The 288,358-nt window shown below is 40.8% G+C and overlaps 2 protein-coding genes across 5 annotated transcripts; one reads left to right on the top strand and one right to left on the bottom strand.

Moving 5' to 3' along the window:
• Positions 1-35,255: 35,255 nt before the first annotated feature.
• Positions 35,256-105,711, bottom strand: slc15a4 (solute carrier family 15 member 4). 2 transcript variants are annotated; one of them, XM_069933211.1, is made up of 8 exons: positions 105,015-105,711; positions 96,715-97,004; positions 95,867-96,035; positions 95,595-95,705; positions 71,934-72,102; positions 64,698-64,853; positions 54,216-54,374; positions 35,256-37,531 (listed from the first exon to the last, which is right to left on the bottom strand). In XM_069933211.1, exons 1-8 carry the CDS (start codon positions 105,576-105,578, stop codon positions 37,347-37,349), a joined length of 1,803 nt encoding a protein of 600 aa, XP_069789312.1. In that variant the 5' UTR covers positions 105,579-105,711; the 3' UTR covers positions 35,256-37,346. The 2 variants fall into 2 exon arrangements, with proteins under 2 accessions (XP_069789312.1, XP_069789313.1); XM_069933212.1 differs by lacking the exon at positions 35,256-37,531 and adding an exon at positions 49,734-50,008.
• A 199-nt stretch (positions 105,712-105,910) lies between these two features.
• Positions 105,911-163,995, top strand: glt1d1 (glycosyltransferase 1 domain containing 1). 3 transcript variants are annotated; one of them, XR_011356256.1, is made up of 13 exons: positions 105,911-105,993; positions 110,006-110,154; positions 117,340-117,445; positions 124,179-124,230; positions 129,833-129,869; positions 135,058-135,114; positions 136,472-136,567; positions 138,141-138,190; positions 148,399-148,442; positions 149,329-149,449; positions 149,838-149,936; positions 160,146-160,354; positions 160,581-163,995. XR_011356256.1 is itself a non-coding variant. In XM_069933214.1 (12 exons), the coding sequence occupies exons 1-12, from the start codon at positions 105,926-105,928 to the stop codon at positions 160,290-160,292; spliced, it is 1,026 nt and encodes a 341-aa protein (XP_069789315.1). In that variant the 5' UTR covers positions 105,911-105,925; the 3' UTR covers positions 160,293-163,995. The 3 variants fall into 3 exon arrangements, 2 of the variants coding, with proteins under 2 accessions (XP_069789315.1, XP_069789314.1); XM_069933214.1 differs by having other exon boundaries at positions 160,146-163,995; XM_069933213.1 differs by lacking the exons at positions 160,146-160,354; positions 160,581-163,995 and having other exon boundaries at positions 149,838-151,665.
• The last annotated feature ends 124,363 nt before the right edge of the window (positions 163,996-288,358 follow it).

The following is a 288,358-nucleotide window of genomic DNA, read 5'->3' on the forward strand; positions in this document are numbered from 1 at the left end:
CACTGACCTACACTCTCATGTAACCATATAACAATTACTGCATAGAAATAGGACAACTTGACCCTTCTAGTCCATGCCAACACTTTCTACCACCTAACCCCACTGACCTACACACACATGTAACCATATATCAATTACTGCATAGAAATAGGACAACTTGACCCTTCTAGTCCATGCCAACACTTTCTACCACCTAACCCCACTGTCCTACACTCACATGTAACCATATAACAATTACTGCATAGAAATAGGACAACTTGGCCCTTCTAGTCCATGCCAACACTTTCTATCACCTAACCCCACTGACCTACACGCTCATGTAACCATATAAAATTACTGCATATATACAAGGCAACTTGACCCTTCTAGTCCATGCCAACACTTTCTACCACCTAACCCCACTGTCCTACACTCTCATGTAACCATATATCAATTACTGCATAGAAATAGGACAACTTGGCCCTTCTAGTCCATGCCAACACTTTCAACCACCTAACCCCACTGACCTACACTCTCATGTAACCATATAACAATTACTGCATAGATATAGGACAACTTGACCCTTCTAGTCCATGCCAACACTTTCTACCACCTAACCCCACTGACCTACACTCTCATGTAACCATATAACAATTACAGGTAACAATTACCTACATCAGGTAACGATTTTCAGGATATTGAACCAGTAACAATAAAGGACTGTCAATATATTTCCATCAAAATATTGCATAAGTAGAGGAGAATTTGGAGGTCATAGCATTGGAATGTGCTTCATGTGAAAGTCATGAGCTCGAGAAATTGCTGCAAATAATTTTATGAATGGTATGTTTGCATTGACAGCAGAGGTAGGAGAATTAATGAACAACCAGGCTGGTTTTTACTCAATGGCACTCAATCTCTCGAGGACGTTGGGAGGAAAGTTGAAGAAAGATATTACAGTAGGAACTGAAGAGATAGTGGTGGACAAATTAGTAGAGGAAAGCTAAAAGAAAAATAAATATAAGAAATTTGAGAGGTGATTGGATGGAGATTTACAATGTCAATGTAAAATGCTAGAAACATTTATACAGTGCCAGTGGAAAGAGAGTGAGAACTAATGTTTCAGGTGAGCATTTATTTATCAGAACTGGGAAAGAATGAAAAGAGTTCATTTTATGTTTCACAGAAATTGAGGATATGGATAAAATAAAGGGAATGTTTGAAATAGTTTAAACTGATGATTACTGAAGATGTTAACAAGGGCATTTAGAGGGTGGCTAAAAATTTAGATGTGTTGCAAATAAACTGGCCAGGGTGCACAAATGGAGAAGGAAAACTGAAGTATAATAGACTGATTTAAACAGGAAAGTCTGCAGACACTGTTGTTGCAGTGCCTTGCACAGAAGTGCCGGAGAAACTCAACAGGAAGCAAAGGGACGTTACCCACCTTTTGAGACAGAGCCCATTCCCACACTGACATGCCTGTCCATGGCCTCGTGTACTGCCAAACCAAGGCTGCCTGCAAATTGGAGGAATGGCACCTGCTGTTCCAACAGAGCACTCTCCAACCAGGTGGCATTAATATTAACTTCTCCGGTTTCGATTTGACCCTTCTCTGTCTCCCTCTCTTTCCCCATCCCACTGCCTTCTTTCTCAAGCTCCCGACCCCTTCCCTCTCCATTCAGAGACCTACCCCCTCCAACTATCACATCTCAGCTTTTTTTTAATCTTCTTCCCTCCTGCCCATATCCACCTATGGCCTCTCTTGCTTGTTGGTTTGTGCTCTTCCACAAGCCCCTTCTTCCCTCCTCTCTCTCCCTTCCCCCTCCCCACTTTGTATTCAGGGACCTGCCTGCTTTTTGCTCATACCTTGATGAAGGGCTCAGGCCCAAAACATTGGTTACATCCCTTTGCTTCCAATAGATTCTGCTTGACCTGCTGAATTGCTCCAGCATGTTCATGTTTTGCACTATAATAGAAGGCCATAAGCATATAGGATAAAGTAAGAGTTTGGTGGGGGAGGGGGGGGGGGTCGGGGGAGGCGCCGAAATTTGACTTGATGGTGAAGCTTGTATATAATTGCAGAATGTAGTGTGCTTTTATCATGGATTATTGACACTGTTCGAGTTTGAGAGTGGTGCAGAAGACTGAATGTTTGAATCACGTCGGGGTCACCAATTGTGGGGTCTGCTGCAGTAGCGCCACTAAATCAATGCACCAGATGCACTAGTTAGTCAGCAAAAACTTATTCAAACTTGCCTCCCTTTTTAAGTCACTTCTGGCCTGGACACCTGGGGCTGAACATGATTTCATCGCATCTCTGAGACACCCATGAAGAGTGTGGGGCTTAAATTGGCGATGACGGGAGCCCCATGCCATCTTATGGTGAGTACCTTTTGGACGCTACCAGTTGCCCCAATAATCACAAGAACAAAGACTGAGGGGAACGATAGGCTTTATTATACAAGGTATGAGCCCAGGTCAAGGCTAGGGAAAATGAGGAGAGGGAGAGGGGTCTCGTCCTTTATGGCCTGGGTCACATGGGAGGAGATCAGGCAGGAGTCAAGGAGAGGATGTCATCAGGAGGGCGGGCCAGCCTGTACATACATTCACTACATTCACCCCCTCTTTTTAAATAGAAACCACCGGGAACAAACAGAGAACCGGGGGAGAAAACAAAAGAAACAGACTGAAAAGGTGGACTAGAGGTTTAGTCGCACGGACTGCTGGGGGGAAGAGTTTGAAGCAGGAACTGTCGAGGTTGGGTGCTGGTGGCGGACTCCCGGGGAGATGGGGGGGTCCGCTGCCTCATGGAGGGTAGATTCCTGGACATCTGGTGGCGAGGCAGGTGGCTCGGACTCCAAGTCATGCTCTGGTGTGGCACGATCGAATCCGGGGTGTGGTCAGTGGACGTCAAGGCAGTTTTGGGGTCTCTGGCCCTCTGTGCTATAGCACCTACTCTTGGTGGTGATCGGTCTGCAGTCTGGGGTGAGGTTCATGAATAATGATGGAGGGGCCACCCATAAGGTGGTGAGACCACGGGACGGTGCTGGAGACTGGGAGCTTGGTTGGGCGTGGGAAGTCTGAGAGCTAGGGGTTGTGGACGGTCAACGGCGGTTGGGGGCCTCCAAACGCCATCGTCACACTCCTGAACTGACTCTGGAAGTCAAGGCCCAGAAGAATTGATGTACAGAGCTGGGGCATAATCAACAGTACAAAGTCATTGTAACATTTCTCCCCACCGTTAGAGATACTACACAATACCCCCGGATACAAGTCTGTTTGACCTTCGCTTCCATCAATACCGATCCGATCATCAGCCTGACAGGAAGGGAGAGTCTGTGGACCACATTGGGGTGGAAAAAACTTTCGGTACTTGTGCTATCGAAAAGGCAGTTCGTCTTACGCCCATTCACCTTGATTTGCATCATCGAGTTCAAGATCAGGTAAGGGCTGGTTTGGTTCAGTGTTACCAATGCCAGGACAGGCATCTCCTCATCCTTGTCGTTGGTGGGGAGATCTGCCCAAGATGGCAACCTCCATGTTGACCACGTTGCCCTCGTTGAAGAAGAAGGAGGAAGTGGAGTCGTGGTGGGCGGAAGTGACATCATTGGGGTGGTAGGCCGCGGTGTAGAGATTGAGAGTGGTAGCAGATAAGATGGCACCCCCTCACCACGTACGCGGTCGATGCTGGAAGTTCCTCTGCCGCACACGCCGCGCTGCTCCTGGACAGGGGTCTGGACCTGCAGACTTTCTGGTAATGGCCCTTCTTCCCGCAGCCCGAGCATGTGGCTCCTCTTGCAGGGCAGAGGCGTCTCGCATGCCTAGCCTTCCCACAATGCAGAAGTTGCATCATGGAGATGCAGACAGCATTATTGCAGCCGCGGTCAGGTTGGTAACCCCCAATGCTGAGTCCCAGGATGGCGGTTCTCATGGCGGAATGTACATGGGAGGCCCGCTTCTGCCTGCGATTGACACTGCGTGGCGCTGGGCTGAGTCTGGAGTCCTGATCAGATTGATCGCCTTTTTAAGCGGGAATTGATCCTCTTCGAGGAGTCGTTGTCGGATATAATCCAACCTCAATCCTGACACACAGGCATTTCAGACCAGGTCTTCCATGCACTGGGTCAACGATATCATGGCCGTGGGGTTCCCAAACAGTCTTTTCCCAGTGTGACCAGGGACTGGACGAACTCTTCAGTGGACTCACCAGGCTTTTGTTTTCGGGATACCAGCAGGTAACGGGAGTAGACCTCGTTCAACTTCGGTTTGTACAGTGCCGCAACTCAGCCGTCGCTTCGTCGTAGGTTGCGCTGTCTTGGATAGCCAGAAAGAAGGCCCTCTAGCCGACTCGTACCTGTAGGATCTTCAACTTCTTTTTGTCGGAATTGACTATTTCAGCAGCGACGTCGAGGAAAGTTCACCCACTGTTCAAAGAGTACCTATGCACCTGGGACTTGGGGGTCTACCTCTAGCTGTTCGGGGCGCAGCAACTTCTCCATTACTGGAGACCTTCAAATTACTGTATAATAAATTGTTGGGCACTACCAGTTGCCCCAATAATCACAAGGACAAAGGCTGAGGATAACGATAGGCTTTATTGTACACAAGACGTCTGGCCCGGGTCAAGGCTAGGGAAAATGAGGAGAGGGTGAGGGGACTCAACCATTATGACCTGGGTCACATGGGAGGAGAGCAGGGAGGAGTCAAGAAGAGGATGTCATCAGGAAGGTGGGCCAGTCTGTACACACAACCATATCACTATAGTACTTAACTGCCTTGTGCTCTGCGATTCGGTCCGTAGCATCGATCGGCTGGCCACACCAATGGTGATCAGGCCTGCAGCCATTCAGCCGGATACACGGGCGGCGGTTTGGCCCACTATGTTACGCGGCCACTCAGCCCGCTACAAGATTTTTTAAAAAGTAAGAGTGGTTCGGGAAATTAAAGTGGAACTTGAAATCATCCCTGCAGTCTGAACTTCTTTGTCATTATCTAATTGTCCACACCACTAACCTATCCCTCAGCAGCCTAACCTCACACTATCACAGATGTTTTCTCGGCCCTATCCATTCCTCCCATATGTTTTCTAGCACTAAAACTTTTGCTTTCTTTCACTATTTCACGTTTGCAGATACAGCATGGTCTTCTGAGTGGTTTGCTGTTATTTTGTTTCAGATTTCCGGCATCTGCAGTTTCTTTTTATTTTCACAATTAAAATCATGGCATGGCTATTTAACATCCTGGCAGGTTCAAAGTAATGGGCACAGGGTAAGCGTGAAGGAAAGCTCTTTACGCACAACATAAATGGTTAGGACCTTGAATTCCATTTCAAAACGAGATTTCATTGATGGTTTCATGAGAAATTGGATCGCACACAAGAGAAGGTCAATTCTCTGGGGAAAGGAAGGACTACAGGGAAGCAGCATGCAAGTAAGATTGAATGGATTACTCTGCAAGGAACCAGAGGAACAGAGTGGCCCCTTTCTCTGCTATATTTGTCAGGGTTTTTTTACTGTGGTTATTTTGCTGTGCATTAGAAGTCTTCAACCAGATCATTAGTATCTGAAAATACATATTAATAGGGATTATATGGGGCTAATTCAATTTTATCACTTCCTTTTTGTGATGGAGTATTGCATTTTTTCGCATAAGCAGGCATATTGATCAAAATATCGGGGCATTTGACTTTATTTACTCTGTACAGCTCAAACCAATCATGAAAAATTAAAAATCCAATGTAATGCGCGATTAGTAGGAGTTTAGAGGCCGTACTGTAACATGCATGAACAGTTCCAAAGAAAAGATCATTTCCAGAGAGTCATGATAATTTTAAATGATTCAGCCAGTTTTTGACAATGAAAAGCATGTTTGAAAATGCACATCAACCATTCGACGCATAGAATTTAAGTCAGTGGTTTTCAAACTGCACCCCCCCCCCAACTCACATTCCACCTTAAGCAATCTCTATGCCACAAGTACTCTGTGATTAGTGAGGGATTGCTTAAAGTGGAAAGAAAATGTTTGCAACCCACTGTCTTAATTGGCTCGTCATGTGCACGGTATCATAACTCCACAGGAAATGGGCCAGCGACAATTTTTCTCAAGCAAAATATTTCAGTGACAATTGGGTCTAGAGCTGCGATTCTCAGCCTTCCCTTCCCACTCACATCCCACCTTAAGCACATGGCATGGCACAGGGATTGCTTAAGGTGGAATTTGAGTTCAGGTGGGCAATTTGAAAACAATTTGAGTGGTTGTTCTGTTGGTCTCCTAATCACAAGATTAATCAGCTAGTTTTAAGATGCTGATTCATTCCAATAAATATATAAAATATAACTGTGATAAATGTGAATTTCCAAGAATGCGGCAGAAGCAGTTAAACTGCAGCTGAAGCATCAGGATTGTTGGAAAAAAATGAAGTTTTCATACATTCAGAGCAATATAAAAGATCAAAAGCTTTACCCGTTAGGGGTGTCGGATGTACATTCACTAAGTAAATGTTTCTTGTGAAACTCATGCATATAATGAAATTAGATTTTCCCTCTGGTTCATTTTTCCATTTATTCTTACCGACAGGTTCACTCTAACCTGGCTTTCAGAGGGAATAAAAATACTTTCAACTACTTTCCTTTATCATGGCAAACAGCTGAAATTGTGTTCACAGGGCAGACTGAAAACATTTCTGAATTCTAGGTGGATTTGTTGGAAAAGAATAAGAACTCTTTTTCTCAACCTAGGAAACAAAAGTAAACTTCAGTAATTATACTGAATCTATGAGAAATTCCCTTAGGTAGATAACTTTAGATAAGGAGCTTTTTGATTACTTTAGAAAGAAGAGGGCGATGGAATATTCACCTGCCCCATTGATGGGATGGGGGTGGAATCAAGTTCTTGGGAGTCCATATTTAAGAAGACCTCTCCTGGAGCCAGCACAGCAAGGCAACCATGAAGAAGGCACTTTAAATGCCTCAGCTTTCAAATGAATCTGAGGAGATTTGGCATTTTGATGAACTTCTACAAGGGCACTGTAGAAGGTATATTGACTGGTTTCGACACAGTCTGGTTGGGGAATTCAAATACAAAAGAATACAGAAGGCTCCAGGGGGGTAACAAACCTAAACAGGTCCAACACAGGCTCCAACCTCCCAACCATCTTTGTGTAGTGCTGCCTCAAGAAGGCAGCCAACATCACAAAGGACCTTCATCACCCTTGTCACAACATTTTCTCACTGCTACCTTCAGGCAGAAGGTACAGAAGCCTGAAGACCATCACCTCAAGGTCCAAGAACAGTTTTCCCCCTCCCCTCAACAGCCATCAGGTGCTTACACCTTCCCTTGTTACACTAATCAGGTACTTCCTGACACCACAAAAAAACCTGGATGGCATGGTTAGCATAGCGGTTCGTGCAATGTTACAATGCCAGTGACCAGCATTAGAATCCACGCTATCTATGTGGACTTCTTCTGGATGCTCCGGTTTCCTCCCACCCTTCAAACATACTGGGGTTGGGTGGCACAGGCTCGTGAGCCGAAGGGGCCTGTTTCCATGCTGTATGACTTTAAAAAAAATTTAATGAGGGATTTGTCAATATGATGGGTAGGAACAGCTTGGATTGTCTTCTTTGATATGAGATTTGATAGAGGTATTTCACATTCTTAAGGATTTTGACAGTGGATACATGGGTGGAAAGGTTAAGAAGAACAACTTAAGATGATGGCAATTGGAAGAAGAAATAAAAATCAACATGAGGAAATATATCTTTAAATAGCAAGGGATTAGGATCTGGAAAACATTGGCAGGATAAGTATTCAAGCAAGCACAGAATGAACCAAGATGCTTATAAACTGTCTGTTGTTCTATGAAGAGCAGTCACAAGCTGGATATAATAAATATGTAAAGTCCACTTTAGTTTGGATCAAATCCTTTAGAATTTGGCAAATTTCTGCAGAGGTGTGGTGGAAAGTGCGCTGACCGGCTGCATCATGGTCTGGTATGGGAGCACCAATACCCCTGAGCATAAAGCCCTCGAAAATGTAGTGGACACAGCCCTGGGCATCACAGGCAAAACTCTCCCCACTACAGGGGACGCTGCTGTCAGAGAGCGGCAGCGATTATCAAAGACCCACATCATCCAGCACATGCTCTGTTCTCGCTGCTGCCATCAGGAAAGAGGTATAGGTGCCATAAGACTCGTCCCACCAGGTTCAGGAACAGCCGCTACCCCTCTACCATCAGACTCCTCAACAACTAACTCAATCAGGGACTCATTTAAGGACTCTTCCTTGTGCAGTTTATTTTGATTTTTTTTTTGGTTTTCTCTCTATATTGCACAGTTTGTTTACATTTGCTATCTGTTTACAGTTCTTTTATTTGTTTACATGCTTACCCTGTGTACAGTTTATTATTTGAACTATTAATTAGTGGTAATTCTGCCTGGCATGCAGAAAAAAAGGAATCTCAGGGTTGTACGTGACATCATGTATGTAGTCTGACAATAAATCTGATCAACAAGCACACTTAGTTCTTGTGATGGAGACAAGCAAAACTGAACTATTTCACACCAAAGGTATGTACTTGGATTTAAATGATTTGACTATTGGTAACATGAGACTTGGTAAAGGCTGAACTGAGCTAGTAAATCATAAATTACACCTTTAATAGGTTGACAAGAGTGTCTATTTCACTTCAGAAAACTCAGTTGGGTTCATCTTTCATCAACATTGAAATTGTTTTCATAATATCTGAACATGTACAGGACGTTAATATCAATGGAATATTGGAGAATTTGACTATTATGAACAGCTGAGAGAAAACCCATCCTAGTCTGGATTCAAACTTAAGCATTAGAACAAAATTTGACTGCACATTGTCGCCGGTGCCTCGGTTTATAATTTCATGGAAAGTAGTCCCAAACTTGCACAAAAAATGTGGTATATAAGCAAATACTTTTTAACAATATAACTTTGATGATCTGAACTCCACAGCAGTGAGTCATTTTTCACACTCATTCATACAACCTGGCATCACCGACAAGGTCAATATTAATATCAATCCCTGAGTTGTTTGCTGGATTGTTTCAGACAATATTAAATCGATCGTAATTTTCTGCATCTATAATAACATACGGATCGGGAAGAGCAAAGATGGAAAATTTCCTTCCCTTTAAGACAGTGGTGAATTGAATGAGTTTTCTAACAACTGGCCAGTTAGCTAATCATCAGTCAAGTGAGTTCCCACAGCGGGATCAGACTCTGTCTGCAACTACTTAATTCTCCAGTATCCCATTCATGCTAACGTCCTATACCATGTTCAGATATTGTGTAAACAGTTTCATCAGTTGATGAAAGATGAACCTTGAGTTTTCTGAAGTGAAACGGTCAACCTATTAAAGGTGTAATTTATGATTTACCAGCTCAGTTCAGCCTTTACCAAGTCTCATGTTGCCAAATAGTAACAGATAAACATTGCATCAAAAGTCCTAAATTCATACTTAGAAAATATTAATTTGTTGCTGTGAACCTTTGACTGGGCATTTGTAAAATAAATGGTTTCTTTTAGATATTGCTGGTAGTTTCTTGTAGAAATGAAACTTTCATATTCAGTCATTTATTTTCACCAGCAAAAGTAAAAATAATTTCTACAAATACATTACTTTAAGTGAGGTTAATTACAGGTAGGGGCAAAACACTGTTAATGAAAAGACAACTTATTTTCTGGTGCAGTGGCTGTTCGTTCACTTTCATGCACAAGGAGTTTGTTATTAGCTATGGAGCTTAGTCACAGAGTGAATGACTAATGCAATTGTCTCAAATTCTTGGGATTTGTGCAAGGTTAAACTCTCAAGATACTCGATAAAAGGCAATTTTCTCAGTCCGTCAACTGTTTCTGATAAAATGCGCAAGATAAATCTCTGTAAATGGCCTTAATTACAAAATGCCTGGGATACAGCCAAATCATTACAAATGAAAATTAAATTACTTAGACTGGAAACATGTGCTCCCAAATGCTGCAAATAGATCTCGCCAAAAATCTTGCACTGTGTGATCAGGGTACTCTCTTAAAGAAATTGTTATTGCAGACATTTTCCTACACTAAAATGTAAGAATTTAGGGGATGAGACTAATGATTTATGTAGAAAATTTAATTCAGCAATATGATTCTACCTTCTTCTCAATATTATTCTGCAAAAATGCTACCCCTCCACCATTAGACTCGTCAACAATAAACTCAATCAGGGACTCATCTAAGGAATTTTGCACTTTATTGTTTTTTTTCTCCTCTTTGTATTGCACAATTGTTTACATCTCTTTATTGGTTTAAATGTGCACATCGTGTAGTTTTTTTTGTACTACCAATAAGTGGTAATTGTGCTGCACCTGCAGGAAAAAAGAATCTCAGGGTTTTATGTGATGTCATGTATGGACTTTGACAATACATCTGAATCTGAAATTGGATTAGGAAAATGGTGGAACAGGTGAAGCAGAGGAACCAGGAGGCATTTATAAGAACATCAGAAATAGGAGCAGGAGTCGGCCTTCCGGCCCATCAAGCCTGCTCTGCCATTCAAGGCTCACTTGATTATTGACTCAACTCCACCAACTTGCCTCTTCCCTATAATCCCTTAATTCCTTTCTTATGTAAAAATCTATCTAACTGAACCTTAAATATGTTTAATGAAGGCACCTCAACAGCTTCCCTGGGTAGAGAATTCCACAGTTTCACTACTCTCTGGGAAAAGAAGTTTTTTTTTCCTCATCTGTCTTAAATCTACTCCCCTGAATCTTGAGGCTGTGTCCCCTAGTTCTGGTCTCACCTACCAATGAAAACAATTTTCCTGCCTCTATCTTATCATAATTTTATATGTTTCTATCAGATCTCCTCTCATTCTTCTGAATTCAAGTGAGTATAATCCCAGGCGATTTAGTCTCTCCTTGTAGGTCAACTCCCTTATCTCCAGGATCAACCTGGTGAATCTCCTCTGGACTGACTCCAACGCCAGTGTATCCTTCCTCGAGTCTGGAGACCAGAACTACACACAGTACTCCAGATGCGGCCTCACCAGTCCCTTGTACTGTGCAGCATGACCTCCCTGCTCTTTTTTTAAATTTTTTTATTTTTCACACTATAAACCATTTTGACCAAGATACATACAGGCATTTTTTCTCTTGAATATATACAGTGTCATTTTCTCCCCCTTTGTCCCCCCTCCCTTCCCTCCCTCCCTCACCCCCCTTCCCAATTATTTGAAGTTCAATCTATAAGATACATTAAACCCGTTAAACAATGTTGTCACTTAATAAAAATAAACAAGAAATTTTACTGAGTCAGTTCATTTCGTTATCTTCTCCTTCTGTCATTTTAGGTGATGGAAGTCCATGGTAGGATTTCTCTATTGTATTTTATGTATGGCTCCCATATTTGTTCGAATATTGTGATGTTATTTCTTAAATTATATGTTATTTTTTCCAATGGAATACATTTATACATTTCCATGTACCATTGCTGTACTCTCAGGCTCTCTTCCGATTTCCAAGTTGACATTATACATTTTTTTGCTACAGCTAAGGCTATCATAATAAATCTTTTTTGCACTTCATCCAGTTTAAGTCCTAATTCTTTACTTCTTATATTACTTAGAAGAAAGATCTCTGGATTTTTTGGTATGTTGCTTTTTGTGATTTTATTTAATATCTGATTTAGATCTTCCCAAAATTTTTTCACTTTCTCACATGTCCAAATTGCATGAATTGTTGTTCCCGTTTCCTTTTTACAGCGAAAACATCTGTCTGATACTGTTGGGTCCCATTTATTTAACTTTTGAGGTGTGATGTATAGCCTGTGTATCCAGTTATATTGTATCATGCGTATCCTCGTGTTTATTGTATTTCTCATAGTTCCGGAGCATAGGTTTTCCCATATTTCAATTTTTATCTTTATGTTTAGATCTTCTTCCCATTTTTGTTTAGGTTTACCGTTTGTTTCCTCGTTCTCCTTTTCTTGCAGTTTGATGTACATGTTTGTTATAAATTTTTTAATTATCATTTTGTCTGTAATCACATATTCAAAATTGCTTCCTTCTGGTTACCTCAGACTGTTTCCCAATTTGTCCTTCAAGTAGGTTTTCAGTTGGTGGTATGCAAACATTGTATCGTGAGTTATATTTATCCTTCATTTGTTCAAAGGATAATAATTTGTTTCCCGAAAAACAATTTTCTATTCTTTTGATCCCTTTTCTCTCCCATTCTCTGAAGGAAAGGTTATCTATTGTGAAAGGGATTAGTTGATTTTGCGTTAATATTAGTTTTGGTAGTTGGTAATTTGTTTTATTCCTTTCTACGTGAATCTTCTTCCAAATGTTGAGCAGATGATGCAATGCCGGTGAATTCCTATGTTGCACCAATTTTTCATCCCATTTATATAGTATATGTTCAGGTATCTTCTCCCCTATTTTATCTAGTTCTAATCTGGTCCAATCTGGTTTTTCCCTTGTTTGATAAAAATCTGATAGGTATCTTAATTGTGCAGCTCTATAATAATTTTTAAAGTTTGGTAGTTGTAAGCCTCCTTGTTTGTACCATTCTGTTAATTTATCTAGTGCTATCCTCGGTTTCCCCCCTTTCCATAAGAATTTCTTTATTATTTTCTTTAGCTCCTTGAAGAATTTCTCTGTTAGGTGAATTGGTAATGACTGAAATAGGTATTGTATCCTTGGGAAGATGTTCATTTTAATACAGTTTATCCTTCCTATCAGTGTTAGTGGTAAGTCTTTCCAATGCTCTAAGTTGTCTTGTAATTTTTAAATTAATGGATGATAATTTAGTTTATATAGATGGCTCAGATTTTTATTTAGTTGTATACCTAGGTATCGCATTGCTTGTGTTTGCCATCTAAATGGTGATTCTTTCTTAAACTTTGTGAAATCTGCATTATTCATTGGCATTGCTTCACTTTTATTTGCGTTGATCTTGTACCCCGATACTTCTCCATATTCTTTCAATTTCCTATGTAATTCTTTTATTGATATTTCTGGTTCTGTTAAGTATATTATAATGTCATCTGCAAATAGACTGATTTTATATTCCTTCTCTTTTATTTTTATCCCTCTTATTTTATTTTCTGTTCTTATCAGTTCTGCTAGTGGTTCTATCGCTAACACGAACAGTGAGGGAGATAGTGGACATCCCTGCCTTGTTGATCTGCTTAAGTTAAATTGTTTTGATATATATCCATTTACTGTCACTTTCGCCAATGGCCCCTTATATAATGCTTTAATCCAATTAAAGTCAGCCTGAAGAAAACTGAGGTCCTCCATCAGCCAGCTCCCCACCATGACTACCAGCCCCCCCACATCTCCATCGGGCACACAAAACTCAAAACGGTCAACCAGTTTACCTATCTCGGCTGCACCATTTCATCAGATGCAAGGATCGACAATGAGATAGACAACAGACTCGCCAAGGCAAATAGCGCCTTTGGAAGACTACACAAAAGAGTCTGGAAAAACAACCAACTGAAAAACCTCACAAAGATAAGCGTATACAGAGCCATTGTCATACCCACACTCCTGTTCGGCTCCGAATCATGGGTCATCTACCGGCACCACCTACGGCTCCTAGAACGCTTCCACCAGCGTTGTCTCCGCTCCATCCTCAACATCCATTGGAGCGCTTACACCCCTAACGTTGAAGTACTCGAGATGGCAGAGGTCGACAGCATCGAGTCCACGCTGCTGAAGATCCAGCTGCGCTGGATGGGTCACGTCTCCAGAATGGAGGACCATCGCCTTCCCAAGATCGTGTTATATGGCGAGCTCTCCACTGGCCACCGTGACAGAGGTGCACCAAAGAAAAGGTACAAGGACTGCCTAAAGAAATCTCTTGGTGCCTGCCACATTGACCACCGCCAGTGGGCTGATAACGCCTCAAACCGTGCATCTTGGCGCCTCACAGTTTGGCGGGCAGCAACCTCCTTTGAAGAAGACCGCAGAGCCCACCTCACTGACAAAAGGCAAAGGAGGAAAAACCCAACACCCAACCCCAACCAACCAATTTTCCCTTGCAACCGCTGCAATCGTGTCTGCCTGTCCCGCATCGGACTTGTCAGCCACAAACGAGCCTGCAGCTGACGTGGACTTTTTACCCCCTCCATAAATCTTCGTCCGCGAAGCCAAGCCAAAGAAAGAATCCAATTAATATATTTCTCTGGTAGGCTGAATTTTTGTAGTACTTTGAATAAATAATTCTATTCTATTCTGTCAAAGGCCTTCTCTGCGTCTAAAGCAAACGCTACTGTTGGAGTTTTATTTCCTTCTACTGCATGAATTAAGTTAATAAATTTACAGATATTGTCCGTTGTTCGTCTTTTTTTAATAAATCCAGTTTGGTCTAGATTTACTATTTTTGGTACATAGTCCGCCAATCTGTTTGCTAATAGTTTAGCTATTATCTTATAATCTGTGTTAAGTAGAGATATTGGTCTATTCGATGCTGGTGTTAGTGGATCTTTCCCTGTCTTTGGTATTACTGTAATTATTGCTGTTTTGCATGAATCTGGTATGTTTTGTGTTTTATCAATCTGGTTGATTACTTCCAGGAGGGGAGGAATTAATAAGTCTTTAAATGTTTTATAGAATTCTATTGGGAGTCCATCCTCTCCTGGTGTTTTATTGTTTGGTAGTTTTTTTAATATCTCCTGTAATTCTTCTATTTCAAATGGTTTTATTAATTTATTTTGCTCCTCTGTTTGTAATTTTGGTAGTTCAATTTTAGTTAGAAATTCATCTATTTTGTCTTCTTTCCCTTCATTTTCTGTTTGATATAGTTGTTTGTAGAATTCCCTGAAGTTTTCATTGATCTCCATTGGATTATATGTAATTTGTTTGTCCTTTTTCCTTAATGCCAATACCATTCTTTTAGTTTGTTCTGTCTTAAGCTGCCACGCTAGAATTTTGTGCATTTTTTCTCCAAGCTCATAATATTTCTGTTTTGTCTTCATTATGTTCTTCTCCACCTTGTATGTTTCTAGTGTTTCATATTTTATTTTTTTGTCTGCCAATTCTCTTATTTTAGTTGTATCTTCCTTTATTGCTAATTCTTTTTCTGTATTTGTTATTTCCCTTTCCAACTGTTCTATTTCCTGATTGTAGTCCTTCTTCATCTTAGTTACATAACTTATTATTTGCCCTCTGATGAACGCTTTCATTGCGTCCCATAGTATAAACTTATCTTTCACTGATTCCGTATTTATTTCAAAGTACATATTAATTTGTCATTCAATTAATTCTCTAAAATCCTGTCTTTTAAGTAGCATGGAGTTTAATCTCCATCTATACATTCTTGGTGGGATGTCCTCTAGCTCTATTGCCAATAACAGGGGTGAGTGATCCGATAATATTCTAGCTTTATATTCCATTTTCCTAACTCTCCCTTGAATGTGGGCTGATAACAGGAATAGGTCTATCCTTGAGTATGTTTTGTGTCTACCCGAATAATATGAATATTCCTTTTCCTTTGGGTGTTGTTGCCTCCATATATCCAAAAGTTGCATTTCTTGCATCAATTTAATTATAAATTTGGTATCTTTGTTCTTTCTGTTAGTTTTTTTCCAGTTTTATCCATGTTTGAGTCCAAATTAAGGTTAAAATCCCCTCCTATTAGTATGTTCCCTTGCGTATCTGCTATCTTCAAAAAGATATCTTGCATACATTTTTGATCTTCTTCATTAGGTGAGTATACATTGAGTAAATTCCAAAATTCTGAATATATCTGACATTTTATCATTACATATCTCCCTGCTGGATCTAGTATTTCCTCTTCTATTTTGATTGGTACATTTTTATTGATTAATATAGCTACTCCTCTGGCTTTTGAATTATATGATGCTGCTGTTACATGTCCTATCCAATCTCTCTTTAATTTCTTGTGTTCCACTTCAGTTAGATGTGTTTCTTGTACGAATTCTATATCAATTTTTTCTTTTTTCAGTAAATTTAACAGTTTCTTCCTTTTGATTTGGTTATGTATTCCATTAATATTTAAAGTCATATAGTTCAACATAGTCATTTCATATTTTGTTTATCTTTCCTTTCCGTTTCCTCATCACCACTTTCTCTTCTTATCCATTTCTGCTTTCTTTTTTTGAACACATTATAAGACATTTCTAAAACACAAAATATTTCCACTATTCTCATATCTAAAATTCCTTTAACCCCAAAAGTCCCTCCCCCTTTCTGAGTTGCCCTTTGTCCCTTGTCAGGCAACCACGTCTCCCCTCTCCATTTGGATTTGCGAATCTGCTCGCAAGCGTCAACTGATTTCACAGTGACTGTTATTCTTCCCCACCCAGCCCCCCCCCCAGAAAAGATTTTAATCTTCATATATAACAAAGGTCACTCTCTTAATTCCCTCCTTACTTCCTTTCTTCCCTTTCTTTCCCTTCTTAGTCCTTACTTATTTTCTATTTTTTATATATATATATATAGTTTGTTGTCATTTTTTTTCTTGTTACATCTCTTCATCTCTCTGTCTGTTTTGTAGTTGTTCTGCAAATTTTCGTGCTTTTTCCGGATCTGAGAATAGTTTGCTTTGCCATCCCGGGATAACTATTGTAAGCACCGCTGGGTATTTTAACATAAATTTATAACCTTTTTTCCATAGGGTCGTTTTTACTGCATTAAACTCCTTCCTCTTCTTCAGGAGTTCAAAACTTATATCTGGATAGAAAAAAATTTCTTGACCCTTGTACTCCAGTGGTTTTTTGTCTTCTCTTATCTTTTTCATTGCCTTCTCTTTTTTTTAAACTTTATTTAAAGATTTTATCACATGAATAAAACAAAAAAAATTACATTTAAAAAAAAATAAAAAATAAAGTAATTACTACAACACAGCATTAATGACCTAACAAGATAGTCTAACCCCCCCCCCCCCATATATATGGCCACTAAAAAAAATCTATATATATAAAAAAAAACCACCCTTCCCCCAAAATAAAGAGTGAAGAATTAATAAAGTTAATAATATTATATATAAAAAAACCACTCACAAACAAAAAAAAACAAAAAATAACAGGTAAAAATACTAATAAAAAAATTATCAAATCTAAAATATCACACATAAAACATATTTAAATCAAAGTTAATTGCATGTACTTAACAAATGGAGTCCACTTCAGCTTATAAAAAGACATCTTATCTTGAATTGAAAAAGATATTTTTTCCATAATTAAACAAGACTTCATCTCTAAATACCACCTATCTAAGGTTAATATATTTCTGTCTTTCCAAGTAAGCGCTATACATTTCTTGGCCACCGCTAAGGCTAAATAGATAAAAAGAAATCTGATAATCATTTAAGCCTAAGTCAATTAATGATTGCATATTCCCTAATGAAAATATATCAGGATCTAATACAACATAGATATTATATAAACTATTAAAAATAGATTGAATACCTTTCCAAAACTGTTGCAATCGATCACAAAACCAAACAGTATGTAAAAAAGTATTGGCCGTCTGATCACAATGAAAATAACAATTTGATTTACGAAGACCAATTTTTAAAAATTTCTCTGGTGTTAAATATAATTGATGTATAAAATTATAATTAATCATCGCTAATCTAGCATTGATCAATTTCTGAATACTATTCTGACAAATTTCCATCCAGGCTTCTTCAGCTATTATAGAACCTAAATCTTTTTCCCATTTCAACTTATCTTTATCCCAATCTGTCTTGCTTTCATTTTCTTGTAAAATACAATACAAATCAGATATATACCCTTTTTTTGATATGGAAAGTACATATTTCTCAAAACTAGTTTCAGGCAATAAAATCATGTCAGCCACATATCTGTTTTACACATGATCTTAACTGATAATACACAAATACAGAATTTCCACTAATACCAAATTTCCTTTGTAATTCCTCAAAAGAACAAAAGCATCCTTCAAAAAAACAATCTGATAATTTTTTTATTCCTTTCCTTTCCCATTGTTTCAAAGTGATATTGGAGACTGTAAAAGGAACAAGTTGATTATTATATAATGGCAATCGCCCAGACCATTTATTTTTAAGCCCCAATTTATTAAGTTTACTTGTCCATAAATTCAGTAAATGTTTCAATATTGGTACATCATAAGTTCGTAATAAATTTTTATTCCATCGAAACAAAAACTCATGTGGAATTTTTTCTAAAATAACTGCCATTTCTATCTTTGCCCAACTAGGTGCATCCTCCATATTCATTAATGCACCAAGAAATTTAAATTGAGCTGCCTCATAATAATGTTGAAAATTCGGTAATATCAAACCTCCAAATTGAAAATCCCACATCAACTTTCTCATTGCTACCCTCGGAAATTTTCCCTTCCATAAGAAGTCTCTAACTGCTTTATATAAATCCTTAAACAAACTTTTTTAAAAAAAATAAGGAATTGATGAAACAAATATTGTATCCGAGGAAAAATATTCATTTTTATAGTATTAATCCTCCTCAATAAACCTAAAGGTAAATCCTTCCACCTAATCAAGTCTAATTTAATCTTTTTTATTAAAGGAAGATAATTAATTGAATATAAATCTTGATATTCTGTATTAACATTAATTCCTAAATATTTAATTTGTTTAGTCCACTTCAAATTGATAATATTTTTATATATAGAATAATCATCTTTACAAATTGACAAAATTTCTCTTTTAGCCCAATTTACCTTATAACCAGATAACTGACCATAATTTTCTAAAGATTCTTGAATTGCTGGTAAAGAAATATCAGGATCCACCAAATATAATAAGACATCATCAGCAAATAAATTAATCTTATATTCCTCATTCAAAACTCTCATACCCTTAACATTTTCATTTTGACATATTAATTGTGCCAAAGGTTCAATAACTATGGCAAATAAAGCAGGTGACAATGGACATCCTTGTCTAGTAGACCTTGTTAAATCAAAAGATTCTGAAATCTGCCCATTGGTAGCAACTCTAGCCTTCGGACTATTATATAAAGCCTTTATCAATCCAATAAACGAGTAACCAAAACAAAATTTCTCAAGTACTTTAAATAAAAACTTCCATTCCACTCTATCAAAAGCCTTTTCTGCATCCAACGAAACCACTATTGGATAATTCATTTGAGATTTAGATTTGTTTATCAAAGTTATTAAATGCAAAATATTATCAGATGCATATCTACTTTTTATAAATCCTGTTTGGTCTTTATGTATTATTTTAGGTAAATATTGAACTAATCTATTAGCCATAACTTTAGCTACAATTTTATAATCCACATTTAAAAACGATATTGGTCGATAAGAAGAAACCTGTAAAGGATCTTTATCTTTTTTTGGTATAACTGTAATTATTGCATTAGAACAAGATTCAGGTAATTGAAAAGTTTTATAAATTTGCTGTATTACATCCTTATAAATAAGAGATATATCAACATAAAAAGTTTTATAAAACTCTATAGAAAACCCATCTTCACCAGGTGCCTTTCCATTTGGCATATCTCTTATCGTCATTTCAATTTCATTTTCTGTAAAAGATTTATCCAACTCTTGTCTATCTTCTTGATTCAGTTGTGGCAAATTAATATTTTTCGAAAAACAATCTATTGCATCTTCAGTTACATCTTTACATTCTGAAGTATCTAATTTTTTATAAAAATTACAAAATTCCTCATTAATTTCTTTTTGTCTAAAAGTAATACCCGATTTCTTTCTAATTGCTGGTATAATCCTAGATAATTGTTCCTTTTTTAACTGCCATGAGAGAACTTTATGAGCTTTCTCACCCCATTCATAAAACTTATGTTTAGTTCGATTCATTAAACATTCAAACCGATATGTTTGTAATTCATTATATTTAAATTTTAAATTAGTTAACTGATTCTTTTGCATTTCGGTAGCATTTTTTTGAAATTCTTTTTCAGTAACAGTTATCTTTTTCTCTAAATCTTCAATCTCTCTGATTCTCTCTTTCTTTACTTTAGAAGTATAACTAATAATTTGACCTCGTAAGAAAGCTTTCATTGCATCCCATAAAACAAAATGACTAGAAACAGAATTAATATTATTACTAATAAAAACCTCAATTTGATTTTTTAAAATAACTAATAAATTCTGGTTTTTGTAATAACATGGTATTAAATCTCCATCTTGGAGTTCTCTGATCATCTTGTGAACTCTGATATTCTAATAATAGTAATGAATGGTCTGAAACCAACCTTGCCTTATAATCCACAGATATAACCCTATCCTGCAAATGTGTTGAAATTAAAAAATAATCAATTCTTGAAAAAGAATTATGGCGTGAAGAATAAAAAGAAAAATCTTTCTCTGTAGGATTAAATCTTCGCCAAATATCAACTAAATTCAAATCTTTCATCATTTTAGTCACTTGCACTGCCATCTTAGATTTCTTAATTGCTCTTGGATACTTGTCCAATAAAGGCTCCAACACCACATTTAAATCTCCCCCAATCATCACATTAGAGTTCGATTGTCCAAGTAATAAAGACATATCCACAACAAAAGCTGTATCCTCAACATTTGGAGCATAAACATCAAGCAAAGTCCAAGCCTCGTTAAAGATTGTACAATTCAGTTTTAATAATCTTCCACCATTTTTCTCTTCATTCTGTAACTGAAATGGTAGATTCTTGTGCACCAAAATTACCACTCCTTTTGCCTTTGAATTAAATGAAGAATAAAAAAGTTGTCCAACCCATTCACGTTTAAGTTTCAAATGTTCCTTATCTGTTAAATGAGTTTCCTGCAAAAAAGCCACATCAACTTTTAATTTTTTTAAGTGAGCAAGTACTTTCTTACGCTTAATATGATTATTTAAACCCTGGGCATTAAGAGAAGCAAACTTTAATTTAGACATTTCTTACAACAACACAAGAAAAAAAAAGAGAAAATAAAAGAAAAAAAACAAGAAAAAAAGAACCCCTCCCCTTATCCCCTCTTAAAACTACAACAAAAAAAAAGAAATTATTATTTTTTTTTTAAATTTAAAAAAAAAATAATAAAAATAAACTTCACTCCTTAATCCAAAAATTAATAAAAAAAACAGGTAAGAGGTTACAACTACCTCCTCCTGTCTGAACCGCAAAATGCGGTAACTCCCACAAAATATTGGGTGTGAGATAACTCACATGTAGCTGACGACTTCTGGAAAATAATGCCCACCCAGTTCCCTCTCCTAACTCCCATTTCACATTAAACTATTATCATTATCTAAATCTTCTCCGAAATTTATTTATTTTTTTTTTTTTTTAATCAGCTTTGTCACTCCGACCTCCATTGCTTCCATTTCTTCTTGAAATTCGGTTCCCATCTTGCGTCTCCACTCTCTTTGGAGACCGTGGAGGACTACGTCGTTCCTGGAATTGCGTGATTGGTAAGAGTTGAGCAAAGTCCATAGCTTCTTTAGGGTTATCAAAAAATTTCGGTTGATATCCATCCTGCAAAATCTTCAATACTACAGGGTATCTAAATGTTGCTTTATATCCTTTTTTCCATAGCACTTCTTCCACAGGATTAAATTCACGTCGTTGAGACATAACTTCTTGACTTAAATCCGGATAAAAAAAACACGATTGTTCTGGACCATCAAAGGAGATCTACTTTGTTGCGCATTTCTAATAGCCACACGCAAAATTGTCTCTCTATCATAATAATTTAAACAACGGACCAGAACAGGTCTTGGATTCTGTCCTGGAAAAGGCTTTCTTCTCAGAGCTCGGTGAGCACGTTCCAGTATTAAACCTTCCAGGAACTTATCTTGTCCCAACACTTGTGGAATCCAATCGGTAAAAAATTTTCTTGGATCTGGTCCTTCTATATCTTCTGGCAAACCAATAATTTTTACGTTGTTCTGTCTAGACTGATTCTCCAAATAATCAACCTTTCTCGCTAAATTTTTATTCTGAATTTGTAAACTTTCAATTGTTTTATTTACGTCTTGTATTTGATCTTGTACCTCAACTATACCTTGGTCACAAACATCAAGTCTTTCATTCGTTTCAAGCTTAAAAGCTCCATAATCAACCATCTGTTGAGTATTAATGTACACCAAGGTATTAAGCTTAGTGTTAACTTGAACCAAAGATTTACCTATCTCTTTGATTGAAGAAGATAACTTAAATTCAAGATTCTTAATAAGAATATCAACTGGAATAGATTCAGGCAAAATAGGATCCTGCTGTTTCTGAATAACCAAAGGATCTTCTATTCCTTCCCTTAGTTTAACTGCTTTTCTTGCAGTATGACTCCGTGTAGAAACCCCTGCCACAACCTCCTCAGCAATATCAGAAGACTGATAGTCAGGGTTATCCTTAACCCATATTACATCAAGAGCCTTCATTACATCAAGATCTATTGAAGTCTTCATAACTGGTGGTGCATTTCGCAGCGCCACCGCTATATCAATTGGCGGACGTCTCTTTAAAGTCGGGTCTTCAGCTGGCGGCGTCCCAGCTGTTCCAACTGTCAAAGGTTCAGTGACAGCGCTCATAGCGGGCGTTGATTGAAATACACGCGCCTGGCTAGCCCTTTGTTCCAAAGGCTGCCGGGCGCCATCCTTAAAGAGCCCTACCGGTAAAGAGCGGGGCTCCATTGCCGAATCCTGCACTTCTCCTCCTGGATCCATTCCACGCTGAGTCCTGGCTTCTTGTAAACAGGTAGGCTCAGATATCTTCGGGAAATGTAATTTCTTAGCAATCTGTTGCCGTTTTACTTTTTTTCAGCAATTGTACCATTAGAAACTAGTTATAAACTTTTTAGAAGGTTTCAACGGGCACTTATAGACAAAACAATAACAAAGAGACAGGAGAGGACTGGAAGGCACATCTATTCCTTACGCCATCTTGCCACGCCCCCCCCCCCCCCCCCCCTTCATTGCCTTCTCCAATGTATTTTCTCTTGTTGTATATCTTAGGAATTTTACTAGAATGGATCTTGGTTTTTGTTGTGGTTGTGGTTTAGGGGCTAATGTTCTGTGTGCCCTTTCTATTTCCATTTCTTCCTGTAATTCTGGCCTTCCTAGGACCCTGGGGATCCATTCTTTTATAAATTCTTTCATATTTTTGCCTTCTTCATCTTCCTTAAGGCCCACTATCTTTATATTGTTTCTTCTATTATAATTTTCCATCATATCTATCTTCTGAGCTAACAACTCCTGTGTTTCTTTGACTTTTTTATCATTCTTCTAATTTCTTTTTTAAGTCATCTACCTCCATTTCTATGGCTGTTTCTCATTCTTCCACCTTGTCTACTCTTTTTCCTATATCTGTCATGATCATCTCTAATCTATTCACTTTTTCTTCTGTACTTTTTATTCTTCTTTTTATTTCACTGAATTCTTGTGTCTGCCATTCTTTTACTGTTTCCATATATTCTTTAAAAAAATATATATCCATATACTTGCCCTTCCCTTCATCTTCCATTTCTCTGTGTTCTCCCCCCTCTTCTTCTGAGTCCACTCCAGGATCTGTGTCCTTTACCTCTGTCTCTTCTGGTTTTCTTGTTGGGTTGTTTGTTTTATTTTGTTGGGTATTTTTGTTTTCATTATTTTTATTAAAGGTGTCTTGGTGTTGGTCTTCTTCCTCTGGGTTGGTTATCTGCTGTTTCTTTGATTTCCTATTTTTATTCTCTTCCTTCTTGTTCCCGTTATTTTCTATGTTTTCCTGTTGGGAGTCTTGCTGTCGTGTTATTCTTGTCTGTTTCAGCTGTGGAGATTTACTCCTCAGCTGGTCCCCCCTCCCGTCGGTGTTGTTTTTGTCTTGTGGATTGCGCATGCGCGAATCCTTGCGCATCCGCAGTTGCGCACTTTTGTTTGGCTCCGTGAGCCATCTTTGTAGTCCTGAGTTCGGAGTTTCCACTGACCTCAGGGAGCGGGCTTCTCTCTCCACGGCGGGCTTCCTCGTACTGGTAAGCCCTTCACCTTCCTCTTCCGACGTCCTTCCTTCTTCTTTTCTTCCCGTTGTTTTTGGTTTTTCTTTCTTTGCTGGCATTTTCTTCCACACTTTCACTTTCAATTTGTTATGGTTTCTGTGTTTGTGACTTTGTTTTTTCTCTACCTTTTGTTCACTTTTCTGGAGAGGGCTGGTATTTTCTTACCGGTCACTACTCCATCATGTGATTTCCCCGACCTCCCTGCTCTTGATTCATTTCCTCTAGTGATGAAGGCCAATATTCCATTTGTTTTCTTAATAACCTGTTGTACCTGCAGCCCAACCTTTTGCAATTCATGCACAAGCCCTCCCAAGTCCTTCTGCACTACAGCATGCTGCAGTTTTTCTCCATTTAAATAATAATCTGCTCTATTTTTCCTGCCAAAGTGCATGACCTCACATTTACTAATGCTGTACTCCATCTGCCAGACCTTTGGCCACTCACCTAACTTGACTATATCCTTCTACAGCCTCTTCACATCCTCTGAACAAATTTGCTTTTCCACTAAATTTAGTATCATTCACAAACTTGCTACACTACACTCTATCCCCTCTTCCAAATCATCATTGTAAATGGTGAACAGCTGCAGGCCTAGCATCAACGCCTGCAGCACCCCACCCCACTTACCACTGTCTGCCAATCAGAAAAACACCCATTTATCCCGATTCTCAGTTAATCAACCCTCAATCCATGTCAATATATTTCCCCCAACTCCATTCATCTTATTGATAAGTTTCTTGTGTGGCACCTTATTAAACACCTTCTGGAAATCTAAATATACATCAACCTGTTCCCCTCCATCTACCGCACCCATTTTATCCTTAAAGAACTCCAGCAAGTTTGTCAAACAAGACATGTCCTCTCTGAATCCATGCTGCCTCTGTCTGATGGAACCCCTTTGTTCTAAATGTCTTGCTATTTCATCCTTAATGATAGCTTCAAGCGTTTTCCCAACTACAGACATTAAGCTAATTGGCCAATAGTTAACCATCTTCTGCCTAGATCCCTTATTAGAAAGTGCTGTGATGTTTGCTGTCTTCAAATCTGCTGGGACCTACCCAGAATTCAGAGAATTTTGGTAAATGACTACCAACTATAACTCCTGCCACTTCCTTCAGTACCCTGGGATGCATCCCATCAGGGGATTTGTCAGCCTTCAGTCCCATTAGTTTGCTCATCACTATCTCTTTTTGTAACAATTATTTTATCGAGGCCCTTGCCTCCCTTCACTTCCCTATCACCACTCTTTGGCATGCTTGACGTGTCTTCCACCATGAAGACTGACAAAATATTTTTTCAATGCCTCAGCCATTTCCTTATTACTCAATATCAGTCTCCCTTTGTCATCTTCCAAGGGACCTATGAAAACTCCAGCCACCCTCTTCCATTTTATATATTTATAATTTTTTTGCTATCTGTTTTTATATTTTGTGCTAATTTACCTTTATAATCCTTCTTCCCTTTCCTTATTTCCTGTTTAGTTGTCCTTTGTTGCTTTTTAACGTTTTCCCAATCCTTCAGTTTCCCACTCACTACACTTGGCTACTTTGTACATGAGCTTTTAATTTTATATTTTCCTTTATTTCATTAATTAACCAAGGCTGATTCTTCCCTCTCTTACTGCCCTTATTTTTAACAGGAATCTGTTCTTGTGGAGAACTGTGAAAAAATCTCTTTGAAACTCTTCCACAGCTCCTCAACTGTTCTGCCAACTAGCGTGTGCTCCCAGTCCACGCTGATCAATTCCTTCCCTCATCCAGTTGTAGTCTCCCCTGTTCAAGCATAAATACACTTGCTTTAGATCTTACCCTCCTTCTGTGTGAGAAATTCAATCATACTATGATCGCTCTTTCCAAGAGGGTCCCTAACTACTAGATCGTTCATTTTACTTATCTCATTGCACAATACTAGATCTAAAATAGCATTCTCCCTTGTTGGTTCCTTAACATGCTGCTCAAGAAAGCTGTCACGGATGCACTCCTTAAAACACAAATGCACATATCAAGTTTTAATATAACATTTTAATAATCATTTTAACATCTTTATTATGGTTAGAGGTGGTAAGTGCCACAAAAACGACAATGACCTTATCCAACAAGCAAAATTCCAATGACCTCAATGACACGACCATCACCAACTTCTCAGCACCCTGGAGACTACATGCCTCACAAGCACCATAACTGCAAGAACAAGTTAGCCACCCTGACTCCACCATTTCCCCACTATTTACAGAGGTCTAAAGCAGGATCATGATGGAATAATCTTAATGTACACGGATGAAAGTAGGTCCAAAAACTTTGAAGAAACCAAGACAAAATAATGCATTTGTTTGGGTCCCCATCTTGAAACCCTCATTTCCTTTATTGCCATCCCACAGTGGCCGCAGTGTGCACCGTGAACAAAATGCATTGTAATTGCTCACCCAGAAACACCTCCAAAACTGGGGACAAGAGCAGGAGGCACAAGATGGAGAACCATCAGTTAATGGTTTCCATCCTGATCTGTAAATGCATTGCCATTCCTTCATCAATGCAGTTGAAATTCTGGAACTCTTCAGCCAGCACAGCATAGGAATAACTTCACAGTGAGGACAGCAACTGCTCTCCACCAGCTTCTCAAGAACAATCAACAATTTGTAATAAATAATGGGCTCGCACCCACATTCCTAACACAAAGAAAGACGTTTAGTTATGATGTCTGTCACATTTGTGGCCCGAAATGTGAAGTTAATAAAACATTAAACACAAGTTTTATCAGGTAAACTTCTCAGGGTCTTTATTCTCCCGTTTCCTTTGTTCTCCTGCTTGTGCTCTTATCTCTCTCTCTCATACCACGTGACTTCCGGTACATCTCATACATATTCATTATCATGACATCCCTCCTTTAATCAGAAATAAACTTTACCTTCACTTACCAATATCCCTCGGAAACCTACAAACATCGTAACTAATGGTAATACTATAACTCAACTACATAAAATTTACTTCCTACAGCACTCATACATGCACTTTATGATATAAGATTAAAATACTGTCCCAAAGTTCTTATTAAAACTATGGCACAAAGTCTTCGTATCGTTTGGGCACTTTCCGGTTTCGTTTCAGCCTGCCTGCGATATTGTCGTCGCTTCTCGGTTGTTCACTCTCAGCGTCGGAAATACTGCTCGCCACGGCTTCGGGAGTTTCTGGCGCTCTACTCACTTCATCAGGAGTGCTGGTAACTGCCTCTGGAACATCATCAGGTCTCTCAGTTTCAGCATCTCGTATTGGCCTTTCAACCTCTTCGCTCGATATATCTCTGGACTGGTACCTTTTTACACTTGATACATTTCTCTTATACAGGACTCCAGTCGGAGACTTGACTGTCACCATACTGCCACTTCTGGATACGACAGTATAGGGTTGATGGTAATAAGGTGTGTCTAGCTTACCACCAGTTTCATGCCTCACTAGAACATTATCTCGTGGCATGATGTCTGAGTACTTGGCTCAACATTTCGAATCTGTGTACAGCTTTGCTGCACCTTTCTTTTCAGCATCGTGGTCCCTCATCTCCTGGTCGTCTCGGATTTCCTTTATTTCTGGCATTTTTGTGCGGATTTTTCTCCCAAAAAATGCTTCTGCAGGACTTTTTCCAGTGGTTGCATGAGGCGTTGCTCGATAGACAGCCACATAAGATAGCAATGCTTCTCGCCAATTTTGTCCTTCTGCGTGTGCAATCCTCAATCGTTTTTCAATGGACTGATTTTGTCTCTCTACTTCTCCGTTGGCTTGCGGCCATTTCGGAGTTACTTTATGATGGTGGATACCTGTGGTCCTCATGTATTCCGCAAATGTCTCTGAAATGAATTGTGGACCATTGTCAGAGTATAATGTAACAGGTAATCCATATCTTGCGAATATCTCTGCTAACGCTTGTATTGTTTTTTCAGTGGTTGTGCACTTCAACACCACGTACTCATAGTATCTGCTGTAGTAATCTATCACTACCATAATTGATTCACCCGTCAGTAAAGGTCCAAGAAAATCAACAGCTACGTCGATCCATGGTCCTGTCGGGAGTTGCGTACTCCGGATCGGTTCTGGCGGATTACTCCTACTTGTGATTTGACATCCGTGACAAGTTTTAACAAATTTCTCTGCGTCTTTATCACAACCTGGCCACCATACCTTGGTCCTGAGGTTTTGCTTGGTACCAACAATACCTAGGTGTCCTTCATGTGCTAAGGATATGATCTTCGGTCTCAATCTTTGTGGTATCACCAATCTGCAACCTCTTAATACACACTGTCCGATGCAACAAAGTTCGTCTCTAATGGGAATGTAAGCCTTGTGAGTACACTTGTCCCATTGTCTACTCTGTATGCATTCTCTTACTTCCATGAGTTCTGGATCACGTTCGGATTCTCTCTCGACCTCCTACGTAGTCACAGCTTTCGGTGTCGCCTGAATAGCTACGAAGCGTACAAAGCTCTCTGTTTCTGTTCCCAATTCTGACTTTGATTGTGGACCACCATCCTTCACCAATCTGGACAGCGGACCTGCAATGTTTGCTTTCCCTGCAATGTGGATTACTTTATATTTGTAGGGTTGTAGTCTGAGTACCCATCTCTCTATTCTGGCACATGGTTTGGATCTAGGTGCATAGATCACCTCTAATGGCTTATGATCTGTGATGAGTTCAAATTCAATGCCATATAAATATGCATGGAACCTCTCACAGGCCCATACAAGTCCGAGTGCTTCTTTCTCTGTCTGAGAGTATCTTCTTTCCACATCTGATAACGATCTGCTGGCATAGGCAATGATTCTTGGTCCTCCATCATGCATCTGGACCAACACGGCTCCTAAACCAACCGGGCTGGCATCCGCCATGACTTTGGTTGATGCTGCCGGATCGTAATATCCAAGAGTTTTTGCATCTGTCAGGCTTTGCTTCAGCGCTGTGAACACTTTCTTCTGCTCAGATCCAAAATGAAAAGGTACACCTTTCCTGGTTAGTTTCCTTAGTGGTTCTGCCACTGTACCGAAATTAGGAATGAACTTTGCACAAAAATTGACCAATCCCAGGAAACTCCTCACCTCTGTTGCGTTCTGAGGTGCACGTGCCTCTGCAATAGCTTTCACCTTGGCCTCTGCACGGTTTAGTCCTTCCCGTGTAAGTCTGTGTCCCATGAAGTCCATTTCTGACACACCGAACTGGCACTTGTTTCCATTCACGGTAAGGCCTGCCTCCTGTAGTCTAGATAGTACACGCCTCAACCGTTTGTCATGCTCTTCCTTCGTTGGTGCATGGACTATGATGTCGTCAGAAATGTTGGCAACTCCAGGAATGCCTTGAATCACTCGATGAATTTCATACTGGTAGATCTCCGAAGCTGCATTAATTCCAAATGATAGTCTCTTGTAACGATACAATCCACAGTGAGTCACAAATGTTGTTACATCTCAGGAACCTGGATCCAGCTCTAATTGATGATAGCCCCATTTCAGATCAATTTTTGAGAATACCTTGCTGGTAGTTAGTTCTTGAAGTATTTCCTCCACTGTTGGTATAGGATGTCGTTCTCTAATTATAGCTTCATTGGCCATTCTCATGTCAACACATAGTCTTATGTCACCCTTTGGTTTGGGCACAATCACTACGGGACTGACCCATTGTGTCGAATGTTCCACCGGTTCAATAATGTCTTGTTCGATCAATTCTTTAATTTTGGCTTCGACTTTCCCACGAAGTCCAAACGGAGTTCGGCGCATTGGTTGTGCCTTGGGTTTGGCCGTTTCATCTACCGCTAGCTTCAATTGTCGACCTTTCAGCTTTCCTACTCCTTGGAAGACTGCGGGGAATTCTTGCTTCATATCCTCGTATGACTGAATTGAATTGGCACAAGCTCCAATATGAAGTATTGCCAGGTCTTGCGCTGAGCTTCTACTCAGCAATGGTTCTCCCCTCTCTTCTATGACCATAAACTCTGCTTCGGTGTACTTATCTCCAGCTTCAACAGTTGCAGTAAAACATCCAATGGTCTGCAATGGCTTGGTTGCTGTGTATGGATATAGTTTCTTGGAACACTTCTTTGAGGTACAGATGATCTTTTTCCTTTTCAACTTCTCCCATAAATGTCGATCAATCACATTACTGTCACTGCCTGAGTCTACAATGACCTGCACTGTCACTCCACCAATGATCACTGGGACCTTCTCATGATGTACTTCATTCAATGTAAATTGGTAACAACTCTGTCCCTCCTGGGTATCATCATCGTCACCGTCTATCTGGCGAATGGTATCTTTCTTTCCAGGATACTTTCCTTTCCCCCAGGCTTTGCCTTTGGAAGTTATACTCTTCCTCTTCTGGTCTGCATTGGACTTGCTTTTGCACTTCTTTGCGAAGTGGTCCTTACCTCCACACTTTCTGCAAACTTTGCCTTTGGCCGGGCAATATGGGTCTTTTCCAAAGTGACCTCGGTTTCCACATCGATAACACTCCACGTCCTGTGTCGACGTACATCTTGGCTGATTATGGCGATGTGAGAGCCTCTTAATTTGCTGGCTTGAGTTGTCTTTCAGGGTCATGGTATGAAATTGCCCTTCAACAGCCTCTAATGCAGCAGCAATGGCTAAAGCATCGGTGAGTTCCAACTCACTCCCTCTTTCCAGTAGACGTCTTCTGAGTTTATCTGATCTACAGTGCTGTACGACTTGGTCCAATAATTGGTTGTCCAAATCAGCTGGCATGTAATTGCATCCAACAGCTAGCTGGCGTAGTCTCGTCACGTACTGAGCAATTGTCTGGCCATCTTCTTGTCTCGTTCTCTGAAACAAATGGCGTTGAAATGTAGCATTCGGTGTCACTACATAGTGTGCATTTAATGCATCTACCGCTTTCCAGTACTCATCCTTTCTTTCAGTATTCAAAAGTGTCTTAAATGTTTCCCGAACTGCGGGTCCTGCGGTGAAAAGAAGTAACGCCCTCCTTTGCGCTTTTTGTTCAACCGTACCAGTATCTAGAAATAGGCCACGACTGTCGGCGTAGGATTCAAATTCTTCCAGCCATGCCTTCCACTTCACACTTACAGTGCTTGCATCACCCGTTGGGTCAAAATGAGCAATTCCACTATGTGTTAGAAAGTCACCGTCTGCCCCAGCCATGAGGAAATATTCCAGCCCCAAAAGTACTGAGACAAAGAGAAAATTCTTATCACCTTGAAGTTGTCTGAAATCCTCTGTAATCTTGTTTAGTCTTTAATTTTCTTCAAGCTTCTTTCATCCTCGTCGCCAATGTCACATTGTGGCCCGAAATGTGAAGTTAATAAAACATTAAACACAAGTTTTATCAGGTAAACTTCTCAGGGTCTTTATTCTCCCGTTTCCTTTGTTCTCCTGCTTGTGCTCTTATCTCTCTCTCTCATACCACGTGACTTCCGGTACATCTCATACATATTCATTATCATGACAATGTCAACATCTCATTTCAAATTGGAAGGATGCACAATCAGCTTAAAAGTTAAAACATGCCTGTTGTTTTATTTCAAGTTGATGAATCATCATGTCCAACCTTTTGCTATTTGCTCTCAGGGAGAAGAGCTACAGAAGTTTACAGTGAAAGCCAAATTACTGGGCTTCACTTTTGGAAAAGAATTGTTGTTATACTCCTGAAATTAGTTCATGGGCTGCATTCAGTTGAGTCAGATTGATGGATTATGCCTCCGTCTGGAACCTGAGCAAAATTGACAATGGCATCTCTGCCCACTACCAAGGGTGCTACTGATTTTGTCCTTGCTGTGATTAAATTAGCTGCCTTAAACAAGTGCCAAATCTTCATTGGCAGATCCACAGAATGCATAGCACAGACAAGCAGCCTTCCTGTCCTCTTTATAACTCTAATTATATTAGCATAACCTTCTGTTCTTTTTCCTTATGTATTAATCGACTTTTTAAAGCAGGGTCACTCCAATTTAGTGATTCTCAGTTGGCTAATGAGGGGAGTGTGGGACCTGCAGACACTGCCACTGACAGACAGGTGGGTTGGCAGCTTGTGAAGTAGCTCTGTTCTTCCCTGTTGCTGCTCAGGGGCTTTGTGTGCTCCTGAAGCACCCACTTTAGATGAGCCATGCTATTTCACTCACTGCAAGGCTGCTGCATCCAAGGCCAGGACCTCACTAAAATGCAATGAAACATCTGGCAAGTTCTGCAGGCATGAAAGATATTGTAAAGGCAAACCATTCTTTGTGCTGAACATCAATTTAGCACTGTCTGGACTCTCAAATGATATTGCGCTCCTGCTGTCACCGATGATGACATTTCATCATGTGCAATTAAAAATCTACATCCAGAAGTTCCATTTTGATTTATTTTGCCCGTACCTTCACAAACAACATTTCTCAAGTCACAGACCACAGACATTTGGCCCTTCAAGCTGAAGCCAGGTCCAAGAGCATTCCCATTTTCCCACTCCCCCCACTTATTTCCCTTTATCTATTCTCTCACATGCACTAGGGATAACTTAAACAACAAATTAGTGCATCAACATGTCACTAGCATGCGGGACAAGAAACTAAATTCCCAGGGATGATGTGGAAAGCCCACACAGATTGCTCAGATCAGGATCAAACCCAGGGTGTAGAACTGTGAGAAAGTCATTTTATGTGCTGGTCAGTGTCACTACAACACTCTGCCTGTAGATATGGCACGCTGTAATTGCGAACATTGATAAATACACACACAAAATGATTATACCAAGTACATTCAATGTTATGTGAAATTTCATTGATTTGGTGTTAAATACTATCAAATAGCCTCCAATGTATTTGGTTTAATTTCACAGAGTCCCTATTATTGGAAAATTTTAAAAATATATTTTTTCCTCCTTATTTTATCTTGTGCATTTTTTTTTAAACAGAGCAAATTAAGTGTCTTAATTCATGTTGCATGGTTAAGGCACCCTCCTATTTTAGAATCTTCAATTTAATTGGCTCAGGACTAACACGTACAAAGATACTTGAATTCTTTACCCTGAATCAGATGACAAAACTGTAAATTGCTGCTCCAATACCCACAGGAAGTCCAAGGGCAGATGCAAGCGCAGTAAATGGTGAGCTTCACTCTTTTATCAATGACCAGAAAGTCCAGGCTGTTATCCAGCACTGATAGGACAATGAAAGGACTCACATCTGTAATCTGTTGAGTCGAGGTTTGACATTGCTTAAAGAGCAAATTAGTTGAAGGGCAACATTCATCACATCATGCATGATGGAGTAAACCGCCTGCAGAAGATCTCATCCTTGTGGGACTAATGGTTGCCATGGATGTGCCTGCTCTTCATTTTGTCTTTCATCACGTTGCTAACTGAACAAAGGTGGCAGCTCACTGCACAGAAACGGCTGTTACAAGTAATTGCACTCTGGATTCTGCACTGGGAATCTGGATTCATTGAAATGTGCATCCAAGTTAAAGGCATGTTTTGGAAATGTTCCACTTCAGCTAATTCTGCTTAAAAATCACTCAGTACACAAGCAGCATCCCTTCAACCAGAGACTTTAAAAAAAATTAATAATTTACTAAATGTAATGAGCTTGCAATTTTGAAAGTTGTTTAAATGAGCTGTGGAAAAGAAAACAAATTCAAAGGATCTTAGGCTCTAATTAATTCCACTTTTCTTGGTGAAACTGGGTCTTGAATTAGTGCCTGTGCAAAGTGTTTGCATTAAATCAATGCCACTGTGCCCATGGAAAACAAGCCAAGACCAATGTAACCATGAGTTGGACCTACATTAGTTAGGAAACAAAGTACGTACATTATCTGGTATGCAAATAAGTTAAGAAATCTGCCAAATGTTAAATTTAAAAATAAAATCAGGAAAAAGTCAGCTGTTTTTCAGAATATTTTTTCTCAACACAAAACTCAACCATTTTGCTTTTATTGCTCTCTTTGGCCACTACTTTCCTGCCCTTCGAAACTGCTCTTGTGCCCCCCTTTCTAAAAAAAAAGCTCATGTACAATTTTAGCTCTGATCCACTACGTTTTTAGTCAATTAAATACTTTTTTTTTAAAGAGCATTTACTGCTGTAATTTATGAAATGTGTTTGTCAATTTGTGTCCAAACTCCCACAAACAGCAGTATGATCCATTTAGTGACTTTGGTTGAGAGGTAAGATCCACAGAATACACAGAGATACTGTCTGAATGAATGGTTCCAACCCAAAACCTCAACAATTCTTTTTACGCCTGCTGATGCTGTTTGACTGGCAAAGTTCTTTCAGCAGATTGTTTCTTGAACAAGGGAGGATTCTCTTGCACCTCAAAATAATACAATGAGTTATGTCCACAGAGGAAGCATAAAGGGGCTCTTTAACAATTTAATGAAAACACTCCTATTCCAACAATAGTGCTACTCAGTGGCCATCCAAATTTTTCTCATACCATCTATTCCTTATCTGCGCAATGCCCTTTAAGCCAACACATACACGGGGTCAGCTTGCACTGTACATCAAGCTTGCCGGCTCTTCTACTGTGTGTGTGCTTGTTTTGAATGTGCTGTTTCTTCTATCCACAACATGAGAAAAGCAAAGTACATTCCACTCTCTGGCCACTGTTTCTTCTATCTACAACATGAGAAAAACAAAGTACATTCCACTCTCTGGCCACTGTTTCTTCTATCTACAACACGAGAAAAACAAAGTACATTCCACTCTCTGGCCACTGTTTCTTCTATCTACAACACGAGAAAAACAAAGTACATTCCACTCTCTGGCCACTGTTTCTTCTATCTACAACACGAGAAAAACAAAGTACATTCCACTCTCTGGCCACTGTTTCTTCTATCTACAACACGAGAAAAACAAAGTACATTCCACTCTCTGGCCACTGTTTCTTCTATCTACAACACGAGAAAAGCAAAGTACATTCCACTCTCTGGCCACTGTTTCTTCTATCTACAACACGAGAAAAACAAAGTACATTCCACTCTCTGGCCACTGTTTCTTCTATCTACAACACGAGAAAAACAAAGTACATTCCACTCTCTGGCCACTGTTTCTTCTATCTACAACACGAGAAAAACAAAGTACATTCCACTCTCTGGCCACTGTTTCTTCTATCTACAACACGAGAAAAACAAAGTACATTCCACTCTCTGGCCACAGTTCTGAGCCCAACAAGAATATCGAAACAGAGGCTCTCAGTCCAAGTTCTCTTTCTGCTGCTATTCAATTCCACCTCTAAAGTAGCTTCCCTTCTCCTGTACCCAAGGAGCTATCTAAATTGCAGCACAGAGTTCAAAAAAAATTATGGAGATGTAATGTCAGAGACAAAATTGTGGAAAATATTGAATTTTATTAATATTAATTTGAAAATAACTTGCTTACAAATTAAAAAGTGCTTACATTAAGTTGAGAAACAGTTTATACTTGCTATGGCTGATTTTCTTCCTTAACTCTCATATTTCAGCAAGAACTAGGGATGCCCAGAGAGTGTGCCATTTCACTTTTTCCTCACACCTGCTGAATACTCAGTCCACTGCACCTTGGGAGCAGGTCCCATCTGTCTGCCACTTTTCCCTCACTGAGGAGGTTCCAGAGATCCCTAAAGCTTCACGACCAGTTCACAATAACTGTTTCCCTGTCTTGATGGCTGCTGACACATACCTATGTGTGTTAACCCCTTGAGCCATCTCTCCCCCTCTCTCCATTTAGATAGGGTCATACCATCACTGCAGTTTTAAGTGTCAGCTTTTCCTGTGGCTATCGGATAAGCTATATACTTCATAAACATATCCACCCCTGCATAAGTTGCAGATATTTAACATTCATATCGTTCTGGGTTTATACATCGGATCTTGGTTCTCCTAATGCCTCAACATTAAATTCTTCATCTAATGCTGTAATAGCTTCCAGATCTTCATTTGAATTTTATCCCTCTCTTTGCTTTAGAATGATGATACTTACACCCTTGTACCATAAGGTGTTTCTCTAGTTCTATGCTTCAATGTCTTCCTTAAAACTTCTCCAATTTTCAGATGCCTTCTCCTAAAAATATCCTTCTCGTGCCCACTGTCCACAATCTTTTACTGAAGCTGTTAACTATAAGTGCAAGTAGACTGAGGTGTGATCAAACTGTGATCCAGCATCCAACCACATTTTTCAGCTTTTCCAAGTTGTTTGTCAAAGAGATGCCAGCAATCTGGTTCCCACTGATTTAATGCACTCGAGGGCCAAATTACTGACCATCTCCTAGATATTAATACCTATATTTGTAGTCATGGATTACCACTCTGCTTAGCTACCTAGCTCTGTGAGGGATCAATAATCATGAAAAATATAATTTAAAATGTCCAATTACATTAGTTTTGCTTTAAACCACCTCAATTTGTTAGATGAAGATGCAACTGCAGGCAAAATCAAAAATATTTACACCCGGAATTGATATTTAATAATTGAAAAACACTAAAAGAATATACAAAAGGGGATTTCAACAACATCCTTTCATCATTTTAAGTAACATCTGTAAAGTACCACCTTTGGACATTTAAAACAACATTTATTTGCTACTTAATAAGTTTATAATTCAACCACAATTATCCTTCAACTTTCAGTTTAATTTTTTGATAAAATAATGATCAAAAAACACAAAAGACTAAAAGTGAAAAAATAACATCACCAATTGCTTTGGTCAGTCAAGAAAAAATGTACAAAATTTCAATTAAACAAGTTACAATGCAGCCCTCTGACAATATGGAAATCTATTATACATGCATTTAGCAAGTTATGATGATTAGCCAGCATTTTACCATGCTGATTTTAAAAAATATAATCCAGCTATTCACTTAATTATCAGGCAACTGCTTATTGGCAAGATGCATTCTTCTGTCTTCAGGTGTAAACGGGATTTGAAGAAATGCGAGAGTACAATTAGGCTTTTATATGCTTCACAGATGAGATGAGCAGACTTTAGAGCATCACTGGAGCTTGTACTTGAAGATAAAAATAACAAAATCGTCTTGATAACACAAGCAACAGACTAAAAAACCCTATCCAGTATTTTGAAGTGAAATCCTCTTAAAATTGACAAATGCTAAAAGTTACTGGTAGTCTAGGAATTTAAAACTGTACTTTGTGTACGGAACACTACAACTTTACTGCTGAATTTCCTTCAATAAACACAGGCAGTTGGAGAAGAATTCAAAGAAATGCTGCCTTGCCAACAGGAACAATACCAGCATGTTTGTCTGCATTAGTTACTTGTAGTGTGCTTTATCTCCTACAGATCATTCAGGCAAAATACCTCTTAGCCTTAAGATTTCATTCTTCAATAGACAAGATTATGAGTACAACCTAATCCATCACGTGTCCGAAGGATTTACAAGCATTGTCTCGATTATGGCTTCCACAAGCAGTGGTTCCCATTTTCAGTTTCTGGTCTGATTATGCCCCAGTTCACTATTTTGTCTTTTTCCAGTGATGATCAGTACATCAGATTTGGTTTTGTGGCGATCATATGTCACAGATACAATAATAAAAATGATCAGGGTCACACATTGTATGGCTGCTAGTAAAAAGAAATAGTAGTCCATATGGCACTTGTTGATATTACCTGATGGGGGATTGGGAGGAAAGAAAAATAATTGGAAAATTTAGTTTATTCACATGAAGACACAAAATCTAAAATGAGTTTAGATCAACCAAATTAATCAACCTTACGAATTTGATGCTCCTTTATTAGTGTACAATAAAACTCAGAGAATCCAATATTTGAATGTTTGGAAATCCCAATGATTTGTCTTCTGGCTCAATCACAAGTGTACCAAATAGTACATGTAAATGTGAGGTGTGGAGCTGGAGTCCATGTCAGGATTACTGGTAGGTTTGCAGCCAGAGTCACGGTCTCGAGTGCTTGCACATTTCGGCTTGAGAAGCAAGTGGAAACATACAAGTTGAAACTCTCTGAGTTTGGTTTCCCAGTCCTTTTAAAATCCATGCTGCACTTCAAAATTATACTACCATATGATAATTTAAAGGAATTTGAAATGAAAGCATGTTGACATATAAAGTCCAATAATCTGGAAAATGTGCAATTCCACTCTGACAAAGAGTACTGGATTATCAGAAGTTTGAGTATACATGTTAGATATGAATGCCTAGAAAGTGTACAACCTTTAGATAAGATTGATACAATTCTGTGATAATTTGGCATGCACTATACAAGTAACGATAGGATTATTTCACTGCCAATCATTAGTTTTGAATTGAGTAACCATGGTATAAAATGCAGTCATTAAAATTGAATAAGATCAACCACTGGATCTATTTTAGATACAAGCTACAAAAATGGCAAATATTGAACGCAAATGAATCCCTCAACTTTTGCTTGTAAGATTTATAAATTATTTGAAACCCAAACTGTGTAATTGGATCATGGATTTCCTCACTACCAGACCACAATCAGTGAAGATTGGTAAGAACATCTCCTCCAAAATCTCTATCCGGACGGGAGACCCCGCTCTACTCACTTTACTATGACTGTGGGGTTTGGCACAATAATAACACCATTCACAAATTTGCTGACAATACAAGGGTAGTGGGTGGTACAAAAAGCGGCTGATGAGTCAGCACACAGGAGGGAGTTTGAAAACTTGGTTGAATGTGTACAAACAAAAACCTCACCAAAATGCAAGAGCTGATTGTGGACTTTAGGAGGGGAAAACCAGAGGGTGTACCAGTGATCATTTGGGGCATCAGATGCAGAGAGGGTGAGCAAATTTAAATTTATGGGAGTCATCATCTCAGGCGACCTTTCCAGGACCCAACACACTAAGAAAGCACGTCAGCACCTCTTCTTCCTCCGGAGTTTGCAGAGCTTTCTTCTTTCTTAGTTTACATTTCTCTATTTTGTATAAATAATGCATCTTTTCTTGAGTACAGTTTTTTTTTAGCGTTACTGATGTGTAGAAATTCTGCCTGGCCGGCAGGAAGAGGAATCTCAAGTTGTATGTGATGCTACATACGTACTTTGACAATAAATCTGAAATTTGAAAGCGGAATTTTCTTAACATGTGCAAGCATATCAGTATCTGGAGCCTTCACTTGTGATGATGTATATTTATTGCTCATCTACCTTAATTGTGTGGTTAAGTTTGAACATAGATTTCAATCCTTGCTGAGATAGTCACAAGTTGAAAGTACCATTGCTTGATATTTCCCTCACGGTAAACTAACTGCTGTTCAAAAAAATCAGCTGGAGGAATTCAGTGGGATGAGCAGCAGTAGGAGAGAAAAAAATATAAAATTTTAAAAAATTAAAAATCGGTCAACGTTCGGGTTGGAACCTTTCTTCAAGTCTCAACATCTCAGAATCTGATGAAGGTTTCTGGGCCAAAACATTCACCATTTGTTTCTCCCCACTGCCCCCCACCCCACCACCTCCGAAGCTCCTCAACCTGCTGAGTTCCAGCATCTGTAGTCTCTGATGTGTCCTCTGCCTAGTGTTCAACTGTATCTAATTGTCACAGTACTGATTTATGGAAATAGTCTTTGTTTAATATGAACAGAAGTAAAAAATACAGGCAGTCCACCAGGTGCAGAAGGGATCTATTCCTGAGAATTGTCCACAAGTCAATCTCACTGCGCCAAAAATTTCCATTCTCTAACATACCATATCACTCGATCTACACCTGCTATAATTCTTTCATTTTTTGGAAAAATCAACCTAATATCATACAGAATTAAACTAATTAGAAAATATACTGCACCCAATCATTAATGAACACCATGAAACATTTAATTACAAACTTTAAAAATACTTTAAAAATGTATATGCAAAATTAGATTTCCGTAAGTCAGGTCATTCATAAATACGGAGCCTCTAATCATCCAGAATTGGATTTCAAATTTCTGAACTTTTTCAATATAAAATACGCCAGTTGGTTTAAAAACAAACTTTGCTCCCTCTGGAACAACTGGGGAATTACAATCCCATCATGATTAGTGGGATAACCAATGCATTTAAACCAAAATGCAGTGTCCATTGTTTTAAGTACAGAATAACTCCAATTATCTGAAATCAGATTCTCCGAAAACCTCATTATCCAACTGACCTCACAAGTTGGAAAAATATTAGCTCAACATGAAATTAGAACGACGATTGTCCTCGTTTCAGGTAACTCCCTCCCCTCTCTCTTTCCATTTCTTCTTTACCTGTCTCTTTCTACTTTTCTCTCCAACTGCAAGAGATCAGAAGAATCCTTTGTCCCAGCATCATCAAAGAGAGTGGAGTTCCAGGCAGGATCAAGACCTCGGGCTCAGGGGCGTTCCCTCCCCTCCCCTTTCTTCCTTCGCTCCCTCCTTCCTCGGCACAATGGAGCCCCCAACTCTGAAACTTCCCCTCGGCCTACTACTGCACACCAGACTCCCTGGTGTGCATGTGTGGTAGGCTTAAGGAAGGAATCGGAGTCGAGGACTCGGGAGTCAGGATCTCCGATGACCGGGGAGGCAGGAGCCTGCCAACTCGCAAGAGAGTGTTCCATTCGCCTGGGAACCCTCCCCAGGGATCAACGACAGCGGTGGGTCAGTATCAATGAGTGGCAGCTGCCAGCATTTTTTGGTGAGAATTAAAATATTATTTTAATATTTTCCCTTGTTGTTTGTTATTGTTTAAATATTGATGCAAGTGATTTGCTGCTGCTACTGGACTCTATTTTAAAAAAATAAATAGTTCTCCAAAAAAAAAAGTTTATCTGACGTAGGCCTGGTTCTGACCATTTCAGATAATTGGAGTTGTACTCTAACTACATTGAGATTGACGAAGAAGACAGAAAGGCAACTTGCACTTATAAAGTGCACATCACTAAATTATACATTAAAAATTGGGAACGAAGACAGTGCTGTAACAAAATTATGTTTTATAATGAGAAAAATATGCAAAATCTAAAGCAAGGAGCTCAGCGATTTATTATGCAGTAATTTAAATTTCCTGTCATAACTAGAACAAGATACTGCTTCATTTTATTGATGTTGAGAAATTTTAGATTAGTATTGCTTTATTCCTCCTTCTGACAAATCTACTGTAATTGTTCAGCACCATGAAAAATGGTGCAATTAAATCTAACAAGCTGTATATTTCTAATGCACAATATTAATGATGCCAAAGCAGTACTGCTTTTAACAAAGCACTTTTGAATAGATCCACTTTCCTTTTGGAGATTAACACAGGAAAGGGCTATATACAGACCATCCAGAATACCAATCACCTTCAGGACCATGATTTAGTACAAAGTAACCTGGAATATAAACATACCTTCTTGGCTTGACATATGAAAATAGGATAAAAAGAAACTACTTTAAGAGCTTCTCTTCTTTTAAAAATGTACGACTGAACAAAATAAACAAGGAAGCTGGTGGAGAGGGAAGACTCCCCAATTGATCTTGGAATGAGATGAAATTTGATATCAGAATGAGCATGGAAAAACACTAGTGTGAGATGAGTGAGCAAGGGCCTGAAACACTGAGTGAGCAGGATCTATTAAATGCTGACAATGAGGTGAGCAAGTTAATGTGAAATGCTAAGGGTAAAGTGTGTAAAATACTGACTGTTCAACATGGGAAGCAGGAGACTAAAAGGAGATCTACAAGTGGGTCAAAAAGGAGATCTACAAGTGGGTCAAAACCAGACAACAAAGATTAAGGATCATTGACAAAAAGAGCAGATGGGATTTCCCCAACCCCACACCGAACGGTTAGGATCTCAAATGCAGGAGAGAATATGGATTTCTGTAATACATGTTGAATGATTTTGCTATGCCAAGGGGAAATCAGCTGATATTTCAAGGAAACCATAGTATATTCATTGTGGGTGTTTCAAGTTCTGATAAACATTTGAACTTCATAAAAGAAATTCAGGTTTCCATTGCACTGAGAGTAGGTGGTGTGTGGAGGGAAGCTGAATTTTTTATCATAGGATTGGATTTTTTTAAAAAAACAAGCTCTCAAGCCTCAGGCAGGAGTGCAAGATGGTGCAAGCAAATAACTAACAAGTGTGTAAAATTGCTGGTGGCCCAGAAAACTACAGAATTATACTAGTGGAGTGATGCAAACACAAAATTGCCTCCTAAGGCCTTTTCACATTTGCAACCTGCTAAATTGTCATGTGAACGACCGGTGTTGAAATACCAGGAGGGCCTTTCATATTAGATTGTGAAATCCCGGGTCTGTGCACACTTTTTCATGAAATACTAGATATCGCACCCAACCTCCAGTGGTGACATCCTGAGTGATGTATAACATATGTGCAGGGCAGTGAAATCGTAGTGGGAATAAACCACATATGCATACAATGTATAAAAAAAGCATGGAAAAAACATGCACAATTTAGTAAAACGTGCACAATTTATAAAGGTGCTTGGGGAAAAAATGCGCAGTTTAATAAACAAACACACAATTTATAAAAGAGCAAGGGAAAATCTACGCAGTGGGTTTCAGACTGTTCAAACTGTGGACAAACCTACACACCTGCTCTCTCACAAACTGGCAGATTTAGTGTTAAATCTTTGTGGTTTGTGATTGCCCTTACAATCTGGCAGACCTGGTATCAAACATAGGTCCCTAAGCCTACAGGCTTAGGGCCCATGCCCCTTATATGCCCTTCACCATATGCCCTTCAACGTGCCCATTATATGTTTGGAGATTTCTTCCTTGCCCCTTATCAAGAGGAGCTCCCGCACCTCCTGGTTCCCCCAGTTGGCCACCATTTTCACAACACTAAAACTGCACACTAATACCTATATAAAAAACCTTTGAAATATAACTACCATATTTTCACTCATAAAAATGCACACGCATATAATGCTCAGAAAATCATAAATTGTGCAAAAATATTTTCAAATAACGCGCACACACATATTGCACAGGTGTAGTATTTTAAATTCTGACCAACAAAAGCAATTTACATTTAAATGGAACATGAGACAAGGCACATATCAGTATCTGCCACAGTTAAACTTCCAGAATTAACACCCAATCAACTTCTCCCAGAGGTGTCAATCACCTATTATATCGATGATATCTTGCTGCAACACATAACAAGCTTTTTGGAAAGGAATCAATTAAATAGATTGAAGATTGGCTTCAGAGATAAACAGGATTTCAATTCTAATTTTGCCTCAAATCAGAGGCACTTGATATATTAATCTCCTCCCTCAGGGATGGGTCTGGGCAATTAACATTTATAAGGTGGAGTGCCTTAGCCAGAATCTCCCATTTATAGGAATTCCATGGCATTCAGTACAAAGAGATGAAAGAACAAAATTCAAGAAATTCAAGAACAAAATTTCCCATGCCCTCTATAAATTGAGCGTGTTCTTTCATTGCCGCGATTACATTCTCATTTGGACTATAATATTCCCACGCTCACTATAAATTGTCAGCATGCCTTTCCCACAGCCACTATAAATTCTGCAAATTCTTTCAATGCCATTATTATATTCCCTTGCTCGTTAAAACTTCCCACTCTCTATAAATTGCCAGCGCGTCCTTCCTACGCCCTCCATAAATAGTGCGCAGTCTTTCAATACTGGTATTACATTCCCACTCCCGCTATAAATTGCCAGTTCGACTTTCCCACTCCCACTATTAATTGTGCGTGTTCTTTCAACATGTAAAAATATTTTCATATAGCCCACACATGCATATAACACGTGGGGGTGCCTGGTTTGTAAAATATGCATAGGACACACTCTTTGCATAAAAATACAGTACACTAGTACTAACACTACACTAAAAATTTTCAAAAACAGAACACTAGCCTTAACTATACTGAAATACTGATCTTCCCTCCAAACATCCTGGCCAGACTGATTGTTTCCTGCAAGGATAATGCTCGCACACAGGCAATGATATCACTAATGGCAGGTGGCCCGTTCACAACGGAGCAGAGTCGAAATGGCTCCGCTCTGTTACAACCTTCTTGGTTGTATCAGTCCCAGGTTGATTTGTAACCCCCACCCCTACCCAACCGATTACAAGCGTTCACACTGGCAGGTGAACGAATACATTCCAAGGTTCAATCTGTGTTCACCTGCCAGTGTGAAAGGGGCTTTTAATTGAGACAAGACTCATTTCTTTTGTTGAAAGTAGAGGAAATATATACCATGATCCAATTCTGAATAAGAATTTTGAGATATTGAACCTCAAGAATGGCAGAGGACTTTATATATAAATGGGATGTGAAATTACTAACTGGTGAGAGAGAAACCCCTTTGCTAAAACACAATCAATATTTGGTTTAAAATAAATAGTGATATTGGAATGGGATGGGGGGCGGGGGGGGGGGGGGATGTCATCTCCCAAAACTTCCCTGACTTATAATACGCTTGTACAATGGCCAGCCAATTTTTTTGAAATTTGGTCTCGTAAAGGAATCAGATATATTGAAGATTGTTATGACCAGGGACAATGTTGTCATTTGAACAATTACAAGTATGGAATTCTTAACCACACAATCTTCTGTAAATTTCAAATATGAACGTATCAAAGGGATAAATTTGGCCCAGCAATATTTTTACCAATTTGTAATAATGTGGATACTTTTGATTCAAAAGGGAATTTACTTCAGCAATCTCTTACTTCAAATGAGAACCCTCAAACAAGGGGGTTCATAAATCCAGACAGAGATGGGAATCAGACTTAAATGTAATAGATGAGAAAACCTAGTCTGAACTGTCAGGATAGTATGACCACACAATCAATTTAAAATGTAAATTAGCACAATAATTTTTTGCATTAATTACATCACACACCACAGAAATTAAATAAATTAAATTCAAATGTATCAGACTGATGTTTTAGATGTGGCGAAGATAGGAACTTTTTTTTAAATTCGAGATTTGATCGAGATTTCTTAGAGCATATTACAGGAATTAAATTTCCACAAAACCCAGAATTTTTCTTACTGGGTAATATTACAGGGATAAGACCCAAACTGAAACTATTTAAATCTAAAATAGAATTTGTTAAAATCGAGTTGACAGTGGCTAGAAAATGTATAGCAGCGCAATGAAGTCTGATTCACAACTCTGTGTGGCACGTTGGCAAGCAGAAATAGGCAACTGTATTTTCCTTGAGAAAATTACTTGCTACTTAAGAAATAAGTATGAAATTTTTACAATTTCAGATGCAAATCTTTAATTGTGTTCAGCCTAACCCTTGAAACCTGTGTTGACCTTCTCCAAAGAAAATTAAACAGAACATCAATTTATGATCATGGAGTGTGCGGCACTTTTCAGCGACTCATTCCGCTTTCTTTTCATTTTCTCCTATTCTTGCTTTTTCTTTACATCAACTCTTTTCTTTTAGCTTTCTTCTTAGTTTGGTGGGGGTTGGGGGAATAACCATCATGGAGTAAATACTGGATTTACATTTGCACTTGTAATTTTAATTTTGTAATTGACTGCATGTGTGGTCAAACATGTTAAATAAATTAGTAAAAGAAAATATTGAACCTCAAGTGGAAACAGCTAAAGGAATTGGGTTCCCTATATAACATTCGTCTGAAAACTGGAACATGAAGCACATAAATATGGATGAAAACTAAGTTAGGCCCATGAAAGAGTCAGTTTAATGACATGGAACCCTCAAGACATGCATGACTATGTAATTTTGACTGAAATAAAAATCAACTCAGTCTAGTAATGAGTAAAATGTCCTGATCAACAACACACCACTGTTCAATATACAAGAGGCTTGATTTTTGTTTGAATCTTCGCATTCATAGGTAGAGGCTTAGAAGATCAAGTGTATTGAGTTGTACAAATGTACATTGTTTCTTGTTATTACAGGTTTATCTGATTACACACTAGAAGAGATGTTGATGTTTAGGCTATTTATGAACAGATTCCAATTTAAAAAATGGATTTTCTTTATTACAAATGGAATTAAACCTGACCTATTTGTGTACCATTAGTGCTTCAGATAAAGGATTTGTTTCTTTACTTCTAGTTCAATCATGTGTTTCAATCTCCCATTTTGTGCTGTGTCCAAAGACTTTATCAAAAAAGATGTTTATAAAGTGCCTCAACTTCCTCAGATGTTTGCGGAGGTTTGGTATGACACCAGAAACCCTGGCAAATTTCTACAGAGTTGTGGCAGAAGGTGTGCTGACCTGCTGCATCACTGTCTGATATGGGAATACCAATACCCCTGAGCGTAAAGCCCTCCAAAAGATAATGGACACAGCCCAGGACATCACTGGCAAAACCCACCCCACTACTGAGTATATTAATAGCGAACGCTGACATCAGAGGGCAGTACCAATCATCAAAGACCCTCACTACCCAGCACACACTGTTTTCTCTGCTGCCATCAAGAAAGAGGTCTAGACTTGCACCACCAAGAATAGCTGCTCCCCCTCCACCATCACACTCCTCAACGACAAACTCAATCAGGGACTCATTTAAGGACTCTTACTTGTGCACTTTATTGATTTTCTTTTGTTCTCTCTGTATTGCATAGTTACATTGGTTATCTGTTTACAGTTCTATTATTTGTTTACATGTTTACGCTGCACAGCTTATTTTTTTGCACTACCAATTAGTAGCAATTCTGCTGCTCAGGGTTGTATGTGACAACAAGTATACGGCTTTTGATACCATTGGGGGGGTCGATCTACAGGGGACGTGATGGAGGTCAGGTCTCTGGCAAAGGGGCTAGCTCAGAAGGGAAGGGAGAAAAGAGTAGGGCTCTTGTAGTTGGGGACTCACTGGTTAGGATAGCAGGTTTGCTGGACAAGATCAAGCTCCCGGTTGGTATGTTGTCTCCCAGGTGCCAGGGTCAGGGATTTTTCTGATCGAGTCCACTACATTCTGGAGGGGGAGGGTGAGTAGCCACAAGTAGTGGTCCACGCAAAGACCAATGACAAGTTAGAAGTGAGGATAAGGTCTTGAAGAGGGATTACATAGAGTTAGGGAAAAAGTTGAAAAGCAGGACCTCGAGGGTAGCAATCTCGGGATTGCTGCCTCTGCTACACACTAGTGAGGGCAGAAATAAGAAGCTGTGGAGGATGAATGTGTGGCTCAGGAGCTGGGGCAGGGGGCGGGGTTTAGATTTCTGGATCATTGAGATCTCTTCTGTACAAAAGGGATGGGCTACACTATAACTGGAGGGAGACCAATATCCTGGTGGCCAGGTTTTCTAGAGCTTTTTTTTTCCGGTGGGAGGAGGAGGGTTGGAATCAGAATGAGAGAACGGACAATAGGGAGGAAGGACACCTAGATTGGAAGGAATGGAGGGAATAGAAGGTAAAAATAAATGAAGGAAGGAAGAAGGTAAAGGTAGTTGGTAACAGAAGGAGTGTATGTGGAGGACAGTCTCTCAAGTGCATATATTTTAATGCAAGGAGCACTGTAAATAAGGAGGATGAGCTTAAGGCATGGATGGCCACATGGAAATATGATATTATGGCCATCAGTGAAATTTGGTTGCAAGAAGGGCATGTTTGGCAGATAAATATTCCAGGATTCCATTGTTTTAGGCATGATAGTATGGGGGTGGGGGGGGGGGGGGGGGTGGGTGGGGAGGGAGAATGAAAGGTGGAAGTGTTGCATTGCTTATTAGAGGCAACATTACAGCAGTGCTGTGGCAGGATGGTTTGGTGGGATTGACCAGCGAGGCTATTTGTGTAGAATTGAGGAATGGCAGAGGCATGAATACATTAATGGGAATGTATTATAGACCTCCAAATGGGTTGAGGGAATTAGAGGAGCAAATTTGTAAGGAGATTGCATACATGTGTAATAAACAAGTGGTACCCTAACCCTAACCGCAGAGCCCACCTCACTGACAAATGACAAAGGAGGAAAAACCCAACACCCAAACCCAACCAACCAATTTTCCCTTGCAACCTCTGCAACCGTGCCTGCCTGTCCCGAATCGGACTTGTCAGTCACCAACGAGCCTGCAGCAGACGTGGACATACCCCTCCATAAATCTTCGTCCGCGAAGCCAAGCCAAAGAGAGAAAGAGTTATGGGAGATTTCAATTTTCAGAACATTAACTGGGACGCCCATACAGTAAGAGGGCTGGATGGGGTAGAGTTTGTTAAGTGTGCTCATGCAAGTTTTCTTAATCAATACGTAGAAGAACTGACTCGAAAGGGGGATCTCCTATTAGGGAACAAGATAGGTCAGGTGACAGAGGTTTGTGTTGGGGAACACTTTGGATCTAGTGATCAATACTATTAGTTTTAGGCCAGTAATAGAAAAGAATAGTGATGGGCCAAAGGTTGAGATTCTTAATTGGAAGAAAGAAAATTTCGAGGGATGAGAAAGATTTGGAGGGTGTGGATTGGGACAAGATATTTACAGGGAAGAATGTAGCATATAAATGAAGGATATTCAAAGGAGAAGTCCTGAGAGCAGAGTCGGTATGTCCCCATGAGGATTAAAGGAAAGGTTAGAAACAGTAGGGAGCTTTGGTTTTCAAAAGATATTGGAAACTTGGTTTGGAGGAAGGGGATTGTGTACAACAGGTATAAACCAGGAAAGGATGAACTGCTTGAGAAACACAAGGACTGTAAAAAAATCTTAAGAAATTAGAAAGGCTAAACGGAGATATGAAGCTGCTTTGGCAGGCAAAGTAAAAATAAATCCATAGGATTTCTATAGTTACATTAAAAGTTAAAGAATAGAGAGGGATAAAATTGGACCCCTTGAAGATGAGGTGAGAAGCCAGAGGAGATGGGTGAAATTTTAAACTATCTTTTTTCTTCAATATTCACTAAGGAAATGAATATTGAGCCAGATGAAGTGAAGAAATATGGTAGGGAGGTCATGGATAAGAATTAATGAGGAGGTAGTGTTGGATATATTGAAAAAGATCAAGGTGAATAAATCTGCAGGTCCTGACAAAATATTCCTCGGACCGAGGGAGATTAGTGTACAAATAGTGGGGGCGATAGCAGAAATATTTAAAATGTCACTGGCCATGGGGGAAGTGCCAGATGACTGGAGGGTGGCTTGTGTTGTTCTGCTGTTCAAAAAAAGATCTAAAAGTAAACCTGGTAATTATAGGCCTGTAAGTCTGACATCAGTGGTGGGTAAATTAACGGAAAGTGTTCTTAAAGATGGTATATACAACTATTTGGATAGGCAGTGATTGATTTGGAGTAGTCAGCATGGTTTTGTATGTGGTAGATCATGTCTAACAAATGTTATAGTTTTTCGAGAAAGTTACTAAAAGGGTTGATGAGGAGAAGGCGGTGGATGTTGTTTTTTTGGACTTTAGTAAGGCTTTTGATAAGATTACCCATGAGAGGTTAGTAAGGAAGGTGGAAGCATAGGTATTAATGATGAAGTAGTGAGATGGATTCAACAATGGTTGGGTGAGAGATGCCAGAGAGTAGTGGTGGAAAAGTGTTTGTCGAATTAGAGGCCGGCGACGAGTGGAGTGCTTCAGGGATCGGTACTGCTTCCACTGCTATTTGTCATATATATTAATGATCTAGATCAGGGGTGTCAAACTCAAATTCACAGAAGGCCAAAATTAAAAACTTGGACTAAGTCGTGGGCCAAACGAAATATTTATTGAAAATTTTCAACAACATCTGCATGTTTTCTCTTCTTTCAACATATGTAATGTTAAACTTTTTCTTATTAAACTAAATGTTTAATAATAGTTTTGGTTAAACTCTTTCCAGAAGAAGCATTAACAAATGAGAAATAAAATATTCAATAAATAATATTTCTCTATAGCCTTTAAGCTCTTTTTAAATGTTTTCTTTTTCACGAGCCAACAAGTCAAAAAAAGAACAACTTGCTTCAATGAAAATCCAATCTTTCAATTATGAACAGTCCAAAGTTAACCAAAGAAAATATTATTGCAAGCTTAGCTTGCTACACTGTGATTTACTCTGATGCTCCTGGGTCTAAACCAGATACTTGGCATCTCTTCTTAGATGCAAGTTCATGAAACCCTGGGGTCAGAGTTTGCCTCCCACCTGTCTTGAAAGGTCCTGTTTTCTGTCTTTGGTTTGGCCATTTTCCGTAAGGGGTTTATTACATGTGAGTTGGGCGACAGGTCGCAGATGCTAATGAAAGGAAAGAGAGGAGGTGGGGGCGATTAGCGGGCTGACGCCAACACATTTGCAAAGCATTCTGGGATTTGTAGTATTAGCTGTGCGTGCGCTATACTGGCGCGGCAGCCAGCGGGCCAGCTCTAATACATATTTGATACGATCTTTTGGACCTGAGTTCGACATGTGTGATCTAGATGATAGGGTGGCAAATTGGATTAGTAAATTTACAGATGATACAAAGGTTGGCGGTGTTGCCGACAACGAGGAAGGTTATCAAAGCTTACAGGGTGATATAGGACAGTTAGAAGAGAGGGCTGAAAGATGGCAGATGGAGTTTAATACTGATAAATGTGAGATGCTACATTTTAGTAGGACTAATCAAAAGGACATGCACGTTAAATGGTAGATAATTGAGGAGTGCAGCAGAACAAAGGGATTTAGGAGTCATGGTACACAATTCCCTGAAAGTTGAATCACGTGGATAGGGCGGTAAAGGCATTTAGTATGTTGGCTTTCATAAATCTCCGGTGTGTCAACATTGAATTTCAGAAACTGAACTTTGAACTGCCTTTCGAGAATTGTGCCTTGAGCTGTCGTGACTTGGGTATTCCACACACACACACACACTATAAATTAGATAAAGTGTTATATTATTGTTTATTAATAATTAAAAATATTTTAAATATAACACTGGGCTAATTTCTATTGCTACTGTCTGGTACATAATAATAGGGAGCACTGCTTCTTCGCTGCTGACAGTGAATTCTGGAAAGGCCTGTTAAAGGGTGCAAGAGAGATTTTTGCAGGACAGAGTATCTACTTGCTCTAATACGACATCTGATACAGCTCAGCCGCCTCTTCAGAACAACTGTGATATCCTAGCAACATAGAATGGCCTGGTTCCAGATGCTTACTAATTTGTAGTTCCAACTCCACACCTTTGCAACATGGAAGTTAGAAATGAGATGGAATCTGATGTTGGAGTGTGACCTCCTGTTCCACTGCTTAACTAAGCACTAAACTCACAGCAGACATACCAAGCTGAGGAGTCGGATACAATTTGTATAAGCTATACATCAAAAGTCCCCATTTCTTTGAATGGATCTTTGGACATTTAGAAAAGTTGTGCAGGTAAGTTTTAATTTAATGTATTTAATTTGCATCAGTTAGCTGTATTGAAAGTGAATTTTTTTTAAACAATTTAAATCAAGTCCTTTGAAACATCTCTGATTACCAGGTAAAAGATCTTTGACTGCAATGAATTGTGAAAACTGTTCAACATTGCCTGGTAAGGAAGTTAGGTGCAGGGGGAATGATGGGGAGAGGGCATGATGTGACACTTGAGATAACAAAACACTGGCGATGTTGAGTCAGGCAATATCAATTTGACAGCACTGGAAAAAAACTTCAAAAATCAGTGGAAGGATACCATGTGATTCAAATTTTAGTGAATAACTTCTACACAAATCATTGATAATAAGCATGTGAAGCTTTGAAATCTAAATGAGTAAATTATGAGATGCCAAATCAATTAAGTGACTCGGTTGTAAATTATAACAATGAATGCCTTTGCCAACAAGCAAAATTCTGTAACTTTTAATACTAAAAATAATACATGACAAAATTAACAAAAATACTTTGGCCCTGAACCCCTTTTTAAAAAGATCTACTTCAAAAGCAAATAGAGCTTTGTAAACATTGGTCTATTTCAATGTGAGGAGTTGCATAACTTTTTAAATTCTTATTCATATTTTATCTAGATTTAAATATGTGCTGAGTTTTTCCTGAAGAACTGATAAAGACAGTCAAGGATTCATTATTGATTACGCACAAATTCTTGAATAATCTCATAATGTAAATGACCACACCTGCTGATTTTGTTTTGGCCCAAGATGTTAGTGGAGAGCAACAACTGTCAAGTAACATTGAATTAGTTCAGTTTTGCTAAAGATCAGAACCTGGTGAAAATATCAAAAAGAATTGAGGATTTAATCCTGGCAATAAAAACCCAAGATGTTAGTGGAGAGCAACAACTGCAAGGTAACATTTTGAATTAGTTCGGTTTTGCTAAAGATCAGAGCCTGGTGAAAATATCAAAAAGAATTGAGGATTTAATCCTGGCAATAAAAACCCAAGATGTTAGTGGAGAGCAACAACTGGAAGGTAACATTTTGAATTAGTTCGGTTTTGCTAAAGATCAGAGCCTGGTGAAAATATCAAAAAGAATTGAGGATTTAATCCTGGCAATAAAAACCCAAGATGTTAGTGGAGAGCAACAACTGCAAGGTAACATTTTGAATTAGTTCGGTTTTGCTAAAGATCAGAGCCTGGTGAAAATATCAAAAAGAATTGAGGATTTAATCCTGGCAATAAAAACTGTCACAGTTTTGGAGCAAGCATAATTGCAGCTGGATGACATTACCCACAAAATTGTGGGAGAGAGTGTAGTTAGGGAGTAAGCTAGTATAAGCTATTGTCATTCACAGCAGACAAAATATTTAATATGATTTGGGACCATGGTGCGAATGCAGAACCAACCAGATAGCAATCAATGCAATAAGCACATAGGTTGTTTGAACAGATGTCATCTTAATGTTAATGACTCATCATTGTAAGAATTATCTTAACCTACATACTATGAGAACACAAGATTCATGGAAAAGAGGAAACTAAACATTCGAACATTTATTCCTTATTTAGAGCATTAATATTTCTCATCATTTCCTTCCTTTCCAGATCTCACTAAAGCCAATACAACATTTTATCATGAAAAACTTCACTAACAGACGGACAAGCAGAAACACAAGAGTTAACAGACAATGGAGGTTCGCAAGTGTGAGAAGGAACAAACTACTTGTGAATTGGTCACTACATTCAGAACTGAAGGGAGTCCACTTAGAACAGAGATGCCTAGGAATTTCTTCAGCCAGAGGTGGAAAATCTGTAGAATTTGTTGCCACAGGTGGTTGTGGAGGCCAGGTCACTGGGTGTATTTAAGCCAGAGATTGATAGGTTCTTGATTAGCCAGGGTATCAACAGTTAAGAGGATTACACAGAATATTGGGACTGAGTGAGAAAAGGATCAGCAGGGCAAACTCCATGGGCTGAAAAGCCTATTTCTGCTCCAATGTCTTATGGTCTTACTATTTTACAAGAAATATATCTGTAGTACAATAGCAACATTTATTTAGAGCAACTAATAATTTAATTTGAAGGGGAAAGACAGGGTAGAGAAGAAAGAATTTGCATGAGTCAGTGATTCAGATTTGTGCATTGGACAGGCACATGATACAAACTCCATTCTTATTAACTTTATTAATTGTTTTCATTGCTAAAAGTGGAAGTCATATGCAAAAAAAAGTCCTATGAAAGTGGTAGAATTAGGTGTTCACTACCCCAATAGGCAGAAGACATGAAAAAGATTAAGAAATTTAAAATATTGTTAACCAATGAAACAGAAAACTAGAATTTAAAAACATTGAACTGTGAATAGCTGTGTGCTGGGTTGATTGAGTTCAACAGTTCAAAAAGAAATAAAATCATCTGTTTGAGATCAGTCTAAAATATGAACTATTATCCTATTTAGTTTTAACCTGCTTATTGTAGCAAATTCAATATTAATATTTATTATAGAACTTACTAATTAAACCACAATTAAAGTATACCACAAATCAGTTAATCACATTGAACTGGACAACAACAATATGATCTTCTATATGGTGAAGAGTTTCAAAATCCAGGAATTAAATTCAGGAATTCATTAGTGGTTTTTAGACAGTAATATTGGAAAAATTAAAATATTTAACAAATTAACATAATTTGGTCATTTACACAGCTTGCCTTAAGTTCCTGTGTGTGTTAGGCCCGGTGCTTTTACGTGGAACCACGTGGTTCATCAACTGGATGTCGAATTCATGAGGCGAGTTTCAAAAAGTAGTTGGGATCCTGCAGGATAAATCGCGGTGCAGGAATTGACTAAAAATTCCTGCACTTTCCTTTTTTAGACTGCTCATGCAACAGCAAATTTAGATGATTGTGCCTTTACATGCCTGGAGAATAAAAATCACTAACGTCTTGATTTGATTTTATGGGAGGCAAAAAATGTGAGAGGCTTTTACTGGAATTTGAAGGGACTGGATATGGAACACAATAATTTGTCAGTTTTCCTTTAAAACTAATATCAATTATTTAGGACTCTCAGTCGTCTATGTCTACTCACCAAAGTCACTTTTGCAATTCATCCAACCAATTCCATCAACCGATACCAGAGCCAGGAGTCCCAAACCAACAAAGGAGCCAATTCCAGTGAAGAAAAAGAATAGACCCATGACGGCACTTTGCATAGATTTTGGAGAAGCTGAGTAAGCAAACTCCAGCCCTGAAAAGACAGAATCGCGAATATGTTACGTTACCAAATGCCTCTGTGCAAGAAAGCATTGAGAGCTTAGTCCAGGTTTCTTTGCAGAAATCACTTTCCAGTTTTTAATGAAATTGCAAGCCACATATTTACCATTGCAAACAATCTCTTTGCCACAAAAATCTGCAAACTACCATTTTAAAAAAACCCAAATCTCATTACATTTTTGAAGTTTGTTCTTGTTACAGATATTTACAGTAATGATTTGCTGAGGTACCTATCTGCCTGCTAAAATTGGAGTAGCAATCAAATTCAGAACTTGACATTGCCTCAGTAGATGCAGTACTAGGCTCGTGAGTGGTCAACCCATCAACTTCAACTCTCTGATATTAACAAGGGTCCATTTACAAACTGGTTCTTATAGTCCCAAAGAGATTGCGATTTCAAAAGCAGTGTTTTAATTATCCAATTTAGTAATAATCCTCTTCAGATCTGAATAATTTGAATTTCATCCAAAAACATAATACATTATTTATAATTTTAAAACTATTCTAGATGTCAAAACTGAATAAGCATCCAGCAGTCAAACCAGCTTCTCATGCAAAATTAATCATAGTCCAGTATTTAGCAAGCACTGATAACCTTAGCACATTATCATTCCTCGATTACATTTTCTAACAAAAGTTGTAAGTACTTTGTGCACTCCATTACCATTGGACCAGTTAATTCAAATACATTTAGCTGCCGTGCGGTGCAATGGCCATCACAATTTTTGTTTTTAAAAAAAAAAATCACACACAGGCAACTTCACAATAAGAAGTTTGGGACTTGGAATTTCAGGACAGCCCTAGGAGTTACCATCCTGAATGCTGCTCCATTATCAAGCCCAAAGAAATCAAGGATTACAGCATCTTCCAAAAAATCTCAGTTACATTTGAATAGCCAACGGATATTAAGATATTCTAAATCTCATAACCAACCACACGCAATTTGTGAAAAAGCTTTCAGTGGCATGATACTGAATTCCACTAATTTTTCCAGAACAAAACAAAACAATAAATGCTAGGAATACTCAGAAGGTCAGGTTACACATGTGGAAAGAGAAACAAAGTCAATGTCTTAGGTCAGAATTCTTCTCTGCCCTGAACTGTAATGCTTTTCGCAGACACTGTCTCATCTGCTGAGTATTACCAGCATTTTCAGTTTTTATTTTAAATTTATAGGAATATGAAATTTTTTTTAAAATTTCCACTATTTTTTCATTATACAAAATTGGTCAAAGAAATAGGACAGCACAGTTGGTGTAGTGGTTAGGGCAACACCTTTACAGCACCAGCAATTGGGACCGGACCAGGATTCGAATTGTGCGCTGTCTGTAAGGAGTTTGTACGTTCTCCCCGTGTCTGCATGGGTTTTCTCTGGGGTCTCCAATTTCCTCCCACCCTTCAAAACATACCAGGGTGGAGGTTAATTGGGCAGTACTCATGGGCTGAAATGGCCTGTTACCATACTGTATGACTAAATTTAAAAAAGAAATTAGAAAATTAAAATTTAAATTGTCAATATTAAAAAACTATAAATAAAATGTAAAAATTCTTACATCAGAGGAAGATACAGGAAAGTGTCTTTGGTTTAAGGGTCACATGCAATAATATACAAGATAGCAAAACCTAGCATAAAAATGACCATATCATTTGTTATTATAATTGTTACATAGTTATGATATCATATACATTCAAATCACTGTTAACACTGTCAAAAAGTCTAATTTTGAGATATTGAATTACGTATAACAGAAACAGGCCAGAACACAAGTACTTTAAAAATGGTCAAGTCATTTTTTTTTAGCTGCCCAGCAGTTTACTTTCCAAGCTGTATCTTGGTGATCAAATTACTTTATCAAGTTATATAAAAATAGAATTACAGCTCCTCAAGCGTGGCTCTGCCATTTAATTGGATAGACACTGATCCTGTGCTTCATATCCACTTGGCTACCAAAGCCCTATCCCCTCCAATTCACTGATGTATCATAACCCATAATTTTTAGCCTTGAATTTGCTCAATAATATGCATCCACAGGGAGAGAATTCATAAAAATCTCTCTTTTCAGCCTTAAATGGTCATCTCTTTCTCCTGAGACAATGTGCCCTAATTCCAGATTCACCAAGTAGAAAACATTCAACCTGGTGACATCCCTTCACATTCTCCTAAACTGGAATAATGGAGGTTTTTAACGACATTTGCATTCCCTGGGCTAGGAGACAGGAAAAGGGTAATATAAAGCTTCCCTTATTGATCAAATGTAAAAGTATCCTTCAGGGACTACCCCAATTATAAATCTGATGGAGAACTATTTATTTAAAATTGCACAACTCCATCAACTGAATAGCCTGAAACAATTTTCAAGCCATGATATTTTGCAAGTGGTGGCCACTGGTGGTCGAATCCATGAGATGCCACAGCCAGCAATGTATCTCATGTATCACCTTTAATGAGCCAAAACATTCTTAGACATCCTGCAGGTAATATTAGCTAAATAAAATTTGGCAGCATGCCAGAGGGATATCAGAAAAGTTTTAAAATATAAAGATAGGTATAAAAATAGGGGGGAAAAGCAATGAGAATTGGGGAAGGAATTGCAGAGGTTAGAACGTTAGCAGAGGAAACCAGTTATCAAGGAGTGATTACAAGTGAAGAAGTCAGAACTGGCAGAGAACAGCCTTCCAGAGATTGTAGGACTGTCGAAAATTAAGGTATCGACCACAGAATGATTTTAAGAAAGTGCTCCAGTCATCACAAGAATAACAATCGTGGAGGACACCCAAGTGTTTTAAGAGCAGGAAAGTTCAGCTCAATTCTTTCAGATAATCGCCCTTCCCAAGTTTGACACGGCAAAAGCAATGGTGCGATTGAAAGAAAAATATCAGAGGCCAAGATAATATCAACTAATTTTGTAACAATAGACAATAGGAGCTGGAGTAGGCCCTTCGGCCCGTCGAGCCAGCACGCCATTTTACAGATCATGGCTGATCACTATCATCAGTACCCCTTTCCAGCCTTATCCCCATAACCCTTAACTCCTTTGCCCACTAGAGTCTTATCTAACTCTCTTTTGAACATAATCAGCGAATCTGCCTCTACCACCCTCTGTGGCAGAGCATTCCACAGATTCACACTTCTCTGGGTAAAACAATGTTTTCTCATCTCCGTCCTAAAGGGCCTATCCTGTATTCTTAAACTATGCCCTCTAGTCCTCGTCTCCCCCATCATTGGGAACAAGTAATCCGACTTCACCCTGTCTATCCCCCTGATAATTTTGTATACCTCAATCACGTCCCCCCTCATCCTTCTAAACTCCATCGGATACAAGTCCAGTTTTTCTAGCCTTTCAGCATATGTCAACCCTGGAACTAACCTTGCAAATCTGTGCTGCACACCCTCTATAGCTAGTATGTCCTTCCTCAAAATTGGAGACCAGAACTGGACACAATACTCCATGTGGGGTCTCACCAGGGCCCTGCAGAAGGGCGTCTCTGTTCCTATACTCCAATCCCCTCTTTATGAAAGCCAACATGCTATTTGCCTTCCTCACAGCTTTCTGAACCTGCATGCCAGTCTTCAGTGACCGGTGAACAAGTACTCCCAGATCCATTTGCTCCTCCCCACTCCCTAGCTTGTCTCCATTTAAATAATACTCAGCTTTTCTATTATTGCCCCCAAAATGGATAACCTCACATTTGCTTACATTGAACATCATCTTCCATTCAGCAGCCCACTCCCCCAACCTGTCCAAGTCCCTCTGCATTTTCCTGACATCCTCCTCACACCCCACACCGCCACCCAGTTTCGTGTCATCTGAAAATTTGCTCAAGTTATTAATAATCCCCTCATCCAAATCATTTACATAAATTACAAACAACTGAGGACCCAATACCGATCCCTGCGGCACTCCACTCGTCACATCCTGCCATCCTGAAAAAGACCCGCTTAACCCAACCCTTTGTTTCCTATTTCTTAACCAATTTCCTATCCATGTCAGCACCTTACCTCCAATACCATGCTCCCTGATCTTGCCCACTAGTCTCCCGTGCGGTACCTTATCAAAGGCCTTCTGGAAGTCCAAATACACCACATCCACTGGCTCTCCCAAGTCCACCCTCTTTGTCACATCCTCGAAAAATTCCAGAAGGTTAGTCAAGCATGACTTACCCTTAAGGAATCCATGCTGACTAGCCCTTATACTATTATTTCTGCCTAAGTGTTCTGCTATTACTCCTTTTATGATAGACTCCAATATCTTCCCCACCACCGACGTCAGGCTGACCGGTCTATAATTTCCCGTTTTCTCCCTCCCTCTCTTCTTAAAAATTGGCACCACATCAGCCACTCTCCAATCCTCAGGGACCTCCCCCGAATCTATGGAACTTTGGAAAATGTTGACCAGTGCTTCCACAATTTCCATAGCAACTTCTTTAAGCACCCTGGGATGCAGCCCATCAGGCCCTGGGGATTTATCAGCCCTCAGTCCCAACAATTTACTCACAACCTCCTGTTTCTGGATCCGGATATCCATTAGATCCCCTACTTCCCCAGGAAAGTTCCCCAAGTCTCTTGATACCGCATGACCACTACCCCCTAACTGACATAACCTATATCCTCCTTGGTGAAGACAGCTGCAAAGTATTTGTTAAATTCCTCAGCCATCTCCTTGTTTCCTGGTGTTTTTGAAAGATACCACAAAGCCAGTAAATTGAATGTTTTTTTCCCAAAAATATGTTGGATAAATTAAATTGAAAACATATGGATACAGAAAGTAACAGTTAATTAGGAGTGTTTAATACTGAAAAAAATACTTTTCACATTCAAGTCACCATCTTACTGCAAAATATGCTTCATCTTCAGGATTCAAGATAAATGACTGGAATATGGACCAATGGTTTTTTTTATGCACCCAATCTATACAAAACATTTTGCATATGCATTAATACAACTGAGCATATTTCTGAATAAAGCCTTACCCATCAAGATTTCAGTCTTTCACTCTGGCACGGGTGATATTTCCATTTATTTGGGCATGAAATACAGTCTTTGGTGTGCACAACACTCATCTTCCAGTCGTAATTGAATTGGGTGCAAAAAAAATGTGCAACCAGGGTCTAATTTTCACTCCCAGTAAAACAAGAAAATACTACACTAAATTACAACCACCACAGAAATAAAGTGGCCTTGTAGCGGTAGCTACTGAGGGAAGTGAAATAAAAAGACTACATAGTGAGTTGCTTGCATTTCCAGCGGTTTAATTTTGAAAAACCCACATTGCGCCTTATAAGGCCGTCCGTATTTTTTTTCTATCTAACCAAAGGACCATTTGGTTAGATCAGTTCTGTGAGTGCTATTGCCTGCAGCATCTTTTCACAAAACTGATCAAGGCTCTGATCTCTGATTTATGAAAACTACTCAATGTCTTGGGGTCATTTAGCACATTGGAATTGATGCATGGGCAAGATTGCAGGGAAAGCATACAGCAAATCAGTGCAGTGTACATCTGCCTCCTCCTGTGGATCTTCTATTGTTCTGGCTGGCATAAAAGAATACAAGCTTGAGAATACATTCCCATGATTTCCAGTGGCAAAGACAAGGCAGCTCTGATGCCTGCAGATAGCTAACATAGGGAAATATGCATGGTGTTTCTTTAAATATCACTGATATCTGTGAAAACCCTCAGAGGGATGGATGAAGGAATAGGACTGATTTCTACATTCCAGGATATAGAAACCTCTGCAGTGGTGTGGAGACATGACATAGCACTATTGATTAGGGAGACCAAATGAATGGAATTGAAGAACAAAAAGAGAGCAACCACTTTGCTAGTGGAATACTGTAGGTCTCTTAACAGTCAGCATGAGATGGTGGAAAAGATACATTAACAAATGGTAAAGAGCAGCAGAGATATGGCTGGTATTTCAACCTAATATCAGTAATACACAAATTATTCAGAAAAAAATCCTGAGGTACAAGATTAATCTGCACTTGGAAAGGCAGGGATTAAAGAGAGCTGGCACAGTTTATTAGAGAGAAGATCCTGTCTAACGAATTTAATTGAATTTTTCCACTTCAAATTAAATATATGGATGAGGGAGTATAGTTAATGTAGTATTCATGAACTTCACTAAGATTTTTGACAAGGTCCCACATGAGAGACTTGTCCAAAAGGTAATGTTAATTCCAGGCAAATTGGATCAAAAACTGGTAATAGGAAACATACAATGGTGGTGGAAAAATTTTTGTGTGAATGGAATTCATTAAACAGTAATGTATGACAGGAATCAGTGCTAGAACTGTTATCCTTTGTCATATACGTTAATAATTTGGATACAAATGATGGAGGTGCAATTAGTAAGTTTGCAGATGAGATGAAGTGATGTTATTGATAGACAATATTCTTGGATTACAGGAAAATATTGATAAATTGGTAAAATGACAGTTTGCATTTAAACCTAGAAAGTGCAAGATGAGGCACATTTGGAGAATTAGTAAGGGTAGGACAATGAATGGTAGGGCCCTAAAGTATATTGAGGAAGAATGAGAACCTGGTGCTCAAATTCAAATATCTCTGAAGGTGGCAGCACATGTAAATGAGGTAAAAGGAAGTGTACAGAATAACAGCCTTCATTCACCAGGACACAAAAGATTAAACAGATAAATTATGGAGAAGCTTTATAAAATATTGGATAGGTCAAAGCATAGGATCAAAATGAATGCACTGGAAGAGGTGCAGAGCAGATTCACCAGGACGTTGCCAGGGGATGGAGCATTTGATTCACAAGGACAGACTGGATAGCCTCGGTTTGTTTCCCTTAAAGTAAAGATTACAAAATTAGGAGAAGCATAGACAGGATAAATAGGAAACTTTTCCACATTACAGGAATGTTAAAACTAGAGGACCTGGATGCAGGATAAGCATGAAATGATTCAGAGGTAGTCACAGGCAAAGTACTTTCAGCCAGAGGGTGGTTGGGATCTGGAAGGCATTGTCTAAGTGCATGGTGGAGGCAAGTATCCTCACAATATTTAAATACTTGGATAAGCACTTGAAATGCTGAAGCTTGCAGACCAAGTGCTGGTATAGGAGTTCAGTGAAGATTGATAATTGATGCCAGCTTTTGTGTTGTAGATTTCAATAAGATAAATTTCACTGATGTATCTCTTCCTAGCAGGTCCACAACTGAACACCAGAGCTAAAGACAATGCATCTAAAATAGAGAAAATCCAGTTAGTATGGAAAAATGGATGGAATAAAAATGAATTGAGGGCAGAAATATTGTAGTAATACAAATTAGAAATGTAAGACTCCTCATCAGAGGCAGACTTCTATATTTTCAGTATATTCTGGATGGTTTTTTTTTCTTGATGTAAATTTGGGGTAGTTTCAAGTCTGTGAAACTGCTCCAAATTCAGCCTAAAAGACCATATCAGAGCTTTTTACTGGGGTCAATTGTGAGCAACTTTGCAAGGTGAAATCCCTTTAGTTGCATTAAATTTTATTTAAATTGGATCATGACTATATAATGTGGAAGAATTGAGGAACTGCTTACTGCAACATCCTCATTCTGGAAAATAGCACTGTATGTTATTTAGATGAGATGTGCATTGTGAAAACTTCCTCTTGAAAACAAGAAATGTCTTGTATATTTTATCTGATATTTACTGCAGTTTCATTTTGTAACATGCAACGCTAGAAGTTAACAGTACAAAAATCAATCTTATTTTCTCCAAGATTGAATTTTTAAAGTAAGTTTAATTAAAAATTACAGATCTCATTTTGACAGAGGGGATCTTGACAGGTAGCCAATGAGATGCTGCATAGATGATGGAATAAAGGAATTGTTGGGATACATGTATTTGCACTCTACATCCCCATCATCGGAACTGATTTCAATCCTGACTTATAAATCAATTTCATCAGATTGATACCAACATGCAATCGTTACCCAGTCTGTTTAAAGATGCAATGAAATTAGTAGGCAAACTAAAAGGTGACCTTGAGAAGACATTCATATGACATTGAAATCATTAAGGATTCAAATTTCACAGTGATAATAGTACTGAATCAAGAGGAATCTTGTATATACTTATGGCTAGGTCACATCCACAGGCGATTTGAAAATGAAAATGGCTGACCCGCTTATTCCTGCGATGTCGGTGCTTGCATGCATGCGTCACCGGGCAGCCAGCATCCGAACATCCGGCGGTACTTCCGGTGAATACGTGATGTATCGTTGAGGGGGCAGGATTCCTCCTCAACTTGCCGGTTTGGCGATTTAATAGGTCGATCATCCCCTACAATTTAAAAGGTGCTCCCAGCACCTTTTCCCCAGTAATCACACCTGGGTCCCAGGAGGGCTACCCAGGTACCGCAGTTCAAAAAGGGCTAATGTTTCAGTCCGAGCCCCAAGTCAAGATATGAACGAAAAGCAGGCAGGCGCAAATCTTTTAGTATTTCTGCACTTTCTGAAGTGTTTACATCTTTCCTAAAGTGCAGGGCCCAAAAGTGGATGCAATTCTGCATTTGTAGCTGAATCAGTGGATCATAAAAGTTCATTATTACTTCCTTGCTCTTGTGATAAAGCACAAGATTCCACATGCTTTATAACCACCTTTTCAACGTGTCACTTTCAGCAAATCACCTACTCCGTTCTGCAGACTAACTTCAAACATTTAACACTTTTTCATATTCTTTCAAAAATGTTGTACTTCAATTTTTGCATTCAATTTCAACTGCCACCTAGCCATGATTCAATGAGTTTTCTCCACGAAGCCCACTTCTTTCTTCATCATAGATCACTAAACCTCAGTTTCACTGTCACCTGCAAATTTGCAAACTGTACAATGTACAACCAATCTTTTCTTCTTTCTTCTTTGGCTTTTGGCAGTCCACGTCAGCTGCAGGCTCGTTTGTGGCTGACCAGTCCGATGCGGGACAGGCAGACACGATTGCAGCGGTTGCAGGGGAAAATTGGTGGGTTGGGGTTGGGCGTTGGGTTTTTCCTCCTTTGCCTTTTGTCAGTGAGGTGGGCTCTGCGGTCTTCTTCAAAGGAGGCTGCTGCCCGCCGAACTGTGAGGCGCCAAGATGCACGGTTTGAGGCGAGATCAGCCCACTGGCGGTGGTCAATGTGGCAGGCACCAAGAGATTTCTTTAGGCAGTCCTTGTACCTTTTCTTTGGTGCACCTCTGTCACGGTGGCCAGTGGAGAGCTCGCCATATAACACGATCTTGGGAAGGCGATGGTCCTCCATTCTGGAGACGTGACCCATCCAACAATATATTGTTGAAAAATGGTGGTCTTCTTAGAGATCATTCTCTAGTCCTCAAAACAATTTTTCACTCCAAGCTTGTTTGTTCTTGTTGATTTGGCTCTTTTACTTCACTGACTGCAGTCTTGATGACAAGCCTACAAGGTAGTACCTTGCCAAATGCTTTGACCCTTTCCTCAACTTTAATCAAATCACTGTCAAATTAGACAGTTTTCCTTTAAATCCATGCTGGCTACTCTAATAAAAGAGAAAGCAAGAGAGCCAATTCTGCCCCAGATTATATATCTTTTTAAACTTTTCTCATCAAGAGGTTAAGATTATCAGTCTGTACTTTTCTTGGGTTTTCCCACACCACTTTTTGAAGATTGAAACAATTGGAATTTTTCAAGCCCTTGGCATCAGTCCCTGGGCACCACCTGCAAATCTACATTATGGCCATGGTTTTTCTGCCATTTTCTCTGCATTCTATAAGGTGTCCCATCATTTTATGCACTTAGCCTTTCTGGTATTCCCTCGAGCAGATGCAGAATCTCATTTGCATCTCTTTTTTGCTGAGACTCCAGTTGGGCCTTCTTCCTTCACAAAGACTGATATTATACTCTGACCAGGACTTTCCTATCAAATGCCTGATAAGCCTAACCTCTCATGTTAATTATTTTTCTGTAATAAAGCAACATTAATACAGATTGATTTACTGTAGACACACAGACTCTGCTCTGCCAGGACATAATTTATCAGCGTCTCCCAAAAAAAAAACAGTAAACCGTTCAATATTTGTCAGTCGTACTTCAGTTCAAACCTCAGCTTTACACAAATGTTTAACCTGTTTGTAAGCACTTAGAAATGAATTCTACATTTAGCATTCAAGCTTATTTCACAAAATATCCTGGATAAGTTATCATGTTTCCTTGGCTGATTTAGAGACTTCGATCATAATATATTCAACAGCAACTTCAGTACATAAAAATACCAGAATGTACAATATACCAATTATTTAAGCAAACTAATAATCATGCTTTTCCACACATACCTGCTATACTTGCAAATATTTCACTAATTCCAATCATCACATACTGTGGAATTTGCCACCATATTGATAATGGTGCAGCATTATACCAAACATCCCCAATTTGTTGTTCAATTGTACCATTTTGTAAGCTATTCAGACGCTGATCTTCCAGAATTCCTAATAAAGAGAAACACAAAAAGGTAAATTGAAATAAATTATTCAATAACAAATATGCAACTAATTAATACTCATAATTATTTTTCTTCAGAATCAGAATTTATTGTCATGAACAAGTCATGAAATTCAGTGAGGTGAGGCAGCATCAGAGTGTAAACATTCATATTAGAACCAAAAAAAAATAGTCCATAAGATTTAATAGGAAATGCAATTACAATTCAAAACTCAATCAAATTTCCCAGTTCATCTTTTCTTAACAGATAGAATGCCAAGTAAAAGGTCTGAATCACCCATTATTACCAGCAATTATCAATAAAACATTCTTCACGTCTAGTCTAGATATAATTAGGGCATTTTACTATTTGACAAAATAAAGGATATCAAAAGAGGAAATGTATTAATGGAAAGAGAGATTCAATGTATGCTTCTATATCAATATTAATTAAACCATTAAATATTCAAAAGTTGAAACTGAAATAACCAAGCAATGAAGAATTTACACTTTCAGAGAGCACCAAATAAAAATTGGCCATTTAAACTGAAAAATCAAACCAATTTCAAGATCATAATGCAAAAACATTTTTAGAAACTGAATTTGGAATACTGACACTTTTGCTGGAAGAGAGTGACCGTATGTTTACGATCTCAACAGGAGAATAAGATCTATCATGAGTGATTGGACTGATCCATCAACATTCCTCCATTAAATTAACTAATTTCAGCATTCCTAGAGTACTAATTCACCTGCAATAGATAAAGATATCCATCTCCAGAAGAGACTGATAAGACATGGAAGGATTAAGTGACATAGTCATGGAAGGACAGAAGCCAATTAATGGTCATCTTGTGCTTTACCTATTCTTTAAAATGACAAATGCTCTACAATAAGAGTTGAAATTTTAATAATGAAATTACTCTGGGGAAAAAATAGGTTTAAATTCTATTATCCATTTCTCTTTCAATGGACACTGAACAGGATTTTTTTAATATGGAAAAAAATGGAGCACAGTTGGAACATTATACAGGTGCCTAACCTTTTATCTGGGATCACTGGGACCAGACACCTGCTGTTGTTTGGAATCTTCTAGATTTTTGAATCATTTTGATTTGAGTCCTTTTAATCCAATTCTTCGCTCCTAGCCCCCACCCCCGGCAGTCCGTCACCACACACCCTGGGCTGGTGCCAGACTATTTTGTGCCCTAGGCCGGGCTGAGCACCGTACAGACCAGCACGCCAGTCAGAGGAGACACGGTAGCTCTGAGCTCAGCCAAAAAGGCGGCCAGTGACGTTTGCTTGGAGCTGGTGGCCAAGCAGGGAAGAAGACTGGACACAAGGTGCAGAGCTGCAGGAGGAGCAGGGTCTCGAGGCAGTGGAGCCAAGCACCGGCAGCTTTCAGGTGCTTTACCAGCTTGTTGGGCCAGCCGTTAGGCACACCCTGGAAGCACAGCGCCACCTGTCGCCACCCCTCCCCCACCCCATCTAACTCTGCAGGGGTGTAGTGCTGCCAAGCCTGAAATTTAGAGCACCACACTGGATCACAGTGACAGCTCAATGTGGGAGCAATGACTGTCTTCATTATCCATAATCCTCCACACAACTGGAGCCACTCTGCCAGTGTCTATGTAACCCACAATTATAAAATCCCAGCCTAAATGTACAGTGTACTTCTCCCATGGCATTCTCTGGATAGAACAGTCATTCATAAAAGTCACATAGAAATAAGGTATTTTAATGTAACCAATGTGCTCCACAATATTTTTCTTTTGAACAAACACAAGTGTCCATTTTCTAAATTTCATTTCTGGAATCTTACAGATTAGACAATAAATATTAATCAAAAAGTTGGAAAGCTGTTTTGGAGATGTTTTATTTGAAATTAAGACTGGCCATTTTTAGAGAAAAGCCAAAATTTCTATTTTAAGAACCATTCTTTAGTACTAAATTAGGCTCAAGAAGAAAAAAACCTGCATTCTGGGAATTGTGGTCTAAATGAGATTGCAACTCCAGTGAGAATGTTATTTGTTTGAGTTAAGGAACTCAGCAAAACTGAAGTCCCACATTTGTAAAATTGTGAAAGGCCTCTAAAAATTGGTGGAATCTCAAACTTTCATTTTAAACTTCTCTGAAATTGTTCATTGATATTAATCGAGCCATTGGTTTAAAAATATCAAAATAGTCCCAATAATAAATATGCTTTTTAAAACTTAGCCAGAGTTATGTAGTACATTAAAAGACATTTAAGAATTACCTCTATACTTTGTTGCATCTGATTTGTTTCAAAAGATCTCATGTAAATTGCATAATTGTCTACGAGAACAAGCTAGACTATCAAGAGGTTTTACACTTTAGTTACATCACTGCTTAGAAAGACAATCAAAGAGTAATGTTAACAGCTGTGACCTATGGATTTTCAGCTGATATAGCCATTTCAATAAATGGACAATATTCAGCCTGTAAAATAAAAGGTCTCTGACAGATGTAAAGGTTGCTGGACACTGTCAGACAACTTCCCGCTATAATTGGGAAGAGAGATTCAATAAGACAGCATGCCTTAGGAGAATAGGTTGAGTAAACTTGGTCTTTTCTCCTTGAAATGACAAGAGAATGAAGGGTAACCTGATGGTTGTGTGCAAGATGATTCGAGGCATTAATCGTGTAGATGGCCAGAGGCTTCTTCCCAGGGCTAACACAAGGGGTAATAGTAACAAGGTTCTTGGAAGTGCAAGGGAAATTTAAGAGGCAAAAATTTCCAACACACAGTGGTGATGCATAGAATGTGTTGCCAGCAATGGTGATGGAGGCAAGTACAATAGGAATTTTTAAAAGAGACTTCAGTGGAACCCCACTATTACATGAAGGTTCAGGTTTAAAAAAACGAATTGTGAAAAATGCAGGGTTGGGCTAAATCGGGGTCACCAAAAACAGCTTTCAAAAAAATTAAAGAACACGTGTACCATACCTGTATTTGTAATCATCTTTTTTTATTTCTTACAATCATCATTTTATTTCTTTAAAAAGCCTGAACGCAGCATGTCGCTGGCATCGAGCAAAATCCAAAATGTTTCTTGTCCGGAGGACTTTTATGTGGTCCACATCTTGGGTTGCCAGCCAACATAGGCTAGCCTCCAGGTACTCAATGGCTTCAGATACTTTTGGGGGGGTGGGGGATCCTGATTGTTGTCCTCCTGTGGTTCAGGAATCAGTGCTATAGTAACTTTATGGACAATCTAAGAGTCTGTCAGATGCTTATAAGACGAGCATTCATCAATGGCAGAGTAATCCTCTGCTCTTTTCAAATAGCCTCTGTGCCTCACCCACCTCTTCATCTGTGAAGCCGTAGAATTGTTGCTCATCATCTTCCTTGGTGGATTTTCGTGATGAAAAAGATGGACTCAGACTCTTCTCCCAGCATTTTTCCCCACACACGCCCAGCCATTCCCACCTAACTGGCAAACTTCTTCAATGTTCATGTCTTTTAGATAGTCTTCCGGCGATGTTGATTCATCTACAGTTCTACAAATTAATTCATGCCTGTAATTCTGCAACTCTGCTTGAATATGGAGATGATCCCTTGATCTTAGATGTAGAGTCCTTTGGGATCTTTCTGTTGTGGCTTAATAGGTTGACAGCTGGTGGGTGGGCAGGATAGTTGTCAAGCAAAAGAGCTTTGGGTTTTGCTAGACAGCAGGGAGAAAAGTTATGGAAAACCAATCCTTGAAGATGGCACTGGTCATGCAAGCATTGCTGCTACCTACGCGTGTACTCGAACGGTAATGATTTCATGTTGACGTGGTGGAGACAGCAGGGTGATGGAAATTTGCCCATCATAAAGCAGTTTTAACTTGCGTGTGGTCAATCTTGTTGGCACAAGGCAACAATGTCACCTAATCTTTGCATTTTTGAACCCCTCACGTCGATGGGTGTCATCTTTGGCAGACAGCAAGTGGTCTGGGGTCATCTGGTAGCAGAGGCCTGTTTCTTCACAAGTTGTACGCTTGTTCTTCGATGTAGCCACCTTCTTCTAAGAGAGTTTTTAGTTCTGTTGGATGTTCGCTGGTGGCGGCTCTGTCAGTTGAGTAAATTTCTCCTGAGAAATTCCGTGACAGCAGGATTTCTCAAGTATTGATCAGCTGGTCAAACTTCTCGGTTTGAGCTTTGAGAAAAGGCCGGAAATTGGAAGGGCTTCTGAGCGCGCTTGAATGAACCACTCATACAGGGAGTCATCTCGGCTGACATCTTTGGCTGCCTTCATGCGTTTCTATATTCTGTAACATCTGACATGCTAAGTTAAATGAACAATTTTATCTAAAAATGTCCACTGCCACTTCGATAACTTTTCCCCCCAATATTTTTATTTTTAATACATAGATTAAAGGACAATATATTAAAATAATCTCTACAGAAGGGGGAGAAAAAGGCCAATTCATCGCAAAGATTTTGAAGGAAAAGCAAAAATTTAGCCTCTCATTAAAGAAATAAATATCTCCAATAAATACACAGAAATGACATGTGCATTGGATACTACTGCAGTATCAAATGAGTGCTTTATTCACCGATCCCATTTTAAAAATAATTCACAACCACCTTATGCTTAAAAAAAATTGGAGATACTTAGCAGATCAGGCAGTACCAGCAAAGAGAAATGGAGTTAATGGCTCAGATGGATGATTTTTCAGTTCTGATGAATGGTTATTTTTCTCTCTTTTCAGACTTCCAGCATCTGCTTTTCTAATACTGTTACATTTAGTTCTGTACACAAAATAAGCTGACAAAACAAAATCCACCAATTCCCAGCAAAATAATTAGTCACTTTCCAGATTTCACCAACGATAAAAAATTGAAACTGTTTGTAATAAGTACTTTCCAAATTTTAAAAAATCTAAAATTATAAGAAAATCAGATAAACAAGCTCTTTAAATGCACAAATGTAAACATCTCACAAAAGAATGGACATGTTTTGGACATAACACTTCACAATTTTCAGATTCATTTCACAATCTACTTTCAAGATGGTTTAAAGTCAATCATTTAGAAAAAAAGGTTTAAAGTCCTCCCACAAATTTTTTCATAGGATCTGTCAACCATATCAAGCCCATCATAATAATCTTGGTTTATCCATTACAGGTACACAATCCTTTATCCAGACATCCAAAATCTGGCAAGTGGGGAGAGAGACCGGCAGCGCGAGTCGGGCGGGCGAGGGGGAGAGACCGGCAGCGCGAGTCGGGCGGGCGAGGGGGAGAGACCGGCAGCGCGAGTCGGGCGGGCGAGGGGGAGAGACCGGCAGCGCGAGTCGGGCGGGCGAGGGGGAGAGACCGGCAGCGCGAGTCGGGCGGGCGAGGGGGAGAGACCGGCAGCGCGAGTCGGGCGGGCGAGGGGGAGAGACCGGCAGCGCGAGTCGGGCGGGCGAGGGGGAGAGACCGGCAGCGCGAGTCGGGCGGGCGAGGGGGAGAGACCGGCAGCGCGAGTCGGGCGGGCGAGGGGGAGAGACCGGCAGCGCGAGTCGGGCGGGCGAGGGGGAGAGACCGGCAGCGCGAGTCGGGCGGGCGAGGGGGAGAGACCGGCAGCGCGAGTCGGGCGGGCGAGGGGGAGAGACCGGCAGCGCGAGTCGGGCGGGCGAGGGGGAGAGACCGGCAGCGCGAGTCGGGCGGGCGAGGGGGAGAGACCGGCAGCGCGAGTCGGGCGGGCGAGGGGGAGAGACCGGCAGCGCGAGTCGGGCGGGCGAGGGGGAGAGACCGGCAGCGCGAGTCGGGCGGGCGAGGGGGAGAGACCGGCAGCGCGAGTCGGGCGGGCGAGGGGGAGAGACCGGCAGCGCGAGTCGGGCGGGCGAGGGGGAGAGACCGGCAGCGCGAGTCGGGCGGGCGAGGGGGAGAGACCGGCAGCGCGAGTCGGGCGGGCGAGGGGGAGAGACCGGCAGCGCGAGTCGGGCGGGCGAGGGGGAGAGACCGGCAGCGCGAGTCGGGCGGGCGAGGGGGAGAGACCGGCAGCGCGAGTCGGGCGGGCGAGGGGGAGAGACCGGCAGCGCGAGTCGGGCGGGCGAGGGGGAGAGACCGGCAGCGCGAGTCGGGCGGGCGAGGGGGAGAGACCGGCAGCGCGAGTCGGGCGGGCGAGGGGGAGAGACCGGCAGCGCGAGTCGGGCGGGCGAGGGGGAGAGACCGGCAGCGCGAGTCGGGCGGGCGAGGGGGAGAGACCGGCAGCGCGAGTCGGGCGGGCGAGGGGGAGAGACCGGCAGCGCGAGTCGGGCGGGCGAGGGGGAGAGACCGGCAGCGCGAGTCGGGCGGGCTTAAATCTGGCTTTCCGAAATCCAGAACACACTGTCCCCAAGTGTTCTGGATAAAGGATTGTGTACCTGTACAACCTTCTGCCAGAGTAGTTTACAGTAAAACATCATTTCAAATAGAAATCCTAATACAGGTCAATGAAGAATATTCTTCAGAACACTGAAATTACCAGTATTATTGCCAAAGCATTATTCAACCCTAATGCTCTTAGAACAACAAAATTTACAAATACTTTAAATGCCAATGTTTTATTGCAACAAATCTGATCCATCAATACAAATCATATCACAAAGCCTTCAAATTAGTTACTCTAGTAGTCAGGGGGACATCATAGGTATAAGTTAGATTCACTGAATATTTGCCAAATCATCAACATGAATTTAGAGCAATACTTAAAAATCAAGATCCTAACTTCACATGTATGCACTAGGTTTTCCCTTTGTGTTCCAATGTTGAGTTTTAAAATTCACTTGCAAAACAACAGTAACTGCAAAACAGGCCAAACATTTGTTTTCTGAATTTATACCTTTCAGCTGTCTGTTGGGGGACCAAGATGAAAAGAGATAGTGATGTTAGGGAATAACTATTTAAATCTGATAATGCTGAGAACTTTGTTATATGCAAGGAGTACCACAGTGTTATTCCCCTAAAGGCTGTTTATTAACATCTCCAACAATATCAGGTCTTGATGGGATTTCCTCCAATTTACAAGAACTCTACTTTATTCTCTGAGACAGATCTTTATTTCAAAGCATCAAGGTGAAATATGAAGAAAATTTTTCTACACACTATACTTACCAGCAGCCACTGCAGAGCACATAACAAAAAACATGCCAACAGCAATTCTCATCAGGGATGTAGGTAGCAAGCCTTTCCTCTTTAACATGGGATCAACCACTTTGTCTTTGACCGGGATCAGAACCAGAATAAGTACAGCATCAAACATGGTGAACCAGGCAGCTGGAAGCTGTTGAAAAGTATCGTTGGAATAGAATTGTAAAAAAAGTGACAAATCACCAAGTTCAACTGCAACAGCTTCAATAAACAGTTTATATTAAAACTCTGACCATCAGCTGACCTCATGAGTTTGGCAGTGCAGATTTTCCAAATTACTGAATATCATGACTATTAAGATACAACATAAAATAAAGAGTGTTGTTCATGATGTTTTTCAGTGAACCCAATGAATTTGAGCTCTGCTCTGGCTGCAAATTGACCCATATGCCAAACCCTGATTTCCCAGACCCCAACCCTGTGACCACATGAGCAGCTCAGAGACCAGGTATCCTGCAATGAACGCCTCATCCATCAGACTCCCAAACTGACAGATGCATGTCAGATGTACAAGTGATTATTTTTCATTTACCCAGAAGAGTACAAATCCAGTAACATTCAAGAAGATCCACCTCATCCCAAATAAAGATTTTTTCTTGACTGGAACACTACGTAGTACCTAGATTCACTTCCTCCCTGATCAGTGAACAATGGTCACTGCAGTATACTGAAGAAACATTGCCACTTCATACGATCTCTATTTATACTATCTAGAAGAACAGAAGCATCAGACATAGGGCAAATCAACCTGAATTAGAAATACATTGCCATTACTTCTTCATTGCTGAATTAAAATCTGGAACAGTAAAAGAATAATAGGGCAAATAAGAATTAATTGGTTTGTAATTAATGATGTTTGAAAAGATACAAACGAGCTCACTGTTGGAAGAGGCCAGCTCCCTTTTGAACACTTCCACAAACACTGTATTACAACATATGCTGACCATGTTTTTAAAACTGTCATCGTGGACCTGGAAAGTACAGCTTGAACATTATTTTGCAGAATTTATCATTGTGGCGGGGAAATTGGCCAACTATAAAAGTGGTAGAAAGACACCCACAGAAAGATGAGCACTGAAAACAGAATGGGGAGAATGCCCTAACACCCTTTTAACAGATCAAATGAGCAAGATGAAAGGTAAACGGGACAAGGTTCTGTAGGAAGAGAAGTCCACTTTGCTACCATTCTCCTACAATTGGATGGATACATTGAAGAGCATATACAAGTCAACAATTGATTTGTTGCCCTTAAAAAATAACAATTATGGAGGCAGACAGCACAAAGCAAATTCAGTAAGAGGGCTTTGAGGTGGATCCAATGAGAACCCTGGTTTAACAGTGATAAATGAGAATTAGCTAGGTCGTTAACATCTGCAGACTGTCAAGACCAAGCCACTGTGGCTTATTGATCATCTTGCACCATTTGCTTCAGGCTGTATAACATTTTATGCAAATTGAATTCCAAAACAATTGTAGCTGCATGAGCCATTAAAGGGCAGGATTTCCAGTTATGTAAAGTAACCTGTATGCAGATACTCAAAACTTTCCAAGTTCCTGTCTAGCAGGATTGTAGAAATATCTTAAACACACACTGCTACAATTTAATGTGATAGATCCTCACCAATTTCATAGACAATTCATGATAGACAGTAAATGAAACCCCATCACAATTCCGAAACAAGTTCAAAATACCACAAATGCACAACAATAAAGTCATCAATAATTTAATTTTCAATTTTAATTTTATAACCAATTTAATTTTTATGTAAATTTATTTTTTAAAAATATTTTTAATTTAAAAAAAAACATTTTTAATTTAGACATCCAGCATAGTAACAGGCCATTTTGGCCCACAAGTTTGTGCTACCCAATTAACCTACCAATTAATTAACCAAACATTAAGTAGTTTATCTCTCCAAAGAGATGGACTGACCTGCTATTGCCAGGATTTTATGTTTTTGATATCTGAAATAAGCTGTGCATCCTTTCAGCTAGTAGCCATATATGTATACAAGGAAAAATAACAAAGTGCATTAATTTTAAATTCAAAGTTACTAGATGTCTTACACATTTTCCATTTACCTCTAAGTCAGTGAGGCCAAGCAGAGACCAGATGACTGCTTTGCCAACTACCTTCATATGCCAGCTGGAGGTCCTTGTTGTTAGCCATTTTAAAACTCCTCCCTATTGTCATACCAACCCGTCTTGCCTCAGTTTCCTCCACTGGCAATTGTCAGTTGGGTGGGGAGGTTTAAACACAAATCTGAAGAACACTATTTCGTATTCTGCCTCTGTAGTATCCAACCCACTGACATGAATACTGAATTCTTCAATTTCAAGTCACCCTAATCCCTGTGTTTTCTTTGCTCCTCATTCACCTATCTCCTGTTACAATTTGCTGCTGTATTCCTGCACATGAATGCTTTGAGTATTCCAACGCAAATCTCAAACCACTTGCAGCAAATGTTAAAATACATTACAAGCACATGCCCCCTTCAATGTCAAACATATTACAATAAATTTTATTGGGAAAATTCCAAACAAGAAACTTCTGCACTGTGGAATGTATCATTTGCAATATTTAATTACCGTTCCCTTTATTAGTTTTCCAGTAACCCCTAACCATATACTGTACTGTAGGAGTTTAGAAACAGTTACTTTTTGATTATTGTAGGAGTTTAGAAACAGTTATAGAAGGTAGAAAAAGCAAGGAAATAGCTAAAATGTTCTTTGTGTAAAATGGCGCATGAAAAAGTAGACAAGATAACAGAGGAATTTAAGGAGATATAGAAATATGCACGTACACACAAAGGGTTTGTTTAATAGGGGGTGGGGAAAGGAGGTGTGAGTACGGGATAGGAGAAAGTCGGAGTCAGTCAAGAGTCAGGCGAATAGGGAAAAGTGCCAAACCAATCCAAGAAGGATAAATGTAAGAAAAATATAAGGGGAGGTTCATTGAAAAATGTATAAAAACAAAGAAGCTTCCCGCCCTCGGTGTACTTTCCCGAGGTAGGGGGAGAGTACCCAACCTTGCAATGTTGTAAATGTAAATAAATGTTCTTTATTCTCAACTTTTGTCTCGAGCATATTTTGTGAACGTGAAGAAACTTCTCACAACTTGGGGGCTCGTCCAGGATCACACTCCCTCCACTGACTAGTGCTTGTTTGAAGAGGGGTTGGTGCACCCCAGCTGATTTAGCCGGACTCCTGGTCATCGAGTGTCCAGCCAGTGGATGTAGCGAGTGATATCCGAGAAGAGACGTTGAGAACAAACCACGGGACAGCCGTACAAGTGACGTGCTGGGAAGGCTGGCCAGCCGGGTAAGGCTTTATTTTTTCCATGGGTGGGGGAAGAAGTAGGAATAAAGGTCCGGGAATAGGACCGAAAGGTCCAGGAATAGGACTGAAAGGTCCGGGAATAGGACTGAAAGGTCCGGGAATAGGACCGAATTCCACCGGGAAGCCCATTGGGAAGGCAATTGATGAATTGGGATGCGGGGAAAACCCACGGGTAAGACAAAAAAAAGAAAATGATTCAATATTGTTGCCATGAATGGCCTAATAATCCAATTAAGGGGTCTTCAGTATTTTGGCCAAATTACGGTTCGGATGAAGATTGGGTATGCCAGGCGTTGAATACCTGACTTTATGAGTATCGACCCGAGGACTCCGAAAGTAGAGAGTACCAATTTTGAAACATTTATTAGAAATTTGATCCAAAGGAATTTGTTAATAGGATCAAAAGGTAGTTTATCAGCTCAAACCCCGATATATCAAAATAAATTGATTCCTTTTTCAGTTAATAATAGTTTTAGAAGATTGGTGGATTAAATGAATAAAAAGATTGCAGGATTATTTTGAAGGTAATTTTTTATCATTTAATCTGCTTAAAGAGAAATTTAGGATTTTAGAGAATTCTCTGCTTGCTTATTATCAAATTAGGACATTAGTGAAAGATAATTTTAGAAGAGAAATGAAAATTTTTAATTTAACTAAATTTGAATCTATGGTTTCATATTTTTCAGATAAAGGTTTTATATCAGAAGTGTATGCATTATGTTACAGAGTTCTGTTGTGTGGTTTTACGTTAACAAGCGAGTTTGCCTTTAAGAGTCAAGGTGAAGATGGACTGCTGAGAGAGTGGGAGACAGACTGAGCATGTTCAGAAAATGTTCTAAAAATTTCTGGATTTGGACGATAAACCACCACTGGGTAGTACTGTGGAATGGAAGAAGGCTCAGAGCATGAGTCATGGTCTGGAAGACAGTTTAGAATGTTGGGATTTCAAAAAGGATTCAAAAATCAGAAGGATCCAGACCAAGCCAGTTGTTCCTCTCTCTGCAAGCAACACAAGACAACTTCGAATTTTGTGCTCTCTCTCTCTCTCTCTCTCTCTCTCTCTCTCTCTCTCTTGGCTTCAGTTTACAAAACAAACTGAATTTTGTTTATGATCTTTGCTTCAGTTGAGATCGAAGTTTTGTGAGTCTTGTGTCTAAGTTTTTCTGTGGGCTGGTTGGAAATATAATTTTGACTTTAATTACATATGTTATATTTAGGCTGGGGAATTTATTAGTTTTACACTGTTATAGAAATTTGCATAGTAACCAGTGGGCATTGTTATAAAAGGGGTGGACTTTGAATTAAAGTTTGAAGGTGAATTTTTGTTAATAAAGTAATTGTTCATCTTTACCCCTGTGTGATATGCCTTCTTTGTGGTTGCTGGTTTGATCTTGTAACATAAATTCGGGGCATCGTCCAGGATCAAACCAATTTGGAAGCTTTAGGGGCGATTGACTTGAGCTTAGTTATTAATCATCTGAGTTTGACTCAACCTCCAGCTTGAAATTAAAAATAAACGGTGAGTGTATAAATCACCAGCAACTATGAATATTGACCAGTTCATAGTGAACCCTTCAGTGGTTAATATAAAAATGGCTAAAAAGTCAGAACTGATGGTTTTAGTTGGCAAATTAAAACTTCTTACAGTAAGAACTGGGGTAAAAAAAAAAGGAAATTGCCCGAAAGATTGTTAAGCACTATGTAGGAAAGGAGGCATTTGAAGAAGCTGCATTAGAACAGTTTCCAAAAAAGAAAACTTCAGAGAAGTAAAGTTGGCTTTGAAAAAACTAAAAGTTAGAGGAAAAAAGAGAGGCAGAAAGGAAAGTCGAACGGGAAAGAGTGATGTATAAGCCTATTAAGCAGCATCCTTATCAAGTTAATCAGGAAAAGAGCAGATTGTTGTATCAAGAGGTAGATTATATGCTCAAAACTGACATCACCCGAAAATCAAGTTCAAATTGGAGTTCAGCCTGTGTCCTGGTGCCTAAGCCAGATGGCTCAATTAAGTTTTGTACAGATTATCGAAAGGTAAGTATGGTGACAAAGACTGATGCGTTCCCTATTCCCACAATAGAAGATTGTATAGATAAGGTGGGGAAGGCTAAGTTCCTTACAAAGATTGATCTCTTAAAAGGATACTGGTGTGTTCCTTTGACAGAGAAAGGCAGGGAGATTTCTGCATTTGTTACACCTTCGGGATTGTATGAGTATAATGTTATGCCTTTCGGGATGAAAAATGCACCTGGCGCATTTCAGAGAATAATTAATGCAGTAATTCAGGGTTTAGAGCACACAGGAGCCTATGTCGATGATTTAGTGATTAGTACGGATACATGGGAAGAACACATGCTTGAATTAGAGCAGTTATTTCACAAATAGTGGAAGCACACCTCACGGTGAATTTGCACAAGAGTGAGTTTGGACATGCCACTGTAATTTATCTGGGTTATGTGGTAGGACAAGGACAGGTGGCACCGGTTGGATCAAAAGTATTGGCTATCACTGCGTTCCCTCTTCGGAGATTTCTAGGTATGATTGGCTACTATCGTAGATTTTGTAAAAACTTTGCAGAAATTGCACTCCCATTAACAAAACTACTTGAAAAGAATGAAAAATGTATCTAGTCATATGCATGCCAGGAAGCGTTTCTGAAGTTAAAGGCCATTTTATGCTATCAGCTTGTACTTTTGTCCCCTAACTTTGAAAAGCCATTCTTTTTAGCCGTGGACGCCAGTGACGAAGCGGTTGGTGCTGTACTGTTACAGAAGAAGGATGGTGATGGAGTAGAACATCCTATTTCGTACTTCTCAAAAAAGTTTAACGACCATTAACGAAATTACTCGACCATTGAGAAGGAGTTATTAGCGCTTGTTTTGGCATTGCCACATTTTGATGTGTATATTTGTACTGCTTAAAAACCATTAATATACTGATGATAATCCATTAGTTTTTCTGTCTAAAATGAAAAATAAGAAGACAGTTATTGAATTGGAGCTTACTATTACAAGAGTATGATTTAATTATTACACACATAAGGGGGATGGATAATGTAATAGCAGATTGTTTGTCAAGATGTTAATCTGGGTATATATTAATCTAATCACATATTTATTGTAAAAAAAATGGATTTTTTATTTTATTTATGTAATACTACCATTATTTGTTAAAAAAAATTTACTTGTAGACTAATTATTTTTAGCAGGGGAGGTGTTACAGAGTTATGTGTTATGCATTGGCCTATGTGTTGTGTGGTTTTATGTTTAAAAAGTGACAGTTTGCCTTTAAGAGCCAAGGTGAAGGTGGACTGCTCCGAGAGTGGGAGACAGACTGAGCATGTTCAGAAAATGATCTAAAAATTTCTGGTCTTGGATGATAAACAACCACTGGGTGGTGCTGTGGAGTGGAAGAAGGCCCAGAGCATGAGTCATGGTCTGGAGGACAGTTTAGAATGTTGGGATTTCAAAAAGGATGAACATTCCAAAGGCAGCCAGAAGGATCCAGACCAAGCCAGTTGTTCCTTTCTTCTCTGCAAGCAACACAAGACAACTTCAAATTTTGTGCACACACTCTCTCTCTCTCACATAAAGATCTTTTAGCTTCAGTTTACAAAACAAACTGAATTTTGTTTATGATCTTTGCTTCGGTTGAGATTGAAGCTTTGTGAGTCTTGTGTGTTTTATGTCTAAATTTTTCTGTGGGCTGGTTGGAAATATAATTTAGACTTTAATTACATGTGTTATATTTAGGCTGGGGAATTTATTAGTTTTACACTGTTATAGAAATTTTCATAGTAACCAGTGGGCATTGTTATAAAAGGGGGGATTTTGATTTGAAGTTTGAAGGTGAATTTTTGTTAATAAAGTAATTGTTCATCTTTACCTCTTTGTGGTTACTGGTTTGATCTTGTAGCAATTATTACAAGATACAATGGATAAAAAAAAATTTAGATACATCTAGGATTAAATGGGAGCATGATTTAAGTTGTGAGGTTAGTCAGGTGGTTTGGGAAAATATGTGTTATGATGGGTTGACTAAATTAATTAATGTAAGATTATAGTATATGGTTAATTATAATTTTTTGCATCAGTTATATTTAACCCCTGAAAAACTGAAAAACTATGGATTTAGTAATTCAGATCTGTCTTTGAGGTGTGGATTATGTGTTGGAACATTTCTACTTTCTGTTTGTTTTTGTGATAAAGTTAATCCTTTTCTGGTTTAAAATTAGGATTTTTCTTCAAAATTTGTTTAAAATTCAATTTCCTTTAGATCCAAGCATTTTTTTGTTCGGTTATTTTACTCCGTTAGTGGACTTGGGGTTGGATAAGTTTCAGACCGCGTTTATTGGTCCGTAAATGTATTGGTATGTCCTGGAAAGATGAAGCGGAGTTAAATGTAATTCGATGGCATAATGAGTTGAAGTCGTGTATTTAAATGGAGAAAACATAATTTACATAATAATTATGATTTTTTTTTGTTAAGATGTGGACACCGTATATGTAGAATATGAATTTAGTAATATTGTAAATTACTGAATGTTTTTGTTTTTTTTAATGCTTCCCTTTAGGGATCTGTTGTGGGAGGGGGTGGGTTTGTTTTACTGTTTTATTATTAGACTACTTATTCTGTAAAAGTCTGTTTATTCTTATTGAAAAAAATACTGAATAAAGTTTAAAAAAAAGAAAGGGATAATGTTGATACAGGTACTTGCAATGTGGAATCCAGTTTTGGTAAACGTCTGTGTCTTTTCTCTCTCAAAGAGTTTAGCATTTTCTCGACACCATTCCATACTCAGTGATCTAGCTGGATGGCCTCATCTCCTTCAGGGCAGACCAGAGATTCTGCTGCTACCAGCAAGACTCAAAGAGGGGGACTGTGCATTTACATTAATGAGAACTGGTGCAAAAATATAACTGTTGTGAAGTCCTTCTGCTCAGAATCTCTGCTAGTGAAATGCAGACACTTCTACCTGCCCATGTAACTCTCATCCACACTGATTTGCCTTCAGCAAACGAGTGAAATCATGAAGGAGCTTCACAGTGCCAGCTGCGAAGCCCAGACGTCCCAGTTTGATGGTGCCATGATTGTTGCTGGCAACTTCTATCATGCCAACCTGAAAACTGTCTCACCAAGGCTTCAACAGCAAGTTAACTTTGTCATCTGAAAGGGTGTACAAGGCTGCACCTCACCCCCATGATGGTTACTTGGATCACATATCCATCCTGCTAAGCCCAGTACATAGGCCACTGGCAAAGCAATGTAGATCAGTTCTCAGGGAGATCAGGACATGACTGAGAGGGTGGTGGAGCACTACAACACTGCTTTGAGACTACTGACCAGAGATGTTTCATGAAGGTAGCCACCTACAACAGTCATGTAAACATAGAGGAGTACATGAGCTCAGTGACTGGCTTCGTGAGCAAGAACACTGAGAATGTTACCAAGATCAAATGCTTCACAACCAGAGCTCACCAGAAACGATGGTTGGATGCAGAGATCCAGGCCCTTCTCAGAACTCGTGATGTTGCCTTCAGGACAGGGGATACAATGGCATTAAGATCAGCCAGGACTGAACTCTCCTATTTAATCTGGAAGGCAAACTATGAGTACGCACAAAAGATTCACAGAGAGCTGTGTGACACAAGCAACTCAAGGCTCGTGTGGCAAAAGGATCAAAACTATAATAGGTCATGACAACCTTGCAAGTCAAGGATAATGATGCCTCCCTTCCACACAAACTGAACATCTTCTACACATGGTTTGATGCGAGAAGAACCGAATGACACTGAAAAAAGCTCGCTGTCCCCCTGCACAGACGTATCCAAGGTGAGGAGAATCCAATCCAAGGGGAACCCACATAAAGCGACAGGATCAGATAACATACCTGTTCAGGTACTGAAGGACTGCGCAGACCAATTAACAGAGATTTTCATGAACACCTTCAACACCTCTCTGTAGCAGCCCATCATTCCCACTGGGATCAAGATGGCCACCATCATCTCATACCCAAGAGGCCTCAATTACTACCGCCCTGTGGCAGTGACCACCATTATGAAATGCTTTGAGTGTTTCGTGATGAAATGTGTCAAAGCAAACTTCTCAGAGACACTGAACCCATTTCAATTCACCTATAGAAGAAAATTTTGCACAGATGATGCTTTTGCCTTGGCCCTTCACTCCATCCTGACCCACTTGGAAAATGAAGCCTCTTACGTCAGGCTGCTCTCCATTGATTTCAGCTCAGCATTTAATACGATCATTCCTCAGGGGCTGGTGGAGAAGCTGTCCTCGCAGGAACTCAACACCTCTCTCTATAACTGGATTCTGTACTTCTTAACAGAAAGACCACAGTCTGCCTGGGTAGGTAGCAGATCGTCGAGCACCTTCACGCTCAGCACTGGCACACCTCAGGGGTGTGTGCTCAACTCATTCCTGTTCTCGTTACTGACCCACGACTACATCACCAGATCCAGCTCCAACAATGTCATCAAGTTTGCAGATGACAACAGTAGTCAAAATCATTGAGGATGCCTTCCACCCTGCACACTGCATCTTTCAGCTGCTCCCATCACAATAATAAGTTGCATTACAGAGAAGAGGTGGAAAATCTTGTGATATGGTACGAGAATAACAACCAGAGTCTCAACATGAACAAAATTAAAGAGATGATCATGGACTTCAAGAGGACCAGGAAAGACTGCCCTCAGCTACACATCAACAGCTCTATAGTGGAGAGTGAAGAGCACCAAGTTCTTTGGAGTTTACTTTGCTAGTGACCTATCGTGGACACTCAAAAACTCCTCACTTGTCAGGAAGGCGCAGCAGCAACTGCACTTCCTGAGAAGACAGAAGCAGGCAGGACACTGGCCACTATTAAGTCAACCTTCTATTGGAGCTCTATCAAGAGCATGCTAGCCAGCTGCATCATACTTGTGGTATGGTTGCTGCAGAGAATGCTTTGGAGGACAATCCACAGGACCATAAGAGTGGCAGAGAAGATCACTGGAGTCTATTTCCCCAGCCATCAACGTGATCTATTTGTCTAAAGAGGGCACTCAAAAATCACCCTGTAGAGGAAGTGAAATTACATTAAGCTGTCTTGTATTATAGTTAAGGAGAATGGCAGTAAATAGTGAAGTAAATATAATCTAGAGTAGCCATTCTCAATCAGCCTTCCACCTTGAACACTGCATCTATCAGCTCCCATCAAGGAAGGGAAACAAGAGGATCAGAGCCAGCATCACCAGACTGAAGAACAGCTTCTTCCCACAGGCAGTGAGAATGCTGAACGACCAAAGGAACTGCTCACACTAACCATCCAACACTCTCCTATTCATGAAACAATATTTATTTACTTATTTGTAAGTATAAATACTTGTCTTGCATATGTGTTGTTTGTCTGTATGTGTGTATTGTCTAGTTGTATGTCTGCAGAGGACAGTAGAATGCTGTTTCATTGGGTTATACAGGTCCTCACCCTGGATGAGACATATAAGGCAATCGAACAACTGAAAAGTGGCAAAGCAGCAGGTATGGATGGAATCCCCCCAGAGGTCTGGAAGGCTGGCGGCAAAACTCTGCATGCCAAACTGCATGAGTTTTTCAAGCTTTGTTGGGACCAAGGAAAACTACCTCAGGATCTTCGTGATGCCACCATCATCACCCTGTACAAAAACAAAGGCGAGAAATCAGACTGCTCAAACTACAGGGGAATCACGTTGCTCTCCATTGCAGGCAAAATCTTCGCTAGGATTCTACTAAATAGAATAATACCTAGTGTCGCCGAGAATATTCTCCCAGAATCACAGTGCGGCTTTCGCGCAAACAGAGGAACTACTGACATGGTCTTTGCCTCAGACAGCTCCAAGAAAAGTGCAGAGAACAAAATAAAGGACTCTACATCACCTTTGTTGACCTCACCAAAGCCTTCGACACCGTGAGCAGGAAAGGGCTTTGGCAAAAACTAGAGCGCATCGGATGTCCCCCAAAGTTCCTCAACATGATTATCCAACTGCACGAAAACCAACAAGGTCGGGTCAGATACAGCAATGAGCTCTCTGAACCCTTCTCCATTAACAATGGAGTGAAGCAAGGCTGTGTTCTCGCACCAACCCTCTTTTCAATCTTCTTCAGCATGATGCTGAAACAAGCCATGAAAGACCTCAACAATGAAGACGCTGTTTACATTGGGTACCACACGGATGGCAGTCTCTTCAATCTGAGGCGCCTGCAAGCTCACACCAAGACACAAGAGAAACTTGTCCGTGAACTACTCTTTGCAGACGATGCTGCTTTAGTTGCCCATTCAGAGCCAGCTCTTCAGCGCTTGACGTCCTGCTTTGCGGAAACTGCCAAAATGTTTGGCCTGGAAGTCAGCCTGAAGAAAACTTAGGTCCTCCATCAGCCAGCTCCCCACCATGACTACCAGCCCCCCCACATCTCCATCGGGCACACAAAACTCAAAATGGTCAACCAGTTTACCTATCTCGGCTGCACCATTTCATCAGATGCAAGGATCGAAAATGAGATAGACCACAGAATCGCCAAGGCAAATAGCGCCTTTGGAAGACTACACAAAAGAGTCTGGAAAAACAACCAACTGAAAAACCTCACAAAGATAAGCGTATACAGAGCCGTTGTCATACCCACACTCCTGTTCGGCTCCGAATCATGGGTCCTCTACCGGCATCACCTACGGCTCCTAGAACGCTTCCACCAGCGTTGTCTCTGCTCCATCCTCAACATCCATTGGAGCGCTTTCATCCCTAACGTCGAAGTACTCGAGATGGCAGAGGTCGACAGCATTGAGTCCACGCTGCTGAAGATCCAGCTGCGCTGGATGGGTCACGTCTCCAGAATGGAGGACCATCGCCTTCCCAAGATCGTGTTATATGGCGAGCTCTCCACTGGCCACCGTGACAGAGGTGCACCAAAGAAAAGGTACAAGGACTGCCTAAAGAAAGCTCTTGGTGCCTGCCACATTGACCACCGCCAGTGGGCTGATATCGCCTCAAACCGTGCATCTTGGCGCCTCACAGTTTGGCGGGCAGCAACCTCCTTTGAAGAAGACCGCAGAGCCCACCTCACTGACAAAAGGCAAAGGAGGAAAAACCCAACACCCAACCCCAACCAACCAATTTTCCCCTGCAGCCGCTGCAACCGAGTCTGCCTGTCCCGCATCGGACTTGTCAACCACAAACGAGCCTGCAGCTGACGTGGACTTTTACCCCCTCCATAAATCTTCATCCGCGAAGCCAAGCCAAAGAAAAAGAAAGAAACTTGTGCATTCAGATGACAATAAACTTGACTTGACCAGATCAGCCATTTGTAACCATTTTATGGCTATGGCCCCTTTAGGACTCTTCTCAAAGTTTAAGGGTCTCCTTCCCTGTGAAGCAGTCAAGTTTAGTTGGTTTCTTCTGTATTTCTCTCCTAGCGACAACATAAAAAACAAAAATATTTTAGATTTCAGTCCATGGTCCCCCCCCTTAAATGTGCTGTGGCCACCAGGTGGGCTGTATGGCTCCTGTTGAGAATGGCTACTCTAGATTATATTTACTTCACTATTTACTGCTATTCTCCTTAACTATAATACAAGACAGCTTAATGTAATTTCATTTCCTCTACAGGATCTCGAGTCACATTCACAAGTTTTTCCATTTTAAATCATCATCCAAATAAAACTGATTAGGCATTCTCATTGACTTAGAGTTAAGAATACAAAAAACTGGAACAGTAGTAGGCCATCTGACATGTCAAGCCTACCCTACCATTCAATAAGATCATGGCTGATCTGACCTCAGCTGCGTTTACCAGCATGTTCCCCATAAACCTTAATTCCCCAGTGATTCAAAAATCTACGTAAATGAGGTTGCCTCTACTGCTTCCTCAGACAAAGAATTCCACAGATTCACATCTCTGAGAAGCAGTTTCTCTTTATCCATCTTAAACCTACTCCCAGAACCTTGAAGCTGTTTCCCCTAGTTCTTGTCTCATCTGCCAGTGGAAACAACATCCCTGCTTCTTGTCCATTTCTTTCATAATTTTATACATTTCTATAAGATTTCCCTCAGTCCTTCTAAACTCCAATGAGTATTATCCCAGACTACTCAAATCTATCCTCATAAGATAGCCCCCTCATTTTCAGAATAATCCTGGTGAACCTCCTCTGCACCACCTCCAAAGCAACGACATCTTTTATAACATTTTATTTAAAATGTTCTCCATACATGCAGCAATCAGAATTAATATAGTAATACAGGTTCCAAAAGAAACTAGTTAAGTTACATACATGATGGTATTCATCCCCACCCCAAAACACCTTCCTGCCAAAACCCCCTTCAAAATAGTCAACATAAAATATATAATATAGGTATTATAAACATTAAAAAAAAAGAAAATTTTCAGGATTGCACAGAGAGATATCATCCAACACGTATATAAAAGTTCTTCAATACAATTCTGGGTCTAGAGGCATATAAAAAACATTATTACAAATTTAAACTTAATTTTTGGGTGTTCGGGCACCAAATTTTCAAAAACGTACCCTATTTATTTCTCAATATATATGTAAATTTTTCCCCAAAGGAATATAACTTTGAATTTTTGCATGCCATCTTGGCATACCTAAAAATATCTGATTTCCAAGTGACTGCAATACATTTTCTCACCATCGCTACTTTAACAAATTCCAATTAATATATTGATAGTTTAATTTAGGTCTTGTTCCTTTAATATTTCCTAAAAATAAGTCTGGATTTTGCAAAAAAGAAACCCCTGTAACTTGTTCCAAAAAAATCCGTAAATCTACCCAAAATGATCAAATTGAATGCATGAACGTTCCTACATCTCCACCACATCTAAAGCATTGATCTGATAAATCTGATTTTAATCTATTCAATTTCTGTGGTGTAAAGTATAGCTGATATAAAAAAAATATACTGAACTAATTTACATCTTACATTAATAGAATTAGTCATACAATCCCCACATAAATCTGCCCATATTTGCTTATCAATTGCAATATTCAGATCTATTTCCGACCTCTGTGTAGGCTTCTTGTTTAAAAGTTCCTACTTGTAATAAAAAAGTACACATTTTAACAATTCCTATTCTAATAAGGAGTTCGACTTCAGTAGAACTAAGCAACAACATGGCTGATCCTAACTTATCCCTCAAATATGCTCTTAGTTGGAAATAACAAAAAAGTGTTGTGTGCTATATCACATTTATTTCTCAATTACTCAAATGTTATTAATTGACCTCTTTCATAACAATCTTCATTTATAATCCCCTTATGAAATCACTATCCAAAAATTGATTGTCCTTTGAAAAGGATACAAGGGGATTTTGAATCAAAGGCACTTTAAGTGATACACATCCTCTTACACCAATTTCATCATTTATGTTATTCCAGATATTAATCAAATGTTTCAATAATGGTGCATCTTTATCACAAAACATTAATTTCAGTTCCCATTATATACAAATTCTTCTGTTTTTCTCTCTCCTATTTTATTTGATTCTATCTTAGCCCGTCTTTGCTTTCAAAAAAAAAAGCAAGACATCTCATTTAAACTGCTCAATAAAATTTAAAATTAGGAAGCTGTAAGCCTCCCAATTTATATCTCCATGTTAACTTCTCTATAGAAACTCATGACATTTTACCTTTCCAGAGGAATTTCCTTACATATTTATTCAATTCTTGAAAAAAATTTTAAGGAATTAAAATAGGTAATATTTGGAAAAGATATTGTATTCTTGGGAATGTATTCATTTTAATACGGTTAATCCTTCCCACCAAAGTTATAAGGAAATCCATACATTTTTTAAAATCTTCCTCAATCTTTTTAAGGAATGATAAATAATTCAATTTGTATAGATTTTTCAAATTATTATCCATAGGAATACCCAAATATCTCTTTGACATGGAGTATAATCAGCTTCTCTTAATGGCATAATTTCACTTTTATCCAATTTATTTTATAACCTGAAATTTTTCCATATTCTTCCAATTTAACATACAATTTCTGTAAAGATGTATCAGGCTGAATCAAGAGCAGTATATTAAAATCATTTTATTTGCAGATGATCCTTTATGACCGACCCTAAATCCCAATTGTTTGAGCAAGAGGTTCAATAGCTAAAATAAACAAAGCTGGAGATATAGGGCATCCTTGTCTTCCTGATCTATCTAATTGAAACAGTGCAGATATTTGTTCATTGGTCACTTCTTTAGCTTTAGGATTATTATATAGTGCCCTAATCCAATTTACAAAATTCAATCCAAATCTTTCCCCAACACCTTAAACAAAAATTCCCATTTCAAACATTTGTTTTGCATCCAAAGTCACTGCATACTCAAATCAGCTCTTTTTTTGTGCTAAATGAATTATACTAAGCAATCCAGCTACATTTTCCAACAACTGTCTCTTTTTCACAAAACCTGTTTGATCCACATTTATTAATTTAGGCAGCTATTTCATCAATTTATTTGTCAAAATGTTCACAACAATTTTATAATCCGCATTTGATAATGAAATGGGTCTATCAGATGAAGGTTGTAAAGGATCTCTATCCTTTTTAGGAATCACTGTAATTATTACCATTGAAAATGATTCTGAGAGAGTATGGGTTTCAAAAGCCTGATCTAACACTTGCACAAATATAGGAATTAATAAATCTTTAAAATCTTTATAAAATTCAGGTGGAAACCCATCTTCTCCCAGAGATTCATTACTCTGTAATGAACCCATAGCTTCCATCACCTCTACCTCTGTAAAAGGAACATTTATCTCAGTCTGCTTTTGCAGACTTAGTTTAGGCAGCATTTTATCAATAATAACCTTTTAAAGATGCTGAACTATATAATTTCAAATAAAAAATATTCATTTATTTATTGATATTTGTTAGAGACTATGTTAGTATTCTTTTAAATTGCATTGATTATTCGGTTGGTTCCGCCTTTAATTGCCAAGCTAATACTTTATTTGATCTCTCATCTAATTCGTAATATCTTTGTTCTGTTTTTATAATTGCTTTCTCAGTTCTATAAGTTTTCAATGTATTATACTGAAGTTTTTTATTAATTATCTACATTTATCTTCAGAACCCCATTTTTGAAGATCCTATTCCAAAACTATTATTGCTCTTCCTAATTGATCAATCTCTCTCATATACTCCTTCTTAATTTTAGGAGTAAAACTTACAATTTGACCACTTAAATATGCTTTTAAAGCATCCCATATAATAAACTTATCATTTACTGAGTTCAAATTTGTATCACAAAATGTCTGAACAAACTTTCAAAAATCTTTTCTATTCAATAATAAAGAATTCAATCTCCATCTATAAATCATCATTTCCTTTTCAGGTATTTCCATCATTATTAATAAAGCTTCAAGAATCTAGCTCTTCAAACTCCTCACAAAGTATAGCCACTAGGGAGCCATACATTTAAATTTAGACATACAGCACAGTAACAAGCCCACAAATCTGTGGCGCCCAATTTACCCCCAATTAACCTACACCCCTGGTCCATTTCAAACAGTGGGAGGAAACTGGAGCCCACAGGGAAACCCCATGCAGATGTGGGGTGAATGTACAAACGCCTGACAAGACAGTGCAGGATTTGAACCCAGGTCCCTATTGCTGGTGCTATAAAGGCGTTGCACTAACCATTACACCAACCATGCCACCGTTCTTCGTGATTGCAGAGGTGGAGGCCCTAGAACAGATCTTCAGACATGTTGACACCCAGGAACTTAAAGTTCTCAACCCCTTGACGAGCACTGGTTGGTGTTCTATTGATTTCCACTTCCTGAAATCGTCCTTGGTTTTGCTAACATTGAAGTTGTGGTTATAGCACACTCAACTAGCTCCATTCTGTAAGCTTCTGCATTCCCATCTTTGATTCTGCTGACAACCATGGTGAAATTGAAAAATTTTCAGACAACATTTGAATTGTGGCTAGCCACACAGTCTTGGGTGTATAGCGAATGGAACAGTAGACTTGAGGTGCACCTATGTTGATTGCCAGTGAGGAAGAGATGTTTCCAATTCGAACTAATTGTGGACTTCCAATGAGGGAGTCAAAGATCCAGTTCAGAAGGGGGGGTTCAGAGGTCCAGGTTTTGGAGCATGTTAACTAGCACTGAGAGAATGATGTTGAAGACTGAGCTGCAGTCGATGAAGAGTAGCCTGTTTTATGTGTTGCTATTGTCTAAGTCACACATGTCAAACTCTGGCCCTTTTATATTTGATCCGCAAGATCATTTCAAAAATGTATTAGAGGTGGCCCGCCCTGCAGCGAGAGCCGATGCTGTTTTTTGGTCATGTCACCCCCCACCATCCTCCCCCTTCATTGCACATCCTTCCCCATTGTAACACGAGAAATTGTAACACGAGAAGTCTGTCGATATCATCAGCCAGCAAGCCAGTTGGAAGTGACAACCAGTCACTTCTCCCACCTGTCGAGCGGTGAGGCAGATTGGCGAGCGCCTGTGATTTCCTGTCGGTGCGACGGGCATGGCAGGCTGCGCACGGCCCCCGGGCAGCGCAAGCCCCGCGCGACTGGCACCGGACGGCCCTTCCACAGCACGAGCGCACTTCTCCCGGTCACCATGGCCTTCAGTGCTTGCACCCACGCGGACCCCAGGGACGGCTGGTTCGGCCCTGCACGTGAAGAGAGATGGTGGCTGTCCGCAAAGGCTGATCGGCAGCGCGCTGGGCCTGAGTGGGTGGGTAAGTAGAGGTGGGCAGAGGGTGTAGGTGAGGAGTAATGAGCAGGGGAAGTTATGGTGGTTCGAGCGGCAGTTAGAGGGAGGGATGAGTAGAAGGAGGGGTGGATAGGGAAGAGGTAAAAGGGGAGGGGCAGGGCGAGTAGGGGAGGGGTGATTAGAGGGTGAGAGATGGTTAGAGGGAGGAACAGGTTGAGGGGAGAGGCAGTAGAGGGGCGTGTATAGGATGGGGAGGGTAGAGGCAGAGCGAGTGGAGTGAGGGGTGAGTAGAGGTTGGGTAAAGGACTGGTCAGGAAGAGGGATGGTGGGTCGAGGGTGAATAGAGGCCTAGAGCCTGAGGAGTGAGCAGAAAATGCTGAGTTCTGATGCAGGCCAAAATGGACACAGCCTGTGAATGCTGACTACATCTCCACAGGGACCAAATAGGTTTCCCTCAGGTCAAGCAAAGGGTGAACTTGAGCTACCTACTCCTGACCTGTAACATTATCCTCCTAAAGTTATATCCTAAAGTTTAACATTACATATGTTGAAAGAAGAGAAAACATGCAGATGTTGTTGAAAATTTTCAATAAATATTTAGTTCGGCCCTCAACTTAGTCCAAGTTTTTAAATTTGGCCCTCCGTGAATTTGAGTTTGACACCCCTGCTCTAAGTGATCCAGAGAGCCAATGATATTGTACCTGCTCTGGAGTGATTGTGACTGTAGGCGAATCCTCGGTCTCTGAACAAAAAGCACAGTCTTTCCAAAATGGATGACCTCTCATTTACTCCATCTGGCAGACCATTGTCCACTCAAACATTCATTTGCTCAGTTCTATAAATAGCTCATTAATCAATCCAATACATTTCAATACCACATTGTCTTTAATCTAATTAAAGTACAGTGGCACTACGTATTTTTTTCAACTAAAACTGGTATGTTAAAAAAGGGTTCAGTCAAGGTTTTTTTTAAAACTGCAGAATTGGAAACAAATACCATTCTGGAACTGAGCCACATAGACAGGCAATCTTTCAAATCTGAACACAAAAAAAACCTTGAACAACATGGACACTAAAATTTGGCTTGCAATAGGGAATCCAGGTCAAGATTACAATCAGCAACCTTCATTGATATCTCCAAAACACCCTGCCAGGGCAAGACAAGGCGCAAGTGAAAGATTTAAACTGCTATTCTTAAAAGTGTTAGAAAAATACAATTTCTGTCATAATTATAAGATCACAAGTTGAAGAGCAACTATCTGAGGTATTATCCAAGCTATTTTGCTACTGATGTAGTTGAAAATCAGTTTCTAAACACTAATTTTGAAAAGAGGAAGGAAGAAGAAGAAGAAGAAAAAAAATCAAAGAATATGATGCATTAAGGAACAGAGATTGAAAGTTGGCACAAAAAGGAAGAAGGTGTTTAACAGTCATTTTAGATTTTCCCTCCTGGTACCAGGTCTAATGACACCTGCAGAAGTGGAGTTTTACAATTTTCACAAATTGAAATGCAATTGGTAAAAACAATGTTACTTCACAAAACTAAGAGTTCCCTTGCAGGCTAGTAGAAGAATTATCTTGCCCACCTATAAGCAATAAATCTCTAGTACATTTCTATCAACTAGTTTTCCTATTTTGCATTAATTTTTCACCTGATGCAAGGAGAACATCATTAGGTATGTTGGATCTCCAAGCACGCCCATTCTCCATTTATTTCCTGTTCCTCTACTTTCATCAACTTCCTCCTGAATCCCACCAATGATTCTCACCAGAGTTTATAGCCCTACTGAGAGTGATTACAAACAAGCACATGCATGATGTGGTCAGTAAACAAGAGACAGGCCACCCCAACATACTACAAATAATAGACTGTGACTTTAACCAGGCCAGTCTCAAGAAAATCCAGCCCAATTACTACCAACACATAACCTGCCGGAGCAGAGATCCTAGCACATTTGTTCATTGCTACACCAAGATAAGAAAGACCTACTATTTTTACCCCGAGACCGCATTTTGGCAAATCAGATCACCTGGCTGTGCTCTTTCTGCTTGCATACACAGAGCCTAAAAAGAGAGGCTCTAGAGATCAGGACAGCCAGAAGGCAGACGTGGATTGCTGAGGAATGGTTACAAAGCTACCTTGAGTCAGTGTATTAGGCAGTGCAAGAACTCAGTTGAGGATCTAAATAATTACAGCAGGGTCGTTGCAGACTTTATCATAACAGCTGTGGATGAGTGTGTCCCCACCAAATCATTAAGGATTTTCCCTCATCAGAAATCGTGGATAAACAATAAAATCTGGAGTAAAACAAAAGTCTGCAGACACAGTAATTGAAGTAAAAACACAATGCTGGAGAAACTCAGCAGATCAAACAGTAGTTTCCCCACCATTGTGTTTTTTTTACAATGAAATCTAGAATCTGCTGAAAGCCAGATCACAGGCATTTATGTCCGGAGATCTAGAACACTACATGACCAGATATAACCTACGAATAGCCATCTCCTAGATGAAGTGGAAATTCCAGACAAGAATGAAAAAAAATGAGGGATACATGACTACTGTGGCAGACCCAATGACATAACCTGCCACAAAACCAATCCAGTGTAGTAGGAGACTGCAAAGCTTCACTCCCTGATGAATTCAATGCCTTCTATGCCTGATTTCACCACCAAAACAAGGAAGAACTACTGCACACTCTCATGTCCCCTAATGATCCACTACTGTCAGCATCTGAGGTTGGCGTGCAGGCTGTATTGAGAGTAAATCCGAAGTATCCAGTCCAAAAAGAATACCCAGCCAAGGACTGAAAACCTGTACTGACCAATTTGCCAATGCACTATGGTTATCTTCAACATTTAACACCAGCAGGGCATGGTACCCACTTGTTTCAATCATACTTGTGCCCAAAGAGGCATGGCCATGCAGAGGACTTAGATGTATTTTGATCGAGCTCTCCGTGAAGGGTACCAATAAAAAAAGTTAGAACTTTAAAATTAAGAATTATTTACTGAACAAATGGACAAAACAACTACTAAGTAACCAGGACAGGCAAGAACATCGAACGAAAGCCCAAAAGGGAGTGGTGCAAAATGGCCTTAGGACCAGCGAACCCCAACAAAGCTGGGGAGTTGGGACATATTGGGGTTGAAATAGATTTAATTCTGTGTTTGAATTTATACAAGTCTTTGAAAATCAAAAATAAAATATTCAAAAAGCAAAGCACTGGGGTGTACAACAAGCTCACTATAATCAAATGCAAAATTCTCCATTTGCCATGATAGGATTTGAAATCATAAAAACCGATTAAGACTACAGATGTGGACTAGTCCAATATCTAAAGGACTAAGAATTTGAGAACACAAATAGGAGCAGGAGTAGGTTAATCAGCCTTGTGCATCATCTATGATCTTATTGAATAGCAGAGCAGGCTTTTATTTTTAAACCTCAGTGCTACTTTCTTGTACTAATCCCATAACCTTGATTCCCTTAATATACGAAAATCTATCTATCTTTTTATCTACACACATGACTAATTCTCCATTGCTCTCTGGGGTAGACAATGCCAAGAAGTTTCTCCATGCTCAGAGAAGAAATGTTTCAATCCTGATAAGCCAACCCCAATTTGAAATTGACCTGCCATAGGAGGCATCAACCACTATCTATCCCATCAAAGGGATCAATGACTGCAAGAATTTCACATTTTTCAGTGAAATTACCTCATATCCTCCTTAACTTCAGTGAACAAGCCCAGTCTTCTACCATCAAAGAGGTGGGTACAAGAGCCTGAAGTCAGCATTCAAAACAGCTTCTTCCACTCTGCCATCAGATTTTTGAATGGATAATGAACTATGCACACTATTTAAAAAAAATCTTTTTTGCATTAGTTTTTTTTAAAAATCTTGTATTTACTGAATTGTAATTTATAGTTCTGCACAATATTCTGCCACAAAACAAATTTCATGACATGTTCATGACAATAAACCTGATTCTGAAACTGTCTGGTAAATTTGACATGCTGGAGGTGCAGCTCAATCAACTATGAAAACATTCCTTTTGGTGGAGTCCATTCAACTCCTTTACTGTCTGCTGAAGACTAATTTGAGGCCTAGACTGAGGTTTGCATCCTCAGTTGGCTTGTTGCCTCCAGCCATTTCCTCAACTTTAAATGGCAAGTGAATAATTACATCAGACTAGGATTAGTTTTAAAACCAAAAAAAAAGCAGAATAACGAAAATAAAGATTTATGGCAGTTTTTAAATAAACCACTCTTCTACATAGAAAATGACTAAGCTTCCACTATGTACAATGTTCTTAGTTCCCTAGTTTCTCCAAGTCATCAGTCTACTCACATCACTAATTTCCTGTTAGAACATTGTCTCTACATTTGCATGCAGAATCATGAATATACTATTATTTAATACTGATGGACGTCAATTTACCGCCCATAGGAAAAAATATCTAAATATCTGGTATTAACACAAAAAGTAAAAGTTTTATACATCTCAGTTATTAAATGGAAAGCAAATAAATGCATTGATCACTAACTATATCAAAGCTTCTTGAATCCAATCACACTTTCAAATAATATTAAGGCAATGCAGCCTAATATTGGTCATGTATTGTTGATCAAAGTTTTCCACTTGTCTTGAATTAAAACTGAGGAAGCATATTTTAGTTGCTTCTATGGGAAGAGGAAGAGAAAGTATGTATTTGTACATGACATGCATATTACTCAAGTGAAACTACAGTGAGATTTGATTTTGTAAAATTTTCAAGATTAAAATGAACTAAATTTAGTGATTTTGTGGCTTCCGTTACAGGTGAAATTATAAAAAAAACACTTAAAATAATCTATCCTTTAGCATCCTACATCATAGAATGTCACCAAGCTTTCATAACAATGTTGTTTACAGTTTGACCTCATTTAAAATTTGATATCTTATTTCCAAAGTACCACCACTCTGATGGTACAAACACTGGAGTATAGGACAAACTTTCACTTATTCCACAGATCCACTTATTTTAAAAGTTTGTTTATGGAGGAGCAAAATTTAAATGAACACAAAATATTTTGGAGTTATTAACCATGTAATAGATAAAGAGGCACAAATAATCTTCTATACATCAGACCAGGGTAAACAGAATTGCCAATCTTAAAAAATTCAACCGTATCATAAACAAGGTTGTTCCTCACCCAGATTAAACTTCAGGTTTAACACCTGGTCTTGGAAAATTCAGAGAAATTGAAAATTCAATTTGATAGTATATCAACTATAGTAAAGTTACACCCCTCGGGCGCTATGGTTGGGGCAGCGGCAGCAATTGGGACCAGGAATCCAATCTCATGCTGTCTGTCAGAAGTCTGTACCTTCTGTGCGTGAGTTTTCCATGGGGGCTCCAGTTTCTTCCCACCCTTCTAAACGTATGGGGACGTAGGGTGTAATTGGGCGGCACAGACTCGTGGGCCGAAGTGGCCTGTTAATATGCTGTATGCTTAAATTTAAAATTTAAATTCCATTTCTGGATATTCTTTCAAACAGTAGACAAGCATTTCAAACTGTATCTTACCATGTGATGATTGCAGCTTGCAAACGAATTGCTAACATTACTGTTATTATGGTCAGCAAAAAATGTTGGAATCTGTAAATGCAAACTCTGTAGTACATATGTGGTTTGCATCTAAAAAGACAAGAAGATAAAATTTTAAGCAACAATGCTCCTTCTCAAAAATGAAAGCTATCAATAGTATTTATAACTTATTTGTTTTTACACACTAGTTTAGCTTTAAAACAAAATAGAGAATTCAACGTTTTGACCATAAATAGAGTACAATGTCAGACCTGAAAGTAAACCATCCAATAAGGGACGAGTGCCAAGAACACTGGGATAATTTTGACAAAGGTCTTCACATCTTCCACTTTATTATCTTGAAACTGCCCTCCATAGACAACCTTAGCTAGATCCAAACAACCTGGTTTAATGGATGATGGGTAGAACATGTTGTTTTGGCTGAAAGAAAATGTTTTTACAACTAATTTTAAAAATTAATAGTAAAACCTCGCTGTTCTTCACATTATGTTAAAATTTAAAGCAATCAACTGATAAAACCTGAAACTGTAACAAATGCTTCAGAAACACTTCCAGAAATACAACCCTCAGGTCTTTACTGTATTTAGTATCTCCTTAAATTAAAGGCAAAGCAGAATATCAGAAAGAGCTAGAAAAACTATTAACTGTTTGTGAAAAACATTAGAATTAAAACTGTAAGTGCTTATAAGTGTAATAGCAGCCAGGATCTACCTTGACAGCTGTAGCACAAAAAATTGAATGAATGAATATACCATTTTCTAAGTATTATAAATAGAATTATGCAAATTAACACCATGTTATCCTTTTAATGAACACTGCATTTTAAAATGCTTGATTGCAATTATTTAAAGCATAATGTTATGATATTTTCAGTAATCTCCACAGTTATTAACTAAAATACATATGCAAATCAACATATAATGAACATGAAATAAAATAAACGTTAACAAATAAATACCATAGTAAGCATTCAATTCGTAAAAATGCACCAAATTAAAAATAAAGCATAATTAGAATAGTTAGATCGATGCTATTACTTCTTTACCACTAATGCATAGGTGAGGGCATAAAAGATCATTTATTAGCAAACAACCTTTACCTGGTATTTTCTTCATTCAACTTCCTTGAAAAGCAGGAATAAAAAAGAATCTTGAACAAGTCTGAAAAAGAACTACCATCGGGTGGCTTTGAGATAAAAACTGATTTGCCAAATGCAAAAACCAAGAAAGAGATGCCCATGCAAACAGTTGGGATAATGTATCCAAGGAGAAAACTACAGTTTTGTTGAATATACGAAATACCAGCCAGCGAGACGATAGCACCCAGATTAATTGACCAATAGAACCAGTTGAAAAATCGACGCGTGGCTTCAGAGCCTCTATCTTTCACCTAATGCAGAAAAAAATAGATTTAGAAACTATGTTGCCAAACTACATTCAGTCACACTATCTTTTATATATAGACGCAAAATAGCTGACAGATGAAAGGTAACGTTAATGCAATATCTTCTATGTTTAGCAATTAAACAATTATACATGGTTATATTGCGCAAAATCTGCCTTGCTGAAATGCAGTCTTATCAGGCGTAAATTTATTTGGTCACCTTAGTTTCCCGAAAATAAAAGCTAAGCTGCAAGTTTTAGCTCAACATATTGGAGTCAGAAATGTTAACAATTTGTGCAGATTTGAAGACATAATTTAGGCTGAAATTAAATTATATTAAATTGAAAGCTGCACCATGATTTTACAATGAACTCTCCTTTCACTCTTCGGATGGATGCAAAATATCTCATTGCAATAATCAAACGTAAATAAAATAAATAGGTTAATTTCATTTCTATATATGTAAGAGTTTGTTATGCAAACATTTCTCACATTACAAAAGCGACTGTCCTTCAAAGTTATGTCATCATCCATCAAGAATCTTTGGGCCACCAGAAAAACAAGACAAGAGCAAGTGACATTCATCTAACCACTGTATTTTGAAGTGTAACCATTATTATGAAAGTTTAAAAAATCACAAGACAGCAATGAATAAGTAATGGCTAAGACTTTTCCACAGAGGAGTGCAAGGTAAAGTGGGACGAAGAACACAAAAGTACTGAGTGAGAAAATAGAGTGGCACATATAGACCTTCCTGCAATGGAAAAAGAGGAAGGTTTCATTTTGTTCAAATTGTGAAAAAGACCAAAAGTGAAAGAAGGCCCCAGACCAGAGAGATATTTATGGAAGTGCATGAAAAATTATTTTCTGCCTCTATCTCTGTATCACAGCAAAAGAAAAATCCAGACAAGATTTTAAAGTATTTCTAATATTTCATGCATTAATTAGCAGAAGACCTTAAGGCCTATCAATGACATTGTGGTGTCCAAATATATTGCAAGCATTAAAATAGCTTCAAAATTGCCGAAATAGATTTTTTGTATTTCCCTTTCTTAGAGTCTCCCTACTCTTTGATAAATACACAGTTGTGTTCCCCTTGATAAAATTACAAATAATTTAAGGAAAAAATGTGATATATTTTTACAAACTTGGCACGTATCTATAAAAAAAAGGATTAAATTTTTAATTTTTTTTTAAGATTTCTAACTTGTTCTTAGCCTCCAAGACCTGCATGGAACCTCATTAATGATGAAATCAATATGAAATTTAGTCTAGAGGAGTTTTAACACTTTCAGCAGACAATTCTCATCCTTTCTTTCTTCCTTCCTATGCACTTTCTTTTCTTGGGACTTTAGGGGTGAGGGAGGGGAGTGTTGGGGTATTATCATTATATATTTGATACTGTTATGAGCCCAGAGGACCCCAAAACCCAGCAGCCAATAGAAATTCACCAAGACAAATGGTTACTGAAATAAAAGTTGCTTTCAATTATCTTTAAACATTAAAACAGGATCAAACTTTAACTTATCGCTATTAACTTAACCCCCTTCTAATTCTAAGTGCTCATGTATATAATGTGTGTGTAAGTTCAGAAAAGCTTTTTGATTCACAGTTCATTCTCACCTCTCACTCCTCCAAGTTCTCTGGTATCAAGCAATTCTTATACTGTGCACAGAATTTAAATGGTTACCACTCAGGAAGGTTCCTGTTGGTTTTCACAGAGAGATTTGTTGCTCGTTGGACACCCACAACTGATCCCTTTTGATCAGTAACTTCAACGTCTTGCCGAAGAAACTTGCCCCATCAGGGTTTTGCAGATGATAACCTCTTTCTTTCAGGTCATCAGAGTTCCTTTTTGTTCTCTTATTTCAAGTGAAACATTATGCAGCCAGTCCTCTCCTCTTGTATGGACCACAAGGGCTTCGACCAGGTTGAACTAAGGACTCACAACCAGTCTTCAAAATGGTTTTTTTCCCACAAGCTTTCCAGCTTGTCCTATTCCAGTCCCAGCTACTGCTGCTGATGCTGAACTGTAGAACTGAATCCTCTCTTTCTCACAGAAAACCACATGACCCTCTTAGAACAGCCAACTGCAGTCAAACAGACTGTAGCTCTGGACCCAATCTTCTGAGTTGTTCATTTGTTGTTTTCCAAAACAATAATCCATTAGTCCACAGCACGTCCAATTAAATGTCTACTTGTGAAGTCCTTATAGGCATTCTTCAAAATTTGTGCAGACACTCGGAGCCTGAACTGTCTGACTTGAGCAGAGCTCTGGTATTTTAAATGAGATCTGTTTTGAAGCGTTTGTATCTGTGTGTGACCTAACTAAAAAAAACAGCCACAATTTATCTCCTTTAAACATATCTATATGCAATATAAAATATAACATAATCCATCACAATACTCAATATATTGTTGCATTGTGGTGGCTCACCCACGTAACAGATGAACTGGCTCACAGAGTCGCGGGTAAGTCTGTAGCAGATCTGACTGTAAGAGCTCCAGGTGTGGGCCCGATCAGGCACTGGGCCAGGACATGCATACACTGCCAGACCTCCAAAGTCCAGAGGCATGTGAAGGCCCCCTTCAACCCTTCCAGCCGACACACAGGTTTCAGCATGTCCATGTGGACATCGTCGGTCCACTGCTGGTATCCCAAGAGGGCAAGGTACCTGTTCACCATGGTCGACAGGTTCACTGGGTGGGCAGTAGTACCGCTTGCTGACATGACACATCCACAGAGTCCTGCACCAGAGCCCTCATTGCAAGCTGGGGAAGGGGGAGTCGTAGTGGCAAAGCTACTTGGAATCCACCTGTACCATACCACAGCCTACCATCCACAGTCCAATAGTCTGGTAGAGCATTTTCACCTGCACCTGGTTGGCCCTAATAGCATGCCTTCAAGGCCCGAATAGGGTGGACAAACTCCCTAAGATTTAGCCACATCTTTGGCAGAGTTGGTACGTGGCTATTATTGATGGTTCCAGGCGAATTTGTGCCAGTGGCCGTGACACAAAGGAGACACCTGCAGCAATGCTCACTAGACTCCGAGAGAAGGTAGGAACACTAGCTCCTGACCCAACCTCATGCCACTGCCCAACACCTTACTTTGTCTCCAAGGGCCTCCAGGACTGTGATTGTCTTCATCCGCAGGGGCATGCACTGGACTCCAATCCAACAGCCAAATGAGGGTCTCTACAGGTGGTGTGTCAGAACAGAACCAAGTGCGTCTTCGATGTGAGCGGCCATGAGGAGACTTTCACCATTGATCGCCTCAAGCCAGTGCACAGACTTGGAACACCCTGTGACTGTGCCACTCCCACGCTGATGAGGTTGACCACCCAAATAGTTAAAGAGGTGTTGGCCATGGACTCCATACCGTCATATGGCGGCTCGCCCACGCACCAGGCAAACATGCTCATGGAGTTTCAGGCAAGTCTGTGGCAGATCTGACTAAGAGAGCTCCAGGTGCGGGGCAAGCCAACAGCCAGGCGACTGACATTATAAAGGTCCCAGGAGTCACAAGCGTCATCGGGTTCCAAAGGATTTAAGCACATGCGAGAGTTCTATTAAAGTCAGTTGGTTCAACTCACTTTGGACTCTGCTTGGCTCTTTCGCTTGTTGCCTGCCTAGTACGACTACAACACCTGTATTTTAAAAAATATTTAAATGCATGTATGGTTAAAAAAATTAAAATATTAAAAAGAAACATCTTCAAAATACTTTTGCCAGTTAAAATGTAGAAAATAAAATCTGACAGGACTCTATCAAAAAACATATTTGAAAATGACCAGGTATTTTTGTTATTTTGACGTGGGGTTCTACGACGCCCCGGGTAATCAAACTTGCATTCTACTCCCAGAGATCTATAGGGATATTTACATCCACCAACACAGCAGTTATAAGACTTCAACCAAAAGATCTAAAATTTGAATGCAGCACTCCTTCATTTATTGGGGTAGTCATCTAAATTACACAGTCAAGTCTCTGAAGCACAACTTTCTGACTTAATCAAACATGTTTTTATTTGAGGTTGTTACATCAAGAAAGTATGGCCATAAAATTTTATAGGTAATATTACTAGGTACAGAACCAGGATCAACTCATAGGATAGCAATTCAGCAAGTGTTAAAGATATATTTCAAACTTGGCTATGCAGCATATAATACAAGAAGACTCCTGATACAAGTCTAGAGGAGATACTTCAGACACAAGACCAAAAAACTTCACTCTTACCCAATGAACGATACTCTAGAGCATCATTAGTTCTGACACCAGTTCTGTTGACTAAATGAATTTCTCACGCTCGCTGGTTCATACATCCAGCAGAAAGTTATTGATTGATTGATTGATCCTTCACCTGCAGGAAGGAGAGGGGCCCTTTCAGCTTATCTGTGAACTCCACACTGTATCATGCATGGAATTTTAATATCTCAAAAGATACAAGGAATTATATATTTACCAATAAACAGCACCAATCCAAGGCAAGAGGGGATATGATCATTTCAAATGTCGCACCCCTTTTCTCCAGTAAAAGTATGGTGGTCTGATGACTACAATGTTCTTTTAATTTTTTTTTCAAAGCCCTGGTCACTTCAGGGATCACCTTCCTAACAAACTTATTATCTCTTTTTCACATCTTTGTAGAAGGCTTCTATCCTATTCATTGACTACCCCTCAAAGTTCAACACCATCATCCTGGAGCCAGCACATTGAAGCAACCATGAAGAAGGCACTCTACTTTCTAAGAAATCTGAGATTTAGCATGTCAGTGAATACTCTATTAAATGCCTGGCTTGGTAAATCGAGTGCCCAGGGACAAAGAAGGCTACAGAAGGTAGCAAATAATTCTAGGTCTATCATAGACACTGACCTCCCAAGCACTGAAGATATCCAAGTGAGGCACTGCCTCAGGAAAGCCATTAACATCATAAAGGACCCCCATCTACTTGGTCACAACCTCTTCTGACTGCTACCTTTGGGCAGAAGGTATAGATGTCTGGAAGACCAGCATCTCTTGGTTCCAGAACAGTTTCAAGGCCATCAGCTTCTTGAATCTCCAATTGTTACACTAATCTTAGACTACTGCAACACCACAAAAAGAACTGTTTGCACTACTGTAATACAGGTACACAGCCCTTTATCCAGAACCCTTGGGGAAGTGTGTTCGGAATTTTCCAGATTTCAGAACAAAAGCCAGCTGCCCCAGATTTAAGCCCACCCAAATTATGCTACTGTATCCATCCCCTTCCAGTCACACTGTAGTCTCTCTCCCCCTCGCCCTCCCGAGTCACGCAGGCGTCTCTCCCCCCCCCCTCGCCATCTCTCTACCCCGCTCACCCGACTCGCGCTGCCGTCTCTTCCCCCAAGTCGCGCTGCCATCTCCCTCGCCCACCCGAGTCGCACTGCCTTCTCTCTCCCCCCTTGCCCACCCGTCGCACTGCCTTCTCTCTCCCCCCCTTGCCCACCCGAGTCCACTGCCTTCTCTCTCCCCCCCTCAAGTCGTGCTGCCTTCTCTCTCTCCCCCTCTCCGCCCAACCTAGCCGCGCTGCTGTCTCTCTCTCTCTCTCTCTCTCCCCCCTCCGGTGTCCTAGCACCAGGAAAAAAAAAATGCCAGTTTTTGGAGCTTTCCGGATTTTAGATGTCCGGATAAAGGATTGTGTACCTGTACCACTTTTTTTCTTGCACTATGATAACTGTGAATATAATCCATCTTTTGTATTTTTAAAAATCTTTGTAATGTATACTAATGTAGTTTTTTTTTTAAACTATGTGCCTTTCAGCTGCAGCGGGCCATAATTTCAATGCACATGTACACTTGCAATATATATGACAACAAACACATCCTGGATCAAGACTCAATATCTCTTTGTAGATGATCTTCGAATTCAGAAATTCCAAACATGTGTCTTGAAACAGCAGGCATAGACTACAAATGTTATTTTAATCCTTTCGGATTCTCTCTATATGTTACCGTCAGATTTCAGTTTCCGTTTGTAATAAGATCAATTCATTTTGCTGTGTTTATTTCAAAGTACAACGCATAGATAAATGTATGTCTGTAATATTCAGTTTGCAAATTTTGCCATGACTTTATTGGGCAAGTGAGAAGTGGTCCATGTTACTGCTCTGTCTACAAAATCCATGACATAATATAGAACACATGATGTTTTAACACATGACAGTCACAAGACAAGATTTCAAAATACATTTGCAATCCAAAATAAAACAGAATATGATAAAAATACTCAGCTTAAAAAGGAACATTTGTAAAGAGCAAAGTTAATATTTCAGGTTACTAATTCTTTAATAGAACAATTGTTAAACCAACATATTCTAAAATTGAAAATGCACCAAAATGCTTGTTCCACTTCACACACTAATGCTAGTCACAAATTCAAAAACAAGTTAGGAAACAGACACACAAATCAAACCAACTATATCCCAACATGTTACATGCAAAACAGAGATTACTGGAAACATTCAGCAAGTCAGGTAGCAACTATGATAAACAAAGTTATGTTTCAGGTCAAAGACACTTTGCTAGGACTAAGAAATAAAACAAGTTAGTTTTCAAGTTGCAGAGAAGGTAGAGGATGCAAAATTTGTTGCATGGTATTTATTTTTATTTTCAAAAAAGATGATACCAAAGTTAAATTACTTTGAACATCATTTGACATATTCTACTCTACAAAGTAAGCCAATATGAGAAATTTTAAAAAACATCTTTTTTTGCTTCTTTACCTGCATTCTGTTTTCCCTCCCACAAAGTGTTTGTGTGTGTGTGTGTGTGTGTGTGTGGTCAATGGACATGACAGCAAATAGCTCAGAGGGAACTAAGTGAAGGATTGGGTTAGCTCCATGAATCAGCATAGACTGACATGAGGCCATTTGGCCCATTATGTTACAAGGAATGAGGAATAAATCACAGTTTCTTGAGCAGCTACATGAATAGGGCTAATAACTTATAGACCCTTTACCAAATGTATTAATTATTTAAGGAATACCTTTATAAACTTGGAATTTATCATTTAATTCCACAATATCAAATGGCATTCTATAATAGTAACAATAAGCAAAGTTTGTGGAACTTAAAGATGTATTTGAACACAATTTATAATATATTAAGCAATATCTGGAAAGAAATGAGTCATTTTGCTCCCAAATATTTGTCTAAATTGTAAGATGCCAGTTTAAGGTTCAAATCTCAGCATCAGTGTGATAGGAATAATGAAGCCATTACACAAACAATGTCCTTAATTTCTTACAAAGTACAACCTTCAAACTGGGATTTTTTTTTTTAAAAAAACGATGCATTTGTGTGCGTCAGATTACACACTTGACAATATTTCACAGTTCTTGTGCCAATTACCAAACATTTCCAGAAAATAATTACTTTTTTTGATGGTTGGAGAAAGAGAACAGTAAGCACAGATAGTTTACGAACTCAAAGATAATTCTGATGAAGGTTCGGCGATGTGAAAGTTTAACTCTGGTTTCCTCTCCATACTCGCTGTCTGATCTCCTGAGTATTTAAGATTCCTCAGCTTGATGTTTGCCTAGCCATTTCCGGATATTTGTTTTCACATCACGGTGGACTCATTTTCTGACGATAACAAAATGTTATCCATTCCAAAAGGCGCTGCGATCCAGATTCTTGGAAGATGTTGACATCTGGGACTCATTGATCGCTTAACAAGAACTCTGCAATAGCTTTCTCACTTCCGCACCGTCTAATTGTGTGTTTTTTTTAAAAAAAAACACGAAGTGAAAATTATATCATTTTAAATCCTGGGTAAAACACAGGATTCCGTTGACACCGTGGTTAAGTGAAGAAACACACAAATGCTGGAGAAACTCAGCAGGTCAAGCCCGAAACCTTGGTGACATTGCTACATCAAGGCACTATTTGACCTGCTGAGTTTCTCCAGCGTTTGTGTGTGTCTTTTTCATTTTACTTATTGACTTATTTTAATTCGAGAGACAAAAAAGACTCAGAACAAGAAACCGTACCTGATCCGCTCCAAATGGAGTTATATTTGCCTTCACAGATCCCACACCGAGGGCAATAAACACCAGTCCCGTGTAGATGATGGGTCGACAGTAACTTTCCCTGTGAACTGAACAAGCGCTGGAACTATTGTTGAGACAGTGGGGGTCGACGATGGGATAGGATTCCATGTTACCGCAGAGGGGACGGCGAGTCTGATCCCAAGAAATAAAAGGGAAAAACATGATGCCACCCAAGTAGAGGAGCATGCTGAGGAGAATGACAGGGAACCTGCCCAGCCAGGCGTCCGCCAGCCAGCCCCCAAAGGGAGATACGAAGTAGGTGATGCCCATGAAGAGCAGGAGGGTCTGACTCGACTGAGGTCCCAGCCAGTTGAAGGGCTCGCTGTTGAGGAAAAGCACCAGGCTGCAGGTGATGCCGTAAAACGCCACTCTTTCCAAAGACTCCGAGATCAGCACGGCGGCGCAGGCCAGTCGCCTGCCCTGGAAGGCAGAAAGCCCCGGCTTTGGCGCCGCCCGTCTCTCCCAGAGCAGCGGAGTCCTTTCCTCAGTCAGCTCACTTTCCATCGTTGTATTTAATTTTTTTAAAACAATAAACTTTCTATCCAACGCGCGAAGCAATCGGAGAATTAAGCTCAACACCACGTCGCCCTCCTCCTCCCTCAAGTCCGCCTGACCACCACCCTCCGAAGCCTGGCCTCGTGCCCCCTGACCTCAGCAACCGTAACCAAGGCGCCTACTGGTCGGAAGCCCGCGGGGAGGAGGCGACCGTGCCCAATGAGCAGGCGGCGCTGCAAGCGAGGCGGCTTTGCCATTGGCCCGCCCGGCTGTCAATCGCTTCGCCAGTCGGCCTTCCGTCGCGGTGACCTCGCATGGTGCGCGGGTGGTCGTCTGGCCTCATCCCGCTGCGGGCGATGAAACTGCTCTTTCTCGCTCATCTCTGTCCTTACACCGGCAACGGGACGACTGCTCGGAGAATCAGGTGAATGCTGGCGAAGAGTGAGTGCTGTCGGAACAGGTTGAGCCACCCTCTCGACGTGGGCTGCCATCAAAGAGTTTGGCTTCATTCCTAAATGTTGCAGCTTCAATTTTCTAAATGCCTCACACGCTCCTTGTTATTCATAATCTCTTTAGACAAATTCATAACAATTATAGAAAAGTATAACTGTCGTTGGACGGTGTTTCTCCAAGTTTAGAGATTTATCCTCTATGCTCTGCCTTATTTTTGTACCTCCTCCAGCTGTGATGAACAAGCCGCTTGCTCTCACTGTCTCCTTTTGCAACTGAGTTTCTTTTGGTCTCCACCGGGTTACAGGCATCCCCCCCCCCCCCCCTCTTGTCTTTCCACCCTCCCTCCCGACAACCTGAAGCACAAACTGTTTCTCTCTTCACACATCTTTCTCGACTTGCTAAGTAGTTGCAGTGTTATGTGTTAAGGCTTTGACTGATGTGATGAAAGTGACAGAATTCACAGTCCTCCTCCATTCCAGCCACTATTTTTGGATCAGGTAAAGTGATATAGTCTCAAGGCCACCATGAAATAAGAAATAGGAACAGGTATGGTGGGCCATTTGGAGCTTCAAGCTTCTTTACTATTCATCAACATTATGGTTAATTTATCTAGCCCAATGCATTATGCCTATAACCCTTGATTCCCATATCTATTGATAGGTGTTTTGAATGAATTCATGATTGAGGTCCCATGCCCCTTTTTGGGGGAAGAATTTCACCTACTGCAAGAAACACTCTCATCTCAGTCTTGAATCCACTCACTTTTGTTTTTCATTCTATTGGTTTTAACATGCAAAATACATAGGTACATGTAGTAATAATAATGTTTTAATTTGTAAAAATTTAGACATACAGTAAAAAGCCCTTCAAGCCCAAGTGACTGATTAGCCATATGTTTTGAACGGTGGGAGGAAACCGGAGTCCCTGGAGAAAGCCCATGCAGATACGGGAGATCGTACATCCTCTTTACAGACAGCGAGGGATTTGAACCCTGTTCGCTGGCCCTGTAACAGCGTATGCTAACTGCTACGCTAACTGTGCTGCCCTTGTATCAAATCATGTACATATGAATGTGTTATTTTTAAAATATTTTTATTAAGTTTAACAAAACCCTTTACATAAGGTATACTAAAATCAAATCATATCATGTATATCACATATCAATTGTAATTAGAAACGTAAATTATTACGTAAATTATTTCATTCAGGACATCAAATTCTGTAATTATAATAATTAAATCTTGTACGATGTCTAAAAATAATGAATACAAATAATACACATGAAATTCCCTATATAAGATATTTTATACTTCTCTAATGTGATCATGTTGTTTTCTGATATGATCTGTAGTTTAAGCTCCTCTTTTTACTTGTTTGCCTTAATAAAAGGAAATAATAATTATCCCTATTAATCTACCTCCTCCCTTGTAAATATGAATCGAATAACAGTACCAGACAGGGAATCCTTGGAGCATCCACACCACTTAAATCCTCAGATTATGATGATAATCCATGATTGGGCCCCACATATTATCAAATTCAGACTTATATAATTTTTTTCCAAATCTAAATTAAACCTGATATCATGAGTTACGAACCACGCGTAACAATTTTAAAACACTAATTTTATTTCTAACTCTTAAACTATAGTCTTAACCTTTAAACTATCCTTAACACGAATCTATCCCCAGCTATGTGTAGATGTCTAGTTTATGTGTGTGTGTGTATGTGATATACCCAAACCATTACAGTCTAGGCCAAAATCTTCAAAGTTCAGTCTTTCAAATTCATTGTTGAAGCCTTTGAAATTTGATGCCCAGAATTAATGTTGAACTGATGGGAAGACTGGAGTTGTGGCTGCTACAGACTCATGGACTCAACTTGCATTGTCTTTGAAGAAATGCCCATCCACACGAACTGTGGTCATAGCACTCCTACTCAAACTGGGCGGCCTCCCCGAAGTTTCCAAAACCCTGGCACTGGTCTCTCCAAGTAACTTCACTGCTAGTCACACTTAAATTGAAGCAGTCTCTCCAAGTGACCTTCACTATTAGTCACAATCAAAATGAAGCAGTTTGCATCCCACAAGACCTTCCTGGTACAGGTCAATCCACTGAAATGTCCCAGTCATTCACAGAACATGCTTTGCTCTGAATTCCATTAAAAAAAATGGCCGGCCACAAGAGCTACTTCAAAAAGCTGCTTTCTCTTTAGCAGTCAGAAAAATCACGGTGTATTGCAAATGTACTGAATTCTGGAACAGACTATGACAAGCCTTCCCTCAGATCTTCCAATGTATTGAATTATTGCTGGGCAGAGACTTGTGTTGTGCTTGTTTGAAATGTTAACTGTGACTATTCAGTCCATCCTGTCTATACTATTCCTTACAATGATAATCCCATTTTGCTAGAATGTGAGCTTATAATAATGTAACCATTGAATATGAGTGGGTGAAACATTGTTTCCACTTCATCAAAATTGCTCATCTAGCTATCAATAAAGCAATAGCTAGGATTCCCTTTTGGGTTAAGGACAGAGATCTATCCTTTGAGAGAAAAACCAATTAAAGGGCATGGTTCTAATTTAGTCAAGAATTGTTGCTAAAGTTTGGAAAATATTTCCAAAAATGTTCCAAGTTCAGACATGCCCAAAACATGAATCAATGATACTTCAACAATCCATGTGATTAAATGTAAAAAATGTAAAAGAAATAAAACCCATAAATTCCTAAACTAAGAATCAAATCTCACCCTATGAGGGTTGCTGGCCAAGTTGAGGAGTCCAGTGCTAATAATAACTATGGGGGTCATTAAAAAAAAAAGTAGAGATAATTAATATACAAATGTTGAAAGTAACTGAGAGAAGGGCCCAAAAGAGAAAGAAAGTTAAGATCCATTATAGTAGTAGAACACTTTTTTCTAAAGTCAGACATGCCATCACATCCAACAACTATTGAGTATGAGTGGGAGGGACAACATCTTTCCATCTCAGCAAAATGGCCCTTCTAAGAATGAGGGAAGCAAAAGCCACTATATGGGATTGTGAAAAAGTCAGTATTAAATCCATTGGCCCACTCACTCCAAAAATAGCAATGAAAGGGCTAGGAGTCAAATTAATATTAAGAACTAATGATAAGGTGCAAATACCCCTTGTCAAAAATTAAAGTGAGAAGGACATAGCCAAAACATAAGATACAGCATACCTTCCTCAGTTATGCATTTTTCACATTTAGAGGAGAGATTAGGATAAAATTTAGCTAATTGAACCTTAGAAAAGTGTGCTTGATGGACTACTTTAACTTGAATTAATGAATGCTTAGCACAAAGAAAATGAGTGAACACATTTCAGAATAGAATCCATGTAGTTTCGGTAAATGGTTCTTAATGCCACCTGGGGAACCTTTATTTTGAAACTGTGAACCTTAGTTCAGTGGAAGCATCATGTGTCCCATCTTAGCAACCCTTTAAACATTTTGTAGATTCCATCTGATTTTCATAAATTATGGAGAATTCTGGTCCAAATTACACAACCTTTCATAATTATGGACCTGCCATCTGCGGAAATATAGTGGATCTTCAGTGCACTACTTCAATAGCAAATGCATTTTATTAGTTAAGGCCACAAAAATTGTATCACTGGCCCTTTATCAGGATCAAGATGGGAATAAGACTGTCCAAATTACTTGCTACATATTCCTGCTGACTTTCAGTGACTTGTGTTCAAGAACACTAAATGTGACCTTTTGAACATCAACATTATTTAGTCTCTTGCCATTCAAAAATACAGAAATGGAAGTGCACTCTCATTGTCGTGATTCTCAGGTGGTTAAAAGAAGATTTTGAGGGACTCTTCTGAAGAAGAGCAGTGAAATTGTGTTTATTTGAAACAATGTTATTGTTTTGACAGTAGCAAAAATAATTTTGAAATAAATCTCTCTTTGCATTTACTGGAATTATTTTGAGTTTTCCTTCTCTTTTCTCTAGTGAGTATATACAGAGTAGTGGCCATCTGTGTATACTAAGAGATATTGGTGATTTTAAGACCTCCTCTCAAGTTGCAGACTTGATCTCTGAGAAGAAATTTGAAGCAGTATTGATAATCCATCTCTACAAAGGAGGAAGATTGCTGTTAGGTGCGGTGAGCCCCAATGTTAGTCATAGTCATTGATTTGTTCACTGCACAAACATCATGACCATGGTGTTTATCCAAGAACCCATCTGTAAAAAAAGCCCATTTACCATCACTATGGTAAAGCCTTCTATGCTTTTTTTTAAATTGAATACTCTGAACTGTATTCATCAAAATTGTGTTGAATATAGATAATTGAATCATTTCACCCAACTGGTCTCCTTGTGTTTCTGTCAAGTCGTTTCCTGTCCTTTATTAAACTTCAACGGCATAAACCTTCATTCCCATCAGTCTTGTGTGCTATCTAGTTTCCCCTTAAATGAATTTGTGTGATTTGCATTCATCACCTGATTTAGCTAATTTCTCTCTATCAAGCCTATCTATGTATCAACATTTTATATATTCTTCAATTGTTTTAAATTGGAGATTGGGTGACAAATGTTGATTATTTTAAATTTTAGTTGAATTACATGATTGGGAAAGGAAACGTGCCTTGCCTGTTACTACACTTGGGGGAAAAAAAATGAAAATAAGGACTATGTTAAATTTGTTTAATCTCCATATTATTTTTAACTAATTAAAAATATTGGTTCTCTGTTAGCCCTTTGCACGTATTGCTCATTTCCTCCAAATCAGAGTCACATGTATTAACTTCTTAATATTTAACCTATCAATATATATCACTGCTAATTCTACGACCCAACTCAAATCGGAATAGGTAAATGAATGCAAAATGTTGAATATAAGGTAATGAACCATACATAAACTGGGGCTGATGTTTCAAAATGTGTATCACAGTAACTTGGCTTTGGCCAACACTTAAATATACAGTACAACTCCGATTATCCAACAAGGTCAGGACCTGGCCTATGTCGGATAAACATTTTTTTGGATAACTGGTCATTTTTTTTAAAACAGCCCGGTAGCAACAGCCAATCACTTGTATCAATGTTTAAACAACAAAGGAACGTTTTTAAGCATTAAAATAATAAATTCTCACTTGCTACAACTCTCCCGCTAACCACCGAGACCTCCCAACCACAGCCGCTGATCCCCGACACGTCCCTACTGCTGCTGCTGATCCCTGGGAGGCTTACCAGGCTGGTGAAACACTCACTGGCGAGTTGGCGGCCTCTTGTCTCCCTGGTCACTGGAACATCTGATGCCTGAGTCCAGACTCCGAATCTCTCTCTCTCACACACACACACACACACACACACACACACACACACACACACACACACACACACACACACACACACACACACACACACACACACAGGTGGTATGTGTGTGTGGTAGTAAGCCAAGGGGAGTGTTCCGAGTCGGCGTCGGGAGCTCCAGTGTGCCGAGGAGGGAGGGAAGGGGATAGGAGGGGAGGGAATGCCACTGAGCCCAAGGTCCCACTCCTGCCTGGAAGGCCGCTCTCCTTAATGATGCCAGGACAAGGGGTTCTTCCAACTTGCAGCTGGGAGACAGTGGCATGCAATTTGAGAGAGAGAGTTGGAAAGAAAAGTTCATGGGGGAAGGTAAAGAAGAAATGGAAAGAGAGAAGGGAGAGAATTATCTGAAACAAGGACAATTGTCATTCTAATCTCATGTCAAGTGAATTTTTTAAAATCTAAGGAGAGTTTGGCTCTGAAAAAATTTTGGATAAATGAGGATTTCTGATTTGTTTTGGAAATCCTCAATTAGCCAAAAAATTTTAAAGATTTTGTAGAATCCGAATTTGCATAATCAGAGTTGTATATATATGTAGTGCCAAAATATTTTGTACAGGCAACAAAATAAAGAGGAAGAAATTCTAAACAAAAAGATGTGGTTAAATATTGATCGATAGTTATTAATGCATCAACACAAAGGCAATATTTTTGTTTTGAAAAGTCTCCAGGAACTCATTGCCTTGATGATTGACTTTACACAGACATCTGTGGTCAGAAAATATACTTGGTGTGAACTGATTCAAGATTCCTTTATTGTCATGTAATAGCACAGAACATGTAATAAAATTGCCTTCTGCCTGCTGTAAAGCAGAGTTGCCCAATGCTCCCTACAGTACGAGAAGAAGAAGCAAAAGAGTCCCTTCAAAAGCATTTAGTGTCTGGATTTGTGTCCAGCGCTCCTGTAGTCGCCACAACAGCACAGACTCCTGTCCAATCCATCAGCAACGCGAGCGAGCTCCAGATCCAACCCTCTGATACGATTAGGAAGCCTTCAGTGCCCGAAGACCTTTGGGAGCCCATCTTTCCCTGAGCACTCTCTCGAATCCCAGCTCCAATTCCTGGTTCCCATGCACTAGTGTCCAGCAGCTCGCAGTTTGTGCTAATCCACCAACCTTATCACCCACAGCCTGTGTGGGTCCCTCAGCTGCTGAGCCCCTTACTGCTCTGCCGCCATAGTCACAGTCCTGTAGGATCTTCTTGTCTGCCTTTATTTCACTGTTTCTGGTGCCCAGCACTGGTCCACTGCTCCCCACAGTCTACAATCCCTCATGGCCTCTGCTGAGTACACGTGCCGCCATCTTGAGCACAGAGCTGTCATTGCAGGATTTTAAATTGAAAACACTTAGCTCCTCGAACAGGCTGTTCAAGCCATGTCTGGAGCCATAGGTGTTAGAACCGGGCAGTTGAACCCTTCGGAGCAGCGCTGATTCTCTGCTCTCCCCTGTTGCAGCAGCTCAGGCAGTGTTGTGAAATACTTCATGTAAAATTTGTGCTCTTCATTCCTCAAATCATTAGTCTTTGAGAGAGGAACTGAGGGTATGATCAGATAGAAGACATTGTTTAGTCATGGTACAACAGCTTTCCTAGCCAGTAAGGTCCTCTGCTTTCCCCAGCTCACTGATGTTTGATCTTTTTTTAATTTTTTTTTATTTTTCACACTATGAACCATACTGACCAAAATACACACAAACATTTCCCTCTTGAATATACACAGTGTCATTTTCACCCCTTTCCCCCCCCCGCCGCTCCCTTCCCTCCTTCCTTCACACCCCCACCCCACCCACTCAACATTCAACATATATGATACATTAAACCCATTAAACAATGTCATCACACAATGAAAATAAACAATAAATTTGTGTCATCTACTTTTACATACAGTGTCAGTTCATTTCGTCTTCTTCTTCTGTTATTTTAGGTGGTGAAGGTCCGCGGTAGGACTTCTCCCAAATTTCCAGGTTGACATAATACATTGATGTTTGATCTTGATGTTTATTAGCAGCCAGTCATGTTTAGGATTGTTTTTACACCAAAGAGATCATGCATAAAAATCAATAATGAATGCAAACAAAACCAAACTTGTACAGAATATTTGTTGAGATAAGGGAGTAATAGAAATGTATGGATATGCCTAACCCTGTGGTTGAACCTTTACTGTATATTTTTGTGACTCTAAACTTCATACCATTGTGCACCCACAAGATTATTCAGGAGAATTGTATAAAATGTACAGAACCAAAACTCTTCACCCAACTGGTTTAAATCAACATTTGCATTCTTCTCAAACCTTTTCATGTCCTTAATCAAACTCTAGCAGCATAAATCTCCAACTCTTTTTTTTTAATTTCTTCTTTGGCTTGGCTTCGCGGACGAAGATTTATGGAGGGGGTAAAAGTCCACGTCAGCTGCAGGCTCGTTTGTGGCTGACAAGTCCGATGCGGGACAGGCAGACACGGTTGCAGCGGCTGCAGGGGAAAATTGGTTGGTTGGGGTTGGGTGTTGGGTTTTTCCTCCTTTGCCTTTTGTCAGTGAGGTGGGCTCTGCGGTCTTCTTCAAAGGAGGTTGCTGCCCGCCAAACTGTGAGGCGCCAAGATGCACGGTTTGAGGCGATATCAGCCCACTGGCGGTGGTCAATGTGGCAGGCACCAAGAGCTTTCTTTAGGCAGTCCTTGTACCTTTTCTTTGGTGCACCTCTGTCACGGTGGCCAGAGAAGAGCTCGCCATATAACACGATCTTGGGAAGGCGATGGTCCTCCATTCTGGAGACGTGACCCATCCAGCGCAGCTGGATCTTCAGCAGCGTGGACTCGATGCTGTCGACCTCTGCCATCTCGAGTACTTCGACGTTAGGGATGTAAGCGCTCCAATGGATGTTGAGGATGGAGCGGAGACAACGCTGGTGGAAGTGTTCTAGGAGCCGTAGGTGATGCCGGTAAAGGACCCATGATTCGGAGCCGAACAGGAGTGTGGGTATGACAACGGCTCTGTATACGCTTATCTTTGTGAGGTTTTTCAGTTGGTTGTTTTTCCAGACTCTTTTGTGTAGTCTTCCAAAGGCTAGGCGAGTCTGTTGTCTATCTCATTGTCGATCCTTGCATCTGATGAAATGGTGCAGCCGAGATAGGTAAACTGGTTGACCGTTTTGAGTTTTGTGTGCCCGATGGAGATGTGGGGGGGCTGGTAGTCATGGTGGGGAGCTGGCTGATGGAAACTACAGTTTCTTTATATACTCTATAGTATTTCCAAAAATACATCTGTATCATTTGCATCACCTTGTTCTTGTGCAAGGTTGTTTCATGTTCATGCTAATTTTGAGATTTAAACACAGTCCAATTCCGATTATCCCAAATAGGATTCTCCAAAATATTTATCCAAACAAATATATAAATGTCAGATAAATGAGGCTAATCCAAAACAAATGAGAAATACTCGTTTATCCAAAATTTTGCGGAGCCAAACTGACCTCACAGGTTGGAAAAAAACTTCACTTAATATGAAATTAGAATTATGATTGTACTCATTTCAGGTAACTCCTTCCCTTTTCTCATTCCATTTCTTCTTTACCTTCAACTATTGACTTTTCTCTCCAACTTTCCCTTTTGGAATTGTGTGCCGCTGTCTCCGCCATAAGCGGATGGAAGAATCCCTTGTCCCTGCCTCATCAAGGAGAGCGGCATCCCGGCAGGAGCAAGAACTCTGGCTCAATGGTGTTCCCTACTATCCCCTACCTTCCTATCCCCTTCCCTCCCTCTTCTTGTCACACTGGACTCTGATGCCAACTCCGAGCCCTCCCCTTGGCCTACTTCCTCATATGAACACCAGACTCCCCGGTGTGCAGTAGGCCTAGGGGAGGATTCAGAGTTGGGACTTGGGCGTCGAGAGCTCCGGTGACTGGGGAGGCCTACCCAGGGATCAGCGCAGTGTTGGGTTCACGTCGGGGGATCAGCAGCAGTAGGGAAGTCTCAGTGATAGGCCGCAGCCAGCGTTTTTTTGTTGAGAATTAAACATTATTTTAATTCTTAAAAAAACTTCCCTGTTATGACCCTAGAGGACCCCAAAACCCAGCAGTAATAGATATTCACCAAGACAAATGGTTACTTAAGCAAAAGTTGCTTTTGATTATCTTTAAACATGAAAATAGGATCAAGCTTTAACTTATCATTAACTTACTTAACCTAACTTAACCCCCTTCTAATTCTAAGCGCACGTGTATGTAATGTGTGTGTAAGTTCAGAAAAGTTCTTTGGTTCACAGTCCAATCTCACTTCTCATTTCTCCAAGTTCACTGGTTGCAGGCAATTCTTATGCTGTGCACAGAATTTAACATTTATAAAGTTCACCAGGCTTTGGTGCTTGAAAGGTGAATGGTTACCGCTCAGGAAGGTTCTTGTCGGTTTTCAGAGAGAGATTCGTTGTACGCTGACACCCACAACTGATTGCTTGTTTAATCACCCACTTCAGTGTCTTGCCAAAGAAATTTTCCCCCTCAGGGTTCTCCAGATGATAACTTCTTTCTTTCAGGTCACCACAGATTTCCTTTTGTTTCCCTTATTCCAAGTGAAACATTAGACAGCCAGTCCCCTTGCATGAACCACAATGGCTTTGATCAGGCTGTCTTACAAATGGGCTTTCCACAAGCTTGCCAACTTGTCCTGTTCCAGTCCCAGCTGCTATCTGCTGGCTGTAACATTGTACAAGTGATCTTTCTCTCTCTCTCTCACTCTCTCTCTCTCTCTCTCTCTCTCTCTCTCTCTCTCTCTCTCTCTCTCTCACACACACACACAGAAAGCCTGTTTGACTCCCTCTGCTTGCAAAACCACAAGACCCTCTCAGAACAGCAAGTTCTCTTCCACACAATATGCAGCTCCAACAAGCTCTTTCATCTGTTGCCTTTTGTAAACAACAATCCATAGTGAAGTCTCTTGAGCACTCTTCAAAGCTCTGAGGCTCTGATATGTCTAGCATGGGTCAGAGCTCCAGTATTTTAAACAAGATCTGTTTTGGTGTTTGTATGTAACTTACTCTGACAAACCTTTCCCAATTTACTTCCCATAAACATATTTATGTACTCTATCACACTTTGTTGTTTGTTATTGTTTAAACATTGATACAAGTGAGACACACACACACACACACACACACACACACACACACACACACACACACACACACACACACACACTCCATTAAACCTTTTTTATAATCTTAAAGTGGTGAAGATCACTTCTCAGCTTCTTTCTCTTCTACCTTCCCACCAATTACCTTGATTGTTAGCCTGTCCTGCTCCTCTTTCCCCTTCCTCCCTCTCCCTTTTTATTCGGTTGTCTACCTGTTTTTCCACATTTGCGACAAATGGCCCAGGCCCGAAACATTGACTGCCTTTTACCTCGTATGGATGCTGTGTTTCTGCTGAGTTTCTCCAGCACTTTTGGGTATTACTTGATTTTCAAATATCTATATTTAGTCACTCCCACAGCCTTCAAATTTACCGGGAGAGATATATGAGCCAAGTATGAAGAAGCTAATACATGAACTTCTATTACCACCTTCAACAATGTTTTTGTCCAGATTGTTTTGTATTCCTTACCAGTTGTATATAATACAACTTTAATTTTATAAATTTTCTAACTTTTCAAAATCTTAGTGTGAAGAGCTGTGTATTTTTTCCCATCTTTCTCACTTTTGATTTAATTGCTAGCTTCAATAGTCTGTAGCTTCATGTAACATTCCCATGTCAAAGTTAGCTTGAGGGTAAGGGTGCAATACTTGTTGTTTGCTTCATCTCATCTTTCCTTGCTTTTCTTTGCTTCTTCCTCTTGTTATTCCCACTTTGAATTATATTTTGAAAATGATTACTTAAGTAGCTGAAGCACATTTTTAACTGATTGAATTACAGTGATGTATGAATCAGATTAGATATAAAAAGAAATGGAATTAAAATGATTTTAAATTCTTCATGTCTTTAGACAGTAATGTTCCATATGGAGCTATATTTGGTGGAACAGACATTAATGAAGATATCAAGGATGCAAAGAAGCATGAAGTCATGGGAACCATTCTCCAGAAAGCTAGGTAATGCCAGCACATTTTCTTTGTTTTTAATATAATTTAGGAGAAGAAAATGAATTGTGTATCAGTTGAATCTGTAAGTATAAACTAATGTCAATCAGATATGCACAACTTCCTGCTAATAAAGGCAGTTTTCATGATAAACTGGAGAACAGATTTGCTTGTTTTCTTCTTTTCCACAATATACTTTGTTATGCTCATGGCGAGGTTCAATTCTGCTGGAAACAAAATTGTTCTCATTTGAGATATCCAGTGAAGGTGACGTAGCTCGCAGCAGAATACATTTCTCTCTGTTCTATGTCAACTACATACATTGTATTTAAACTTTTATTAGCAAATGAATTATTCAAGCTTTGGCCACATATTCACATACTTCTGCTTTGACTTAGCATCTGTTTTTCAACAGGTGAAGTGCCTTGGGATATTGCCTCCAAAACAGATAACGGAGAAATAGGCCAGTTATTTTAATGGTTCTTAATACCAATGAATTCAGTCGATCTCTATTACTGTCAGAAGCACTGTTAGATTATTTACAGATTTATAGACATCTTTAATCTTCTTTGCATTTTCAGAATAATGTGCTATGTTGCACATGATTTGTAAATTACTTGATGACAGCAACAAAAAAAATAAAGCATGCATATTGTGCGTGCAAAATAATGAGAATTCGCACACAAGAGAAACAAGGTACTCATGGATATCCTGCAGCAGAGCATAGTAGCCACCTGTTTCAAATAGGTGCCTGTAGCCACGGGCTACTCGAAGTAAAGACACACACAGAAACACACACACACACACACTAGTGTAGTCAGGTATAGCTCTTTTACTTGGGCTGAAGCCCAACTTTTATACCGCTTTGTAGTCAGGTATAGCTCTTTTATTGGGGCTGAAGCCCGACTTTTATACCGCTTGCATTCCCACAGTTTGCCTCCATTTGCTGGCGTCACCGCCCGCATAACAATAGCGGGTTTCCCATGCACGAGTACATTCTTACATGACAATACATACTTCCCAGTGCGCTGTGCCTAACTGTTGGCTGTGGAGTGGCACAAGTGTCACGTTGGGGATGCTGGCCCCTATGCTGCCTTAGCCATTCGACCACCGATTCGTTTGCTAGGTGCAGTGCCGCTGCGCGGTCTGCTGGCTCTTTGCTGTACTCACTGCCCGGAGCGCCAGTGGTATTGTCTTTGGTGCCCAAAGGCAGCATCTCTGTAGGCTTTGGTGGCCTGCCTCTCTTCCATGGTGCTGGCATTTCAACTGGATGTGCCGGGTCCACGTGTTCCGGCTTTAATCTATCCGTAGTGAAGACCTCCATCTTGCCTCCAACCTCCAACTCGAACATGGTGCCATTGTTGCGTACGAACTGGAATGGACCCTCATACAGCCTCTGTAGCGATGAATGGAGTGGACCCCTGCGAATGAAAACATACAGTCCTGCAGGTCTTTGGGTATGTTGGTCCTCACTTGTCCGTGCCTGGTTGATGGAGTCAGGGCCAGGTTGCCGACTCATTCCCGTAGCCTGCGGAGGAATGGTGCTTTGTCGTCTTGTTGCTTGTCTGGAGATGGTGTGAATTCCCTGAGGACTACCAGTGGAGCTCTGTAGACGATTTTGGCGGAAGATATGGGTGCCGTACGGATCCCCAGCAGTGCCCATGGTAGCTCGTCTACCCAGTTGGGTCCATCTAGTCTGGCCATGAGTGCGGATTTGAGGTGCCTGTGGAAGCGCTCTATCACCCCATTTGATTGCGTGTGATAGGCTGTCGTGTGGTGTAGCTGAGTGCCCCATAGACTGGTGAGGTTGGACCATAAGCTGGAGGTGAATTGGGCCCCTCTGTCTGATGTAATCTGGGAGGATATGCCAAACCGTGCCACTCAGGAGGAGATGAGGGCCCTGGCACATGAGGTTGTGGAGTTGTCTGCCATCGGGACTGCTTCTTGCCACCTGGTCAAACGGTCATCCACTGTGAACAGCAAGTGGAACCCCTGGGATACTGGTAGGGATTCTATGATGTCCACGTGGACGTGGTCGAACTTTTGCTTTGTGGGCTCAATGTGCTGCGGTGGGGCCTTGGTACACAGCTCCACCTTGGCTGTTTGGTACTGCATGCGTGTCTTTGTCCACCCGCTTACCTGTTTCCAGAGATCATGCCACACATATTTTCTGGCTACCAGTCGGACCATGGTCGTGAAGGATGGGTGAGCCAGCCCGTGATGTAATCAAAAACCTGTTGTCTCCAAGCCACTGGGACAATAGGTCTGGCTTGTCTGGTGGCATGTCACACAGGAGGGTTGTGTTGCCTGTGCCGACCAGGATGTCCTGGAGTTGCAGTCCTGATGTGGCTGTCCTGTACTGGGGAATCTCCACGTCATCTTGCTGTTCCTTTGCTAGCACCACGAAATCCACTCCTTTCGATAGCGCATGGATGTTCTGCCTGGATAGTGCGTCTGCCACCACGTTGTTTTTGCCCGAAACGTGTCGCACGTCTGTGATGTACTTGGAGATGTATGACAGATGACGCTGTTGGTGAGCTGACCATAGGTCCGAAACTTTGGCCAGAGTGAAGGACAGGGGTTTGTGGTCAGTAAAGGCTGTAAATGTCCTGCCTTTGAGGAAGTGGCAAATGGCTAAGTAGAGTGCCAGTAGCTCTCTGTCGAATACGCGGTACTTCAGTTCTGAAGGTTACAGATGTTTGCTGAAGAAAGCCAGCAGTCGCCAACTCCCTTCGATCTGCTGCTCCAGAACACCACCAATCACAGTTCCTGAAGTGTCCACCGTCAGGGCTGTTGGAGCATCTGCCCTGAGGTGCGTCAAAAATGCAGCACCTGCCAGGGCTTCTTTGTCCTTCACCAAAGCCTCTGCTGACTCTTTGTCCCATGTTACATCTTTGGCCTTGCCCGCCATCTGGGTGTACAAGGGTTGCTTGATTTTGGCAGCTGAGGGGATGAACCTTTGATTAAAAACTGATCATTCCCACAAACTCTTGTAGTCCCCTGGTGGTGCTGGGCCTAGGAAACTTATGGATGGCATCCACCTTTCTGGGTAGTGGTGTAGCCCTTTCCTCGGTTATCCTATGGCCCAGGAAGCTGATGGTCTCCAACCCGAACTGGCATTTGGCTGGGTTGATCTTCAGTCCAAACTCGCTCAGCTGGGTGTAGAGGCTGTGGAGGTGCACCAAGTGTTCTTGCTGGTCTTTGCTCGCCACAAGGATGTCATCTAGGAAGATGAAGGTGCCACCAGGTCTCGGTCCCCTGTGTCCATCAGCTGCTGGAAGGCTTGCGCAGCATTCTTCAACCCGAATAACATGAGCAGGAATTCGAACAAGCCAAATGGGGTGATGATAGCGGTCTTGGAGATGTCATCAAGGTGTACTAGAATCTGATGGTACGAGGTCCACTTTCGAGGAGATCTTCGCCCCATGCAGGTTGGCCGCAAAATCTTCGATGTGCGGCACAGGGTAATGATCTGGCGTTGTGGCCTCGTTGAGACAGTCTCCAACCCCCAGTGGTCTTGGGCACCATGTGCATGGGCTGTCTGACTGCCGAACTATGTCAAGCTCTTCCAGCTTCTTGAACTCCTCCTTTGCTAGTTGGAGCTTCTCCGGGGGTGGGGGGGGGGGGGGGGAGTCTTGCTCATGCATGGAGCAGTGGGCCTTGGCTGAGGATATAATGCCACACTATGTGCCAGGTCATCTCTGTGGGGAACTAAGCACAGCTAGGAACTCTGCCATAATCTGCCAGATCTGAAACTGTGCTTCAGTCTGGTCAAACCATATGAGTTGCTGATTTGTCCAGAAGGTTGGCAGCTTCAGGGCGACTGCGTGGACTGCTGTCGGTTCACTCATCATTGGGGTTTAGATGCCTTCTAAACCGCCGGGGTCACCAATTGTAGCTGTGGGCTACTCGAAATAAAGACACACACGAGTGTAGTCAGGTATAGCTCTTTTATTAGGACTGAAGCCCTACTCTTATACCATTTGCATTCACGCCATTTTCCCCCCATTTACTGACGTCGCCGCCCGCATAACAATAGTGGGTTTCCCGTGCACGGGTGCATTCTTACGTAACAATGCCTTCTTCCCTGCGTGCTTGTCACTCTCTGTTGGCTGTGCAGCGGGGCCAGCACCACGTTGGGGATGCTGGCCCCATGCTGCCTTAGCCGTTCGACCGCTGGTTCGCTTGCTGGGGCCAGTGCCACTGTGCCATCTTCTGGCTCTTAGTTGCGTTCGCTGCCCAGAGCGCCAGCCCGATTGCTGCAACGGTGTGCTGCTACACATTAATCATACCAATCCTACTATCAACTAGTAGCACTTACATCAACAGTGATAAAGTGTTTTGAAAGACTGGGGATGAAGCATATCAGCTCCTGTCTGAGCAGTGACATGATCTGTTCCAGTTCACCTATTGTAGAAACAGGTCTACAATGGGTGCCATCTCACTGGCTTAACACAAAACCCTGGAACACCTGGGTAGCAAAAATGCATACATCAGGACGCTCTTTATTGACTACAGTTCAGCATTTAACACCATCATCCCTCAAAATTGATCCGGAATCTCCAAGACTGGGATTAACACCCCACTGGATAATTGGATCATGGATTTCTTCACCTCCAGATCACAATCAGTGAAGATTAGTAAGAATTTCTCCTCCACATTCTCCATCAGTTCCAGTGCACCACAGGGTTGTGTTCTTAGCCCCCTGCTCCACTCACTTTACACCCACGACTATGTAGCTCGGTACAACAATAACATCTACAAATTTGCTGATGATGCCACAGTCGTGGGTTGTATTAAGGAAGGGGTTTAGTCAACCTACAGGATGGAGATTGAAAACTTGGCTGAATGGTACACCAACCACATTGTGGCAATCCCTCCATTTCACAGAGCAAAGACGCCTCTGCTTGTATTTGTTTAATGTGTACTTTTGCTTCATTCCGAGAAGCACATGATTCTTCACAAATCAACCACTTAATTCCATTTGCATGGAAATCACAACATTTGGTGCTGATGGATTTGTTGCAGCTTTTTTCCGCCTTCACAGCCGTTGAGTTCAAAGCAACTTTGTCCACCTGTTCCACCGTTGAGGACTTGGTTGGATTGTTCTTTGACAGGGATATCACCTTCGACCTTACTGCCACGGGTGACCCTACCAGGAGCACAGATCCTGATGGCACCATTCTCGGGATCTCAGGACCACACAAGCTTCTCCATGACAAGGTGACAATCCACGGAGAAGAGCCAACAGCAATCTTGCTTTCATTGACACCAAAACTAAGGAGCTGATTGTTGACTTTAGAAAAGGAAAGTCAGTGGTGTACAATCCAGAGATCATTGGGGAATCAGGTAGTAAGGGTGAGCAAATTTAGGTTCTTGGGAGTCACTCCCTCGGAGGATCTTTCCTGGACCCAACCAAAGGCATAGTGAAGAAAGCATGTCAGTGCCTCTACTTCCTTAGGAGTTTGTGGAGGTTTGATATGACACCAGAAACCCCGGCAAATTTCTACAGAGGTGTGATGAAATATGTGCAGATTGGCTGTATCATGGTCTGGTATGGGAACATCAATATCCATGAGCATAAAGCCCTCCAAAAGGTAGTGGACACAGTCCAGGACATCACAGGCAAGACCCTCCCCACTATTGAGTACATTTATGGGAACGCTGCTGTCGGAGGATAGCAGTGATAATTAAAGACCACATCACCCAGTACATGCTCTGTTCTTACTGCTACCATCAGGAAAGAGGTATAGGTGCCACAAGGCTCGCACATTCAGGAACAGCTGCTACCCCTCCGCCATCAGGTTCCCCAATGACAAACTCAACTCTTACTCGTGCACTTTATTGATTTTCTTTTGTTCTCCTTGTATTGCACATTTTGTTTGTTTATAATCTGTTTACTGTTCTTTTATTTACATGTCTGCACTGTCTACAGTTTTTTTAAAATCCCAATTATTTGTATTCTGGCGTGCCCATAGTAAAAAGGAATTTCGGCATTGTATGTGGTGTCATGTATGTACTCTAACAATAAATCTGACATAAAGATGAAGATTCCAATTCAGAGTTCATATATGTCAGTGTTAATGGAAATATTAGTTTGAAGAATTTTTTTTGTTGGATGTTGAATGGTATTTTCCTCATTTCTATGGTACTGATTTTGCAATAACAATTCTGTACCATTGCTATAAATCTATATAGGATTAGAAGTCTCATCTTGATTAATAATGTTGATGGTGGTATTTGGGTTTTTTTAAATCGTTATCTGACTGGTACTAATAAGGCAGCGCAAATAAAACACATCTTCCAATATAGGTCATATCTGTTGTTGTACCTTCCTGTAGGCATTTTCAAGTTAGATGATGGACGATTTTGTTAAATTCTGTGGGAAGTCATTGGTGTAATGAATGGCAGTTTATTGGCAGAATCCTGTGCTCAGCATGCACTTGAAACAGAATTATTCTCTGTTGGCTTATCCTATTGCAGTTTAAATTCCTTCAATTACTATCCAGAATAACTATCTAAGGAGTTGCAGATGGAGTGAGTGTTATTAAAGATGAAACTGTGAGTTGTCAGAACGGTTTCAATTTAATTAATTTAAATTTATGTTCATCTTCCACTATTTTTAATCATTGGGCTTTTTGGGTTTTATTTTTAGCCCAAGATGTTGATGTTTGACTTTAAATGTATCCAAAACTGTCTTGTGAACCACTAATATTCTCATTCTGAAGACTTCTTCAATTTTCAGGTTCCTAGTGGCTTTTACAGACCAGTTGAAGAAAGCAGCAGAATTGCACTGGGTAAGTCTCGTATTGTGCAGGCTTCACTTGCCTTGTGCCTTGATCAGTAGGATATGCATGGCAACATGTTTTGAAAGCTCATCTGCTTAGTGTATTCCAGGATCGATAGATGGTCCTTGTCTGAGTACAAGAAAGTAATTACCTTGCATTCTCAAATAAGCATTCCTCATAAATGGATCAATACAGCAATAATGTGTTCTATAAATCCAATCCTGTAGGAAGAACCAGCAGAAGAGTCTTTATTCTTTTTAGGAATAAGAGAGATCGAGGCTTCATAAAAGATAATCTCCCAGCAGTCAAAGATTCAGAAAATACAGAATCTAAATAAGGTGTCAAGAAAAAGTCTTATAAAATTCTCCTGGGAAGCCATCGGGACAGGAAACTTTACTGAACTGCAAAGAGTTAATTGCTGCGACAATCTCTTCAGAAAAAATAGGTTTCTCCAACAGTGAAGACAATGAAGGAATATTTAATTTGTTCAATAATTGCATGATCAAATGTGAATTGTTCGTTGATTCACTACTATATAGTTTAGAATAATATTGAGAAAAGGCTTCATCTTTCTCATCATGGTCAGTAGTAATCACTCTGTCATCTTTATGAATTTCTGTGATGAGCCATTTAGCTGTATAGTTTCCAATTTGGCTAGTTAAGAGTTTCCCCAGTCTTATTCCCATGTATGGAAAAATTAGATTTACTTTTTTTTTAAAGGGGTCTGAATAGGATAGGTAAGAAGAAAATCATGTCTAGTTTTAAATTCAACCCTCAGTTTTAGGAGTTAAGGCATATTGTTGGTCAATTTTAGCCTTGAAAGACATTATTCGACCTTCAATGTATGCTTTAAAGAAATCTCAGATAGCCAAATCAGAGACCTTAGAAGAGGAATTTACATTTTAAAAACTAAAGGACATTCATAAATTTCAAAAAGTCAGGGTCAGACAACAAAATAGGATTCAGATGCCATTGTTTCGTAGTTCTGGGTAAATCTGGAATATTAATAGATAAAACCACCAGAGAATGATCTGAAATTATTATATTTTCATTTTTACAATTGTTGGTCTGTGAGAAAATAGTCAATCCATGAGTTAGTATGATGTACATTAGAGAAAAAAAGAAAATTCCTTATCATTAGGTTGGAAAAATCGCCAGATGTCTATAATACCTGATTGTAGCATAAATGACTTGATAAGCATAGTAGACTTATTTAAAATAACAACTTTTGGAGTTGAATGTTCAAGCACATGGTCGAGCCAACAATTTAAGTCTCATCCCAAAAATCAAAGAATACAAATTTAAGCCCGGTAGAAGAGAAAAAAAAAACATTCAAAAAATTTGGATCTTCAATATTGGAACCATAAACATTAACAGAAACAATTTATTATAAAGTTTGCAAGGCAAGATTAAAAAGCATCCATTAGCATCAGCAATATTGTTATATTTAATGAATGGAACAGACTGATCAATCAAAATTGAAACCATCAAGACTTGACCATAAATGCTGAGTGGAAGTGCTGTTTCTTACAAAAATTTAAAAACCAAGAGGTATCAAATAAATATAAATGGGTTTCTTCTAGGAAAATTATCCCTGGTTGAAACTTTAATATGTGAAAAGACTTTACGATGTTTAACTGGATGATTCAGATCTGAGATATTCCAAGAGATTACCTTAAGATCTAATTGAATCAAAATCAATAATATAATGAAAAGAGTCTAAATTAATAAGACATTAATTAATAAGCTGATAGACACTTTCAAAATGTCATGGTATACCCACTTAAAAGCAATAAAAATAACTTCACATACCAAGCCAAAACTAACCTTTAGATCCCCCTCCCAATTAATCCAAACTGTCCTTGACAGTGTGCTGATAAACAAAGTAGCTGCCCCCAATTCTCACTGTTGGCAGCTCTCCCAGAAAAAAAGTTTTAAAAAATCTAAGTTCTCACAATTGTTAGGCCTATTATGACTTGAAAAGTTAAATAGAACTAGAGCATCTGCTTTTGTTGCCACATTAATTTTGCCACTTTCTCTCTTTTCAAATAACTTGTGAATCCACATTACTATCCCAATGTATTTTAATTGATTACTAAAAAGAAAACAAAACCAAGTTATGCTTTGCTTATATTTCCTTCCAACCCACCCCTATTGTTCTTAAGGTATGATTTACACAGGGAACAAAACCAATAACCTTGTCCCTTCATATTTTAAGCAGTTTCAGTAGGTTATTCAAGTTCATGGCAATTGTGTCTTAACCCGACTGGATGTTCTATTTGTAACTGTCCACTAAGTAATGATCATGAGCCAAAATGTGGCAAAATTCTTTTACCTTGCATCTTCAGCCACACTAACCTGAAGACATTTTAGTCCACTAATAACCACATTAATCAATTTGTAATATTTTCATTGTCAATATATTATGGATTGTGTAGACTTTGGTATACAAGGATATTAAACCATAGACACCTTTTAGAAAATCACATGCTTAAATGGGCTTCTTAAATGTTAGTTATTTCCACCTAATTCAAGAATTGCACATTTTTAAATGACAAGTATTTTTCAAAACACATATTTGATTTAGGAAGCTGCAACACATTTAATTTGGCACATTTATTCAGGATATCAATTTTTTAATAACAGGGGCATTGAAATGACATAGGTTCACAGTTTCTGTTTTTCAGTAGTTTGGAAGCAAACTATATCTAAACATAATATCAGAAGCCTTATCAATATCCAGTTTACAAAAGGAAGGGCACAGAAATGCTGGAGGAACTCAGCAGGTCTCACAGCATCCACAGGAGGGAAGATAATATAACCGATGTTTCAAGCTTGAGCCCTACTTCAAGGTATGAAGAAGGTCTCCAGCCTGAAACGTCGATTATATTGTCTTTCTCTCCTATGGATACTGCGAGACCTGCTGAATTCCTGTGGCATTTCTGTGTTTTTTACTAAATGCAGACTTGCTTGTTTCATTACAAAAGAAGGGTATTGTGTTTGTCCATTATGTCCAAGAATCTCGTGTTAGGAGCTAATTTGCATTTTTTTTTAAATCTAAATGATTGGTAGGCTAATGAAAAGATAATTGAACAAGCCCTAACTATATTTCAACCGTCTATGGATTCAAAACTGGTGCCTGAGATCCTGAAAACTGAACACATGGCAGTCTGGTTGAAAGAGTATATCAATACTGTATAAACTAAGTAACCACAGACCAGTCAATTTACCCTGGCCAGTCGTAAAAGTTATAGAAATAATGATAAGGAACATAAATATCAGTTGTTTTGATGTGTGGATTGATTAGAGAAAGTCATCATGGATTCAGTAAAGGCCAATCGTGTCTACTGACAAATATTTTCAGAGGTGAGGATGTAATTGGATGATAGAAAATTGGCTAGATAACAAGAAAGAGTGTTGTGGTGTGGTTGTTTCTTGAGCTGGAGGAAAGCATACAGTGGAATTCCTGGGTGGAGGAGGTCATTGCTAGGACACACTGAGATTCATATGACTTGATGTTGGCTGTGCAACACACAATTTCCAAATCTGTAGATGACATAAAACTTGGAGGCATAGTGATTGGAGATAGGCTGGAAGCATGGTTGGACAGGTGGTAGGCGAAATTTGATGCTGAGAAATTATTAGTGTTACAGTTGTCTCATCACATTTTTTCCTACCAATTTAACTGCAATGCACAAGTCTTAAAGGGATGACCTGCAGCATATCTATGCTTATAGAAAGTGGCTGGACATTATGAGAATGTAATTAAAAAGCCTAGTATTTTGCATACTTTTTATGTAACAAAGGAGGTCATGATGAACTGTTGTAAAACACTGTTTCAACCATAACTGGTGCATTGTATCCAGATCTAGCTGCCTCCTAGTTAAAATTTAAATGCTTTCGAGAGAGTGAAGAACAGATCTCATAAATGAGGAATTATGGTTTTAAAAAGAGGGAGAACATTTTAGAATTTTTTTTAAATTTTCAATCTCTATTCATAGAGAGTACAATATGGAAAGGGTCTTAGAAAATTTTTATAAACCATTGCTTAGGTCACAGATCTGGTTTCAGTTTTGGTTTTTATTTGTGTAGCACATCAAGACAGCAGAAGTGAGAAAGAAAAGGTCTGTCATGTTAATTCAAAGAATGATAAGGTTAATTATGAATAGGAATGGAAAAGGTTGATATTTTCAATATTGTTGAGTTTTTGTTGGTGTTTCTACTGGTCAGTGATTTGCATAAATTTGAAATATTCTGTGAAATAAGAGGGAGGTTTAGAAGAATTTTGCATCAAAGAAAAATTGGAAATTTGAGGGTGAAAGAATAAAGGAATGAGGTTCATTATCAAACAATTCTACGACTGATTCCACCTGCATTGAATTCGTCCATCGTTATTGAATGAAGATCTACCGGGACCAATGCCTGAAGAGGGCGCACAAAATCAGTGAACCGGTGCGGACTTGAAAGGCCAACATGGCCTGTTTCCGCTCCGTAAATGGTTATATGGTTAAATACAAAGTGCTCTGAACTGAAGAACAATCAAATAAGTGAGGTGCCACTGAAGTTTTACTTTTATACAACTTCTAAGAAGTTGGCCCTATTGGCAAAATGTCTGTCGTCTCATAAATTTTGTTATTTAGTTAATGGTCTTGCAGCCAAAAGTTATGACCTTTACAAAGGAGTGTAATTTCTAAGTCAAATAAATTTGAAATGTTTTGATTTACTGTAAATTCCAACATTAGGCCCAAAATTGAAATACATTTTAATAGTCTTTGTTTTAAAAGAGAAAAAGATTTGCTGCTTTTTTGAGAATGCTTATTTGAAGAGTGAAGTGAAAATTTATTAACTCACCAGGGATTTTTTTTTGCAGAGAATATATAGCATATATTTGCATAGTAAAGATTTTCTGAAGGATACGATTGAGTTAAATAAAAATTGAGTATTGAAAATGTTAAAAAAAATTCCTAGTTTTATATTCTGCTGTCTATCGGCTGTTCAGAAGTGTGCCCTTTTCATCATTTTAGATCTGACATCATCTCAAGTCATAGTCATGTTTTGTGTCTCTTCTCTCAAATGCATTTTGTCTTTGCTTTGGTTTTACTTCTTTCCTCTGCTTGATTTAGCACTTCGATATACATTTCTATTTCAGACATTTATCTGCATTAGATCTAATGTGAAGTTTTCATTAGGTTACAATTCTCTTGATTAGTTTTGCACTATTAGACATAGTAACCAGGCTAGAGAAATATTAAAGTATGAACAGCATGTGTAAAAATGAATTTTAAGAACATATTAGAAAGATTTGAGGTATAATGGACAATATTTTGGAAATATTTAGTGATAATCGAGTTTGATTTGCTCTCTTAAACACTGCTCTGCTCTCATATGCAAGATAGAGTGGGAGGTTTGAGCTAGTGGAGCTGTTCTAGTGAACCGGTGCGGACTCGAAAGGCCAACATGGCCAGTTTCCGCTCCGTAAATGGTTATATGGTTATATCTATTGGAAGAAGTAGTATAGAATATTTCTGTCCTATGTTTTGGCTTTTGCAAACTATTTCAAGTATAGTTTTGGAAATATTATTCATATTGCATTTTGTTTCCTATTTTTAAGCCATTTGCTGGCAGTAAAATTCGTGTACAGCCTCAAGGTAAGGTATGGAAACTACTTCATTCGTAGGATTAGTGGCCTTTTCAGCATGGAGCTTAAACTTTCTCCTTTTTTCTCTGCATGATGTACAGTAGTGTTGATGCTTTTTTAATGAACAAATTTTATCTGCAATTTGAATACAATGAGTGAAGCTTATGCCTGATTAGTTTTGTGTACCCATGCAAGACATCCGGGAACAAAATGCAATCCATTGTATTAAATGTACTTTAAGCATGCTTAAAGAGCATGTTTGTTAATTTATGGGGAATTTGGCCCATGATTTTCAAAAGTAATATTGTGTGTTGCCAAATGTTGTTTTGGTTACTTATAAACAGGTTGCTTGTGTTATGTTTTTATATACTTATGTTAGATTCTCCATTTAAGTAAGAATTATTTGCACTTCACAATGACACAATTAAATCTGACAATCCCTTCAGAATAACAAGCAAAGTGACAATGGTGCTAAATGCAAGTTGAATTTTAACGGACAATTTGTAATGAAGTAAATAGAAATCATTCTTTTACTGAGTTATTTGGCCATATCTTGAATTAACACATACCCAAGCAACGATCTGGACCCACTGCAATTCGTCCATCATCACAACTGCTCCACAGCAGATGCAATATCACTGGCTCTCCACTCAGCTCTGGATCACCTAGAAAACAGCAACTCATACATACCGATGCTCTTCATGGACCACAGCACCATTATTCCCTCAGTGTTGGTCAAGAAGCTCCAAACCCTAGGCCTCTGCACCATCCCCCCATCCCCCACCACCCCCTTCTGCAACTGGACTTCCTCACCGGAAGACCACAGTCAGTACAAATTGGAAGCAACATCTCCTCCTTACTGACTGTCAACACAGGTGCACCTCAAGGATACGTGCTTAGCCCACTGCTCTCCTCACTATACACCCATGGCTGTTTGGCCAGGCACAATTCCAATGCTATCTACAAATTTGCTGAAGGCACCACAGTTGTCAGCAGAATCACAAAGGGCAATGTGGAAGCCGACAGGAGGGAGAGAGATCAGCTCATTGAGGGGTGTCAGTCATGCCAACAACTTCACTCAACGTAGCAAACTCAAGGGGATAATTTGGGACTTCAGGAGTAAGTCAAGAGAACATGATCCAGTCCTCATTGAGAGCTCAGAAGGGGAGAGGGTCAAGAGCTTCAAGCTCCTGAGTGTCAATATCTTCGATGATCTATCCTGGAGTCTCCATGTTGACGCCATCACAAAATGAAGGCTCTTCAGCAGCTACACTTTGTGAGGTGTTTGTGGAGATTCAGTATATCACCGAAGACTCTCGAAAGCACTCACTCACTTACTCCATATGCTTTTGATGTAAGCATATGGAAAATTGCTAATGTGCCAATGGAGTTCAATGTCCAGACACAAAACTAGCAATCAGGTGCGAGAATTTTACTTGACCCATAGCAAGGTTGGAGAGGAGGCAGATTTTAGATGGAATATATAAAGAAAAAAGCACTCTTTTTATTCTTTGAGCATATCTCATATGGATCTCAGCAGTCTTGCAGCATCAGCCATAGAAGGTACAGTACAACTCCGATTATCTGAGATCGGATTCTCCAAAATCCTCATTTATCAGAAATTTTTCCAGAGCTGAACTGACCTCACAGGTTGAAGAAAAATTGACCCGACATGAAATTAGAATGTCGATTGTCCTCATTTCAGGTAACTCCCTCCTCTCTCTTTCCTTTTCTTCTTTATCTTCCCCAATTGACATTTTTCTCCAACTCTCCCTCTCAAACTGCATGTCACACTGTCTCCCAGATGCAAGCGGTCAGAAAAATCTCTGATCATGGCATCATCAAGGAGAGCGGCCTTGCGGCAGCAAAAGCATAATCTCTGGCTCCCAGGCAGGAGTGGAGATGTTGGGCTTAGTGGCATTCCCTGCCCTCCCCTCCTATCCTCTTCCCTCCCCTCCTATCCTCTTCCCTCCCCTCCTATCCTCTTCCCTCCCCTCCTATCCTCTTCCCTCCCCTCCTATCCTCTTTCCTCCCCTCCTATCCTCTTTCCTCCCCTCCTATCCTCTTTCCTCCCCTCCTATCCTCTTCCCTCCCCTTCTATCCTCTTCCCTCCCCTCCTATCCTCTTCCCTCCCCTCCTATCCTCTTCCCTCCCCTCCTATCCTCTTCCCTCCCCTCCTATCCTCTTCCCTCCCCTCCTATCCTTCCCTCCCCTCCTATCCTTCCCTCCCCTCCTATCCTCTTCCCTACCCTCCTATCCTCTTCCCTACCCTCCTATCCTCTTCCCTACCCTTCCTCCTCTCCCCTTCCTCCTCTCCCCTTCCTCCTCTCCCCTCCCTCCTCTCCCCTTCCTCCTCTCCCCTTCCTCCTCTCCCCTTCCTCCTCTCCCCTTCCTCCTCTCCCCTTCCTCCTCTCCCCTTCCTCCTCTCCCCTCCTCTCCCCTCCCTCCTCTCCCCTCCCTCCTCTCCCCTCCCTCCTCTCCCCTCCCTCCTCTCCCCTCCCTCCTCTCCCCTCCCTCCTCTCCCCTCCCTCCTCTCCCCTCCCTCCTCTCCCCTCCCTCCTCTCCCCTCCCTCCTCTCCCCTCCCTCCTCTCCCCTCCCTCCTCTCCCCTCCCTCCTCTCCCCTCCCTCCTCTCCCCTCCCTCCTCTCCCCTCCCTCCTCTCCCCTCCCTCCTCTCCCCTCCACTCCCCTCCCTCCTCTTCCTCCCTTCCCTCCCTCCTAGGCACACCAGAATTCGACTCCAAATCCTCCCCTCAGCCTACTTCTCCTGTGTGCATATGCAGTAGGGCGAAAGAAGGATTTAGAGTTGGGACTCCAGTGTCGGGAGATCTAGTGACTGGAGATACAGGAGCCCACTGACTAGCCAGTGAGTGCTCCACCGGCCCGGGAAGCTTCCCCAGGGATCAGCGACACTTGTTTTTATGTAGGGGATCAGCAACAGCTGTTGGGTTCGTGTCGGTGATTGGTGGTGGCCAGCATTTTTGGTAAGAATTAAACATTTTAATGCTTTAAAAGGCTTACCTTGTTGCTCGTTGTTGTTTAAGCATTGATACAAGTGATTTGCTGTTGCTACTGCGTTGTTTTTTAAAAAATGACAGTTCTCCAAAAAAAAATTGTTTATCCAACTTAGGCACGGTCCTGACCATTTTAGATAATCGAAATTGTACTGTACTTTCTTTTCTAAGGTCTTTATTTCCTTCCTAATTGTGGTTATCGTTGCATTCCATGGAATGAAACTAACTGCAGCATAAAGTTTAGGTTCAGCCTCTTTGAAAATATAATTAAAGAAGTTCATGTTGCTGCACTCTAAACTCTGGCCAAAGCAGGGATGGACTAGTTGGGCTGAAGGCCCATTTCTTTGAGTAATTGTGTCACTCCGTCTGGCTGAACAAATAAGCAGAATTTCTCAATGCCTTCATGACAGAAACAATCTCTTGAGGTTCACTGGAAAGATGTATCAAAAACTCTGGGAGAATCATCTAGCTTTTCTCTAGTTGTTCAACTTGCTTTCCTTACAGCCTCTGGCTGGTTTGCTCCTCAGCATTCAGTATGTTTCTTGGAAAATGGGATTTCTATCAGGGAACCCAATTTTTAGCTTCTAAATTGCCTTAAATGCAGAGCACTTAAAGAATCGTGCAGAATGTAGGTGAAGACAACTTGAATGCACTTTCCTTCCGTCATCCTAGTCCCTGTGCCTATAATCAAATCAAAGGTGTTGCTTTGATGAACAAACCAATCACTAATTTTAAAGTATTCTGGAGTTGTAGACTGCAGTGTTGTGATAAGCAATTATTTTAATGAGCACTTTATTAAAAATTAAAATTATTGAGCAGTCCATCTGAAGGTGTTAATGAATATTTAATTAGAATATATTATTTCTATTTCAATATGTAGCTTTTAAAGTTTTCTAGTAGATTTGAAGACAATTATGTTTTGGTTAGGTGCATTTTCCTTTCGGGAAATAACTTAAAAATTCAGAAGAGCCTGGATTTTTAAAAAATTAATTGATTTCTCTTCACATTTTAAATTATGAGATGTGGGAGAGCAATCTTTCTCCACTCTTACCCCAAATCTATCTGTAAGAAATGAAGCTTTTCCCCTTGCTAAATCGCCAACTTTGGAAAGAGCCCAAGTGTTATCTTTATTTAATGGAAATAAAACCCCAGGTGCTTCAAGGAATTAGGAAACAAAGAGGTAAGAAGAAAATCAGAAGCTTGGTTGAAAAAATATTGAAATGATTTTGGAGAATAGAGTGGCTAAAAGTTTAGAGAAACACTTCATAGGTGGGGCTTGGGCCTTTGTCAGAGACTCTAGAACAAAGAGTACAGTCATACACAAAAATAGAGTTAAGGGAATGGAATGCTTAAGGGGCTTATAAATGTAGGGTTGGTTAAAACTAAAGGAATAAAAGAAATTCATGGAGAAATACAAGGATTTCAATCGAGGAACAAAATGCTTAAACATTGTTGACTGGATTGAATTTGGTGATCTTAGTGGAACTTGGCTGAAATTAATTCTATTATAATTTCAACAAAGGTGCTATGTGTTTATTTTCATGCTTAAGTCTTTTGGGAGAAAAAAATAGATCCTAAAAGAGTGTACCATAATGTTAATTTTAAAAGCATTTTGATCATAGAAAAAGTTCTTTAAATTTTTGAAGATTTAAGAATTGTCCAAAGAAACATGTTTTTAATCAACTGCATTAATATTAGCCCACTGAAAGACGGTACGTGTTAGTCAGAGTTTTTGACAAGTTGAAGTTTATGAAGGGTGAAGATCAATAAGAAGAGCATTTGAGTGATGAAGTTGTGAGGTGATAAGAAGTTGTAACAAAAAAAAATTTGTAAAGAAATTGAAATAGCAGATGTCAAAAATTAAATACAGTTTGAACATCTACCTTGGATGAACAAGATATCAATATTGTCAGTGGTATAGTTCCTCCTGAGAGGGTCTCTGAAAGGATGGTGAAACCAATATCAAAGAATAAAGTTTCTGAAGAACTTTTTAAAAAAGTAGTGAGCTCATAACACAAGTTACTGTTTCATTCTGAAAACAGTTGAAAAGTCCAAATCAGTATATAGTGTCATATTTCATCCTTTTATGTTCAAAGCATTAGAATTTCCCCCAAATAATTAAAATAGAGCTTTGGTTTACCATCTTGTGTTCTTTTTATTTGTCTTTTCTTCCGATGAAATTTAGGTGTGGTGACCAAACCTTGTGCAAAATTTAATTGGAAGGAATTTCTTCAAAATTCAGGTATGGTGTTTTTTTATTGGAATGGCTAGCATTGCATTTGAAATACATAAGTGTGTGTTTTTTTTTTCTTTAAATAGCATTGCCTGATATTGTTCAAAAATCATTTTTGAAAGAGAAAGACTACAGTTTTAATAATGCATTAACAGGATTATAGGTTTTTACCAGTTGGGAAGGTTGAAATATCAAGTAATATAATATGCAATAATATTATTCTCAATATAAATAAATATTACATAACACAACAATATACACTGCATTTGATACTAAATATTGCAGCTGACAAATGTACATTGTAGTGATTTCTTCTTTGGTAAGATCTTGTTTTATCAGCAAAAAAAACTTGAGGTTTGTATGAAGGACAGAATTTATCATTTATCTTTTAATTTAAGGTATTTAATAAAACATTAAAAAAGGAAAATTCTTTTCTATTAGTTTATAATCCAAAGGTTAAAAGAAACAGTAGCTGATTATGGTTAAAAATAATAAGCCTTGACATTCTAAAAATCAACAATTGGTAACAAATTTCTGGTCAGTCATACTTGAGCCATCCAGACTCTCTGCTTCAAGTCCCCACACTTAACTGAGCTGAATAAGGTGGACTGACCAAGCTGACTCCCTGCATGAAGTAGTGATTTGCACAACACATCCAGGACCCAGCCTGCCAGGACCCAGCCTGCCAGGACCCAGCCTGCCTAAGATGAGGGTGGCACTTTAATGTTTTTCTTTCGAGTTTTTAAATGCCTCTAAATATTATAGGCATTTTAAAAATTTGCTGTAAATAATTAAAAATATAAAGTTTTAATAATATTAATTAAGATATATTGAAACATTTATAAATAAAAATAATTAATGAAAATTAAAAGACTGGATATTTTTCTGTATCCCTTATTTTGTTTGATAATATGAAGTGGCATATTTGATGTTATGATTTTAAATAACTTAACCAACTACTTTAATAAAGTTACTGAATAATCTGGATGTGTTGGTTTCCCATACCATTTCTCCTTTTCTGTTCCCATGCCAACTCTACTTGGGTGTTCCACTAAAATAGCAGCATGAAACTGCACGGTGCTTTCTATGATCAAGTTCTAATCTCTATTTCTTTGTACTCTCAGTAGCTTACAAAGTCTCCAGTTATATTTCTGAAGTTCATCCATAGTTTTTTTTGCACAATGTATGGATGAGTATATTCAAACTGAAATCATTGCTTTTATTTGGAAACTTCCAGGCCTGGGGGAAAAAAATAAAAGTGAAAATATGAAAAGAAGATTAGATACACTTCAAAGTGAAAGGGTTGTTTGGTACAATTTTTTTACTCTATAAGCAAAGAATGTGCTATTTTTTATAATGTTTATAGGGATTCATTTGGAGAATATTGACCCATGCATCTTCCTTTTGGTTTGTGGACTTCGGCGAGTCAAAGATCCACTCTATTTGGTGGATGCTTTTGCAGGTAATCATTTCAATTCAAATCTCAATTTACCTCCCAGAAATTCTTCCCTAAATCTTTTTATTAATTTTTTTTTTGTTAATTGAAACCATTCTTTTCTAAAAGTTTTACTGAAAAAGAGTTTGGACATCTTTGCATACAGTTTAATACAAACAAGGATTAATGGCACAGAAATTATGTACTTTATTCTTATAATTTATTGATGTCTCATGCAGCTTTTGTGTACATTGCACTTGAGATTTTCTTATAAATTCCAGAATAATGTATATTTTTACCAAGACATTTTTCTTCATCAGTAATACAGTAGTGATGAAAGATTTTGTCTTTTCAACCAGACATTCCTTCTGTGAAGGAATATACAAGGTATGCAATTAATGGTTCAGAAGTATTTTATTTACAAACAATGTAAATTGATATAAGAAGGTAGTACATGCTATAGCACTTGACAGAACATAGATTGTTCAACACCGAATAGGTCACTGGGCCTACTAGACCTCTTCTGGTGTTTATGCTTCACAGAAGCTTCTCCTACCCTAATTTGTGTAATCCTATCTAAAAATGTTTTACTTGTATTTGTTTATATAGCTTCCCATTATGCAACTATGCAATTTCTATTTCTCTTGCAATGAATTCCATATTTTAAACATTTTTCTCTTGATAAAAAGTTTACCTGAATTTCTTCTTAGATGTATACAAATGCTTGTATAAAAGTTTAGCTGGGCGGTGGTCTTATAAATTTATATGAATCTGTATTAATTTCACTGATGGGAGCTTTTTGATCAAATAAATTAATAAATAGCTTGGATATTTCAAGTTACAAAGGCTTGTCTGTCCAACCTCAAGTTTTTTGTTGTAGTTAATTGAGCAAAGATAGTGTTGATAACATTGTTTGAAAGTGCATTGCAACTTTAACAAAATTATTAATTATATAATATAGGATCTAAAATGGCTGAGCAATCAATCTGGCCAGTATCAAAAACTGATGCCTTTCAATGCACTCAAATATTTATCTAATTCAAATTTAACTTTTCCTAACTACATCTGGACCAGCCATTCTCAATGGAGGACCTATGCCCGTTTCTTCCACCCCCCAAAAAAGATAAAACCAGGGGCCACAGCAGGTTTAAGTAAAACCCTTGTTTTCTTTTCACCTCATATTACATTTTTTTTTAATGTAGTGTAAGAGAAGGATGGCAGAAACCAAAACTTACCTGCTTCACAGGGAAGGAGGCCCATAAACATAGGGGCATAGCCAAAAAAAGTTTGTGAATGTCTGCCTGGACATTACAATCTTCTACTCTACTCTGTGATGTGTAGTGCAGTTAGTTTATTTAACTCTGTACTTAACCACTTGAGATTGTATTCTTGACCCCAGATTCTACTAATGGCAATTTTGGAGTTGCTATTATGGTTCAGTTTCAATATTGAATGAGATTCCAGAGATATTAATTCAATACCTTGGAAGGATAAGGGAAATCCATAGCAAGTTTTCTGTAAAATTGAAATATATTACTTTATTGATTTAAGTGTTCTTTGTTGCAATACAATTTATTTAAAAGAATATCTTGCTTTCTAGATTGGCATAAAAAGGAACCATGGGTTTATTTGATTATTATTGGTCCTGAGGTAAGTGACTATTCTTCATGGTTTAAAAGTAGAAAATACTCAGTTGGTCAGGAAGCATTTACGAAAGAGCAACAAGTTAATGAGCCAGATCTTGCTAACGTGCACTTATCTGATGGACCAGATGTTGAGTAAACACACTGAAATGCTGGAGGAACTCAGCCAGTCTTTTCAGCATCAAAAGGAGACAGAAATATATTGCTGACATTTTAGGCCTGAGCCCTTCTTCAAGGTAAAATCAGAAAGGCAGAAGCAGGATATGTCAGAAAGTCTCAGAATTCAAACAATGGGAGAGGAATCCAGACCAATGAAAGGTGTTAATTTGATATGATAAGAGACTAGGTGAGAATTTATCATGTCTGTGTGAAAGGAGGCAGGGAAAGGAGAGACGAAGGGGGAAGAAGGGACTGTGGGGCATGTGGTTTAACGAAAGCCAGTGGTCAATATTAAAATGCTATCCAGTTGGAGGGTGTCCATTCGTAAGAGGAGGTGTTGTACCTCCAATTTATGGATGGTCTCAATCTGGCAGTACATGAGACCATGGACAGACATATTGACAAGGGAATGGGATGGAGAATTGAAATGGGTAGCCTCTGGGAGATCCACGCTATTATGGCAGGCAGAGTCGAGGTGCTTCCAGTCTGCGTCTAATCTTTCCGAAGTAGAGGAGACCGCAGTGGGAGTACTGGATGCGGTAGATGACTCCTTCAGATTCACAAGTGAAATGTTGCTTCACTTGGAAGGATTGTTTGGGGCCCCAAATGGTGCTGAGGGAGGAAATGTGGGCGCAAGTGGAGCATATCCTGCAATATCAGGGTTAGGTCCCAAGAGGACAACTGATGGGGAGGGAGGAGTGGACAAGGGAGTCACGGTTGCATCTGCACTCAGGATGAGGACTTCCACGCCAGAACATCAGAGGTGTCCTCCTTCAATCAAAGTGGGTTTCCCTCTAATACCATCAACTCGTCACTCACCCACATAACCCCCATTACCCACATATCTGCCCTGGCCCCCTCTGCCCCCTTGTGCAACAAGGGCAGGATTTCCCATGTCTTCACCTACCACCCCACCAGCCTCCACATCCAACACATCCTTCTCCGCCATTCTTGCCACCTGCTACGTGATCCCACCACTAGACACATATTCCCCTCTCCCCCCTCCTCCTCCCTGATTTCTACAAGGATTGCTCTCTCCATGACTTTCTTGTCCACTCTTCCTTTTTGGCCTTCCTAATCCCTGCTTGCACTCTTTCCTGTGATCTTTATGTTCCTCCAGGACAATGTCTGAATCTTGCTTGTGCATCCATGATTAAGTTCATGGTCTCTTGTCATGCAAGGTTCTCTTACCTTCCAATCCTTATCTTTCATCTGCACTAGAACATGCCAGTTCTTAAATAACTGCCATATATTAGTTGTGGGCTTGCTCAATAACAATTGTTGTTAATTAGCCCAGCTCCTGTTTAACCATGTCATAATTTGTCCTCCCGTCCTCCTCCCACCCCCACCCCCCCCCCCCCCCCCCCCGTGGGTTTAGTAGGTCTGGATTAAGCTCCATCTGCCATTTCTTTGCCCATATCTGTACTGATCAATTTGATAGCCCTCCACAAGGACCACAACTCCAGCAATCTTTGTAACATCTGCAAACTTACCCGTTTATACTTATCTCTCCTTGTCAGATTCCAGCATCTGCTGCCTGTTGTTGTCTCCTGCCAACCTCTTTTTCCTCCACTTTCCAAACCCCCTATCTGGTTCTACCTAACGATCATTCATCCATCTCTTCATCTGGTTCCATCTCTTGCTTCAGTCCTCCCCTTCCTTTTCCTGGCTGTCTCTCCTCTATACTTACAGTCCTCGTGCCAGATCAAGGCCTGAAATGCCTATTGTCTCTTTGCCTCGACAGATGTTGCCAGACCACTGAGTTCCTGCTGAAGTTATTTTTTTGCTCTAGATTCCAGCATCTACAATCACTTGTGTCTTCATTTACTTGTCTTTCCCTTGGTCCACAAATCTCTCGACCTTGAATCTGCAATTAAGTCAGCTGAGTGTCAGATCTTGCAGCATCTTAATGCTGGGAAACCCAGCTCAACAGATCTCTGTGAACTGCAGTAAGCTGACAGATTTCTATTGCCTTTAGTCTGCTTCTGCTTTTGCTTTTGACAGCATGTGGCAGAAGTCCCAGGATAAACGGGTAAGTGATGGTAATTCCATTAGAATGACTAGCATTAAACACCACCTTTCATGGCTTGGTTCAGCATCAAGCTGAAGAAGATTGAAAAGAGGGTTGGTGCGAGAACACAGCCTTGCTTCACGCCATTGTTAATGGAGAAGGGTTCAGAGAGCTCATTGCTGTATCTGACCCGACCTTGTTGGTTTTCGTGCAGTTGGATAATCATGTTGAGGAACTTTGGGGGACATCCGATGCGCTCTAGTATTTGCCAAAGCCCTTTCCTGCTCACGGTGTCGAAGGCTTTGATGAGGTCAACAAAGGTGATGTAGAGTCCTTTGTTTTGTTCTCTGCACTTTTCTTGGAGCTGTCTGAGGGCAAAGACCATGTCAGTAGTTCCTCTGTTTGCGCGAAAGCCGCACTGTGATTCTGGGAGAATATTCTCGGCGACACTAGGTATTATTCTATTTAGTAGAATCCTAGCGAAGATTTTGCCTGCAATGGAGAGCAACATGAAAGACCCCAACAATAAAGACGCTGTTTACATCCGGTACCGCACGGATGGCAGTCTCTTCAATCTGAGGTGCCTGCAAGCTCACACCAAGACACAAGAGAAACTTGTCCGTGAACTACTCTTTGCAGACGATGCCGCTTTAGTTGCCCATTCAGAGCCAGCTCTTCAGCGCTTGACGTCCTGCTTTGCGGAAACTGCCAAAATGTTTGGCCTGGAAGTCAGCCTGAAGAAAACTGAGGTCCTCCATCAGCCAGCTCCCCACCATGACTACCAGCCCCCCCACATCTCCATCGGGCACACAAAACTCAAAACGGTCAACCAGTTTACCTATCTCGGCTGCACCATTTCATCAGATGCAAGGATCGACAATGAGATAGACAACAGACTCGCCAAGGCAAATAGCGCCTTTGGAAGACTACACAAAAGAGTCTGGAAAAACAACCAACTGAAAAACCTCACAAAGATAAGCGTATACAGAGCCGTTGTCATACCCACACTCCTGTTCGGCTCCGAATCATGGGTCCTCTACCGGCACCACCTACGGCTCCTAGAACGCTTCCACCAGCGTTGTCTCCGCTCCATCCTCAACATCCATTGGAGCGCTTACATCCCTAACGTCGAAGTACTCGAGATGGCAGAGGTCGACAGCATCGAGTCCACGCTGCTGAAGATCCAGCTGCGCTGGATGGGTCACGTCTCCAGAATGGAGGACCATCGCCTTCCCAAGATCGTGTTATGTGGCGAGCTCTCCACTGGCCACCGTGACAGAGGTGCACCAAAGAAAAGGTACAAGGACTGCCTAAAGAAATCTCTTGGTGCCTGCCACATTGACCACCGCCAGTGGGCTGATAACGCCTCAAACCGTGCATCTTGGCGCCTCACAGTTTGGCGGGCAGCAACCTCCTTTGAAGAAGACCGCAGAGCCCACCTCACTGACAAAAGGCAAAGGAGGAAAAACCCAACACCCAACCCCAACCAACCAATTTTCCCCTGCAACCGCTGCAATCGTGTCTGCCTGTCCCGCATCGGACTTGTCAGCCACAAACGAGCCTGCAGCTGACGTGGACTTTTTACCCCCTCCATAAATCTTCGTCCGCGAAGCCAAGCCAAAGAAACACCACCTCTGGCTCAATGTATTAAGTTGATACTTGGTTGAAAGTTAATTGACGAAATGCTAATTGTTTCTTGCTCTACAGATATTCTGAATATGCCCAAAATTTTCTGATATGTCTTAGATTTCATTTGTCCACAACATTTTGGTTTTGTGGATCATTCTTGAGTTTGAATGCTTAGAATTTTTTCTTATGTGTAGTATGCTATATCAACCTAAATATCAATCCTCTACACACTACTGAGGGTGATTGGCAGAAAAATAACACCCGACTACGACTCTAACAGCTGCACATGACATTGAGATTGTGTTACAGCCTCTGTTAAGTCTGCTCATGAAAATATGAACTATTTTGTTTCTTTACTCTTTTGTGCAGTTTGACCATGCATAAGTTCCTGATTTCTGTGATGATGAGAGTTGGAAAAGGGGAATAAACCAAAGTTTAAAGCAAGAACAGTTCAAGGAGGTACAGACCAAATTTCAGATAGAAGAGTTAAAAAAGTTGAAATACCAGCCCTGACAATAACCATATTTTTTTCAAATTATGGGGTTAAGTTTTGAGGTAAATTTTGCTTTGCTTTGGTAATTTTTAGAGATAAATATATATATTAATTCAGTTTACTGTACATGTGCAAGATGGACAACATTTAAGTTCAGCAGATGGTCCTGTCTAAGCAGATTGCAAAACAATCTAATGTGTTTTCTTTGTCAATGACAAGTCTCTCTGGCACTCTGCCATGCAGGAGATGAGCAGCGGCATATTTTTGGTTTATCTGCTGTTATTAATTTCCAAGATATGTTTGAGTTTTATCCCTCATTTGGTTATGCACAGTTACAATAGGCAAAGCAATAATTTAATGGTGAGATTAAAACTATGGTATTGAAATAGATGATCAACAGATTTGAAAGGCTGAATACCTTGTTCTGCTCATACTTTCCTGATACCAAATTTTAATTTAATGGAGTCCCACATCATAAGTGTTTAGATCACATTTGTATCCCATCCTTTCATAAATATCCCACGCTTCCTATCATCAAACAAATTTTTGATCCAATTAGCTATCTTGCATTGGATCCCATGTACCTTAACCATCTGGATTGTGGGACCTTGTGAAATGCCCTACCAAACTCCATGCAGACATTTCTGTACTGGCTGCCTTCATCAGTCTTGGGTGCCCGCTTAAAAATCTCGAGCAAATTAGTGAGGCAAGTCTCCCTTCCAGAAAGCCATGTTTTTCCAAATGGACTTAAATCTTAGGATTTTCTCTAGTAACTTCTAGTAAGCTCACTGGGCTGCAGTTAAATACAAGAAAAATGTGGAGAAACTCAGCAGATCAGACAGCATTCATAGGAATTAAAAAGGGAATTAACATTTTGGGCCTGCACCTTTTGTCAGGAATTACACTTGACCCCAGAATTTGCACATTTACTTGCTTAAATGGCCTGAGGTTAATTGTCTTATTTCTACTGTCCTTCATAAATAAAGGAACAACATTAATAACAAAGATTAAAGAATTTATGTCTGTGTTCCAGCTGTCTCCTCCCCTGATTCCCATAACAACCTGATTATAGATCTCATTCAGCCCTTGGGATTTATTCATTTTCATGTGACCCATAAGAATTGTTGCCTCCCCCTTCTTGTTACTGACTTGATACAGATTATTCACAAAGCTACCTCTGAACACACCATCTTCCATGACTTTCTCCTTTGTCAATACAAATATTAAGTATCGATTTAGGACCTTGTCCACATTATTGGCTGCGCACGCAGACGACATCTTTAGTCGCCAAGAAAATCTTCTCTTTCCCTGGTACTCTCTTGTTCCTGATAAATTTGTAAAATGTCTTTGGATTCTCCTTGATCATTCTGGTCAAGAATATTTTTCAGCCCCTTTATTTGCCATCCTAATTTTGTTCTTAAATTCAGTTTGATGCACCCTATATTCCTCAAAAGACTATTTGATCCCTTTCCTGATCAAATCTTCAATATCCTTTATCATCCAAGGTTTGCTAATCGTGCCAATTTTTCCTTTCACCTTTACAAACATTCTGGCCCTAACTCTTCCGCACTCTCTTTTGGAAGACTCCCATTTGTCAGCTGTCATTCTACGTGGGTGCATCTGTTCCCAATCTACTTTTGCCTGTTGTTGTCTCCTGCCAACCTCTTTTTCCTCCACTTTCTCAAGCACCTTTGAAATGAGTCCACCCCACTCCTTCCCCCCCCTCCCCAATTCAAGGCCTTAACTGACGACCAAACTTTTCTCATTCTATACCTACCTTAAAACTCACAGAATTATGGTCATTATCCCCAAAATATTCCCTACTGACATTTCCACCATCTGCTTAGTTTCATTTCCCTGAATAAATCGAATATGGCCTCATATCCAAAATGACTCTTCCATCTCAAAAACTTTCTTGGATGTTTTTAACAAAGGCCAAGGCGAACAAGTCAATGTTGGAAAGAGTTAAAATTCCCTACTGCTGTAACTCGATTGTTTCTACACCTTTGCTTTCATGTCGATGTGCACGTTCTATAATTTTTGTTGACTATTGGAGGTCTATGGAAAAAGACCAACAAGAACACCCAAGAAGAATACCATAGATTAGCAAAGTTTTTTTTTAAATTACAACATTCAATAGAATTTAAATTAATGTTTAGAAAGTTACAGGTGAGCACCTTGGGAAATATTACTTTTGCACTACTATGGGATTTACTTGTCATTCTGTCTTGAGTACATGATCTTGTTTCTAAATCTTTATCTTTTTAAAGAAAATGAGTGCAGCCCTACAAATTTCAGGTACATTAGAGTAGTATGTTATCCCCAAGGCCAGGGCTATGTACTTGTCAGTAGTCGAGAGTACTGAGCCCAATTACATTGCCTTTGTGATTAAGTAGGCTTGCAATTATGATTATGAAAATGTTCAGTAAGCCTGTCACTTCTTAAAGGACCATAGCCTAGCCTGGGTTGTCATCATCATGAGATATAGGGGAGAAGATGGAAATCAATGTAATTTGTTTTCTATTGCAAATATTACCTTGAAGGCAGAAGTACTTGCACTTAAACCAAGTTCCAATTTAAAACCATAGCAGCAAATTGCTTTCAAGTTGAAGTGCATTGTAAACAAATATTGCAGCCAATTTATAAAGCTACCTCTGGATCTTGAAAACAATTTGAGGTGAATAGACAGCTTTTGCAACTAATGGTTGAGGGGTAAGCGTGTCCACAGAAAAGAATAGATTTCTAAGCGAAGATTTTGCCTGCAATGGAGAGCAGCGTGATTCCCCTGTAGTTTGAGCAGTCTGATTTCTCGCCTTTGTTTTTGTACAGGGTGATGATGATGGCATCACGAAGGTCCTGAGGCAGCTTTCCTTGGTCCCAGCAGAGCTTGAAAAACTCATGCAGTTTGGCATGCAGAGTTTTGCCGCCAGCCTTCCAGACCTCTGGGGGGATTCCATCCATACCCGCTGCTTTGCCACTTTTCAGTTGTTCAGTTGCCTTATATGTCTCTTCCCGGGTGAGGACCTCATCCAGCTCTAGCCGTAGGGGCTGTTGAGGGAGCTGGAGCAGGGCGGATTCTTGGACTGAGCGGTTAGCACTGAAAAGAGATTGGAAGTGTTCTGACCATCAGTTGAGGATGGAGATCTTGTCGCTGAGGAGGACTTTGCCGTCTGAGCTGCGCAGCGGGCTTTGGACTTGGGGTGAGGGGCCATACACAGCCTTTAGAGCCTTGTAAAAACCCCTGAAGTCGCCAATGTCCGCGCTGAGCTGGGTTCGTTTGGTGAGGCTAGTCCACCACTCATTTTGGATCTCCAAGAGTTTGCGCTGAAGATGGCTGCATGCGCGACGGAAGGCTTGTTTCTTCTCTGGCCAGGACGGCTTTGCAAGGTGAGCCTGGTGGGCAGCTCGCTTCTTTGCCAGCAGCTCCTGGATTTCCTGGTTGTTTTCGTTGAACCAGTCCTTGTTTTTCCTGGAGGAGAACCCCAGTACCTCTTCAGTGGAATGCAGTATGGTAGTCTTCAGCTGATCCTAGAGGGTTTCAGGGGACGAGTCCGTGAGGCGGATTGCATCCTCGAGCTTTGCTTGGAGGTTTGCCTGGAAGTTTCCTCTCACTTCGTCTGACTGCAGGTTTCCAACATTGAACATGTCCTTACCTCTTCTTTGGTGCACCTCTGTTACAGTGGCCAGTGGAGAGCTCGCCATATAACACGATCTTGGGAAGGCGATGGTCCTCCATTCTGGAGACGTGACCTGCCCAGCGCAGTTGGATCTTCAGCAGCGTGGATTCGATGCTGTCGGCCTCTGCCGTCTCGAGTACTTCGATGTTAGGGATGAAGTCGCTCCAATGAATGTTAAGGATGGAGCGGAGACAACGCTGGTGGAAGCGTTCTAGGAGCCGTAGGTGATGCCGGTAGAGGACCCATGATTCGGAGCCGAACAGGAGTGTGGGTATGACAACGGCTCTGTATATGCTAATCTTTGTGAGGTTTTTCAGTTGGTTGTTTTTCCAGACTCTTTTGTGTAGTCTTCCAAAGGCGCTATTTGCCTTGGCGAGTCTGTTGTTTATCTCGTTGTCGATCCTTGCATCTGATGAAATGGTGCAGCCGAGATAGGTAAACTGGTTGACCGTTTTGAGTTTTGTGTGCCCGATGGAGATGTGGGGGGGCTGGTAGTCATGGTGGGGAGCTGGCTGATGGAGGACCTCAGTTTTCTTCAGGCTGACTTCCAGGCCAAACATTTTGGCAGTTTCCGCAAAACAGGACGTCAAGTGCTGAAGAGCTGGCTGTGAGCTTGCATGCGCCTCAGATTGAAGAGACTGCCATCCGTGCAGTACCAGATGTAAACAGCATCTTCATTGTTGAGGTCTTTCATGGCTTGTTTCAGCATCATGCTGAAGAAGATTGAAAAGATGGTAGGTGCAAGAACGCAGCCTTGCTTCACGCCATTGTTAATGGAGAAGGGTTCAGAGAGCTCATTGCTGTATCTGACCCGACCTTGTTGGTTTTCATGCAGTTGAATAACCATGTTGAGAAACTTTGGGGGGCATCCAAGCTCTAGTATTTGCCAAAGCCCTTTCCTGCTCATGGTGTCGAAGGCTTTGGTGAGGTCAACAAAGGTGATGTAAAGTCCTTTGTTTTGTTCTCTGCACTTTTCTTGGAGCTGTCTGAGGGCAAAGAACATGTCCATGCGACTCCCCCTTCAAAACAAGCGTCGCATCACCCTCATCAGTGTCTATGCTCCAACCCTCCAGGCAGAACAAGCAGAAAAGGACAAGTTCTACACTGATCTGCGCAACCTCATTCAACGCACCCCTACAGCCGCAAGGTTGTCATCCTTGGCGACTTCAACGCTCGCGTCGGCAAAGACTCAGAAACCTGGCCAGGAATCCTGGGCAAGCATGGTGTCGGCAAGTGCAACGACAACGGGCTCCTCCTGTTGGAGCTCTGCGCAGAACAGCGGCTTGTCATTACAAACACTCTTTTTCAGCAGAGGGACAGCCTGAAGACTTCCTGGATGCATCCCCGATCCAAACACTGGCACCTCCTGGACTACGTCCTGGTGCGAGAAAGAGACAAACGAGATGTGCTCCACACCAGGGTCATGCCCAGCGCGGAATGCCACACTGACCACCGGCTGGTTCGCTGCAAGCTCAACCTTCATTTCAAGCCAAAGTCCAGGAACAGTAAAGCCCCCAGAAAATTTCTAAATGTACATACAATACAACTCAGATTATCCGAAATCGGATTCTCCAAAATCTTCATTTATTCAAAAGTATTTTTAAATTTTGGATAAATGAGGAAATACCAAAATAAATCTGATCCTCATTTATCTGAAAATTTTTTCGAAGCTGAACTGACCTCACAGGTTAGGGAAAAAAATTCACCCAACATGAAGTTAGAATGACAATTGTCCTCATTTCGAGTAACTCCCTCCCCTCTCTCTTTCCATTTCTTCTTTACCTTCCCTCATTGACTTTTCTATCCACTCTCCCTCTCAATCTACAAACAGTCGGAAGGATCCCTTCTCTTGGCATCAACAAGGAGAGTGGCCTCCTGCCAGAAGCAGAACCTTGGGCTCCTGGCAGCAGCGGGGACCTCGGGCTCCCAGCAGGAACATAGCCTTGGTGATTGGTGGCGGCCAGAATTTTTTAATGCTTAAAAAGCCTTCTCTTGTTGTTTGTTGTTGTTTCAACATTGTTACAAGTAATTTGCTGTTGCTACTGGGCTGTTTTTAAAAAATGACCAGTTATGTGGAAAAAAATCATTTATCTGAAATAGGCCTGTTCCTGACCATTTTGGATAATTAGAATTGTGCTGTACATGATCTTGAGGATTTTGAGGATTTGAAAGGGAAATAGCTTATAATATATTTGTAAAGAGAAATGTAATTTTTATCTGCAATATCACCATTCTTTTTTTCTCAGATTGATCCAGTGTTTGCACAACAGGTGAAAGCTAAGATCAAGGGGTAAGCTAGTTTTTTTTAGAGATTGATGCAATAATCCTATGCTTCCATGAAATACTTGTGATTTAGTTTTTCTCTTTAATTCCATATTTAAATAAATCCAATTGATTTTAGAATTAAACTTTGTAGGGGAATTTATGGAATCAGGGATTTTGAAAGTTTCTGCAGCTCTCAACCTTAATGATAGTTTTGGAGGGGATTTGATTCCAACTGTGTTTGATGGAGTAAAATGTCAGATGGCTTTGTAAGTTATTTTGATTTTTGATATGCCTGAATATTAAGTTGAGAAATTAAATTCACAATGATGCAGCAATTTTTATGATCAATTGGATTTTAGATGAGCAGAGTAAAAAGAAACCCTCTAAAAGTTGTTAGTGCTGAACCTGAGCTCAGAGTCACAGAATCTACATTAGGTTGCAGGACAAAATGACAAGAATATTTTCTCTCCATCTGTTCTTTCTAGACCTTTATTGATCTCAAATAACTTTATCAGATCCCTTCTCAATACCTTATATTCCAAAACAAACCAAATTACTTCTGTCTGTCCACATGACTTCAGACTCCCTGCCATGAAATTATTTCAATAAATCTCTTTTGCACCCTGTCTCATGCCTTCACATCTTTCTTAAAATCAAGTTTGCCAGAGCAGGAGATGTTACTCTCACTTTATAAAACCTAGGATCTTGTATAAAGAAAATGAATGTAATTTTTCATTATTTATCCTAATAAATGGAAGGAGAACAAAAAATCATTACAAATAAAACAAAATGGAGCTATTACATTTACTTTATTGACTTTAAAGTATTTGGTGAAAAGGCACTATTTGCATTCATCCACAGTATCTGACTTAATAAGGGCCAAACATGACTAATTTTCTGATGTTTTGTAGTGGTTATGGTGTCTATCTAGTTTCGGAGAAGCCCCAGGAAGAGCTGCATGCAGCCATGAGGGATTCATTTGCTGTCGTAAACAGTTCTGTCTCTGAAGGGATGTCATCTACAATTCTGGAGGTGGTGTTCTTTGCAAAATTAGTTTTTTTGAAACAATTTTATTATTTTTTTAATTGCTATTCTTCTAACTTGTTCTTGAACTCTTCAGTTATAATGTCAGCAGACCTATACTCTTGGATTTTTTTGTATCTTACGTGAAGTGATATTTTTAGCCCAAGTAGTTTTATAATAATGAAGGAAATTGAACTGCACCTTTAGCTATCTGGCTGTGCTGAATCATCAATAATTGTCACCAGTTCACAAATCATGTTCTCACTAAGCAGACAGCATTTTATGATTTGTAGTTTTTTGTGGATTAATCTAAACTAAATTAACAGTTTGTTTTACATTTTATTTGCTCATAAAATAAATGAGGCTACTCTTTTTTTGTCTTGGTGATTACGTATAGGCAATGGACTTGAAGGTGCCAGTACTGGCAAGGAATATAACTGGAAACAGAGCAATAGTAAAACACGAACATACAGGCCTCCTCTATTCCAATCCACAGGTGAGGGATGAATGTTTGAAGTTGGACAAGAGGAAACATTTTTTTTTAACTATAGCTCCACAACTTGTTAAATTGACTCGCATATCATTGAGAAATGCTTTAGGTTCTAATGCATTTCCTCAATTTGATACAAGCCAGATCAAAACCAAATGAAAAGATGTTTTCCGTTTATTATTAATGATAGAACTTAGTGATGCACTTGTTAATACATTACTTAGCAAACTTTGCCTTGTAATGATGCTTGTATTTTTCAATTAAAAAGCACAATTTTGTTCTTTGTGAAAGGTTACTTAGATTTGTGCAGTAAAACTTGTAGTTTAATTCATTCTGCCTTTATAGATTTTGTACAGGATTGAGATCATGGCACCTGCTGTAAGTGAAGGTTGATGGTTATGGTTTCACCAATGCTCACAAAGTATCAGCCTTGTTTTACTTTGTGGAATAACTCACAAACCAGGAAGTTTTAGCAGGACAAAATAAAGATGCAACCTTTGCACTATTTCTCAACAATTTGAATTGAAAGAAATGCAATATTAAATGCTACATATTTTTCTTGCTAATAGGAATTAGATTTATTTTGCTAAAAGATGCGATGATTTTACAAATAAATAAGTGCTGAGAAAATCACCTTTTTATAATAAATTTAATTTGTACTAGTTAAATGTTCTACTTAATTCAAATCAAAATTTGAATCAAAGAATTGCTGGAGGAACTCGGCAGGTCAGACACAATTCCTGGATAGAAATGTCAGTCCACATTTCAGGTTTGAATCGTTTAACAAGAATAAGGTTTAAAAAAAAGTTAAGATAAGAGAAAGATTTTTTTAAATCATATTCGTAATGGTATGCTGAAGTACGGGGGTTTGCTGACACACTGAAGTCCCTTCCCAGATCACAAAATGGATTCTTGTTTTGTTTTAGTGTGAAAACGCTTTGAGAAACCACGTGGTTTTTTTTTTGTCATTAGCTTTAAAACTTTGTGGATTACTTGTTTTGATCAGTATTGTATGCCTTTTTACCATGATGCCATCTGCAGCCTGGTACAAACCCACAGACCCCCAAATCAATAGATTTTTGGATATCAGGAAAAATAGGGACACAAGATTATTAGAAGTGACACAAAGTCAAAAATCAAACAATGACACCTGTGTGGGCTCAAGAACTGTACACTTTCTATCTCTTGGATCATTAAAATTGAACCAGTGCACTGGATTGACCATTTATGGTGTGCTAATATGGACATCTTCTGACTCTTATAGACTTGTATAAATTTACCACATAGAACAATATTCAACCCATGGTATCAATGTAATTTGTGAATCCGTTAGCCTAACCCTATCTCGTAGCTCTATGGCTATAGCTTTAAGTGTTTAACTGCAAGGAGTGCTTTGTTAACAAGGATAACAACTTTCTTTGATGCTTCTACTAATTTTCTTAAACATGTACTGTCTTGTCGATGTTCACTGCTAAATTAAATAATTCCTTCTTCCCAGCTAATTTACCTAAGCCTAGAAATTTCATATACAGGTACTTCCAATAAATTTCCACTGTCCACTCTGTTCCAAATATGATTGTTTATGGTAAGCAGTAATTTCTGTTGATCATGAATGAAGGAACTAATACACTTGTAAAACTGCCCAGTTTAACAAAAAAACTGAACATGATTCCAACTTCAAAAGAACCTATTATTATAAAATTGAAACATTGTGTTAAAGTGTGGAAAATCTTGTCTAAGTAAAAATGTAATTATATTCATGTTAATGATTAAAGGTTTCTTTGGAATTTACCATTTTGCACAATGAAGAATAAACCGGAAGTTCTTACTTTCTGCCGTAGAATAATAGATCATCTTCCAGACCAGTTATACTTTTTGATTTTGTTTTCTGAAGCTTTTGATATACGGGTGAGGTATTTACTGCATGTTTAGTGTATGCCCTCCAACTATAGTGACATTGTAAGATGATGGAACTTGCACTATTCCTTACTGAGTAGAGCAGGAATTAGAATATGTTAATTGTGCATTGGATATAGATTTAACATTGAGCCTCACGATTTCCAGGGATTAGAATTTGTAGATCGAGGAGAGATGGTGATTGCAGCAGATAAGTGATTTCCCTTTGGGGCCAAGAGTCCTTTTCTCCTTTCTGCTCCTTCCCCTCCCTGCCACTTCTCTCTAATTAATGCTTCCTACCATCAAGTTTGTTTATTTATCATCCGAATGTATGTCCAACCCAATGAAACAGCATTCTCTGGTCCTCTGTGTAAACACTGCCATCACACAAACAGACATAATGCACATATAGATAAATGATACATAAGCACAGTATGAATTTACAAATATTAAAATAAATAAATGTTATTGTTAAATGGTCGAGTCATGGAGGATTTGTATGAGCTGTTTGTAAGTCATTCAGCAGTCTCACTGCCTGTGGGAAGAAGCTGCTTCTCAGCCTAGTGGTTCTGATACTCCTCTATCTTTTTCCTGATGGTAATACTTCTTCGCACTGAGACACACTGCCAGCACCACCTTCTTTCCAGGCTATTTGAAGTCTCCCCCTTCCACCAAGGGTCAATTTAATGGCCTTGTTTAACATGTCTGACTCCAAGTAACTCATCATTCATGCAAGTAACATACATGAACAAAAATCAATGATGGGCACCTATTGAATTTCCCAGAAGCATTTCCCATCCTATTCTCATTTTCAGGAAAATAATAAGACCCTAGAATAGTGATAAATAGATTTTATTTTTAAAAATTACGTATGCATCTGCTCCTGTTTATGTCATAAGAACACAGCTGGCTGCCAAACATTTCAGCTATTTGTTCAATTGGTTTCTGAAAATTATTTCTTCATTGTTGGCTTTACTTTTTTCACAGCTTCAAACAATCTCCACTTCAGCATAACTGTTAGATGTGAAACCAGTTCTGAGGTTATTCAGAATTCTTTCAAGGTTGAGTCAATTTCACCAAATGTTAACTCATTAAAAACATTAGTTATGTGGTGGTGTGAGGATTGGAAGAAACACAGCCACCATGTTGAAGGTTGTTAACCACTGTTGTTATTCAAATTCAGCACGTCCCTATAAGTGCAGCATGCGCTCAGTCACCTGGTGGATTGTGACATCATAATCGCTGCCCAGGGCGCGCGCTGGAAGGGATGCTGGAGTCAGAGAGAAACCTCTGATGACGCCATTTCCCCATGGCTGCCCCGCCACATGGCGATACAAGCGGGACCGACGACATCAACGTGGATGTGTTGGAATCTGGGGGCTCGCGTGTGTCGCTGGACTTTGGAGGTCTGGCACCTGGTACAGTTCCGCCACCTCCTTCAGCCCGTGCCACACAAACCACTCTGCGACCATCCGCACTGTTGTCTTTACCGTTGGGTGAGTGAGGTCGTGGATCAGACTGAAGACCTTCGCCCTCCAGTGCGGCGGAACCACTGGGCGCGGCATGCCTGTTAAGACATCGCAGAATAATGTGTCTGGGCTGCTGGGGACCTGGACATCCTTGAGTTTGAGGCCCAAGATGGCGGTCCGCAAGGCCTGCATCTCCGCATCGTTCCTCTGTGCCTGAGCCAGTTGCTCGTAATCCAGGCCGGGCGTGAGAGTGTTGATGACTGAACAGGAGAGCGCATCCGCCACTACATTGTCCTTGCCGGCCCTGTGTCAGATGTCAGTCGTGAACTCAGACACGTACGAGAGGTGGCGCTGTTGTCTGGTGGACCACGGATCCTTGCCATCGCCAGTGCTTGAGTGAGGGGTTTGTGATCCGTGAAGGCTGTGAACAGTCTGCCCTCGAGGAAGTAGCGGAAATGGCAGATTGCCCAAAACAGCGCCAGGAGCTCCCAGTCAAAGGCACTGTATTTGAGCTCCAGCAGGCGCAGCTATTGCTGAAAAAGGCCAGCGGGTGCCATTGTCCATCGAGCCACTGTTCCAGAACCCCACCCCCACTGCCATAGCTGAGGCGTCCACGGAGAGCACCGTTTGCGCCTCCAGCCGCGGGTGCACCAGCAGCGTGGCGCTGGCTAGAGCTTCCTTTGTCGCGATGAAAGCCCTGTCCGCCTCTTCTGACTACGATAAAGTCTTTTCTTTGGTGGCTATGAGCACGAACAATTGGCTCTGGGGATGAAACGATGGTAAAAGTTCACCATCCCCGTGATCTCTTGGAGGCCTTTCAGGATGGAGGGTTTGGGGAATCGTTAAACAGCTGCTACTTTCTCCGGCACCAGTGTGGCCCCAGCTGCCAAAATGGTATGCCCCAGGAACTGGAGGGACTCCTTGCCAAACTGGCATTTGGCTGCGTTGACCGTGAGGCCGAAGTCTGCCAGCCAGGCAAAGAGTGTGTGGAGGTGGGCTTTGTGTTCATCGCAGTTGCAACTGGCAATGAGAATATCGTCTAGGTAAATGAACACAAAGTCCAGGTCTTTTCCAACTGCGTCCATGAGGGGCTGGAACGTTTGGGCTGTGTTCTTTAGACCGAAGGGCATACGCAGGAACTCTAAGAGGCTGAAAGGGGTGATAATGGCTGTCTTACCCATGTCATCTGATGCACCGGGATCTGATGGTATCCCCGCACGAGGTTCACTTTGGAGAAGACCCATGCGCCATGGAGGTTGTCGGAGAAGTCCTGTTTGTGGGGCACTGGGTACCTGTCAGGGGTGGTTGCGTCGTTCAACCAACAGTAGTTCCCGCATGGTCTCCAGGCCCCGGACAATTTTGGGATGATACGAGGTGGCGATGCACAGCCACTGTCCGAGCGCTGGACGCTTCCCAGTTCCTGGAGCCTGCAGAACTCCTCCTTTGCCTGCTGGAGCTTCTCGGGCAGCAGCCATCTGGGTCTAGCGTGCAGTGGGGGCCCTGTGTGGCGATGTGGTGGAAGATCCCATGCTGGGGCAGGGCAGCATTAAACTGTGGCTCTAAAATGGCGGGGATTTCGTGGAGGATCTCGTCGAACTCGTCACTGGCAGTGGCTACGGTGGCAATTTCGGGCCTGCGGGCTTCTATTGTGTCTAGTCGGGTGAAGTGGAACGTTCGGGCGTTGACCAGCCTTTTGCCCTTCGTATCAACCAGTAGGCCGTGAGCTCTGAGGAAGTCGGCCCCTAACAATGCAGTGCCCACAGAGGCTAGGACGAACCTCGAATGGAACTTCTCCTTTCTGATCTGGATCTGTGCCCTGCGGGTGCCATAGGTCCTGATGGTGGAGCCTTTGGCCGCCCGCAGGGTTGAACCTCGAGATCGGGTGCGAGTCTCTAATGCTGTGGGGGGATGGATGCTGAGCTTAGCCCCTGTGTCCACCAGGAATCAACGGCTGATGGATCTGTCCAGCACATGAAGGAGGCTGTTTGTGTGGCCAGCCATCAACAGTGGCTGACCTGGTCGTTTCCCTGAAACCCGCAGGGCTGGCGGCACTTACGGGCTTGCACTCCCCAGTGCTGGTGGTAGAAACACCAGGTCGACTGGCCCTCCTCTGGCTTGGTCTTGGGAGTGGCTTGGGGTTGGCTGGCTTCTGGTCGTGCCCCCTGGTTGAGGGCTGCCTCGTTCTCCCTCTTCGTGAGCTACTGCTCTCTCGGGTTTGAGAAGTCTTCATCTGTGAGAAGCAGCTGGATGTCCTCCGGCATATGTTCCAGGAACATCTGGCAGAAGAGAAAACAAGCCCTGGTCATCCACCAGGGCCAGCATTTCGTCCATCAGCGCCGACGGACTACGGTCCCCAAGCCCACCTAGGTGAAGGAGCCTGGAAGCCCATTGTTGTGGAGATAGCTCGAAAGTTCCAAGCAGCAGGTCTTTGAGGGCGGTGTACTTGCCCATCGCCAGGAGGTTGTGGATGATGTCGTCCACCCTCGCTGCTGTATCTTGGTCCAGAGAGCTCACGACATGATAGAACATCGTGGCATCGTTGCGGAGTTGAAATCATGCTTCCGCCTGCCCGAACCACGTTCTTGGTCGGTGGGTCCAAAAGGGGGGAAGCTTGATGGAGACAGTGTTAACCTCTGCTGAATCCATGGTGTTTTGAGTCCAGAAAAATGTCTGGGCTCGTCAGGGTCACCACTGTGGCTGTGTGAGCAGTGGAAGGAACACAGTCACCACGTTGAGGGTCGTTAACGACTGTTTTTATTCAAATTCAGCACGTCCCTATAAGGGCAGCATGAGCTCAGTCACCTGGTGCATTGTGACATCATAATCGCTGCCCACTGGAAGGGATGCTGGAGTTTCTCTCTGACTACGCCATTTCCCCATGGCTGCCCCGCCACATGGCAATACAAGTGGGGCCGGTTCGCCATGAGGATGTGTGACGCCACAGTTATTTACTTTCCATCTCTGCTGAAATACACCTAGTGGAGCAATGGAACACTGAAGAATAATTGGTTTAATAAAGTTCAATGCATTTATTATGAAAACCATATTTGCATGTTAATTACATTATAGTGCCAAGAACACTACATGCAAAATTATTGCCACACACTTTAAAAATTGGCATCTCCATATCAAAGCTATGTTAAAGTTGGTGAAAATACTTCAATTTGGATTACTTTTTATTTAGTATTGAAATATAACTACTAACATTTTATTGATCAGATATGATTGGATTAATTGTTGCACGGAATCCAATGGCTTTTTAACAATTGACAAAAAGATATCACTGCGTCACACACAATTTTTGGGAAAAGACTGAAAATGAAGTACTATGTTTCAAGTATGAACTATTGAATAGAGCTACTGCAGAGACTGACACAAATGAACTGAACTGCTAATTTAATGGCAGCATCTGTTTAATTTTACTCCGTGTATATCACATAATGAGTCTTGATGCACTCAATGAGATAAAATTAAGAGAATGTAATTGATTGATGGGTTATTACATTCACAGACAGATGGGCCACTTAGATAGTATCTAGCATAGAGACAAAATGGGAATGCTTGCCTTTTCAGCTTAATTGTGCAAATTAAGCTTGGGGACAAAGAGGTGGTAATGCTCTGCCCACAAGCTGTAATGGAGTAGTTAAAAGGATTGAGGAGAACTTTACAAAGCCAACAAACAACCCAATGCACTCATTGTCCCTTAGCAAAGAGTGATTTAGAATTGGAGTAGCCCTGTTGTCAGCACAATCAATTTTGATTCCATTTGGGATATTCAGGTATTTGCCAACCAGAATTGGAAAATGCACATTAAATAGATAGTTCCACAGTGTTGTTGTATCAACACTCCGCTTACTTCCTCCAACAAATAGGAACCTGATGCATTCAACTAAAAGTGGGAATGTAGATTTGTGGAAGGGAAGGATCCTGGTTGGGATCACCACAGGAGGAAGAGAACACAATATGAAGCCAAGCAGAGAAATGCCCTGGAATTCTGAAACTATTCATGTTGTTAGATCCTCTTCATGACAAAGCAGACACAACGTGTCACAAACCATACATATTGGTTCAAAAGACTGCCCTTCATGTAGCTCTTTGAGCAAAATTGCTGATTAAGAAAATGTGAAACATACACATGCAGGACTGAAGTGCTTGTTAAAAGTCCATTTTCACGAGGCTGTTACGTTTCAGGCTGGCCAGGAGGAATAGGATGTGTTGTTCCCCAAGTTTACGTTTGGTCACACCCTAACAAACAGATGAAGCCAAGTCATTGGAGTGACGGTTGGGGGAGTTGAAATATTAGCTACAATAAGCTCAAGTTTAGGTCCCCAATCTGTATTTCATCTCTCCCAATGTAGAAGCCACGCTGGGAATGTAGAGTTTAGCAGATTAGATTGGACGATCTGCAGAAGGAGCACTACCATGAGGACTGTTTGTGGCCCTGGATGGAGGTGAGGGGGGGTGGGGGGTTGGGGAGGAATGTAGAGACACTGGTTGCAGTGGGAAGTTCCTAAGAGAGTGGAAGAGTGAACTAGGAAGTCTCAGAGAGACCTTTCTCTGCAAAAAGTGTGTAGTGGTGGAGAGGGGAAGATGTGGCTGGTAGTGTGATCACACTGAAGTAGGGAGAAGTGACAGTGAGTAATGTGTTGGATGCAGACTGGTGGGATGGAAAATGAGGACCAGAGAGATACAGTCCTTGTTCTGCTTGGGTGAGGTGGGGTAAGGGCCAAAAAAATGGAAGAGATACAAGTGTGGGCTCTTTCAATGACAAAAAAGAGGAATCCATGTTTATTAAAGAAAAGACATTTTGGATGTCCTAGAATGGATGGCATCTTCCTGGGAACAGATCTGGCGAAGAGGGAGGAATTAGAGGGAAATGTCCTTACAAGGGACTGGAGGGGAAAGGGTATAATCCAGGTAACTGTGAGAGTTCATGGGTTCGGAACAAATATCCATGGATAGTTTGTACCTTCAGATGGAAACAGAGAGGTCAAGGAAGGGGAGAGATGTGTCATAAATAGTCCAGTTAATTTCAGTGCCAGATGAAAGTTGGTAGTGAATTTTTTTCAATGTTTTATTGGTTTTATCAAATGTTCCATAGGCACATAACAATAAAATAAAGTTGAAGTTAATGAAATTGTTGAGTTCTGCATGGTACAAGAGGTAGCATCAATGCAGTCATCAATGTAGTGGTAGAAATGTTGAGGAGTGGTGCCAGTGTGATTGGAGCTAGAACTGTTCCATATACCTGACAAAAAGGCAGGTGTTACTAAGGCACAAATATGTGCTCATAGCTGCACAGTTGAACTGGAGGAATTGGGAGGGGTCAAAGGAGAAGTTGTTCAGGGCAAGGACAAGTTCCACCAAGCAGAGGAAAGAGTTAGATGAGGGGTGTTCAAGATAGGAATGGAGAATTATGTGGCTGGAGAATCAAAATTCTTCAGAGAGGTATACCGTGGAGAGCATTCTGGCTAGTTGCATCATTGCCTGGTATGGGGGCGCCAATTCTCAGGACAAGAATAAACTCCAGAGGGTTATTAACTCAGCCTACGACATCACAGGCACCAGACTTCACTCCATTGAGGACATCTACATGAGGCAGTGTCTTTAAAAAAACAGCCTCTATCCTCAGACCCCCACCACCCAGGCCATGCCATCTTCACTCTGCTACCATCAGGGAAAAGGTAAAGAGCCTAAAGACAAGGACTTAACACCACAAGGACAGCTTCTTCTCCACTGCCATCAGATTCCTGAATAACCAATGAATCAAAGACACTGCCTTACTTTTCGTGCACTTTTATGTTTTTATTTTCTTTATAGTAATGTTGTAAGGTGGTTATAATATGAATGTTTGCTCTCTGATGATGCCGCATATCACTGAATTTCATGACTTGTTCTCGACAATAAATTCTGATTCTGAGTGGTGTCCAGGATGTACCATAAGTGGAAATAAGATGGTGTCAAGATATATGTACAGTGGGGCAGGAGGAGCAGACAGCAACAATGGGTTTGAAGGTTCAGTTCTCTATGCAGTTGGTGATATTTTTGAGTAGCAATTGGCACCTTAATCTCTATTGTCTCTAATTGCTCCTGCCAAAGTGTTACTTATTTTAACTAATGTAAACTCTTTCAAAATTAGATCCAAATTTGAAAATACACTGTAGTACTTTTATTTTGTTGCTGGTTATATTTGGAACTTTTAATGTATTTGACATTAAATTTTGGATTAAATTTGGACTAAATTGTACTGACAATAACCACTCCAGCAGTGCGAGTATAAGAAAGCTTTAATAAACTAACATACACTGAGAGGTCTTGTCTCTGCAAGACGAACCTGGAAGGCGAGACTGTAGCTCTGGACTGCTTTATCTACAAGGTCACCGGGATGACCCCTGGTGTCCTAGTGGTGTAATTACATATCACCACATTCACCTCCCCCCCTTAAAAAACTTATTTCCCCCCCCCCCCCTACCCGTCCTCCTTCCCTCATTTGTAAGTTCATAAGTCCAAAATTCTACGCTAATATTTTTCCCCAGGAATTGCACGTAGTTGCTCCATCAACTTGCTCACCTATTTATTGCTGGTTGCTCTGCCATTTTTGTTACCTCTAACTAATTTTTTGGACAACTGCTATGTCACAGTCACTAGGTGTTGGAAAGAAAGAATTTTTTTTTCATATTTTCAAAGCAGGCCAATACAGTCATTTAAAACCAGGCAGTAAACTAGAGGAACACTAAAATGCCTAAAACTTGATTCTGTTTAGGAACAGAGCAATAAATGTTAATTTGTTATAACAAAGTTCTATTTTGAATGTGTTCAGTAAAAATGATAACATTTGTTCCCTTCTCAGGAATTTGTTGAACTATCAAAACGTCTGATCGGTGATACTGATTTGAAGGAAGGCATTGTAACCAAAGCCAAAGAGTATGTGGAGAATCACCACTCCAAGAACGCAGAGCGGGAGACTTATCAGCAACTTACCGCAAGTTTGCTTTAAATGCATTAGTCAGCTTGATCCTTAAGTGCAATTCTTTAGATGTACTTCTTCAGTATATAACAGTAAGTGATGGAAGTGTTTATAATTGATGAATGTTGTGGGAAGATGAGGATACATTTTTTTTTAAATATTTATAATTTCAAACATAGAATATAGCACAGTATAGGCCCTTTGGCCTTTCTGCATTGTAATTGTTAATCATGTAATATATATCTGAAATCTTACTCCAGATTTTGTGCAGAGTGCTGTTAAATTTGTTCATCCAGCATATGTTTTTTAATCTTGAAGGTATCAGGATATAAATTGGGCATGTGAAATATTACAGAGAGCAAGAGTCACAAAAGCCCTATCATGTGCTTCCTTAAGTAAGTTGTATGTTTTCTCAGTTTTGTACAATTTTGTAATTAAGCCAATAGTGGTTAGAGTTAGAAGTTAAGATAACTTGATATTTCAAGTGGTTTTTAAGTCAACTACAATCTGTGACTAGAGTTTACTTTGCAATACTTAAAGAGAAAGGGAAAGCATTTTTAAATTCAATTGTTAATCACTCAAGGGCTGTTCTAATATAAAGGGCATGTCTCTGTATGTGCGATAGCACAGTATGGAAACCCAACATGACGATTAATGACATCCTTATCGCTCTTCAAAGAGAAGTAGAGAACTCCTCATATCCTTTCAATTTGCTTACAAACCAATTCCTTTATTAAAGGTTGCAGTATTGTGTGGGACTTGATCAAAACTAAGTTGCAAATGAGCATCAGAGAAATGTATTCTGTCGAAATTTATGTGGCAAGCAAATCAGAGAATGACAGATGTCTTTTTAAAAATTGCTGCAAGCCCTGAAAAAAAAGAGTTTATTGACATACAAGTAAGTGCAATGTACATATCCACCAAAACTCTTATTTACCACAGCCAAATAGGTACTTTTGTAAATAAAAACTACATAGTGTAAAATACTTAATCCAATATGGAAAGAAATAATAAATAAAGGATAGATAGATTCACAGTGATTGGTAGTGCAAGATAAAACAGTGCTGTTTCAATAATGCAGGCAGGTTGTTTTATGAAGTAATTCTGAATGGGTATTAAGGGTAGGTTCAAGAGTCTTATAGCCTTTGGAAAAACATGTTATAAAATCAATGTTTATCAGATAAAAATTTAATTTCTTTACTGCTTTCTTCAACCCTATAGCTGTATATTTGCTGTGAGTCTCTCCCAATGTGTCAGGACTGAGGAAAACATGTAATCTATTGTCAGACATGAAAAGCATATCATTTAGGTTTTTTGTTTGGATATCTGCTGATGTCTGCCATTAAGTGCAGGTTTGCAAACCAAGTTAGAAATGTTAGAAGTCATAAGTAGATGTTTGTCATGGAATTCATTCTTCACAAGATTTAGGAGCAGAAGTAGGCCCATTGACCCATTGAGTTGGCTCCGGCATTCTAATCACGAGCTGATCCCTCCCCCGCTCATCCCCACTCAACTGCTTTCTCCCCATCATCATTGCTGACTAATCAAATACCTGTCAATCTCTGCCTTAAATACATCCAACGACCTTGCTTCCACAGCCACCTGTGGCAACAAGTTCCAAAGACTAACGACCCTCTGACTAAAATTTTTCCGTATTTCTGTTTTAAATTGGATGCCCTTTTATCCCGAAGTTATGTCTTCTTGCCCTCTAATCTGCTACCATGGGAAACATCCTTGCCATATCAACTCTGTCCAGGCCTTTCAGCATTTGAAATACCTTTATGAAATTCCCCCCCTCATTTCATTCCTGGTATCTTTCTAGTAAGTATTTTCTAAACCCTCTCTAATGCCAGCACGTCTTTTCTCAAATAAGGCACCCAAAACTGTGCACAGTATTCCCAAGTAAGGCCTCACCAATGCTTTTTTGAGTCTCAATATTACATCCCTATTCTTCTATGCTATTCCTCTAGAAATTAATGCCAACATTGAATTTGCCTTCTTCACCACTGGTAACCGGTAACCAACCAGAATAGGATTCCTTTTTTCCTACCCTCTTTCTTGCCAATCAGCTAATGCTCTACCTATTGTCAGTTCTTTCAGGTAATTCTATAGGATCTCATCTTGTACAACAGCATTATGTGTGGAACCTTGTCAGAGGCCTTTTGAAAGTCCAAATGCACAACATCTACTGGATCTCCTCTGACTATTCTACTTGTGATCTCTTCAAAAAATTGCAATAGGAAACCATGCTGATTTGGGCCTATCTTTTCATTCACCTCCAGGTATTCCATAACCTCATCCTTGACAATTGACTCCAACAGCTTCCCAACCATTAACATAAGGTTATAGACCTATAATTACCATCTTCTACCTCACACCCTTCTTAAGCAGCAGAACGGGATTCGCAATCCTCCAGTCCACTGGAACCATGCCAGACTCCATTGATCCTGGAAGATCATTACCAATGCCTGCACAATCTCTACAGCTACCTCCTTCAGAACTTGAGGGTGCATTCCCTCTGGTCTGGGAGACTTATTTACCCTTAGACCATTTAGCTTCCCAAACAATTTCTCTCTTGTGATCTTGACCGCACTCACTTCTCTTCTTGGAGAGCCATGAGAGTCTGGTATGCTACTAATGTCTTCCGTAGTGAAGACATCCAAAATATTCACTTGGTTCCTCTGCCATCTCCTTTCCTCCCATTTCAATTTCTCCAGTGTCATTTTATCGGTCCTTTGTCTACTTTGGTCACTCTTTTAATCTTTATATCTTGAAAAAAGCTTTTAGTATCCTCTTTAATATTACATGCTAATCTCCTTTCATAATTCAGTCTTTTCCTTCCTAATCTTCTTAGTTGCCTTCTCTTAAGTTTTTAAATGTTTCCCAATCCTCTGTTCTCCTACTTATTTTTGCTTCCTTGTTTACCCCCTCTTTTGCTTTACTTTGTCTTAAACTTCCCTCGTCAGCCACAATTGTCGCATTTTTCCATTCACTAATTTATTTCTTTTTGGTAACATTAGTGTGCTTTTCCATTTGACTTTGGCCAGTTCCTCTCTCATGTGGCTGTAATTTCTTTTTACTCCACTGAAATACCAAACATATCAGACTTTAGCCTCTTCTTTTCAAATTTCAAAGTGAGCTCTTTGGCCATTTTTTTTTGTATAAACCCATTGGAGAGTTGGGTTAAACCGTTGTAACCTAAATTAAAGATGACCCGCTGATCTTTATACTTGTGGCCTGGATACACTTTCTATAGGTATGCCTTTACATTCATTAAAATAACCTGGCAAGGATAAATCCTCTGATGCAAAGCATGTTAACCATTTCTGGATATGTGTTCATATGCAGTAAATAAATGGAACATTTTGTGTTACTAGGGATTGGGAGGGGAAAAAAGTAAAAATAATGTGCATTCAATTGGATCAATTTCATATATTTGAACTTGATTTTTAAAAGACAAAAATAATGCGTACTATTTTTTATACTGGCAATTGTGCTTTAATTTGTGTCTTCAATTTTTTTTGATAAAGAAACCAATAGAAATTTTATTCAATAAAGTGTTTTTCCATTCAAGATGTGTTATTTGAAATCAGTTCTGTTGTCATTACATTTGATGATGACCGGATTCTTTTAATGAAAAGAGTGCTTTTGTAAAGTGTCTTTTTTTTATGGTGCTGTGCCACACTATCTTTCACTGATCATTCAGTTATTAAATGCAGACAATTGTCTTCTGTACAGAGTTGTCTTTTATTTCCAAAATACCATAAAATTATGAATTACAAAAAACTGTACTTCAGCAATGACAAAATTCCTTGCAATAACTCACTGATATACACTAAAAATCGTGCTGTTTTGCAAGTCATCCTTAGATTTGAATTTACTATAACATTATTGCCATATATACCGAGATGCAGTGGTGCTTTCTTTTACGTGCCATTCAAAGCCGACCAAAGAGTCACACTACAGTGCTATTTTGCATTAAAAAGGGAAATAAAGGGAAAAGATCCCTTCAAAGACAGCAAGTAGTGAAGGGTCACCCCACCTCCTCCAATCTAGTGAGCTTCAGCTGCCTCCTCTCCATATATCACAATGCATTGAAATTTTCTGGTTTGGGAAATTTAAATATCCTGCAGTAACTAATAAAGCTCCACAGCCAGTGGTTTACTCCTTGTAGGTGATACTTTCCAATTTCAAAACATGACACCTTCCAAGAGGAGTAAGCCTCGATATTCTGAATTGTATATTATTCATCCAAATAAATCAAACTTGGTAATTGCGGCTGTAAAGAGCTTTAATTTTTCGTCGATAAAAGCGAATAAATATTTTCATAGCCTCGCACTTCATAACGATGAGTAAAGCAAAGCAGATTGTAAATGACAACGATACTGAACTTCAAACAAATAAATGAATTAAAATGATAATAAATGAATAATAATGATAAATTCAAAGAAAAGTTTCTCGAGAGCTCACATCGCTTCCATGGTCATTCCAAGATGAGAACTCCCGGTCCACTCAGATATTACGACATATGGTAACTCTTCAGAAACAATTAATCCTTAAAGGAGAAGTCATAAAACAACCATAAATCATAAACACAAGGTCTTAACCTCTACACTCCTTCTACCTTAATTAACTAATGAGAAAATCCGTACCATCATGAGTAGTTTTCCCTTGATCGCTAACAGAAAATTGTTCCAAGTTAGGGATACAATCAATTTTGTGTCTGTTTTTTCACGGACACTCTACGTTTACATGAATTTAGTTTAACCATTTGCATCTGACAGTGGTTCTCAATCAGTGGGCCATGGCCACTGGTGGGGCACAGCATATTTCCATGTGGGTCTTTAAAAATATTAAACACTTTAAATTGAATAAATGTCTCTTTCAGAGCTGCCCTTGACTTGAAAATATTGCTCAGTCATTGCCACTAGTGGGCCATGGCATGTTTAGCCAGAAGCCAGGTGGGCCTTCGACTGGAAAAAGGTTAAGAACCATTGGGAGATGGGTTGATCATTTATTATGCCTAAATATTCTCACATTAAAAACATTGTCACTTTGATTAATGGCGTGTACAGCTTGGTCGATGCTCCATACTGCACACAATGTGTACTAAATGGAACACACAATAGCAGTCAAGTTTTTTGATGGAATTGGCTCAAAATACATCAAGAGAGCACTGAGACTTTATTTTGCATACTAATTTTTTGAACACATGAATTTTAATTACATCAATAGATTAATTACATTGATTAAAATTTGACCTACAACCCCTCCTGTACTTTTTGAACAATGGGAGGAAATTGGACCCGCCAGAGAAAACCCATGCAGATACGGGGAGAATGTACAAACTCCTTGCAGACAGCGCGGGATTCGAACCCAAGTCCCAATCGCTGGCACTGTAACCATGCCACCCTTATAATTTGATGGTGAAATCCCAATGCCTATTTTATTTTACTTCATATGCACATTGATCCAATCATATAATTCCCCTTTCTTCCTTGTTATTCTTGCCATTGAGAAATTTGATGCATGGGAACATTTAGTCTCTCACTTGTTCTGCCATTTATTAAGATTATAGCTGAAATTCATAGCATCTTGCAGCATAAAACCAGACCCTTCAGCCCCAAATATCCTTGCCAACTATTACAAACATTCTCAACCTTTTTTTGGCGATGGAACCCCTTGGAGCTCTTTCCTAGTGAAATATTCGTTTTTTTTTCCCCCATACTTCTCTCCTACTGTCCATATAAAAAACATTTTCAAATATTTATATTGCATGAAAGTGTAAAGAAAATAAAGCTTTTACATAAATATGCTGTGCCCTTCCCCCACTCCCCCCCTCCCATTCCCCCCTTCTTCCCCCCCCCCAGTGAGTAGAAGGGTCTCCATTGAGAATGGCAGTTGTCTGCTGTTTTGACAAAGAGATGAGGAAATGAGGTCCTCAGAGGACGTGGTAAATTAAGAGTGGGAATTTAATTGGGCCGGTTAGTGTGTTTTAAATTGGACCGCGAGTTGCGCAACTCAGTAAAGAAGGTAGGAATTGAGCAGGAGGCCAGAAAAAGACTGGCTGGGTAAATTTAAATGATAAATTTTTAATAGTAGATTGTGAGTATAGGACAGAGTTAAAACGGTGAAGGCAATGTGTGATATGCACCCGAGAGATGAAAATAATTTAAGAACATTAAGTGTGACCCTAACAAATGAGGTATGCCCAGGAGGAGGAGGAATGTGGAACACCAGCGCTACAACGGAGAATGAGCAATTAACGTGGGAAAAAGCTGCAACTAAAAAGAAAGTGGAAAAAGAGAATTAAGGAGGCTCGCATGAAGTGGGACGAAACAAAGAATAAGCTGGAGGGATAAAAAGTCGTGGAGGGATAACGTTACGTACAAAGGAGGGTGCACGCAAAGACTGGGAGGTCCTGCAGGCTGAATGTGAGTGGATGACAATCAGGAGAAAAACTGGAGAGAAGATGAGAGCAGAGCAATGAGCCAGATGGTTAACAAACAGAATGTGATTTTAAAAAAATAACCCCCAGGGACCCGACATCAGGCATAGCCACCCTCTTCTTGCAGAATGTTGACGATGAGGAATCAAAGGATTCCTTGTGGGCAAGGCTATCCGCATTTGTACCCCAGCAGCCACAACCCCCGCCATAGCCACCAGCACCATGCCTCACTTGTTACGATGAAGAAAGAGGAGGAGGAGCTAAATGAGGTATCAGACTCAGCTTTGACGGAAAATTGTTGCTCATTTTGGAGAAAGAAACTGAAGAAGTTTGCCTCCCACCTTCCAGGCTCCTCGAGCGCTTTTGTTTGTGTAAAAATATTGTGCAGGGTGTGAGGAAGAAGGGGTTAAAAAAAGAAAGGCATCATCAGCATTAATTTGAAGCCTGCCCTCTGGAGAGCTTCACTCACAATGGAATGAGCTTAAATAAACAGACATGCTGCAATGTATCTGCTTCACCAGAAGGATTAAATTGGCAGTCACAGATCACAAAGTGAAAGCCAATTCATGCAGCAGCTTAACAGCTATTGGACACTAATGTGAAAGTTTCACTCCTGCAATCTCATTTGCTAACTTGTACAGCAGAAGGAGTAAGAACAAGACACGGAGAAGAAAAAAACAAACCAGGGGAACTATATACTGTACTCCATGAAAACCACAAGAAGAAGCATTGTTAATAGCTCCCAGCAGATGGGCTTTATTAACTAAACCAGATCAACTCAAAACATGTATGGGGCTGAACCCCCCCCCCCTCCCGGACGTTTTCCTCGTGCCATTAAATTTGGATTCCTGGGGAAAGTGTGAAATGGAGGGGGGCAATGTGAACACTGCAAGATCCCATACTGTTGGATGAAGAAACCAGGCAGCACTGGCCCCAACCAGTTGATCAGAAAAATATCATGTTCACAGCACTAGCTGATAGTTTAAAGTGACTTATTGCCTGGAATTCACGCCCCTCTCCCAAGAAACTGAACAGGAATTTTGAGAGCAGTTTATTGTAGCCCACCAGATTTACGTTGCAGATCAGACATTTAAGCCCTCAGCTTCATTTAATGCAATCTTTATGCAATGCTTACCAGAGGGAAAAAAAACTGCATATGGTCTAAGACTAATTTGAATTGGTCAGATAATACTGAAGTACAATCTAGTAGAGTGGTTATGGCCTTCTGGCTGGGTAATAGAGAGAGACCGGAGGTGCCACTAAAACCCAGTGTGAAATATAAATTTCACGTAAGAGCACTGGATGAGAGATGATGATAAAAGAGATAATTGGCCACGTTCTGACGAATCAACACAGGTTCCGGTTCAGCGCTCTAACCTGGCTCAGGGGCGAGACTGATTCTAGACACCTTACCCAGGCACCCAGGTTACACCTAATAATTATCTCGTGGACTACCACCTCGCCGACATGTCTGTTTTAAGTGTGGTGGGGAAGGACATTGGCGTCTGGGAGAGCCCGTCCTTCGGAAAGGTCGATTGCGATCAGGCATCTTTTATTAATAATAATCCCTTCCACCAGTGATCTGATAAGGGGGTGGTTGTTCTCAATGCTTCCCCTCAATAACATGAAGGAGGAATGCGGAACCTATCAGTATAATGAGGGCGCAGGGTGTCGCTCTTTCATTTTTGATTGATACAGGAACAATTTTACAAGATTTCTCGCAGACAAATTGGTGCTTCAAGAAGTCCTTGACACCTTGCAGCAGCATCATCCACAAAATACTGGAGAAGTATCAGAGGAAGTAGGGTCAACATCACCTTATGAGGTAGGATATGCCTACTCAACTACCTTCCATATCACCTTACAGTACAAGTTTACACCCAGCCTTCAATGGCATCTGTCCTGATGTCCAAACAGGCCACATGACTCAAGCACATTTGAGCCACTATGAACTTTTTCCCTTGGTGAATTCCTATCTGGCCTTTCATGACTGTATTACTGTCAACTCGACAGTCTTTTTAACACCACCTCCAGATGAACTTGAAGAACCAGATTATGATTGTTTTTAGTGTAATTATCTTTTGACTTCTAGCACGACAAAGTTTAATAGACAGTCCTATTGATGAAGCTAGATCTTGGTTTATTGACTGGTCAGCCTTTGTTGCATTGTGCAAATTGGGCCAAAGTAATAATGACAGCTGCCTTCCACCATCCAGTCTTTCCCAGCAATCTGAATTGTTTGCCCTTATTGGACCCCACATGATAGGGAAGGAAATGTCATTTAATATTTATGCCCATACCAGGACCCTGTATCCCTTGGAAATGCTGACACAAATGCCACTGCAAAAGCTGTTGTTATAAACAATGCCTTCACCGTTTATCCAGAAAGTGATAAACTGCTTGAAAATGGAATGGTCTTGCTTTGTATAGGGATGTAGCATAACTTAACAGGGACCCCCTGCTAATTTGATTAAACTCTGGAAACTGCAGAGGAGTGCCAGAGATTTAGAAATTGAATTATGAACCACCCCTGCTGGACAATTTCTATACCTAATGCATTTTTTACCTGTACTGCTTAATTATATACATGCATTAATATATCTGGCTAAGGGAATGTAGGAGTGGCACACTAATTTGAGAAAAGAGATACCAAAAAAGGCACAAGAATGTATTAACCTAGCAGCATCTCCGGAACAGCTGGCAAATAGTACTGCTTTATCTCTTACTAAAACTCAAAGTCAGGTTAAGGGCCATAACCACTGAACTGACTGAAATGCATCATGTTGTAATTCAAAACAGGATGGCCCTTGACCTCATTTTAGCTGAGAAGGTGGAAGGGGGCACCTGTGCTCCTATTGGGGGAGAATGCTGAATTTCTAACCCAAACGAATCATCTAACACAGTGGTTCTCCACCTCTTTCTTGCCACTCCCGGACCACTTTAAGTATTCCCTATGCTATTGGTGCTCTGTGACTAGTAAGGGATTGCTTAAGGTGGTATGTGGGTGGAGAGAAAAAGTTTGAAAACCACTGTTTTAATCGTACCTCATTGACTCATTATGTACATGGGTTCATAACTCCAAAGGAAATAGGCCAAAGACAAATTTTCTCAAGCAAAATATTTCAGTCACAATTGGGTCTAGAGCAGTGGTTCTCAACCTTCCCTTCCCACTCATATATCACCTTAAGCAATCCCTTACTAATCACAGAGCTCCGATGGCATAGGGATTACTTTAAAGTGGTGTGTGAGTGGAAAGAAAAAGGTTGAGAACCACTGATCTAACATCACAGATTTATCCACCCCTATTAAAGAAGTTCAGAAAATTGGAAATATTGGAATAAAAATACATGGCTTTGGTAACAGTAAGGGTTATGGGTGGTGGCCTTTTAATTTATGGGGGGGAGGGCTATGGGGTCCATTCTTACATTATGGAAGCGTTTTTCTATTGATATTTGTGGTTGTAATTTTGCTTAAATGTTTATACTCTTTGGTACATTGTATCCTTAAAGATATTATCGTCGAGGTTGGTTATCATGTAATGATAAAAGGAGGGAATCTTTTTTTCCCAAACTTTATTTAAAAGATAGAAAAAACATGACATACAGTATAGTAATAATCAAAAAAGATTTTACAAAAATATATATATAAAAAACAAATAACAAAAGAAATCCAAAATTCCCATCACTTCAGGCAGCTCACTTAAGGGGAGCATAAAAATATAGATTATATATATATATAAAAAGATATTATATGTTAATAACATTTCAAAGTATATCTATATTTCAAATACAGAGACCACTTACTAACAAAAGAAGAATAATTATCATGTAAATTATAAGTAATTTTTTCCATGACAACACATACTTTCAATTCATTGTCCCAACGTGATGTATTAATCTCAGTATCATATTTCCAAGTACTAGTAACATACTTACGCACTACTGATAACACCAAACGTACAAAAGCAATTTGAATTTTGTCCAATCCCATTCCCCTTAACGAACACAAATTTCCCAACAAAAAAAATCGTTGGATATAATGGTAACATAAAATGATATAATTTTTCCAAAACTACTTTAATTCCTTGCCAAAATGATTGAACTTTAACACAAGTCCAAACGGCATGTAGAAAAGTTCCAATACATGGGCCCACATCTAAAACAAGAATCTGAATTACTAAACCCATTTTTTTTTTTTAAGCTTTTCCGGGGTCAAATATAATTGATGTAAAAAATTATAATCAACCATTCCATATCTTACATTAGTCGATTTAATTACATTGTCCTGACACATAGTCGCCCAATCATCTACGGGGAAAAATAAATACTAAATCACTATCCCATTTAAGTTTAGATTTCTCCCAATCTGACTTATCCATACTATCTTGTAACAAATTATACATAACTGAAATATAACCCTTTTTCGGTATGGAGGAAATCAAAGATTCAAATCTCAACAAAATAGGTAAAATCATCTCTCTACCATAATTATCTTTTATCAAAGCTCTAAGTTGATAATGCACAATCAAAGAATTTACAGGTATATCAAATTTTTCTCTCAAATTATTAAAGGAAAGAAATTGCCCCTCTACAAAACAATCTTGTATTGTCTTTATACCTTTAGAGACCCAAATCTTTCAATGATTATTAAACATTGAAAAAGGAATAAGCTGATTATTATACCATGGAGTTAGAATTTATCTTTCGATCCTAACACCCTGTTTTTTAAATCCAAATCTTTAACAAATGTTTCAATATCGGCATATCATATTGCTGTGATAAAATCAAATTCCAATGAAATATAAATTCATGTATCTCAACCCTAGAAATACATGCTATCTCCACTTTATCCCAGCTTGGAGGCTGATCTAAATCCATCAATCTACTAACAAATTTCAACTGGGCCGCTTCATAATAATTTTGAAGATGAGATAACTGTAGTCCGCCCAATGCATACTTCCATGTAAGACTATGCAACACCACTCGAGCTAATTTACCTTTCCATAAAAACTCTCGCACTGCTTTATTCAAATCTTGGAAAAAACCCTTTGGAAGAAAACAAGGTATTGACTGAAATAAATATTGAATTTGAGGAAAAATATTCATTTTAATATAATTAACCCAACCAATCAAAGTTAATGGAAGATCTTTCCACTTAATCAAATCTGCTTTAATCTGTCTTAATATAGGCACATAATTTAATTGATATAATGATTGATAATTAGTATTCATAAACACACCTAAATATTTAATTTTACTTGTCCATCTTAATTTTGTAATAGTTTTAAATTCAGAATAATCTCCCACTGCAACTGGTTAAATTTCACTTTTATACCGATAATTCTCCAAATTTTGACAAATACTCAAGTTTACCAACACATTGTCTGCAAATAAGTTAATTTTATATTCTTTATTCTTAACCTCGACCCTCTAATTTCTTCATTTTGACTAATAGCCTGAGCTAATGGTTCAATAGCCAACGCAAATAAGGCTGGTGACAATGGGCAGCCCTGTTGAGTTGAACGAGTCAATTTAAATGGTAATGAAATCGTCCATTTGTCACCACCCTAGCAATCAGGTTCATATATAAAGCCTTAACCCAACCAATAAAAAAGGACTAGATTTAAATCTCTCTAACACTTTAAATTTAAAAAAATCCCACTCAACCCTATCAAAAGCTTTTTCTGCATCTAATGCAACACTATAGGGTGGTTAGGTTGCTTTCGGTATGTGTTGACCAAAGTAATTAATTGAAATATATTGTCTGATGCGTTTATATTCCTAATAAAACCTGTTTGATCAATATGTATCAATTTGGGTAAATATTTAGCAAGTCTATTAGCTAATATTTTTGCTATAATTTTATAATCTACTATTAATAAAGAAATAGAGATCCATTAAAAGTGTCTTCATATAGACCTATCTTTTTTTTTGGAATAACAGTTATTAAAGCCCTTGAACATGATTCTGGTAACTTCTGATCTTCAGTAACTTGATTCATCACTTCTCCAAATACATTAGAGAAATTATCATTAAAAAAGTTTATAAAATTCCACAGGGAATCCACCATCCCTTGGGGTCTTTCCATTAGGCATTTCCTGAATAGCTTCCTTAATTTCAAAATCCATAAATGGAGATTCCAATTCCTGAACATCATTCCCATCTCATACCAGTAACTTTAATTTAGATAATATAGCCATTATCCTGTTTCCCCTCAGAAGTATATAATTTTAGATAAAATGAATAAAACTGGTCATTAATTTCCTGAGGTTTTTAAGTAACTTTTGAATTCTTCTTAACAGCATTAATAGTCCGAGATGCCTGTTCAGCTTTCAATTGCCAAGCAAGTAGCTTATGAGCTCTTTCCCCCAACTCATAATAACGTTGTTTAGATCAATTAATTAAGCACTCAAACTGATAAATTTGTAAAGTATTATAATGTAATTTCAACCTCGCTAATGTGGCTTTTTTTTAATCTTCTGTTACACCTTTCTGAAAATCTTTCTCTATCTCAGCAATCTGATTTTCTAACTCTAAATTTCTGCCATATGTTGTTTCTTAACTTTCGTAGAATAACTAATAATCTTCCCCCTCAAATAAGCTTTTAAAACGTCCCATATTACAAAATGACTATCCACAGAATTAACATTCTCAGTCAAAAATAAAGAGATATGCTCTTTAACAGAAGTAATAAACTATGGGTTTTTTTCAATAACATTGCATTAAACCTCCATCTAAATGATGGACTGTTTTTTTTCAATAACATTGCATTAAACCTCCATCTAAACAATGGACGTACTATCTCTGAACTTTCACAAGAAAAAAGTAATAATGAATGATCTGATATAACTCTACTTTTATATTCAGCTTGTAATACTTACCTTGTAAATGTACTGATACCAAAAATAAATCAATTCTAGAAAACTAATCATGTCGTGAAGAGTAAAAAGAAAAATCTTTCTCTGTAGGATTAACTTTTCTCCAAATATCCATCAAATATAAATCTTTCATTAATGCATTAATTTGTGTTGCCATCTTTGATTTCCTTATACTTTTTGGATTTCTTTTCTAATTATAACCATATAACCATTTACGGAGTGGAAACAGGCCATGTTGGCCTTTCGAGTCCGCACCGGTTCACTGATTTTGTGCGCCCTCTAATGGTCCTGTTCTTCTTCTTCTTAGCCAGGGTGTCTACAATTTCCTTCAATCTTGCCCAATCATTCCTTCTTTTTTGTATATGAAATTATCTTTCCCCCTGGGTAAGCTTTTAATGATAGGAAACTATCATTGGTGGAGGGTTTATTTGTTTCACAAAACAATTCCATTTGTTCCATTTGAAATCTGTCCTTCTCAATGGTGTCAGATTAAGACGCCATCTGTAGACACTCTCTTGCCTCTCAGGTATCATTATTGTTAATGTCAGAGGTGCGTGGTCAGAAAGCAGTCTGGTTAAATATTCCGTTTCAACCACTCTGTTTTTCTATTGTGCAGACATTAAAAATAGGTCTATTCTTCTATAGGAGTCATAAACGTTTGAGTAGAATGAATAATCTCTTGTTAAAGGGTGTAACTGTCTCTACACATCTATCAATTTTAAATCTTTCATAAAAGATAGAGTAACTTCTGCAGCCTTTGCCTTTGTCACTCTCCTTGCTGTTCTATCCAGGACTGCTGTCCAATAAAGGGTCCAAAACACAATTAAAATCACCACCAACTAACTTTTTACCACCTGCTAATTTTCATTAGCTTGAGTTAACAGTAAAACAGCTTCTGAAACTTTGGTGAATTCAGCCGTTGCCGACCCACGTTCACGTGAAGCCGTTCACTCATCATCTATATTAGGGACAAAAAGATTCAGCAAAGTCCAAGATTCAGCAAAAATTTTACAGTTCACTCTTAATACTCTGCCAGCATACCCCTCCTGAAGATTCCAATTTAAATGGTAAATTTTTATGAATCAAAATCGCTACTCCTCTTGCCTTAGAATTAAAAAAGAAGAAAAAGTATGACCAACCCAATCTCTTTTCAATTTCAAATGTTCTTTTTCAGATAGATGTGTTTCTTGTAAAAAAGCAATGTCAATTTTCATTTTTTGTATATAAGCCAATATTATCTTTCTCTGAATTGGATTATTTATTCCCTGAACATTAAAAGTTGCAAAATTCAATTTAGATATCTTTTTAACTACTAATATATTAGCACACTATAAAATAATGCTCCCCTCTATAATTCTTCATAAAAAAGGGGAAAGAAAAAAAAATCAATTAAAAAAAACACAGAAACAAAAAAAAAACACCCAAAGGTAATTATACACTAAAAATCTGGGTGTGGTAAACATACTAGCGGCAGATGACTATCAAAGTTTTCAGTGTCATCCTCCACCCCCCCCCCCCCAGCCAGATACATATTTATTATTTAATTAAACACAAATCAAATATAGTTCATATATTCATCCAATGATTCCAAGCCCAACGACTGCTCCGGATCTTCAACATCAAGAAGACTTTGTGTCAACTTTTCTTTCTTTCCAATCTTTCCATGCCCATGTCCATTTCCATTTCCATTTATCCTCCTCTTAGGAGACAACGGGGGAAAAAAACCTATTTCTTCGCAGTTCTGGCAAAGAATTAGCAAAAACCAAAGCATCATAATCATTCTCAAAGAATTGAGATTGAAAATTTCCATTAAAATCCTTCAAAATTGCAGGATAACGAAAAGCAAACTTGTAGCCCTTTTGCTACAATACATCTTTAGCTGTATTAAATTCTCGTCGTCTTCTAATAAACTCTTGGCTAAAATCAGCATAAAAAAACACTGTTATTTTGAACCATTAATGGAGACTGACTCTGCCATGCTTTCTGTACTGCCAAACGTAGAATCATTTCTCTGTCTTGGTATTTTAAACAATGAACCAAGACTACCCTCGGTGTTTGTCCTGGAAGTGGTTTTCTTCTCAGAGCTCTATGAACCCAATCCAATTCCAAACCTTCAGGAAAAAGCTCTTACCCAGCCCCTCTGGGATCCAATGCTTAAAAATTTTTATAGGATCGGAACCTTCAATGTCTTCTAGAAGACCAACTATTTTCACATTATTCCTTCAGCTTTGATTTTCCAACGAATCAATCTTCTTCAATAAGTCTCTTCTTTGAATCACCCAATCTACAAAAGAACCTTCCACTTTTTCTCTTTTATGTTCCACCTGATTTTGACACTCAGAAAAGGCTGTTTCAATTTTCTTAAAATTATCTTACACTGTATCGACTGATTTTATACATCTATTAATATCACTCTTAATTACTGTCATTTCCTGTTTCATAGTTGACATTTCATCACTATTCATCAGAGTTGATATTTGTTTTGACATATTGTCCATTTGACAAGCAATCCCTTCCAAAACAGTGAACACTGAATCCTTTCCAGTTCCACCTCTACTTTTTGAGGTTTACCTCCTTTAACTACAGGCTTCTCCTCCTGGACAAATTCCAGTAAGGTTCTTCTTCTTCCTCAGTCATCGTAAATCCTTTAGCTGAATGGCTGCGAGTCTGGACACCCGATGATGGCACCCTGGCCTCTTCGGGACGTCGGCGTTCGGGGTCCCCCACTGCCCATACTTTGCCCAGCAATTCTCGTACCCAGGTAAAGCCGCCGGTCACGCAGGAGCGTCCTCCGACGCTGCGCATCCCCAGGCCGCCCAGCCATGCTGGTCCCCTTGTCAGCCATGCCGTCCATGTGCACGGCTTCACGTGAACGCAGGTCAGCAATGGCCTAACTCACCAAAATGTCAGTGCCATCTTGTGGGGGCAGGATCGGCACCAAGGTCAAACTCGAATGGGTTGGAGTCCTCTGAAGCTTGGAGGCTCCCAATGACGATTCCCTGGATTCAGCTATGCAAGTAGGCCTCAGTTCTTCCGCATTTTTGTATGATAATTTTTTCTGAAGTTGAGGTTTAGATTTTTTCACATTAGTTGCCATAATAAATCACTGTTATTTAAACAACTGTCTGTAGCTGTAGAAAGTAGAAGTAACTATGAGATAATACTGCAGAAGTGCTGGCAAATAACTCACAGTTGAAAAGCCTGTCTTACCTGTGTCAGGAAGGGGAGTACAACCTTTAACATTCCACAGCTGTGTAAGGAGTTGTAAAACCAACAGGCTGAGAATGAGTGATTAGAGATAAGAAGTAACTGAAAGTCTTTGAAGTTACTGGTTAAATGATCAAGGTAACTGTTACAAATTCCAATTTAATGAACATATGTGTAAAGTAGTTTCCAATTAGCAAGAACACGTGAAATTGCACATTGGCATCAGTCCAACTGACTATACAACTTGATCACCAGAGGCCAATCTTTGATAAAGGACTCAGCACTAGAAAAGAGTCATTGACTTTTGCTGGTTTCCCCCTTTCTTCTACTAGCATTACTGCAGTTGAAATATTAACTGTTTGGATTTTAATCTGGTTCTCTACTGCATTCTTTATTCACAGATTTATTAGCAGCACAGGCTGACTTTACACATATTAGTTCCGTGCTTTCACCCTTGAACATCTGCTTCCAATTTACTCTTGGTAGTTCCTGCCTCATCCCATCAAAATTAGCCCTTTCCCAATTATACCTTACCATTTTGTCTGCTTTCATCCTTAACCATAGCTATGCTAAAGCTCAGGGACATGGTCACTCTCACCAAAATGCTCCCCCACCGAGAGGTTCGCTACCTGACCAGGTTCATTACTAAGAATTAGATCCAGTATGGCCTCTTCTCTCATCGGCAAGTTCACATACTGTGTCAGGAATCCCCATCTACCCCTCTTGCAGTAAGGGGGTACCAGTCAATATTTGGGAAGTTGAAATCACCCATAACTACAACCCTATATTTCTTGCACCATTCCAAAATCTGCCTGCTTATCTGCTCCTCAGTGTCCCAAGTGCTATTTGGGAGCCTAGAGACTACTCCTAGTACAGTGAATGCTCCCTTCCTATTTCTGCCTTCCACCGTCTCAGTTGTCACTCCCTCTGCAGCGTCCTCCCTTTCTATAGGTATGATATTATCCATGACCAGTGATGCTACTTCCCCCCCCACCCAACTCTCTTACCTCCCATCCTATTCTTTTTAAAACACCAAAACCCTGGTTCCTGCATCAGCAAATTCTGCCCTTCCTCCAGCTAAGTCTCTGTAACAGCCACAACATCATAGTTCCACGTACTGATCTATGCTCCAAGTTCATCCCCTTTATTCCTAATATTCCTAGCATTCAAATAGACACATTTCAACCCCTCTATATGGCTAATTTATGCCTGTCTTTTCCCTCACAAACTCAGAGCAGATAGCATCATGCTATCCCTATTCTCTGCACTCACATTCAGTTTCCCACCCCCCTGCCAAACTAAACCCTCCCAGCAACTCTAACAAATCTGCCTGCCAGGATATTGGTCCCTTTCCAGTCCAGGTCAGACCTTCCCCAGAAGAGATCCCAATTACCACTAATCTGAACCCCTGCCCCTGCACCTACTCTTCAGCCAAACAGTCATCTGCCTCAACTCCCTATTCATTACCCTCTCTGGTGTGTGGCACAGACAACAATCCTGAGATTACCACCCTTGAGGTCCTGCTTTTTAACTTTCCTAACTCCCTATACTCCCTCTTCAGAACCTCATCACTACTTCTATCTATGTCATCAGGTCCCATGTGGACAGCAACATCTGGCTGCTCACCCTTCCCCTCCAAAATGCTGTGAACTTGATCAGAGATGTCCCCTACCCTGGCACCTGGAAGGCATCATACCATTCTGGTGCCTTGATTCACAGAACCTCCTATCCACTCACCTAACCAAAAAGTCCCCAATCACCATAGCTCTCCTCTTCTTACCCCTTTCTCTTCTGAGATGAGCAGCCAGCCTCTGCACCAGAGATGTAACCATATGACTTTTCCCTGGTAAATAATCCCCTCAGCCCTCCACAGTATCTAAAACAGTATACATTGTTGAGAGGTAGGGCCCACAGTGGTGCTCTGCTCTATCTGCATATTCCCCTTCCATCTCCTGACAGTCACCTGCCTCCTGACCTTTGGGGGGTGACTGTCTCCCTAAAGCTCCTCTCTATCACTGCCTCCTGAATTATCTGGAGTTCATCCAGCTCCAGTTCCCTAACTCAGTCTTCCAGGAGCTGCAACTGGATGCATCCCTTGCAGGTGTAGTCATCAGGGACATTTGTACTGTCCCAGATTTCCCACATGTTGCACCTGGAGCATTCCACTGGTCTAGCTGCTGTCTCCATCAACTCTTCCTCATTTAAATACCAAGATCTTACCTGACCTTGCATTGCTGGAAACAAGCTCATCCTCAGCCATGAGCCAAAGTCCCACTCCCACCCTGAGCTACTCACACACTGACTGCTCCACTTGACCCATCCCTGTTTTTGTCACTGTCCCTTATCTTTATTACTCCTCCCACCAATTACCATTCCATTTAACCCTTAACTTGCCCTCCACTCCATTTTTAAATGCACTCACCTCAAGCTGGTTCCAAACACTCACAGCTCTCCCGAGTCCCTCACTCCTCTTCACTATAAAAGAGATCATAAATACAAAAGATAGCTGGTTAATAAATGTCTTAAAACATCTGAGCCTAGCAACATCCTAATGAATCTTCTCTGCACCCTCTCCAGTGCAAATATGTCCATCCAATAGTGTGGTGATCAAAACTGCATGCTATATTCTAGCTGTAGAGCAACCAACCTTTGTTTCATTAACATGGAAGCATACCCTCCCTGCTTCTATATTCTGTGTCCTAGCTCATAACCCATTTGTTCTCACCACCTTCTGAACCTGGAATTTAAAGACCAAGTTCCTTTTATCCTCAATACGGCTTGATCCTAGGGTTTGTGTCCGAGCCTAAAGTATCCCAAAATCCACCTCTTGTACACCTTGATGTGTTTGTTTATCAAAATTCCTTTATCAATTACATATTGAGAACGAAGATTTGTCAATAGCTAACTAGTGCTTCCATGGAGAGTCGGTAGCTGGCAGCATTGCACAAATCAGTGCATTTTTGACTTCCAGACCTGTGCATTGTAAAATGGAAGTCGCAAATGTGCTGATGGTTGGACACTCTGAGCTTCCACTCTACAGTTGGACTTCGAACAGAGTCCAGGGGAGAACTTAGCCACATTGAACTGAGGAGCTAGATGCACTTCATATTCAAACTTTCAGCTTGGGTCATTCTTGTTCATTTGAATCAGGGTCACCAATCAGGATTAAAAGGGTAAATAGCTTAATTTTCTTCCTTTTCTGTAACCTAAATAGGTTTCAAATGCATTTTTTTTATTCAATGATGCTTTACTTGTTTCAAATGGCTTTGATTTTGGGCCATTTGGTTCTAACTTATTTAAATGTATTACATTCTACTGCAATAAACTATTACTGCAATTTTGTTTTTTATTTTGGTTGCATTTAGTTAGATTATTGTTATAAACCAACTTGGAGTTTTCCATTTCCAGTCCTCATATTGAGGCATTCTTCATTCTAAAGCAGATTTGAGGTTTTGGGAAGTAACTTGGAAGGCAGAAGGAGAACTTGAGGATTATTATCATGTGTTGCTGTATCACAACAGAATCTAGCACATTTGCAGCAAATGGCATTCTTTTCTTAGCATGCAGACCCTGTACCTTTGCGACAGCTGGTCCTGTAATAACAGATGACAAAGCTGATGCCACAGAATTAGCATTCTGAACCAAAAGACCTTGACATTTTTGACTAATTTCACAAAAGGCTGTGATGGGTGTTTTATTGCAGAAAATGAATTGCAAAATATGGATATTGCTGTCTATGCCACAGGACAATTCAAAGTGAAACAAAAGTGACAACAATGATCTCTGCATAGATTGGAGGGAGAGATACAGAAGAACCTGGCAGTTAACATTGCTGCAAACACGGAAAATATAAGCACAACATTTTCCAACTCAATTGTGCTGCTGGCACTCGATAAGATGTGAAGAAAAGTGAAAGCTATTAAAAGGAAGACACAGAATTATTAGGAACATGTGAATCAAGAAGGCTAGGCAAGTTTAGAAATGAGAATTATGTCATCTTCAGTGACCGCTGATTTCTCTGATAACTTCATGAAGTTTCATACCATCCCTTGGCCCAGCTAATATCATTTTAGGTGCGTACCAAATCCAGAAGGATTAGGAGAAAAATCAGGACCTTTGCCACCTTCATTCATTGACAAAGGCTTTTCATTCCACCTGTCTAGAGATCCCATGGAAGATGCAGGTGAGATTTGGCTGCCATCCAAAATTTAAGATCCAAATAATTTTCTTTATGGCTAGGAGACAGATTCATTGGTCATTCAAAATGGACAAAAACATAAATAATCAGATCTACCAGCGTAAACAGAAGGGGAACAGTTCATGAGTCAGTTTGACCTTTTGGCAAACTGTTTGTTTTTCTTTTATTTCGGGGACCTTCAAAGAAAAAAATAAGTTGTATTGTTGTCTCTTTCCCACTAGTTACTCTTTCCCGCATTAGAGACTGGCTCCCAATGGGAATTGACATTCAAAACGCAACAGTTGGTGAGTGTATGAATCTTTAGGTCACAGCATCCACAGACCTTCATCATGTTGATGTCTGGAATGTTCTCACATTTCATCCTGGATCTTCCTGCACCAACTTACCATTTAATGTTGAGAAACTAAGATGCTCCACAACCCTGCCTCAAGACTTGTACCATGAGCCACCACAAATCACTGTCAAGTGTCAGACCATGGAGGTATTGAGTGGGGTATCACCATTAATAAGGGTTGAAATAATTCCAGTGATGAGAAGTTATTTTGACTCAGCAGATCATGATGCATAATTAGAAACAATTTGGGTAGGATTCAAAAACTACAAAGGACAGAGAATATTGCTGGGAGTTAATTACAGACTATCAAATCGTGTTTGTAACTTTAGCGCAGTATAAATCAAGAAATTTAGAGGTGCGTCCATCAAGTTTAATACTATAAATAGTAATTTAATCCAGATATAAGTTGGACCAGTCAAATAATAAATGTAATAAGACAGGATGAATTCAGGGACTCGGCAGAGCTGTGAGTGTTGGGAACCAGCTTGAGGTGAGTGCATTTAAAAAGGGAGTTGAGGGCAAGTTAAGGGTTAAATAGAACGGTAATTGGTGGGAGGAGTAATAAAGATAAGGGACAGTGACAAATAAAAACAGGTGTGGCTCAAGTAGATGCAAAATCAATACATTGAGATGAAAGATTATTTTGTATCTTGTTTTGTACAGATTGAATAATCTAACTGCAAAGGGGCCTTTAGCGAAGAGGGTCAATGATACAGAATTTTACCTTTGGTTTTGAAAGTGAGGTAACTCAATCCAAAACTAAACAAAGAACGGCATGAGGGAAGGAAGGATTGGGAACCATTTAGAGGTATAATGAAAAGCAAGTGAAAATACGATTTACGAAAATAAATTAAGGCATAGATATTCAACAGGAAATACTTAGAAAACTCAAGGTGGAACAAGAATAAGGAACTGAAGGATGTAGTTTGTGTGCTGATAAATTGCTTGTACTCAATTATCTATAATCCCATAATTTGGAAAGAGCAAAAAGAAAGAGGGGATCTATCAGCATTACCTTTCCAAGTTCAACAGTGAGAGGGGGAAAGGAGTAGGCAACTAACATGAATATAATAATATCATGAAGAAGAAAAATGCAGGAATTTACACTGAAACCCAATAACAATGCCTAGAAAGGAAGAGCAAGGATGAGCAGGTTCAGCATTCCTTAGATTCACCTGGAACTCCCTGCAATTTTCAACATTTAAGAGACGTTGAGTCAAACAGTTAAATAGATAAGTCATTAGGCCCTTTTATGCCATGCCTCCACCTGCAGGCATAAACGTGAAGGTAAAACATAAAACTTACCTTCCATGGAGCAGATTAAAAGGCATTCATGTTGAGCAGAGCCTCGTTGCGCCCTCCAGAGCCGATGGAGGCGGGGTGACTGGTGTCATAGCACCACCTGTCATAAATATGTGGCAGAACAATGGCCGTCTTCCCTACCCATAATCCCCCATGCAGCTGGAACTGCTCTGTATCACAATCTCAGAGGACCTTTCCTAGACCCAACACTCTAATGTTATCGTGAAGAAAGCACGTCAGCACCTCTACACCTGCACGAGGGTTGGTATGACATCAGAAACCTCAGCAAATTTCTAGAGATGTGTAGTAGATAGTGTGCTGACCAGTTACATCATGGGGTACCAGTACCACTGAGCAAATCTCCCCACCGTTGAGCAAATCCATGTGGAACACTGCAATCGGAGAGCAGCAGTAATCATCAACGATCCACACCACCAAGGGCCTCTGCTGTCACCAGGAAAGAGGTATAGGTGCCACAAGACCCACACCACCAGTCTCAGGAGCAGTTTCTACCCCTCCACCATCAGACTCCTCAATGACAAACTCAATCAGAGACTCATTTTAGGCCTCTTATCTTGCACGTTATTTATTGCTGAATATTTGTAGCTTTTTTTCTGTATTGCACAGTGTATTTCCATTTATTTCTTTTGCGTATGTATCTTCAGTACAGTTTTTTGAATGACCAATAAGGAGAAATTCTGCCTGGCCTGCAGGAAAAAAAGAATCTCAGGGTTGTATATGATACCATCTCTGAACTCTGACAATAAACCTAAATTTTGAAGTTTTAATCTTGAACTGGTGGCATACCATTGGGATCAATGTTTGGGATCCCAGCTGTTTCAGATCTGTATCCATGATTTGGTTGAGATGGATTTGCTGGTAATACTAAATTAGACCAGATTGCAAAAGCTTCAAAAAAATATGGCCAAGTAAAGTGAACAGGCAAGAGGATGGAATATAATGTGTACTTTGGTATACAATACAGAAAATAATTTTACACATTTGGGAAATATTGATGTTTGAAAGGACTCCTTTGAAAGCCAACGTGTAGGTACAGCATCGCAGAAAATGTTGGGAATATTCTGCAGGTAGGACATCCGTGAAAGGAATCCTTATAACCATATAACAATTACAGTGCAGAAACAGGCCAGCTCGGCCCCTCTATTCTGCACCGATTTAAGTGAATTCCACTCGTCCCACCTACCTGCTCCCTGCCCATAGCCCTCCAATCCCCTCCCATCCATGCACTCATCCAACCTCCTCTTAAATGACAAAATTGAGCCTGCTGCAACCACCACTTCTGGAAGGTCATTCTGCTCAGCCACTACTCTCTGAGTGAAGAAGCTTCCTCTTATCTTACCTCTGAAGTTTGGCCCCCTAACCTTTAACTTATGACCCCTCGTTCCAATCTCACCTACCCTCAGGGGGAAGAGCCTATTCACATCTACCATGTCTATGCCCTCATAATTTTGTATACCTCTATCAAATCTCCCCTCAACCTTCTACGCTCGAATATTTCAGATCCATGAACTTTGATATATGCAGGTAAATGTTAGGGAGGAAAAGGCAAATTCCATGTTGTGGAGAAGTGAGTGGAAGATTTTATTGAGAATGCTTGAAATCTCGAGCAGGTGACACAGCATCTGTGGAAAATAAACACGAGTTAATGTTGCAGACTGACCAGTTCGGACACAAACTACGAAGGCTGGTTATCTGAAAATCTTGAATTCAGTGATGAGTGCCTGGGTTTAGCATGCCTCGATAATGTGTTGCCTCAAAATGTTGTTCCTTAACCTTATCTCCAATGTCATTGGAACCATGGAAGGGATCAATGAGAGATCAAAGTGGGAGAGGAATTGGGAATAGACGGACAAGCAATTTAAAACTCAAAATCCCTCTTGCAAACCAAAGAAAAGCACTCTACAACCGATGCAGTCATCCAATCTGCATTTTGTTTCTCCAGTGTTGAAGAGCCCACATTGTGAACACTGAAAGCAGTACCCCAGAGTGCCTAAATAATTTGATGTGTGCATTGGGTGCATTGTTTAAGTGTGGCTTAGTGTCAAGTTGGAATGTTCATTGACATGTTTGTTTTTGTGTGTGACTTATAAGAATGTTGTGCATAGGAGAGTGTGTGAATGCAGCTTAACAGTTACTACAGATAAGATTTATTGTTGCTCCATCTAATCTTGATCATTTAAGATCATTAAATTTCTCAATGCACTGGGACCACATCACATGAGCATCACTTAGAATTGATGATATTTCTGACCGCTCTTCCTATTGCTTCTTCAGTTCTGACCCGAAGTATTTGCTGGGCCCATGACCATGCAGGAACTTGAACTCTTTCTCCAGGTCATTGAGGTCAGTTGACGTAGAAGTTGGCAGTCGTTCCTGTAACTGTCTGCCAAATACGTCCGCCCTTGCTGGGCAGTGACTCCAGCACTGGTTGAAGTGAGTGATCAACTCCACTTTGCGAGGTGCAGCTGAACCACAGGACTGCTCACTGAGCACACCACGAGAAGAATGTTATCGTTGACGTAGTTTAGGGACAAAAATTCGAGCACAAAATCCTTGAGGAAGCAGCACCAGGATAAATATGTTAGGATATGTTTCCACATGCAATTAAATCTTTACCCAAATAATTCCTGCATCTGGATCACAACTAGAGAATTTCTTCTCTCCCTTTAGGCTTTTCTTTGATCTTGCCAATATCTGAAAACCTCTTTTACCTTGCTGATTCCTTTTAAAACTTTGAAGCTGTTTTCCAGAGATCAGACGGCTGGCTCTTCTACGGATTTCAGTGGAAATGAAAATTGAACATCTTCAATAACAAATGTCCAAGGGTCTGGTATTAGTGTCCCGGCTGTTTCTAATTTACCTCTGCAACCTGCAATCAAAGACTCAGTACTTACTCACCCAGTTTGCCAATAATAGGAAATGAGGGCAAACTGTCATGTGAAAGTGCAGCCAAGAACATCGCAGAAGAGTCTGATGAGTCACCAAAGAGGCAGTCCAGCCAAGTGAAAGGCAAGTCATTATGGATTTGAGGAGGAAGTGAGTCACGCACACATCTGAGGTTGAAGGAATGTGGATGCAGGAGACATGAGAGTTTTCAACCAGGCAGAAGATAATCTGGCATTGCCAGCGGACATGTAGATGATAGTGTTGAGGTGCTTGGTTTAGTTGTGAATTAGGAAGGGGTCAAGTGGTGATCTTGGAGACCTAAAACTAAATCATGGCATTGCCAGAACTGCACTGCCACTGGGGAGAGTGGGGAGCAGAGGTACAGCACTTCCCTGAGGGGCATTCTGCCCAGTCTGACGGACAGGCTTCAAGGGCCTGATAAAGGAGTCTGTGGCGTATTATTTAAAATCCTGCGACCACGGAGTCTTTGCCCAGGCTCCGGGGGAGCAGCACCCTGGCACAGAGCACCAGTAACAAGGAGAACACATCCAGTGAGAAAGAGAAGCAGACGATCATCCATTGCATCATTCCCACTCTGGCCAACTACAACTTAATCCTGCCATACTTTCACCTTCCCACCCATCTGCTTCCGGCAGGGCTGCCCTCTCCTCCACCCATCCCTCCACCACCCCCAGACTCTTCCTGCTTCAACTGTAAAAAGTGCAACAACTCTCGCTGCATCCACCTCCCTTCCTTCCATTCAGGGGCCTTCACATCCCTTACAGGTGAAGCAGCTCTTCTAGCATTTGGTGCACACGATGTCGCCTCTGCTACATCAGTGAGACCGAGCACAGATGAGGTGGCTACTGTGCAGGGCACCTGTGCTCTGCCATCATGCACCACCCAGAGTTCCTGGTTGCCAGCCATTTTAATTTCATTCTTCATTCCCACATCCATTGCCAGGATGAGGCCAAATGCAAATTTGAAGAACAGGACTTCACATTTCGCCTGGGTTGTTGTAAACCCCGACAACATAAAATTCTTCAATTTCTATTAACTCACTCTCCCTTGACCCCTTTCTCTCTCCTTCTCAACTAGGTCTTTCCAAACTCCACCCCCCCCCCAAGTTCCCCATTTCCTTTTCCCTTACCCATTTCCTCCACAACCCAAAAAATCATCTCATCGAATCCCCTCACTCACTGTTCAATCAGGCCACCAAACCTGCCATTAAGTGGTTCCACCAATCTCTTTCCTTCAGCAGTTGTCACCACCTTCAACCTCCTGATCCGTCCTCCTCCCCACACCCCCACCGCCCATCATTTTTCCTGTTCTTTGGTCTTTTTTCCCCCTTCATTTGCTCCTACTTATCACCTTTTCCTCACTCCAATCCATCGGGCTCCATGTATCTGTCATCTTTCACCTCTCCTTGGTTCACCAATCAACAAGGGTGCAGTGCTGCCGCAGCTCCCCAGAGCTCTGCTCCGGCACCTCAAGGGGTGGCTCTGGCACCTCCTTGCCGCCGTTTTTGATGAGCTCCAGCACCTAAAAAATGAGCACTGCACCCTGCCTGTCGCCCACTAGTTCCTCCCTGTCTCTTTCATACCATCTGCTTTCCCTTGCCTTTCTCAGCCCGAAGCAGGGTTCCAATCCAAGATGGCTACTGCTACCCCTCCCCTATCAAACTCCTCACGGCAAACACAATCAGAGACTAATTTAAGGGCTCTTACTTGTGGACTTTATTGATTTTCTTTTGTTCTCTCTATATTGCACAGTTTGTTTACATTTGTTATCTGTTTACAGTTCTTTTATTTGTTTATATGGTTACACTGTGTACAGTTTATTTTATGCACTACAAATTCCTGGTAGTTCTGCCATGCTCACAGGAGAAAGGAATCTCAGGGTTGTATGTGATGTCATGTATGTACTCTGGCAATACACCTGAAACCTGTTCCATCCCCTCCATGGATGCTGCCTGACTCACCAGGTTGTCTTTTATCTGTTATTCTGCCAAGAGTGGAAATCTGTTCAGTAAAATTCAGGATTCCAGGGAATTATTAAAAAGAATTTGAAATTGGATTCAGCATTTGCAAGGGTGGAAAATATCAAAGGGTGATTTTTTTTCAGGGTGGCAGATGATGACGAATTTTAAAGGGAGCAGCGTACGACATGATGAAGCTGGGAAAGGTGTTGTTTAAACGTACTAAGGATCTCCATGATTATTTTATCTCTGTAATGAAATCCATAAATTCATCATATTAAACTGTTTGGAAAACATATTCTAATACAGTGAAAGTCCTATAATCCGGACTGCTCGGGGATTTGGACAGTTCGGGTTTTCCAAATTCTCGGGCAGTATTTTTAAAATTTAAGGAGAATAAACAGGTACATTTTGATATCTTATTAACAAAACATTTTTTCATATAAAAACCAAAGTACTGTACAAAAAACAAATATTTTTTTTCTTAAATTTCTGTGACAACCACGTGGTTGCTTGTTGCTGCTGTGCAACTGTGGCACTTACGCATACACACATCCACACATGCGCATGCACATACATGCACACGCATATACGCACAAACACATGCACAGCCATACACATGCACACACACCCACACACACACACACATACGCATGCACAAACATGCACGGCCATACACATGCAAGAACACATACACACACATGCACATACACACACATGCATATACACACGCATGCAAAAGTCAAGAGTTTTCAAGAAGTTCGGCCTCTCGGGTGGTCTAGATTTCAGATGAGAGTTTTCGAGATCTGGAGTCTCGGGTAGTCTGTATATTTCTGGCATCTGGATTTTTGGACTTTTACTGCATGTTTATAAGGAGCCTTCTTTAAATATGATAAGTTGAAGGACATAGAAAGTTATAAACTAATAAATTAAATGATTTGAATCCTGTCTCTCCTGCATTGTTCATGTCATTGCAGAATTTTTCTTGGAGTGGGGGAAGAAAACCAATAATAATATCAATCATTATAAACTTATTCATTAGCCTTGCATTCCTGCCATGTGATTATAGGCTACTATCTTTTTATGCCTCTATGCTTTACGAATATATTATTTACCAACTGAATAAAAGATCCATAGCCTGAAGTTAGTGAAGCATTTGCTCATTTAAAGTTTTATTGCTCTTATTCTACAGACATGCCTGCAATAAAATACTTGTAAAATATTGAGCAGCTATACATAAAATCGGTTTCTAGTTGATAGGATCATTTGTGCTTCTTTGATACCTTGAAACTAATTAATTATACTCAGATTTATTGATTTTTTTAAGTATAAATATAAATGAAGAGGTGGGCAGTGAAATAACTGCTTTCTTTCATTAAGAAATGGGCTGGGGAAATAATAAATAAATAAAAGACAGAGTGAATTGAGAATTTCAGAGGACAAATTGTGGAAGAAGAAATTAATAAAGCAAAAAAAGGAAGGAGTCGATAATGTTGAAATAGAACAAAGGGTTATGAATTTGAAATGAGACAAAGGCAGTATTCTTCAGAATGGGAATAAAAGAATTGAAAATGAGCTAACACCTATCATCAACCTTCTCAATTTCATCTTCCATCCAACCAATTCATGTCCAATGTCACACTTGATTCAGGTGGTACATTTGTATAGTAATTTCCTATGCGGTGAGACAACTTTCTGATATTTGCTAAAAACCAATTTGGAGGGACATCACATTTAAGGCAATTGTAGCTCACACCGCCATTCAAGTCAGATGCTTATGCATTCAAGTCCCACTCTGGAGGTTTGATACAAACATTTGCATTTAAAAGCAATTGCAGTGCTGAGGGACTGATACTGTTAGAAGACAACTTTTCAAGTTAAATTGTGTACTATCTGTTCTTGGGTGTAAAATATATTTTATCACACAATATTGAAGAAAGCCCAAAAATTTCATTTCTGTTGTCCTGCCTGACAATTATCCCTCATTTTATGGTCTATCCAGTCATCACATTGTTGCTTTTGGGAGCTAAATTGTTCATCACTTCCTCATCCATTTAAAAGAAAATAGTTACTAACAATAAATTTGAATCCTTTTGATTATTTTCAGACCATCTGGCCAGTAAACAGTTATGATGTGATGGTGCTTGTGTCATTAACCAAACGAATAAGTAGAAAATCTGTCTTGGGTAAATCACTTTGATTTCTGCTCAATTATAATTTGTTTGCATGCAGCAGATGGGGCAAAGCGGTTTATCAAAGGATAACAAGAAGCAGTAATAACGTCAACGGATAATAAGGTAAAAAAAAATAAATGAAACTATATATAATATTGGTTGGAAGGAATAAGGAGAAGGAGGAAAATTAAATTAAAATGAGAAAGTTGCACTGGACTCTATCCTTTCAGAAGTAATGTTTAAAATGGTTTTGGAGTGAAACACGCAAGTCTGCAGTTGATGCACTTGTAATAAACACACACAGAAATGCTGAAGGAACTCATCTAGTCTCGCAGCATCCATAGGAAGTCCTAGATACCTCACAGAAGATAAATATGTTTGGACCTGATGTTCAGTTCTCATTGAATCCTAAGCTTCTTTTACTAATCACTTTGTAAAACAAAGGGAGCAATGTCTCAGTGTTCACTAGAAACATGCTAATGTTTGATGATAAGAACCTAGTGTATAAAGGTCACAAAGGAACCGATGGAGAATATTTATAAACGCACATTGTATTTTACTGTAACCTTAACTTTCTGGGTTTTTTTATTAGATTCATGTCCATACGTAAAGTCATCATTTGAAGGTTTCTATTAACACACAGGACTTTCTAAGAGTTGAGGGGGAAGGGGGTCAAAATTATTCTTGTGATGATGACATAAATTTAACATAGTAATTCTCTGCCTGAAGTACAGATTAAATTTTATCTGCACAATACAGACAGTACAGACATAACCAAGAGAACAGAAATTAGCGTACAAGTAACTAGGAATGCATAGTGAATGTTGGTGTTTAAAAGTAGGGAGATCTTCTTATAAGTGCACAGGTCATTGGTGAGACCACTTGAGTACAGAGTACACTTTGGTGAACTTATTTAAGGATGGTCACACCAGAGGCAGTTTAAAATCAAATCACCCATGATATGATTGAATGACAGATCAGGATCTTTTCTTCTATTGGTTACAATAAAAATATTATAAATCTTTTTACTTCGACTTTATTTTTCTTAAATTAAATGCTTGTGCTATCGAATGTAATGTTTTTTGCATTCAACAGTTTTCATTTATTTTTCGAGGTTCATATTTGCAGAATTTCCAGAGCAGGTGAAACTTTTGATTGCACCTTTTTTTTTAATTTTAATTTTTCACACTATGAACCATACTAACCAAAATACACACAAACATTTCCCTCTTGAATATACACAATGTCATTTTCTCCCCTTTTCCCCCCTCCCTTCCTTCCATCCTTCCCACCCCCCTCCCCACCCACTCAACGTTCAACCTATATGATACATTAAACAATGTCATCACACAATGACAATAAACAAGAAATTTGTGTCATCTACTTTTACATTCTGGGTCAGTTCATTTCGTCTTCTTCTCCTTCTGTCATTTTAGGTGGTGGAGGTCCGCGGTAGGACTTCTCTGTTGTGTTCCATGTACGGTTCCCAAATTTGTTCAAATACTGTGATGTTATTTCTTAAATTATATGTTATTTTTTCCAATGGAATACATTTATTCATTTCTATGTACCATTGCTGTATTCTCAGGCTATTTTCTAATTTCCAGGTTGACATAATACATTTTTTTGCTACAGCTAAGGCTATCATAAATCTTTTTTGTGCTCCATCCAAATCGAGTCCAAGTTCTTTACTTCTATTACTTAGAAGAAAGATCTCTGGAGTTTTTGGTATGTTGCTTTAAAGCAACTGCTTTGTGCAAAGATTTTGTCATCTGTTCCCAATGTCACTTTGTTTGTCTGGGTGCCAGAGACTTTGTCAGGTGAGGAATGGAGAAGCAACATCATCAAACCTCTTCAACTAAATAAATTAACGCGCAAATATCCTCAAACACCAGCAAGCCAATCCCCAGTGTCATTTATATACTTCCATCCACTTTCTCCTCCAGTCTATAATTAAATCAGCCAGGCACATTGCAGGTTTTCATACAACAGACTTTGATGAATCACTGGGTGGATTTGCTAAAGTGTCAGGGCTTACTATGTGAATAGGGTTTTATCTGAGGTCTTGTTTGCCCAGGGACACAATAGCTCATCTGGGGATGTGTGGCCACTGCAGTCTAGTTCAGCCAAAATGGTTTAATGCTGGAGAACATAAAATAGCCAGCCCTCTCATCTAGGTCATTATACATCAGGCTTGCCGTGCAGCGTTTGTGGTGGCACCCACTTCCATCTTGGAAAATTCCTGAACAATTAGACAACGAGAACTTAATTAACGACTTTGCTGAACTCTGTGGACTGTGCTTTGTAGCTGGGATATTAAAAAGAATGAGCGCAAGAATCATCTCAAAGACAAGCCAGAAGCCAAACTCCCCTATTGTGACATAATACAAATGTGTAAGGTTGCGGTTCTCAATCTTTTTCCTTCCTCTCACATACCACTTTAATTCATCCCTATGCCGTCAATGCTCTGTGATTAGTTAGGGATTGCTGAAGTTGGTATGTGAGTGGGAAGGGAAGGTTGCTCGAGACCCAATTTCCTTTGGAGTTATGAAACTGTGCACATAACAAATCAATTAGGTATGATTAAAACAGTGGTTTTCAAACTTTTTCTTACCACCTTAAGCAATCCCTTACTAATCACAGAGCAATGATATAGGGATTACTTAAAGTGGTATGTGAGTCGAAAGAAAAAATGATGTCCTTTATAGCAACAGGAAGGTGTCTTAGAATTGTACTCAATGTTGGTCAGGTCACACCTGCTGTACTGTGCACAGCTGGGGTCCAGGAAGGGCATGCCACCATTGGATGCAGTTCAAAAGGGGATTCAAGTTATCAGGCAATTGAATTGACCTCTCACGATGCTGCCCTTGCACCACTCTCACTGAAATAACATGATGCTCCTCACTTTTGTTTTATTTTATATCATCTGGTTGTACTCAAGGAGAGGTTGACTTGTTTTGAATAAACATGCAAAACAAACTTTTTTCACTGATTCTCAGTACATGTGGCAATCAACAATTTAAGTACATTCAGTTTGATCCAATTAACTTTGATCCAATTCAATTCAATTCACCTCACCTGAGGTGGGAGAATTGTCCTATCATGAACAACCAAAGAAATTAGATCAGTACTATCAGAATTTAGAAAAATGAGGTGTGATCTTATTGAAATGCACATGATCCAAGTTTCCACTTGAACAGCATTGGAAGGTAGGGGATGCATTTAAAACTCAGGAATTTCTTCTCACATAGGAGGTGAATATCTGGGATTCTCTTGTCTGGAGAGTTGCCAATTCTAGATTGTCAGAAATGTATAAAGATAAGGGAAATTGATTTTTCAACGATTAGAGGGTTGAGGATTATAGGGAATAGGTACAGAGGAGGACGCAGCCTGGAGTTGGTTATTAAAGGGGATCTGCAGGACAGGCTTGAGGGTGGGGTGACCTACTCCTGCTCTATTTTCCAGTTTCCATGCATTTTGTGGATAACAGAGCACTCAATTAGACTTTACATTTTTCCAATCATATAGCAATGTACAAAATAATTGTTTGTGAATGAATAAAGTGGAATTACTGTCACCACAAAAGGCCAACATCAAATTATTAGGCAATAAGATGTATGAATTAGTCAACATATTCTTGTGTGGTGTCTTGAGAAATGAATGCAGCTGCGGTTGGTTTGTTTTCTGAATATTACAGGATGCAAGTTATTATTTCACACACTAGTAGAGAAGGATTTGCAGATTCACTGAAATGATGCAATAGCAAATAATGAAAATGCCGAACAGGGCAGAAGCAAAACAAGTGGAAAGAGGAGCAAATAGTGTTTTTTAGTTCACCACTTAAGTTCACTATTATCTGATTGTACGTAGACAATCTGATGAAACTGCATCTCTCCAGACCATGCTGCGCATATGAAAATTCAGTACATAATGATCACATAAATAATCAATATAACTCTTTGGGAGGATTTACATGGTTAGATGATACTGTTCATCAATCTTACAACCTCTGGGAAGAAGCTACTCCCCAGCCTGGCAGTCCTCATTTTGATGCTCCTATACCCCCTTCTTTTTTTTTCCAGGTTTTTAAAAAAAATTCTTTCTTTTTCATACTATGAACCATATTAACCAAAATACACACAAACATTTCCCTCTTGAATATACACAGTGTCATTTTCTCCCCTTTTTTCCCTCCAAACCCATTAAACGTTCAACATGTACAATACAATAAACCCATTAAACAATGTCATCACGCAATGAAAATAAACAAGAAAATTGTGTCATCTACTTTTACACACTGGATCAGTTCATTTCGTCTTCTTCTCATTCTATCATTTTAGGGGGTGGAGGTCTGCGGTAGGCCCTCTCTGTTGTGTTCCATGTACGGTTCCCAAATTTGTTTAAATAATGTGACTTTATATGTTATTTTTTCCAATGGAATGCATTTATTCATTTCTATGTACCATTGCTGTACTCTCAGGCTCTCTTCTGATTTCCAAGTTGACATTATACATTTTTTTTGCTACAGCTAAGGCTATCATAATAAATCTTTTTTGCGCTTCATCCAGTTTGAGGCCTAATTCCTTGCTTCATATATTACTTAGAAGAAAGATCTCTGGATTTTTTGGTATGTTGCTTTTTGTGATTTCATTTAATACCTGATTTAGATCTTTCCAAAACTTTTCCACTTTCTCACATGCCCAAATTGCATGTACTGTTGTTCCTGTTTCCTTCTTACAGCGAAAACATATAAATGGGATCCAACATTATCAGATAGATGTTTTCGCTGTACCCCCTTCTTGATGGTAGTGGGTTAAGGATACTGTGCACTGGATTGAAAGGGTCTTCTCTAATTCCTTGAACCCTCTTTAGACAGTGCTTCCAGTAAATGTTGTCAACAAAGGAGCGGGAGACCCCAGGGATCCTCTCGGCTGTTTTAATGATACTCTGCATAGACTTGATGTTCAATGCTTTTCAGCCCCCATACCTCACAATAATGCAGCCAAAGAGGACGCTCACAATTGGGCTCCTATAAAATGTTGTCAAGGTGGAGCCAATAGCCTTTCCCTCCTCAACCTCTTTTGGAAGTGTAGCCTTCCTGACTGATGAGGAGGTATTGTGAGTCCAGGATAGGTCATCTTTTATAGACACCCCAAGGAACTTTGAGCTCTCCACTTTTTCCACAATGTAACCATTGACGTGTAGTGGACAATGGTTGACCTTCCTCCTCCTGAAGTCCAATATCATCTCCTTCGTCTTGTTCATGTTGAGACGCTGGTTGTTGTTCTTGCACCATTTTACAAGCTGTTCTGCAATGAGACTCGTCATTGTTGCTCATGAGGTCAACTCCTGTTGTATCATCTAATAATGTGATGATTCTGTTGGAACGGAACCTGCCGGTGGAATCAGGAGTCAGCAGTGTGGGCACTAGCGGACTGAGCACACGGGACTGAGGTGCGCCGGTGCTCAGTGTAATGGGGCTTGAGGTTTTGCTGCCAACCTGGACAGACTGGGCTTTCTGTCAAGAAGTCCAGAATCCAGTTGCAGAGAGGGATGTGGTCCCAGTGCTACATCCCTGAATTCACTGCTGTCTGCGGTTCCAAAGCAGCGCTGCTCTGGCTTCCTCTGGCATGTTCTGATTGTCCCATGAACTGGTTTACCACTCATTTATCACTGGTCTGTTACAATGGATTAGCAGGATGGAGATGTTGTCTGAGTATCCAGGTGCAGGGGATAGCCTTGTATGCTCCAGAGATATTTGTGCAGACTCTATCTAAGCTATTCTCTCTTCTGGTTGCAAAGTTGACATGTTGGAACTTCAGTACGGCTGTTTTCAAGTTGACATGATTGAAATCACTGACAATAATCATACATGCATCACGGTAAGTCGCCTGGGCTTCACAGATGTACCAGTAAAGCTCTTTCAATGGTTCCCTGTTATTTGCAGGAGGAGGAAAATAAACTGTTGAAATTAGAGTGGCTATGAATTTCCTGGGTTAGTAGAAGGGCGTTCACTTCACATTTAAGAGCTCTATCTCTGTGAGCAATGGGGCCTTTACTACAGAGGCATTCATGCATCCATCCTTGTTGATATAGATGCACACCCACCCTCTGCAGGTTTTGCCAGAAGCAGCACCGTTTCTATCTGCCTGAAAGGAGTTGAGCCCTGTTAGCTGGTTGGCCGAATTCAGAGAATTTGGAATCCTGGAGCCCTGTTTCTGTAATTACCAGGGCGCAGTAGTTCTTCATTTCCCTCTGATACAGATGTAGTCACAGGTGATCCAGTTTATTTCCAAGAGAGCGTGCAAGTAAAATCATCGGGGGCGCGGACCTGGATCGATTTGCTTTGAGTTCTACATGGATGCCAGCACACTTCTGAATCCTTGCCCACCATTTCTGACGACCTCTACCCCGAGTTTCAGTCGGCGACTTCAGTTTAGTGTTCGGGCTTGCTGCCTTCATAAAGTCATATTTGCGTGGTGACCTTCCTGATCTGGTCCTCTAGCTTGGTGGACCTATAGGTTTTAGGGTTCCTTACATTTAGTAGTGTTTTCTGGTCATAGACAAGATGAACAGAAGGGAATTGTATTTCTAAAATATTGTGTGAGATAATACTACTGAAACAATCAAATTTCTATGCTTGTTTCAGCACAAGTTGACATTGTAATTTAATATGTTAAATTTGTGATTTCCCCCCCCCCCCCCCCCCATTCTGAGGAATGTTTTGTAAATGATGGACATTATCCCACTTTCACAATTTGGATTAAAGTTTATGGAACAGGGTTAATGGTTGTGTGAAGAATGGCAAGGGCGACAGGTTGGCGTGGCAGTTAGGGCAGTGTGATTACAGCACCAGCGACCTGGGTTTGAATCTGGCGTGATCTGGAAGAAGTTAGTACATTCTCCCTGTGTTTGCGTGGGTTTCCTCCAGATGCTCCGGTTTCCTTCCACCAGCCGAAACGTACAGGGATGTTGGTTAATTGGGTGTAATTGGGCGGCCCAGGTTTAAATACTGGGATCGGCTTTCTACCATGCTGTGAATTTTTTTTAAAAATAATAATTTTTTAAAAATGGTTCTCTGAAAGAGCCAATTGGCTCCTGCATCTTTCAGTTCATCACCTGAAAAGGATCTGTGACTCATTGCAAATTACAAAAAGGTCCTGGTAGAAACTGGTGACTTAATGCCATAAAATGAAGTTGCCTTTTATTTTCTGTTAAGTTGTCCACAGTAATTTCATCATCCAAGATTTTTATGTCACATTGATTTTGATGACCTCCCGCCGCTGATGTATGCCAGCACTAGATTTCCCAGCCATTCAGTTGGATCAAATATAGTAAAGACACCAGAAAGCAGTCAAGGTTTTCTGATACTGAGAAGGAAAGGCTTTCAAACAGTAGTTGTGTGTCAGTAAGCATCATGGAAAACCAGATCAAACTAAACCCTGTTAAGAAGCAATGTGAATTGAATACAATGCTATTATTCCTGTGATCTAAATCTACCACCGCATTGTAATTGTAACAGTATCAGTGACTGGATACATGAAACCTTGTTAGTCACCCATTGTTGGGGAAAAAAATTAAATCTCTACCTTGGCAAACTAGTATTTTCATATCTGTTTAATTACTTTCATTCCACATGATGTTCTTGAGTGTAAATGAAGGGAGATACCATTTTCAAAATGATTTACTCCAGTGAGGAAGCAAATGTGTTCGGATGCACTGTGTGTTGCAAAGGCATCTACGTCATGGTAAACCACTGGCTGTTTTTTCAAGACAGAGACAAATAAGTTGGATTTTTTAAAATGGAATAACTAATGCATTGGATGCAAATATTGGCTGCTGAGTTATCCATCAAAATGCAGTTAAAAATGAAGCAACAGTCCAGGTGTATTGACCATGAAAGAGGTTTGCACAGAATTGATAATGAGGACAGAAACAAAGAGAAGTAATCACCAATGAATAAATAATAAAAATGACAACATATCCTTTTTCTCAACTGTCTCCCGACACCAACAGCTAAATATAGCTTAACTAAAAAACAGCAGTGATGAAATTTGCAAGAGAACAGAGCTACTACAAAAGTTTATAAATATCTCGTGAGAAGTCCTTGCTGTTTGCAATATCTTTCCTTTGTTTTTGTGTAAACAATCTCTCAGTTTGTGTCAGTTAACGTTTGCCTTTACCGTAGATAAACAGGAAAGACCTCAACAATGAAGATGCTGTTTACATCCGGTATTGCATGGATGGCAGTCTCTTCAATCTGAGGTGCCTGCAAGCTCACACCAAGACACAAGAGCAACTGTCCGTGAATACTCTTTGCAGACGATGCCACTTTAGTTGCCCATTCAGAGCCAGCTCTTCAGCGCTTGACGTCCTGTTTTGCGGAAACTGCCAAAATGTTTGGCCTGGAAGTCAGCCTGAAGAAAACTGAGGTCCTCCATCAGCCAGCTCCCCACCATGACTACCAGCCCCCCCACATCTCCATCGGGCACACAAAACTCAAAACGGTCAACCAGTTTACCTATCTCGGCTGTACCATTTCATCGGATGTAAGGATCGACAACGAGATAGACAACAGACTCGCCAAGGCAAGTCTACACAAAAGAGTCTGGAAAAACAACCAACTGGAAAAACCTCACAAAGATTAGCGTATACCCACACTCCTGTTCGGCTCCGAATCATGGGTCCTCTACCGGCATCACCTACGGCTCCGAGAACGCTTCCACCAGCGTTGTCTCCGCTCCATCCTTAACATTCATTGGAGCGACTTCATCTCCAACATTGAAGTACTCGAGATGGCAGAGGCCGAGAGCATCGAATCCACGCTGCTGAAGATCAAACTGCGCTGGGTAGGTTACGTCTCCAGAATGGAGGACCATCGCCTTCCCAAGACCGTGTTATATGGCGAGCTCTCCACTGGCCACCGAGACAGAGGTGCACCAAAGAAGAGGTACAAGGACTGCCTAAAGAAATCTCTTGGTGCCTGCCGCATTGATGACCGCCAGTGGGCTGATTTCAGATCGGGACAATTTAATCAGACCAGCATCGCTTCTAATCCAACAGGTTGTTGAATCTCAAAGCTCTCCTGTCTGCAATGCCTTTCACTTACAAACAAAATCAATAGAGGTTGTATGATCCAGCTACACCTGAGGAACTGGGCATAGATTGGGAGATCGCTTTGTTGAGCACCTCAGCTCTGTCCTCCACAATAGCATGGGTCTCCCAGTGTCCACCCATTTCAATTCCCTGCCCCATTCCCTTGCTAACATGCTTGTCCATGGTCTCATTCACTGCTAGACTGAGACTACCCACAAATAGAAGGAACAGCACCTCATCTTTCATCTGGGCTCTCTCCAACTGGATAGAATTAACATCAACTGTTAACCTCTTTCCCCCGCCCCCCTCCCCTGGTCCCCTTCTTCCCTTTGTCACCTTTCCCCTAGTTCTCTCGCTCTCTCTCTCTCTCTTTCCCTCTCTCTCCTTTTCCCTCTCTCCTTTCACAGAGCCAAAATCAATTCTCACCTCATATCCAATTAATACATTTCATTGGACTGGATCCCACCCCCGGCCATTCTTCTGTCTTTATTCTTACACCTTCCTGTTCTTTGCTTGTACCTTGAAGAAGGGCCCAGGCCTGAAACGTCGGTCCTCGATCTTTACTTCCCACAGACTGGCTGAGTTCCTCCAGCATTTCTGTGTTTTTATGATCCAGCTGCCAATTAGCTGCTTCTTTCATTCAAATTGGCTTGGAAAAGAACCGGGAAGATGATGGGCACTAAGAAATATCTTATATTTGACTGATCTCTCTCTCTTCCAGCGAGTAAAAGCACAAAATGCTGGAGAAGCTCAGAAGGTCAAACAGTGACCCTTATGTACCAAAGCACATCTTCCAGCCAGGATTTGCTGGAAAAACTCCACAGACATTTAATGTAAGTATGAAGTTACTCCCAAACCACTTTCCTTTAACCAATTTAAAAGGTGTCAAGAATATGATCGCAAACTATACATGAGTTCGTTCTCTGCATTTTATGTGACCAGATGGAGTCAAAATGTGATTTTTTTTTGGCATGTTCTTTTACAAGGAAAAGGGAAGTGTGCCATACATTACCTCTTCACCGCTACTAAAAATGTGTGAGTTCATAAACTGAACAAATTTGTGTCATATTTTATATTGTGGCACACTGCAGGAGCAATATCAGTGGAATATAATGAGTGTGTACCTTTCCAAAACCAATTAGACATTTGAGGGATCAATCACGTTGAATGGTTTAGCACCCAGAGGCCAGTCAACCCTCTGTGCTCATGTAGGCTCTTTGAAACAAGAAGGGCCACTTCTCTTTTCTCAAAACCCCTGTTGGATTTCCCCTTTTGAATTATATTTTCACCTTTCTCCTGAAATGTTAGAAAAAAATATATATTCTGTCCATTGGGCGTTTTGGTCGAACTTGCAGTGAAATCCGTTTGTTGTTTGCTTGGATTGGAAATTGGTCATCTGACTTTTTTGCAGGGTGCAGCCAGTCAAAGATTTCTAACTGGTGTGTGAGGTGCATCCTAAAAATTGCAGACCAGGTCTTTCCCCAAGGCCACTCTACCAAAGTGCCTTGATTCATTGAGCACAGGGAATGCCAAAATCCTGTCACTATTTTGGGCGATTTTAGAATAATTTGTATAGGATTGATGGAATAAGTAATCTACTGTATATGTGAGCTGCTTGGATTTTGCCTGATCTTAATACGCTTAATAATGAGTCTCGATCATGCACATGCCAGATTCTGATCAAGGGTAACTGTTTTAGAAGTATCTCAATTCATTTATGCTAAATTTTGTAATGTTCTTAAGCTGTAATTATTTTAACATGGATATACAGAAAACACCATATGAGAGTATTTAATTATTTCTATTTTCTCTCATTCTGTGTGTGTAGATTAATTTATGACTGCAGTGTGAGGTTAAGCAGGAAAAATCATTTTCTCTCAAGCAAACATCAACCTGGTCTGTGCTCCAGTGTTAATGTATTATGGAGTGAAGCAAGAAAGTCTGTAATTAATACACAAAGGGTCTGGAGAAACTCAGCAGGTCCTACAACATCTATAGGAGTAAAAAATATCAATTCAAAATTTTGGGCCTGAGCCCTTCGTCAAGGTATGAGCTAAAAGCAGACAGGTGTCTGAAAGTGGGAATGTCGATTTCAACTTCAGAAATAGGCAATCAGTTTTGCACTTTTTTTAAAGCTTTCACCTGTGGAAACCTGAATGCCTCTAATACAATGATATTACCAGTTCAAAGTCATCCTCCACATACCAAACCCTATCAACGAATGGTAGATGTGGCATTTACTATCAGGGCATCTTTCAAAGGGGTTTGCAAAAGATGCAATTATTTAGGAGCATCTTATAAGACCATGAAACATAAACAGAAGTAGATAATTTGGCCCATCAGGTGTCACCACCATTTGAATCATTTTTTTGATGTATTTTTTTTTTCTCTCAATCTTATTCTCCTGCCATCTCCCCCTAACTGTTGATGCCCTCACTAATCAAGAACCTATCGTCTACTGCAGTAAATATACCCAGTCAGTTGGCTTTCACAACTGTGGCAATGAATACCAAAGATTCAACACCCTCAGGCTGATGAAATGTCTCATCATCTCTGTTCTAAAGGGACGTCCTGTTATTCTGATGCCTCTCCCACTACTGATAATATTGTCTAGTATTCCTTTCAACGTACGGTAGGTTTCAGAGATTTCTACACATTGTTCTAAACTTCAACAGGGACTAGGCCCAGAACCATCAAAAGCTTGGCATATGTTAACCCTATCATCCCTAGGAACAATCAGGTAAACTCCTCTGGGGCTCTCTCCAATGCCAACACACATTTCCTTAGATATGGGGCCATTAGCTACTCACCATACTCCTGACCAGAGCCTCACCCTCAACACTACATCCTTGCTTTTATATTCTAGTCCTCTCAAAATGAATGCTAACATTGAATTTGCCTTCCTTACTACCAATCCATTCTGCAAGATCACTTTCATGGAATTCTGCACTAGTATCCCCCCAGTTCATTTGGGTGTCTGCTTTCTGAATTCTGAATTAGAAAATAGCCTATGTCTTTATTCCTTCTGCCAAAGTGTATGACTAGACATTTGCCTACTCTGTATTCCATCTGCCACTTCTCTGCCAATCTATCCAGGTCCCTATGAAGACTCCCTACTTCTTCAACTCTACCTGTCCCTCCATCTATCTTCATATCCTCCATAAACTTGGCCACAAAGCTCATCAATTCTATTATCTACATCATTTACATAGAGCGTGAAAAGCAGCGAATCTAACTCCTACACCTGCGGAACATCAGCACCCAGCTAGAAACTTCCCCCTTTATTCCCACTCTTTACCTTCTGCCAGTCAGCCAATCTATCCTTGCTAGTACTTCCCCAGGGGAGGGGGTGCAGATGAGGTCTGAGCCTCATATCCCACTCACCCATGGAAAGCGCATGCGTAACATTCGCCTCTCCTTTCTCGGTGTAGTGATTGCCACATGGCCACTGTCTGGCTTGCCAGGCAAGAGGTCACTGGAAATGGCCTCTCCTACATTATTACTCTTGTAGAAACACCCTCTTGTTATGTCCTCCATTTTTACTGAGTTTGCTATGTCATGGCGCGACAGAGTGTCCGGTGGTATAACTGGATGGGTAAACTGGGCTCATTAGCCTTGCATGGCAGCCGGCCTAAGAGAAGGAGAACTCTGATTTCAAACCTGGGTAGATGGGGATCATTTGCCTCATCAGGTCATCCATCTAGGAGAAGGACATTCCAACATAACACCTATGACCCGAGGACCTGGGTGTCTCAGCATGCTAGGCCATGGCAGGTAAACCCTGGGTGTAAAGGGTGGGGCCAGTACTGCGCACACCGCACTCTACCTAAAAAATCCATTGTGCAGTCTTGAAGGACGTGCCCATGTCTACGATTCTTCCTGGATTTTCATTCGCGAAGCCAAGCTAAAACTAACTAGTACGTCCCCATAATACCATGGGCTCCTATCACATTTAGCAGCCTCGTGTCTGTCACCTTGTCAAAGGCCTTCTGAAAATCAAACTAAACAACATTCACTGACTCTCTTTGAATGTCCTGCATGTTACTTCCACAAAGAGCTCCCAACAGTTGGTCAGGCTGAAGGAAAACATGGCAGCTTTGGCCTATTTTATCATGTGCATTCAAGAACCCTGGAACTACATCCTTAATAATGGACCATGGAATCTTACCTGACTAACTGGTCTGTAGCTTCCAGACTTTTGTCTCTTTTCTTTTTTAAAGTGTGGAGTGGCAGCTGCAAGTTTTCAGTCATCTGGAACTATTCCTGACTAGCAATTTTTGAAAGATCACTACTAATGCATCCATAATCTTTCAGAACCATTACGTGTAGTCCATCTGGTCCAGGTGACATCCACCATCTGGCCCTTTGCCTTCCCAAGCCCCTCCTTCTTTGTAATAGGATCCACACTACCTTTCATCCCTTGATTCTCTTGAATTTCCTGCAAGTCACTAGTGTCTTCCACAGTGAAGAATAATGCCCACACATCTATTCAGTTCACCCTCCATTCCCCATTGCTACCATTATATACGTCTGTAATAGTCGACACTGTTTAAAAGTTAACCCTTCTATTTTTGGCCCAGAAAATCTGGTATTTTCCATATATCGCATATAAAACTCAACTCCTACACTGGGCTCTGCCCACCAGCCACCATACTCCTGACCAGAGCCTCACCCTCAACACTACATCCTTGCTTTTATATTCTAGTCCTCTCAAAATGAATGCTAACATTGAATTTGGCCCTGGCCTCCCATCCACTGGAGCTCCCAATGACTCGAATGCAGACTTTCTCCTAGGACCCCGGCCTCCCACCCACTGGAGTTCCTGACAGCCTCAATGCAGACTCTCACCTAGACCCCCAGCCACCCACCCGCTGGAGTTCCTGCCGGCCTAGTTTTTTAACCTATTTATTTTCTGCTATTTTTTTTGCTGGTTGCTTGAGGCTGCCAATTGCTCGAATTTCAGATGAATTCCAGGGTTTTTAACTATATTATGTTTTCTTTTTTTCAGTTATTTAATATGATGTTGTCCCCCATGGTTGCCTTAATTTTACCCTATTGTAGACATTCCCCCTTCCCCACCCTTAGTGCAGCTGAATAAGATTATCTTGTCTCTTCAAAATCATAGGAACTGCAGTTTTTGAAATCTTGAGGCTAGAAAGACTCTAGGGTCAGACTGCATCCCTGAAGAGAAAGGGTCAGCCAATGTTTCAGGTTAGGACCCTGTATCAAAACTCTTTTGTTGTCTCTTTCTTTGTTCTGATGATGGGGCTTTGACTTGCAACTCTGTTCCGTCTTTCCGTTAATGTGGCCTGACTGCGGAGTATTTCAAGCATTTTCTCTTTTTATCTCAGATTTCTTACATCTGCAGTTTCTCTATTTCAAAGAACAATAAATTCCACTCACAAGTACTACACATAACAAGTTCCAGGCACAATCTCTATTTAACTGGAACCTACAACTTATTGTTGATGTGTATTTTTGTAGAGGAAAATTATTCAACTAATTATTGCATTGTTCTAAACTTTTAAAATCAACATTATTTACAATTTCACTTCTAATGTAACAAGGCTATTATAGATGTTATGAGCCTAGATGACCTCAAAACCCAGCAGCAATAGATATTCACCAAGACAAGTGGTTACTTAAACAAAAGTTGCTTTTAATTATCTTTAAACCTGAAAACAGGATCAAACTTTTACTTATTACTATTAACTCAACCCCCTTCTAATTCTAAGCACACTTGTATGTAATGTGTATATAAGTTCAAAAAAAGTTCTTTGATTCATAGTCCAATCTCACTTCTCACTCCTCCGATTTCACTCATGTCAGGCAATTCTTATACTGTGCACAGAATTTAACATTTATGAATCTTCACCAGGCTTTTGTGCTTGAAAGGTAAATGGTTACCATTCATGAAGGTTCTTGTTGGTTTTCAGAGATACATTTGTTGCTCATTGGACACCCACAAGTGATTCCTTCTGATCAACAAAGTAAGTGTCTTGCCGAAGAAACTTGTCCCATCAGGGTTTTTCAGATGATGACATCTTTCTTTCAGGTCACCACAGAGTTTGTTTTTCTTTCCCTTATTTCAAATGAAACATTATGCAGCCAGTCATCTCCTCTTATGTGGACCACAAGGGCTTTGACCAGGCTGGACTAAGAACTCACAACTTATCTTCAAAATGTGGTTTTTCCATAACCTTGCTGGGTTGTCCTGTTCCAGTTCCAGCTCCTGCTGCTGAACTGTAGTACTGAATGCACCCTCTCACGCTGAGAAAACCATATGACCCTCTTAGAACAGCCAACTGCGCAGACATACTCCGACTCCAGACCTAATCTTCTGAGTTTGTTCATCTATTGCTTTCCAAAACAATAATCCATTACTCCACAGCATAACCAATTAACACCTACTTGTGAAGTCCTTATAGGCATACTTCAAAGTTTCTGCAAAGGCACCTGGAGCCTGGACAGTCTGGCTTGAGCAGAACTCTGGCATTTAAAATGAGATCTGTTTTGAAGTGTTTGTATATGACCTAAACTAAAAAACCTGCACAATTTATCTCCTTTAAAACATAACTATATACAATATAAAATATAACATAAACTGTCACACAGTGAATGTGTGCTACATGCACATTTGTGTTTTATCTATAATGTGTGAGGTGGAGCTCAATCAAATAAAATGCAATAACCAAATTTTCTTGTTGAAGTTCTGGATATGGTTGCCATTAGATTTATTCTTGTTGCCCCACTGCACTGAGATACAGTGAAAAGCTTTGTTTTGTGTGCCATTTGGAAGCTAACAAAGAGTCGCTGCACTCCTGCCCCACTTTGGGAAGTGGGCGGGGGGGAGAGAAGAAAGGCAAGATAAGAAAGTTCCTTCAGAGAGAGTGATTGTTCAAGGATCACGTCACCTCCTTCGATGTAGCTTTCTCCCCTAACCCTACCACCCAGTGATGTTGTTGTTACAACATTAGTATGTTCACACTGGGATTGCTGTCAAATGTCATTAAAGGAGTTAAAATGCATAAGGTTCGATCAGCCACTGACTTCAATTGGATATTTTTCCATGTTGATCTTACTTGTGCTCCTTTTCTTCTACTGCTTAGTCAGTTATTCAGGGTTGTTTGCAACAGCTGTTTAATATCAAAACAATCTTTCAAAATATAAACGGGAGGGAGTTCCCTGCTGGTGGTGCATGGGGTGACGTGCTTTTTTTAGCTGTTCCTTTCATTTTTCAGCTCCCATGTCTTGATCTACTTTTTCCTTAATGTGGAGTTCTTTCTTAGTTTTAGTTCTTGTGTCCTAGTTTATTTTACAATATGACGTCTATTCATGGAGCTACAACTGGGAGAAAGGAAGAAGAAGCCTCTACTTCTGAAGATTGTGCCTCCACGATTAAATACATTTAGGATTTGAGTAAAGAAGTTAGAGTTTAAAAAGGAGTCAAAAGACCTGTTGCTGAAAATTTGGGCGATTTACGAGATTTCATCAAGGAACACGACTCCAAAATTAAGGAAATGGAAAAAACCATTGAAGCTCATGATTTCCTGCTGGATGATGTACAATGTAATAATCTGAATTTTTTATAAATCTAATGATTTATTATTGAAAAAAGTTGCAGACTTGGAAGCGAGAAACAGAAGAAACCACTTGAGACTCATAAATTTGGAAGAGGGAACTAAATCAGGCCAACTTCCCAAATTCTTCACTGGGTTTCTTCGCAAGGTTTTTGGACAAGATCTGTTGCCAACTCCCCCTGAAGATGACAGAAGGCACCGATCATTCATCTCTAAACCTGCTCTTGGTATGAAGCCTCGATCAGTCATTCTCTGTATACACTGTTTTCCAGCACAAAGATTAGCTTTTAAGAGAGTCCCGAAGCAGAGGGACTTTAAAGTGTTGTAATCAGAGTATGAGGATCATGGTTGACTACTCACCTGAAGTCGTGAAAGAACACTCTATATATAAAGCAGTCATGTCCCAGGTCTATAATGCTGGCTTAAAGCCATCATTGCACTTCCCAGCTGGATTGAGAATCACTTTACCAGACAATACCAGGAAGTGGTTACTTTCTCTGCAGGGTGCAGCTGACTTTCTGAAAGATTATCTTCCAGCTTCAGTGGATGGGATAAATGTGGACTTACTGACTCTTTTAGATTCCTTTTTTTGTCTCTTTTTGACATGAGTACTAGGGTTTTCTTTTTATTTTTGCTTACTTTGTGGTAAATTTAAACTGATATTTTATAAGACTTGTATGTTTTCCTTTTTTTTAGAGAAATGTCTTCCCTTTTGCATAAAGTATATATGTCCTATTACATTTTCTTTTTATGTTTGTTATAAAAAGAGAGAGGTTTACCTTTCGTTTCTTTTCCCTTGTATGGTAATTAATATATTTGGTTAATAATTGATTACTGAATCCATGGGAATGTTAATATTTTCTTTTAAGCAGACACAATAGTTTTGGAGCTGCGTGAGCTTTATCTTTTATGTATAATTCTAAGATAATTCTGCCAGCAGTGAGTTTTAGGGACATTGTTTTGACTGAATTCCTGCTACGTTCAGTGGGGATTCATGGTGGGGGAAATGGGGTAGAGTTGTTAGTTTAGTATGGACTTTTTTTTGAGAGCCAATATTGGCTATTTTTTTATTGGACATGCCATCACTTGTTTAAAAAAATTATATTCTTGATTTTATTTATTTTTTTTTAGATGGCCAAAGATATTAAGGTCTTGTTGTGGAATATAGAAGGGTTGAATCATCTGGTTAAACACTGAGAGGTCTTTTCTCATATTAGAAAGTTTCAACCTGAGATTATTCTGTTACAAGAAATACCTTTTTGTCTACCTGTTACCATATAATGTTTTGAAGTTTTGGAAGGAACAGCAATTCCACTCCACATTTTTGTCTAAATCTAGGGATGTTTCAATCTTGATCAATCAAACAGTGCCATCTATTAAACATGAGGTTATCGCCAACATTAATGGTTGTTTTCTATATTGTCTGGTAAACTATATAATCTTTGTCTTTGTTAACATTTATGGTCCTAATTCTGATGACTGGAATTTTTTTTTGAATGCCTCTTTTCTCTTTTATCGGATTTGAATATGTATTCTTTGATAGTAGGTGATGACTCATCGCCAGTTCTTCTATGTTACACTCGGGGGTTATTGACATATGGAGATTTCTTTATTCTGATGATAAAAAATTCTCTTTTTTTTCCTGTAAGGTCCACCATACTCTATTCTCATATTAATTACTTTCTTATGGACCAACATTTAATTTCTTCTGTCGACTTTTGTTCTTACGAAAGCCGAGGCAGAACACCAAGGCAAGTTTGACAAGGTTATCGAGAAGCTTCATGAGCACTGTTCACCAAAGTAAAATGAAATGTTCGCGAGATGCGTATTTTGCTCGTGAACGTGGCTGCTGGGAGAGAGCTTTGATACCTTTTAAATGGAGTTGAAACTAAAAACAAGAACATGCAATTTTGGATAGCCGAAAGATTCAATGAGCCGTGATCAAATTGTGTTCGGGATTACTGACAAGAAAGTTACTGTGTGAAACAGAGCTTAGCTTAGCTGAAGCTGTGAGCTATGCCATGCCAGTGAAATGGCTTTGCAGCATGCAAGAAAGTTCAGTGATGGTGGAAAATTCAGTGAAAACAAAGGCATAGTTGCAGCAACAGTTTTAGATATACACACACACACAAACAAAAAGTGTGATGTAGAAAACAACAAAAAGGTGCGAGACGTTCATGTGGAAATGATGCACCAAAACATTACCCAGTCTATGGGAAAAGTCTGTAATAAGTGCAAAGGGCAGAATCTCTATGCAAAGCAATGATTTTCCAAAGCAGTGGTTCTCAACCTTCTTTCCACTCACATGCTACTTAAGTAATCTCTATACCATAAGTGCTCTGAGATTAGTAAGGGATTGCTTAAAGTGGGATGTGGGTGAGAAGGGAAGGTTGAGAACGACTGATCTGGACCCAATTGTTAATGAAATATTTTGCTTGAGTAAAATTGTCATTGGCCCATTTCCTTTAGAGTTATGAAACGGGGCACATAACGAGTCAATTAAAACAATGGTTTTCAAACTTTTTCTTTCCACCCACATACCACCTAAAGCCATCCCTTATTAATTGCAGAGCACCAATGGCCGAGGGAATACTTAAAGTGGTATGTGAGTAGAAAGAAAAAGGTTGAGAACCACTGCTGTCCACACTAGAGAAGAAACTGCCCTCAGTGATACACTTTTCATTGGCATGGTAGTGCAGAAAGATTCTAAACCAACAGACACTGAACAAGCAAGCATGAACAGAGTCGAGCAGGACAAGTGGACTGTGTCTTTATATACAAATGGAACAAATATTCCTTTCCAGCTGGATACAGGGGCAAAGGTTAATTTGATCTGTGAGCGTGACATCAGGGCAATGAAGATAAAGCCATACATCCATGCAAACCCTTTACAGCTGAAAGTCTACAATGGAGCACACCATAGAAGGCATAAATGGGGTGTGTGTGTAAATGGATGACATGATCCTATGGGGATGTACACAAGAACAACACAAGAAGCTCATCAAAATGCTACAACGCATCCAGAAGTATGGATTAAATTAAACAGAGAAAAATGTCAGTTTGGTTTGAAAGAAATCACTTTTCTTGGAGACAAACTGTCAGAGGCAGGTGTGAAGCCAGATAAGAGCAAGATGAAAGCAATTTTAGATGCCCAGATCCACTGACAAAAAAAGGCATATTGAGGATGTTGGGAATGATCAATTTCATTGGTAAATTCATACCAACCTGTCTTCTAAAGTATGTACCTGAGGAAGATGTTACAGGACAAATGTGAATTCAAGTGGACAGCCAACCATGAGGAAGAAAAGGGATGACTGAAGACCATTCTAACTACATAACCAATACCTTTGACGTTCATTTATGCATCCAGAAAGATGAAAATATCTACAGAAAATTCAGGCTGTGGGAGAAGATTGGAGGCCAGTAGCTTGTGTTTTAAGGACAATGACAACATCTGAATGTTGATATGCACAGATCAAGAAAAAGTGTCTAGGTCTGGTCTATGGATTGGAGAAATTCCACAGTTATGTTTATGGTCTACTGACAGGCATGGCAGAGACAGACCACAAGTCATTAATAGCCATAATCAAGTAAAATCTCCATGAAATATCACCAAAAATCAAAAGACTGATGATGAAGCTACAACATTATTACTTTGAATTGGTGTACACACCCAGGAAACTTATTGTTTTATTCAAGACAATGATGCAGAGTGAAGCACACAATGAGAGTTCCACAGAGACAGATGTGAATCTCTATGTGAATTTAATCACTGAATCTCTTCCCATATCTGACATGAAATCCAAGCAGATAGCAGCTGAAACATAAAAGGACACAGTTCTATAGAAGGTCAACAAGAATCTGAATGAAGGACGGCCTGGAAGTGAATGTTGGCCATACTACAACATCAGAGCTGAGCTGAGTGTTGTCAATGGACTTCTACTTAGAGCAGAATTGTCACTCCTCAATTACTGCGACAAGAGATGCTGAAAAAGTTACACGAGGGGCACCTTGGAATGGAAAAATTCAAGAGGAGGGCCAGAACTGCTGTTTATTGGCCAGGGATAAATGCTGACATTGACAGGATGCAAAGTTGTCAAAGGAGCCCATGATCATAACTGACTTCCCAGCAGAACCATGGCAGAGAGCTGAGACGTGGATGGAAATAATTACTTGCTGGTTATTGACTATCTATCAAATTATTCAAATATTGCTCTATTTCCTAGCATGTCTGCTGTTTGTGTGATCAAATATATGAAATGGATCTTTGCAAGACATGGAATTCCTCAAATTGTCTACAGTGAAAATGGACCATGCTACAGATGTAGAGAAATCTAGAACTTTACAGAAGAGCATGATTTTTGACATGTGACCTCGAGTCATCTGCATCCACAGTCAAATGATAAAGCAGAAAAAGGAGTTCACATAGTTAAACAGCTGCTCAAGGAAACACTAGACAGTGGCTCAAATCCATATCAAGCTCTATTGAGTTATAGATCTTCACCACTTGAACATGGGATGTCACCCGCTGAACTTCTGATGGGATGTAGACTACACACCACATTTCCCTACTCTGCAGACCCAAACAAGAACAGAGATGTCAAAGATGTCAAACAGAAACAAAAGCATCAGTAATGGAAAGGTGAGGTTGGGGCAGTAGGGAACTGAGCGCAGTAGGGGGCGGAGCATGGGCAAGGTTGGGGCAGTAGGGAACTGAGCGCAGTAGGGGGCGGAGCATGGGCAAGGTTGGGGTGGTAGGGGGTAGAGTGCGGGTGAGGTGGGCGAGGTTGGACGGTAGGGGGCGTAGCGCGGGTGAGATTGGGGCAGCAGGGGGCAGAGCGCATTTGGGGTGGTATGTAACTCACAGAGCAGGTGAAGCTGAGCCCATTGTTATTTTGACCTCTACTTAGCAACTTTGCTTATCAGGAGTAACAAGTGAAACCATCAGCTGATCTTAAATGGTACCCAACCTGTGTGTATTTCTAGCACTTTCTGTTTTTATTTTAGTATCACAGCCTTTTGATTTTCAATTGTTGTTGACTATCAGTTTCTCTCATTAAACAATGGAGCATAGAGACAAAAACACATCTCACTTTGAACTGAGATTGGGACAAGAGCTTTATTTACCTTTAATATAATTTGCGATATCCATCAGTTCCATTTAACTAAGAACCACATGTTTATTTAAACAGTCACTTTTTTTGCAACTACACAGAGTGGATAGACATTGACAGAAAGTGAGCCATCAGACTCATATTAATTTAAAATAAGCCCATGACTGACATGTACAAAAGACTGCGACAAATATCACCTATAATTCTGTTGTTGCCAGCTCGTTGCCAGCTAGTACAACATGTTGGCCTTTCAGATGTTGCTGCACACACACACACACACACACACACACACACACACACACACACACACACACACACACACACACACACACACACACACACACACACACACACACACACACACACACACACACACACACACACACTAGATGGCTTTGGGAGAATATTGCATTACAGTACAGAATAATAATTTCCCATTGGTGCTGATAATGGGCTTTCCAAGCCAGGTTGGTGAGGAGGTGAGTCCTCTAATCCAGCATGGCAAGCAACATTAATATTCGATTTTACCCAATAGTGTGCATAAGTCAGGAGTCACCTTGGAGGCAGCTCAGTCATTACTCAAACTAAATGGTATATCGATGTGGAACAAATGGATGTAGCTTCCTGGCAATCATGTGACTGTGCTGTGGAGTCATTTCAGAAAAGTACTCCAGCAGCTAACATTCACATTCAATCAATTAACCCAAAATCACCCGTACAGAACGCAAGTTACTGGGGGCAAGGGTCTGTGTAACCAGGAGATTCAAATCCCATGCAGTTCAGTGAGGCTCAGCTCAAATGGCAAGGCTTTAGAATATTAGATCGGAGGGGGAAAAAACTGATGAATTAGTTTCGCTCCAGCTCATCCATCTCCAGAATTTGTATAGAAACACAAGGACTTGCCAGTGCTGGAATTGGAACTCGGTGTGATGGGTGGTGTCAGAGGGTAGAAATACAGTTGCTCAAGATTTGTATCGACTGCTCATTAATATACTGAACTCCATCGTTTATCGGCCATCCTTTCCCTGGAGACAGTGTAGTAAGCCACTTTCTTCAGTGAACACGAGGGTTTTTTTTGGTGACAACGCCCCAAGTTTTTCTTCTCATCAGAAACATTTGACCACTTTGGATCATCTTACAAACTGTAAACTAGGGATCGTCCAAAGCTCTGCTGAGTCTATGATCATTTCTCATTGTACTGAGCTTTGCTCACCCATTTCCTCCCTCCCCCCCCCCCACCCCCCATTTTCACTGGTTTTCAGGGGTTCCTGACGAAGCCACAGCTCTGTTTAAAAATTCTCATCCTTGTCTCCTGATCCATTCTCGTCTCTAGAAGCTCCTTGACATTCTCTCCTCGAAATATTGATATTCTTTCAGTTCTGACCTCTTGATTGTCCCTGTATTGAATCAATTGGCTCCTGTTCTTTCAGCTGCCAAACCTTTAAATCTGGGATTCCTGAGTCAAAACCCAGAGAGCATGCATCTAAAAGGATGATGGGAGAAGTGGTGTCGCTCACACAGAGGATGGTAGAAGACTGGAATTTACTGCCTAACAGGACAGAGGAGGAAACATTTAAAAAGCACTGTGACCTGCAGGGATACAACCCTGGGTTAGAATGGAAAGTCCTTTTTTCACCAGTTCAAGAAGGGCATGAATGGGTTCCTTCAATGCTTTAAGGTTTCTGATTTTTTTTAAATCAACCTTTTTTTTGTAATAACACACTTTTAGTAGCTCCTGACATTTCTTGGAGATTGTTATAGATCGTATTTACCAACACTGCAACACCGGTTCATTAACCATGTTCAAAAACATTGGTGGCAATAATAGTCAGATGAACCTTACTGATAAAGGGCAACTTTTTGAGGCACCGATTGAATATTGTGCAGTGGTGGATTGTTCTAACCTGCTCTGCAGGAAACGATGAAAGAAAATACAATTGGTTTGGGTGAAGATTGTGCAAAATATTTCTTCCTAGCTGAGTTGTGGATAACCAAAGGGTGTAGGTTTAGAATCATAATTTATTGTCATAAACGTGTTAAAAAATTTGTTGTTTTATGGCAGCATTACAGGGGCAAATATTGCTATAAATGGCATTTTAATAAATAAATAATTTCATGTAAAAGAAGAGAGAGTGAGTCAGTGTCTGTGGTTTATTGTCCATTCAAAAATCCAATAGCAGAAGCTGTTTTTGTACCATTGGGTGTTCGTCTTCAGGCTCCTGTACCTCCTTCCTAATGGTAGCAGTGAGAAGAGGGCATGGCCTGGGTGGTGGGGATCTTTTAGGATAGAGGCTGCCTTAAGATGTCGCTACTTGTAGGTGTCCTTAATGGAGTGATGCCCATGATGGCGCTGACTGAGGTCACAACTCTCTATAGTCTTTTCCTGCCCTGTGCATTGTCACCTCCATTCCAGACTGTAATGCAACCAGTCAGAAGTTTCTACACAGTACACTTGTCAAAAATTTGGTGACACTCCGAATCTCCTCAAACTCCTCATGTAGTTGCTGGCGAGCTTTTTTCCTGATTGCATCAACATGAAGGCCACAGGACAGATCTTCAGAGATTTTGATACACAGAACCCTGAAGTTCTCAACCCTTACCAATGCTGAGCCCTCGATAAGGACAGGTTTGTGTTCTCCTGATTTCCCCCTTCTGAAGTTCACAATCAGTTCCTTAGTTTTGCAAGATTGTTTTTGTGACACCCCTCAACTAGATTATTTATCTCCACCTGTACGCTTCCTCATTGCCGTCTGTGATTCTGCCGATGACCACGGTGTCATCGGCAAATTTGTAGGTGGCATTTGAATTGTGCCTAGCCGCACAGTCATGGATGTAGAACAGTGGGCTAAGCACGCATCCTTGATGTGTACCTGTGTTGATTGTGGGGAGGGAGATTTAGAAGGGATCTGAGGAATTTCCTTTTTTCTGGTGCCTACTTCCAGAGGCAGGTACTCTTGCAACTTTTAATATGGATTCAGATGAGCTCTTAAAACATCATGGCTTTCACGCATGGATGGGCAACCTTTTAATTTTTAATTTAGACCTACAGCATGGTAAAAGACCATTTTGGACCACAAGTGCATACCCAAGGGTGTAAGTTGATTGGGCGGCACGGACTCGGGGGCAGAAATGGCCTGTTATTGCTGTGACACCAGAACACATCGCATTATTAGGTGACAAAATGGTACTGCTTCAGGAAAAGATAGAAGAGCCCAATACCTCCATGTCCTGAGAAGGTCAATCTCAGAATAAACTGGCCTTGTAGATTGTGGCAGAAGGGTGTGCATTTTTAAAGGTCTTGAAGAGTAGACATGAGCACATCTTTTGTCAAGGGCACAGAACAAGACCTACAGTCACTGATGTGGCAGGTAAGACCATTTCAGAGAGCCTGTGCTGATGGAAGGGCTCTATAATTTCTAAATGAATTAGACTCCTAGGTTCCTGGCCAACATTGAACATGTAATTGAGGAGCTGACAAATAGATTGCTAGCTTCTGTGATTTCAATTAAGAATTTGAGATTGATATTTTGCAAAACATTGTATAACTGTGCCTCAATTCACACTATAAATGTTTGACTTCTTCATGATACGGCAGACAATTATTAACTTCCCCCATACTCTCGAACGTCTAGTGGTACAGCTAAAAGGATCAGATCTAACAGGAGATTTATGGAGACAGGATTTCCAAGCCGGTTTGAGTTTTATCGTGAATCATCATTCAGCTGACTTCTTGCTCAAGTAACAAACATTTTTTTTTTTTACAGGGGGATTCACCCCAATATAGCTTGTTCATTTCACGTGTATGTGGAAGATGTTTGTTTCCAGCAGCACAGCTTGGAGGAGAGTGTGGACTTGTATTGTGAGCAATGAAGTGCGAAGAATTCAGACACAGTAGAACAGGGTTTAATCAGCTTAAACTTGTACACTCCTGGACTCCGTGCACTCCTGGCTCCAAGTACCCGACTGCTCCCAATGGGGCTGGCTCGAGTCTTTATACAGGCTGGTGATTGACAGCAGGCAGGTGGAGCTGGGCTTCCAGGTTGCCCACTTGCAGGTACTGTGGTTTCCCCTTGAAGTAGGCTAATAGGAGTGCGGCCACATATCCTGACAACTCATTGAGAAACAATCTGGGCAACATGCAGGCAGGTGAAGGTGTGAACTAAACACTAATTGTGAGAATCGGTGGGCACGAGAAGTGGGATATATGTGAGGCAGTACAAGTCTACAATAATAAATAGGCACATGTGATCGGGAGGAAAAGTCAGAAATGGACACATCAACCAAGCAACGGCAGTAAGAGTTATCCCAGAACACCCTGAGGAAATAGCCAGTGGTGAAGAGAGCACAGAACAGGCTACTAAAGAAAAAGCACAGGGCAACCATGAATTTGACTCATGATGCCACATGCCAGGCAGACCAAGTAATAATTATTGTCACCGGAGACCTACGAAGTTCTAATCTTTTGAGGAAGTGGCTAACAGACTGAATCTGTTAATCAAATGCATTATAAAAGAAAGAAGGCACCATGGCATGCTTGTATGCAAATTAATCGTGAGCTTAAGTAGTAATGACTTAGGAGATTTAGAAGGGATTTATTGTCTGCCTGCTGTGAAGTGTACTTCCTAATCTGAATTTCCTAATACATCTTAAGCATTACTCAAAAGTATCAGTGCTCTCAACCGGTGGGCCTCAGCGTGTTTCCACGTGGGTCTTTAAAAATGTTGAATAAATTACTTTAAATTAGATAAATGATGTGTTCCTTACAGAGCTGCTTTTGACTTGAAAGTATTGCACAGTCATTGCCATGCATGAGCCATGGCATGTTAGGACGGAAGTCGGGTGGCTTTAGACCAACAAGGGTTGACAACCGCTGCAGGCGGCACTTGCCAAGCTCTACAAAACTGGCTCTTGTACTGTGCGCCCTCCAAAGCACTACCTTGTGATCTGGAAGTATATATGCAGAATGAGCTTGTATCAGCCCATGCATCCAGCCCAGGTGAACTTGGGTGCCGAGCAGGATATCGCTTAATATCATTCAGCACCATATTTCTGAGTTTGAGGTTACACCTGATACTGTTAGTACTGAGAGCTTTCTCCAACACCATTTTCTGTCAATGTGACCATGATTTACTAACTTCACCTGACAGCAGAAAAGATGGTCTAAATAACACATTACAGAGAAAGGGGTATTTACATTACACATATTGGAGAGTGTTTAATCATTTTGGCATAAAAAGGATATAATGACTGTAAATGACGATAAAGTGGCATCCCATTGTACTAAACACAAATAATATGTCTTCAGCTGAATATAAGAAGCAGGTGCAATGCTTGCAGTATAAAGTATTGATATTTGCGACACAGCATCATTTGTAATAGGAAAATAAAATCATGGTTCAGTCGCACATTCTGGAGAGTGTATTGAAAGTCTGGGGCCCAACAATCATCTTCCCCAATAAAGGACTGATCTTCTCATCACCTTCTGTCTCTTTCAATCTAACTCAGTGATAGAGCAAAAGGGGTATTTTTCATTATAATTCAAAGGATTGATCTCCAAAAATCACAAATGGTTTTCATTTAGATCTTGAAAAATATAGCTGCTAATATAATGTTAGGTTTCAGCAAGTTTTGTACTCAAATTCGACCCATTTAATTTTTCTGTATGTTTTGGAAAATGAGGATATTATCTGTTACCATCCTGTTATTATGACGGATAACTGAAGTTGGTTTTCCCGAGAGGTGGGAAGTAACTTAGTGAATGGTAATGATTTAAACTGGTACCTCTCAGTGTGGCAAAACTGCCGTGTTAATTGGCCAGAGCGCCAGCCAGCTACATTTACCGTCAATAAGTTCCAGAAAGCATTTTATTTTCATGATCAGTCTGGCTAATGCGTTGTATAAACTGCAGATGTTCTGTCCAATTTAAAAACTGGTTGTAGAATCCCGAAACAGAAAGATGATATTAAAGTGCCATCTGGTGGACACTTTAGGAACTAATCATTGATCAAGTCAATTGTCAGGAAGGAGTGGTATGGATGAATGATTGATTTTCAATATCAGAACAACTCTTCGTGCTGAAGGCTCCCGATGGCTAGTTTTGATATTAGCTGTAAGATCAATTAAAAACGTGTGTCCTGACAATTTCACATTGGTACAAGCAATGGCTTTTATTGGTATATGGCTCTAAAGGTTGTCATAGCCGAAGGTTGGTAGTGGGGACGAGCTCCCACTGCTACACAAATGCTCTTCATGGCGTGCATCTCAAACAGCCTCTGACAACCAGGTCCAGCTTCCGGCCTTCATGTGTAGCATCGTTCTTATGCCCGGCGGAGCTGTTCTCACTGACAGGAGAAGGGGCAAAGGCAGGCCACTGATGCCTTGAAACAAATTGGGGCAGATGGGGCTCAGATACCACAGATGGTAACTCATGGAGAGGGAACAGTCTGATTTCAAACCTCTGCTGCCTTGTGGCTATACCCGCTCACTGGAAATAATTTGGGAGTAAACCCTGAGGAAAAATTTGGAGTCGGAGTCCTGAAGTTGGCTATATCCAGCACTGGGCTCGGCAACTTCTGCAATGCCATTGGCATCAAACTGTATCGACTCTCGTTATTCCTTTGGACTTGTCATTAGTATGGGGGGATGGGGGGGTTCCACTGTATGGGCAACAGATAGATCCCCATATTAACTCTGCCCTGGAGAGGTCACTGCAGCTTCGGATTAGGCGCAGTACCTACGACTGACGGAGTGCACACACACAGAAACATAGAACACTGCAGCACAGAAAACATAATGGCACAGAATTAAATCTGCTATCAACTGCCTGAGTTAGTTTATGCCATCCCTGTGAATATATTTAATTATATTTTAGAGGTTGATTAATTCACCCATGTTCAAGATCAGTACCAGCTGTTATAACTTTCCAGATTGACGACAGTTATCAAGACTGTTTCTTCATTGCTTTAAAACAGATTCCAGTGTAATTACCAAGGACATTAAATGCATTATAACTGACACAGAATTGCCCAATATGTTAATGTTTTATTACAATAAGCAAAACCATGAGTATCATTAAGATTTTTCTTTCATCAAAATAGGTAAACATGAATGATTTTACATTACTAATACAAGGCTATTATGAAGTCATATTAAAGCTGCATGGAAGAACACTGTCAAGTGCATCATACATTAATCTCAAAAGTCATGTAACTTTGCAAACCATGCCTGTTAATTTAAATTGAATTTGCATCTGGGTTAAATTTGGCATGCTTCTGTGTGAATGAAAAAAATAACAAAGCTGAAAAACATTTAATTCCAGGCTCATTGACTAAAATTAACTGGATGCCGTACAGGGGCCTTTTGGAATGTTATTATAAACACACGCTAGAAAGCAAGGATCTGTAACAGCTTCCTACTGTACAACTTGACCAAAGCCTTTTTATTTTAAATGGCTCAAGTATTTTATTCATGATTCCTCTTCGTTGTACAGAAGATGAGATGATCCAGCCCAGGGCCACAGTGTATCCTTAAATCTATTTATGTTTATTTATCAGCTTTCAGATTTCACTATCAAAGGAATATTCCAAATGATTCTAAATCATTTCTCACTCTACAAAGGAGCAACAGTGATTGATAAATTAATCTTTTACAGAGCTCTTGACATTTCAACATTAGATTTATTTCCATCTTCAAGACATTTTGAGAGCTACAGCCAAAGGAAATGAACAGCTTTACACACATAACAGAAAAATCTGTTGGCACTAACCCACTCGTTTTAAGTGGATCTGACCATATTGAAGCTCAGTCATTCAAAGCATAGTCATGCATTTAATTGATTGTCTGGAGGTCTCATTGTTAAGATGGGTCCATGGCATCTCACTGTGAAGTGGGAAAGTAGCCACGGAGAAATTCTACACACACTGAATAGAGGTGAAGACAAAGGGGGACCAATTTTTCACAAAATACGATTCATTCTTAACAGAGAAGATTGAATAGAACATGAGGTTGTTTTTGATGTACCAGGAGAGACCTATTAAATGTGTTGTTAGAAAGCAGTATTGATTTTACAGTTAGCACAAATTTGTCTCTAAAGCAGCCATTCTCAATCCTTTTTTTTTTTGGCTATGGCCCCATTAGGACTCCTCAAAGTTTATGCACCCCTTCCCTGTGAAGCAGAATTCTTCCATACTTTTCTCCCACCAACTACATAATAACATAAAAAATATTTGGTCATTTTAGTTTGTAGCCCCCTGGTGAGGGGGGGGGGGGGGTGGGCCTCATGGGCCCTGTTGAGAAGGGCTGCTTAAGAGCATCAGCCATTTTCCCAATTAGTGCTGTTAAAAAATTATTAATGAGCAGACACTGCTAAAAACGAAGGTCAAGTAATTGATTGGTGTACGTGTTCATCACCATAAATACTAGATCCTCTTTGACCAATGCTTCTGTACTAAATCAGCGTGATGGTGTGTTTTTGCTACAATGTTCTCCGAATCAAGGTGCAAAGATCTGCCACCTCTTTATAGCCACAGAGTGAAAAATCTACCCGTCTGAGATGAGCTAGAATTCACAAGGTTCCATTCAATAACAAAAAGGGAGCCTGTAGCAAAAGTATATTGAAAATATTTAAACCATACTTATTATACTGTATATGGTTAACAAACTGCTATAGAAATTTCAAACAAACAGAGTTGATTGAAGCTTGCAATTTGGCATCTAGAATTGCTACTTACAAATATGTTTTTTTATTCAGCCACTGCATTCCAGGAAATTATTCCCATTTTCCCAAAAAGCTTAGAACAGGAATGAGGGCGCCATCCCCGTTCCAACAGTTTATCTCCTAGACCCCTTGTTAATTTCCCAGAATGCCTGCAGTCTAAAGTGAACTTCAGGCATTCAATGAACAATGGGCTAATGGATAGGACATATTGATCACACCTGATTACGCGTAAAACGCACTTCCAGTTTGCTGTCAAAACTCAATGCCAAGATGTCGGACATTCTTCAGACCAGTAAAATCACAAGAATCTCTCTAAAAAACATAAAATAAATTGCCATTCTGAATAACAGAGCACTGATATGCCTCAAATAAATATTCATCAAATTAACTACAAAGTATGTCCAATTATTACAGAGTTAACAATTTTACTCGTGACTAAGGACAGATATCCACTGGATAACCAGTGTATTAGAGTCACACATTACAGACACAGGCTTGTTGGCTCACCATGTGCAAACTGTATCCATCCATTTACACTAATCCTACATTGATCCCATTTAATTCCCCCCCCCCCCCCCCGATACACATATACCAGCCTACACACCTTGAGGAGACCAGAGAACCTGGAGGGACCACAAACTATTGCAAACTCCACACAGACATCCAAGGTCACTAGAGCTGTGAGGCAATGGCTCTATTAATTATAGGACTATAATGTTTGGTTTTTAAAAAATCTAGATCCAAAATTGGGTTCTTAAGTTCTTAAGCACTGTCCTCTCCCAGATCTGAAAGTGGCATTCAAGAATATATTTACACAAGATGAAAGTTTGCATTGATGTCCAAAGGCAGCTACTGGAATATGGTTCCAAGTCCAAACTCAGGATTAAGTATCATCTGGTACCTACAGTATGTGCCCATTCCAATAGACTGTCCATAGTTCCTTCAAGGCTCATAACATTTGAAGGATAGCTAATGTTGTTCCGTTATTTAAGAGAGGCACTAAGACTAATGTGAAAAATTATGGATCAGTGAGCCTGACATCCTTGATGGGGTAAGTTATTGAAGGTATCCTAAGAGACCAGATATCTAACTACTTGGACAAACAGAACTGATTAAGGATAGTCAACATAGTTTTTTACGTGGTGGGTCATGTCTAATCAGTCTTGTAGAGTTTTTTCAAGGAAAGCCACTATAGGAAATGCAATGGATGTTGTCTACATGGACTTTAGTAAAACCTTTGACAAGGTCCCACATGGGAGGTTGGTGAAAAATGTTCAGTCCCGCTCTGTATCCAGGATGAGGTAGTACCTGTATATTGTATGTTGGCTTTATAGGAGAAGATGGAGAATTGTAGCAGACAATTGCTTCTCTGTCTGAAGGTCCGTGACTAGCAGTGTACCTCAGGCATTGGTGCTGTGTCCATTGTTGTTTGACATTTATATCAATGATCTGGATGATAAATTGGATCAGTAAGTTTGCAGATGACATTAAGATTAGGGGTGTAATGGACAACTTTCTCAGCAGTCTCTCCAATCCACTTTAATTGCATCTTAGCATTCATGTTTATCAATCATTACCCATCCCAAATCTCAAATATGTACTTTTTTTTCATTCTGCCAGTTTCCTCCATGATGTAAAGTTCTCATTTAATATTTCTGCTACAGCCTCCTCATCCTCCTCCAGGAGTACAGTTTTCTTCCAGTTTCTTAACCAAACTGGCCTCATCTCTTCCTGTCCACATCCTGAACGAATGTGCTTGGATTCTACTTTACGATGGCCGCCAGTCTTCTTCCGTGCTCTCTCTCTCTTCTTCTTTTTAACTTCCCTCTGAACTTCCTGTGGGCAGCCTGGTTTATGTAAACAACATGTTATTTATCACATACTCTTTCATTCTGCTCCATTTCATCTCTATCTCTTTAGTCATCTAGGAATCTTTGACTTTAAGTCTCCTGCATTTTTCCTTCATGAATTGTACCTTGACGAAAGTCTGTAGACACTGTGATTGTAGTAAAAATGCTGGATGAACTCAGCCAGTCTTGCAACATCCATAGGAGTTAAAGATATATAACTGACGTTATGCAAGAGGAAGGGCAAGAATTGATTCTGGATCTGTGAAAGGAGACAGAGAGAGAGAGAAAAGGTGACAGGGACAAGAAGTGGGAGGGGAATGTTAACAGAAACCGGAGAAGTCCATTTTAATGCCATTTGGTTGAAAGGTGCCCATACGGAAGAGAAGGTGTTGTTCCTCCAATTTGTGGATGGTCCCGGTCTGTCAGCGCATAGGAGCATGTACAGACATGTCAACAAGGGAATGGGGTGGGGAAATTGAAATGAGTGGCCACTGGAAGATCCACGCCATTGCAAAGGACAGAGCTTAGTTGCTCAACAAAGCAATTCCTCCAGTCCGTCTGATGTAGAGGAGACCACATCGGGGGCATCAGATGCAGTAGATGACCCCTGCAGTTCCACCCTGAAAATAACTCATTGTTTAGTTAAAGTTTCATTGCCAGGCTTTGGTTCCTTTTTAACTGTGCTAGATCCCAAAGACATTGGTTTTATCCAAGCAACATGTTTACCTTTTAGTGGTCTTGTTCCTTCTCCATAGCTATACTAGGCCTTGATAATATCAGGGTCACTTTTCCTGATATTCCCATTCTGATTCTTACTCCATGTGGCTTGGCCCATCTCCCACAGATAACCTTAGCAATACCACCATTCTGGTTGGGCCATAAATGTACTGGTCAAAAATGTTCAATAAACGTCTTTGGAGACAGAGCACATAGAGTAGCAGTTAGCACAAGGCCATAACAACGCCACCCACATAGATTTGAATCTGCCTTGGTCTGCCGGGAGCCTCTACACTCTCATGTCCTTGTGGGCTCCTGCTTCCTCCCATGTTCCAAAGACGCACGTGTTAGTAGGTTTATTGGTTGTGTGGCTGTATTTGTGTGGCACAGACTCTTGAGCCAGCAGCATCTCTGAATTAAATTAAGAGTTCAAATTAAACACACTTCAGAAACATCTCCTGTTCTTTGCCCTTCAAGTTTATAATTATTCCAGTCTGTATTTAGCTTGTTGAACTCCCATGATCACAACTTGATAGCTTTTATACATCCCTGGAATATCCCTGCATCCTTTCTATCATCCAAGTGTCATACTGAGAGAACTGAACTCCGGTGGTTTTTATTTCTAAACAGATAGATTGTGTTCCAGGACAGCCTCCTCTCTCAAAAGCACTGCCATGTTCCCCTTCATCAATCCTCTCCATCCATACCTATTAATCCTGAGCATCTTTATCCAAACAATATTTAAAACCCATTCCTGTCTCTTTCTTTAGACTGGTCTCTGTCGTTACAGCATCATAAAGCACATGGTTAATAATAGTAGACCAGCCCTTGTTGAATGCAACTCTTGCATTTACACATGCACATAGTCAACCTACCTTCAACTTTCCCATTTTCTCTCTCTGAGACTTCTGGGTCTATTTATTACTTCCAATCTTTCTTGTTTCTTTGATTTTCCTTTTCAATCTTAGCTTCCTGTACTAAATTACCAAAACTTCTCCCACCGGCATCTGATCCCAGTTGATTTGAAGTTCAACTTCCATACGCATCAGCTACCACACACCACATTCCCACCCCAAGCTTGCCCGGAGTAAAAAGATGTCATGGTTCGCACTATGAAATGAACAAATGCTCATCGAGTGATGAATTGTGTATCATTCTCGGAGACAAGGCAAGGGAAATCAGAGAGATTGAGAGATGGAAGAAGCCTGTGCAAGAAATGTTATTTTTAAAGCATACATCTTTTTTATTACCAGAAAGAAGCACGTTCTTTTAAAGTATGGCTCTACCAAAATAATAATCTATATTTCATATTCCTCTCCCATTATTCTATAGTCCAGTTACATCCGTGGACTGATAAATGGCCTTGACGTTCCTCAACTTTGCAATTTTGCTGCATTCCCAGATGATACATTGCAGCACATAGGATACGTGTTCAAAGTCCATCCCATTTAATCTCACTAAATTACTTGGCATCCATTTATTTTATGGCCATGTTATTTAATGAAGGCTTATATTTTTCAGAAGGAAAATCAAATCATGACAAATGAAGTCCGGAAGATCTGGATGAGTTATAAATGGTAAAGTTGAAAGTGAATAAAATATTTTCTTTTGCCAATTTAGGGGAATTTACTTCACCATTGTGGCTTGATTTAGTGCGAGATGCTTTGCTCTTAACGTCTCCTTGTCGATAGATATGAAACGTATTTGGAAAAACACTGAGCATTGCTCAATAAATTGCAACGAGAACTTGAAATCAAGGATTTGCATATGTTCACTTTGTGAAGTGTTTGGGGATGTGGTGTTTTATAGTTTGGATTGCAAGAGGTCAGTCATATTTCTAAAGGCTTCCAAAATCACTGTTAAAGGATCAATCATGGATTTTTTAAACTATAGTATATTCTGATTAGTCAGATATGTCTAACCTCAAAAAGCTAAGCATTCTTAACACTTCATGGGGAGTTTTTCTTTCACTGCTATTTGAAGTGAAATGTATACTTTGTGCATTAATTTAAACCATTGGTTCAAGCACTGAATGGGGGCAACAGTGTTTGACTTAGCCTATTATTTTTGGTGGGTGATTCTCGCTATCCCACCTGACAGACACCAAGGTGATGGGTGTGAAGTGGAGTGGGTGAGAGGGTTTGCCCACTTAAAATGAAGGCAAGTATTTGCCCTTTCTCATTCCAACATGTGTTAATTCTCATTCGCTCCTTTGATCAAATGGACAACAATGGGCTAGAGGCCTGAATGGAGAAGCAGTGATGGGGTAGCATTGTCTATGGGTGATGTTGCTTTGAGTTTGGCCAGCATCCTATCTAGTCTATGGGATGATGCTTTAGCCTCCTGAACTGAACCCTTCATCACTCATCCAATCATGGATTGAATCCTTTACCACCCATCCAACGATGGGCAGAATCCTTTATTATCCATCCAATCATGGCCTGAGCTTCTCACCACCAATCCTCTCAAGCTTGGGCCAACCCTTCACTCGCCTAATGATGGATGGTACTCCCACTCCCCTCAGTTACAGTCCAAGTCCCTTAGCTAGCCTAATCATTTCTAAAGTTCCTCGACACCTACTCTACACTGTCCTCAACATACACAGCTCCTTTCATATCCCTCCCCCACTGCCACCACTCCAGGTTGTGGACCTTTACCCAAAAATAGACAAAGCCTCCAATCTTGTAAATCCACACCACCACTTACCTCACTGGATACTAGCTTCATCCTGTGACAGATTATATGGTGTTTGTATTGTACATATATTTTTGGGAGATAAATTGGGGTAGGTTTTTTAGTGTAGGTCACATACAAACACTTTAAAACAGATCTTATTTAAAATACTGGAGCTCTGCTCATGCTAGACACGTTGGGGCTAATAGCCTTTGCAAAAGCTTTGGAGAGTGCCCAAGAGACTTCACTAATGGATTGTTTACAAAAAGGCAACAGATGAAAGAACCTGTCAGAGCCGCAGGCTGTCTGTAGGGGAACTTGCTGTTCTAGGAGGGTCATGTGGTTTTGCAAGCAGAGAGAGTCAAACAGATTTTCTCTCTGAGAGAGAAAGAGAGATCAGTGCTACAGTTTGACAATCAGCAGCAGCAGCTGGGACTAGAAAAGGACAAGCTGGGAAGCTTGTGGAAAACCCCATTTGGAAGATGGGTTGTGAGTGCTTAGTTCAGCCTGGTCAAAGCCCTTGTGGTTCATGCAAGAGGAGAGGACTGGCTGCTTTTTGTTTCACTTGGAATAAGGGAAACAAAAAATAAATCTGTGGTGACCTGAAAGAAAGAGGTTATCATCTGGAGATCCCTGATGGGGACAAGTTTCTTCAGCAAGACACTGAAGTGGTTGATTAAAAGGAATCAGTTGTGGGTGTACAGGTGAACAACAAGTTTCTCTCTGAAAACCGACAAGAACCTTCTTGAGTGGTAACCATTTACCTTTCAAGCACCAAAGCCTGGTGAACTTTATAAATGTTAAATTCTGTACACGGTATAAGAATAGCCTGCAACCAGTGATTTTGGAGGAATGAGAAGTGAGATTGGACTGTGAACCAAAGAACTTTTCTGAACTTACACACACTTTACATACATACACGTGTGCTTAGAATTAGAAGGGGATTAAATTAGGTTAAGTAAGTTAATAGAGATAAGTTAAAGTTGATCCTGTTTTCATGTTTAAAGATAATTAAAAGCAACTTTTGTTTAAGTAACCATTTGTCTTGGTGAATACCTATTGCTGCTGGGTTTTGGGGTTCTCGTAACAAACCTCAAATCTCTGCACTCTGCCAGTCAATTACACAGTAGTTTTGGATGAGTGGGAGTGAGAGGGATGAGCCCCAGATGTTAAGAAGTAGATCCCCATTTCCTGAGTTTATTACCCAGTTCCAAGGCTCACCTGCACTCTGCCCATCTTACCAACCCTCCCCTACAACTCCATAGTATTTTCAAAAAAGCTTCAGGGATCCACATAGTCAAGGGTACAAAACTGAGATGGTGATGGAATATCTTACTTGGGAAAGACTTGCATTGTATGTTATCCTTGCGAAATATAGTGTTCTGGCTTTCTTGTCACCTTGTTCATCGCATTCTAGACCAAATATTCTTGAAACAATGAAAGCATACATTTAAAGAAGTATCGGGATAAAGGCTCATTCCGTTCTAACAGCGCCATTACTTGTTTGACAGCCACTGATAGCATATCTCATTGCAGAAATAATTTCACACAGCACCGCCAATGGACTCATCAACTCATGGTCAGGGGTCAGCAAATCCCATTGTAGAGAAAAGAATGAGGCTTCACAGTATTACTCTCTTGAACCTTGTAACAAGCTCATAAGATGTCACTTTTATGAAAGCAAGGGGGCATTTTCAGCTCAGTTAGAGGCTGAGAAGTGGAATAAGGCATTAATACAGCTATAAATAAATATGAAATGCTTGGTAAATATTGCTTTGACTGATATTGTCAGGTGCTGATGTTGGTGTTATTACACGTCTATGCAAATAGCAATTAGTAGCAATCTCCTGAAACTCGTAAAAACAGTGTCATATTACACAGAATTGCTCTGCCCTGGTGATTCGGCATTGGCAGAAATTGCCTGAAGTGCCTCTTACAGTCAGAGAAAGAGAAGCAAAAGCCAGTTACCCCCAGTGTCACCGAGTGATCGTAGATTTGCTTCCACCACTCCCGCAGACCCTGCAGGCAGTTCAAACCATCAGCAATCTAAGCTCCAGATCTAGACCTCCCATATGATTAGGAACCCTACAGCACTCTTGGCACTGCCTTGCATCCCAGTTCTGATGCCTGGTGCCCCTTTAGCCAGTTTTAAGACAGCCACCTTCAGCCTAGAGCGAGTCCTTTGACCGTAATATCCACCAGCCCACAGCCTCCATTAGTTCCTTGCTTCGAGTCACCAGCAGCCCTGCTGCCTGTGAGGGGGTTCTTCAGCCTCAGAACCCCCTCACTGGTCCACCGCTGTGGTCACCGGCCCGTGGGTTGCTGCCTCTTCTTCTCCTTCTTGGACAGGGAGTAGCCGCCCCATTTTCTGGTGCCCTCTGCTCTCCTGGAGTCTGCAACCACTTGTGGCTGCTGCCGATCATGGGCGCCACCATCTTGAGTCCAGACACCACAGACGCGGGATTTTAAATGAAACTACCGTCAGCTCCTTTAACGGGCTGTCCAAAGCCTGTGCAGAGCTGAGGGTAGTGGGACTGGGCAGTTGTACCCTGCAGGAGAATTGTGTCTCTGCTTTCCGTGGGTCCACACCAGCAGCAGTGCTAACCGTTATGTTAGCGCCACCATTTTTCTCCACTTTCAAATTACGTAAGATGTAGTCTGAGGGTTTGCATGTCTTCAATCTGTGAGTGTGCATTGGCCAAAAAATGCATTTAATTGGGAGAGTGACGTCCAGTGCTAGGTTCAAGAACAGCTTTTTCCAAAAGCTATCAGGCACTTGCATCTCCCCACACGACCCCAAACCTATCAGGCTCTTGAATCTTCCCACACAACCCCAACCCTATCAGGCTGTCGAATCTCCGCATACGACCCCAACCCTATCAGGCTCTTGAATCTCCCCACGCTACCCTAATCCTATCAAGCTCTTGAATCTCCCCACACGACCCCAACCCTATCAGGCTCTTGAATCTCCCCAAACGACCCCAACCCCATCAGGCTCTTGAATCTCCCCACACGACTCCAACCCTATCAGGCTCTTGAATCTCCCCACACTACCCTAACCCTATCCACCCAATCATCTGTCTACACTGTTGGAACATTTTTTTCTTGCACTCACTGTGGATATTTATTTATTATTTCTTTTGTGTTTATTATCAATTTTTCTGTCTCGGTATATTGTGGTAATTAGATTATTCGAGTGGTTTTCCTTATGTTCCTGCTTGGCTACAGCAAGTAAGAATTCTGGTGCATCTGTACATATCTGTACAATAAACTCTCATCAACACTCATTAAACACCTCTCCCAATGTCACGTCCACTGAGGCAACAGGAATTGCTATCTACCCCTCCCTTCCAGTGACTCCTCACCCCTGAGACCTGTGGTGAGTCTGCTAGCTCAACTCTGAGTTCAACCACCCTCTGCATAGCTCTGGGCATGAGGTAATGAGTTCTATCTGCTCTGCTTTTATTTGTCTGGAACTAAAACCAGGTTAAAACCAGAATCTGCTCTTTATTAACAAATGGGTAAAACTATCAGTATTGCTGGTATAATGAACCACTTTCAGGGCTTCAGACTGGGTTTATTTGCTGTTTTAGTAATAGTAAACTTCCCGTCTCAAATCCCCACTTATAATGGATTGTTCCCTGCTTCCGACTAGGATTCTATTAAAGTTCAAGGGCTGAAATTTCACCCCTGGCCCTGGGCAGAATCTGAGTGTTGGCAGATTGACTGCTTGTTTTACAGCCCACCTGACCTTCATTTTATGGACTTGACCAGAATCGAAATTCAACCACGGCTTAACACGGACTGCCGATTCACCAACATCTGTTTTCTGCCAGGTCGAAAAGTTAAAACTCGCCCCTCACAACGAGGACAATTTTTTTTTTCCTCTTCCTCAAAATTAAACAAAACATTTAACTTCCATTCAATCCTGAATAACTGATAAGGTTGTTGTGAATTTGTGTGCATCAATATGTTTGCAGGTTGTCTTAGCAATGAAAGCACTAAAATCAACGGCAAAGGACTCTCTGAAATAATTATTTGGAATATGAAGAAAATCCTTAGCTCTTTCTCGGTTGTTAATTATGATTTACTTTAATTTACAAATATTATAATCACTCTGCTGAAGATCCAACTGCGCTGGGTAGGTCACGTCTCCAGAATGGAGGACCATCGCCTTCCCAAGATCGTGTTATATGGCGAGCTCTCCACTGGCCACGGAGACAGAGGTGCACCAAAGAAGAGGTACAAGGACTGCCTAAAGAAATCTCTTGGTGCCTGCCACATTGAACACCGCCAGCGGGCTGATCTCGTCTCAAACCGTGCATCTTGGCGCCTCACAATTCGGCGGGCAGCAACCTCCTTTGAAGAAGACCGCAGAGCCCACCTCACTGACAAAAGACAAAGGAGGAAAAACCCAACACCCAACCCCAACCCACCAATTTTCCCCTGCAACCGCTGCAACCGTGTCTGCCTGTCCCACATCGGACTTGTCAGCCACAAACGAGCCTGCAGCTGACGTGGACATTTACCCTCTCCATAAATCTTCGTCCGCGAAGCCAAGCCAAAGAAAGAAGAAACACCAGCAGTGAATTTTAATTAGTAGGGAACTTCAATGCTACATTTTGGACAGCATTGTTGCCATTAAGGGTTAGTGCAAAACTATTACAGTTGCCAGAGACCCGGGTTTGAATCTGGTGTTGCCTGTAAGGAGTTTGTACATTCTCTCTGTATCTGCACGGGTTTCTTCCAAGTGCTCTGGTTTCTTTCCACCCTTCAAAATGTACAGGAATTAAAGGTGAATTAGGGTATTTGGGTGGCACGGGCTCATGGTGCGGAAAGGCTTGTTACCGAGCTGTATGTCTAGATTTTTAAAAATAAATAAAAATAACCTTTGATGAATTACCATTCATTAACTATTAATTCATAAAAAGGTATTCTACTTGTGAGTGGGATTTTACAATATTCTTTGTTACATCTGATGCTAATTTGCTACAATTGCTTGAGGGGATAGTAGCCAATCAGCACAGTGATGCAAATGGTTGTTGTTGTTGTTCATCCTTCGTAGTCAAAGATGGCCACAGCTTCAAAGTCATGCGCGTTGGGTTTGAAGTCATGACCTGCGCGTGACTTGGTTCAAAGTGAGGGAGAGTTGTGCAGGTCATCAGCCTCACTCCCTCGCCCTGGCCTATCTGGACCCAGTGGCAAGACAGAGTGGAGACGGCTGGAGACGGGTCAGGATGCAGTGGATGGCCAGCAGTGTTCTGTGTGTGTCTCACTGTGCCTTCTTAGCACTCCACGACGCATTGCTGAGAATCGCCTTTCTGCCCGTTGAACTAGTGATGGTTTCTTCCACACAGTCCGCCAAATCCAGCCTTCACACGCTAGGTAGACAGGCCCTGAGTGTTGTGGGTCCACGGCAGTTCTTGCGACGTGCTTACAAACCTCCCTACCCATTGTTGGGCATCCTCAACCACCTTTTCAGACGTTTAGAGATGTCTCCTCTTCCGCCTGCTCCGCTGTTGGGATGATCACCTAATGGTGTAGTAATGACACCACTCTCTCACTTGTTTTTGCCCGCAAGCTGAAGCAGTTTCCAGGGTGTGGCACAAGGAGCCAACAAGTGAGAGATTTAGAAGATGAGTGAGGTCCAATGATGTCTACCATCCCCACCTTAGTGAGGCGCAGCTATCAGCACCAAAGGTACTCCCTCTACTCAGAGCTCCCTACCTTGGCGCCAGGGGTGCAGTGCCGCAGGAGCGCCGCTCCAGCACTTCCATGGCGCTGTTTTTGGTGAGCTCCTGCACTTACCACTGCTTGGCGCTCTCTGTGTGGTGGCTTGGAGTCCCTCTGGCTGATCCAATTTCCTTTTGCATCCCAAAGATGCATCGGCTGGTGGATCAATTGGCTGCTCCAGCTTGCCTCTAGAGTGTGGGGAAGGGGTAGAGTCTGATGGGGAAGTGGTAGAGTCTGATGGGGAAGTGGTAGAGTCTGATGGGGAAGTGGTAGAGTCTGATGGGGAAGTGGAGCAGTTGAGTTGATGGGAATGCGAGATTGAATTCCAGGGGAATAAATGGGGAATGGGATTTCCATGTGACCCGGCAGGCCAACGTGGTTCCTTCTTGACCGTAAGGTATCTCAAAACATGCCATGATATGATGTGGACATGCCACAAGGTCGCCGCACCAAGATCCCAGTGGTTTCCTCCTGGCTCTGTGATTAGCCTTAACTGGATGAGCCAGACAAATTAAAAGAGTTTTGGGCCTGAATGAGAAGGTACGAGTTAGGGTCCCACCCCATGGGCAAAATCCAGACTGTCACATTAGTGTCTGTATCTAAAAATCTACAGTCTTTCCAATTAGCTATCAGCCCAAAGCTTTGCTAACACTCCCCCTACAGTTAATAGGCATCACTGCACTACTTTGAGAAGAGTGGTTCCCGAGCAACATTTGTTCCTCAGCAGGCATCACAAAATATTCTTGAGAGCCCTGGCAATGCCAGCTTTTACTATGTGCATCAGAATGGGAAAGGAAGATACTTTTACTTAAAATTTTGATGACTGCCATGACCAATAGTAGCTTTTTAATGATCTGAGATGTACTCATTTGAATGAATTTAAGATTCCCAGCTGCTGAAATGAAATTTGAATTTGGATTTCTGGTTGATTCAACCAGTCATGTAACCACAATGCCCCCATACCCACTGAAGCATTGTTTGTGGGAACCTGCTCTGTGAGACTGGCAGCTGGAATTCCTCCATTACAACATTTCCAGAGAAAACATTGCCGGCAAATTGTCCTGGGACATCCAATGATTATTAAAGTGGTCTAAACGTAAAACCCTTTGAGCTTTTTTTTTCATTGGAATGTGCTGAGTTAATGCATTATTAGCCAACCAGAACGCAGACAATGTCAAATATATTGCAATCGACCTCAGTGCTCTTGGTCACAGAAAAAGCAACTGTGAAATTATTTGATTATTAATTTAGAGGTGCAGCATGGTAACAGGCCCTTCTGACCCACGAACCCGTGCTGCCCAACTACCCCCATGTGACTGATTGAGCTTCTGACCCAGTACATTTCTGGATGTGAAGGGAAACCTGGAGGAAACCCACGTGGACACGGAAAATGTACAAATTCCTTACAGGCAGCAGTGGATTAGAACCCAGGTGACGTCTATGCCAGGGGTGGCCATATCGCGGCTCACGAGTCGCATGCGGCTCTTTGACATGCAATGTGCGGCTCGCAGAAATATATTGGCTTAGACCGGAATCATACCAGCTGGCGCTCACAATGGTAGTTCTAGTGAGCACAGCTTGCGATCACGTGATTGTAGCGGCTCTCAAACATCTGGAGTTTATCGTACATGGCTCACACAATAAGCAGGTTTGGCCATCCCAGCTCTATGCTAACCGTGCCTCCAATTATGAAGGATGAAACCAGTCCAAGTCCCCAGTCTCTATCCTGGAGGAAATCTGGGGAAAAGAGGTGATGGTGGGATTGGCTTGGGCATGGTCACCTCTTGCCAACACTTTCATAAATTAATAACAGTTAATGGTAACTAGTGCTCCTACATTCAACAAGCCCCTGATCGCTTCAGAACTGGAGTGGGTTGGGGGAGAGAAAATAGTTAAGAAACACGAAAAGCAAATTTCTATAGTGGATGATGTTAGATAGTCAGGATAATGTGAACTACTTTGTAACCACATAAGAATACACCCTTCCCACTGTAGTAACTGTAGTGCACCACTGTGGGGCGTATGTATATGTGCATGTGAGTGTGTGAACAGTTTCCTGAGATGGTGGAAAACATCAGTAAGTAAAATCTCTTCTTTTGTTTGAATCTTGCATCTCTAAGTTATTTAAAAAGCCTCCCAAGTTACCCAGAGACATAATATGATGGCAGCAGTATAAAAGAACAAGAATAAAGCCATACAATTGGTTGTAAGTCACTGAAATACAAAGGGGAAGAAGAGAAAAAAACATTACTGAAAAAAAATGGCTGGAGCAACAGCAGTTCACCCAGTGATGGACGGGGAGGTTGAAGACTTGGTTGAATCATTTAAGAAGTTTCAGCTGATGCAATTTAGCACTCAAAAGCTATTTTAAAAATGCAACAGCAGAGGAGAAGGTCAGTTAAATACTTCTCTGGGCAGGGGAGCGAGGCCTTGACTTATTTAATAGCTGGGAGCTTAAAGAGGTGGAGAAAAATGATCCAGATCAGATATTTGCAAAGATTGCTTCTCACCTTGAACTCAGATCTAATCATAGAATTAAATGCTATGAATTTCAAGGGTTAATGCATGAAACTGATGATAACTTCCTCACTAGACTAAAAATTGTTGCTGTCAAATGCAGATTTAAGCATATAGAGGAAAGATCAGTTGACCAACTAATATGGGGGAGTGCCCAGCCCGACGAGCAGGTCTCATATAGGGAAGGATAGCTTGAAGCTGGCTGAAGCTATAGACACAGTCAGAGCCTTCGAAGCCACGAGAATGCAAATGAAATCCCTATTTATGCAGACCCACCCACAGCAAAGAGAAGGAAGGGTTGATGCTATAAAAACACAATCAGAAAAGTGCAAACCCCCAAGACCTGCAGGAAGTGTGGTAGACAACACCCCTTCGATGACCAAAACAAATGGCCCGCATACAGTTCTGAATGTAGAGCCTGTGGTAAAGCAAACCACTGGGTGAAGATGTGCAAGTCTGGTATGAAAAAAAACAGTCATACCAGTGAAGAAAAAAGGCAAGCAGAAGATCCACCACGTAAAAGGAAACAACAATGAGGACTCTGACACCCAGATACTGGACAAGGAATCCATACACCTTCAGGAGATATCGGGTGAGATGAAAGAAGGAAGCAAATTGCACACAAGGATCCAAATAATGAGGACAATCCAGAACAAGCCTATGATATTTAACCTAAAGGTGAAGCTGGATACTGGATCACAAAGCACTCAGACTCTACTGCCAGATGTTCCCAGAGAACATAATAATAGGGTATCAAAAGACGGTGCATTGGAAACAGCAAATATCACAATAACAGCCTATGGTGGACTCATGATAAAGCAGCTGGGAAGATCTAAGATCAATGGCTGCCATAAGAGAAAGGACATCCTCTGTACGTTCTACGTGGTAGATGCAGACGGACCAGTAATTATAAGTCTGGATATCTGCTGGGAGTTGCAATTGATCTCTGTCAATTATGAGATCCAGATGAAGAAGATATCCAAAAGGATCAACAGAAACACACAACAAAAAGAGGAAATTATTTCCACAGAAGTACCTTCCAGTCCATGGCGCACAGTGGGAGCAGACTTGTTCACCGAGAATCAAGAGTGGTATTTAATAGTAGCCTGTTACTACGCTAAGTTTCCATTTGTCAAAAGGGTGAAAGACCTGAGAGTGTCATTTGTCACTTAGAAATGAGAGTTTTCCATGCTGAACAAGGAATACCCGAGCAAATAATAGGAGACAATGGAACACAGTTCATGTCACAAAAGTTCAGAAAGCTGGCTGCAGAGTACGGGTTTGTTATCACTACATCATCCCCAATACTATCCCAAAGGTCATGGGTTCATTGAAAGACAAGTGCAAACTGTGAAACACCCACTAGTTAAGTGTCGCTAAACAAAATAAGTCCCAGACCTAGCTCTTCTATCATTATGAGCTACACCTTTAAGGGCTGACATGAAGTCCCTGGCAGAACTTCTAAATGGCAGGAGATATAAAACAACTCTGCCAAGCAAAATACGCCCTCCAGAAAACCAGGAGAAAACCAAAAGAAGACTGGCTGACACACAAGAAGAAGGACGCCAGCATTATAACTAACAGGCACAAACATTGCCAGAACTCTTCAGAGGGCAACATGTGTATATTCAAGAGCCGATGTTGAAAACATGGACCCCAGCAAAGGTCATCAGAGAAGCTGAGACACCAAGATCATACATTATCAAGACAAACTCTGGGAATCAGCTGAGGAGGAACAGAATTCACATCCAGCCGATACAAGATATGATGAAGTAGGAAGCTTTAAAACCAGCAAAGCCTGCAACACCAATAACAAGTGAGGTATCAAGTGAAGAGACCACAACCACTAATATGGAAACATCAACACAGCAGTTGGTGGATGAAGCACCACAAGCTACATCACCAACACGTGGACCAGCAACACAGAGCCCAACAGTCGCAGCCAAATCCACAAGATGGTGAAGGAACATACTGCCGCCAGTGCAGTATTGATAAGAACTATTTAAAAATAGTTGTGTAAATGAACTAGTGTACAAGTTCAGTTACTTAAGTTGCACTGGAAAGAAAGTGATAAAGGACACTAAATGTTTCTTTGTCTTGAGAAGGAGGGATTTTATATAGTCACGATAATGTGAACTATTTTATAAGAATACACCCTTCTCACTGTAGTAACTGTAGTGGGGGATCTGTAAGTAAAGTCTCTTCTGTATTTTGCATCTCTAAGTTATTTTAGAAGCCTCCCAAGTAACACAGAGACATAACAAATGGCTAACCCAGGTTGAATGGAAGAAATATCGCCTTTATTAGTACAGAATGCACTCCGCTTTTCCAACCAGATGATATACACTTTAAGAACCCTTAAAATAGCAGAACTTCTTAATTCCAAAAAGACACCAGGTGCAATATTTAAGGGATTGAAACCACAGTTACAGGGGTAGAGTTCAGAGATGCTGAAAGAGATGTTAAAGAAGAGACGTGCGGAGTTTGTTGGTCATTCGGGTGTAATTGGGCGGCATGGGCCCATGGGCTGGAAGGACCTGTTACTATGCTGTATATCTAAATTTACTTTTTAAAAGTAAAAGCACACCATTTCCTCTTGAAAGATTTTATGCTGTGAAGTGGTGATGGAAAGAAATACTCAAAATAGTTCAGAGACAGAAAACAAATGAGCACAAAGTTTGATTAACTTGTACGATAGAGAGTTGGTAATCCATGGAGTCATTGCAAGGGGTGTGATATTGATATATTAAGGGATGGCCAACTCATGGAAGCCAACAACCGTCTACAGTTAATGCCACATTAAACCTCTGGTCACAGTTAATAAAGCTTGCGAGCATTTTATAATTATTAACATTTTGACAAATACAACAGGTTCAAATTTAGTTTTAAAGTAGCTCATTAAAAATTTTAATGGTGTAATTCATCCTATTGCAGGAAAACTCACATTCTTTTGTAGCCAGGAATATATGCGAGCAATGAACTTAAATAAATGTACATTAGCAGGGAGTAAAAATCCCTTGCTAAACACAAGCTGCTGGGGGAACTCAGTGGATTGAGCAATATTATTCAGAGAAAAATTGGTCAATGCTTTGAGCCAAACCCCTCCATTGAATTAAATATAGAAGAGAAGCTAGTGAAGAGGCAAAGTGGTGGGATGGGGGGGCACATGTATTAGTGAAACCCACTCCGCCGTGTATGACTCAACTTGCTCCACCTAAGCCCATTGTTTTTCTTTCCCCTTGTACAACATCTGCCAACCTACTGCCTGTGTTGGTCATGCTTCACCCCTACTTGGTTGCCCAATACCATATGGGGCTCCTGTCCCACTCAGTCCTTTTGGTGAACATCCTTCACTTCAGATTCTAGCACCTGCAGTCTTCTGTGCGTCTCCAGTTAAAAAAAAATTGCTTGATTCGTTATTAAAGCACCATCAAGGTGATTAAACTTTATGGTTTGCCAGCATCAGGAGCGCCACAATGAATCTTCAGAACTAAAGGAAGCAGTGCAAAATAAGAAAGCTAAAGATGCTGGGATCTGGCGTAGTGAACAAAAATGCTGGATGGAGAAACTCTGCGGTTCGTGCAACGTCTGTAGGAAACAACAGGCAGTCGTCATTTCGGCAACTGATTTTTGGCTCTCCGGAAGAAAGGCTCAGGCCCGTAATGTCAACTGCCATTTTGCCTCCACGGACGCTGCACGGCCTGCTGAGTTTCTCAGTGCTTTTTGTGTACTGAAGGATGTGGTGACATTTCACACTGTGTGCACCTTCAACCTAGTTATCTGCCTGATGTTCCACCAAATTAATCCTGCCAACATTCAGGTGTGCTACTGAGCTGAAAAAGATCAGGCAGTTGAGCAAATTAGGATCTCTTTGTCATTGCCAACTAAAACTCTGACCCTCTGTCTGAACACTCAATGAGGGACCATGCAAGTCTCCCAGAAAATATGGTCGATTCTTTCAGTCATTTCTTGGATCCCAAAAGAATGTGGCATTAAGCAGCGAAGAACAAATTAATTTATCATTGTCATGTCAAATGCCTGACCTGCATTTATTTCAGCCTGGAGAATGGTGGAAAACATTTATTTGATCTTTAAAGTTAGTATGTTTGATGATTTTCAATCACGGAGGGATTTTCACAAAAAGGCTTCAGACTCAGGAATTTTTTTTGAAGAGGATAAAGTGAGATCTTCAGCTGCAATCTGACTTAATCCGCGATCAAGCAAAATGTTGTTTAATTAATTTGTGGAAATCTCTTGAAATGATGGCAGCTGTTGTCCACCCCTACTGCCCCTGAACTGAGGAAGTAGGTAAGAGCCAGTCACATTGGAGTCACACAGAGGCCAGGCCAGGTCAGGTTCCTGCTCCTGGAGGATATCAGTTAAACAGATGGGCTTTCAATAACAATCTGGTAATTTCATGGGCACCTTTACTCAGACGAGTATTTTGCTTTGAATTTCAGACTTATTTAATTACTTGACTCCAATTTCTCCAGTGATAGGATTATTTAACTTGACTGTTAGTCCCGTAACTTACAACTGCTAATATAGGTGAGCACTTTAACAGTGGGAAGGAGCTGAAACCTCTGGCTTCACTAGCTTTCTAGCAGCCTGCTAGATAACTGATTGCCTGCTCATGTCCACTTAGGGGGCTGCTTGGGAGTTGACATTTCAACAATTGCCCTCTCTGAAAAGCACCAGCGATTTGAGGATAGATAGAGGGCAGAACAGATTCTATGCTCAATTCAAAGGATAGTCCCGATGAGAGACCCCTTATACAACACAGCCAGGGACTTTCACTGGCACTTTGACAAGCACTCAAGGAGCATTTATTCTGCAAATTCTCCAAAGGCTTCTTGCTGTTCCACTTTATTGAATGCCTAATGGGAGTCACCAGGAAAGAGGGAGTGATTGATTCTCAGCATAGAAAATTGGTGTAGGAGTAGGCTATTTGGCCCTACACCGCCATTCATTTTGATCATGGCTGATCATCTACTCAGTACCCAGTACCTGCCTTCTCCCTATACCCCCTAATCCCCTTAGCCACAAGGGCCAAATCTAACTCCCTCTTAAATATAGACAAGGAACTGGCTTCAACTACTTCCTGTGGCAAAGAATTCCACAGATTCATCACTCTACGAGAATTTCTTTTTTCCCATCTCAGTCCTAGAAGACTTCCCCCTTATCTTTAAACTGTGACCAACTGGTTCTGGTTTCCCCCAACAATGGGAACAACCTTCCTGCATCTATCCTGTCCAATCCCTTAAGAATTTCATACATTTCTATAAGATCCCCCCCCTCATCTTCTAAATTCAAGTGAGTATAAGCCCAGTTGATCCAACCTTTCTTCATATGTAAGTCCTGCCATCCCTGGTATCAATCTAGTGAACCTTCTCTGCACTCCCTCTATGGCAAGGATGTCTTTCCTCAGGTAAGGAGACCAAATCTGTGGTCTCATCAGGGTGCTGTCCAACTCCAGTAGAACCTCTCTGCTCCTGTACTCGAATCCTCTTTTTATGAATGCCAACATACCATTTGCCTTCCTTGCTGCCTGGTGCCCACTTTCAATGACTGGTGCACAGTGACACCCTGGTCTCGTTGCATCTCTCCTTTTCCTAATCTGACATCATTGAGGTAATAATCTTCTCTCCTGTACTTGCCTCCAAAGTGGATAACCTCACATTTATCCACTTTATATTGCATCTGCCATGCCTTGGCCCACTCACCTAACTTGTCCAAGTCACCCTACATCTTCTTAGCATCCTCTACACTGCTAACCCTGCCACCCAGCTTCATGTTGTCTGCAAACTTGGAGATGCTGCTTTCCAATCTGCATCTTACTGGAGGGTCCAGTTTGGCCCAGGGGAGGTTATGGTTGGCTCCACATGAGAGCAGGGATGAGGAGAGATATTCTGCATCCGAACTCCCACCCCCCACCCCAACTTTAGGGTACTTGACATCTCTCTCCCTCCTGCATTCTTACACCAGAACATAGTGTCAAAACATGGGCCCCATCTTCCTCTGCCTCCATACAGGATTCCAGCCAGATCACTCCAGATGGGACCCCCACCAGAGAAATGTACAAAGAACCCAGATTACCTCTCCAGAGATATTTAGATAGGTCATGAGCATTAAATCTGTTGGTGGCTGTCATATGTTCCCTCAGGCAAGCTCAAGGAGACACTGCACCAATTGTTGGTCACTGAATTGGCCTTAGAGGAGCATGACACGCTCTCAGTAGAATGGAATTGCTGCTTACATTCGGTTTGTAAGGAGGATGAAGGAGTGATTTCATCAGGGATAGAAGTCGTCAATAGGGTAGAGAATGAGGAACAATTTCCTTCGATGAAGACCAAGGGCACAAACCTAGAGTCAGAGCAAGTTGAGCTGAGAGATATATAGAGAAATACTGTAAAGGATAGTGCACATCTAGAACTCACCTCCAGCAGGAGGTTCCACCAATAGTAAGATGTCCTTCAGTATAAAAGCAGGGAGGCCTCTCTGCAGTTGTATTGGGCCTTGGGGAGGCCACACTTTGAGCACTGTGTGCAGTTTTATCTTCTAATCGTAGGAAGGATGTTTGTGGTAATGAAGGAGTGCTGCAAAGGATCACCAGTCTGAATCCCAGGATAGCAGGACTGACGTATGAAGAAAGATTGGGTTGACTTAGGTTATAGTCATTGGAATTTCGAAGGACGAGAATAGTCACATACGATTCTGACAGGACTCCACAGATGAAATGCATAAAAAATGTAAATACAGAAAGAAGAGGGTCATAGTCTGAGGATAAGTGGTAAGCCATTTAGGACTGAACTAAGGAGACACATTTTAGCTCAGAGAGTTGTGGAACTCCCTACAACAGAAGCCTGTTGAGGCCAGTTCATTAGATAGATTCAAAACGGAGTTGGGCATGACCCTATTGACTAAAGGGACCATGGGGTATGGAGAGAAGGCAGGAAGAGGGTACTGATGTTGCATTGAAATGTGAAGCAGGCTTGAAGGGCTGAATGGCCTTCACCTGGTTCTATTTTCAATGTTTCCAGGATTTTCTTTCTTGTATGCATGCTAAGCCAACTGAAATTTTGTGATGGCCTTTTTGTTTGATTGGAATACCAAGGATGACAGAGGAGGTGGGTTAATTGTGTTGAACTACTGCTCAGCAGAAAATAAAGCGAAGACTTGAAAGTTTTGGGAAGGTCCATTACATTTCCTGAGCATTTTTGTTTTTTTACTGTGTGATAGTACAGACCTATCACCAATGTATATAGTTACAGTATCGAGAGTGTAATGACTGTGCTTACAGCGATTGGCTGAGAGCTTAGCCACGCCTACTGCCTGGGCCTTAAAGGGTTGTGTCCCTAGCCAGGTCGGATCATTCCGGACTGGTCGGCCACCTGTGAAGAGCTCCTGTCTTTTGCTAATAAAAGCCTTGGTTTGGATCAACAAGTCTTTGGTTCTTTCGACGAGCTCTACATATTGTGAATTGCAAAGTTGAGTTTTCTCTTAAGAAAATGCCTGGCTAGCAAGTTTTGGAACTAAATGTGGTCATTCGAGTCCAGTTCACGGGTGCTAATAAATTGGGTTTTAGTGCATACAGCTGCTAATTAAACTAGGTCCAAACGATTAATAATCACCGGAATAATTAGCTGCCTGTCTGCGGCATACTGCGTACCTAAACTTGTGGAGTCCATTCATGTGCTTTCCATTCAAATTATTTTTTATTTAGTTACAATATTCCCTTGCTTGAAGTCCTTATCTATTTCCCTTTCTGAGAAGATAGTCTGACTGTGGTGATACACCCCTAGCCTACTGCACAGGGGAAACCTGGGTATACCTGCAGGAAGAGCACTGGAAGACAAGGCGACACCTGGCCGGCTGTCAATCAGCCGACCTGAATGGACCAAACCCTACCCGGTCGGCTGCCAATCACCCTGTGGGATATAAGCTACATCTGGCCCCTCAAGGTCAGTCTCAGAGCCAGCACGGCTACTCTCACAGCCGGCTCTGTGGAAGTTTTGGTGGAATAAAGCCTGTTGAACAGACTTTATGTTTTGTGTCTGCTTTCTGCTCGACAGCGAATCACACTGACTTTCTAGATTCTCCCATCAGTTTTAATATTCTGATGTGCATCCGTTTTGTTTGTTAGTTTTTCTTTATTATTCTGTGGATTTCAGGTTTCCCCCTCAGTTCGAAACGTGAAATTTCAGCCTTTTAAGCCAATAGCAAATATGACAGGATGAATATTGGACTATCATTTCAATATGTTCGAGAGAATGCTGTCTACACATCTTAAAGAATGAAATTAATAGCTGCTTGCATTCAACTGCATATCTATGACCCCTATAAGCTGGTCTTTTGCAGACCCTTTCATCAGTTTATTTTTAAAGGGTAATAGACTGGTACCAGATTATTTATTTCTACCTACATCTCAATGGCTGCTGAATGGTATCATGACCTTGTGAAGAATAGATTTGATCTGTGGCCAATCTAGGAGAAAGTGTGATTGTGATAAAGGGTGTCAGGTAGCTAATAGTCCGGGGAGCAGCGTAACAGTCCATTTCGTGGCATGTATCTCCTGACATCACGTAATTGCATTGGTCCTTTCCATAATACATTATGTGGTTGAAACAGCTTCACAAGGTCATGCAGCAATCCGACTGACATTTCATTTGCATTTCCCTGGCTCCATTAAAATATTGAAACATGCTGTTTAACAGATGGGTTTGTGAACTGCAGATTTTCAAAGCTGAGTTTGAGCAGTTTTCTGTGACATGTAAGTTGATACTCAGGTAGAATTTTGTCTCACTCTTCTATTCACTCAGTAAGCACTGGGGTCAAATTCATGAGCTATCTACCCCAAGAACATTCATCTCCAGCTACTCATTGCAGTTAGCCACCTAATGTGTTTAAAAACAAGTCCAAAGGAAATTAATTCTTAGCTGCCTCTGGCGGCGTTGCCTTGAGACTGTGTAATGAACTACGTGACCCAGCAAATATAGGAATTGCCTGAGGGGAGTCCTTGGTAAATTGGATGCAGCTTTTAGACTTGGCCAAGCCTGAAGTGCCTCCAGTGGGCCTCAAATCCCTTGAGTCAAAGGTTGCACTTAACTGTTACATTTTCCATCTGATCTAACGACAGCCATCTCACTGGTTTCCAGAATCCACCGAAAAAAAGTTATCCTTGTATGTTTCCTTCATGGTGACAGTCTTTTATTTGGATTTTTTAAAAAGTGCATAAATCTTTTATTATCAGGTCTGAATTTTCACAATCCTACAAGGTGAGTTAGGTCACTGAGTTTCGCTGAATGGCACCAGGCTGCCAGTCAGTGATTGAGGAGAACTATCAGAGACACTGATCGTTGGAGGGAGTAAAGGGATCATATATCAGGATGCTCTCTGCCTTTGGTAAAAAAATTAATAAGCAATTGTCATCGTTTTATTGTAGATATTTTTAAGCAAGATGATTTTTTTTTGCCAAGCAGTGACTTCAATAGTTCTGCACATTTCCAGGATTACACTTGAATTAATTGATGGTTTGAATCCCGCAAGAATAGCAAAATACACATTCTAAAATGCAAACGAGGAAAACTCCCAAAATTTGCAAACTATTGCGAAGAAATCTCTACAGTCTATTCAATTGAACACTGGATTGGAAGGTTGAATACTTCTTTTCTACTAATGTTCTCTGGAGTGAGGGGTCCAGGGTATCAAGTGAATAAAATTGCAGTTATTGAGTGTTGTTACTGTATTAAAATGTCCCCAGATGCTTCACTGGAGCTGAATCAAGAATCAGGAAGAAAAATTCAAATTCAAACCACCTTCTGCTCAATCAGGAGTGAGTGGAACAGATGGCTGGGAAGAACGTTGAAATAAAATACTACTTTTAAAATACTAATTTTAAAGAATGGATGAAGAGATTAAAAGGGACCATGTGTACTTATTGACTCCAATATGCTTTGTTGTTCTCCTACTACTGATATTATGTGGCTTCCGGCCAACAAGTGGAATTCAGCCTTATTAGAATCAAGATTGGTGTAGGTCCATGGACCTGAAAATAGTTACAATTGCATAAACCTTATAAATTGTGTTTGTGTAATTTGAAGATAAGAACATGCATTGGGATTGTGAAATCATGATTATGTTTGAAAGAACAGTAGCTGTTGTTCATTCATATTCCCTCCTCCTGTAGTTATAGGTGAAACATCTGGATAAAATTGCTTGAAAATGTGACTAAATTATGCCTATAGAATAAATGCATTGGAATGACTGGGGATAATTTGGGTGTGTGCCCTAACAATCATTCCTTACCAGGTTATGCAATTGCCATATGTACCTGAAAATAACCCCATTCCCACACTGACATGGGTGTCCATGGCCTCGCGCACTGCCAAACCAAGGCTACCTGTAAATTTGAGTAGCAACATCCAACTGAGCAACCTCCAACTAGATGACATTAACATCGATTTCTCCTGTTTCTAGTGGAGGATTAACCATTAGGCTGAGTAGGCTGAAGCCTAGGGGCCCGGAAGGAAAAGATGCCTGCCTAACAACAATAGAAATAGGAGATACAACAATAGAAATGTTACTTTAATGATGCTAAAGGGAACTAAGCCACAATATTAAAAGTATTTTAAAATTGCAACAACTTTTAGCTTTCAATGCTCCTGTTGCTTTTTTTGAATACTTTATTTATAAATTTTAAACCACAATATAATTACGTTACATTCAATTGTAAACTATTTTTTTTTATTATTACATGTGATAATATACTCCCATCTCCCTCAACACACCCTCCCACCCCTAAAAAAGAAAAAAACTGGAGAATGCCAAGAAATAAAATATTTATACAGAAAAATCTATTGGAGGTTACCAAGAAGTGAGGGCTTCAGAAAGTCAAAATTTTGTAAATATGGGCTCCATATTTACCAAAATATATAGTGTTTATCTCGCAGATTATGTCATTTTCTCTAACAGTATACAACTGCGAAGTTCTGCATACCATCTTTCCATACCTAAATCTATTTCTGACTTCCATGACCTTGCTCTACATTCCCTAGCAATTGCAAAAGCAATTAACACAAATTCAATTTGATAAATATTTAAATTTAAACTTAATATTACTCATTAAAAATAACATCGAGTCCTGTGGGAATTTGACCCAGTAATTCAACCCAAAAAATTACCTCCTCCTTACCAAAATTATCTAACTTTAGGACATTGCCAAGTTGAATGGAAAAAAAGGTTCCCAGCTCAGATCTACATCTAAAACATAAATCTGATACAGCAGGCAGGACTTAATCTACTTAATTTTCCCAGAGTCAAATATAACTGCTGTAAAAAGTTATACTGAACTAAACTATATCTTACATAATGCTCCTGTTGATTGGCTTTCACCTATTCACTGAAATCAAAAAGCAATGGGCCCACTCAGGGTGGCTGTGGAGGCTCAATGACCGCCTTCGTTACCCATAATTCCCCACGCAGCTGGAACTGCTCTGCCTGTGCCAACGCCAGGGAAACGCACATGCCTGTCGTCACCCGCCTTCCATCCGTAACTATATACCCAATTGTCATTATAGCATTAATTCCAACAATTGTAATCATAATATAAGTAAGTATAAATACTCGCACACTTCAGGAAATTTTATTTTCTATTTCAGTTGCACGGGGGAGGGATGTGGGAGAGCTGGAAAACTAATGATAATAAAATTGTTTGATCTAATTTGGCCTTCATGTATCAGTGCTTCTTTGAAATAAATTTAATAAAATCCACTCTTAATACACGGGCCAAGGACTCAAACATATCCCAGCTCCCTTCTGCGCATGCAAATGAAAGCACCTTGCGCATGTATTCTCTGAAATGAGCAGTGGATTATCGATGTGGGTTTCCCTGTCGGCCTCCTCAGAAATTAAATTAAGGGCAATGTGTTACAGCAGTAATTTCTGTGCTGTGAACATCCCAGAATCAGCCAGGGAGTTCCAGTCTCCTGCTTCGAGGTTATTTGAATTACAGGCTTCAAGTGGCCCATTACGCTCCAGCTCTCCCACACTCTTCAGTATCAGTGCATTGGGAGGAGATAGGACTTCGATCCTTTCCTTCCCCTCCCTCCACCCCACCCCGTAAACACATTGGTGGCCGCTCAACCATCTCTGCCCCTTTCGTCTTGATTGAACTGGGGGGGGGGGGGGGGCAGGGCAGAGAGGTGGCCAGTCATAGCCGAAATACCAGCTATGGAAGGGGATATTGAAGCTCCGAAATCAAGGTAGGCACCACATCAGATCGGGAAACTCGAATGGAGCAGCCTGGGGTGGCAACAGTTCCACGTTCACGTGGTCTTCCGAAAGCGCTGCTGAACAACACGGCAGATGCGCTCCGTATCCGGGTAGATGGCCCACATCGGCCTATTCTGATCTAGCAGACTTCCAATTGTTGCAAAGATCGGCAGAGCCCAACCATCCGAAGCTAGGCAAGATACAGCGAGTCACTTTGCCTCTCAGTCATTCAGCTCCCCCTCCTAGGGGATAATGCAGTCCCCACAGAGGTGCCAGAGCAATGCCCTTGGTGGGCATAGCCCGCGAATGCCCCCCCATGATGCCATCTGTGAGAGGTCTTACTAAAGCTCAGCCTAGAGGCGCACTGCCTGTTTCTGCTGGCCCACTCCCCTTTCTCCCTTTCTTCCCAATCCTTCTGTCTTCTTTCCTCCAGGTCTCCATTCCTCCCCCCTCTGTTTACTGGTGTGCCCTCCTTCCCTTAACCACCTATCAACTCCTGCCTGTGGGACTTTGCTCCTCCCCCTGCTCCCACCCCCCCACCATTTTGTTCGGGTGCCTGCCTATGTTTTGCTTGTACCTTGATGAAGGGCTCAGGCTCGGAACTTTGGTTGTGTATCTCTATCTTCCGTATAAGGCGCATTGTTTGACCTGCTGGGTTTCTCCAGCTTTGTGTTTTCACTTCAATCACTGCCATGCAGACTTTTATGTTTTACTCCTGAAAACACCCTTAACTTGCTTCTTGACAGCTGGCTGAGCCAGGAGTTGTGACTGCTGAAGCTTGTTCAGCTATTTTGTGTGTGGGTCTTGTTTTTGACAACTTCTTATCAACGTACTTCCATGAGCAAGTGGCTGCATCACTGAATGTTCTTGCAGGAAATAGCTACCGGAGGATCAGCTGAAATTAAGTCCAGCCTTCACATGCAAGCTAGCAACGAGTATAGACAGCTCAGTGCTGATGTAATATTCTGGGCCATGGTGTCCAATTTATATTAATACATGACACAAACTGAACTCTCCTGGATCTCCACTGGATACTGTCTGATGAAGCAGAGTGTTGCACAGCTCTGATCTTTTAACACTAATGTTTTGATGTGTGTTGTACATTGGAGCAAGGAAGGCAAAGCCCTTGCAAAAATAACTTCCTATCCTAGCTACAATGTAAACAGATGGTTAGGGAAGCGGTGCCAAGGTTTGATATTCTGAATGTCTAATTCAGCCTGATCTTGATAAAGAAATGTTAACACATTGCTGTTGGGGGTTTGCATTCTATTCTTGGAGAGTCTTAACAAATGGCCTTGTTTCCATCGGCAACCACCAAGTGCCACGAGAAAGAGGATATGATGGAACTGATCTTTGAGTTATCATCTCTGTAAAGAAATGGATAGATTGTGAATTTACTTCAGGAAAATTTTGTAAAAGAAATAGAAATCCCTCATCCCATCAAGTGTATTTCAATTGACGCTACATCCTGAAGAGGTTTTTCAGTTGGTTGTTTTTCCAGACTCTTTTGTGTAGTCTTCCAAAGGCGCTATTTGCCTTGGCGAGTCTGTTGTCTATCTCATTGTCGATCCTTGCATCTGATGAAATGGTGCAGCCGAGATAGGTAAACTGGTTGACCGTTTTGAGTTTTGTGTGCCCGATGGAGATGTGGGGGGGCTGGTAGTCATGGTGGGGAGCTGGCTGATGGAGGACCTCAGTTTTCTTCAGGCTGACTTCCAGGCCAAACATTTTGGCAGTTTCCGCAAAGCAGGACGTCAAGCGCTGAAGAGCTGGCTCTGAATGGGCAACTAAAGCGGCATCGTCTGCAAAGAGTAGTTCACGGACAAGTTTCTCTTGTGTCTTGGTGTGAGCTTGCAGGCGCCTCAGATTGAAGAGACTGCCATCCGTGCGGTACCGGATGTAAACAGCGTCTTCATTGTTGGGGTCTTTCATGGCTTGGTTCAGCATCATGCTGAAGAAGATTGAAAAGAGGGTTGGTGCGAGAACACAGCCTTGCTTCACGCCATTGTTAATGGAGAAAGGTTCAGAGAGCTCATTGCTGTATCTGACCCGACCTTGTTGGTTTTCGTGCAGTTGGATAATCATGTTGAGGAACTTTGGGGGACATCCGATGCACTCTAGTATTTGCCAAAGCCCTTTCCTGCTCACGGTGTCGAAGGCTTTGGTGAGTCTGGAAAAACAACCAATTGAAAAACCTCACAAAGATAAGCGTATACAGAGCCGTTGTCATACCCACACTCCTGTTCGGCTCCGAATCATGGGTCCTCTACCGGCACCACCTACGGCTCCTAGAACGCTTCCACCAGCGTTGTCTCAGTTCCATCCTCAACATCCATTGGAGCGCTTTCATCCCTAACGTCGAAGTACTCGAGATGGCAGAGGTCGACAGCATCGAGTCCACGCTGCTGAAGATCCAGCTGCGCTGGATGGGTCACGTCTCCAGAATGGAGGACCATCGCCTTCCCAAGATCGTGTTATATGGCGAGCTCTCCACTGGCCACCGTGACAGAGGTGCACCAAAGAAAAGGTACAAGGACTGCCTAAAGAAATCTCTTGGTGCCTGCCACATTGACCACCGCCAGTGGGCTGATAACGCCTCAAACCGTGCATCTTGGCGCCTCACAGTTTGGCGGGCAGCAACCTCCTTTGAAGAAGACCGCAGAGCCCACCTCACTGACAAAAGGCAAAGGAGGAAAAACCCAACACCCAACCCCAACCAACCAATTTTCCCCTGCAACCGCTGCAACCGTGTCTGCCTGTCCCGCATCGGACTTGTCAGCCACAAACGAGCCTGCAGCTGACGTGGACTTTTTACCCCCTCCATAAATCTTCGTCTGCGAAGCCAAGCCAAAGAAGACATCCTGAAGAGACCAAGCCCCACCTGTTACTGAGCAAACCTTTGTAGCTATCCATGTGGACGTTCTCCAATGAACTTGAGGAGCAATTTGCTGATGGGGTTGGTGGAAGTCCAGTTTAATACTGTGATGCATTAACATATTTATGCAAATAAGCTCCATGGTCCTGGAGAAACGTTATCTCATCTTTAACATGTGAGCAGGGTTTGAACGACAATTAAAGGTGACTTGTCTTGACAGTGCAGCATGGCATTCGCAGGATAAAAGGCATGGGGCCATAGCTTTAATCCAATCTTACAATCAGAGGAGTGGATTTGCCCTAATTATAACAGGCCCACATGACTCAGAGAGTTACATTGCAGAAACCCAAACAATTTATCACATGACTCACCCTTGCTCCTTTTCTATATTTTTTTGAGGAACTGCAGAATGTAGATGTATTGGAGCAATTAGTTTACACATTATACCCTTTATAATTATTATGCAATTTTAAACATTGATTTCTTGTGATCTGTACCTTCCAGACTTAGAATAACTACAATGACAATCAATCTATCGATCAATGGCTGCCACACCACTTAACGCAAATAGATGAGCCTCTTGCCTGTCAACATTTCGTAAGACTTCATATCAGTTTTCCTGCTGAGATAATAAAACATTTGATGCTACCAATCGATGAAAGAGAGAGCACCTCATGTCTTGGCTTCAATATAACTGCAGTCGCTGTATGATTTCCATGAATTGGTAAGATCGTGCCACATTAAGCTATGGCACTACATGTATTGATTTTAAGAAAAAAAGACATTCTGGAAGATTACTCTCGGGTCCTTTTTGGTCTTTTACAGGGGTTTATTTTGCTAATGTAACTTCATTTGAATGAACAAATGATGTCTATGAGTGCACACCATGCATACCAATAGGCAACTGGGCGATAAGTGACAGCACATCCAAGTGATTCTGATGTTCAGCAGTTGGTCGCACGTACACACTCCAGCCATATCCTCATTCTGAGACAAAGTTCCTCTGTTTTAAATACCACTGCTGATAAGAACTTCCATGTTGAAATGTTCCATGTCCATGAACTGCCCTGTAAATTTCTCGATGATTTAAGTATGTTTCACTCAGGTCAAGTTCACGTTTATTTATCATCTGATTGCACAACTAACAACTACAACCTGATGAATGTGTCCTCCGATCCTCGGTCCAAAACATGCAAACATACAACCAGACATAACGCACATACAGGCAAGCAATGCACAGGGCTGGACAAATATACATCTATAAAAATAAATCAATATTGTTTAATAAATAGTAGAATCTCAAATGGTGAGTGTGAGCGGTTCATTTTGGTGTTCAGCATCCTCACTGCCTGTGGGAAGAAGCTGTTTCTCAGCCTGCTGGTGCTGGCTCTAATACTCCCGTATCTCTTTCCCTACGGGAGTAGTTGAAAGATGCTTTGAGGTGGTCAGGGTCCTCAATGATTTTGCTCACCCTCTTCAGACAATGATCCCAGTGGATCACATTGATGGGGGGGGGGGGAGGGGAGGCAGACCCCAGTGAACCTCTCTGCCACGCTTATAGTTCTGTAGATTGACTGCCGATCCTCTTCTCAACAGCAACTGTACCGCACTGTGATGCAGACTGCCAGGACACTCTTGGTAGAGCTCCTATAGAAGGTTGACACGATGGAGACCTTGCCCACTTCAGTCTTCTTAAAAAGACCAGTTGCTATTGTGCCTTCCTGACAAGTGAGGAGATGTTGTCTGTCCATGATAGGTTACTAGTTAACTGAACTCCAAAGAAAGTGATGCTCTCTACCCTCTCCACTTCTGAGTTATTAATGTTTACTGCAGGATGGTTGTCCCTCCTGAAGTCCACAATCATCTCCTTCAACGTGACAACATTTAAGACTCAGGTTGTTACTCTCGCGCCATATCATGAGATTTTCCGCCTCTTCTCTGTAGTCCGACTCATTGATGTTGCTGATGAGGCTGATGGCTCTTGTGTCATCTGCCAACGATGACTCTGTTAGAGCTGGATCTGGTAATGCAGTCATGGGTCAGAGGTATAAACAGGAATGGGCTGAGGACACAGCCCTGAGGTGCGCCAGTGCTGAGCGTGACGGTGCTCAACGTTCTACTACTGACCCAGACAAACTGTGGTCTTTCCGTTAGGAAGTCCAGGATCCATTTACAGAGAGGGGTGTTGAGTCACAGCGAGGACAGCTTCTCCACCAGCCTCTGGGGATTTTTTGTGTTAAGCGCCGAGCTGAGGTCGATGAACAGCAGCCTGGCGTATGAGGCATCATTCTCTAGGTGGATCAGGATGGAGTGGAGGCTTTAGCATCATTAGTGGAATGGTTTCTTCTATAGGTGGATTGAAATGGGTCAAGTGTCTCTGGGAGGTGTGCTTTGAAGAGTTCCATCACCAGATAAAGCATTTCATAATGGCGGAGGTCAATGCCACAGGGCAGAAGTCATTGAGGCCTGTTACTGTCACCCTCTTTCGTACCCTTTCCTCTACGCTCCCCCAATATTTCCTGGAAAGGAAAATCCTTTATCCCTTTGTAACGTGACTGATTGCACTCGGAGACTTGAGAGGAGTACAAACATGCTTTCAATAGCTTAAAATCAATGGCCGGTGTATACAATAGTCCTCAGGTGAACCTGAGGTAAGGCGGGAAAACCAGGGTTTATATTGGGGTAGGTGAGGGTGGAGCCAAGGGAGGAGCCAGGCATCTGAATTACACGCAGTCAGTGATTTCCAGTTCACTGCACCCGGAATCCTAACTCGTGCTGTGCCTTGTGTATGTTTTTTTTGTTTAATGAGTTCAGGAGGCATGAGGTAATGTGGCAGCTCTGTAGATCTCTGGTGAGACCACACTTGGAATATTGTGTTCAGTTCTAGTCACCTCATTACAGGAAAGACGTGGAAGCTATGGAAAGGGTGCGGAAAAGATTTATCAGGATGTTGCCTGGGTTGGAAAATATTTCTTCTGAGGCAAGGTTAGCAGAGCTGGGGCTTTTCACTTTGGAGCATAGAAGGATGAGAGGAGACTTAATAGAGGTCTACAAGATTATGAGAGGCATAGGTAAGGTAGAAAGTCAGCTCCTTTTTCGCAGGAGTAGCAAACACCAGAGGACATATTTACAAGAGTCCCTGATTGAGTTTGTCATTGAAGAGTCTGATGATGGAGGGGTAGCAGATGTTCCTGAACCTGGTGGTGTGACTCTTGTGGCACCTATACCTCTTTTCCGATGGTAGCAGTGAGATCAGATCATGTGCTGGGTGGTGTGGATCCTTGATGATTGCTGCTGCTTTCCGATGGCAGCAATCCCTATAGATGTTCTTGACAGAGAAGGGATTTGCCTGTGATGTCCTGGGCTATGTCCACTTCCTTTTTGAGGGCTTTACTCTCGGGGGTATTGGTGTCCCCATACCAGACAGTGATGCAGCCAGTTAGCACATTTTGCCCCACACATCTGTAGAAATTTGCCAGGGTTTCTGATGTCATACCAAACCTCCACAAACTCCTGAGGAAGTAGAGGCACTGATGTGCTTTCTTCACAATGCCATTGGTGTGTTAGGTACAGGATATATCCTCCAAGATAGTGACTCACACAAACTTAAATTTATTCACCCTCTCCACCTCTGATCCCCCAATGATCACAAGATCATACACCTCTGGCTTTCCTTTCCTGAAGTCAACAATCAGCTGCTTGGCTTTGGTGATATTGAAGTGAGGTTGTTGTTGCTGCACCATTCAACCAAGTTTTCAACCTCCCTTCTGTATGTTGACTCAACCCCTCTTTTTATTCAACCCACGACAGTGGGAACATCAGTGAATTTGTGTATTGTCATTGTTACAAGATCAAACCAGCAACCACAAAGAAGGCATATCACACAGGGGTAAAGATGAACAAATACTTTATTAACAAAAAATTCAACCTTCAAACTTCAATTCAAAATCCCTCCTTTTATAATAATGCCCAGTGGTTAATATCCAAATTTCTATAACAGTGTAAAACGAATAAATTCCCCAGCTTATATATCTTTGGCTTGGCTTCGCGGACGAAGATTTATGGAGGGGGTAAAAAGTCCACGTCAGCTGCAGGCTCGTTTGTGGCTGACAAGTCCGATGCGGGACAGGCAGACACGATTGCAGCGGTTGCAAGGGAAAATTGGTTGGTTGGGGTTGGGTGTTGGGTTTTTCCTCCTTTGCCTTTTGTCAGTGAGGTGGGCTCTGCGGTCTTCTTCAAAGGAGGTTGCTGCCCGCCAAACTGTGAGGCGCCAAGATGCACGGTTTGAGGCGTTATCAGCCCACTGGCGGTGGTCAATGTGGCAGGCACCAAGAGATTTCTTTAGGCAGTCCTTGTACCTTTTCTTTGGTGCACCTCTGTCACGGTGGCCAGTGGAGAGCTCGCCATATAACACGATCTTGGGAAGGCGATGGTCCTCCATTCTGGAGACGTGACCCATCCAGCGCAGCTGGATCTTCAGCAGCGTGGACTCGATGCTGTCGACCTCTGCCATCTCGAGTACTTCGACGTTAGGGGTGTAAGCGCTCCAATGGATGTTGAGGATGGAGCGGAGACAACGCTGGTGGAAGCGTTCTAGGAGCCGTAGGTGGTGCCGGTAGAGGACCCATGATTCGGAGCCGAACAGGAGTGTGGGTATGACAACGGCTCTGTATACGCTTATCTTTGTGAGGTTTTTCAGTTGGTTGTTTTTCCAGACTCTTTTGTGTAGTCTTCCAAAGGCGCTATTTGCCTTGGCGAGTCTGTTGTCTATCTCATTGTTGATCCTTGCATCTGATGAAATGGTGCAGCCGAGATAGGTAAACTGGTTGACCGTTTTGAGTTTTGTGTGCCCGATGGAGATGTGGGGGGGCTGGTAGTCATGGTGGGGAGCTGGCTGATGGAGGACCTCAGTTTTCTTCAGGCTGACTTCCAGGCCAAACATTTTGGCAGTTTCCGCAAAGCAGGACGTCAAGCGCTGAAGAGCTGGCTCTGAATGGGCAACTAAAGCGGCATCATCTGCAAAGAGTAGTTCACGGACAAGTTTCTCTTGTGTCTTGGTGTGAGCTTGCAGGCGCCTCAGATTGAAGAGACTGCCATCCGTGCGGTACCGGATGTAAACAGCGTCTTCATTGTTGGGGTCTTTCATGGCTTGGTTCAGCATCATGCTGAAGAAGATTGAAAAGAGGGTTGGTGCGAGAACACAGCCTTGCTTCACGCCATTGTTAATGGAGAAGGGTTCAGAGAGCTCATTGCTGTATCTGACCCGACCTTGTTGGTTTTCGTGCAGTTGGATAATCATGTTGAGGAACTTTGGGGGACATCCGATGCGCTCTAGTATTTGCCAAAGCCCTTTCCTGCTCACGGTGTCGAAGGCTTTGGTGAGGTCAACAAAGGTGATGTAGAGTCCAACGTACCCCTACAGCCGACAAGGTTGTCATCCTGGGCGACTTCAACGCTCGTGTCGGCAAAGACTCAGAAACCTGGCCTGGAATCCTGGGCAAGCATGGCGTCAGCAAGTGCAACGACAATGGGCGCCTCCTGTTGGAGCTCTGCGCAGAACAGCGACTTGTCATTACAAACACCCTTTTTCAGCAGAGGGACAGCCTTAAGACCACCTGGATGCATCCCCGATCCAAACACTGGCACCTCCTGGACTACATCCTGGTGCGAGAAAGTGACAAACAAGATGTGCTCCACACCAGGGTCATGCCTAGCGCGGAATGCCACACTGACCACCGGCTGGTTCGCTGCAAGCTCAACCTTCACTTCAAGCCAAAGCCCAGGAACAATAAAGCCCCCAGAAAGAGGTTCAATGTTGGAAACCTGCAGTCAGACGAAGCGAGAGGAAACTTCCAGGCAAACCTCAAAGCAAAGCTCGACGTTGCAACCCGCCTCACGGACCCGTCCCCTGAAACCCTCTGGGATCAGTTGAAGACTACCATACTGCAATCCACTGAAGAGGTACTGGGCTTCTCCTCCAGGAAAAACAAGGACTGGTTTGACGAAAACAGCCAGGAAATCCAGGAGCTGCTGGCAAAGAAGCGAGCTGCCCACCAGGCTCACCTTACAAAGCCGTCCTGTCCAGAGAAGAAACAAGCCTTCCGTCGCGCATGCAGCCATCTTCAGCGCAAACTCCGGGAGATCCAAAATGAGTGGTGGACTAGCCTCGCCAAACGAACCCAGCTCAGCGCGGACATTGGCGACTTCAGGGGTTTCTACGAGGCTCTAAAGGCTGTGTACGGCCCCTCACCCCAAGTCCAAAGCCCGCTGCGCAGCTCAGACGGCAAAGTCCTCCTCAGCGACAAGATCTCCATCCTCAACCGATGGTCAGAACACTTCCAATCTCTTTTCAGTGCCAACCGCTCAGTCCAAGATTCCGCCCTGCTCCAGCTCCCTCAACAGCCCCTAAGGCTAGAGCTGGATGAGGTTCCCACCCTGGATGAGACATATAAGGCAATCGAACAACTGAAAAGTGGCAAAGCAGCAGGTATGGATGGAATCCCCCCAGAAGTCTGGAAGGCTGGCGGCAAAACTCTGCATGCCAAACTGCATGAGTTTTTCAAGCTTTGTTGGGACCAAGGTAAACTGCCTCAGGATCTTCGTGATGCCACCATCATCACCCTGTACAAAAACAAAGGCGAGAAATCAGACTGCTCAAACTACAGGGGAATCACGTTGCTCTCCATTGCAGGCAAAATCTTCGCTAGGATTCTACTAAATAGAATAATACCTAGTGTCGCCGAGAATATTCTCCCAGAATCACAGTGCGGCTTTCGCGCAAACAGAGGAACCACTGACATGGTCTTTGCCCTCAGACAGCTCCAGCTTATATATAACATGCAATTAAAGTCTAAGTTATATTTCCAACCAGCCCACAGAAAAACTTAGACACAAAACAAACTCAAAACACACAAGACTCACAAAACTTCGATCTCAACTGAAGCAAAGATCATAAACAAAATTCAGTTTGTTTGGTAAACTGAAGCCAAAAGATCTTTAAGAGAGAGAGAGCAGAAAATTCGAAGTCGTCTTGTGTTGCTTGCAGAGAGAGGAACCATTGGCTTCGTCCGAATCCTTCTAGCTGCCTTCAGAATGTTCATCCCTTTTTGAAATCCCAACATTCTAAACTGTCCTCCAGACCATGACTCATGCTCTGGGCCTTCTTCCACTTCACAGCACCACCCAGCACCATCCAAATCCAGACATTTTTAGATCATTTTCTGCATCTGCTCAGTCTGTCTCCCACTCTCTCAGCAGTCCACCTTCACCTTGACTCTCTAAGGCAAACTGTCACTTTTTAACATAAAACCACACAACACATAGGCCAATATACAACACAGAACTCTGTAACAGTCATACAGAGCCACTGTATAGCGAGTAGAGTAGGGGGCTAAGAACACAGTCCTGTGGTATTCTGGTACTGATGGAGATTGTGGAGAAGTTCTTACAAATCCTCACTGATTGTGGTCTGGAGGTGAGGAAATCCATGATCCAATTACACAGTGGGGTGTTAACTCCCATGTCTTGGTGTGTGCTGACCAGTTTTGAGGGGATGATGGTGTTAAATGCCGAACTGTAGTCGATAAAGAGCATCCTGATGAATGCACCTTTGCTATCCAGGTGTTGCAGGGCTTGGTGTAGCGCCACTGAGATGGCATCCACCATAGACCTGTTGCTACAATAGGTGAATTGGCATGGATCCATATTGCCACTCAGACACAAACTGATATGCTTCAACATCAGCCTTTGAAAACACTTCAACACTATTGATATTAGTGCCACTGTTCGGTAGTCATTTTGGCAGGTTACTACACTCTTCTTGGGCACCTGTATAATTGACGCCTCTTTGAAACAGGTGGGTACCATGCCCTGTTGATGTTGAAGATATCCACAAATACATTGGAAAATTGGTCAGTACAGAGTTTTAATATTTGGCCGGGTACTCTATCCGGACCGGATTCTTTCCTCAGATTCACTCTCCTGAAGGCAGTCCACAAGTCATCCTCGGATACGGGCAGGAGTGGATCATCAGGGGACATGGGGGTGCTCATTGGTGGTTCTTTGTTGTTCTCGTGGTCGAATCGGACATAGAAGGCATTGAATTCATCAGGGAGTGAAGCTTTGCCATCTTCTACTGCTCCAGATTTTGTTTTGTAGCAGGTTATAAAGAAGTGATGCATGCAAGGTGTGCCAGATTTAAGTCTCCCTTGATCTCCTGAAGTTTGTTTTCCTCTCACTTGACTTTATTAATCCTATTTCCATTACTCATCTCCAGTCAAGCTTTAATTTATCAATTCTGTCGTCTTGCAGCTTGATGGATTTGGTCATTACTTGTGGGAACCTTGAAAGCTGAGTAATGTGCCATTATAGATGAGGGCGTGAACACTCTGTTCACTTTTTATATCCTTTTTAAAACAGGAACATTAGTTCAGATGAAAAAGCTCACATTTCATCCATTGTTTAAAAGTGAGGTAAAAATAGCTCCAATGTAATTTGAAACATAAACGGAAAATGCTGGAACACTCAAGTTTGAGAACCACGTCCCTTTGTTAGAAGTCATTCTCAGCCCAATCTCTGTTTCTCCTTCCACAGATGCTTCCTGGCCTGTTGAGTTGTTTCCTACATTTTCTGTTTAAATTTCAGATTTCCTGTATCTGTAGCTTTTCTTTTCATTTGCTATCACTCCATCGCATGACAAGAAAGATGGCGGCTTTCAGGCAGGTCAATGGTTTGGACCTCCTGAGTGGAGATGAACTCTCCTGTATCTGAGTGGAATTGTACCCTCAGTGGTGAATTAACAGCCACCCGGGCACCAAGGCTGAGCTTTAGTAAGCCTCTCCCTGACCTTGCCCCCCTGCCCCACCTTTCGTTGAATAGAATAAAGTGACGTTATGTTGAATAACTTATATCGTTGTACTATGTGTAATGTACTACATGCATAAGGAAAAAATTTAATTGTAGCAACAGTCCTTTCCAGAAGTACTTTCATGTAATCAAGTTCTGACTGATATTGTCGAGTAATCAAGCCTGGACTTCACTTGAAAACAGTTTGCAGTTAAAAGCAAAATGCCTTACCTGTGCTTGAGGAACAGGACAGACAATTTCTCCTGATTTACTCGCCATTTATAAGGGAGCTGTAAAACATGGGCTTACTAAAGTAACATTTCTGTTTACTGTTGTAGCTGCTCTATGGCGGCACTACAACTCCCAGGAGGCATTGAACTGGCCATGTGACGTCAGTTCGTGGTGGTGTCAGCGTGTGATTCGGGCTTTTAAGCGGTTGCGCGGGTGATGCAGAGTAAATCCATTTAATTCACTCTAGAAACACCTTGTGTGGTTATTTTGTCCTGTTCACTCTGATTCCAGTGGCCACAACTGGTGACCCTGGTGAGACCAAAAACATATTTTTTGGACAAACATGGACTCTGCAGACATTGCTGTGAAGCTACCACCTTTCTGGACGCTGCTTTATTCATTGTACACCCACGACTGAGTGGCCAGGTACAATTCCAATGCTGCCTACAAGTTTGCCGATGACACCACAGTTGTCGGGAGAATCACAAACGGCAATGAGGAAGCGTGCAGGAGGGAGAGAGATCAGCTCTTTGAGGGGTGTCACAGGGCCGGATCACCGTCAGGCTGGGGTGCTGGAGATGCGCCTGGCATTGACATGGCAAGGGTATGCAGTGGTGGAATAACCACTAGGATGAGTAGGCTTAAGCCTAAGGGCCTAAAGGGAGGGCGACCGAGAGCAAAAAAATGGTTTGAGTGTACATGAGAGTATTTTGGATGATATTTCAGTACTTTTGCATATATTTTTTTCATATCTGAAATATTACAAATACTATTTAGTTTTCTAAAGTAGGCACCAAACATAAGCCACGAGATTGTGTTTACCATGACGACGTTATTACATCACGAGCTGACATTAACATGCCCATATACTGGTTAAAGACAGAGTGAAGCCTGTCAGAACATAAATGCCAGTATTGTTAAACCTATAAAATATGATAGTGTGGCCACTGGAATCACAGAGGACACGACAAAATAACCACACAAGGCATTTCTAGAGTGAATCAAACTGAATCACCCGCGCAACCGTCTAAAAGCCCGAATCACATACACGACACATGGTGACGTCATCATTCACTGATGTCCTATGGCCGGTTCGATGACATCTGGGAGTTGTAGTGCCGCCATAGCTCCACTACAACCTCCCCCCCCCCCCCACCGCTGCCGGTGCCCCAGAGCTGACAGAAAGGTTTGTCTGTTGTTTGGTGATCGACCTCTGCCATGGACTGTTGGCTGCTGCAGTGGGGAAGACTTGTCCACCTGAACTGGTTTCAGCCTGTCAACAGTGAAAGACTGTCGCTTCCCTCCGATGTCCAATATACAGGTCGACCTAGTTTGTCTGAGTATCATATAAGGTCCTTCGTAGGTTAGTTTACAAAATTAATTAATCCATATGGAAGTCTGGAGCTGACCACACAAATTCTAAAATAAATTATGTTCTGAAGTTGCAGATTTGTGTAAGTCTTGCTAACTTTAAAAAGTTAACACTTTATCATTTTTGAAACATTTGGCGTAATTCCTGTTGTACAGTTGATAACAAGAGCCTAATATCATCTGGCATTCGCTCTATAAAGAGCTGCTCGAATAACATATTGGGCCTTTCGCCAGCTGCCAGGAGCAGCATTTCATCCATTAGTTCTGAAGGGGCACGGTCTCCTAACCCATCGAGATGTGGTAGTTTGGCTGCCCATATACACATAATAAAAGTGCTTTTAAAGCTGGTACGTGGTGGATCCCATAGGAAGCCACTGACCCTCTTAGCGACGGCCTGGTCTAGGGCACTAATGAGATGGTAATAACGAGTGGTGTCCAACTCAACTTTGCGAAGGTGAAATTGTGCTTCAGCCTGTCGAGTGCTGAAGCTGAGCAGCATGGTGATGCAGTAAGCAGCCCCTGGTTCAATCCTGACCTCTGTTGTCGGTGTACTGGTTGCGCCCTTGCTAGCATGGCGTGTGTTTCCCCACTGCATTTGCTTCATCCCACATCCCAAGGCCTTGCTGGCCAATCGGTTACTCTACATTACCCCCGTGCAGATGGATGACAGGAGAATCAGAAGCAGTCATTGTGTGTGTAATAGGTTGCAAGGAAACAAGTTGGACTGATGGGAAAGCTTTCTGAGGAAGGGCCAAGAGCCCTGAGAAAAGTATAACAAACACATTAAATGTGTGGGTGAAGAAGGATGTCAGGGCAACACGATGCAGGAGCTCCAGTCCTGGCGTCTCACTGCTCCAGCGCTCCAGGATCGATCCTGTTCTGAGTGGAATCCACAAGCTCTCCCCATGGCCACGTGGGTTTTGCCTGGATTCCAGCAACTTTTTCTCCCATATCCCAAAGAATTGTGGGTTGGAAGGTTAATTGGCTGCAGTGTGTAGGTGAGAGGTACGATCTGGTGAGGGTGTGGAGTAGTTGATGAGGACAGAGTAAAATGGCTAGGATAGGATAAGTGTAGACACGACAGGTGGCAAAGTCGCTGTGGCCTATTTCCAAGTAGTGTCTCGATGGGCCAGATAGCCTGTTTAGAACATAGTGCATCAAACATAACAGAACAGTACAGGCCCTTTGCCCCTCGATACTGCGCCGATCTCTATATTCCTACAAAAAAAATTCTGAGCCCTCCCTATCCTGTAACCCTCTATTTTTCTTTGATCCATGTGCCTGCCTAAGAATCTCTTAAATGCCTCTGATATTCCAGCCTCCGTCAACACCCCGGTAATGCCTTCTAGGCGCCCACAACTCTCAGTAAAGTAGTCTCCTTAAACTTTCCTCCTTTCATTTTGAGCAGATGTCCACTGGTGTTGACTACCCACACCCTGGGTTTATCTATGCCTATCCGAATCTTGTAGACCTCAAGTAAGTCAACTCTCCTCCTTCCTCGATCCAAGGAGAAAAGCCCTAGCTCTACTAAACTTGCCTCAGGAGATTTATTTTCAAATCCAGGCATCATCCTGGTAAATCTCCTCTGCACCCTCTCCACAGCTTCCACATCCATCCTATAATGATGTGACAAGAACTGAACACAATACTCCAAGTGTGATCTCACCAGAGATTTGCAGAGTTGCAACATGACCTCTCGGCCCTTGAACTCAATCTCCTAACTAATGAGGCCCAGCGTCCCATAGGCCTTCCTGACTATCCTCTCAATGTGCACGGCAACCTTGAGAGATGTGTGGATTTAGACCCCAAGATCCCTCTGTTCTTCTCCACTGCTTTGTATCTGACCATCAAACCTCAGGTTTGACCTTCCCAAATGCATCACCTCATACTTATCCAGATTGAACTCCATCTGCCACTTCTCCGCCCAGCTCTTTATTCTTTTGTAACCTTCAACAGTATTCATAACTTCTTCAACCTTCATATCATCCACAAACATACTGACCCATCCTTCCACTTCTTCATCTCAGTCATTTATAAACATCACAGAGCCTGGCTTCCAGAATAGACCTCTGCAGAACTCCACTCATCACTGACCACTAGGCACAATACTTTCTGTCCACTCTGTGCTTTCTACAAGCAAGCCAATTCTGAATCCAAGGTTCCATGGATCCCATGCCTCATGACTTTCTGAGCAAGTCTTCCCTACTGGACCTTGTCAAATGCCTTACTAAAATCCATATGCATCTACCGGCCTATCTTCATCAAATTGCGATCCTATTTCCTACATTTCTCTCCAACTCTAAAATTGGGACCGGAATCTCATTTCATCTGGCCTGCTGCACCAGCTATTCCCAGCTGGGAATAGCTGGTGCATTCCACACTGCAGACCCGCTGCTATGAGTGATGCTCCCTCAAGATTTCATTTATTGGCCGGTACATAAAAGATAGAAAAAAAAAATTCCCCTTTATTTGTAGGGGTAGACAAAAATGTGTTACTCAGTGTCAGCAGGAGACTCTGCCTTTCATCCCATCAGCTATGTCTATGAGTTCAACTGGTTGTATTTATGTGTTCTTGTTGGATCTTGGATTTAATTTGTCCAAAATAAAATGCATGTGAAGAGAAAGAAAGGAATAATTTAAAAACACTATATATCAGGGGTGTCAAACTCAAATTCACGGAGGGCCAAAATTAAAAACTTGGACTAAGTCGAGGGCCGAACTAAATATTTATTGAAAATTTTCAACAACATCTGCATGTTTTCTCTTCTTTCAACATATGTAATGTTAAACTTTTTCTTATTAAAATAAATGTTTAATAATAGTTTTGCATAAACTCTTTCCAGAAGCATTAACAAATGAGAATTAAAATATTCAATAAATAATATTTCTCTATAGAGGATTTGTCAAATGTTGCTAGTGTGCTGTCGAATAGTAAAATCTGAGGGCTATTGAGAATGTGGGAGAATAACATGATTCCTGAAACAATCAAATGGGTGACTGATTGTGGGCATGAACTCTAGCAGGGTTATTTGCCATGTCCTTTTTCCATTGATACAGATATCCTTTGATTTACACACTTTACAAGTTTTATGCCTAATGAGCTTGTATCCAGGTGCAGGACCATTTTTAACCAGGAATATATTTATCACTGTGACATGAAACTATTGGAAGATCGTTTTATCCTGAGATTAAAGTTCATAATACTTACTCAGGCCTGTGTGCGGGAGGGCGGGGTTTGCGGGCGATCGAGTTGGACAACGACAGTGCGGGGGCATCGGCTCATGCTGCAGGGCGGCATCTCGGCGGATCAGCGGCCCCGTCACAGTGAGTCGCGGGTCGGCCTGCGGCAGGGAGGGGGAGTGGGCAACGGTCCTGGCGAGGTCAGGCCCGAGGCCTCCAGTTCCGGGCGCTGGGAAGCAGCCTTGGCTTCCCCTGACACCGGCCAGGCCCCAAAACCAGAGTCCACGGTGAGACCCTGCAACATAAACAGAGGAGGTGGGGGCGATTAGCGGGCTGATGCCAATGCATTCTGGGATTTATAGTATTAGCTATGCATACGCTATACTGGCGCGGCAGCCAGCGGGCCACCTCTAATACATTTTTGAAATGATCTTGCGGGCCAAATATAATTATATCTTGGCCCGCGGGCCAGAGTTTGACATGTGTGCCCTATGCCATCGGAACTCTGTAATTAGTAAGGGATTGCTTAAGGTGGTATGTGAGTGGGAAGGAAAGGGTGAGAATCACTGCTCTAGACCCAATTGTTACTGAAATATTTTGCTTGAGAAAAATTGTCATTGGCCCATTTCCTTTAGCATTCTGAAACCGTGCACATGACGAGTCAATGAGGGATGATTAAAGCAGTGGTCTTCAAACTTTTTCTTCCCACCCACAGACCACCTTAAGCAATCCCTTACTAATCACAGAGCACCAATGGCACAGGGACGCAAGTGGAAAGAAAAAGGTTGAGAACTGTTGTATTGTGGTAACTCCACATCTGATTAGGTTAATTGTTAGGCAAGTGGTCAGAGAAGGACCCCCCCCCACCCCAAGAAAGGCTTAAATCACAGGAACAAAATAAGCTTCCGTCTCACTGCTCCCAATCTTACACACAGTCCTGATGTGGAATGTGGGGTCGCAGCTCCACGTTCACCCGAGTTCAGGTGCTGTCTGTGTGGAGTTTGTATGCTCTCCCCTTGTCTTGGACCAACAGGTCGGTCGCCTGACGAAGGCACCCGAACCCCCCGTTGAAATGCCGGCGTCCGGGGCGGTGGAGGAATTGGCTTAGAAGAGCGTGTTGCTCCCACCCCCCTCCCATGGTTGGAGAAGGATTAAACTGCGATCTCACGGCGCCGGGCTCGTCTCCAACAAAAGAACCGAGAGGTAGGGTCCGCCACGCACGGAGCGAGGGGGAAGGCATCGCCAACGAGACGTTCGGTCGGTGTCGCCGCTGAAGCGCAGACCCAGCGAGGATGGTCCCCAACTCCAGCCGCGTCTGTGTGTCCGGGAGCCGGGCGGGCTGAGTGCGGCGCTCCGATCCCCGGGATTTGGGACTCTGAGATCCCTCCACACCTCCGGCATCTTCATTTTCACCTTCAGTGTGCATGCGCTATACTGGCGTGGCGGCCAGTGGGCCAACTCTAATATATATTTAATATGATCTTGCGGGCCAAATATAATTATATCTTGGCCCGCGGGCCAGAGTTTGACATGTGTGCTATATATCATCAATATTCCATAATCAACGCAATGCATCTTATACCTTAGTGATGATTAAATCACTGTTGGCAGAGCATCTTTTTCAGACTGGGCGGATCTATTTCCTCGAATTCAGCAGTAAAACATACAAAATGTCTGTCAGCAATTTTCCACTGACCTTCCCTGGAAGATGAGGAAAAATTCATCCCACTGTCTTGATGCAAAATTGTCGATCACACCAGGCTCAGATGTTTGGAAGTGAGGATGGCAGCAGTGGTGTACAACTGCCACAAAGGGATCTAGGACATTTTGGTGCCCACTTTTTGGCTCTCACAGTTTGGCGCTAGATATTTTGGACCTCACGGTTGGGTACCCACAATTTGGTGCTGGAAATTTTGGTGCCCATAGTTAGGCGCTGGACATTATGGCGGTGGAAATTTTGAACGGCCGCCCTACTCACTGTCTGCTGGCTGACTCCATCCCGCTGGCTGCCCTACCCTGACTGCCCCACCAGCTTCGCACTGACAGCCTCACTAGCCGGCTGCCCACTAACAGCCCCGCCAACTGCCCTATGTATAACAATAAATCCCAAAATGTCTGCTGGAGGAGGTTACATTATTTGCATTTGTATAATAACTGATTATTTACATGTTTCTGAAATGCCACAATGCCAGGGATGGCCAGTCTAGCACCAAACTGAAGAGCTACAAAGACATTTTTCACCAAAATGTCCAGCACCAAAATGTCCGGCACCAAAATGTCCGGCACCAAAATGTCCGGCACCAAAATGTCCGGCACCAAAATGTCCGGCACCAAAATGTCCGGCACCAAAAGGTCCGGCACCAAAATAAGCACCAAAATGTCTCGTGCCAAAGTGTCTGGCACCAAAATGTCCAGCATCGAAATATCCAGCACCAAAATGTCCAGTGCCAAAATGTCTGGCACCAAAATGTCCAGCACCGAAATGTCCAGCACCGAAATATCCAGCACCAAAATGTCCAGTGCCAAAATGTCCAGCACCAAAATAAGCACCAAAATGTCTGGTGCCAAAATGTGAGCTCCAAAATGTACAGCACCAAAATGTCTGGCACCAAAATATCCAGTGCCAAAATGTCCGGCACCAAAATGTCAGACACCAAAATATCCAGCACCAAAATGTCTGGCACCAAAATGTCTGGCACCGAAATATCCAGCGCCAAAATGTCTGGCACCAAAATGTCTGGCACTGAAATATCCAGTGCCAAAATGTCCGGCACCAAAATGTCAGACACCAAAATATCCAGCGCCAAAATGTCCGGCACCAAAATGTCCGGCACCAAAATGTCAGGCACCAAAATGTGGGTGCCAAAATGTCTGATTCCAGCCACAAAGCCATTACTAGCAGAGGATTGGAAATCACTGAGGATGGCAATAAGCTCATATTTTACCTCATATCCCATTTCCTTCTCAGTCTGGAACCTCTTTTGGCTCATAGCATGAAGAGAGTGCCTCTCACTTCACCATGACCTCACCCTGGCTCTCTTATTCAAGGAACCTTGAACCTTATTGCAGTGAGTCAAAACATGCCAGGCGTCTGAACCTTGGCAACAGCGCCTTCTCAGTCTGACTGGGAGAAAGGCCCCAAATGATGTTCACTGTCTCTGCTTCAGAAATTGGAGAGGGGGTGGAAAGGAGGCAATTCCTTTGAACTACATTCACTCTGCCCCTTGTGCCTTGGTCTGGAGCATTCCCAGCAGGGTCATAGTGCCAAAGAGGGAACTTTCTGAGGATCAGCAGTGTGGACTTGCAGTTCCACAAAATCATTGGGATAACTTGAAGTTTGTGTGATAATAACCTGAACTTCATTCCTGTCTACATCCAGTGACAAATGGAATATGATCATTCTTACCACACGATGGCGCTGTAAGACAAACACTTCAAAATGACAACGTTGACCACAGAGTCATTATTACAGCATGCTTGTTAGGGTAATGCCAGTTTGTGTTTCCATTTCTATAATTATTACAACATGCAAATTCATATACTTAATTTTTCTCAATTTTCCAGTTTAAAATCAAGGTTTTGATTTTTATTTTCAACAGTTAACAAGATTTTTATGTGGAAATCCTGTTTTCTGGAAGTTTGTTTTCATCTAGAGCCCATTTGACGGTTAGGAACGTATTTTGTGAACAGGATACGTGTTTTTATTGGGTTTTTTTGTTGCCCATCTCCTGTGAGTGAGTGGGTGATAAATGATTCACACGACAAATGCAAAATATCCCAGCATTTACCCTGTCAACCCCTCTCAGAAAGTTATCCATTTCAATGGGCTGTGTGGCTATCAGAGCGGTTATCGCAACGCTGTTACAGCGACAGTGACCTGGGTTCAAATCCGGAGCTGTCTGCAAGGAGTTTTCCCCATATTTGTTTGAGTTTCCTCCCACCATTCAAAACCTAAAGGGGTTGCAGGTTAATTGGGTGTAATTGGACAGCACAGGCTTGTGGCCCAAGTGGGCCTGCTACCGTGCTGTATAACTACATATTTTTAATTAAAAATTTTAATTAAATCCTTTCTCATTCTTCTGAAAACCAGTGAATAAAGCCTCCTTTCATAGTACAGACTCCTTGATCCAGGAAACAATACATAAATCTTTATTGCATGATATCAAGACAGTGGAGATTCCTCGGTGAAGTATTTTGTCGTTTACTCAGCAGGTCAAGTAGTTTCTGTTTCCACAAATACTGTTCGGTCTGCTGAGTACTTCCACCATTTGCAGTTGAAGCTGTTAAAAACAAATTACAAAAGTTCAACATTATTCAAAACTTACACTACTATTTGTAAGGAATTTCTAACGATTGACCCTTTACATGATAAAATGTACTAGCCTGAGTTACGAAGGTAATTCTAAATAGATTGGGCAAAATCATACAAATTTTCTAGCCTTCCGTCAATTCCATCTGCACCTCCTGCTACTGAGGGAAGGCAGTTAACCTACTGAAGGAGCCATCCCACCTCAGACTTGTTCCCTCTCCCACCTCCACTTCAAGAGGCTTAAAGGCCATTTGTTCCCTGCAGCCATCGGGCTCCTGAGTGAACTTCACAACAATGATGTCATGATGCCCTTACTGTGTACTCACTGATATTTTTCATTGCATCACTCCGGACTATTTTGCACCCTAGGCAAGGCCAGCTACTTTCACCACCACCCCCCACAACCACAGCCCAAATAAAATTGCCAACTTACATTTTCAAAAACATGTTTGTAGAAAAAATGAAAAGCACAAAACTTGAAGCTGCTAAATTTATTTTAAAAATTGCGAGTGTAAGTATTACAGTAGTCTTTGATTATATTTCTCAATAACAAATGAAAATATTTTGGCACACAAATCATTTTGAACTAAAAAGCACTCAGTAGAATGCAGACATCCACCAAGGGCAGCACAACATTAAAACTTTTTATTACACACACCTTCCAGCGTCCATTAAAACCTTTTACCACACATACCTTTCAGTGTCCATTAAAACCTTTTACCGCACCCACCTTCCAGTGTCCATTAAAACCTTTTACCGCACATACCTTCCAGCGTCCATTAAAACCTTTTACTGCACCCATCTTCCGGTGTCCATTAAACCTTTTCCGCACCCACCTTCTGGCGTCCATGAAAACATTTTACTCCACCCACCTTCCAGTGTCATTAAAACCTTTTACCGCACCCACCTTCCAGTGTCCATTAAAACCTTTTACTGCACCCACCTTCCAGTGTTCATTAAAACCTTTTACCGCACCCACCTTCCAGCGTCCATTAAAACTTTTTACTGCACACATCTTCCAGTGTCCATTAAAACCTTTTACCGCACCCACCTTCCAGTGTCCATTAAAACCTTTTACTGCACCTACCTTGTAGTGTCCATTAAAACCTTTTACCGCACCCAGCTTCCAGTGTTCATTAAAACCTTTTACTACACACACCTTCCAGTGTCCATTAAAACCTTTTACCGCACACACCTTCCAGTGTCCATTAAAACCTTTTACTGCACACATCTTCCAGTGTCCATTAAAACCTTTTACCGCACCCACCTTCCAGTGTTCATTAAAACCTTTTACCGCACCCACCTTCCAGTGTCCATTAAAACCTTTTACCGCACCTACCTTGCAGTGTCCATTAAAACTTTTTACCGCACCCACCTTCCAGTGTTCATTAAAACCTTTTACTACACACACCTTCCAGTGTCCATTAAAACCTTTTACCGCACACACCTTTAAGTCCATAAACCTTTTAAGGTTACTTGGCGTAACCAACCCATCATGTTAGGATAATATTTTGCTTACAATCAGAGAGAGAAACAAAAAAGAAGCAAGACTACAGGATTAAAAGTGTAACATCCTTGTCAGAGGGAGGTGAATTGTATTTGTTAAAATTTAAGTCTCATAAAAGTTTCAATTTCAGGCACATCAGAATCTCACTTTTGGAAGCCTTTTCCTTTGCAAATTTTGTCACCAATTCAATCAGATCAAGCGCTGATAGCTGAACATGTCCAATTGATAGAGTTGCCAAGCCATCCACTCTCTGTTGCAACATGGATGAGCGTATGTAAGTTTTTATAAGTTTGAGCTTTGAGAAACTACGTTCACCACTTGCCACTGATGCTGGAAGTGTGAGAAGGATCCTTCGAGCAATGGGCACATTATCTAGAAGTGTTTGTTGTAGTATGAAGCGAAGTACTCCTTATGGCAGCAGAGACATTGGAAATCTTCGAGCTATTGCTGTAAGTTTGCAACACAGATCTTCAGCATCAATATCTTTGTTTCCATTATGCATCAATGGTTTTTCCAAATTCTTGCAGCCCTTAAGTACATCTTCAGTAGATTTTTTTTTTCTTTGTACTGTATCTATCATGCAGGAAGCCAACTGGGGAATTATATTGTTGTAGCTGTTGGAATCTTTTTCAACAGATTGTATGGCCATGTCTAAATCATAGTACTTTGAATTTCTGCTTTGGATCTTGTCGCTCCTCTTACTGGGCCTCGTACTCAAATGGCCGCTTCTTTCTCCGGTTTCTAACCTGTTCTGTTGCAAAGTGTGGAAGTATCTCTGGTTCCTTTGCCATCTCAGTAGCTTCTATCAAAACTGGTTGAAAAGCCCTCATCACACCTGCAGTCCATAAGGTCATTTTCAGTCACTTGCAATGGTCTTGTAGCTGAATTTAAACCCGCTTCTTAATTTTTGTAGTAGCTTGCTTGTAAGATTGACTTCACAAAGGATGTTATACCATGAGATACCACAGACCTGGACTTACAAATTGCATCAGCTTCAATTTAGGAAGCATTTCCAGATGAACCTATTAGTCTTGTGTCATGAAAGATCTCTATTACAGAATATTAACAAGATGATATCTGTGGTCCCAAAGCATCGATGTTTCTCTCAATGGCTTAACAGTTATGCCCAAGTCTAATATATGGCTAGTTAGAATTTGCCAACGCTGACTCGATGCAGAGAAATAATGATAGATCTGTTGAACCAAACTGAAGAAGTTGCTCCCGGACAACACCCAGCAGCATCGCTGACTACCAAGTTTATAGAGTGTGCATTGCAGGGCACAAAAAAAAGGGCAGGTGGGTTTATGTCCAGGACTCTCTTTTGTACCCCATCTTCTTTGCCCTTCCTGTTGCTCCCATCATCATAACCTTGACCGCGCAGATTCTCAGCCGGTCATCGCATTTGCTCAAGCAGAAGAGTTTCTGTCGTAAAAGCATCTGTAGTCTCCTTTAGTGGAACAAATCCCAAGAAACGTGATGAGAACCTTAGGCTCAGACATCTCATTATCTGATGGTTCGATTACACCAGCGAAACAGACAATCATGGTCATTTGCTCAATACGGCTAACATCAGGTGTGCAGTATTTGGCTAAGTTTGTATGCGTTACAATATAGCTCCTGCTACAAGCTGTATAAGCTCATTTTGGATCTTTTTTCCTAGGTAATGAACCATTGTTTCTCGATGTTTAACTCTGCGCAAATGTTCATTCATGAAAGGATCAAAAAGGGCCAGTTGCTCTACAAATTTTTTTAAAAATTTTCATTGCTAGCTTTGTACAACTTTTCATTTGTATCACGGAATGGCAAATTTTGAATGCCAAGAACTCTGACTGAAGCAATCGAGTGCTGCAAGATTTGTCACCAATATTCCTCTTCTTGCCGCATTCTCTGCTGGTTAATCCTTTTGATAAGTGCAATTCAAGTTCACGCCAAGTCTGATCATTTTCTAAATGGACAGCATTCCTTTCATGTGAAGAAAGAATTGCTCCAATTTCCTTCCAGTCTTTTGAACTGGTTTCTTGTAGGGACGATGCACCTTTTTATTTTTGCTGAACATCTTATAGCAAAAGAAAACACCCGATCTTTTGAGGGTGAGTAATTCAACCTCTGACGGCCCACTGCTTCACCATTTGCTGGTCTCCTCTGGTAGTATATACGAGATAATCTTCTGCTGTTTAAACCTTTGGGGAAAATCATGCAATCCAACCTGAGTGGTCCAAGTTGCATTATAAGCTGTTGCAAATTATCTTTGCAACAATAGGGCCCGTTGGCAGGGTCATTGTAATTCAAATCAGGCACAATATTTTCAATTATTTCCAATACAATCCAAAGGTATTTAAATCATTTATTTTAATACATAAAACTTGTATCCTTCTTCTTTAACATTCCATGAAATGTCAAGGAATAACGTTCTATGATAACGATCTGTAATAACAAACTTCTGTGTTAATGCTCTGTGTAAATATCCATGTAAATAGTCAACAAAAAATATGAGAGATTTACTCACCCTCATTCCTCTACTCTGCCACCATGTTGTACAATGCTCCAACGATCCAAATTGGCGCCCTTAACTATCGCGCATGCACCAACCAAACCACTATGCGCAAACCCACCACTTATTCGACCCCAGAGCACTAACTTACCACACATGAGCACAAGAAGAAAGATGGCCACGCCCAGCAAACAGACCCTGGGTCGCCGACTAATAAGGTAAGCACACTTTTGCACATTTGGCCCCTACACTGGATGCTTGGCCACACTGTCAGGGCCCCTCTCTGAGGTCTGCGCCCGAGGCGGCTGCCTAGTGCGCCTAATGCTAGCGCCAGCCCTGGCAATACTATAATTGTTCACTTGCTCTTCTACTTGGTGTGGCTGTTTTCAAGTTCAAATTCCAGTCTATTTTCAAGTGCACCAAGATGCAGAGTTACAAAGGTAGGTCCACATGCCTGTTAGAATTGACTTGCTAGGTTGCTCATGAACAAAAGAACCCTTCTCACTATAATGCGACAATAAATTTGAATAAACGTTTTAAATAAATTTACTTTGATTAAACTCAAGAATCTTCCCAAAGTACTTTAGTTATTGTGATTGAATATAAAACTTGAAAGCTGTGGGATTTTGTTTTGTTCTTTCTCTCAGACTCTCTGGAGACCATATGTGCATGCCGTGATGAGTTTTCTCTCATCTACACTGGTGAAATCAGAAAAGGCTAACACAACTGTGGTACAATTGATGACCAGTAGGAGAAAGGCAAGATTAGAATTATTGAGTGAAATGAACAGTTTTCCCAAGCGTTTGCAGACTTTGATGTTTCATTCAATTTTCCAGTCCTTCCAAGTGAAGCAACACTTCACTTGTGAATCTGCAGGTGTCATCCACTGCATCTGGTGCTCCCGCTGTGGTCTCCTCTACATCGTCGAGACTAAATGCAGGCTGGGGAGATCGCACCTCGGCTCTGCCCGCCCCAATAGCGGGGATCTCCCAGTGGCCACTCATTTTTCAATGCCCCGGCCCATTCCCTTGCTGACTTGTCTCATGCACTGGCGGACTGAGACCACCCGCAAATTGGAGGAACGACACCTCATCTTCCAACTGGGCGCCCTCCAACCAGATGGTATTAATATCGACTTCTCTGGCTTTCGTTACCCCTGGCCACTCTCCATTCCATCTCCTTTTGCACGAGCTTGATACATTCTTACTTCATCCCTTATCATATCCAATGAACACCTTTCCTGGATTCCTCCCCCCAGCCAGCATTGTCTGTATTCTGAGACTTTCTGAGATTTCCTGCTTCTGGCTTATTCCGCTTGTTCCTCAGGCCCAAAACATTGGTGACATATCTTTGTCTCCTATGGATGCTGAGAAGACCGACTGAGTTCCTCCAGCATTTTGGTGTGTTTACTAAGGATAACATTATTAGCCTGTAGTTCCTTAAGCACAAATTCACATGAAATTTTATTTCATCCAATATTTACATCCAATGTTGTAAATTCATTCACAACAAAAATTAGATGCTGAAGTAGCAATAAGAAGAGTTGACATAATTTCCCAATTGATAAAATAAATACCCTGTGGCCGCACACATATGTGCAGTAGCAAACCGGCCCCACTTGTCACGCGGGGTCGACGGAGCAGCCGTGGCAAAGATGGCGTCGCAGGCCCTTCTCTTCCCATACAGACCAGAGGTACACCTACGCTCATGGAATGTCTGGGTAGGTTATGGCAGTGCCCGGCAGGGGGAGCTGTCGAGGAGCAGAGGCGCCAGCAGTGAGGAGTTGTTGGGGCGAGGAGGCACCCAGCGGTGGGGAAGTCATCTTATACATTGAGCAGTTTTTTTTTTAATAGTTACATTTTTGTATCTGCCGTATAAATCAACCACTGTTTGTGAGTTCTTTTTGAGGGTTTCAAGACTCGACTTATGTACCGAAATATTGTCTGTTGCAATCTATCAATTAAAGAAAGTGGATGGGGAAAGCATTTCAAAAGAGTGATAAATTCTCAGAGATTTATGTTAGTGTGATGGTAAGATATGACTGTAGCGTGTCAAATGACTTGATTTGTTCACTCAAACCAAGGCTTTTATTAGCAAAAGACTGAAGCGTATTACATCGAGGTCAACCTGGGTCTGGTTGGGAGCAGCCCTTTATGACCCACCAGTAGGCGTGACTACGGCTCTCAGCCAATCACTACTACTATATGTAAATATATACATTGGTGATACTATCCTGTACTATTTCAATGACCAGTTTCAAACTACCATCTGAGAAGGAGTTGAAATTACAGCATGTAATCCGTGCACTGTCTATACAATCTGTTCATTTTTTCAGGGGCATCTCTTGGTTTTCAGTCAGGTTCAATCCAAATAGAATTGAAGACGCTGATAAATTGAGATCATTTGCTACCGGGTCACTGTTACAAATTTATCAAGAGGCTGCCTTCAATTGAATAGCAGGAATTTCTGGGTTCAAATTCATATTTCACAAAACAATGGCATTCTGTTAACGGCCATTTCTGGAATCATCATCCCACTGTTATATTGCACAATGAACAAGTGCTACAAATAGGTCAATTTACATAATTTAAAAGTTGAAATGATTTCACCCTCCGCGGCTTTATTTTGAAATCTAGAGAGTGCAATTAAAGATGATTTCACTGGAAAATACTTAGCTGAGAAGCAGTGAACTTAATGTTTCAACCCTTCACAAGTGGGTATCGTATACACTTTGCTGGGTTTGAGAATAATTGAACTGACTGATAATTCAGTAACTTGTCCATATCGGGTAGTGGACACATATCTGTCACTCTCGTGCTTTGTGTCTCTATTAGCAGAAGCTCCCATTCTGAGCCTGCAGTAATCGAAGTAAACTTGAAAGAGATGAAAAGTCCTTGGTGAGTGCACAGCTTCCGCTGTACATGATGCTGGCTTTGACTCTAGATCTGAATGATTTGTGAATGCAAATCTAGTTGAGGAGCTTTCAAATAAACCAGACAATTATAATGCGCCTGTAGGCATGAAATATGACATTGTATTTTGAGGCTGGTTCAAGTGTTCTACAAGGTGGTACAACGCTGATTTCTAAACAATGAATCTAGTGTTTTCTCAAGCAGAAAGAAGCAACATTATAACACTTGGTGGCTACACCTAGTAATGGTTTCTGTTTATCAAAGAGTAATCTCTATTTCTCATAAAGCAAACCATTTTATTGAAGCAGCGCTTGTATCCAGTAACAAAGATTGTTCTAATTCCACCTCAATGTAGCTGCATTTCTTATAAACAACTCTGGTACTAAGGAACCCAGCTGCAACTCAGCCAATGTCCTGGTCTTTCCTGAATGCTGGTGTAACGAGCCCAGAGGACCCCAAAACCCAGCGGCAATACATATGCACCAAGACAAATGGTTACTTAAACAAAAGTTGCTTTTAATTATCTTTAAACATGAAAACAAGATCAAACTTCATCTCATCACTATTAAATTAACTAATCTAACTTAACCCCCTTCTAATTCTAAGCGAACGTGTATGCAATATGTATGTAAGTTCAGAAAAGTTCTTTAATTTCAGTCCAATTTCACTTCTCATTTTTCCAAGTTCACTGGTTGCAGGCAATTCTTAAACTGGGCATAGAATTTAACATTTATGAAGTTCACCAGGCTTTTGTGTTTGAAAGGTAAATGGTTACCGCTCAGGAAGGTTCTTGTCGGTTTTCAGAGAGAGATTTGTGGTTCCTGGACACAAACCGATCCCTTCTAATCAGCTACGTCAGAGTCTTGCTGAAGAAACTTGCTCCATCGGGGTTCTCCAGATGATAACCTCTTTCTTTCAGGTCACCACAGAGTTCCTTTTTGTTTCTCTTATTTCAAGTGAAATGTTAGGCAGCCAGTCCTCTCCTCTTGTATGGACCACAAGGGCTTTGACCAGGCTGAATTAAGAACTCACAACCCATCCTCAAAATGGGTTTTTTTTCCACAAGCTTGCCAGCTTGCCCTGTTCCAGTCCCACTGTTACACAGTGGCATTTTCTCCCCTTCCCTCCCTCCCCACCCTCCTCCAAACCCATTAAACGTTCAACATATACAATACAATGTCATCAAACAATGAAAATAAACAAGAAAATTGTGTCATCTACTTTTACACACTGGATGTCTTCTCATTTTGTCTTCTCATTCTATAATTTTAGGGGGTGGAGGTCCATGGTAGGCCCTCTCTTTTGTGTTCCATGTACTGTTCCCAAATTTGTTCAAATAATGTGACTTTATTTTTTTAATTATATGTTATTTTTTCCAATGGAATACATTTATACATTTCCATGTACCATTGCTGTACTCTTAAGGCTCTCTTCCAATTTCCAAGTTGACATTATACATTTTTTTGCTACAGCTAAGGCTATCATAATAAATCTTTTTTGCACTTCATCCAGTTTAAGTCCTAATTCTTTACTTCTTATATTACTTAGAAGAAAGTTCTCTGGATTTTTTGGTATGTGGCTTTTTGTGATTTTATTTAATATCTGATTTAGATCTTCCCAAACTTTTTCACTTTCTCACATGCTCAAATTGCATGTACTGTTGTTCCTGTTTCCTTCTTGCAGCGAAAACATCTATCTGATAATGTTGGATCCCATTTATTTAACTTTTGGGGCATGGTGTATAGCCTGTGTAACCAATTATATTGTATCATGCATAACCTCGTGTTTATTATATTTCTCATAGTTCCGGAGCATAGGTTTTCCCATATTTCAATTTTTATCTTTATGTTTAGATCTTGTTCCCACTTTTGTTTGGGTTTATAGCTTACTTCATCATTTTCTTTCTCTTGTAGCTTGATGTACATGTTTGTTATAAATCTTTTAATTATCATTGTGTCTGTAATCACATATTCAAATTTGCTTCCTACTGTAATCTCAGCCTGCTTCCCAATTTGTCCTTTAAGTAGGTTTTCAGATGGTAGTATGCAAACATTGTACCATGAGTTATTCCATATTTGTATTTCATTTGATCAAATTATAATAATTTTTTTCCCAAAAAACAATTTTCTATTCTTTTAATTCCTTTTCTCTCCCATTCCCTAAAGGAAAGGTTATCTATTATGAAAGGGATTAGTTGATTTTCCATTAATATTAATTTTGGTAGTTGGTAATTTGTTTTTTTTTCCTTTCTATGTGAATCTTCTCCCAAATGTTGAGCAGATGGTGCAGTACTGGTGAACTTCTATATTGCACCAGTTTTTCATCCCATTTGTAAAGTATATGTTCTGGTACCTTCTCCCCTATTTTATCTAGCTCTATTCTGGTCCAATCTGGTTTTTCCCTTTTTTGATAAAAATCTGATAGATATCTTAATTGTGCTGCTCTATAATAATTCTTAAAGTTTGGTAGCTGCAAACCACCTTGTTTGTACCATTCTGTTAATTTATCTAGCACTATCCTCGGTTTCCCCCCTTTCCATAAGAATTTCCTTATTATTTTCTTTAGCTCATTGAAGAATTTCTCTGTTAAGAGAATTGGCAATGATTGAAATAGGTATTGTATCCTTGGGAAGATATTCATTTTAATGCAATTTACCCTTCCTATCAGTGTTAGTGGTAAATCTTTCCAATGTTCTAAGTCATCTTGTAATTTCTTCAGTAATGGCTGATCATTTAATTTATGTAGATGGCCTAGAATATTATCTACTCTAATTCTGAGGATTCGGCTTGCTTGTGTTTGCCATTTAAATGTTGATTCTTTTTAAACTTTGTGTAATCTGCATTATTCATTGGCATCGCTTCACTTTTATTTGCATTGATCTTATACCCCGATATTTCTCCATATTCCTTCAATTTCTTATGTAACTCTTTTATTGATAATTCTGGTTCTGTTAAGTATACTATGATGTCATCTGCAAATAGACTGATTATAAATTCCTTCTCTCTTATTTTTATCTCTTTTATTTTATTTTCTGTTCTTATCAGTTCTGCCAATGGTTCTATTGCTGAAGTGAACAGTGAGGGAGATAGTGGACATCCCTGCCTAGTTGACCTGCTTAATTTAAATTGGTTCGATATATATCCATTTACTGTCACCTTGGCCATTGGACCCATATATAATGCTTTAATCCAATTAATATATTTCTCTGGTAGGTTGAACCTCTGTAATTCTTTGAATGAATAATTCCATTCTTACCCTGTCAAATGCTTTCTCTGCATCTAAAGCAACAGCCACTGTTGCATCTTATTTGCTTGTACAGCATGGATTAAGTTAATGAACTTACAGACTTTGTCCGTTGTTCATCTTTTCTTAATAAATCCAGTTTGATCTAGTTTTACTATTTTTGGTACACAGTCGGCCAATCTGTTTGCTAATAGTTTTGCAATTATCTTATAATCTGAGTTAAGTGGAGATATTGGTCTATATGATGCTGGTGTTAGTGGATCCTTCCCCGTCTTTGGTATTACTGTAATTATTGCTGTTTTACATGAATCTGGCAAGTTTTGTGTTTCTTCTATCTGGTTCATTACTTCCAGGAGAAGAGGAATTAGTAACTCTTTAAATGTTTTATAGAATTCTATTGGGAGTCCGTCCTCCCCAGGCGTTTTATTGTTTGGTAGCTTTTTTAATATATCTTGTATTTCCTCTATTTCAAATGGTTTTATCAATTTGTTTTGCTCCTCTTCCTGCAATCTCAGTTGTTCAATTTTAGCTCGAAACTCATCTATTTTGTCTTCTTTCCCTTCGTTCTCAGTTCAGTATAATTGCTCGTACAATTCCTTAAAGTTTTCATTGATCTCTGTTGGGTTATATGTAATTTGTCTGTCCTTTTTCCTTGATGCCAATACCATTCTTTTAGCTTGTTCAGTTTTAAGCTGCCAAGCTAGTATTTTGTGCGTTTTTTCTCCTAGCTTGTAATACTTATGCTTTATTTTCATTATGTTCTTCTCCACCTTATACGTTTGTTGTGTTTCGTATTTTATTTTTTTGTCCGCCAATTCTCTTTTTGTTGTATCTTCTCTTATTGCTAGTTCTTTTTTTGTACTTACTACTTCCTGTTCCAGGGAAATGAGCAGGCCGGCTGCTGTTAATGGCTGCAGCGGCTGGCCAAGGACATAGCCTCCTCTACCTGCGGGACTCAGTCAGCGGCCGGCACTTCCTCGTCGACACTGGGGCCCAGATCAGCGTCATCCTGGCCACGGCCATCAAGTCCAGGAACCGACCTCGAGGATCTCCCCTCCGTGCAGCCAACGTAACAGAGATCTGGACGTATGGGAACAAGACAGTCCACTTCCAGATCGGCCGGCGAAAGTTCTCATGGAAGTTCACTGTCTCGTCCCTTCCAACCGCCATCCTGGGTGCCAACTTCCTCCTCAGCCACGGCCTCCTGGTGGACATTCGAGGTAGGCGCCTGGTAGACACCCAGACTTTCCAGGCCGCTGGTCTCGACGCCTCCTGTGCAGAGCAGCCGCAGATGGCCACAATCAGCATGCCCAGAGACAAGTTCCAGTGAATCCTGGACGAGTTCACTGCCCTCCTCAGGCCATAGTTCTCCGCTGCTTCACTGTGCCACGGGGTGTTCCACCACATCCCCACCCAGGGAGCACTGGTTCACGTCAAGGCACACCGGCTCCTGCCTGATAAGCTCCAGGTGGCGAAGGAAGAGTTTTCACATCTGCTGGAGCTGGGGATCATTCAGCGCTCCAACAGCCCATGGGCCTCGCCACTCCACCTGGTCCCGAAAACCTCTGCTGGCTGGCGCCCCTGCAGAGACTATTAATGGCTCAACAAGGCGACAGTTCCTGACCGTTACCCCATCCCTCACATCCAGAACTTTACAGCCAACCTGCATGGTGCAAAGGTTTTCTCCAAGGTTGATCTGGTGCATGGGTATCACCAAATCCCGGTGCACCCTGAGGACATACTCAAGACGGCCATCATCACCCCCTTTGGCTTTTTCGAATTCCTTTGCATGCCATTTAGGCTAAAGAACGCTGCTCAGACCTTCCAGCGCCTCATGGACTCAGTGGGCAGGGACCTGGATTTCATCTTCATTTACTTGGATGACATCCTCGTTGCCAGCAGGGATCGGGCGCAATACAAGGCCCACCTGCACAGCCTCTTCTCCCAGCTGGCCAACTTCAACCCAGCCAAGTACCAGTTCAGGAAAGAGTCCATGCAGTTCCTGGGCCATACCATCACAGCCGAAGGAGCCACACCTGCTGCTACGAAGGTCGCCGCTATCAAGGAGTTCCCACACCTGGACAGCCTCAAGGGGCTGCAAGAGTTCGTGGATATGGTCAACTTCTATAACTGATTCATCCCAGGAGCCACGCGCATCATGCAGCTGCTATTTGCCCTCATCACAGCCAAACACAAAATGCTCACCTGGACCACAGAGGCCTGCAGTGCATTTGAGGCCACCAAGGACACCCGCACACCGACCTGCATATGGGGGTCTCCGATGATGCCTCTGCCTCAGCTGTCGGTGCCGTCCTGGAGCAGCAGGTAAATGGACAATGGAAGCCGCTGGCATTCTTCAGCCAGCTTCTCTGCCCACCAGAGCGCGTATAGCGCTTTCAACCGTGAGTTACTGGGCATGTACCTGGCAGTGCGGCTTTTCCGCTATTTCTTGGAGGGGAGGACTTTTATCATCTTCACTGACCATAAATCCCTCACTCAGGCACTCACGATGGCAAAGGATCCCTGGTCGGCCCGCCAGCAGCATCACCTCTCTTTCGTGTTGGAGTTTACCACCAACATTCGGCACAAGGCGGGGAAGGACAATGTGGTCGCTGATACACTCTCACGACCGGCCATCTGCGTCCTGACACCCGGCCTCAACTTTGACCAGCTTGCCCGGGACCAGAAGTCCGACGAGGAGACGTGACCCTTCAGGACTGCCATCACGGGCCTGCGGTTCCGAGACCTCCCAACTCCCAGCGGCGAAGGCACCATCCTGTGTGATGTCTCCATGGGCATCCCGTGGCCAATGGCTCCCCAGCAGTGGTGCAGGCAAGTCTCCATCAGATCCACAACCTTTCGCACATGTCCATCAGGTCCATGGTCTGTATGGTGGCAGAATGGTTCATCTGGCATGGGCTGCGGAAGCAGATCGCGGGCTGGGCCAGAACATGCATCCATTGCCAGATGTCCAAGGTGCACAGGCACACCAGGGTGCCCATGCAAGAGTTCGAGCATGTCCAGGAATGGTTCAGCCACATTCACATGGACATAGTTGGTCCCTTACCAGTTTCCCAGGGCAACCGTTACCTGTTCACGGTGGTAGACTGCACCACTCATTGGTCCAAGGTGATCCCGATGCCGGATGCCTCCACGGACTCCTGCTCCCGAGTGCTGTTGCACGGTTGGGTCACCCGGTTCGGCGTTCCGAATCACCTCTCCAGCGATTGGGGCACCCAGTTCACCTCTGGGCTCTGGGCACAGCTCGCCAACAGGTTGAGGATCGAGCTACACCGCACCGCGGCCTATCACCCACAGGCCAATGGGCTGGTCGAGCATCTGCATCGCCACCTTAAGTTGGCATTTATGGCCCGACTCACCGGTCCCGACTGGGTGGACGAACTGCCTTGGGTGCTCCTGGGCATCTGCTCCACACCCAAGGAGGATCTGCAGATGTCATCAGCTGAGCTGGCACTGCCCGGTGACTTTATCAACATGCCACACAACCCCCAGCGGTCGCCACATGAGCTACTTCCCCACCTCTGGGCCCACTTGGACTCCTTAGCACCCCCACCGCTGCCCAGACACGGCACACTGCCATCTTATGTCCCCAGCGAGCTGCACTCCGCAGAATACGTTTTTATTCGGCAGGGCCCACCTGCGGCACCTCTCCAGAGACTGTATGAGGGGCCATACAGGGTTGTCCAGCATTCAGGGTCTACGTTCATGCTGGATGTCGGCAGCAGGCAGGAGCTGTTTACTGTGGACAGGCTGAAGCCAGCTCACCTTGACCCCACCAAACCAGTGGTTGTGGCCCAGCCCAAGAAGTGAGGCCGCACAGCTAAAAAGGACATTGGCACCAGTTCTGGGCGGGGTGCTGTGTGGTGGCACACCCTAGACTGGTGAACCGGCCCCACTTGTAATCCACGTGGCGGGGCAGCTGGCCAAAATGGCGTCGTCAGGGGTTTCCCTTCTTCTCAGCATCGGGCTCAGAAGCCCATGCTGGGGGGCCAAGTGACGCCCGAGTGACGTCGGGGACCCCCAGAGTGGTTCTCAGCCAGGTCCGGGCTGGGAGTATAAGTCCAGCCCGGCAGCCAACAATAAACAAGTTTTTCTGCTCACTGAGCTCAACCTGTCTGGTTGTGTGTTCTTTCAGTAGCATTGTAGCTGCCGCTACAAGTGCAGCATTAATTATGATGTCAAAAGATCTGCCATTAACATTAATTGGTCAAGTAAATTGCATTAAAATGAATATTTTTCCTCAAATTCACATTTGTTTCAGTCAATACCATATTTAGTTTCAAAGGTTTTTTTTCAGGATCTGAATAGAACAGTGCGGGAGTTTTTATGAAAGGGAAAATTAGCATGAGTAGCTTTGCATCAACTGACATGCAGTTACCTCATTTTCAAAATTATTATGAAGCAGCTCAGTTGAAATTTGTTAGTAGATTGATGGATATGGACCAACCTCCGAGTTGGGCAAAGGTGGAAATGGCTTGTATATCTGAAGTTGAGATACACCAGTTTATATTTAAGTGGAATGGGAATTTATTGCGGGAATGTAATATGCCGGTACTAAAACATTTGTTAAGGATATGGGTTAAACGAAATATGGTTTTAGGATCAAAGGGTAAATTATCAATTCAAACCCCATTATATCATAATCAGCTTATTCTTTTTTCAATGTTCAATAATCATTTAAAGAAATGGAATTCTAAGGGTATAAAGATAGTTCAGGACTATTTTGAAGAAGGCCAGTTTCTTTCCTTTAACCGACTGAGGGAGAAATTTGATATATCTGTAAACTCTTTATTTGTGTATTATCAACTTAGAGCTTTGATAAAAGATATTTATGGTAAAGAGAAGAATTTACCCATGTTGATGAAATTTGAGTCTTTGATTTCTTCTGTACCTAAGAAAGGTTATATTTTGGCTATGTACCAATTGTTACAAGATGCGATGGATAAACCAGATTGGGAGAAATCTAGACTTAAATGAGAAACTTATATTTTTCCCAAAGATAATTGGGAGGCTATGTGCCATGATAGTGTAAAGTGACAAATGTACAATATGGAATGGTTAATTATAATTTTTTTGCATCAGTTATATTTGACTCAAGAGAAATTTAAAAAATATGAGTTTAGTAATTCATATTCTTGTTTTAGATGTGGATTATGTACTGGAACTTTTTTTACATGATGGCTGGTCTTGTGTTAAAGTACAACCGTTTTGGGAAGGAATTAGATTGGTTTTGGAAAAATTATTTAACATTAAATTGCCATTAGACCCATTGATTTGTTTTGTTGGGCTATATGGTTTCTTTGAAAGGACTAGGGTTGGATAAATTTCAAATTGCTTTTGTACGTCTAGTGCTGTCTGTAGCACGAAAATGTGTAGCTAGTACTTGGAAAGATCATGTGGAGATTAACATAACATGTTGGCATAATGAGTTGAGAACTTGTATTACTATGGAAAAAATTACATGTAATTTACATGATAGTTATTCATTTTATGTTAAAATGTGGTCTCCTTATTTGGAATATATGAATTTAAATATTCTCTATATTAACTGTATTGTTTTTATATTTGGCCCCCCCTTAAGGGAGCTGGCTGAAGGGGTGGGAGGGTGGGTGGGTTTTCTTTTTATATCTAAAAATTTGTTCTTTTCTTTTCTTTGTTATGGTTAACTGTATTTTGATTACAGTCTTTAAATAAAGTTTTTTTTTAAATTATGATGTCAATTGAAGGAAAAATAGAACACCAGAAATAAGTCCCCTGCCCATCCCCGAAATAGTATCATGGGGATGTTTTAAATTTGAAGCCTATGATGGTCGGCAGGCCTTTTTGAATCTCACCCATAGGTTGGATGTATCTTTTCAAATTCAGATCTGCTGTAAAGGTGGAGATTGATCACTGGATGGTGGTGAAATTTTTCAGAATATAGCAGTTCAAGGGAAAGATACTTCTAAAAAATAAATACTGTATTTAGAATTTTTGGATTCCAATCAAGTGAGAGGATTGGATGTGTCAATTATACATTTTAGTAACTGAAATAGCTAAGATGATTAAGAGATTCTTTGCAATTGCTCTACTAGATGTCATTGGAACTGCCTCCGATGGCAACATCAACAGTGAAGGAGTTGTTCGGAGGAATCTCCAAGATTTTAGTGTGTCTGTGTGCGTGAGATCCTCACCCCATCACCAACTCATCACATGTTTTTATATGGTCCTTTTTTGATCATTTGCGTTCTGGTCAGTTTCGCAGCTTCAACGGCTGATCAATTGGAGGATTTCTAGCATGCGATTTAAAAATATGACATGTTCGATATGGCCAGGAAGCCCTTTGCAAAGAGTAAGACAACGAAGATGAAGGCAAATCGAGGTCATCGTTGATGCTAATCCAATAATCTTGTTCAGAAACACTCGACTGCGAGTGAGTTAAACAAAAGAAAAAATCTGCAGACACCATGATTGTAGTTTACACAGAAATGCTGGAGTGGCTCGACTGGCCTTGCAGCTTTTCCATTGCTACTGATTTTGGTGGGGATCTCAGCGATGCAACAGAGGTAAGGAGATTAGAAAGAAGAGAAAGAAGTTTTGAATGGCACCGACTCTGTGTCATTCACCTCAAATAGCATATTTTGTTTCTGTTTCTCATTCAAATCCCTAGCGACCAAGAGTGACTGGTTGGTGTAGCAGTTAGCACCACGCCTTTACAGGGCCAGCGATCGGAACAGGGGCTCAAATCTGAAAGGAGTTTGTACGTCCACCCCGTGTCTACGAGGCTTTCCTCCGGCCGGTGGTGGGGGGGGGTGGGGTGTCCAGATTCCTCTCACTGTGCGAAATATACCAGGGGTGTAGGTTAATGGGGTGTAAATTGGGCAGCACGGACTCGTGGGGCCGAATTGGCCTGTTATCGTGCTATATGTGTAAATTTAAAACAGAGAATGCTGGAGAAACTCGGCAAACAAGATGGCATCTGTGGAAAGACAAATGGTTAATGTTTCAAGGCTAGGGCCTTTTGTCAGTTCTAATGAAGATGGCTTCCCCACCTCCTGAGGTTTTTCCAGCATTTTCTCTTTCAGAATTTCCAGCATCTGCAATTTTTTAAATCTCTCTCAGCAAGCAAAGCGCGCCTTTCCGGCCAGACAGGTTCACAGCACCAAATAGTCCAAACGTAAATTATCTCCAATGATTTTTCTCCTCCATCAAAATGCTACTTAAAATTACTAAAATCTTTACATCAGACAAGGTAACCAATCGGTCCAAGTATTTTGAGACTGTCTCAATGAGCAAGATCACACAATGAGAAAATGGGATGGAAATAGGAAGCAAGTCAGTGGTTTCCTTATAGTGAAGGGATCAAGATCATCAAGCCATTGAATAGAAGATCAAGCCTATATATTAAAACTAGGGATCAGGTGAAAAATTATTGTATGCTGACTTTGTAACCAAAAAGCTAGTTTTTCTGTTTATAGTCCCTATCTATCTAGTTTACTAAGCAGACTATCTTTTATATCCCTTCATATCTTTTACTGTTAACACTGTTGTACATAGATATTTGGTGTACATCAATGACAAGGAAAGAGACAGGTCATATTTTCTCTTGGGTTACACGGCCTGTTTTAGTAACCTGGCTGAGACTTGTTGAAACCCATCACAAGGGAATTAGAGGAAGTCTTGGTTCTGACATGTCTCTAAGTGGCATTGACTATAGGCAGTTTCTTTGATGTTTGCTTCGATTTCCATGTACTCGAAGTGAGTGCTACTCCGTGGTGATTTTGATGTGAGTTTTCAATCCATCACATGAAGGCAAATCGGCCACCTGTAAAGAAAATAAATAACCTCTGAAGACACTGTGAAGTGTTGTAGTACAACAGGGGTTCCATAAATTGTCAGACAGCCCTTTCATTGCAATTTTCTGCTTACTGAGGCTTTTTTTTTTCCTTAAAATGCCAACTGTTTTCAGATGAATTAATATGGAAACTATAGCTGTCAAATAGAATTTCCAAACCACACAATAACAAAGCAACTCCTTCCAACTTTTTAAAAAAAATTTTGGGTTTGCTATCTAATTTTAATGTAGATGTGTCTTAAATTAAACATGCCCCTCTCAATTACAGTCTATAAATCATGAGCCTGGCACTGTATAAGAGGGGAAGGATCCAATGGTCCCAAGTTACAGGAAACTTGTAAAAAACATGAATGTCAATGTAAAGGCAAACGAAAAGATTAGATTGGTATTCATTTCCAACCAAATGACTGAATTAATTTATTTTGTAACCATCTTTGCTTGCAGCTCATTGTTACGTCTTGTGGCGGATTTGAAGCTGAAAGCTACTGATGTTAAGCTCACTCTTGGCAGGCTGGAACAATTTCCACATTCTCAATGAATGTTTTATCAGAATCTGAATTTATTGTCGCGGGCATGTGTCGTGAAATGTGTTGCTTCGTAGCAGCATTACAGGTGCAAAATTTACTATGAGTGGCATTTAAATAAATAAATAAATCAATGTGTGCACAAGAGAATTTAAAAATTGAGGACATGGCTGTGGTTCATTGTCCATCAGAAATGTGATGGCGAAGGGGATGGCACTGTTTTTGTACCATTGGGTGTTCATCTTCAAGCCCCTTGATGGTAGCAGTGAGAAGAGGTCATGGCCTGGGTGGTGAGGGTCCTTGAGGATAGAGGAGGCTCTCTTGAAAAACTGCCTCTATGGATGTCCTCGATGGAGTGAAGACTGATGTCCATGGTGGTGCTGGCTGAGTTCACAACTCTCTGTAACCTCTTGCTGCCCAGTGCATACCAGAGAGTGATTCAACCAGTCAGAATGCTCTCCACACCTGAAGGAATTTGCAAGAGTCTTTGGTGGCATGCCAAATCTCCTTGGACTCCTAGCAAAGTATAGCTACTGACAATCCTTCTTCATGATCACATCAGAGAGGCTGACACCCAGGAATTTGAAGTTCTTTTTTCCTTTCCACTGCTGGCCCTTTGATAAGGACTGATTTGTGCCCTCCTAATTTTCCCCTATAAAGTCCGTATTCAGTTCCTTAGACTTGTTAACAATGAGTATAAGGTTGTTGTTGTGACATCACTCTATCCACTGATCTATCTCACTCCTGTATGCTTCTTCATTGCTGTCTGTAATTCTGGCGATGACCACGATGTTGTCAGCAAATTTGTAGATGGCATTTGAATTGTGCCTGCCCCCACCATCGTGGGTGTAGAGAGAGCAGAGGAGTGGACGAAGCACACATTCCTGAGGTGTGCCCGTGTTGATTGTCAGTGGGGAGGAGATGCTGTTTCCAATGCGCACTAACAGTGATCCTCCAATGAGAAAGTCCAGGATCCAATTGCAGAGGCCCAGATTTTGGAGCTTGCTGACCAGTACTGAGGGCTTATTGAAAGCTAAACTGTAATCGACAAAGAGTAGCCTGATGTACGTGTTGATATTGTCTAGGATGATCCAGGGCTGAGTGGAGAGCCAGTGAGATTGTATCAGTGAATCTATATGAGCGTGGACACCAAGATTTTCACAAATTTTATAATCTATCTGTTGCCACATACCCATTTGAGAACTATTAGGCATTACCAGCTGTTAGCTCAACAGATGTTCCTTATCGGACACTTCAAGAAATTATTCTTTACACTGAATCTTAGTATAATAAATGATGCAAAAATATTTCCAGATGGTTAGTTAAACATTTTTGTGGAGAGAATCAATATCTTCCATGGGCGTTTCCAAATCAGAAGTGGAAGAAGAATGTTAAAAGTTGCTTTAAGGCGAGAAGGAGTTGACTTTGACATTTCCTTCAACAGTACTTTTCTGAATGTAATAATAGGCATTTCATTGAAAATACAGATGAGATTAAGGTGAGGAATATTATATTTCAAAAGAATACAGAATGCTAAGCAAAAAAATGCCTCGTTTCTCAGGCAGGCATAATGTAAAACAGGTAGGATCTTTGACTTGCTGTTCTTTTATCTCTCTCACTTTGTACTGTTACTGCTTGTGCAAGATCTGAGATGTCACTAAGAAGAGTCAGTAAAATTCAGGCTGTTTTATTTTTCTTTTTCAGTATTTTTATTAACATTGAAATTTCACATCCAAAAATACAGAGAACATATGTTAAAAAACAAAAAGATGATTTACACTTAAATTACATCATTTTTCCAAGGTACCCACATTTTAATCAAACAGGTTATATTATATTGATATTTTATTAAAAAAAGGAAAATCTAAAGAAGCTCCTTGGCCAAAAAAAAGACAGAATTCTTATCAGAGAGATAAATTACCTCATTAGTCAACACTTTTACCTTCATAACAAATCAAAGTAATTCAAAAAAGGGACCCCATGGTGTTTGAACATTTGAATTCAAATCAGAAATTGAGCATCTAATCTTCTCTAAATGTAAACATGATGTGACGTCACGTGGCCAATGAGCATGATGAGGTTGGGTAACGTTCCTTTCTCTGAGCATAGCCATGAGGGAAATAAAAGCAGCTCAGATGTTGTTAAGGTTATATCACTCTCTCCAACAATACCAAATAAGGTTTAAAATTAACTTTAAAAAGTTTGAAATACTTTGTTCCAATATTCAAGAGTCTGACATGTCCAGAACATATCAATTAATGAGGCATCTCCATTGTTACTTTTATCACATCCACATAAAAATGAGGCAGTTTGACTTTGGACATGTGAGCCCTGTGGGCTACTTTAAATTGCAGGAGAGAGTAGCGGGCACATAAAGAAGGGGTAACACCAATTTGAAAATTATCTTCCAAGTTTCTTCAGAAATTAAAAGCTGTAGGTCTTGTTCCCAGGCTTTTTAAATTTTATCTGAGGGAGCCTCTCTTATTCTCAAAACATATCATAAATGTTAGATATTGAATCATTATAGAAAGGTTGTAAATTAAAAATTATATCAATTAAATTTTTATCAGTCCTCTTAGGAAATTTATGTAATTGAGATCTTTTAAAAAATCAGGCTTTTTTTTCAAGATGCTGATAAAAGGAACATCTCTTCAGCAATGAGAGGGAGATTATAGATAGTTCCATAAGCCCTGATACATATGGGCAGTGCAAGCCTTGAAGAGAAAATACAGGCCAATTTATAAGGCAACAAGGTTTGCTGACCATTAGTGACTGTAAATAAGGACTGAAGTAGCACATAAACTGTAATAAGCATCCATTCATATTTGCCTATATTTAATTTAAATCCGTGAAAATATTTCAGACATTGATTCAAATTTTAAGATCCAAATGAAGTAAAACATGAAAGTCTGCAGACACAGTGATTGAAGTATAAGGGTATTATACTTTAGTCTCTTTGGCTTGGCTTCGCGGACGAAGATTTATGGAGGGGGTAAAAAGTCCACGTCAGCTGCAGGCTCGTTTGTGGCTGACAAGTCCGATGCGGGACAGGCAGACACGATT

This window comes from Narcine bancroftii, chromosome 4, assembly GCF_036971445.1.
Source record: "Narcine bancroftii isolate sNarBan1 chromosome 4, sNarBan1.hap1, whole genome shotgun sequence".
Lineage (NCBI taxonomy): Eukaryota > Metazoa > Chordata > Chondrichthyes > Torpediniformes > Narcinidae > Narcine > Narcine bancroftii.

Excerpts from the sequence above, each read along its gene's own strand:
- slc15a4 (XM_069933211.1), bottom strand. The coding sequence starts at position 105,578 with ATGGAAAGTGAGCTGACTGAGGAAAGGACTCCGCTGCTCTGGGAGAGA. Across the intron at positions 72,103-95,594 it reads CAAGCTGCAATCATCACATG|CTTCCAGCTGCCTGGTTCAC; the intron begins GTAAGATACAGT and ends ACTTTTCAACAG. Across the intron at positions 37,532-54,215 it reads GAATTGCAAAAGTGACTTTG|GTAATATCAACAAGTGCCAT; the intron begins GTGAGTAGACAT and ends ATCCCCCATCAG.
- glt1d1 (XM_069933213.1), top strand. The coding sequence starts at position 105,926 with ATGAAACTGCTCTTTCTCGCTCATCTCTGTCCTTACACCGGCAACGGG. Across the intron at positions 105,994-110,005 it reads ACGACTGCTCGGAGAATCAG|TGAGTATATACAGAGTAGTG; the intron begins GTGAATGCTGGC and ends TCTTTTCTCTAG. Across the intron at positions 124,231-129,832 it reads AAGCAGCAGAATTGCACTGG|CCATTTGCTGGCAGTAAAAT; the intron begins GTAAGTCTCGTA and ends CCTATTTTTAAG.